Raw genomic sequence first — 285,549 nt, 5'->3', positions numbered from 1 at the left:
CTTAAAATATATCCAGTGGCTAAAGAGACCATGCTGCCTTATTTATCATCATGCTAGTACACATACTGCAATGATAATTTTCTTTCTTCTGATCCGTTTAGTGATCACAGGCAAAAAAATGTGAGGTAATTGGATTTTATACATTCTCATCCAAAGGACTTGGAACATGATTATGTACTTTGATTGACATATTCCTAGCGGTGAATTATTACATTATAGACATGTCTTCAACTCTTACATACACTCAGTCAGATAACTCGTGTCTAGAACTCGGCTGCATAATTTTAGTCCTTACTGGGGGATTGTGCAATCTGGACTAAAGTCTAGCTACAGCTGGAAAGAATTTGAGGGCTTCTATATAGTAGCTTAAGCGCAGTGCAGGAAATAAGCTGTTATCTACTGAAAGGCTCTAAATTATTGTAGCTATATTGGAGCTAATTTAATAAAGAGGTATTGCTTCATTTAAAACCACCCACACAGGTCCTTACGGTGCTGTCAGATCTCTTTTCATGGTCCTGCAGCTTCACAGGAGCAGACTGCGATTCTGCCCTGCTCAAAAGCCAGCTCAGCAGATCAGCTGTGTTTGTTGGAATTTGGGTGGCTGAGTTTATTCTAAAACTAAGCAAAATTAAAAAGCCCAGAAACTGTTTCACTCTGGCAGAATTAGGGAGCAGAACTTCTATTATAAGTTAATGCTAATTTATGTCAGAAGAGCTCACATCAACATCTGTCTAAACACAGGCACTGGAGAGTTCTCTGGCCATGGGGTAATTTGACGTTTGCCAGCTAGCTCAGAAACTCAAATATAAAATATATGGTGCAGGAGCTTTTAGCTGTAGCCATTCGCTGACCTGTGCCTTGGCATGGGGCAGCAGCTGGGGAGACTGAGCGAATTTGGGTGTGATTGGCCACGAGGAGGGAGCTCGGAGCTTGGCACCTAACGTGCTCCCTTGCAGTGCTGGGAAAACGCAGGGCTCAGAAATGTCCCAGTCCCGGCTGGCGTGGGCATGACACTGGTAGTGCGGCACCATCTGAGCAGGTTTCATAGCTCTGAGTGCACAACTGTCCCTTACAAAACCCTGGTAAGGGCTGAGCTTTCAGCAAATCATAAGTATCATTCAGAAAAATTATACCCCCCGTGAGGGTGATGACCACTGTCGTTTCAGCTAAGAAAATGACTAGGGAGCTTGTTTTGACAGCAAATTGTGGCAACGCAAAAAAGAAAATGTGCTTATGTCAGGCCTTAGGAACTGGGCAGTGAATTGGCTGAAGGGTAGTTACATATTTCAGAAGTCTGTCTGTTCAAACTGCTTCCCATGCATGTAATTTATATATAAAAGACAATATTATTGTCTTCAAAGTGCAGAAAAGTCCACTGAAATTTCTGAGAGATGCTATTTTTAAAATGGGATAGGCGTAAACCTGCAAACTATTGAGCACTAAACCTTCTTCTAAAAATGGCCCTTAACTCCAAAAATAAAACACGGCAGAATACATAGCCTCTAGTTTGATGGTGGGATAAGGAATGGCAAAGTCTCAGCAGTGCTGGCCTATACACATCCCTTCATCCGTGAAACCTTTTATAACAAAATACAGAAATGAAAGACACTGACCTAGCAGAAACAGGGGCAGTGAATCTTTTAACAGCTGTCACCAAGGGAGAAACCACAGCATATTAACCTTATAAAAGAGAGCCTCCCGCGCTGTTCAAGCAAGGTCTCTAATGCAGCTTTTGACCAAGCCCGTTTCGTAACAAATGGGATCACTGCGCGCAGCCGGCTAACGCTGGAGAGGAAAGCGAGACCCAGCCCGCGGGTGGCCCTGCCAGCGCAGCCTTGAACAACGCTGCTAAGGAGGGCAGAGCAGGGAGACATCAGGTGGCGGCGCTGGCCATGGACATAAGTAAGGATATATAGCTATGGATGTATAAATAGAGATATATGGATATATAAGCAAAAGGTGTCACTAACAGCGTGAGACTCCCTGCCACCTTTCCTGGGAGATGTTTTAAAGGGAAAGAATACAACCTAGAAACAGTATTATCAGAAACTTTTATTTGTTGAGTTTTGTAGCTTTACACAAATACTGAACCAAAGAAGAAATCATTTCACATTTTTAATCTGCAGGCAAAATACAGAAACACAGAAAAGATTAGTCTGTATTAACAGCCATATAAGGAATCAATAGATCTGCTTTGGAAGGAAGTTTATGCATTTGGGAGTTTTTGTAAAAATTAATAAATTAGTTCTTTTAAAATTACATTTTATTCTATGTGCACAGATGTGTATTTTCTGTTGGTTCTCATTTTTATGTTTAGTACAAATGTTTGGTATAGGCTAGTTTGTATATTAAAACAGGTAAGAATCAGACAATAGTTCTGAAGTAAAAGCCATATCAAATGTCTTTTGAAGTCAAATAGAATCTTTCTGTTACCTTCAAGAAAAGCAAGGTCATTTTCAAACTACAAAAGTCCTATAGGTCTATGGTGGGAGAGCAATTTTAATTCCTAAGGTTTGTTTTCAATAAGCTGTTGTAAAATCCTGTGTTAGCAGTTAGACATCTATAGTAATCCATAGGTATAGTAGCAGATAGATAGAGATCCACAGTTAATAATTTGTAAGCAAACAACCAAACAAAAATACTTCGTCTACCCAAACTGAAAAAAATCCAAATATGTCAACTAAATGAAACATACTAAGAACAGGACAAAACTTTAAAGTATCCCTTCTACACACTTTATATGCCACTCTAATTGGTCATTGTTTTTCTCTCTCCTTCATTATATGGATGTAGTTCAGAACCCCTCGGGTGTACTGTCAGCCAAACTGAGATACTCAGCTTCAGAAGGAAATGCTGCTATTCCTGCTGCGCTGCCTGTGCCTGCAGGCTGGAGCACTGCATGTGCTGGCATTTTGTGCCCTCCAGCGGTGCCTGCGATACCGAGAGGAGGGAGCCCCTCGGTGCTGCGGGCACAGGGGCAGGAGCTGCCACAGCTGCACATCTGCATGGTGTCAGACTGAGTAGCAACATCCACTTTTCTTACTTCTGTAACAGTGCTCTCGGTCTGCGACCAAACATCACACCTTGTACTGTGAGTGACCTGCTCTCTTTTCAGGGCTTGGTGTAAGGAGCTGCTCTCAGGTGGAGCAGTGTGGTCTTTATTTTCCTCCTCTGTGGCTGGTGAAATAGAGTCTCTCTGTTGAAGATGGTTGGATTCTTCCATAGTCAAACTCCTGCTGGGATGGAGAGGCACCGTTCCAGTCTGAGAGGCCTTGGGGGGCGCTGTGCTTGCTGAGTCTGAAGTTAGATTGGCATCGTCTATCTGGAAGGACTGTTCATTGAGATATTCCTTCTTGTTAGCTGTGTCTCCCTCTTCATGCTGTTTGAACAGAATTGTGTTAATGCAACTGTTAAAATAATTCAGTAACTAAGTACTAGAAGTTTATTTCATTAACCAAAAGGCCAGGACTGTCCTGGGGTTTTTTGCATTCTTTCCCTAGGGATGTGCTCCTGGCTTTGTTGGAGAGAAAGTGGGTAAGGTGGACCTTTGTTCTTACCCATATTTTGTATTCTTAAGTTGTGGCATTTATGTGCTCAAGAATAGCTAAAAATACGCAGTGTGTCAGATTCTTGTCCCTTACAGGCATGTAATGCAAGGCAGCTATACATCACGGAAGAGAGCAGAAGCTTGCTTAGCATCTTCTGACACGCATGTTTTTGTAATTCCACAAGGTCTGCTATTATCAAGACACCAGACCACACATCTGTTAAACTACAGTTAGTTACATTTAATTGTTTCTTGTTTTCCTCACACATTACATCATTGCCTTGTACAAAACAAAGCTATAAATAAGATTCCAACTTCATCCACCCTTAGATGCACTCAGGCATACAGATGTCATTCAGACGAACCCTTGCAAGCCCATAACGAACTCACCATGTCAGGACTAGAGCTTAAACAGCTGTCTGTCTGCCTAGGAGAGTAACTGGGAGACTGGCTGCCCAGTGATGACTCCATGTCTGAAAAAAGAGCTCACACTGAAAGAAAAGTTATTCACCAAAAACCCCTCAAACATAACAGCTTTCTCAAACACAGCATGCAGGATTAAACACTGTGACCACTTCTGAAGTAGTTTTAAGGCAGTGTTTAGAGAATGAAGTGCTGGTGATGCTGTTCTAGGTCCTGGCAATAGCCAATTCTCCTCCTTTCAGAACCTCCCATCTTAGCAGAATGCATGATGTGGGCATCTCAAGGCTTCAGCTAGGCCTGTAATCAGGAGCCTGCACTGGCAGCAGAGCCACACTACCCACGGGGAGGGGAAGGCTCTGTAGAGCTGGGGCAGTGAGACAACGCAGCAAACTCCCTGCACACGCTGGCCAACGTACAAGTTATGAGAACTGTGGCCGTGTTTTTTTCTTGGGGACCTCCTGGGAATCTTCTGCTCTGAAATGCAGCCAGCGCAGCTGACCCCTACAGCTACTGAGGGAGCAAAGAGGATGTGGGATCTCTCTGCTGACTCTCCTCACTTCACGCACATGTGGGACTGCCACATGCAGTCTGGTGGAAGAGAATACAGACTAGTAAAGACTAGACCAATAAAATGATATCTGTCAAATATCTAATGAAGAATTAATACAAAAACAATGCCCAAGATATTTTCCAACCAACGGAGGTCTGCAGGAATAGAAAGAAAGAAAATGACTGGCATTTACCTGGCACTATTACCATACACCAGCGTTTGTAAACTTGAGTTACGGTGATTAGATTAACACTTTTGACCTCTCTAGTGGATTTTTTTAGCAGTTACCCCTACTTTCAGAGCTGGCTTTTAGTTCAGGGGATAGCCTTGGGGGAAATGAGACAATGACAAATATGTGGATAATACTCACCAGAGAGAAGCTAACCTGAATTTATGTTTTCAAAGAAAAGCAAATACAGATAGTTCTTAGCTATCCAGTAATGCTAGTCTTCCTTATACAGTGCTGCATGAATCAAAAATACAAGCACTCATCAAATGTAACATCCTAAAAAGATGAGAACACTTCTCCCTGGCTTTAAAAGTAACTGTTCCAGTTTTATATGTGGAGAAAAAAATCTGATTTTTGACTTAATAATGTATAAATGGTACTAACCCTTCTCCAGCTCATGAAGGTTTGGACTCACTCCAAACTTACACTCTTTCTCTTGTGCTGTTGCGAGCTTTAAAGAATAAGTAAAAATGTTAATAGTGAAGGTTCAGCTGGATCAGCAGCTCAGATTAAGTGAAGAACATTCTGTTTCTCTGTTACATAAAGGAAGTCACTGCACTGTACAGCAAAACCTGTGAGCAATACTGTATGTTTACCTGGGTCACTTCTACTGGCAAACTAGCTAAGGAAGTATTTATATACATACAGGTGTAAAGCTCCTTTATAATACTGAAGAAACCTGTAAACAGTGTCTGGACACTGCCTGCTTAGACCACAGTGCAAAATCTGACCTTAAGGGTAAAGGGTAACCTATATAACCTATTTTAGGCATCAACTTAGGTGTGAATCCAAGCATGTAAATAAAGGACCTGTAAGCGCTATTTGAACTACTTAACTAGAAGCTGTTCTTGCTGGACTGCCTGTATAAACAACGAAGGAAGAGAAGGTTCCCCAGAAGTTAATTCAGAGAAGCTAAATTTGGTTTGTAACTGGTGTGAATATCCCTCCTCCACCCCAAATAAATGGTGCAAACACTTTGGTAGTAGGTAACACAAAAAATATGTCTCTTTAAAACATTACCTCTTCAAATTCCAAGAGCTGGTCCTGTCTCCAAGCTGATTCTTTCACATATAAGTTGTCACTAAGGGATGCAAACATACAGTTCTTTGGTAAATGATTTCTGCTATACTTTTATTTGCTTTCTGAATTAAATTCATTACTGCTGCTGATCTTGCAACACATTTTCAGTACTGTATTAAATCATACAGTATTGTTATTTGTAAGCTTAATTTTCATCTTCTGTAATTACAAAATGCTTTCCACTGTTGAGATCATCAGACTTATTTCTGAATCCTGTGATATAATACCATGAATCTGTTTTTTTACAAACTTCACTACTTCTACAAGTTTCTGCTCACTGTAGGAATGTAAAATGTAATGTGAGATGATTGAAAATAGTGCCACTTTGTAAAATGGAAAGAGTTATGGATCAGTGACTTTAACAAAACTGTCTTGATATAAAATGTGGGGCACTCGCATATACTGACTTTAGCCCAGGGAAGGCAGCTTCTCTAGACTTCCTCTACAGTCAGTGGAAGGGGACAGGCTCTTTTAGAGGGCAAATCAGAGCAACAGCTTAACTTCAGGGTCTCAAAATTGTCCCATGAAGGAGTCTTTCTCTTTACTGATCATAGAGAGATGGACAATGGTACACAGGACTTACATGCGCATAAGTTTATTCATATTATTCACTGTTATTTGCACTGGGTAGTAGTATTTAGAATTTTGCCTTCATGTTCTCTTGGCCAGGATTTCTCCCATTCAGCAAAGTCTCTGCAGTTATCGCTAGTTAATAGATCGACAGTTTTTATGACACTCACCTCTTTTTTCTCGAGTGGTTCTGCACATTTTCCTTTAAGTTAATCTGCTGATCATGGTGATAAGTAAATGCCTCTAAAACCAAAAAGTAAATCTTGATTTTAAAATGCAATAGCTTTTAAAAATAAATATTTCTATCATCTTTTTATTAATTGAACCTCACATTAAATTACTGCAGTCCCAGGATTCATGACACTTTTTAGGTCACGGTAGACATATCTCTGGTTACAAAAATCATCAGTCTTTAAAAGGAGGAGACGACACAGAATTTATGTCCTTAAACTACTGTCACTCACCATTTTCTTCAAGTTTTTCAAGTTTTTCTTTGTTTTCAGAGGGTACAAAGCAGTATTCTTTCTTATGATTGTCCTGCAGGAAGCTTTTATGAGGTTCTCTGTTTTCCTTGTAGCTTGTACTCGAGGCATTGTTACTTTTCAATAAAACTTGTTCTGGAGCTGTGAAAATGCCTTTCAGGTGTCTGTCTACAGAATGCCTTTGTGCACTAACTGCAGGATGAACCTTTCTCATATCATAAGTAAAACTTCCGTTGGTCATTTGATTTCTGTCATCAAGATCAATGAAAAAATTGGCAGTACTGCTTTGGTTAACAAAAAGATTAAAGTGCTTTTTGGAGAGACTATTATCGACTGGTTGGCTCTCATCTTCAAACACTGCCAGAAAGGAACAATCCCGTTCATCTTTGATATGTATCAGTTCTGCAGTTTCTTTCACAACACCAAAAAATGGCTCATTTATTCTTTCACTACTTTCTGGCTCTTTACTGGTCATTGTCACTGGATTTTTGCTGGCAGAATTCATATAGTCTGGCCTTTATGGGGGAGAAAAGAAAAAGCAAAACAGCTTGCTCAGTACATAAATAAGGAAAATACTAACTGCTAACACAACAGATGATCAATTTGATGTTAAAAATATCAAAGACTTCCCTTTTACTACATGTCACGCTTGCTTCTGTCCCAAATGTATGTTATTTCAGCTGAAAAACTTTCCTGTATTTTATTTCCATTTTATAGTAAGGTTGCTTTAAAAAGGGGTTTGTTTTATAATATCTCTGAAATACCAAGGCATGGAGCACTTCCTCCTGAGTAAGGAACTGTGATTTTTAAAATCAGCCACAGTATGTCACTGCTGCTCCACTCAGCTGACCAAAGAAGTCCACTTTGAAAAAATAAAAATAAAAGAGCAAGACAGCTTCTTCTGTTTATAACAAGTTAGTCTACAGTTCAGTCCTGTATTGAAAGTCCATAGTAAGATCCATACACTGTTTAATTTGTGTTCTCTTCAGTGAAGTGTCTTCCATTTGTATCTGAGGTCAGTAATTTTAATTTGGCATAGAATTTTTCTATTTTACAATGAGGGGACCAGTCACACATTTTGTTTTGCCCATACTTTCCTCCCCCATTTATGGTAGGAGTGGTTTTGGAGATGCCATCATTAAGTTAGCATTATTAAAATTATCTTCCTTTCACTTACTTGGATCTTAATGTAACTTTTCACTCCTTCTTTTTAAGCTTCATCGGCAGACTGACATTTCAGAAAATCTGAGCAAAAGGTCTCAGAGGTTTCTGAGACAGAGAACTGGCAGAGATGGTCATTCAAAGCATTCCTTTTCTTTAAAAAATTTTGAGCAATAAGCAATGGACTTTGAAACTTGAAATGTAGTATGGAAAACCTCTTACTAGAGGAAAGTTCTGTAATGTTTTGATCAGCAAATACTTAAAGACAGATAAAGAGCCTAGAGAACTTAAAGAGAAAGTAGTGTCCTCTACTTACAGAAAACCCCATAAAACAGTTTTGGAAGACTAAACATGCTAGAGCTCATTTTTGGAGAAACTTGGACAAGTTGTCTAAGTTAGGAAGGTAAAAACATTTTGTGAAGCAATTCAGAGGCTCTTTCTTCAGTCCAGCTGAACATTTTGCAATGCTAAGTAAAAAAGAATAGTAAATGAGGAAATAGCTTAAGCACTATCCAGAGTGAAAAGTATCTGCTATTTTTTAAATGACATCTAAAATTTGGGGTTAATACTTAATAAACTTGAGGGGCCACAGCTCTCAGATATATATTCATTCATTACAAAATCATCAGTATGTTACAATTACATTATGTTATTATATAAATATATACTTTACTTTTCACATACAGTGAAAGAAACTCCCTTCCCAGGAGAGCTGACAGCTATTGAGGTAAAAGAATTTGTGGGGATAATGGATGAAAACAAAACAAGAAAGATCCACAGAAATGGATCTGAAGGACAGTTGAAAAGGAGAAGAGCTGTTGTTAGCACGCCATGAATGGGCAGAGGACATAAGGGAGCTGCAATGAGCAGAAGAGTGCTCATGGAGAAATGAAAAGGGAGTGGTAGGTGAGACAAGAGTATGTAGGGCTTTGATGTAAAGAAATCCATCATGAATTCATCCAGATATACAGCAAGGTGAATGTTACCATTATTTTAGGTTTTTGCAGGAGAACACTAGGAGAAGCTGGGAGAAGACAGAAAGAGAAATTTAAGGTGGCTGAGGTGGGAAGCTGATGTGTCCATTCAGTTATCATGTGGTCAGTGCAACATGAGCTAATCAGTCTCTTGATTTCCCAGGCAAACAGGCTGCAAGTATTTCAGAAACAGCAAAATAATACATGATCTTTGTATGGTTCTATCCAGCCAGAGCTAGAAACTGATATGAACTTTCAACCAGAAAGCAGGTGTAGGGAATAAAAAGAGTGAAGGAAAATTAGCTCTGTAGGATTCCAAGGTCCAAGACAAGAATCCCTGGGAAAAAAATGAAATTAAGTGTTCACTATAAATGTGTTTGGCTCTAAATACCCTGTTGATTAAAAAGATTTTTAATCAGCACATATAAAAGGAAAACAATTCTAAATTTTCTGTTTCTTTTAAAAATAAAAGCATATGTTCTCATAAAAGTGTTATTGAACCAAATTTTAAAAAAGCCATAGTAGAACCATTTATATACAAGAAGAAAAGTAAATACTTTGTTCCTGGAACCCCAGATGTAAACAATGTAGGTGGAAAAATTGCTCAGTAGCTGCAGCATCAAGGCCATCAGAAAAGCACTTGCAACAGTGAGCAGAACTAATGAGAGCAGGGGCAGCTACCTTCCCCTTGGCCTCTCAGTAAATCAAGCTTTTCTCTGTGAGTGAATTCAGTAACACCATCTTGCTCATGACACTGCAAAAAATAGATCTTGGTTCCAAGTGCCTATCTAAAAATCCCATTTTGCTACCTTTCATCAAATTTTAATAGTTTGATATGTTCAGTCCTTCCATTTAGTCTCCATTTCCATTTGAAAAGCACCCAACAACAGTGAAAAAATCAAGTAACAATAAGTTTCAGGTGATCTTAGTATATTTCTTATTTAAATGGGACTGTTTTTTCTCTCTCTAATGTAAAATCACTGGTTACCTATTCAATGGCTTAAGCAGTTCCTGAAGCACTGTATCAGCCTTCCTGAAAATACACTGGCTTGGGGTTTTTGAAATCCAGGGGTCTTGATCAGAAGTATTTCCTGCCTGAGAAAATAGTACAAGCTGTCAAACTGTGCATGTATGCAGTGCTTAGTGTTTTAACCATTAAAATACTGTTTGCAAACAAGATAGTTTTTTAACATTTTTACTTGTTCTTTACAGTAAAGGCTAAAACCTGCCTATAGCTCAGCCGAGCTCAGTGCAGCTCATACTTTTCCATGCTAGCATATCACTGTCAGTATGCAAAACGCCTATTTAGCATCACATGCTTCTGTAATAACAATTAACTTGATAAACTTGCTGAAGTTGCACTAAAGATCATAGAATAATTTTGTGTGCAAGGGAAGTCTCTAGTACAACCTCCTACTCAAAGCAGAGCTAGCTGCCAAGTTACACCAGGTTGCTCAGGGCTTTGCCCAGCTGAGTTTGAAGATTTCCAAAGATCGAGATTCCACAGTCTCTTTGGATGACCTCTCCTGGTGCTTAACCACTTTTGTGACAATATTTTTTTTTCTATACAAATAGAATTGCTGTTGTTGAAACTTTTGACTTTTACCTCTGGCCCCTTCAGTTTGCACCTCTGGGAAAAGTCTGGCTTTGTCCTGTCTACAACCCTGTTTAGGTTGTGGAAGGCAGCAGTTAGTCCCCCCGCCCTTAGCCTGCTCTTTCCCAGGCTTTGCAAACTCTCCTCCCTCAGCCTCTCCATGTTCATCATGTGCTCCAGTCTCCCAGCAATTTTTGGGGCCCTCCCCTGGTCTTGCTCCAGTTTGTTGATATCTCTTTTGTACTTGGGGTCCCAAAACTGGACACGGTATTTCAGATGTGGTCTCAAACATGCTGATCAGAGGGGAGCAATCACTTGTCTTTGAGGGTTGGGTATACTCTTTCTAATGCAGCCCAGCATGCAGTTGGCCTTCATTGCTACAAGAGCACTCTGCTGACTCATGTACCACTTGTTGTGCACCAGCACCCCCAGGTCCTTTCCTGCAAAGCTGCTGCCTGCTCAGTCAGTCCCCCACTGCACTGATATGTGAAGTTATTTTGACCCACATGCTGGACTTAGCATGTCTCTGTTTATGAGGTTACTGTTGGCCTTCAGCTTGTCGAGGTCCCTGTGAGTGGCAGCCCTGCTCTCCACTGTAATGATTACTCTGCCAATTTTGTGTCATGCATGAACCTGCTAAGGTGCCGAGGGTGCATTCAGTCCCACTATCTGTCCATTGACACAGATGTATTGGCCTCGGCATTAATCCCCGAGGAATGCCGTTACTGACCACGCACTAGTTAGACTTCAAACCATTGACCATTGCTCTGAGCATGGTGGTACGGCCAGTTTTTCAGCTACCCTATTGTCCACCAATCTAGTTCATATCTTCTCACTTTGACTACTACAATCCCATGGAAAACCTTGTCAAAAGTCTTCCTAAAGTCAAGGTAAATAATAAACACTACTTTCCCTTATCCATAGTCATTTTATTGCAAAAGGCAATCATCTGATTGGTCAGGCATGATATGGCCTTCCATGCTGGCTGTTTCCAATCACCTTCTTGTCCTTCATGTGACTGGAAATAGCCTCCAGGAGGTTTGGTTCCAAAATCTCCTCAGGGGCTAAGCTAGGCTGACCAGATTATAGTTCCCTAGATCATGCTTGTCTTTTTTGCAGCTGGGCATAACATTTGCATTTTTCTTGTCATCAGGAAGCTCTCTTCATCCCCACAGCCTTTCAAAGACGATAGACATCTGCCTTGTAGTGACATCAGCCAACTCCCTCAGCATGCACAGATGCACCTTGTCCAGTCCCGTAGACTTGTGTATGGCTGGTTTACTAAGGCTTCTGTAACTTGATCCTTCACTACTGTGTCATACCTCTCTCCCCCAAACTCTCTACTGGGCTCAAAGACATGCCAGAGAGCTGAACTTGCCAGAAAAGCCTGAAGCAAAGAAGGCCTTGACTACCTCAGATTTTTCTGTGTCCATTGTCGCTAGGTCACCCACCTGATTTGGCAGTGGGCTAGGATTTTCCCTGGTCTTCCTTTTGCTGATGACATGCTATGGAAGTCCTTCTTGCTGCTCTTCCCACCCCTTGCCAGTTCCAGCTCTGGCCATGCTAATGCCACCCCTGCAAGCCCTGGTGCTGCTTCTCTGTTCCTGCTGGGTTGCCCATCCCTGCTTCCACACTTCCTTTTTTTTGAGCATTTGAGCTCAGTGAGGAGTTCCCCATGCAGCCAGGCTGGCCTCCTGTGCCTGCTCATTATCTTGCACGTTGAGGTGGATTGTTCTTGTGTTCTGAAAAGGTTGTCCTTGAAGAACAACCATCTTTCTTGGGCTCCTTTGTCCTTCAGGTCAGCTTCCTGTGTGTTCCTGCCTACAAGTTCCCTGAACATGCCAACATCTGCTCTCCTAAAGCTCTGAAGTACTCCTTCCTCACTTCCCTCAAGGTCTTAAAATGTCACTGGTGATACACATAGATTTTTTTTTTATTATTCCCATGCACATAATATATTTTCCAAAAGAAGTCTATCAGGAGAATCCCTTTATATTTGCTATATTTTTTCTAATGCTGATTCTTTTAAAAGAATCCTGAAATTAACAAAAATTAAAAAAAAAGAAAAATATGCCTTAGAACAAATAACTTTCATTAATTTCTTAAATTAGACACTGCATGATTGCAAATTAGGTCACAGTGACCATCTGGAATCATATAACACCCAACTAATTGTATATGCAAGAAAGCTATATTTAGAACTGCAATATATATCAGCTTTCTTTACCTGAATTTACAAGCCAGAAACAGGAGAAAGCCAGCAATATGCGACTAACCCTCTTTCTGCAAATATCAACAACATTGAGAGCCTGTGAACAAAGGCTCAAGGTAAGCCTATTTCATACCACTAAGATGAGAAATATCTGTATACGCTGAATGTTCATTGCCACCAGCCTACAAGAGATGTTGACCATTTATAATTATCTTCACTATTACATTAATTCTACAGCCCAAATAAATAAAAGTTATTTTAAACTCATTCTGCTAAAATGAAAAATATTTATCAAACCTGTTTTTCCTGCTTCTCTTCATAGGTCTGTTCCCAAGGTTTCCACATTAAGTTTGTGTTGAAATTTTCTTTTGAAGATTGTGTACAGTTAGAAGACCAAAAAACTGAAGAGGACAATGGACAGGCACTAAAGGCTGTTGCAGTATCATCTTCATGTTCCATACTAGAGTCAGCATAAGTTAATTCTGTAACTTGTGATAACTAGATAAAATACAGCAAAGGGATATTTCATTTATCTAAAACTATTCTGATGCAAGTAAAAACTTCAAAGTAATCAGACCTTTCTATATCTTTTACATCTCTTTGCACATATACCAGATGCAAGAGAAAATTTTCACATATTCTGATATGATTTTTTTCACCAAAATTGTGTGGTAGTAATGGCCCATTTCATATAATCCAGCAAATCCAGTCAAAGGAGCACAAGCTACAATTGCAGTGCCTTGTACATAAATTGCACAAAATCTTTGTACCACAAAACTACAAGTTTCCAGAAAGCTGAAGATTTTGAATTTTCTAGTCACATCTTTCTGCTTAATAAAGTAGATAGATATAATTATTTGAAGTTGATGCACTTCACCCCATGAAACTTTTAAAAATAGTTCTTTGGAATATACTGGCCTTAGACTTTATCTTTTGATGAACATGTTAAAATAGCTTTCTGTGCGTGCACCACAGTGTCATTTAAATCTGTTCATGCAAGTAGATGTTGGAGACAAACTTAGCTGTCATTTTGATCCAGTACTTTTGTTGTGCTACATCTGAAAAATTGCCTCTATACCTTCAACCAAAGGGGGAAAAGAGTTAATAAAGGAAAACCAACTGAATATAATATCCAAAAAAATAGTGGCAGCTCATGGTGATCTTGGCTAAAATATATGAGACAGCCAAACTTCTCAGTACAAATTTTTCCTCACTGAAACAAAAGGATCTTCTAATACTAGAAACATCTGTCTTTCTTACGCTAGCAAAACATAGTTTGACCGCATGATTGGGTCAGGAACATACAGAACAATGCTGATTTAATTTCTTTTGCAAGCATCATCTCCTGAGGGTCCTCTCTGATACACGTAGCAGAAGCAATAGAGCTATAAGCAAGTCTGATTAGTCTAAACTGAATGCTTTTCTAACAGATTTACTAATTGGGGTATTTTTTTAATACAGTAGTGGAATGAGTCATAAAGAAAGCCTAAACTCCACCGACAGAATGCTTTTCACTGTAACCTCAATTTGTGTATGAACTTCCCAATGGTATCTGTTAAGACTTTTACATATTAAGTCCCTCTCAGAGACGCATTTTCTCTCTGTGCTGCTCACATTTCATCAAACTGTTATGCATATTGTTTTCAATTTGCCTACTGTTGGCTTCAGTCTCTTTCCCGTAATCTCTGTCCACTGTGACCAGCTAAGAGCCCAGATACTCTTAAGTATTTTGGAAAAAGCCTAAAACAAGGCAAGCCTTTCAAGAAATAGGTAAGAAATAACAGTAACAAGTGCAAAACATGACTGGCAAATAACATCTGAATATAGCCTTAAACAGGAAACCTTCACATGTTTTGATACACATGAGATTTAACCATTCTTTGAAAAATCACTTAAAAATACAGGCATTGCTGTATATTTTTAGCTTGAAATTGGTGAGAACAATAAACTTACATTATGCTCATATTTTACTTTCTCTGAAAGATGCTGCCTTCTGCTGTCCAATACTTGTTTTTGTAACCTTGGAAAATGAATTAAAAAAATCTATGAAATTTCAGATATAAGATTTATAAAATTAAAAAAAAATCTAAGTAGAGTATTAATTTCAAAATAGTTTACCAATATTTTTTCAAAATTTTTTTTAAAAAAAGGCCTTGTTCTTAAGAGGTTCTGAGCAGCCAGCCTGTGAATCAGTCACTTAAGGGTATCTAAATTTGGGTGGGAAAACACTGAAAGTGGAAAATGCTGTTTGAATAGCCTGCTCTGTGAGAGTAAGTTAGCGTATGCAGTATCTGACGTGACTAAAGAAATACAATTTTTTAGCGTTACACATAATTTTATTTTAAAATGTTTTTGTTTACTCTCTTATAGTAAGAGTATCACTGGAATATCAGGAATGGTTGTGAAAGTTCTTTATCTTAGAATAGTATATTTATGTTTATTTACTACCCAAAATATATGTTTCTCAGTCCTTTCAAGGCAAGATACACATGAGCACAGGCAAAAAACAGAGTTTGAATACTCGCTTCATCCAGTTTGCTCCCCAAGGCAGATAATCAACGTTGGATCAGCCTTTCTCTCCGTACTCCTGTGCTACAGCGTTGGTCTAGACCCCTTTTCCCACTTATTCAGTTCCCTCCAGAGTTAATAACCACAGATGAATTAAGTCCTTATTAGTTTTATTTGCCGCAGTACTTCAGTAGTACCTCATTTTAACTTTTTAGAAATCAGATGAAAGAATATCATGAAACCTACTTTTCAGAACTTTATTATATTTATATATGTACATACTGCCTGTTTTATACAAGTACCTTTTCTGGATGTCATCTAAGTTTGATGTATATTGAGTACGTGGAGGAGACATGGGAAGTTCTATTTTGTGTCTTCTAACAGGTATCTTTATGCCTCCAGTCATGTCAATGTGGACTGGTTTCCTCACGCTCTCTGTAATGAAAGCGTTTGGAATGTCAGCATTGGGTTTGGAGAATGTTTTGAGCTTCCTGAACTTTCATAAGAATGCAAAAGCCATTGTTTTAGGTTTCATAATCCATTTAAAGCCATATTTTTTGCTTTCTTTGCTACTAGCAACATAAGAGTCCCACTGTAAGTGGCATTATAGGATAAAATCATTTACTGTCAACTACAGTGTATAGACAAGGCTCTGTCACCCTGCTCATTCACCTTCTATTCTTTCTGAGCATAAGACAGCAAGTTTGCCACAGTCTGTCTTATGAATATGTCACAAAGGATAAGAGTCAGGACTCAGGCTGCCCAGAGGTTCTTTTACAGCATAATTAAGGATTTTAAGAAAGATATTCTGGGTATGAGAACTGATAGACCACTCCAAATGCCAAAAAAGATATGAGACAAGAAGCAGAATGGAACATTTAAAGGTAAAGGGAAAAAGATACGGATACAGGGTAAAATAAATGAATGAAATGAGGAATGTGCATAAGTGTGCAAGGCTTTAAAGGCAAAGCAGGCAGTAGTCAATGTTATTTGGTTCTTCTTATGTTTTGAATGTTTTTGCAGTCATTATTTTCACTTTTACTTACTATTTTTAAATAAAAGTAAATAAGATTATTTGAGCAATAATTTATAATGCAATAGAAGAGTACAAAGAACTGAAATAATATCAGTAATTGTTAAGAATAACTGATTCTGTTAATTGTGAAGTCAGACTATTTGTACATTAAACTCACCAGCATTGTCCTTTTTGGTTGATATCTGGTTAACAATATATAAATCGAGGAGATCTAAACTGACTGCTGAACTTTTAGGAGATGGTGATACTCCCAGAAGCTTCATCTTTGATTTAAGTTTCTTCTTTTCAAAGAATTCCTATCATTTTCAAAAGAAAGAGTAAGCTTTCTGATAAAAGCCGCATAGCCTTTGAGCAGATACTTTTAAAATGAACATGTAAGAATTAGCAAACAATTCCTAATAATGAAAGCACATAATTAAATCTCTCCAAATTCACACATCCTACTATTATTCTATTTTGATTACTTTGAAAAAGACAGCACAGATATTATTTGTTCATCTTTGAAATAAATCACTGTTCTCTTGATGCCAAAAATTTAGTCTGTAAACTCTCATGCCTCAACCTTTGCATAAGTTGATTAAAAATGTTTCTTTAAAATAAAAGACATGCCAAAATCCTTCAAGGAAAAAGTCTTTAAAAATTTAAACTTGAGCTTTTGAGGCAGCTTATAAGCTAGTAAGCAAATCAGCAAGATTACATACACATGGCCATCTATAATGAAACAAAGAGTTTATTGTTCTCCAAACTTGTCTTCTTTGGTGGAGAAAATAGAGTCTTGTGACAAAAAAAAAAGTAAAGAAGAAAAATCTCTATTACTGGGACTTTGGAAAGGCCTTATGTTGCAAGGAACAAAAACAAATATGACAGACACTTCGAATATATCAGGCAAATAATTCTGTATAACCCTAAAATATCACTAGTAGCCATGCAGGGAGCAAAATTTTCATTTTGCAAGAAGCTATCAGATGAACAAATCAAAACAATGCGACTTCTTCATTTTAACCACAAGAGGAGATGGAAAACTAAAGGCTATGCCAATACAAAAAAAAAAAAAAACCAACCCCCCCCAAAAAAACCCCAAGCTTTCTCTGAAATTTAATTCCTCTCATGACAAGGGATTAATCTTGCGGCTTATGTATAGCTGATATACCCAACATGTTTTTTGGTAACTATTTTCCAGTATAAACTGTCAGATCACAATCTTTAGCACTCTAGGACATTAGTATGTGAGGAAAATACATATTCTTAGTTAAGAAGAATATCTGCAGTAAGTTAATTTCAGCCTGTGTACAAAGTAACACTTCAAATTCCATATTGCTTTGGAGCCCACACCCTCTAAAAGGTATCTGTGTTCTTTCAGTGTCCCAGATACTTTCTTCTCATCACCTCCAGATTACTAAACACAATGCTGTCTTTGATCCCTTCCTGTTTTCTCTCCTCCACTGAAACGAATTACATAGTTGTAATATAAACAATGTGGGTTACGCCAATGAATCTCTGAGAAAACAGGTATTTTGATAACTCACGTGCCCCCAAGGGACTGGGAAACTGATGGGGACCACAAACTGCTGGTTGCTCCCTTGTTCTCTTAGGTAAATAACTTTCATTTCAGAGATTGGTTTCATGCTGTCAGCTTGTTTTTCCTTCTGTATATGCTGGTACATCTACCCTGGGCACTGGGTGGTAGCAGCCTTAATGGCTACACTTACATTGCCTTATTTTTTCCCAGCTGCCAAGGACTTCTCTTACTAGTTATATCTTCTCTTATTGATTTCTCTCCTATTTGAAATGTCTTCTGCTATGCCAGGGATAAATTTGATTCTATTAGTTCACTTTCAGATTCAGTTAATACAAATAAGTTGGTCTACTTGTTTGAATGCCAAAATTAAGTACTCAGGTGAACCTAACATTCCTTTATGTAGCCCCAGAAAAAGAGCTGTATATATGTATTATGCTGGCTGACCATATGTTTGTCACTGTGAGGCTTCGAGCTATCCCTTGTGTATCAGCACATATTGGCAAAATATAGTAACAAAAAATAATTCAGTAAAACTTAAATTGCCCACATTCATACATTCATTCATGTCCTCTCCTACTCCCTCCTCTTCTTGCTGGAATTCCATGTGGTAAACCTAGAAAAAGACTTCTGTCCTAAAAGTTACATGCAGGCAGGCAAACACATTACAAGCCTTATGCTACAGTTTTTGAACCTCACACCAACTGCTTTGAAAGATTTTCCATAGTAAATCAACTAAAGCATTTATGTAACAATTTAATATCCTTGATGGCTAGACCTTTTTACCTTTTGCTTTCGTCTTTCCTGCCTCAGTATAATTCTGCTCCTGAAAGATGCAAACAATTATTGTTTTAATTTTAAAAGCATAATCTTGGGCCATGGCCTGAATTTCTTACCATCGCTATTGAGCTTTGGACCTGAGTTGTTAGGTATCATGATGTTACAATGAATCAAGCCTTCAGGTAGATAAGTCAACATAAATCTGTTGAAGTCACTTCAATTGATCCTGGTTTACTCAGCTGAGGATATGACCACATTCTGTCTCAGAGCTACCACATATATTGTACATTTAGAAGGAAAAACTTTTAGGCAATTAACCTGCTATGCAACAAATTATCAATTCTTAAATTCTTAAAACTGTATAAGAAATACTCATCAATATACTTATTTCTGCTAATTTCTTTGTCATGCTGTAACATAATTACAAAAACATATTAGCAGAGAAAACAAAGGAATACAGCACAACTTCCTACCTTTGAAGTCCTTAAAGAACATTGTGAACATTTTGTAAACAAACTGTAAGAAAAATAGATTGTTTACTTGTAGTAAAATACTGCAAGTTTTATCAAGCTGTTGTTTGTGCTATATAGAGACAGTTACAGCTTAACCTATGAATCTCCCTTGTTAAACATACTTTTAAAATAGTTACCTACAGGACACAGAGCACAAAACATCCATTTCTGATGGGGAAAACTGATTCTTGGACTAGAAGTCTGTATCACTGCTGTGAACAGGGTGAACGTGACTGTGATCTTTAGAGGGCTGGGATCAGGAAATGTTTTTTGAGAGTTAAAAATATGGAATAACCCCTTGGAATTACAATTTTTAATTTTTATAGTGTGTCTAGAACACACTTTCTGAACTTGTGTACATAAAATTTACACTTGAAACAGGTAGAAGCCCCAGTAATGGATACTTTTTCTGACACCTAAAATGCAAATCCCAGGTTTACCAGAGGAATCCTCACAGATGATTAGCAGCGGTAGAAAGCAGCATGATGATTTAAGCTATCATCTGCTGAGTGCAATACTAGTACTTTACTAGTGCAATATACAGTGCTTTTTCTGACAGACAGGATAATAAGATGAACAGACATTTAGGACAAAGTTTGTTTCAAACTGAAGCTCTTGCTTCCCCCTGCCTCACGTGGACAGCTGTCAGAAACCTCCTTTTTCTAGAAGGACTTCCAGATGTGTATGGGGTTATTTTAGTTTGATTCTGTGTACAGTTAGGATGATTATAAAACTGTGTTTGGCAAAGCTACTTTCAAATGCCTGACAAAATCCTGGGGGGTTTTAAATTTCTAATAGATAGGCAGATGGTACAGCCCTAAAGAAAAGCAGCTGAACATTATGCTTTTTATTTTAATGTTACCAGTCTATTGGAGATTATTTTACTATTTCAGCAAACCTCAATAACTATACATCTTATTTCCCTCAAACAGTAATCACAGTCATGTGAATGTCTTCATTATTCAAAGAGGACTGGTGGATGGATGTTTCTGTAGCTAATATATCAGATAACGGGATTATGTGGGTATTGTTTTCATTGCTGCCGCTGTACTCATCACTGCCTTTGGGGAAAACAAACGTCCACCATTTCTTATAGTATCTTATCTGCAAATGGGGGAGTACAGTACTATACTTCTTTCTCCCACTTCCTTTAAAGTGTTGTGTCTGTTAAGACTGTAAGCTCTCAGACAGGGATTGTTTTCTACTGGCTTTTTGCAGAGTCAAGCGTCTGAGGATTAACAGCCTCTAGATGCTGCTATAATACTAATAATTAATAAATAAAATAGTAATTTCAAATCATGCTGCTGAATGGCTACATCTTCCTACTTATTAGGCTGATTTATATTAACTTATGGAAAATATGCCAAGGATCTGGAAATAAATGTTGATAAACAAAATATTTTTAATGAATAAGATTAATTCCTGATGGGATGATAATAATAAGCAGTTTCTCAATTATATAAATAATTCAGTTGTGTCTTTTCACAGTCTGTTCCCTAAGGAGATCTTTTTAAGGTGAGGAAGAAAGTTACACTGGGTGTCTTCACTAATTAACTGAAATGGCTCTGTGTTTGGAGCTAACAAAGAAGGGGAATCAAGGGGGATAGCAAAAAGAAATCAGCATGTTGCACCAAGATAATAAACAGCTTGTAACAGCATGTATCTTTCAACTGTTTTTCCGTGGTTTGTGTAATCTGATGTGTTAAACAACTGGGCTTTTAATTTTATTTAACATGTATCATTTGGAAATTTACCTCTAATTAATCTTACAGTTGTTAAATCTTAGTTATTTTATATGTCAAGGTCCATTGCCTAGGGAAAGAGTTTGAGCACTTTTAATTCCTCACTAGCAGATATCCATGATTAATTTCAGTTTTGGTAAAACTGCATAAATAACAGCATTCATATCCCACCCTGTTTGGTGTGGCTGGGTGCCTGCGTCCCCTCAGACAGCCCTGCCGGCCTGCGAGGAGACACCGGGGCTGTCACGCACACTGTGGTCCTGCCGGGCCCACAAGGGAACACTGGGGTTGTCACGCACACCGTGGTCCTGCCTGGCCTGTGAGGGGACACCAGGGCTGTCACGCACACCATGGTCCTGCCTGGCCCACGAGGGGACACCAGGGCTGTCACGCACACCGTGGCCTGCTCTGCGAGGGGACACTGGGGCTGTCACATGCACCGCGGCCCTGCCCGGCCCACGAGGGGACACCAGGGCTGTCACGCGCACCACGGCCCTGCCGGGCCCACGAGGGGACACTGGGGTTGTCACGCACACCGTGGTCCTGCCTGGCCTGTGAGGGGACACCAGGGCTGTCACGCACACCGTGGTCCTGCCCGGCCCACGAGGGGACACCAGGGCTGTCACGCGCACCGTGGCCTGCTCTGCGAGGGGACACTGGGGCTGTCATGCACACCGTGGTCCTGCCCGGCCTGTGAGGGGACACTGGGGCTGTCACGTGCACCACGGCCCTGCCTGGTCCACGAGGGGACACCAGGGCTGTCACGCGCACCGTGGCCTGCTCTGTGAGGGGACACTGGGGCTGTCACGCACACCGTGGTCCTGCCCGGCCTGCGAGGGGACACCGGGGCTGTCACGTGCACCACAGCCCTGCCCGGCCCACGAGGGGACACCGGGGCTGTCATGCAGAGCTTCAGCGCTCAGTCTGGCGCCATTTCCAGCAGCCCCCCAAGAGCCTCACTCACCGGCTGCCCCCGACCCAGTTCATGTCCACCGTGGTGGCGCGAGGGAGGGCAGCCCTGTGCGGTGCTGGGCTGGAACAGGGCAGCGATGGCCCTGGGGGCAGCGTGCAGCCCCCCAGGTGCGCAGCCCCCTAGGTGCGCGGCCCCCCAGGTGCGCAGCCCCCCAGGTGCGCAGCCCCCCCGAGGCGTGCAGCCCCCGCAGGGCCCTGCTGCCGGCTCCTTCTCCAGGGAGCGCGAGGCAGCTGCTCCCCTCTCCTGGGCTGCCCAGCACCGGCGTGGGGGGCAGAGGGTGGCATGGGACAGGCAGCATGGGGAGGCAGCGAAAGATGCAGAGGAGGAAGGGGTGCTCGGGGTGCCGCCGTCCTTCCTCTACCGCTGCCGTTTCCCTCCTGGCTCCCACCAGAAACCAGTGCCATTTGCTTCTCTGTGAAGCAACTAAAGTGAAGCAAATACGGAACAAAGAGACTTCCTCAGTGTGTCAGGAACTGAAGTATTGATAGGAAGAAAAAAAATTTGAAGATCTGAAAATTTGAAGATTTCCCTTTCTGTAACTTTTTTAATAGCCATTCTGCAACATTATTGCATCCAGAAGGGCTGAGTTCCTTGCTTTCCCTAAGCAGGAGAGTCTCTCCCAAGGGTGAAATGACACTGCTTGCGTAAAATACTGTATTTACTGGAGTGAGTGAGAGAGAAAGAGAGAGAGGATGAATTTTCAAATCATTTCTTAGAACTAATTGCAAATGGTTCTCATGTTTCTTAATGAAACCTTCCACTGTAACATTACTTCCCAGCAAGTGTCCTAGTCTGCTGATGATTATAACAAAGGAAGGGATTGCTAAGCAGATGAATGTGTAATAAAAAAGAAACCCTGGGGATTCTCACAGTTGGGCTTAAAACTTTTACAGCGTTACAGATTTTTTTTGTGATAATTTAACACATTTTTAACTTTGATATTTGACCAAAATGTTTGATTTTCATATCTAGCATTAGGTAACTAAATCCATCTATAGATACCTATATAAAAGATGCAGAGTACCTGCAACAGTTTTGAATGTTATATCCAGGGATGTTGTTTCTGGTACTTCTAAATGTCAGTCCACACTTATTTATGTGCCTAAATATTGAACTAATTATCTAGTGCTAGGAACCCATGACTGAAAAAAAATTGGTTGGTTCCAAGTGAAAGCTTTTGTTTGGCAACCCCAGTGCTTAAACTTCTTTGTTTACAGAATCGCATAGTGTTCTCCCAGTCACTGCTTCTCTGCTCGCCCCCCCTCCTTGAGAGCTTTCCACAGCTTATGGGGAAACAAAGAAACACTGCTCTTGTGCTTTCAGTTGGTGTTTTAGCCCTAAAAGATTTCTTCTTAAAAGATTGCTGTGATATTGCAAAGGCCCGATAGTATCTGAAGAGGTTTAAAACAGAAGACAAAATCTTGTTTTAAAACAAAGTTATCCTTTTAAAAAGCAGTCCCTCTTGAAAGACAGATCTCTTTTTCAATTCATTTGATTAAAAGCCCTTCCCCCCATTCACCTTTAAAAGGCAGATGGCCTTTTTTTAAATTTACTCTAAGGGCATTACAGAATCACATAATAGGCTGGAGCTGGCAGGGACCTCTGGAGATCATCGCGTCCAACCCCCCTGCTCAAGCAGGGTCAGCTAGAGTAGGCTGCACTGTGTGAAGTGAAGAAATGTTTTCTTATGCTCAGATGGAATTTCCTATGTTTCAGTTTGTGCCCATTGCCTCTCATTCTGTTTCTGGGCACAACTGAGAAAAGTTTGGCTCCATATTCTTTACACCCTCCTGTCAGGTATTTATACACATTGATAAGAGTCACCTGAGCCTTCTCTTCTCCAGGCTAAACAATCCCAGCTCTCTCAGCCTCTCCTTGTGTGACAGATGCTGCCAGGTTGGTTAAACCTGATTTCCGCTTTGTAAATCCAAGCTGACTTCTCCTGATCACCTTTCTGTCCCTCATAGGTCTGGAAATAATATCCAGGATTAGTTACTTTCCCAGGGATCAAGGTGAGGCTGACTGGCCTACAGTTTCGCAGTTCCTCCTTTCCCTTCTTAAAGACGGGGTGACATTTGCTGTTGTCCAGTCCTCAGGAACCTCTCCTGATTGCCATGATCATAGAGAGTGGCCTTGCAATGACATCAGCCAGTTCCCTCAACACTCATGGGTGCATCCTGTCAGGACTCATGGACTTATATATCTCCAGTTTGTTTAAGCATTTTCCACAACCCAAACCTGCTCCACCAAGAGCAAGTCTTCCTTTTTCCAGACTTCCCCTCCGGTCTCAGGAGCCTGGGATTCCTGGAGGCCTGATTTTTGCCCTGCTCCCTCCTTGCAGGATCCTGAACTCCACTATCTCGTGGTGGCTGCAGCCAAGGCTGTCCCCAGCTTTCACAACTCTGGCCAGTTCTTCCTTGTTTGCAAGTATGAGGTCCAGCAGAGCACCTCTCCTCCTCAGCTTCTTGATCGCCTCTGTGAGGAAGTTGTCATCAATGCACTCCAGAAACCTCCTGGATTGCATGTTCCCTGTTGTGTTGTCCCTCCAGCAGAGATCTCAGGGTGGTTAAAGTCCCCCATGAGGACCAGGGCCTGAGAACATGAAGCTTCTTCCAATTGTCTGAAGAAGACCTTGTCAACTTCTTCCTGATCAGGTGTTCTATAGCAGACACCCACTGCAATGTCACCCATGCTGGTCTTCCTGCTAAACCTGACCCATAAGCTCTCAGCTGGCCCCTCACCTGTCCCCAGGCAGAGCTCCCTGCATTCCTGCTGCTCTCTCATATAAAGGGCAACTCCCCCTCCTCATCCTCCTGGCCTGCCCTTCCTAAAAAGCCTGCATCCATCCATTGCAGAATTCCAGTTATGTGATCTGTCTCACCATGCTTCCATGATCCCAATGAGATCATAGCCCTGTAACTGCACACAAACTTCTAATTCCTCCTGTTTGCTTCCCATGCTGCTGCATGCATTACTGTTCACGCACCACTACAGAGAGGCACCCCAGCATGTTGTCTTCCTAGAAAGGACATAAGTGATTTCCCCATAATATGGTGCTGTAGGCGCTTCCTTATTTACATGTATATGCTTGGGGCGATTTCACTTCAGCCCTGGTTTGTTGATTAAGACGTCCCTTCTGTTTGCATCACCCCAGACCCTTTGGTTGCCAACCCCATCCACCAGTTCTTTACTTGTTCTTGGTAATTTTCTCCATCCCCCATCATTCCTAGTTTAAAGCCCTTCTTACCAGGTTGGCCAGCTTGTTGGCAAAGATACTTTTGCTCCATTTTGTCAGGTGGATCCCATTTCTACCAAGCAGCTGTCAGTCCTTGAAGAGGGTCCCATGGTTGCAGAAAATGAAACACTGTTGTTGAAACCAGCTGTGCAATGAATTGTTGACCCACAGGATCTGTTCCATCCTCCTCAGGCCCTTCCCCTTTATTTGCAGGGTTGAGGAGAATGCCACTTGGGCCCCCATGCCCCTGACCATTACCCCCAGCACCATGTAGTCACACTTGATACTTTCCAGCTCTTCCTTGCCAGTATTATTGCTGCCTGCATGGAAGAGCAGCAGGGGTAGTACTCTGAGGGCTGGAAAAGCCTTGGCAGCCTCTCTACAACACCCTGAATGCGAGCCCCCAGCAAGTAGCAAACCTCCCTAGATGACAGGTTAGGTCAGCAGATGGGGGCCTCCGCCCCTTGCAGCAGGGAGTCTCCCACTACTAACGCTCACTGCTCTTCTAGGTGCTCCTGTGTGTCTGAGGCTCAGCTGGCACAGATGTTCCATTTGAGAGTGTTCCCAGCTTCTTGTCAGCTACATGGGGAGTGAACCTATTCCAAAGCTGCAGGTCTTCAGATGGAGCAGGAGCCCTCCTCCTGGTGCCAGATGTCACCGGCTTCCAGTCTTTGCCATCATAGGAGTTTCTACTTCCCAATAGGCCCTGACTCTGCCTGCCCCCCTGCTACAGTTGGATCAGGCTCCTGAAGCTGCAGAGACTCAGAGAAGATCTGGTCGATCTCTTTCTCATCCTCTGTGATGCTGTGCAGTCTGCTGACCTCCTCCCGCAGCTCCTTGACTTGGTGGCAGAGGTTCTCAACCTTTTTACCAGAGGTAAAAAGACCATCAGCCCCATCCTCAGCAAGAGGCCCCAGGCACTCCCTACAGCCCAAGACTTGCAGAGCTGTGTCCTCCTTCTGAAGCTCCATCTGGTCCATGTCCTGTGGTGTGTCACCACCATAGCTGAGGATGTGTATGCTGCTCTGAGCAGTGTTGCTAGGCCCTTGTTTGCAGGTCTTTCCTAGTTTAAAGAATTCCAGAAATTGCAGAAAGCCCAAGGATTTATATATTTTAACACAGAACACTAAACTGCCAAACATCTAAAGAAAAACCAGACAGTGGGCTTCTTTGTGTTCATGTATGAGGTCTCCTCTTCCTCCCCAAGAGAAAATGCAACCCTTGGCTTGATACTGAACAAGGTACAAGATCTGGTCACAGTGAAATCCTAACTTTATAATAGTAACTTTCCTACAGGAGCAACAAAGACCAAAGAATCCATTATAGTTGTGCTAAACTCCAGTAAGGGAACAATGTAAAGCTTGTTCAAGACAAATTTAGGAGAGGCAGATAAAAGAATTACATCCATACAGGTGGCCAGGAGACTGCTGAAGACTTGAATCAAAGAACCAGTCTGAACCATAGCAAAGAGCTATATTGCATTCAAAAGAAGATAACAGAATGGAATATAAACTTTGATAGATTAAATATAAAAAACTTTGATGGATTAAACAGAAGAATGTAGACGGGCCATAAAGAATTTGAGAAATAACTAGACAAAGAAACCAAACTACTAATTCGTTCTTCTTACACATTGACCACGAGCAAAAACTTGCTGTAAAGTCCAAAGGGCCAATTGATGACCAGGTTATAAAAAGAGTGCTCAGAGGAGACATGGATGTTACATAAAAGCTTAATTAGTTTTTTTTCATCAGTATTCACTGATGAAGAAAGTGGGGAGATTTTTCTGCTGGAATCCTTTCTGGGGAATTCAGCAGAGGATCTGTCCAAAGTGGAAATAACAACAGAAGAGATCATGGTACAAAATGAGCTTATCAGGACAGAATGAACACTAACAAGCACCAAGACTCAACAGTATTCACTGAAGAGTTCTGAATTGCAGCAGTGTGTAACAGGACACTTAAAACTTCCTTAGTACTAGAAACTAGAGGGTACCAAATGTGACACAATTAAAAAAGAAAAAAAAAAAGATTCTGGGCAGATCTAGAAAGCTTACTTCTGTATCAGAAAAAATAATAGAAACTGTAATACAGGCCAGCATGTGAAGAGCCTGCCTGACTTCTGCAAAGGGAAGTGCTGCCTCATTGGGCTTTTGGAATTCTTTGAAAGTGTCCAAAAAGAGTGTAGAAAAGAGCAATTGCTGTAGTCAGGGTGGGTTTAATAAAGGCTGTTGACAAAGCCTCTCATTGAAGGTGTCTGTGGGAGCCAGGGTCAAAACAAACAAAAGGAAGTGGTTCTTCATGTAGGGGATAGTAGATCTGAGGAATTCCTTGCCAAAAGATATTATATGCATAAGAGTTTACATGAGTTCAAGAGAGACCAGACAAGCATTTGGAAAAGAGACCTGTTGTGGAATATCTCATGGAAAAAAATCAAGGTCACAGGAAATTCTTACAGCTGAAAATGACCAGAGGTTGGGAGAGTACGAGGTTGGGGGCTGAGGGGATAGTACCATTTGTAATCACAGTTCTCACTCTTCCGTGGGCATCTGCCTAGAGCTGTTGTTAGAGACAGAATACTGTGCTGGGTGGAGCATTAATCTGAACCAGTTTGGTCATTCTTACTATTTATAAGTCTCTTGGGTAAAATTTAATGAATAGATTGCTGTAGAGGATCTTTTCTGTTGTTATACCAGTGGTGTCCCCCTCAAACAAATTCTTGATGCATGACAAAAGGATGCCAGGAGATCTAGTTTTGGGGTGTATGAGTGGGATAGATTCTTTTTGTGGACTTATTCTTGCCTGCACCTTTGCACAGGGGAACACTGGCTCTGCTGTAGGCAGTGTCAACATCATGATTGCTAATTGATACAAGTTACATGATTTTGCCATTTATATCTGTACTACTACATTTGGCACAGAGCATATTTAACTGTTTACAATACACTTGAGTAAAGGGTTAATTTAGAAATCTTAGCATTTTTTCAGCTGATCTGAGAATAGAAGCCTCACATTTTCAATGATTTAAAGCAAAAAATGAAAAAAAAACAAATATGAGACATCTGTAGGCATAAAATAGATACATATGCTTCCCATAATTCTGTTTTTCTGGAATTGTCCTCAGCTGATTTATCTGTATGCAGTAAGAAATAAATTTGATGATAGAAATATCTTTAAAAAATCCAGATAGGAAAGTTAATGTCTAAGCAGTGAAAGTGCAATTCATTATCTGAGATCATTAGTCAGCACTTCACTGTGATTGGGGCAGCTGACAGTGACCTTCTCTATCCTTGGCCTTTTCCCTCTCCATCTCTATCTGTAAAGGGAAAACAGCTTGTTTACACTTCTTTCTAGAGCTGTATTCTGTTTAAAATCAGGTAGTTCTTGTCTCTCTGAACTGTTTGTGATCAGTAGGCTATCGATTGTACTGTCAGCAAAATTACCTGAATCCCTTACGGAGAGATTCTCAAAATCTGCAAGTCGTGCAGGATTTAAATTTACAACAGCGAGGGGGTATGCCCCTGAAGACAGATCAAGGGAAAGGTGGCTACAGGTGCAATAATGCCTCCATTCACACCACATCCTGTAGTGCCTACGCTCTGGAGGCAGATGACACAGCAGCACCTTCATGTTTCCCCTTTCCTCTCCTCCCTCTTGCTGTCGTAACACATCTGTCTCTAGTTTGGGTACATACTGCCTTATTAGGACCAAAACAACTGGAACCAACTCAGTAGGATCAGGTCAGTTCGCAGTAATGTACTTAACATGTAGTAATACTCCTTGAACAAGCTTCCACATGTGTCACATTAAATTTGAAAACTTTTGCCTGTCTCAGATCTCTATATCCTGAACATATTACAGTGTCTGAATATTCTGCTGAGGTATATGATTACAGCCAATAGCTTTTCTAATACAGTATAGTAAGCAGTCATTTTCTGCCGCTACAAATTTTAAAACAAATATCAGATATCACCCTTTTCTGATGAAAAGATTTAATTTGTGATTGGTTTGCCTTGATGTTGCAAACTAATTCTGCGAGCTTATTTCCCTACTTATGTAAGTGATAACATTAAAGTCAATAGAAACTTTGGAAGTACTTCAGGAGTAAAGTATTTACCCAAGTAAGGGCTTGTATGATCATCATCTGTTGAATTTGGCTCAAATCAAGGCCTACTATTCCCACACTAGTGTGTAAACATACAGCTCAAAATTAAAGGAAAAAATCCAGAAATTCTCAGCACACCATATAACAGTGCACTATATGGTGTATTTTAGAAACCATTTGCAGTTCTATATTAGTACAAAATTGAAAACAATGGGCATTGTGTAGATTCATATTTTAGATATTTCACATATACTTTATCCATTTGTTAATGGCTATGTAGTTTATTCATGAACCATGTGTATTTAAATGCTAAATACCCCAAATAGTGATAATACAAAATGTGTAGTTTATGTCTGTTTTGAATGTACGTTTATTTTTAATTCCATATCTCTTTATGGCACAGCAAATAACACCAGATTGCAAGGACATTCCAGTTTGCTGCAAAGACTCGCGTTGCAGCCATCAGACCCTGTGGCAAGAGCATATAAAATATGTGGTAAGTGGCCTTTCGCTTCAAAGTGTGCAAATTTTAATTTTTCAAAATTTAAATAAAAAGGTACTAAAAAATTTGATCATGTAGTAAGGCTGACTGATATTTGCTAATATATCCTCCATGTTCCAATTCCAATATTTCTGTAGCAGTCACAAAATTGTGCAGAGTGAAGCCTCATTGGTGGGAGCCAATGGGCATAAAATAGAGAGAAGAGGAATCAATGTTGCAATAATTACATTCCAGTTCCTATATGTTCAGATATTCATGGAGCTTAGTCAGCCTGATATTCATTGTTTCCATTTATGCTACAGAGAAAGTGGCTGTATCCAAGCACAAGTAATTTTTATATAGTGATTCTATCACTTCAGTCATCACAGAAGGTCTGTCTGGATAATGAAGGAAATGAATTTATTTTTGTAGTTGAGAGCAAAACTATGGTATGCTTGAATATTGGCCCAAAATAGTGAAAAAATACCACAGAAAATTAAATCATTATAAAAATAGGGTAAGCTCTTCTTACTCTTCCTCCTCAGTTATTGATTCCTACATTCAGAAAGTACAAACAAATTATTTTACTGTGTTTGAAACTAACTGTACCATTAAAAGCAACCATTTGGCATTAAAAAATAAAATACCTGGTTCTCCTCAAGAGAAGAGGAAAATAAAATATCAAACTCCCCTTATTACCACAGATTCAGTTACTCCAACTTATTTGATTGCACTGATCAGTTTTTAAATAAATTAGTAGAAATTGTGGAGAAAACACAGCCCTGAACACTGTACCAAAATTACTGCAACATTGGTAGTTATTTTTTCAGTAATATTAAGCAATTTTATTATGACTAGATGTACTAAAACTGCTGGCCTTCACCCCTAAAGAAATTCTACCAACTAAGGCCATGTTCCACAAAAAGAATAGTTTGTATATAGATTACAGAGTAGGACTGTGGCAAAGCAAAAATCACAAGGCAGCAAGAGCAGAAGGAAGAGTGCAAGTAAAACAGCAGTTTTGGCTTTTCTCTGGGTTTTCAAAGGAAGAAAATACATTGCTTTTACTGATTGAAATACTGTCAGAAGATTTCTGTGCAGTCAGAAGATTTCTGTTTTACTTCAATGTTCCCACAGATCTGCCTGTGCTGTGTATGTCTGTACTTACAGTCATATTACCAAGTCACCAAAAGCTTCAGCCCTCCAGGATCTTGCAAAGTCAAAGGTCAGCAGATATGCAGAACTGAAAGAGATCAGTAAACTTTCCCCTTGGTAAGGAAATGCTAGAGTAATGGAATATTACAAATAACTGTGGTTTGGCAAAACAGCTCTAAGAGAATGCTATGACATATACAAAACCAGAGCAAATGTGAAATCTCTAACTGGAAATCATGATTAAAAAATAACAAACCCTACACAAGGCAATTTCTTAGCCAGTGTATTGCTGTGCCCTGAAAAATCTTTTAATTTTACTGACAAATTAATTGCTTGTGAAACCAGGCCTATTTAGTAACTCAAAGTTAGCCATACTGCTCTGTTTCAGATTTTAACATTTTCCAAGTTTTATTTTATCTGAGTTGTGCAGTAAAAAAAAAAAAAAGCTTTCTGAATGTCATCATTGCACCGTGTCCAAGGGGGGCTGATTTGTAACAGAATGTGACTTAATTTTCCCCTGCATACGCTGAGCCGCAGTGAGGTAAGTGGCCTCACTTTGCATTTCTTGGGAAGGCTGCGAGTGCCTACTGACACATTTTCCAAATCTGCTTTTACTCCCACATTCTCACCACTGCATGCAAGAAAAAAATGAATGCATTATCATATACCAGCAGATGTGGCACATTATTAGTTTATTTTTAAAGTGTGAAAAAAGTTTTTTTTATATATTCCGATCTTCTCTGGGGAACTGTAAATACTATACTCTTACCAAACCGGTGACTTTGAAATAAAGAAGCAGGAACAGGGGGAAACGGAAGACAACCATGACTCAGTGCAATTCCTCCGTGTGAATTTAGTTACATCTTTGCTGTGAACTGCCGTCCCGCTGCCCTGGGAATTTGCCGAATAACGCAGCACCAGCACGGCGCTTGCCTCCCCTTTGACGAGAGGCCGGGAAATCAAAGTATTATTTTTCACAACATGTCCCCCCCGTCCCGTCCCCCCCCCTCCGGGCCGCTCCGGCCTGCGCAAGCCGCCGCCGCGGGTCCGTGGTGCCGCGGCGGCTCCGGGGCGCCGCGGCGGGGGGGCCCCGCCCGGGCAGGCCGCGCCACCGCCCGCCCCCCGGGCGCCGCCGGCGGGGCCGCGGCGGGGGCGGCGCCTGCTCCGGGGCAGGCGGAAGGGAGAGGCGGCGGGGCCTGCGGCGCTGCGGGGCCCAGCTCCGGCACAGCCGCCGCGCTACGGGCGCCCAGCGGCGGGGAGCCGCTCGCCCGGGGCCAGCGCCCCGGGGGCCGCCGCGCGGGGGCCGGTGGCAGTGGCGGTGCGGGGCCGCCCCGCTGCGCGCAGCCAATGGTGGGCGGCGGGGCGGGCCGCGCGGCGCCGGGCCGCGTTGTGCAACGCGCCGCGCTGTGAAGGAAGCGGCCGCCGCGCGGGGCCGCGCTCACTCGCAGCTGCCCCAGCGCGGCGGGCGGCGGGGAGCCGGCGCCCCGGCAGCCCCATGAGGACCTGGCGGCGCCGCCTGCCCTGCCGGGCCTGAGCCGGCGGCGGCGGCGGCGGCGCGGGGCCGCCCAGGATGACCCACATGCTGCGCGCAGCGGCCGGGCGAGCGCGATGGAGCCGGGCGAGCGCCGCGCGGAGGGCCGCGTGCCTGGCGGCCGCGGCGTACGCGCTCAAAGCCCTCTACCCCGTCCTCCGCCAGCGCGTGAGGCGGGCGGGCGGCGCGCAGGGCGCGGAGGGCTGCGCGGCCGCGGGGGGCCGCGGCAGGGCCTCGCCCGCGCTCAACGCGGAGTTCTTCAAGCAGCTGCTGGCGCTGCGCAAGCTCTTCTTCCCGAAGCTGGCGAGCGCCGAGCTGGGCTGGCTCTGCCTCCACTCCGTCGCCCTCATCTCCAGGACCTTCCTCTCCATCTACGTGGCTGCGCTCGATGGGAAGATTGTGAAGACCATCGTGGAGAAGAAGCCCAGGAGCTTTGTCCTCCAGTTAACCAGGTGGCTCATGATTGCGATCCCGGCCACTTTCGTCAACAGCGCCATACGGTACCTGGAGGGCAAGCTGGCCCTCGCCTTCCGCACGCGCCTGGTGGATCACGCCTATGAGACCTATTTTGCCAACCAGACCTACTACAGGGTGATCAACATGGACGGGCGGCTGGCCAACCCCGACCAGTCCCTCACTGAGGACATCATGATGTTCTCGCAGTCCGTGGCGCATCTCTACTCCAACCTCACCAAGCCCATCCTGGACGTTGTGCTCACCTCCTACACCCTCATCCGCACGGCGCGGTCCCGGGGCGCCAGCCCCATCGGGCCCACTGTCCTGGCCGGCCTCGTCGTCTACGCCACGGCCCGCGTGCTCAAAGCCTGCTCGCCCAAGTTTGGCAAGCTGGTGGCCGAGGAGGCGCACAAGAAGGGCTACCTGCGCTTCATGCACTCGCGGATCATTGCCAATGTGGAAGAGATTGCCTTCTACCGTGGGCACAAGGTAAGAGGAGTGAGGTCCCAGGGCGCTCGGGGCCACGCCGGAAGTGACCCCGCTTCCCCCACCGGCCTTCCAGAGCCCTCTGAGTCCCTCTGACATTTAAACCTGTTTACAGCTGGCACTTCCCCTTTCCTAGGAAAATGCAGCCTCACAGGCGGTGTCTGGGGGAGCAGAGCATAGTTCCCTTCTGCTGACAGCGTTCCTGTTTTGCAGCTGTATCCTATGTTTGCTAGAAAGCTAATCTTCCTTATTGTTTTTCCCCACCCAGTGCATTCCGCTTAACTTTCCAGGCTTTTATTTTCGTCCTTGTTTAGTAGCTGCCAGATTCAATGCTGCAGAAATCCTTCTTCTCTAAGGAAAAAGAAAAAAAATCTAAGAGCACCAGAAAGTCTAGGGGAAAACTTTGTGATAGCACAGAGAGCACTACAGCCTTTGACACTGTTTTGCATAGCTAAGCAAAGATGTAGTCAGAGTCTTAAAATAGCCTAAGTACAGTACTTCGGTAGCCACAGTTACGTAAACTGACAGACTGTTTTAAAGCCGCCTTACTATGGAACGCATCATGCTAAAACGTTTTTCAGGTGTGGTTTTGAAAAAATTATTTCACATGAGGTGAAAATGAAAATCGGAGAGCAGCCTGAAATATTACTAACACTTTCATTCCAAACAGCAATTATATAGTGTAAATGGCTTGATTTGGTAGAAGCAACGGTTCCCAGAGCTGTGTTAAGTGCAGCTGAATTAAACAGTTTCTTCTATTCCCCTGTACATTGGCTTGAACTGAATACATTATGTCCTACCGACTTGCAACTATCTTCGACTTGTTAAACCTCTTGGGATAATTCTCTCTTCCTCTAGACAGCTTCCAAAAACAAGCAGTGTTGCATTTCAGGGATCAGCTCTGCAAGTTTAAGTCGGTGGAGATAATTGGTCCCCAAATGCTGTCCAATTTGAGGAGTTTCAGTTGCTGTGAAATTCTACAGCTGCATCTTTGTTAAGAGGTTATAGAATCAATCTTACTTTGATTGTTAGGGTCAGCTCTGGTGACTGCCTTGTATGTTGTTCTTGCGTGTATTAGAGGTCTTAAAAAATTGAAAACCTGCCAATGTGCTCTTAAGGGACAATGATGTAGATAAGAACCAGGTCCACTGACTTCCATAAAGCTGTGCAGTGTCGCTGTGAGAATGCAGCGCTGTGAAAACAGGTACCACACAGCAGGTGTGATTCGGAAGTCGCAGCTCTGGATACCTGATTGTTTCATGCATGTACATGAATATATCCTGTATGACCACGTGCACCTCTGTTGCATTGTGTAAATGTTTTATTTTTTAACTATAGGTAGAAATGAAACAGCTACAAAAAAGCTACAAGGCTTTGGCAGACCAGATGAATCTCATTTTGTCCAAACGTTTATGGTACATCATGATAGAGCAGTTCCTGATGAAATATGTCTGGAGTTGCTGTGGTTTGATTATGGTTGCTGTGCCCATCATCACTGCAACGGGATTTGCAGATGGCGGTAATACCATTTTTATTAATTTCCAAATGCTTTTTTAAAATTGGGTCCTCAAAAGACTAGACTTCACTTGAATGCCTTTCACATTTCTTTATTTTTCACAGACTTTATTACCATATCTTTGTGGAGCACGTCATGTCTTTACCTTTCAAACATAACTAGTCAGCTGAGGAAAGAGCAAAAACTACAATTTTGAACACAAACCTGATAAACGTCATGAATTCGGCACTCCAAGGATACCTGTCTCACATGAGATTATAGTGATAGTTGCAGTCCTTATTCAATAGCTGTTGTTGGAATGACATAATGATTCTTGCAGCTTCTTCTGCTATTTTACTAAATGATATGTATTGCTGACTTTCCTGGAGTGCTCATCTCATTCCATAAATAGTAGTGTAATTATAGTTAATTACTCTGTTATGTGTCAACCTGTTGGAAATGAGCCTTTTCACCTGACTCACTGGGAGAAGGACAGGTGAAGTTCACATTCAGATAGCATCGTTTTTAACATCCTGTCACAGCTTTGCAGGAAGTGAAATGAGACGCAAGTAGTATTGCTATTGCAGATGTTATAAACAAAAAAAGACCACAGAAAGAAAGGTAATTAAGGAGGGGTAATGAAAGACAGGTCAGCAAATTTGCCTCAGCAGGATTCCTTATGCATGATTAGAACCATAGACTATATTACAAATGCAACAGGATTCCTTAAGCATGGATCCTACGCTGTAAGCAGAAAGATCAGTTCTAAGTTTGGGACATTGAACCGAGAATGAGTGGATTGTTTTCAGCACAGGAGTTGGTAATCATGTTCCAAATCAGGGCTGTCCAAGTGGACAAGCTTGATTCAACCTACAGGATGACTTCAGCCAGCCCCCAACATTATTTAGCTTGCTTCCAGTTTTGCCTGCACATGGCTGGGTGTTCAGCTCTCTGAACTAGTGCCCATTGCATGGCTCGGGGGGGGGCACTGTAACAGGATCCTGGTTGGCATCCTGTTAACAGCTTCAAAAATATCAGACAGACCTGTTCTGAATAGAAGAGTTCGTACAAAGCCATTTCACCTCACGCAACTGGTGAAGGTTATCAGCCCACCAGAAAAGTGATTAACCAGTTAAGGTTTTCTAAGGTGGAAATGAGTACAGTCAAGAAAAAGAGTATTTAACTACACATTGTAAATGTCTCCCTGCCCTTGCAGCATGAATAAAAAAATTAAAAAGAATGTCCTTTGCAGGGATCAAGCCACAGTGAAAGTATATGGAACAAATGAGCGATAATTCACTTGTATTCATGCTAAACCAAGTAACATTGTGATACCCAGGCATAGTGTTTTGATAAATACTTTTCAAATGTTTGAGAAAAGACACAATGATAGCTCAAGTTGTAAAGCTGAGGATTATTTGCCACCCACAATGTAAGTGTTAAGGCATGGAGCTTCTTACAGACCCCTGAGACATGTCATAATGGTGGATTACAAACATGTTATTAATGGTGACAAATCAGCACTGTCAAGACCCCTAGAAATACAACAGGTATTCTAAGAATCAAGCAGACTTGAACTTGCCACTGATTTAGCTGGCAAAGCAGCGCTGTACGTCTCAGCAGGTCAGATGCAGTTTATTTCCAATCTGAAGAACAGAAACTGGATTTGTTACTTTAGGGTAAATCATCAGAATCAAAAAAATGCATAAAAGTGGTATCATGACCAGGCCTGAGACCTCAGGTGTAAAGCAATATATTTTGTACACTTCTTCAGATAAAAACAGCTTTGTTTAAAAAAAACAAAACAAAACACCTGCAATAAAAAAAGAATTATTGGAGGTAATGCTTCTATAATGCAGACATTTCTGACTCAAATTTGCTAGTTCTGTTATATATTTCAGGGAAGAAATTATTTGGCAAAGCCAGGATTCCTGTTTGAAGGCATTTCTCAATTTTGTTATAATAAAACATTAGTGTTGCAAATGTCTTGTCTCTGATGGGTTTCTAGAAAGTAACTATGTTTGGAAACAAGACTTTAATTTCTCTAGAGACAATGGACGTGTATCTTTGTTCCTAATACAAGGATGATTATCAATTACTTATATGAAAATGAAAAGAGAAATATTAGGTACTGTATGAAATAGGGACAGTCTGTCTGCCCTGTTACAGTACACCACTTCAAACACAGCAGGCAAACCGTATGAAAAATGTTTGAGACAAAAGGCTCATGAAAAGTAATTTTGGTGAATTAGGCAGATAATGTAAGAAAATTGTTTTGAAATGATGAAACGCTCATAAATTCCATGTAATATTAATTTTCAAGTACCCCTAAAAGTATGCTTAAAGGGACCAATGCAGTGGTTTGCAGAGATATCCAAACTCTTGCTAAATGAGCTAGCCTGGGTGCTGGAAGCAGCGCTAGGTAAATTCATCCAGGAGGAATACTACATTCATGTAGTTAAACTGTGGCCAGTTCCTGAATGATCTAGTTTTGGTAGTTTTACATAGCACTGCCTGGGCTGTAATCCCAACAAGATAAAATAATAAATAAAATTCGGTTCTCTGAGAAGTGTCAAAAACAAATTTCTGTTTAGTTTGCACTAATGAATTAACTGAATTCCCTTTATCACCTGAGTTTACTCTTCTTGGTGTGGAAATGGAAATGACTTTCTAAATAAGTGAGGACTACATAAGCAAGGATTTTGTAATCTCTCCCGTCTTTGCAAGAGGTTTCCTGTCTTTTTTAAAAAGTGTATGCCTCTCAGTGTGTTCCAGGTGGCTAGATTGCAGTCCATGAGTTGACAGTGTACTGATGCTGTATAATTTAATCTAGAAAATGTGAATGTTTCCCAACTAATTAAAAAAAGCTGTAAAAGACATCTGAGGCCAGAAAGATGTAGATATCTATATCTATATATATGGTGCAGATGAGCAAATTTACCATATATGAGGAGTTTACAAAGTCCCCCCCCCCCCCCCCAAAAAAAAAAATCCATAGTGTATTTCAGTGATTTAGATGTTATTATGTAAGGACACCTTTTTGAAGATGTGAATGAAAACAAAATATTAGTTAGATTTAAATATCTTAAAAAGAAAATAAAGACAGAAAGATAAATCTGGCTTTGGTACTGCATGTAGATTTCTGGACACCGCAGAATCTGATCATGTCATGGAGGTGAGACAGCTACTTACCAGTACAAAAATAGTTTGCATTGCCTAACTTAGCCCATAAAATTACAGTCACATTACACCTGCAGGTAATTCCTCACAGATTTTCTTGACCATAACCACTGTGCAAACATCACAGAAAATATTATTAACATTTGGTAATACAGGAGTTGCCGCACTGGATCCACCTATTAGTCCCCCTAGTCTGATACCTAGCAGCAGCCAAACTTAAAAAACAAAACAAAAAAAACCCCAGAGACCCACTCTGTGGCATACTAAAGTAAAATATATATATAAAATTATGTGAGGCAGAAAGCTCCTCAGACCTTTCCTTCTAAATCTTACATGTTGAAACTTCTTTAAGTGTGGTTTACCACACACTGTTGTCTTAGTTTGTGTAGGTGCAAATGTTAACAGTAAAACAATATATGGTCTTAAAATATTCAGCCACTTTTTTAATCTTGATTCCTTGAAAAAGCAAGCTTTGCAATTTGCAAATTTTGCAGCAAGCTGCATAAAAGTTTCTGTAGGTCAGGTGGTAGCAAGATATATGTAGATATGTTAAATATAAGTGTATTTATTCTCACATATTTTCTACAATTTATGCTGCTGTTTTCTCTTTGCCAGTTGCTACTGATATATTCTTATGATACAGCTCTTTCTTTTGGAGCAAGGGTTTTCTTGCTGACAGGATTCAGTGTCATAAACAAAGGATTTTGACTTCGTTCTTGGGTCAGATCAACAGGCAAACCTGTGAGAAAGAAGGATCCTATTTAAAAACACAACTATGATACTGAAAGAACATACTGCTTTCTTAAAAAAATATTATCATGTTGGCAGATTTGTATCAATATGAATATTTCCTTTCATATGAAATGAGTAATAATGTAAGGCTAAAATTAATTAATAACAAATCTAGTAAAAATGCTATTAAAATCTTTTTCAGATCATTGCTTAGGTTTCACTTTGCAATGGTAAAATTTAGGTTGAAATAATAGTATATTAGAAGAAAATTATCTAGGTAGACAAACAGTAGAAAAGAACAGGATGTTTTGCTTAACAAAATTAATTCCATATACTCCCACTTGGTCTTTGTTACCAAAGTACATATGCTAATTGCATTCACAAATTCTTTTTGGAAGGTTGTCTTCACAGAGCTAAACTTTTCTTAATTTAAAACCTCTTCTATAATGGCTCTCATTTTAACCATGATTTAATTTGTAGAGAGAATTTTCAGAAGAATATTTTAACAAAAAACTTTTTTTACTTTTAGAGTTAGAAGATGGCCAGAAACAGGCAATGGTTAGTGAACGAACAGAAGCTTTTACTACATCACGAAACCTGCTGATTTCTGGAGCAGATGCTATTGAAAGAATTATGTCGTCGTACAAAGAGGTATTGTACACTAGTCATACATGAAACAGAAGAGGGAGAAATAAAAGCAAAATGGAATTAACATTAAATGTTAAAAAAAAAAAGCCTTTTTTTTTAAGTCAAATTCTATTGCGCTTAAATCCATGGAGATCTTTGAGTTGATAGTCTTGTCTTTAGAGTTAAGTCCACAAAGAGTCTGAAGTGCACAACTGCCAGTATGGTCCAACATATAGGTGTCATCTTAATATCTGTGTTCAAGTGCCACCAGAGAGCACTAGAAATTCCTGGAATGTGAGTGCTAAAAGTTCAAATTCCTCCTCTGTGTGGAGCAAGGACCTCAGTTCATGTTGACTTGAATTCTTATTTTCTGGCCATCTAAACTGTGCAGTTTATTCTCAGTACCTTCTGATCCTGTTAAATTGTAAGTAATTTTGCAAAGTAGAAAACTTTAACAGGAAAAATGCATTTTAGAACACCAGATGGCCTAGAGATACAGGATGTTCATCTGGAAGGTTGGAGATGTTGTTTCAGGTTGTTACCTGAGTTCAGGTAAAGTTGGGCTTTTAGCCATGGTCTCTCCTGGGTATTTGCTATTTGGCAAAAGCAAAATGAGACAGCACCATTAGTCTCTGTTATTCTCCTCAACATTTCCTGCCTAATGTGGTTCTGCATTTGTTTGATTGAATTTTGCTAATTCCTTTCGCAGTGCAGCGTGAGGAGGGCCTAGGCAGCTAATCGAAGACTGTGGAATCCATTACTTGGAATCCGGCCGTACTAGCTACAGCTTTTTAAATTGGAGGAGGAGAGGTAGTTCAGAGCCTTCAAATATATACTCTGACAAAGCCAGAATCTGTATTTTCTCCACAAGGAATACTTCTAATGGACAGTGATTTTGACCTGTGCTACTTCAGCTATTTTGCTGCTTGGCCTCTGCTCTAAAGAGACTGCCAGATAACCAACAGTACACTGTTGTTACTTCTGTTTTATTTAAAATATTTAAGTCATTTATATAATGTACGTGGAGACTTACAAACATGGCAGTTTTATTGTTTGGAAGCAAAAACATCCAATCAGTAGTAGCAACAAATGAACAACCTCATCTGATTTATGACATGGTGAGATTTTAATCCAGACAGCATGAGATCAAAGACCAGTTCTTTGAATTTCCATCTTAATTTTACATTTATACTTCTGTTGAAGAAATACAGAGATGCTTTAACCAGATGTTCATTCCCATTTCATGATTCAGATTCCAAAGAATGGCAGTATGCCTCAGTCCACTTCAAGTGGTAGTTAAGTACCAGTTCTTAGCCATTTGATCAGTCAAACCAGCCCCGCTCTGGTAAATGTAACTCATCTTGCAGATGAGGTGGGCCCAGCTTTTATTTGCAGGTCAACAGTTTAAATGCTAGTATTTAATGTTCTGACAAAATGGATTTGTAGGGTTGTGGTCTGGAAATTTGCTCCAGTTATCTTTCATATGGGGTGCAGTTGGTACAGGTTCACCTCCCACAGATGCCCCTGCTGGCACTGTATGGAGTGCTGAGTCCCGGCACAAGCTCCTGCTGAGTTTGCTAGAAAAACTCCAGTGTGGAGCATGATGTTACAGCTCCTATATGCTATCTACTGACTCAAATGCTGTTAACCTGATACTTTTCACAGATGTTAATGCAATTACTGATAAAGCAAGACAATGTATGCCTTACAGAATTGAAACATTTGTTGATTACACTTTTTTAAACTGAGTTCTCCTAGGCATTGTGTGCTTGCAAACCTCCAGTGGAGTGATGGCCCCATGACTGTGACCAATACTTCCTACTTAATCTTCCACAAATAATGAAATTTGCATAGAATTGTACCTCTTTATGTGGGAGTTATGTATGCCCATAACAGATGAACTGTATCATGGGGTGTACTCTATTTACAGCAAGCTAATTATTTTATAATCCTGCGCTCATTTTCTTGCTCTTCTTGTCTTGCTCTCTGCATTTAGTATAAAAATTCGTCTTTTCAGAACCATCTGATAATATGTTTATAATAAGATGCCCAGGTTTAATTCCTTGCTGCCAGCAGATGGAGGCAGTTCTTTGAGAGCTTTTGTTGATGTCACTGCCTATGAATAGGAACTTATCAGGTCCCAGAGGTCTGGATTTCTGTGTTCACCAGGTGGCAACTGTTATAAAAGGCTGAGAAAAGGCGAAAGCCTTTTAAGAGACCTCAGCAGCTTAAAAATTCCCAGTTCTCATCTGAGGTCTCAGATTTAGCTCCAGTAATCTGGCATGCGGTTGACTGCCAATTAATTTCTGTACCATATTCTAGGTTAGGATATGCCCTCATGCTACCTGTTCTACACATAAAAAGCACACCTTTCCCATAGAATGTTTAGGCAGTACAGGGAAGTGAAAATAAATAATTATGGGCAACAGTTTTTATCTCTTCTATTGACCTTTATTTTGCTGGAGAACACAGAGATTTTGTTTTTCTCTTGTATGATAGGCTCTCTATTTTGGAATATTCTGATAGCCGTTCTCTGCAGGTTGAAGATTCAACAGCTCCATGGAAATCAGCAGTCCCTGCAACCTCCTTATTTACTAGAGCTACAGTAATTTACTTTGTCTGAAATCTGTGCCTCTCAAACTGTTTCCATCTGCTGATTAGTAGGAAATAATAGGGGATGGCAGAGAATCTCAAAGAATGAAAGATGCATCCTTGATTCTTCCAGAATAACATTTGAGAAGGATTGACTCAAAATAGCTGGGAATGTTTTTCATGTATTTTTGGCCAAGTATTTCATTTACAGATTTATAAAGTTTGACTGAAATGGGGCATTTGTTATTTCTCAGGTTACTGAGCTAGCAGGCTACACAGCCCGTGTCTACAACATGTTTTCAGTCTTTGATGAAGTAAAAAGAGGCATTTACAAAAGAGCTGCTGTTATTCAAGAGTCCAAAAGCAACAGCAAGAATGAAGATAAAGCAGAATTACACATTGATGGGCCCTTAGAAATCAAGGGTAATTATTTCACATTTTTATATATTTCTCTGTGTGGGGGCCTCGCTGGTGCAGTGGGACAGTGAACAAAGCTTTTGTTTCTACAACACATCCAGCCTCTTGCTTTTGATTTCCCGGAGACCATGTTGCCTCCCATTTTATATTCCTCACATGCTATTTTGTAACTACGGGCTTTTGCCATGCACTTCTAATATATTTTTACGGTTGCTCAAATGTTTTTTGTGAAAACTTTCAATGTAAAAGGCATTTCAATTATGCTATTATTGTTGGTAGTGTTGTTATTGTTGTTATTATTATGGGGCAGTGCCTGCCTTCTCCTGAGGCTTTAAATTTTTTTCAGAAAACTGAGATGTTAACATTTTCATCTGGAAATACACTATTTTATTTGGGATAGGAGGAAAAGAGAGCAAGGGAGCTGTTTGGTAATTTTTGACAAGAGTAATAATTTGTTTTCAGCTGTTAAAAATCAGCCTGTGCTCTTTTTTTCATCATTTAGTGGAAATTTTCAAGTGAAAATGTGCTGACAACCCTACCCATCTCCCCATCTTCCAGATGATCTGATCTGTGACTGTACCAACTGTGGGGTGGTTGGTTTCCTCCATCCTTCTCATCCTTTCAGGGGCTATCCATCAGTACACTGCTTATTCCTCCCTTCCCTATCCTGTATCTTCCTGGTGCCGGTATCTTTCTGTCTCCACCCTCCCCATAGCATATTCTGTGCCCATCTATTTCTTATTGTGCTCCCTTATGTACAATCTCTCTCTGCCTCTTGCATCCATCTTCTCTCTGAGCTACTTCATACAGCATTTGCAATGGGCTTTTCACAGTTTTCCCAATAGATTCTTCTACTTCCTCCCTCGCCTTTGTTGTTGAAAAGCCTCATTCCCTCCCTCTGGCCTCTGAAAACTTAAATCTAGTTAGAGATGAAGACCCCAAAGTGCTCTTTGTGAAATAATTTCTTTCGACAAATTTCAACAGTGTTGCCCTTCAGCACAGATTTCTCAAACTCTCTGACAAGCTTCTGCAAAACAAACAGCTGGGTGCAGTGTAGTGGCTGGCTGTGGAAGCAGCTGATTTCTTGATCTTGTAGATCTTGGTAATGTTTGACCACCATTAAAATAAATGATACTTTGTAAGCGTTACATTTTGTGATGTCCCAGAAAAAAAAGATTCTGTAGTTCATAGAACAATAAAATAATGCTGGGGCCTTTTGTGTATAACTATGTATTTTAAAAACAAGTATAGTTTAAAAACAAATACAGATATAAAAGAATGTTGTTTGTGTTCCCTTTTGGTCTAGTGTACTAATACCCTGCTCTTTTTTTCTCTCTATCCTTTTCCTAAGATTTGATTCCACTACAGTTGCAAACTTCATCCAACCTAAATTCCTCCTAAGTCGCTGTGACTAGCGTTTCTTGCTGACTGGTTATGGGCTTTCAGAGGCATCTAGCCAATAGGAAACAGTATGTACAAGGATTTAAGGAGAATTTAGGCCAGATGAATCTAGGCCACAGGCTCCATGCTTTTTATGACGAGTTCCATTATAATACTGTTTTTCCTCCTTTCTTTCACTCTTGATACTTCAGAAATCCTTTCAGAGTGGATTTACATGTGAATGAAAGTACAGATGCTCACATGCATGTACGGATCTCTATTGTTAAAAAAGAAAAATCTTAGTATTGGTCTTCCCAAAAGGGCGCAGCGAACAGAGGCAGCAGTTTGCGCAGCAGTGGCTGGGCTCTGACTAGAACTTGAGGATCTTGTTGGAAGTTGTGGGCTTTCTGAGGACCCCTGAGGACCTAGAAGGTGATCGCTGTGAACAGGAAAGGGGAAGCTAGGCAAGGACAACTGCAGGAGGCCTTGACTTCTCCTGGGAAAAGCTCCTGGGAAAAGCTCTAGCTAGGAGTGGCTGCTGCTAACGAGCTCTCTGGGTTGCCCCTGGCCAGAGGGGGTTGGGGCCTTTGATCCCAGTGGCCCTTGATTGGGCGGTCAAGCACCCTGTGAGTCAGTGCTAGGGAGAGGCCTATATAAGAGCCAGGCCTAGAGCGCAGCTCCCAGAGTGCAGCTAACAGAGGCAGTGAACAGACGCAGCAGTTTGTGCAGAAGGGCGCGCGAAGGGACCTTCGTTTCTGTTCCCTGTGGTGTAGGTTTCCTCAAGTATGGTTGTGACACGCCGCAGAGCGCGTTCCCCAGCGGCTGTTGGAGTTGCTGTGTCAGAGGCTTGGACCCAGACCGACCCTCTGACAGCAGATGCGGCTCTACAGGTCTCAGGCTGCAGGGAGCGCTTGGGGCCTCTCTGGGAGGCCTGGGCTGGCAGCCAGCTCTCCTGCAGGAGGTGTGCTGCTGTTGACGAGCTGTGTCGCCAGGTAAGGGAGTTACGGGAGGAGGTCAGTAGGCTGCGCAGCATACGAGAAGATGAGCAAGAGATAGACGGGGTATTCTCGGAGACTGTGCAGCTCCAGGAGTCCCAACCCCCCGCAGCAGTGGAGTTGCCAGAGGGCTCTGTGCCGTGTGAAACGGTACATCATAACACCGTAGAAGAAGGCTGGAAACTGGTCACTGCTCGTGGGAGGAGAAAGGCTCCTACTCCTCCTGAAGACCTGAAGCTGAAGAACAGGTTTAGTGCCCTCCAGGATGAGGAGGAGATGGGCATGGCTGCCAGGGAAGTACCTGGGACAACAGACCCTGTGCCCTGCCGGAACACCCGGAAAAAGCGGCGGGTGATTGTTGTGGGGAACTCCCTGCTACAGGGGACAGAGGCATCTATCTGCCGACCTGACCTCTTGTCTAGAGAGGTTTGTGGCCTGCCGGGGGCTCGTGTGAGAGATGTCATGCAAAGACTGCCAAGACTTGTCCACGCTTCGGACTATTACCCACTGCTGCTCTTTCATGTGGGCGCCAATGACACCAAGGGCAAACTGGAGACCATCAAGCAGGACTTCAGAGCTCTGGGGATGGTGGTCAAGGGTCTGGAAGCCCAGGTCATCTTCTCCTCAATCCTGCCAGTGAGGGGGATGGATGAGAGGAGGAGGAGACGGACTTTCCAGGTTAACGACTGGCTGCGCCGCTGGTGTTGGCAACAGGGTTTTGGTTTCTACGACCATGGGACCCTGTTTGAAGATCGACAACTGCTGGGGAGAGATGGGATCCACCTCACGAGGCAGGGCACGCGGGTCTTTGCCAACAGGTTGGCCAACCTGGTAAGGAGGGCTTTAAACTAGGTAAGATGGGGGAAGGGGAGAGTTATAGTGACAGGGTAGTTGGCAAAAGACTGCTCAAGTCAGGATGCCTCCAGCAGGTGAATGCAGCCAGGGAAGTGCGCATGGGATGTGGCTATGGAGGACCCTCTTTTACCCCTCCTGGGAAACCTGCATGCTCGATCACCTCCCTGAAATGCCTGTACACCAATGCACGCAGCTTGGGGAACAAACAGGAAGAACTAGAGATCTGTGTGCAGTCGCAGGGCCATGATCTCATTGCCATTACAGAGACATGGTGGGATAGCTCGCATGACTGGAGTGCCGTCATGGATGGCTACGTGCTTTTTAGGAAAGACAGGCCAGGAAAGCGAGGTGGTGGAGTTGCTCTTTATGTGAGAGAGCAACTGGAATGTATTGAGCTGTGCCTAGGGGTGGATGAAGAACGAGTCGAGAGCTTATGGGTAAGGATCAAAGGGCAGGCTAACAGAGGTGACACTGTTGTGGGTGTTTACTACAGGCCACCTGATCAGGATGAGGAAGTCGATGAGGCCTTCTACAGACAGCTGGAAGTAGCCTCACGATCCCAGGCCCTGGTTCTCATGGGGGACTTCAACCACCCTGATATCTGCTGGAAAGACAACACAGCTAGGCACAAACAGTCCTGGAGGTTCCTGCAGAGCATTGGTGACAACTTCTTGACACAGGTGGTGGAGGAGCCAACAAGGAGAGGTGTGCTGCTGGACCTTGTACTAACAAAGAAGGACTGGTGGAAGATGTGAAGGTTGGGGGCTGCCTTGGCTGCAGTGACCATGAGATGGTGGAGTTCAGGATCCTGCAAGGAGGCAGCAGGGCACCAAGTAGGATCGCAACCCTGGACTTCAGGAGAGCAAACTTTGGCCTCTTCAGGGACCTCCTTGGAGGAATCCCATGGGTGAGGGCCCTAGAAGGAAGGAGTGTTCAAGAGAGCTGGTTAATATTCAAACATCGCTTCCTCCAGGCTCAAGAGCAGTGCATCCCTATGAGTAGGAAGTCAAGCAAAGGAGGCAGGAGACCTGCATGGATGAGCAAGGAGCTCCTGGCAAAACTCAAGTAGAAGAAAGAAGTATACAGAAAGTGGAAAGGGGGACAGGCCACTTGGGAGGAATATAGGAATGTTGTCAGAGTATGCAGGGATGCAACGAGGAAGGCTAAGGCCCGTTTGGAATTAAATCTGGCAAGGCATGTCAAGGACAGCAAGAAGGGCTTCTTCAAATACATCAGCAGCAAGGGGAAGACTAGGGAAAATGTGGGCCCACTGCAGAATGGGGTGGGTGCCCTGGTGACGAAGGATGCAGAGAAGGCAGAGTTACTGAATGCCGCCTTTGCTTCAGTCTTTACTGCTCAGGCCAGCCCTCAGGAACCCCAGATCCTGGAGGCAAGAGAGAAAGTCTGGAGAGAGGAAGACTTTCCCTTGGTGGAGGAGGAGTGGATTAGAGATCATTTAAGCAAACTTGACACCCACAAATCCATGGGCCCTGATGGGATGCACCCATGAGTGCTGAGGGAGCTGGCGGACATTATTGCTAAGCCACTCTCCATCATCTTTGAAAGGTCATGGAGGACAGGAGAGGTGCCCGAGGACTGGAAGAAAGCCAATGTCACCCCAGTCTTCAAAAAGGGCAAGAAGGAGGACCCAGGGAACTACAGGCCAGTCAGCCTCACCTGCATCCCTGGAAAGGTGATGGAGCAGCTCATCCTGGAAGCCATCTCCACGCATGTGGAGGAAAAGAAGGTGATCAGGAGTAGTCAGCATGGCTTCACCAAGGGGAAATCATGCCTAACCAATCTGATAGCCTTCTCTGATGGAATGACTGGCTGGGTAGATGAGGGGAGAGCAGTGGATGTTGTCTACCTAGACTTCAGCAAGGCTTTTGACGCTGTCTCCCATAGCATCCTCATAGACAAGCTCAGGAAGTGTGGGTTAGATGAGTGGACAGTGAGGTGGATTGAGAACTGTCTGAATGGCAGAGCTCAGAGAGTTGTGATCAGTGGCACAGAGTCTAGTTGGAGGCCTGTAGCTAGCGGTGTCCCCCAGGGGTCAGTACTGGGTCCAGTCTTGTTCAACTTCTTCATCAATGACCTGGATGAAGGCACAGAGTGCACCCTCAGCAAGTTTGCTGATGATACAAAACTGGGAGGAGTGGCTGATCCACCAGAGGGCTGTGCTGCCATTCAGAGAGACCTGGACAGGCTGGAGAGGTGGGCAGAGAGGAACCTCATGAAGTTCAACAAAGGCAAGTGCAGGGTCCTGCACCTGGGGAGGAATAACCCCATGCACCAGTACAGGTTGGGGGTTGACCTGCTGGAAAGCAGCTCTGCTGAGAAGGACCTGGGAGTGCTGGTGGACACCAAGTTAAGCATGAGGCAGCAATGTGCCCTTGTGGCCAAGAAGGCCAATGGTATCCTGGGCTGCATCAGGAAGAGTGTTGCCAGCAGGTCGAGGGAGGTGATTCTCCCCCTCTACTCAGCCCTGGTGAGGCCACATCTGGAGTACTGCATCCAGTGCTGGGCTCCCCAGTACAAGAGGGATGTGGCACTACTGGAGCAAGTCCAGCGAAGGGCTACAAAGATGGTTAGGGGACTGGAGCATCTCTCTTATGAGGAAAGGCTGAGAGAGCTGGGCCTGTTTAGCCTGGAGAAGAGAAGGCTGAGAGGGGATCTTATCAACGTGTACAAGTATCTGAAGGGAGGGTGTCAAGAGGATGGGACCAGACTCTGCTCAGTGGTGCCGAGCGACAGGACGCGAGGCAATGGGCACAAACTGAAACACAGACAGTTCCGTCTGAACATGAGGAAAAACTTCTTCACTGTGAGGGTGACAGAGCACTGGAACAGGTTGCCCAGAGAGGTTGTGGAGTCTCCTTCTCTGGAGATATTCAAAACGCGCCTGGATGCAATCCTGTGCAACGTGCTCTAGGTGACCCTGCTTGAGCAGGGGGGTTGGACTAGATGATCTCCAGAGGTCCCTTCCAACCTCAGCGATTCTGTGATTCTGTGATTCTGTGAAAGGGTTTATTTTACCACATAGTACTTATTTCCTTTTAAACCATCCAATATAAATTTATGTCGCTAAGGAAATCTGTGTTGCACCCTGCATTTACTGTTGTCAGTAAGTATATTGAGAAAACATGAAAAGTATCACAACTTTTTAAACAGATAATGATACTGCAATATGTATTTTGAGTATCTAATAATTCAGAATTTTTAAGTTGAAATATAACTTTATACATCTTGCAGAAATACTGTCCAACTGTGTTTCTGATTACATATAAAAATGCTTTAAAAGCATGCTAAGTTTGCAATCAAGCACTCCAAAGTTAGGAAATGAGAGTTAGGTTTACTTAATGCTTACATATTTTACTACTTTTTGATCATAGATTTATTTTAGCTAGAACTTTCTCCGCTGCATCTAAGTGCTTCAAAAACATGAATGAATCTACTTGAGATAGTGAAGGATAATTTTCTGTGGAAGAGGAATGGAGACTCGTCAGATGAAGGCCAAATCCGTCACAAGTTTTCACTCTTTTGGAGTGACCAGCTTGACCCTTTTGTGCAAAACTGCCTTGGCCAAATCTGTTTGAATTTTCATAAAGCTGTTGAAGACACATCCCTGATAATAGGTAGATCTGCTAGTCACATATCAAGTCCTTGTGTAGCAGTGTGAAGGCAGTAGAGCTTGTTAGTGTTATGAGAAAGCTGCATTAAAAAATTTTAAATAGCAGAACAGTTTATTTTTCCATAATGTCATGTTGGACATCTCAGGACTGTTTTAAATAAACCTTTTTTAGGGGAAATAGAAAAGACAACTTGGGCTGATACATGGCACAGAACTCTTTGCCCAGATTGTTATAGCTTTGGCAAAGTTGGAAGCAGTTGAACAAAGAGCCTCTGAGTGGAAAATGTAGGATTTCAGCCTTAACTGAAGGAAATGCTCTCAGATCCCCTTGTAACAAATACACCCTTTTTTAGTTCTATTTTTCTTTTTTTCTGGATAGTTAAAGTTTTAAAATATGCAGCCTTCTGTTACAAAGAGAAGTATCTCTTCTTTACATCTTGCCTGTAAAGACTATTTCTTATATTTGTCTGGGAACCCAGCTGACTGGGTTCTGTTAGACAAGTCTGTTAACATGCAACTGAGAAGTTGAAATTGGTTTCATTTTTTCATTATTCCCAGAAGAATTTATTTACTAGGTCTCGTGAATTTGTTGCAGAGTATCCAAATGTTTGATCAGTGTGTTTGTATATTTAAGCTTGCACAAAATCCAAATAATAAGTATAGATATTAGAGTGAAACATGTATGTGTTTTCACAAATACTTACAAGAGATCTCTACGATTTCTGTGGCTTCAGAAAGAAATGAAAGTAAGCTATTGAACATTTCCTTCTTTGCTCTCGTTGCTGGAGGAACCTGAACTGGGCTTACAGGGTCAGAGTTAGTAGTAAAAGGAGCTTTCATTTTCTAATGAAATCTTCAAGAGAAGGGAATTCGTCTGCCTGTGTCTAAGGCTGTCCTTGAACATTTTTGCTGATGGCTATTGACCACGTATTTAAAGCAAAATACAGTGAATAGATGTAGGATGTGAATAAACGTGTTTGTAGTGCTTTATTTATGATGTATTATATGGTGCGTTATATTTATGGTGATAAACAGTTTCTTTCTGACTAGGTAAGATCTGTCATCTGGATTTTCCACTAGGGGTACCTGGAGCACATGAAAGAGTTGCTCAAAACTCACAAATTTATACTTCTCAGCTGGGCACAGAGACTATCAGATATGATTGCTTAGTGGAAAGTTTCACTAACTTTAAATGTTTTCCTTTTATTTCTAGGAAGAGTTATTGATGTTGATCATGGAATTGTATGTGAAAATGTTCCTATTATTACTCCGAATGGCGATGTGGTGGTTTCCAGACTGAACTTCAAAGTAAGATGATATGCAAGAATCTTCTGATTGTTGCCATCACATTAACATAAACAGGACAGAATTCATGTACCTTATGTTAAGTACTTGGAGGAGCATATCGATAAAAGGGGAAGTCCAGAAAGGTAGGCATAGTAGCTCAATAGAGGCAGATATGTGTAGTTTATCCTGCTCAGAGAAAGAGAAGAGAGGGTTTCTGGTGCTGTTGCCAGATGAAGAACCACACCTGCGATTTTCAAAGGTGTATATGGGAGTCTGCATCTATCTGTTTTAATTTCAGTGGAACTGGGATGCTTTATTCCCATAGGCTCCTTTAAAAATCTGAGTTCACAGCAGTAGTGAAAAAATTGAGTCTGTAGTTTTACTCAATCACCACAAACAGCAGTAGTAACTAATAGTTAACAGCATAGTTGACAAGCCCAACTGTGGAGTCTTTACTCGGTGAAAGCTTGGACTGTTTTTAAAAAGCTCTTACAAATACCACTTGTTACCTGCTTGCAATTTTAATGAATGACCTTTACTGAATTACTCCCATATATGTCCTGATCTTGTGTTCTGCTGCAGATGTTATTTCTAGAAATAGATGAAATTATCAGAACACTAACATGAATAATTACAGCAGGTCCTTTAATTTAGCTAAAACAGACTGTTCCTCATATCACCTCTATGTGTGCATAAGAATTAGCAACCAGAAGGACAGGGTCTTAGCTATGACAACACTTGCTATGGCTTCAGTGTAGGAATGCCAATTTGTAAAATTACAGCTTTACAGTCAAGCAGACAATGTGATTGTAATATTGTGATTATGAATAAATATACACTCTTATATATACACAGATTAATATTCAAATGAATAAAAGCATCATCACACCCAAATTAACACTGCTAATTAAACAGGAAGAGACACTGTGAAGTAAGTTTTTTAGACCATTTGGTCTTGCTTACATAACTTATATTAATGTTACTGATGGCTCTTGCACTGCTCTGTACACTGTTCCCCCCTTTGGGCATGAACCACATTAGAACATTTGATACTGACTATGGTGTATTGATATTATGATATAATCGGTGTAGTTTATAGGTATATTCAAACATTATAAAAATTAATAACTGATTGACCTTAACATATTATGATGCCCTCATATTGAAACTAGTGCAAGCAAGACTCTGAAGGAAATACCTGTTAATGCATTAAAAGGATTTTTGGAAAGCACTGAAATTATTTTAGATTGTGACATGTGATCTATGGATGTATTCAGTCTCTCTGAAAGTAGGGCTCAATGTTTTTGCAACATGTTAGAAATAAACTAAGCTCAGGTTTTAATTTCAAGGCACAAAGCACCTAAATAGTTTAAAAAAAAAAAAAAAAGTTTCCAGTCTAATGATTTGTGAAAATAATATGATGTCACTCTGGAAATAGTGAATATAATTTTTTGTGGTTCAATTATTTTCATCATTTCAGCCCACATATCTGAAACCACTGTTTCTGGAACAGCTGCTTAAAAGATGTGCAAGTTATTAATGGAGTGGGTTGATAATTTGATGTAAGTTCTTGCATAACTCACTTTAGGGATCTTAGACTGCCTTGTGTCATGTATACTGCATAGTAACATCTTTCATTCTATTGTTTTCATTATTATTGTAGGTCCAGGAGGGGATGCATCTTTTAATCACTGGGCCCAATGGCTGTGGAAAGAGTTCTCTTTTCAGAATTTTAAGTGGTCTGTGGCCTGTATATGAAGGAGTTCTCTACAAACCCCCTCCACAGCACATGTTTTATATACCGCAAAGGTATGTGTTTGCTGGAGTTGAAAATTTGTTGCTGGTAACATGAATTTTGTCCCTGCTTCTCTTGTTTTCAATATCAATTTTCAAAATCAATAATATCTAGAGCCAATTTAGAAGGTGGTAAGTGCCACCTCTTGTGTGGACATTGCTTAAAAAAAAAAAAAAGCTTCCTTCTGGTGGTGATGCAAATCTTCAGTCACTGAAAAAGGGGAGCTCACATACCGCTGTGAGCCTACACTCTGCTGAGTGCTGGGTGATTGTGATCATGGGGACAGATGAGAAGCTGGAACAGATTTGAAAGAGACCTAATAGATCTTAATTCTGATTTCACTTTAAAGCTAAAGATCAAGACAAGTGAGAATGTTTTGGTTCCCAAATTGTGAATTGTTCAAAATAGTTTTTAAAACGTCAGCTTTTACAGTACAAAATCTGAGTCCAATCCATTACTAACTGTAAATTGCCCTTTTTTATAATATGCTCATTTCACTAAGGAAAACATTGCGTTTTAATGCTTCCTTTGTATTCTGACTTGCTGTTGGACCTCAAAACATGATTTAATGCAGTTGATTTTAGAATATCTCCTCAGAGACATCTAACAACGTTCTTTTGCAAAAGCAAAATCAAACACTGAGAATCTTTTATTACTTTCTGTAGTTCATTTCTTCCCATGGGCAAAAGGAATATTTGTGGTACAGTTTGTAGTCTTGCTTAAAAAATATGAGCTATAAAGCTGAATGGAAAATATTAACTGATAAATAGATTATTCTTGCTGCAGATGAAGGTAGCATAGAAAATTTATATATAATTTTTTCAGATTTTTGTATAATTTACTGCTAGCCAATCTCATAAAAGCTCCACATGGAGGAAATTTTGAAATTGGAATATATCAGTTAGAATGTGCTAGACTTTCCTGGAACATGTTGCATTATTTGAATGCTACTGCCTAGAAAAGAAATTTGAACTGTGAGTTAGACAACAGAAGTAAATTACATGTATATATTTACCTACACACAGTCTTCCTAACAGAAGAACAAGATGGTCATTGGCTCTGAAAGAGAATTAAAACTGACGGAATGGTACTTTCTGCTGATGCACAGTTTATCTTGGGGCTAATTGCTTCAAGTGATCTTTGAGGTCTAATGATAATGAGGTTAGTGAGGTGCAGCTTACTTGGTATATAATTCAGGGTATAATTTGTGTGTTGAACTGGTGAGGATAAACTCTCCTTATGGGCAGTTTACAGTAGAATTGTTCATTTTGGGATCATTTTAGAGTTTCTTATATCTTCTCTATAGCATGTAGAAACAGAGTACTGAACTACATGGCTCACTGCTTTGGAAAAGAATGCTTAATTTTACTCAGTGTGAGATTTTAAGAAGTTAATTCAAGAATCGGTGGTTTTATTACTAATAGCTAAGGATGATCATCCTCCAATGTGAGGGAACAGGAGAGAACTGCCAAGACCCAAACAAGTTTCAGTAAGAAAATAAATAATTTTGTTAAACAACAGCAACATCCATAACTCTGACCATATTACCTGTTTCGTAACAGGGACTCTTCCTGTCCAGCCATCTTCCTTACCTTGAGCAGACTAGGAACAATACAGAAAACCGCATTAGGATATATTTTAGGTATGGGAAGAAAAGATATGAAGAAAAGCAGCCTCTGCTGTTTTTCTCTGCACCTGAACCTAATTTAATTCTCCAGTAAAACTTAAAACTTAAATTTCCCTGTGCTAGAAGAAGCTAAAGAATGAGACAAGATAGCCCTTTGGGAGGAATCATTTCTTTCTAAAAAGTCTTTTCTAGTCTATTTTAACTTTTTGCTCTCCATACCACCAAGATTTTGTCTCTCCTGTCTGAAACAGTAAACAGGTGTCCCAGTTGCAGGTGTGGTTTTGTGATGTGCATGGAAGTTCACCAGGAAGTAAATGGAGATCATCAGTGCATTTCATCTAGGTCATCAAATAGATTGTATCAGTGTTCAGCTACCACTTGCATAGCTTGGTTGTGAAACGGACACATGGAGGTGAAAGGTGAAATATGTATGTGAGTTTTCTTCTTCAGTACCCTTATTTTATGGCTTTGCTTTTAACACCTCTTGCTGATTTCAAAGCAACAAATTTCTTTGCCAGTGTCTTCATGAAATACAGACACTTATGAGCACTTTTGCAAGAACAGACTATTCTGGACATATAAGAGGTTGTTATGTGTTTTGCAGTTGAATTCCTAGCTTTTCTCCCCTGTTTGTACCTGCATAAAAGTCTTCAATTCATCAAACTATGCACTTCATATAAAATGGTTATTTTTCACATCGATTTTCCTATCCACAAATCTCAAATACTGTATCTTTGCAGCACCTGTATGAGATCATGGAAAGAGCTATTGTCCTAATTTTATTCCTGGCTCATCAGTGCAAACAGAAGTTAAATCCCATGTATTCTGAAGTCTCTGTTAAAGTTGAGTGATCAGTTTGAGATACACAGGGCTTTTGTTTTTGAGAATATTTAACGTTTTCATGGAACATTTTATGTTCAGACCTGGTCAACTCCAGCCATATTTGTGAATGCTCTGGAAGCATTTCAGGAAGTCTGCTCCTGTCTGTGTCATGTTTCACACACAAAAAAAGATTATGGCCAGTGATCAGTTGTGAACATTTTGGTTTAAGTGACTAAATCAGTTTCTACTCTGTAGTTAAATCAAAGGTAAAGACTAGGTGACAAGGGCAGTGTGCACTGATGTGACTTTTATGTGGCAAGAGCCTGGACACCAGACCTGAGTAGCTCTAGGGTTTCACTGCTTCAGGAAGTTGGAGCAAAGTGCTTTATTTAGTGTTTCTCAAAATAGTATTTCAGAATACTCATTGGGCAGGACATTCCTAAAATCAGTTTTATTCTCAGGCAGAACAAAAGCATTTCTGAAATTTTTTGTTGCAGAAAACCTTGAGTTTTAGCCTCTTTTGTCCTCCATACAATCACAACTCCTTCTCAGACCAATGTCTAAGACTGACTTGCCTACAACCCTTCTCATTTATGTCCCCTTTAATCTGTGCAAATAAACTGACTTACCTTCTATTCAGGCAGATTTGCCAAGGTGCTAGCTGAGGGGATTGAATCACATCTGCAAGATTTTGGTTTTCATAAAAAAGGTTCTTTTTTAGCTGTTTCCCCTAACTCTGCAATGCTGGGGCAGTTCACTGCAGCATGCCTCTTGTCTTCTTTGGTACATTTCAAAACTTTCAGTAAGAAACTGAGATTCAGCCGGCATCTTCAGAGTCCTCTGCGACTGAAGCAGTGTAGAGATGGGCCCAGATCAGGCAGCGGACCCTGAAGGTGTCACTCATATGTGGTACATCTGGGATAGCATCGCCTGGGAGAAAGGGTGCAGCTTGGAAGTCAAGCTGCTGCCATGTTGTCCCAGGGGTCAGAGCACATGTGAGTCACGTTGCTGTGGCGTGGCTCTGTGCCTCTGCACGAACTCTGTGTCCCTAGACGATTTTGTCAGCAGTACAAAGGCATTCTCTTCTCAGGCAGCAGAGCAGTGTCCGGGCAAAGGAGGCAACAGTGAGGGATAGGAGGGCTCTGCTGACAAGAGTGCTATGCCTTTTTTTATTGTGGCTGAAAATTTTGAAGTCTACTTTTGAGAAAAGTTTGGCTGTCCAAGAATCTGTTCTGTAAGCTCAGAAGTGTGGCCTGTCAAGCTTGTGAGTGTCTTGTATTAGAAAAAGGGACTGTGAGACTTAATCTTGTAGGGATTTGTGGGTGAATATAACTGCAGCAAAGGGGTTGGTATAGGACAGCAATCAGATTTGTTTGTTAGGATCTCTTTGAGGAGTCTGAGTTGCTTTTTTGCCCTATGTACTTGCTGTCTGAAGATTCTGGTCTGTAAAGTGTCCAAGTGAAGAAGGGCAGGGTCTGCTCCAGCCCTGCTTCCAGACATGGAGTTTGGTGAGACATGGGAATCATGACCCTAGATTGTGGTCAAGGTCAGTGAGAAGGAAGAAGTAGCATCCTTCAAAGGGATGTAGAGGTCCATGAAACAGCTTCTGGAGGCCCCTGCACAGAGCAGAGACATTAAGCTTGAAAGACATTCAGTTTTAACCTCAAGTTTATGTATTTCTGGGACCATATTTGCAAGAGATCTGCTGGATTTTTAGGGCTCTTGGGTGAATTGCTTATGTGGTCCTGGCATTTTTTGCTGCCTTTATTCTGCTTCTAAGTGCTTTAATAGCTCATTTATTTACAGCCTAAATCAATTGAATATTCATTTGGGGTTTTTTTGTCTCCCTCTTCCTGACTATAAAGTTCATTCAGAATTTCTGTAGTAGTTTGTAAATTGTTCTGAAGTACTGAAATGAAAGCAAACTGCTGCTTGTGTTGGAAGATCCCCCTGGAGTAACCATTTTGCTTATTAATCTGTTACAAATTGCTTCTTGGTTAGGATTACCTTCTGTTTTTTTATTTAGAAATAATTCTAAAACTGCAGACTGCAAAAAGATAATTCCCTGCCTACCTTTCGCCATGTATATATTTCAGCATAACTTTAGGGCAAATTTAGGCACCAAACTGAGAAGATTTAGAGGGGTCTGTAAGTCCCCAGACTGGTAGGACAGTATCACGTGGATTCCGCCTAGGTCACTGTCTCATATCGTGGGGGAAGTGACAACTGCGGCAGAGCAGAGGGCTCTCAGATTGGTGAACGTCTCTCAGGGCGGTGAATTAGGATCACCACATTGTGTTTAAGCTTATTCATTATGTTTCTGTTCTAAGGACACAAGGGGACAGCTCTCAATAGGTGGACAGTTACCCCAAGTCTGGTAAGGGCTTACTCCTGCATGCCTAGCGCTGAATGTAATTCAGTGTCAGTCCTCTTTGCCTAGGGCCATGTGTAAGAACCTCGTCTGCACCTGGTCAGTGGTGATCACAGCGGTTACTAAATAACAAAAAACTCATACTTACTTGTAATTAGCCCTGCTTAGCAGTATGTAGTCTTTAAAACAGGACCTTAAGAATCCCTATCTTTTTGTCTTTTTAGATTGCTTAGCATCGTTATACTGCTTTTATAGTTTTTTACCTCTCTGAAGTAATTGTGAGATTTCCATCTCCCCTATATATAGGGCCAAGCCCTGCAGAATTTATCCTTAGTCAGTCTAAACTCTGATGGATGCAGATGGGACAAACTGCCCTTCATGGGAACAGAGAGAGAAGCCCAAGGATTCCCATGATTTCTGTGAGTGTGGCTCTGCCGCTATCCCTGAGTGGCCTGTAAAGAGGAGGGTGGGCAGAAGGGAGGAAGGCTTTCTGGCTTCTCTCTAAGCAGCTTGGCATCATATTGGTCCTAATGGCAGCTTCTTTTCAAGGATGGATCAGTGCTAGGGACTAGTTGCATGAGAATGATTTGTCACAGTTTAACAAGTTGCCACTATTGGAGCCTCAGTAATTTGCAGAGTGCATGTTCTTTTTCCTTCTTCTTCCCTTCCTTTGCAAAGTAGAATGTATTTGTGTTAACCACCTCTACATTCCTCTTTTAATTTACCAGTCAGGAGGGTTGCATGAATGAAAAGATGAAAAGATGTGTGTGCTGTAGGAGATAAGGAATCATGATTCAAGTCAAAATTCAGAAGCATTGTTTTAAATAATAAAAACATTAACAAAAATTACATAGTGGGTAGTGTGAGTACCAATGCTAGATATACATGCAAGATGAACACAAGATGTATTCTTAGTAGCACTTAAAGAATTAAAGGAACAGTCAGTCCTTTCATAGTGTATCAGCAGTGTGTCTGAAGGTGGCCTGATTTCTCCAGACTGTGCCCTGTCCCTACTCTCTTTTGTCTTTAAACATGGGAGGTCGCTCTGTCTCCATGGAGTTAGTGAGCTCTAGCATACAATTCCTCCTGACATTTACTGTCATTCTTTTTTGCTCTCCAAACTAAAAGCCTCAGCCTTTTCAGCTGTAAGGAAACAGAGGCTCACGTTGGCTTTCATTTACTTAGTTCTCCCTTGTTTGATATAGATGCCAGCAGAAGCTCACACCGACATACTTGCAGGTTACCTTGACGACAGTACAGGAATATTCTTTAATGCCTCTGCTCCGTAAAGCATCAGTTCAGTGTATTCACCATCAGGTTATTGATATAAATTATTCATCATATTCTGCTCTCTATGTCTTACTTGCATTGAGGAATGTTTCGTGCAGTCCCTGTTAGTTATGTAAACTTCTGTCATGACTCTCCTGTCATCCTAGCGGAACACATCTCTAAAACATCCATCAGCAATTCCTCTCTTTTTTGAGGATTGAATCACAGGCTACATAGGAGCACAGAGTAGTTCTTAACTAACTGTAGGTCTTTTTCTTGTCAGTTGTTAATGGCTTTTCTCTCCAGCTTTTTTCTGAATGTAAATTGGGCATCTTTGCAAGAGTGATGTGTTTCTTTGGTAGTTTGCATAGTTTCTCTTTAAACTACATGGTGTTCAGGTAAAAGACCCACTTTCTTAGCAGTCACTATGGCAGTCCAATTCTTTATTCTCTCTGTCTTGCTGTTGCTCATTCAAGTAGCGTTCTAACATTTCTTTCTTTCATTGTCAGGCTTGTCAGACACTAAAATGGAGGTAACCAGAGATGCACTGGTGTCAAATATTGTCTGTTCTTCATCATTTAAGATTTAGATGACTGTGTCTTACTGTTGTCTTATTAATGCTAGGAGAGCCTGAAACAAAAGTTTAAATGTTTCTCTGGCCCTCTTAAGCTCTATGTTTTTGCATACATCTGTTCTATTTCTGATGTTTTATCTTGGGTTTTTTTGCAGTCTTTTCCTGTCTGGTCTTTTTCCTTCTGCATTCTAAAAATATCCTTGGCTACTAAACAAAATTGCACCAGCTACTTAGATGTATTTTCTCTCCTCAGCACTACTGAGTAATCCAAATGTCTGATGTGATTTGCTGCAAGTAGTCCAAGCATATTCATCATGCTAAGCGAGCGTGTGCTTAGTGAGGCGAGGAATATTTCAGTTCCAAGTCATATAAGTAATAAAGTAATAAAATAAGTGATATTTATTATCTTATTATTATAAGCACATAAAGCCTGAAGATTATAGTGTGATTCCAAATTATCTTAAGCATGGAGGTAGTTAGCAAGGCTGCTATAATTATAAGCTGGTTGTTTTCCAGACAATTCTTGGTTACCTAAACAATTTCATCTTGTAAAATGGCTGTGTTCACTTTCAGATACCCTGTGTTATTTATATGAAAGTATGTGCATATATGGTATGTGTATATAGTTCTTCTGTATTAGACTTTCTCATTAGTGTGTGGTCTGTTGACCACAGAAGTAAAGTAGCCCAAGTGAAGTGCTGTGCTAATATGCCTTTGCGACTTCTGTTGCCTCAGCTCACTTAGAGCTGAGATACCTCTATGCTGTGTTTAAAAGTACACATCATGATTTTTCTTGTCAGCTCATAGTGCTGTGTCTTTGGCTGTGATCTTTTTAGTGGGGGTCAGTGTGGGTAAAACTGTAGTCTGACTGCACATGCCAACACCACACTTGCAATGTTTGTTGCCCATCAGCATTTTGCTGATAGTACACATAGTGTATTTTGCTGATAGTGGGATTGACTTGTTCCTTTAGTACTTCACCATTAGTTCAAGTGATGCCTTACAGGTATCTACTCATTTGCACATTGTGTCTATCTGTGATACTGTCATCAAGTTCATGGCACTCCTTTTATATATATTTATTTTCAAAGTTCACCATTTATCTGACAGATGAACAAAAGGCCTGCGGTAGATAGCCTTAACATGAAATCTAACAACGTACTTAGTCACAAATATTCACATACTCACACTATTTTGAGATGGCTTTGCTGTAAGGAATTGGCTGCTACTTTGTTTTTTGTTTTTTTTTCTTCTTGTTTAATATGAATGAAATGAAGTCAGGTTAACTGGGTTTTCTGCTGTTTATTAAAAAAGGTGGCACTGCATCTGTGAGGACTGTTAAGCTATCCCCTCAGCCAGGGCATAGCCTTTCTCATTTCATTTTACAGGACTCATGTAGAAATGCTTGCATTTCTCCATGCCAATTAAAGGGAGTTCCATCTTATTTTACCTAGAGCAGACAAGTTCTTGTCTTGCTGCCATAGAGGTTAGCTGGGGCTTTGCCTGCCAGGATCACTGGGAGACCTCCCTGCTTCCACTGAAGACTCGCTCACAGCCATAAAGTTTGCATGATTTTAATTTGTTGTATGTGGTGACTGAACACAGGATTGTCAGTAATGACAGTACCGCTTTGGAGTACATTGTGAATGAGGTTCACCCAGGCTAATAGCCAGAGGTGGAAAATGGCTTTATGGATTAACTGTTACTCCCTCTCAAGCCATCCAAGGTGCCTTCCTTACTGCCCAGACAGAGTCTGCTAATTAAAGCACAGCTTGCAAGTCTTTCCTGTTATCTAGGCAGAGAGTTGCAGAAGTCCCAGACTGGAGGCCTTAGTCAGCATGCTGCATAGGGGTTTAGATTTAAAATGTATTTGTCTTAAAGGTTGCAGCTAAACTGATGTTTGTAGAAGACTTCAGCATGCTCTGGGGTTTTGGTCCCTCAGTCCATTCAGACAGAGAGCCTGACTGGAGAAAGCTGTGGCTCTGGGAGGTCCAAGAAAACTAGAATGTAGTTGAGGAATTGAGAGGTGTTGATACATGCTCAACTTTGATCTCCGTATGGAGACAGAAGACAGCCAGTGTGAATGTCTGAACTTGGGAACTTGAGGACACTCTCAGGTCTATCTCTCAGTCAGGGCTTAGTCTCTATTTTCTCGCTAATTGGAAATTTTGAATTTGGAAAAAAAAAAAAAAAAAAGGAGCTCAAGCAGATGAGGAAAAGTATGTTGTTATTTTGTGTTTTATTTGAGGCTCATGCAAGCAATGGATTTAGTAGCATAGATGGTAGCTATGCTGAATGTGTTCTGTTCAGTCCTCACCTGGATTGTCCCTGCTTCAGATCCTTAAAAGCTATCATGAGCTGAAACAGCTTACCAGGTTGCACCATATGATGAGAACAAATGTTCTGAAGGACGCCAGCTGGGATAACTATACTTTAGATTGTATCTGCCAAGAAGACAGAGGCTTGGGAATTGGTTACTGGACTTGCTATTTTATTTTGCAAGTATCAGTGATGCTTGCAGCTGGGGCTTTTATTTACTGAGCCATCAGAATTCTGATTCAGCTCTTTCTTGGGTCAGTACTAAATAATGATGTTACTCTTGGCTGGTGTATCATACCAGTCTTAGTGGACAGTTGTCTGTGTCACAAAGCCAGCACCATACTTGGTACAAATGAAGAACCTTTGTTGACAAATTTGAATCAGCAGGGAAGTCCAGGCTTGATTTGGTACAGAGATATAATTATCATCTCATATCTATTGGTGGATCTCTCCAGCTGAAGCAGGTTCTATTATTACTGCCTTTTGTATAGACAAATGGAGAGACTTCTTTCTCCAGACTCATGGAGATATCTCATTAAAAACACAATATGATCGCTTAACTCTGAGTGCAAGCTAACTTCCTTTTATTTGTGATTCATAAAAGAACTTGAATCTCAACATTTACATGATTAAGATCTGTGCAGTAACTCATGATATCCTTACCAAGTGACAGATAGGCAGAGGTGTAACGTAAAGTACTGTCAGCGACTCAAAGGTGAAATCCATTCTTGTAATCAAGGTAGCATCCCTCCTATTTTGAGTCTTGCTTCAGTAGTAAGGAGCACATAAATCTGTTTTTGGCCCCTACACAAGGTTAGTGTCACTAATATGCATAGCTTCCAATTAACGTTCTTTTGAAATATTTTCCTTGGTGTTACAGAGAAGCTAAATTCGTGTCTGCCCTGAAGCCCAGTCACGGGAATATTTCCACCAGGATCTCTGGCAATCAGCTGCTCTGTGTTTCATGATGTATGTTGGACACTGTGTTCTTGCTAGCACATGAGCTTGCAATGCTTCTGCCCTCCAGCTGCTTCTTTTGATAGGATTTTGCATATCAAAAGTCCACGTTCAGCACCAATAGTTACACCTTACTACCTTACCAGCCATCCATGTAGAGGCCAGACATTCTATGGAACTTCATTTAAAAGCTGGGAAAACTTTACATAGATCTAGAAAAGAAATAGGAAAAACATTTTAAAGTACATTGTCAGGTTAAGCTTGACAAACATTTTATAAATTCATATGAAGAAAGTAAATAGATTGCAAGAACAGAGTGCCTGGCTAATATTTATGGGATCTGTCTGGCAAAGCAAGTGAGAATGTATTTAAACTGTGCTAGGTTCATTTTGCTGAGACAAAGACCTCACTTGCCTTTAAAATTTAGTAATGATAGCAGTGCCAAGGGGCAAAAATTAATCTACAGCTTAACTAAGCTCACTTTGTGACTTGTCTGTGGTAGGGACAAACTTGCATGTCAGGAAATAACCTGGTTCTTGCATTTACATGGCCTGCACAGAAGTGTCATTACTGTGCCCAGCTTGGGGTGTTACCTCCAGCTTAACTCTGGACATTGCAACTGTTCAACAAAAGATCTTTGACAGAAGAACAAAATAGAAAATGCTTTAGTCATATCAAATTATGAGAAGCGACTTGACAATATAACACCGGGAAACACTGAGAAACATAAACTACACAACCTGCCTGATATAAAAAGCTTGATATGAAAAGACTGAAGGGGTGTTGGCAGTTGGAGGTGGGAGACAGCTGAAAGCTCTAACAACTTTACCATCTTCCCTGTGAAGAAGGCATTTCCCCCTCCTCCTTATTACTGTTTGCAATCAGAAGCTCTCATTACAGTGTCCTGTGCTTTTAAATACCCACATAGTAGACATGGCCAAGACCTCCCTCTTGAGCAGAAGGCGGTACTGCTCCCTGTGCACTGTAGACCCTGCCTTTTGCCTACCCCTGTGTCCTGGGCTTCAGAACTGGGTCCCAGTTCCAAGGTTAACTGAAACGTCAACTCTCTCCCAGCCTCTCTGTGGACTGCTCACTCGGACACCTTTCTAAGGGTCTGGTCCCATGACTGTCTGCCTGCAGGCTGAGGATTTCACCTCCAGTTCATTGTGGTTTCCAAAGTAGGTGCAAGTTTAATTCAGCACAGGTGATTCTGTTCTGCTTTTTCTTGGGGACAGTGCAGTAGTAGTCACTTGTAACTACCTGTTTTCCACAGAGAAGAATATTAGTTATTTTTGTATAAAAATCTTCAACTCTCACAATAAATAATCAACTCATACACCAAAGGTAGGATTTGTCTACATTAATTTAGGCAGCTAAAGGTTAGACATCTTTATGTGAGTTTTATAATCAGGGAACCAGCTACCTCCAGAGGGCGAGTTGCTGTTGCAATGCATTGGTGCAAGTTTTTGTTATTGATCCCAGTAAGAAAGGCAGTCAGACTCTGTAAGGCATTGATTGCAAAACCTTTTATTGGAGATAACATGAGAAGGTAAAAGGAGATAGCACAGATAATCTTATGTCCCTTCAGATCCTGGGAACCCTGAGTGACGCAGCATCGGATGGACCTCTAGTCATGGCATGTTGTGCTGTGCAGATCCTATCCATGCTGAGGTTCGTCATTATGGTCTTCAGAGCTGTTACAGGGTTTTCTTAGAAGAAGATAAAATTTCTACTGTCAAGCAAAAGGATGTTTGCATGAGATCATGCTGCTTCACTTTAAGATAAAGACAAGGACACACAGATGGTGTAGTTGCCAGTGCCAAGTGGGAGTTCCCTATGGGCTCTGCCTTACATTTAGCGGGCTGAGTTTATCCTGTGGCTGAGTGATATATACAGCACAATATAGCACAGTACAGCACACTACTCAGACCAACTGTTATGTGGATCAGTAACTCCTCGATAGTCTTCCAGTTCAGACGACTACAACTGTGTCCTAGGACAAACATTTAAGACACAGGAGACCTTCTGGAGGTGACAGTTGACTGGAAGACTCTGTTGACTACAAAGAGAGCCTAGGATAACTCGGACTTGGATGAATAACTTTTAGGCAAGATGAATCTCCTCAGATAATGCCGAGTACTCCCCAGAGGACTGGATTATCCATTCTTTGTTCTAGAGTTGTTATGTCGTGGTCCTATGGGACCGTGACGTCTTTCCCTGTGGCAGATGGGTTTCTTTCTTCAGTTCTTCGTTTGTGCACTAGCCTAGCTTAGATGGGAACGTGTCTTTCCCAAGAGGGAAGGCTTCTCTAGATGTGTTTATCTGTCTAGAGATTTGCATTAATTACACCCCACTAATTTTTGTTTCTAATAGAGATTACTGCAGCTCCCATGTGGCCAGTTCAGGTACAGATAACGTTTACAAAATGGCTGTAATGACTTTTGAATGTCCCTGTACCCACAGTACATGGCACATCTCAGTGTTCTGTGCTGGTCTGTCCTGTGCAACACAAAGTAATTCGCAGAGGATTAGAGATTGAAATCAGTGTAGTGTGTGATTTCCCACTTGCTGGCAGGGTATCTTACTGAAGATACGCTATTGCTCTAGTATTACTTGCATATCAGTATTCCATAGTATGTAAAAACCGATGCCATGGACAGTAAGCCTTCTGGAAACCCAGAGTAAAAGCGGCCTCTGCTCCAGAGGCCTCACTGTCTACACTGCCCACTCTCTGTGTGGTAAGGTATCACTTCTGACCTGCAAAACCATGAATAATCTGGGATCTTTCTAAAAGAGGGAAGCTGCCTTGCTCAGTGTGTTACAGTGTTGTGATAAAAATCAGAAATACCTCTTAGGCAGGGGTTTGCCTGGTGTGGATTGGCAGGCAAGAATTTATCCAGAACAGCTCTTTTTAAATTTATTGATCTTCATAATCATCTACCCAGATGGTCTGTCTATCATCAGGACTGCCAAAGGTATGAAAAGACTAGGCCTAGGCCTGCAAAAACTGGATACTTAAGAAAAAGTGAATATTTTTCCTTCATTTATCTGATTGGCTGCTTTGATCGGTTGCAGAAGTTATAATTATTTAAGATTGCATTAGCTTCTTGTATTTCGTGGAAATTGTTTGGGTTTTGTTTTCAATTATACACGTGTTCTTTGTGTTGTCTCTGTACCTACCACAAGATACAAATAGACTGAACAGAAAGATAATTTTTTGAATTGTTTGCCTTAACTTTTATGCTATCTGACCAGTTCTAGGTATATTGTAAGTGATCTTGGTAATGGTGAATAAGTAAATCATGAGATGAGATGATACCTGAGCATGAATAGCACTTTTAATCAAAGCCTTCTTTTACCTTTCTGGTTATTATTTCCTCTTGGAGAGATGTGCATAGCCTCTGCGGAGAAAGCCACAGTGTGATTAGTGTGATTTTTTTTTTTTTTTCCAGCCTTTGATGTCAGATTCTAATTATATGCTTGAGAATTAAGTCTTATACTGTACACTTAATTTCCTGTAAACTATGTTAATGGCTATAAGCTGATGACATTACACTCTGGTAACTGATCTATCTGAAATATTTAGAGGATGTTCATGGCTAGTTCTGTATGAGTTGAGAGGAAAGTTCAGTGTAGGGCATTTTAAGCAGAGATCAATTATTTATGTCTCTAGAAGGGTTCCTGAAACTTGAGCTGACCCTAAAATTCCTTGAACTAGATACAGCACAATAAACTGAGGCTGTTGCTTGTTGAATATTTGCTAAATATTATTTATTCTCTTTATTTTGATTCTTTAGTGATACCACATTATTCTGTGTGAGAGAAAATAGTGGGGATGCAGCACAACTGTGCAAGAACCTAATTCACGTTCATTCAATGTGTTTTACCTTCTCAGAGTTGTGGTGGTGGTGCTGTCATTACTTTTTTGTTGTATATTTCATTAGTGTCGTCAAAGAATTATTAGGAACCTATATCACTTTACTTAATGGAGGTTGACATTTCTTGATCACCACTGATCAGGCTTTGCCTCCTTGAAACCCTTGGAGTTTTTACTTTTGACTTAAATCAAGAGCATGGCAAGAGTCAGAGTTCTGCTGAGGTGGTTCCAGCTTAGGTGTTACAGCACCTAAAAACTAGGATCTCGGCACCAGCAAGGTGACTGGAAGATCTGAAGATAAGTAGGCAGATTCCCTAGATAGTCAGGGAGAGATTTAGGGCTTCTGGAAAATTATTCAAAAAACTTATGTGGTAGATACAGGGTGCCACCTAGAGTTAGCCCATAGGAAAATCTAAATACAAATGTATGTTTGAACTCTTGCCTCTTCCTGAAGTTTAGGTGCCAAACTGAGTGCTAAATTTTAAACGCCTTTATCTATAACAAGCCCTCTCCTGAGAACAGGCACCTAAATAAGATTGAACCACCTTTTAATATTCTTTAAAATGCTACTGAATGAATAGGATACTTAATGCATTTTATACTGAAGAGCATTTGATTGAAAAAAAACCCACATAAATAATGTATGGAGCAAAGATTGGTACTAATGTCTCCCTCCTTCCAGTTGAGAACTCTAACCAATATAGCATATAATCAGGTTCTTTTCAATAATTCTTTCTTGGGACACATGATTCCTGCCTTTTAGCTTCAGTGGGAAGATTAGAAGGTGCCCTCCCTTTGACTCCTCTTTAGCCTGGACACTAGCCTAGCAAAATAGGAATCTGACTCCCTGCAAGCTGAGAAGAAAATTTAGCCTCAACCCAATTCTTGGAAGAGGTTTGCTAACCATTAGTTTGTCATACACACACTCATCTTGCATCTCTGATAGCTGCTGTGTTTTGTACTGGACTTAAAACTGTTGCTTTTGTTGTCTGTGCTGTACTGGCTCTTTTGGGGAATTCGGCGGTGTTTGAGCACATCTGTAGACATGAGCCCTTAGCTTCCTGAACTGGAGATTCTCCAGTGCAGGCACAGGCTCCTTGGGAGCTTTCTGGTTGCCTAGGAAGATGCCTCCAGGGCCAGAGCTTGGGCTCCAGTATCATCTTCTTGAAAAGAGAAATCTGTTCCTAAATGTGAAATAGATTTTATTTTAGATGTCAAAGCAAGCACTCTGGATTGCACTCTGAAGCTGTCCCAAACTCCTTTGAAAATCCAACCTGTAATTCCTCTGTAATGGAGAATCCAGGTATAGTCTTTCCCTTTCTCTCTCCTACTTGGGTGTATTAAAGAGGCATCTTGTCAGTCAGAGACAGAAATTTAAAAGATGGGTCAATCAAGAGTGTATTACAGTTGTATCACTCATCATTTTCTAGAAGGTAGACCTTTTCCCACATAACTTAGCATATCTGTCAGAATAGCCATGCAATGATAACTGAAAATACACTTGGGCAGCAAATGGCAAGTCAGGTCGCCTGGAGATGGGTTAAAGAATCACAAGTCACATAGTTTTTAGACTTCACCTTCCATGGAGGAAACATTAGTCACAGCCTGTGCCAAGGAAGGTGAAGTGATTTCCAGATTGTACCAGGAAGCAGTTCCCTGGGCTCTTGCATTGGACTAATCTCCCTTACCTTCTGATGCCAGCCACTTAATTAGGATATACTTTTGGTCCCTTATTTATTCCAGAATGCTTATAATTAGGACTTTGACTGATTCGGTTTACTTTATAGACTCTCAAAGTCCATATTAATTAGTTGCTATAATTTTCTAAAGTGATACTATGGATGACATGAACAGGTCATCTGTTCTGTCAGCACAACTCATTTTGCATAGAAGATCAAAACACCTTTGAATACATTCAGGAAGTACTTGTAAATGCTTCATGTAGATATGGCTTGTTCTGATTTTGGAATAAAAATTTCTTGGCACCTAAGCAAAGTGTCTTCCTTAACTTGCTACCCAAAAGAGTGAAGCCCTGTGTTCTTCAGGACATCAGTGAATTAATAAATGATAGCAATGCCTGGTTACATTGTGCAGTGGTACTCTTATAATCCCCTTAAACTGGCATTATACCTCCCTTTTTAAGCTCATCAGCACCTGTGTAGTCCTCTGTTTGGAAAGACGACTGACTGGTATGTACTCAAATCTGTTTCATAGTATCCCTCTCCCTCCAAAGCTAACAGCAATAAAGAAACCATACCATATTGTTGCTGCAACACTTGTCCTTCCTCCGCGTATGATTTCTCAAATATTTTGCCAACACTGTGCACAATGTCATGTGTCAATAGGGCACTGGGGAATTGTCCACACCGCAGGCCTTAGATTGCAGCATATGTTGGTATCATCTTTCTTTAAAGCCTGCACTGCAAGGGGGAAGTCCGAAGCTTTAGGGATGCCTGGCTTGTCACCAGCAAAATGAAAAGTTACAACTCTGCAAAGTGAAACACGAAGTGCACAAAACAGAAATTGTTGATGAAGTAAAACCCTCAAACTGACTGAAAAAAAGATCAGTTTGTGAGAACTGAAAACCTCTCTTCCAACTAGATGCCCTGAAATTCCAGAAAATCAGGCAAGAATCAGTAAATTCTTTGCTTTGTGGAGGGTTTGATACCAAAGCTGTAAAAAAGAATTATTGAAGAAGATGTTACATCCTCTCTCTCAAAACCAGTGTAGGAATCTTGGATCAGAGAAGAGAGAAAGAAATAAAACAATTGCAGAGCTATTACTGTCAAACCGTGACCCCCTCCACTGCAGAGAAGTTACTTTCAAAGCTTGTAAGAATGCTTTCTTTGAGACTTGAACCCAGATACTCTGTCTGAAAGGAAAATCTCCATGAGAAATCAATTATGACCAGTTACACTGGGAGTATTACTTTAGGATAGAAGGATTGTTTTTGTTATTTTAACTGTTAAAAATTTAATGAAAGCAATATTTTAGAAGGGAACTTATCAGCAAAGACAAAAATTCACTGTTGCTGTATTCAGTCACCCATACTTCTTACTACTTAACGTCTAGCTGTCAAACTGAGGTTACTTCTAACCTCACTTACAATAACATCTGACACTTTGCAGGTTTTAGTGTGTTTGTCCTTGTGGCAGCCATGATAGGTAAGGAGGTTATTGTCTTCAAGTTATGGATGGGGAAATCTGACTTAGTATGAGATTGATATCCTTTGACTATAGCACTTCAGAAGTTAGATAACTAAGTTAGCTGTCTGGGCTCTGTCCACTGCTGAAGGAGGAACACACCTCCAGGAGGCAATCTATCCCTAGCCTAAAATAGTTAGGATAAATCAACCGCAGAGGTGCCTCGCTTGGTTGTCACGAGTTAGAGCCCTGGACTAGACACCTAATGCCAAGCAAGGTGAAGCGTGCCCTGAGGGACACAAGTGGCTCCCTGTAAGGATGGTGGAAGTAGAGCCTGATCGCCCAGCTCCCAGGCCAGTCCCCAAACCACTAGCCATTCTTCCTCTCTCTTGGTCAGTCAGTAATTGATGGGTTTTGCTATTTCACTGCAAGCTGGGCTTTTCTTTCATTCTTACAAGCTAGTTGGGGAGAGGCATGCTGAGCAGTACTGGTGTGTTTACATGGGAGGCCACAAGGAAAATCCAGTTGTACCAGGAAGTGGTGCTGGTGACTCAATAAACAGCATGGGAACAAATGTCCTAGTGTGGTGCTTTGAGCATTTCCTTCCTGGTTGTGCTGTAGGTTAAATCTGAGGCCCTGAGTGCTGCTGGTCATTACAGGATCATACTTCACAAGAGTAAGGTATTACGCCCCAGACAAATTATATGCTAGGTAACTCTGTCCTCCTTGCTCCTACCTGCAGCTTCTAAATTACACAGTTTTGTGCATGTGCTGATCTAAACTGTGCTGGGCCTAGGTGGGGTTGCTGTCTTCTGTCCCAGAGATGGCAGCAGTCTGGAGTGAGTGAAATGCTTTCTACATATGCAATAAGTAAAGCCCTTTGGGATTTTGGATGGAAAGTACTATGAAAATGTGACGTATTACTTGGGGAGATTACATTATGTTTAGAGTTAAGGTTTTGTAATATTATAATTAATGTAAATGCTTCACTGCACTTTACCTTAGTGTTCATACTGCATCCTGTAGCAGCACTCTGCCCACAGTAAGCAAAGAGCAGCACAATACCCTTAGAGAGAGCGAAGAGGAGCAGCAGTGTTTATATCTGACTTGTGGTTCCAGTTTTGCTCCATCTGGATCTCTGCCCTCAGCAGGGAAATGACCAGATGACTGTGAGCAATTCAGATCCCTGCCTTTCCCACCCTCACCCAGCTGGTGATGAAAATTCAGCATTGTTGTCTGCAGCATTAAAAAAAATGCAGCTGATAACTGCTTGAATGTGACTTTCACCACATGTTACAGCTTTAGTTCCATAATTGTAAAACTTCTGCATCATGAATTCCTTCAAATAATTTTGCGGTGCAATCTAGGGACTCTCAAAATAATGGTGGGAGGATCAGCCCCATCTGCAGACACTTTAAAGGGAAGGGAAGAAATCCACTAAGGTGGTTGTACATCTCTGAGGGAAAGCCTAAAATGCATGGCTAAGACCTGCCTATCTCGCAGATCCAGAGCTCTTCAGGGAAGAAAACTGTCCCCCCATCAGCGTGCTGTGAAGTTGTTAGGAGCAGTTCTTGGTGGCAAGAGCGAGCAAGCCTGAGAGACTCCTTACTGCAGGCCCAATCTCAAATGCTCCTTTATGTCATCATCCCCTGGCACCACAGCTTTAATAGGACCAGTAATGTTTTGGCAGATGAACCCAGAGGCAGTTAGTGTAACTCTTGGCACAAAAAGTAGGACAGGATCTTGGGCCTGACTGTTCTGCTCAGACCTCCCCATCTCACCTCAAAATCCTGAGATCACTACCGGGGTCTACCAGCTTCCCAGAGAGCTAACAGCAGGGTCTGTGTGACAGGATGAATATCATTCATTCACAAGAACTGCTTAGAACAAGAAAAGGAAAAGAGATGGCCAAATAGATGTCTCTCTTCAAACTTTGTCTACTCCGGTTTACCATTGTACAAGCTAGTACATATTTGTAAGTGGAGCTCAGGCAAATTTCCAGGACTGTGGACATATGTGCCCCTTATTTCAGACTAATGCAGATGACTGAAAAGCTCATGGCAGAGTGGTCCTTCTCCTATCCACTGAAGTGTTGGACCTTGAGTCTCAGCCAGCAACTTTTTGGTGTTCTCGTGGCTGATAGAAGATGCAAAGGCACTCTTTTCCTGTGCTACCCATTCTTGCTGCCAGGAGAATATGGATGAGCAATTGACTAACAGTCCTTGGCCAGGACACTCCATCAGAGTGTGTCGATCAAGGTGCTCCAGGATGCATTAAACAGAATTCCCTGAGTTTGCCTAGGGAACATAGATTTGGACTTAAGGCATCTCAACAACTTCAGTAGAATCAGCTCCAGAACTTCTGAGTGAGTCCTTACTAATTAAGTCTAGTCCTCTCACTGTGCCAGCCTGGTCGATAAAGTCACTGACGGTGTTTGTGACTGGATGGGGCAGGTTAGAGTAGGAATTAGCAACATGGGACCTTTATGTATAGAGCTAAGCAACAGGCAAGCAGATGCTGGCTTTGGAGCACTTGTAGTAGAGAGGGCTGCTCTCCCATTTATGGTTGACATATGTATATGACTCTTTCTAAGTACTGATGAGAACTCACAGTATCAGAGGTCCAGCATGTGCTTCAATGGCCTATGAATGAGGTTCATTGAGTAGTGGCATGCATGAGCAGGAGGCAGCTAATGTTATCTTAGATTGCCTTTGCTATCCTAGCCTGAATGGCCTGCTATCACTTACACAGCTGTAAAGCAGTTTTTTAGATGACTTTGTTTAGAGACTGGGAGAATTCATAGGACCTGGGCTGTGCCGGAGGCTTGGCACAGCTCATGGTGTTGGATAGGCTGGAGTCTGTAGCCATCCCAGGGCTGTGGCCATGACTGAGGGCTCTGGCTGCAAGGTGGAGACAGCTTATTTTAGTAAGGCAAATGAGATTGATTACCTGGACTGGGATCGTGTGGCAGTTCAGAAGCTGCTACATATACAGCTCAGCCTTCTCTTTAGCAAAGAGAGGCTGATGCTGGGAGGAATAAGCTGATCAGCTTCTCTAATGTATGTCTTTTCATGAATCAGAAATATTAGACTGGCTTCTAAACCCAGCTGAGTTATGCCTGGGCCCACTTCTGCAGTGCAGCATGGGAGACTTCCTAGTGCTTCAAATGCAATTCTGCTTGAATTGGGTGTCTCCTACTGCACCATGGAGGTCTCTCCCAGTTTTAGCTGCTAAGTTTTTGTTACAGTTTGTATCTGACGTGTGGTTGTTTAATTCAAATTTTAAATCTCAAAACATGCAGAATCTTGAATACAGTGCAGTGTTCCCCATTCAGAGTAAAAGGATTCAGAATGGGCTAGGAGGTGGATGTTTATCGTGCCTGAACTGTCAGTTTATTTTCATGCTAATACTACCCATGTTGCTATGCTATAATCAGCTTTTATGTAAACAATACATTGTCCCTTGGGCAAGTTTAGAAAAACATTCACCCACAATGTACTCACAGATAAATCCAGTTTTAGCAACATAGTGCTCAAAGCTTTATACTCTGCTCATAGAATATCAGCAAGTGCTCACTGGGAGCCAGCACTGGATTACGGGTTTCTCCTTGCTGTTTTGCAGGCCCTACATGTCCATTGGAACGCTACGTGATCAAGTCATCTATCCAGACTCAGTGGATGACATGCATGAGAAAGGATACCAAGACCAGGATCTGGAGTGTATCCTGCATACAGTTCATCTGTACCACATAGTTCAAAGAGAAGGAGGTAAACTGCATATTTTTGTAAAAAGCTTTATCAAATCTAATGCTCAGGTATATGTGTCAGTGTGCCTTACCTCTGGTTAAACTTATTAAACTGGCAAAATTGGATCCAGACATTCTGTGGTCGTGGAAGCTATGTGACCACATAGTTGGTGCTTCATAACGTGCCACCCAACTGCTGATGAAGGGAGAAGAGCTAAAGTGCTCCTCTTCTCCCCAGTAAATCCATGCCCAGCTGAACATCCTTCTTCGTTTATACTGTCCAGCTTTTTCAGTGTCCAGGTGTTGTCTCTTGCTTTGTACTTAGCTAGCTTGACAGACCCTGTCTTTTTGATTTGTGTTCACAAACAGCAGTACAAAGGGGTCTTGCTCCAAAAGTAGGGTTTTTTGGGGCTTCATTGATAAAAAAGAATTGTAATTGCATGGTATTGTGAGATCCCTGGCCTTCCTTCTTTTTCTTAGAAAATGAAAGGAGAGTCAGGTCTGTTTTCACCTCCCTGGTCTGTGTGATCAATAGGATGTGTGCCCTAGGAAGAAGTGTCCATTACCATATCACCAGGGTGAACAAGTTAAAAATAACAAAATGACGGTACCAGTAAAGTATTGCTAGCCACCACTTGCTGTATAAGTTGCCATGGTGTTCTCAGCATTGCTCGTCCTAAGAATAGGGGGCAGTGTAAATACACTGATACAGTAAAGGTCAAGATACTAAAGGCTTCTCTTGTATCTAAGGAGCTGGAGAATTTTGTGGGTTTTTTTTTTTCCAATAGCAATATTGGGAAAATACTAGTGAAATAGAGCAATATATAGATTATATAGCAAGAAACATCGATACTTTTCATCCTTTTGTTCCTACCAGCTACTAATCTATAGTTTGAATTTCTTCCCATCAGTTTCCATTTATAATGGATGTATGACAAAGTTACTAACATTTAGAGAGATGAAAGAGGTTATCTAAGCCTCTCAAGGGAGGTAAATTCAGGGGGGCTGGATGTATGCTGCCTGTCTCTGCCTGTGCTCCTTTTTGGGAGGGTACTTTAGGTGCATTGCCTTATAATGCATGTAGTTCTCTTGAAGTCTCACAGGATCATTCTCACAATAGAGTAGTGCGTCAGACATTGGGAATCCCAAGGCAACTTCTAAATTCCAGTTGCTGCATGGAAGAGTGTTTCTCTCTTCTGTCTGTGTATTTTATTTTTCAAATGTGTATGGATGCTCAGCTGGTGACTTTTCTGTGCATTTTAGAGTGGGGAGCAGTAATCATTTACAGCAGCAATTGTATACCTACAGATAGCTCACCACCTCACAGCTCTGTAGATAGACAGAGATTAACCTTTTCATAGGTTAATGATACCTCTTTAAGAATGTAATAATGACTGATGACCCTCAAGGTGCGATAGAAAATAAAAGTCTGTCATCATCCTGTTCAGAGTTATTATTCACATCTGATATTATGACACAAGGATTGAAAAACCTGGGCAGAGAGCTAAACTCAGTGAGTGGAATGATTGCAGAGAAGGCCCGTATTCACTACGCTGATGCTGTAACTATTACTGTTAGTATGCCTGACTAGTTACTTCTCTAAGTGAAGTTAAGTGCACAGATTGCAAAAGGACAGGCAGATGTGTTGGAATGGGGAACTGGAAAATGAGAAGCTCTTATGCTTTAAGTGGCAAGAAGCCACTGTGCAGTGTGTATTTGTAGCCTGTCGGTACTTGTAAACACACTGAACAGCACGTGACCCTCAACCACCAAAATCATGTCCCCCGTAGTCTCTGAATGCACATCGTTACAGGTTACTACCCTGTAGTTGGAGCATGTAACTGAGGATAGGGCAGTTACAGTGCCCCTCCTACAAGGTGCTGTTGCCTAGCGTTAGTGCTGTTTTGTTAAATAGAAAAAATAGATTTGAATCAGAGACTTGCTCTACTTTCTGTGCCAAGGGACACTTAGTCCTCTTTTACTGCTGACCCCATTCTTGTTCTTCTGCGTATCTGACTGCGTGTGAGACTTAGGACACAGTCTTTAAAAAGGGTAGATGGCACTGTTAATGCTCATTGGCACTGTGTCGTGAAGAACTGTGGAGCCCCCATTACAATAGGGTGCACTGTGCAAAAATCTGCACAAATGAATGGTAAGAAAAGTGTCTTACAGACTTTGCAATCTAAAATGACAAAAGTGGGCAAAGCTGTGAAGCAGGGAGACAGATTACTACATACCAGGAAGTTTTTAGGGCCATAATAAACTTGCTTGTTCCCTTTTCTTCTTGGGCTTTTGGAGGAGACAAGTGCCAGGGTAGGAGCAGAGATGAATTCCATGTCAAATGATTTGATGTTGCATAGATTTCATATATTTGCATATTCTTTTGAGCTCTCCCAGTCTGGGACAAAGACTCAAATTCTGTTTTTCAAACGAGAAACTTCTTGAAAATTGACAATTGAAATTTTCATGTATACATAGCTGTAACGTTTCATTTTCATGCCAATATTTTTAAACTGAAACTGATTTATATTAAAAATGGAACTTTTTTGTTTGCAAATTAATGAAAAATCCTAGCTTGCAGAACAAGTGATTTTTTTTGCAAACTGCTTTGATTTTCCAAAAGAAAAAGTTTTGCTGAAAAATTTTCATCGAGTTTCTATGTATATGCAATATACACTTTTGAAAATAGACTGCATCCGAAAGAAACCGTCAGCAAAATCATTTTTAGTGTTTCAGAATCTTGGGGATATGTGGGATAGATCCATGCTATTTCAAACTTTTTACATGAACTGTTTTAAGAATGGAGCTAGCTATCTGTAAATTGTGTATGTATCTAAATCAAACATCATTCTTCATTAATTTTTCCCTACTGTAGATCCCCTTCTCCTTTGTATCCTTACCTCTATTTTCTCCCCTTTCACCCATCCCCTGTGGTACTATGCCTCTACCAGACATGTTCCTTAGGGCATGACCCAGTTGTCTTTTAATTGACCACCAATGTCGTGCATGTATAATCAGGTACTTCACAGCTCTGTGTTTTGCTCCCTGTGGGCAGTTACATGAAAGCCAGATTGAGCCAAAAGTAAGCAAGCCTGACTCTGAATTTATTTGTGCTGGAGTAACTCCATTGTCTTTAGCTGAATTATTTCCAAATTGCGTCAATACAAGGGTCACCAGAATCCAGGTAGCCAAAAAGAGCCAGACACTGTTCTTTTTGCTGCCAAAGGCAGAACTCCCTCTAGTTTTTGCAGCGATAAGGTTTGACCCAGTTAGAATAAACAGAAGAGTTACAAGAATAAGTAGCCCAATTTGGTGTTTAGTTTCCGTGTTACCTTTATGAAACTTTTTCAGTCAATGGCAACAGAATACAGAAAAAAGCCCCAAACAGCAACAGTTCCCACCACCACTACCACCGTTCCTGATGTTCCTAAGCGCAAGCCCTGGCATAAGCAGGTGCAATTCCTATTGCCAGTAGCATCCCTTTCTGCTAGGGGCAGAATTTCCTGCCCGTAGAATCCCACATCAATGTTTTCCTTACCTGCTGAGGATGAAAGAAATGCCATTTTTTGCTGACCTTTGCTTTCCAGCCAGTTTGCACTACTTAACTTCATCCTTATTTACAATACTGCAAACTTGGCCTAAGCTGAACAGAGAGACACTGACAATTTAAGTTTCTCTCTCTGGTGTATTTTTATTGGTGCAATGAGTCATTGTGGAGATACTTTTATGTATGGTATTAATATTGCTTAGTAACATTATCAATAAGGTCCCCAGTCAACTCCTGCAAGTTTGCTAGCTATGCTGAAACAATAATTTCATATAAAATGAAGGTAACGAGGTCATATTCAGTATATCCAGACATCTTGAGTAATAGTATGCAGATGTACAGTAAATATGCATAAAGTGGTTCCTTTTTTTTTGGCCTGCTTTAAAAATCTGTATATATTATCAAGTGTCAATAGTGTTGCAGCCTTAGGCCTGCCACATAGCCTGTCACACAAGAAAAGCCATACATACGTGTAGCAGCACGCTGAATGCATGACCGGGCCTGTCAGTTTAGGGCTCATGGCATTACTGAACAAGTTCGACTTGTTTAGGGTTTCTCAGCACCCCAGATTGTAATTATTCCTCATTATTTTGCACAGTTGTCATATCTTTGGGTCTTGTCCAGGGAAACCTAATACAGGCCATGCATAAACACACAGCCAAGCATAGCTCTCTGAGAATTTTTCATCTGATCGTTTTGGCCTGGTTTTGTTCCTGTTAATGGCACCGGCAGTAACTCTGGAATGCCCTGCCAGCTTTTCCAGGGGTGTCTCTGAAGGAGACACCCATCTGCGCAGTGTCATGCTGAGCTGGGGCTCAGGCAGCTGATCATCTCCTTGTGCTCCTTCCTCGGCTGAGTATTCACCTCGCATATTCATCCTGTGCTGCACCAGGGCTCTCTTCCATTTTGACAACTGCCTGGGGACATAGGCTGTGCAAGAGTCCTCCATGTGCAAAAGAGCTCATCAGGGATGGACTCTCTGGCTGTAGTTTCCAGCTGTGACCTTTCTCATGAAACAATAATCCTTCAGTTCATGGCCTGATGAGGTACACTGGAAAAGAAGGAACATGATAGATCTGGAAAGGCACTTTTAAACTCACGTCTTTATGGCAGCTGAGTGCTGTGTCTTGCATGTAGGTGCAAGGATGCACAAAGATGCAGAACGTACAGTACTGTAGACCCCCTGTGTAACCTCTTTTGTGGTCAGATTTAGCTTGCTTTTTCCTTCAGAAAACTGAGGAAGAGAGATAATAAAGAAAAAAGCATGCAAGAAAAATGAATTGCTGCTATCACGAGGCTATCAGTAGATTCTACTGATAGCTATATGTGTTTATACCACTGTTACTCTCACCCAGAACACTACAAGTGCTGTTTGTCCTACTGGTTGCAAAAGGTATGTCTGTGACATCCAGTGCTCCATCCTCTCATGTGCAATCAAAGGCTGGGTGTAACGAGAACCTAGGCAAGAAATTGAGACTCTGAAAGTCAGGATTATGGCTGTACCTACTGAGAGATGTGTGCTGCACTCATGGATGAGCCATTTCATTTCTTCTTTTGTAAAATGGATTTAGCTATGGGTGACATAAATCACTGACTTGGTTGATCTTTGCAGAACATTAAGGTCCCTTACTGAACCGCTCCATGTCAGCAGAAAGAAAAGAGGAAGATACGTGTGCCATTGTTAGTGCATAGCAGGAAGCTAGTTTATTGCGAGTTGCATTGCCTAAGTGTTCAGAGGATATTGTTCAGACACTAGAAAATCATTTAAAAACAGCCTTATTTTAAAAAAATCATTTAAAAAGGAATAATATTAAAACAGATCCTTCCTTATCTGTTGTTTAAGGCATTCCAGGTGACAAATGGGAAGGCTGAGGGAGCTAGGCAGGAAGAGGCAAGATGCACTGCTAATATTAAGCTTAGAATATGAGTTGAGTGACCATAGAAATGGACATTGTACCCTGATAAACTGCGGCTAAATCTTTCATCTTCAGAGGAAATAATAAGATGATTTTGTTGAGAATATTTTGCTTCCCCATTTTCCAGCCCTTTCATGATCTGCATTCCTTTTTTGTGTTTTACTAAATCTTCAAAACCTAGCTGACCTGGAAGAGGCTGTGTGTGAAGGCAGGCGCTGCTTCCGCAGGCACGTGTGCACACATGCACCCACTGCTCACTCAGATCCGACTCCCATCACAACGCAGCCCTGGAGCCGCCCTCTGTTCTCAGCTTACCTGTTACAGAAAGTGAACAGTAGCCTAAACAGCTTCTTGAGTGAAGCTGTTTCCATGGCTTTCATGAAGGACCTCTCCTTTCACTTGGCCGTAGCGTGGTTTGCCCTAAAGGAGCGCTCCCAGGGTTTTAGGTCCTTTCTTGGGCGCTGAAGGTGTCGGTGCAACAGCACTCCAGCTCTGTGTGCGGTCCCAGTGCTCGGGACTGATTGCATTAAACAGCCTCTGCTCTGTCCGCATGGTGATCCAGGTTACCTTTCCGCAACCTTAATCTTTGCTAGGAAGTCAGCAGATAGCAAGCACTGTATATGCCCCTGTGGGGTGCCTGCTAGGCTCCTTAAACAAGAATGGAAGGAAACTGTAAGGAAAAATGATAGGATCAGTAATGGTGATGTATTTCTGGTGTGTGCATGCCTGTTAAAAATAAAAAATATAGAAATATAAAAATTCCATTATGGTACATCATATTTTACAACTTTGCAGAGAGAAAACTCTTGGAGTTCGGTTTCTAGCATTATCAATTCCTGTTTTCAATCACACGACCTGCTACTAGATGATTCACTGAGGTTTTGTCTCGAATTAGGGAGGCTCAGCCCTGCTGACCCTGGCGTAGTACCAAGCCCTGGCAGCGCGCCCCAGCAGCCTCCTGCACCCTCACAAACCCAGCCCCCTGCCTGCACTTTTCTCGCCTCTCCTCTGGGGTTAGAAATGACACTGTTCATGATCTTGTTTACTGTCTTTTCTGGCAAAAGTTTATTTTTGATTGGGCAGTGGCAGAAAAGGGGTTCGTTCATGTTGTTGATTTTTTAGTTGCAGTGCTTCTTGGCCGATTTGGAAGTATGTTCTCTTCCTCGCTCAGCCCTTGTCCAGCTGTCTGTCCGTCTCCCATGAGCAGAGGATTTACTGAGAGAGACGTCCTGCAGGATTTTCTCTGGATCCACACTCCCCCTTTTCAAAACTCACCTTTGCTTGTTATTTTGCTGTTCTATCCATCTGCATTGCTTAATTGAAAACTTGTTTTTTAATAGGGTAATTGGTATTTGAGGTTAGGTTTTCATTACCGTGAATAAATCACGCCATAACGCTCACAGAAACACAGTTCCACCATAAGATCACAGATAAGATGCATCACAGGCCTGTCGCATGCTTCTCAAAGTGATGATTCAGTTACAGGCCATGCAGAATACTAAATAAGGATACCCAGTTTTGTATCAGTTGTGGGTCATTTCTAAATACAAGATAGCCAGAAGTCTGTATGCAAAACCTTCCTGTTTGTATGCACTGTTTTTTTCTGTGAGCTGCATGTTTGTGTATCACAGAATGTATCCATAACTGCAGATGCGTTTGTGTGTCTGTTCCTGTTGAGCTTGCCAAAAGCTACAGTAGCAAGTGGAGTCAGACACTAAACATTGTAATCTCACACTGTTATTTATGTTTTTTACACTTAATTTCTTTTTAGGTGCTGTTTTTGTTTTTAAATTTCCATTCACCTTTCAAGAAGGAATAGCAAATTGTTCTATAAAACAAATGGCAGAAATAATGATTAGTTATACGCAGGTAAAAGATGTTTTTTTCAAAGAAATGATAAGCAGTTTTTTTGGACAATACCTCCATGACTGAGGAAGCTAAATTCCACTTTCAAAATCAACATGATATTTGGGATGTTTTTACTCTTGAGTGACAGTGGAAAGGTACTGAGGTATTTCTGGAGATGTAATCCAGAACCCTGAACCACCTCTTCTGCAACAGAAATGCTCTTTATGATTTTGGCTGGGGATTGCAGAGGTGCTGCAAGTGAACATGTATTCTCTTCATAAACTCACATTGTCCTGATGCATTTTGTTTGTATTTTTTATCAGGCTGGGATGCCATCATGGACTGGAAAGATGTCTTATCAGGAGGAGAAAAACAAAGGATGGGCATGGCTCGGATGTTTTACCATAAGTAAGCATTTTTCTTTGTTTGTTAAGCAGTATCTGAAAGGAAGAATTATGGCCGTTTGCTGTAATAGTTTGAGCAGCAGTAGACTTTAATCTCCATGCCATACTGCTAGACCATTGCATAGGAACACCAGCCTTACAGTTTATTCCTATAAGCTCTGCTTTTTTGTTTGGGCAATGCTTCTTATGCTTTGCTTTCGGCAACATTTTCCAGATGTTCCTTTCTTTAGCATCTCAGGCACAAAGATCTTCTCTGGGTCTGTAGAGGTATTGCAGAAATCTGGTGCACTGTTGTTGAAGTTATGGGAGTTTGAAAGCCAAGCTCCAAACCTTTTCAATTTTGGAGACTGTAAACACTGCAGAGGCAGCGCAGTCTGTCCATAGCAGTGGGGAGAAACTTTCTGAATTGCTGTAGTAACTGCATGACTTGTTGACAGGACAGAATAATAATAAGACAAACTAGGACCTAGAAGTTTGATGGCTATGCACTCAGACAGACCAGGAAATAAGACCCATTTTTCTTGGAAGCGTGAATAAGGCCTGGGCACTTTGTGTTGTTGCTAGCCAGCTTCCAGGCTTTCTGTCTTGGGAAAACAGTGCTCTCCTCTGATCAAATCCTTTCTGTTGTTCTCTCAATTAAACATCATACATGGGAATACTGTCCAAAACATAACAGAGTAATGTACTTTATCTGCTTTTGAAAGGCCGAAATATGCATTGCTGGATGAATGCACGAGTGCTGTAAGCATTGATGTTGAAGGAAAGATATTCCAAGCTGCAAAAGCTGCTGGGATATCCCTGCTTTCTATAACACACAGACCTTCTCTTTGGTAAGTACACTCAGGAGTTTGTAATGGTCCTTGCTTTTAGCTTTCTGTCTGATGGTAGACTGGCTTTTAGACAGTGGTCTGTGTACTAGGGCAGTTGTTTAATCAATACCTACTGTACTATCTAAGATAACTTGACTACAATAATAGAGATGTAAATGCATTTAACATTGATTTTTTTCATTTTTGGGCATGTATTTATTCTTCCGTCTTTTTTTTTTATAATGTATTTCAGTTATTAACTATTAATAGCAACATACTGATAGCTAAGAAGCAATTAATTAGTCTACCATATCACAGCTACAACAGATATCACCAGATTATTCGGCAACATGACAAGAAACATGAGCTATGTCTTGGGAAGTTTGCCTGTGTTTGGGATTAGATGAGCAATGCGGCAACTGGATAACCTACTCCTTGTTCTTTCATAGGAATTAATACATCCTTTGTTTTAACCTCAGGTGTGTTCTGTATCTGCAGTGTTTGTGGGCTTTCAAAATGTGGTTGTCTATTAAAAAGTAACTACTAGACTTCTGATAAAGATCATTCAAGTGAGGTAGTACTGAGCATGGAAGAGTCCATCAATGGAAAATAAATATATTTGCTGAGTACATAAAACAATCACATACTTCTAAAGGGCAAAAGTAGATCAAAAAAGTGTAAACTGGCATTAGCAGTATTTGGACTATGAAGTCCTGATCTCTACTCTCTGAAGTTCTGAAGTCCTTGATCTCTACTCTCAGATTGTTTGCTTTTCTAAGCTGATGACAAAAAATTCAGTACTAATTTGTTACTCCAAAAAGGAAATGTCCATCTCCATCTGCTGCTCTTAAAAAGAATGGCTTCCCCAGCATTTCTCCTTACTCTGTGTAGATGGTGACAGTGAAAAAGTCTTTCATTGGATCAGGACCTCATTTTGAAGAAAAAATGGAAATTCTGATAGAAAAAAATTGTCACATAGACATTATTTTAAAAATAGTTTAGTTTACACTTAAAAAGAAAAGTGTTATCTAAATTTTAAAAGAGTTGGGATTATTTTGAAACCACTGCTCAAGAAAACAGATATTTGAGAGCATCCCAGCTACAAATAGTGATGATGCAGAGGGAAGTTCTGGAAGAGAGCTTGTGGGGAAGATCTTCTGAGTTTACTTTCCTGCTGAGATTACTTGTTTTCTAGTACTAACGCTGTTCAGGATTTTTGGGATTGTCCTTGTAACTGCAATTATCAAAATTATTTGAAAAATTAGAAATTTGTGGGATCAGGAACTGATAAAAACAGGTGGATAGATGGGAGGTGATCGCCTTCTAGGAAAGTAAAAAAGTGTTCAGTGTTCAGAAATAAGTATCAAATGCCTTTAATTCAGGTATGCTTCCATAGGCACTGCACTGCATAGACAGAAACAGGGGTCACATGCTGTGCTCTCAAGACAACACCAGGAAATGTGTGCTCTTTTATTCAAAATATTGGCTGCTTTCCTAGACCGCAGCAATCAGCCATCTCAATCAGCTATCTTAGCATCCTGATTTTTTGATTTTTGTGGTGGAAAAATAGAGGAATCAGTTAAACATTGAGTGTCACAGAGAATAGCATACAAGAAGTGGTGAATGTAAGCCTGCAGTTAAATATCATTTGCATCTCATGTCATAAACTATGGAAGTTTAATAAACTGTCACATTGGTGACAATCCTTGGTGGGATTTATAATCACTGTTTTATGATGCATCTCATCTTCAATAATTTATAGTGATAAATTGCATGGTTGTAACAGCAGCTCTGAGAGAACTCTCTGCTCTCCCTCTTGCACCGCCTGATAAATTTTTTGCCAGGTCTTGACAAACTCCACCTGTACACCTTTGAATATTTTTGGTGCACACACCCTGATACTTACTGAAAGATCTGTGACTCCTACTCAAACTTTTTTATTTTGGCCCCTTGCAAATCACACAGTGTTTTAGGACTGGAGGTTTCTTTTAGTTGAACTGATAAAATGCAGGGAAACAGAGGTGTAGTTCAAACAAATTAGAGTTTCATCAGTAGCATCAGGTGCATGTGCCTGCCTAAACATCTTTTCTGCTAGGGCGTATAGCATCTCTTAGAATGTGAGATAAATGCGATTAAGTGGGCCACACGTTCCCTTTCATTCTTGGGAAGGGAAGGGACCATTTGGATGTGCAGCAGATTGAAATCAAGAGGAGGGTGGGTCAGGCATTGCGTGATACATATCTGTATTGTCACTTTGTACCTGCAACCAGGGGGAAAACGAGTGGGTAGGTGTCACCCCTTCTTCCCTCGGGGCAGTGGGGGCTGTGGCTCCCTCAACTTCTTCTGTTAGTGTGACAGGCAGAGATGCTCGGGGAGGTCGGAGTGGGGACTGGCATTCCCAAAGGTGAGGGGAGCCTCTCCTGCTGCTCTTCTGAGGGCTCCTGGAGAAAGAAGAGTCTGGCCGAGTTGTGGTAGAGGCAACTGCAGTGGCAGCCCACATTTCTAAGAGGCAGCTGGAAAGAGAGGCAGCAGGCCATGAGGATCCCCTTCACGGCAGTGCGGGCTGCTTGAGGTGACACCTGCCTTAGCTCAGGAGCCCAACCAACACTCATACCTTGTTGCTGGCTTCTCATTGCAAAATTTCACTAGAGGCGATGGCAATGGGAAGTGCCAGTGACAGGCTTTGAAATACCCAAATCCCCTGCAAAAGAATGCTGTGCATTTCTGAGTCACTGAAAAGCTTTTAAAAGTCTTACGCAATGATCCAAAACTGGGCAACACTCAACTTCCTGAGAGACAGCACTCAAAATAGATATCTTGCTCAAAAGCTGTCCCAAGGAACCTAGCACACAGCCAAATTTCTGCGCGAAAATGGACCATCTGCTCCCTAAGCCATTACTAATGTTTTAATTTCTAATGCAGGAAGTACCACACTCACTTGCTGCAGTTTGATGGACAAGGAGGCTGGCGTTTTGAACAGTTGGACACTGCTATCCGTTTATCACTGAGTGAAGAAAAACAGAGACTAGAATCTCAGCTTGCAGGAATTCCTAAAATGCAGCAGAGACTGAATGAACTGTGCAAAATCTTGGGAGAAGACTCGGTGCTTAAAACAATGGACAAAGAGGAATAAATAATTTATGTTTTATGTTTTTAAAAGTATTTTTTTAGTTAAAAGCATTACAAATTCAGACATTATCCTTTGCATGTATTGTAATAGAGGCTTAGAGCATAGAGAAGCACAGCCAGCAAAAAATAATGCTCTGAATGCTATGTAAGACTTTAGCATTTTAGTATTAAGGAAGAAAGTGTTTTGAACTGTGAAAAGAAAATAAGCAAGTGCACAGAATATAAGATTAGTCATTGCAGCTTATATTAATTCCTAGTGAAAGCCCAATTCACTGCAAAAAACTACCAGCACAGTTAGATTTTCTAGGTGAATATTTGCTTGAGACTTGGCCTGCAGAATGTGCTCTTGTACCAGGTCACTGTGTGCGTATGATATGCCTGCTACGCAGAGCAAACCTGGCATGAAACTCAGGCATGGAGCACGGCAGAGGCAGCATCTGGGTGAGTATGCAGATGCATGCAAATATCTCATTTGGGTATAAGAAACATTCTTTCAGCCCATGTAAAATAAAACTCTAGTTCTACTACTGAATCATGTGCACAACTTTAGCTGCATTTCCATAGGAAATAACACAGTAGGCTGACCAGAAGATAACTGTCAGAGCAACCAACTGCGCTCACAGCCAAGGAGGGGATAGAACAAAATACGTAATATACATCTGCTGTACTTTATGCCGTTATGCATAGCTTCAAAGGCTCTTTGCCCTTCATGATACATCAGTTGCTTTGGAGGATTATTTATGTCCCCTATTTACTAACATCTGATGGATGGATGGAGCACTGGGCCTGGCATCAGGAGACTTAGCTTTTACTTGACTAAGTCATTCACTTGTTCTGTGGACCTGATCCTGCCAGAATCCATCTCTGACCCAGTTCCTCCATCTGTAAAATCGCAGTATGGACACTTGTTTGTTCCATAAAATGCTTTGTGATGAAGAGGGCTGTAAGAGAGAAGAATGTTGGTTTCTAACAATACACTCAATTCTCAGGCATGGCTGTCCTGCCAGTTAAAATGCTCAGCACTTATAAGGGTCTGTGAAACTGAGAGCATTTTGTAACCACTAATTAATGCCTGCCATGTCTTGTTAGAATGGGTGGACACTGCCCTCCCCATGTGCAAATGAGAAAACGCACTGATTAATGGCTTTGCTTTCAGATGTGCTCACTGATTGTGCCATCTGCTTTTCAGTTCAGTAGGAACCTTGTCCCCAGTCAATCACAAGGTGCTTTAAACTGAAAACTCCTAAGACGGTGCTGGCCTGAGTGCCTCGCTGGAGGCCAAACCCAGTGAGTCAGAAACAGACACTGAAATAGATTTAAGAGCTCCCAACTTGCTGTCTCTGACTGCAAGTGCACTGTCTTTCTAGATGAAATACCACAGCCCATTACTTTCTTTGGCAGCAGCATAAGCTGGGATGGGAGACTGCATTTGAGAGATGCAGCTAACTTCTCCTCCTCCATTGCTAAAAGCCATTCAGAAACAGGCAGTTTAGGAATGAAGATCAGGAGGGCAAAGCCTTAGCAAGTGTTTAATCTGCTGTGGATAAATGAAGGAAGAGATGTAGCAATCTTGAAGTTTGTTCATTCTTTTTTTCCTAGAAGTGTGACTCCTTAGAGGATTTCTGTCTGGTGATTGCTGCTTAGTCTGAGCAGGGGCAAAGCATAAGTGAACTGTCAAGGGAGGAGAAATATGTTCGGCTCTTTGCTGAGCTGGATGCAGATGCTGCAGGCAGCATTTCATATGAGAGCAGGATTCATGTTCTTCTCAGAGTAGAGTGCTCAACATCAGCACTAGAGAAAAGACTTCGAAATGGCACCTCATCATCTTGGCACAGGTGATGTCTTTGTCACTGTCCTTGCTTGACTTCTGCCATGAGGAGGCCAGCCATGACACTGGGAATGCTTGAGCACTCTCAAGTTATGCAAACTCTTCCCTCTTTCTGATAGTTTCACCCACTTTTCCAGTACTGGTTTGGACAATGCAGCCTGTCTTATCTGAACATGTAGTTATTGGCATCTTAGCAATTCGTAGTCCTTCCTGTCCCTTGTCACCACTTTGCTCAGTGAAAAAGCCTTTTTGGTGGAAAGAGAGTGATTTGCCAAGAATTTCAGTGGAAGAGTGTGGTAAGTGGGGTAACCTGATCTGCAGAATCCCAGTATGGTGCCCTAACCACAAGGGCATCTCCCTCTCATGGTGTGCTAGACTTGCTACTTTTACATATTCCCCTAGGGAACTTGCGGCAGAACTTGGAATAAGTGTGGTCCCTGCCCTGCTCCTCCAGAGTCTGTGGCTTGAATGTAACCCTGTACTTGTCCTGGTGATAAGAGTTTGTTCCTCTCATTAGTTTTCTCTGCGGAGCCCCCCGGGACATTTCACTGACACAGAATGGAAAGCTCCTGGGAACCTTTGAAAGGGATGAGAAATTAAGGTTCAACATAATAAGATGTTGTGATGTAAAGCACAGACTGGAGGTCCCTGATGTGGTGGATGGCATGTGCATGCATTTTAATTTGCAAGTGCCTCTGCTTGTCTCTCTCCCTGAAGGCTAGCTTTCCTCCTTCTCATCTTCAAAGAAAAATTCATAACTGCTAAGAAAAAAAAGATGTCAGCCAAGAATCTGTTCGCAGTGAACATAAATGAGATGACTGATGTTTTTAAAGGCTTGTGCATTTCTGAGTTATGTTTCTCTAATATGGTGATGAAGCAGGCATGCATCATATGCCTGCGTGACAGGGTAATATAGGAAGGACCAGCCCCTTCTCCCAGCTGCAGTGTATTGTTCTCCTAGCACAAAGCAGTCGCAAAAACACCTTTCCACACGACTCTCCCAAGACAGGAGCTCAGGTGGAAGAAGGGGCCTTATTGCTCCCCGCCTCCCTGTTAAGCACTTTCCCATGTGGCTGGGAGCTAAACCAAGGTTGTCCAGACCCTGGATGAGGAGGACACTGAAGAGTGTCGAGCAATTGGCCCAATTTCACGTAGCTCCAAGTATGGGGCCTGCACATTCCTAGACTCCCACCGAAATGCTCTGCAATGACACTTGACTTGTTGGGAGCTGCTGCTGGCAGACACAGCACCTGAAATCTGCTGTGCCACCTCGCAGAGATCGAAGCTGCCACCCCTTATGGCATAACATCTTCTGAGGAAACTGTGTTTAGAAGAGGAAGGTTTGTTTGTTGTTTTTTTTAAATGAAGTTCTGCATAAAACATATAAAAGATAGATACATTACTGATGAAATCTTGATGAAAATGGAAATCACACTGGAATCAACATAATAGTATTTTACTTGAAGTTTGATATAGATTTCGTGGATCCAGCAATACAACAGACTTACCCCTTCCCATTCAGTAGTACACCATGAAATATCCCTGCATCTCACTCTGTTATTTGCGTTCTGGTAGATGTGAAAAGAATGCGAGAGCACTGACAGGAGAAGAAACTCTTCTCTAAATGGGATCTGAGTTATACTGAGCCAGTTTTACAAGGATTTTCTGTACCAGTGACTCATTCTTTTGAAAATTAGTTTTGTGGCCTGAAGAGATGCTGCCCTGGAGATTTTTTTCACAAACTTTATGAGTTGCTCCCAGTGCTAATTGAGGAAGAAGTCTCCAGTTCTGTTTTTTGAGTTTTACCTCTGCGTAGCAGAGGGCAGGAGCCAGCTCCCTTTGTGCTGCTTGAGCCAGTGCCAGGAAAGCAAGAGCAGAGGTGCACGCTCCCCAGGGAAAGCCTGGGGCTCCCCCACACTGGAGCAAAGGCACAGGGAGCCACTCGCTGCTGCCAGCGAGGGGCAGAGTGGGGCTGATGCCTTGGTGGAACCCTTTTTCATGGAGCAAAGGGAGTCACCCATCAGTGTTCATTGCCCTTCTCAGGAGCTGGGACTGCCCAAGAGATTGGGGAGGGACTCTTCAGCCTTCCTTCTGCCTCTCACATCTGTCTGGAGCTAGCCAGATCCAGCTCTTTGTGTCAAGGCATTTATGCATTCAGAGCCAGATATTGCAAGGTGCTCAGTTATCTGGCCTCCTGCAAACGCCTCTCACCCCCCAGAGCTTGAGGTAGGCTGGACTTGCCTGCATCTACATCCTAGAGGAGTAAAGATGCTGAGCAAAATTCATATCGGTTTCAGGCATGGGTTTTAGAATAACTTGCAAAAGAAGTATGAAAGGTCCACATCAGTTCAATCAGTTAATGCTGGGATTATTTTTTGCAAGAATGTTCAGAATGTGAGAAAACATTTTTTGCTCATTGGATTTCAGTAATTTTAACCTAGAATGAGGGTTTTTTTTTTCACTTAGTTTTGGGAGCAGACTAATTCCTGTTTCAGAATTGGCACCCTTGCTTCTGCAGGAGAAGAAAACCCTGACCATCTTTTGAAGGAGTTTTTTGAAACCAGTGGGGATTTGTATTTGAGTGAGGAATGAAGGACTGGGTATTTAATGGGATATTTATGGGAAATTTGCAATAAATATTATTTCTGAAAGCAATCGAACACATCTACTGTCCCCTGCCTATATCTGAATGATCATAATGCATGTCAAAGTCAAGTTTATGAGCCTTTGACCAGGGATTTCAACCATATATAAAATGAAATCACCCTACTTAGCTGTTTATAAAGCTTAGGAGAACCAAACTGCTAATCGAATGTGTCTTTGTTTTGGTTATGTTTGATATTAATGCCTTTTAAGAGCAGACAATTTATACAGCAATAAATTATGCTTTACAGTTGTAATTTATTCCAACCTCAAATAAAATATGTTGCATTTACTTTGAGTTTAGTGTTCCTTATGAATCATTTGCAAAGCAGTCAAAAGCTGTGGGAGAGTTTTGCCTGTGCTGTGCTCAGTGAGCCCCTTCCCATACCTCATTTCTGTGACAGGGTTGGAAAGTCAGAGGTGACTGTCAAGTGTTCACATGTCATGACAGGCGTTTTGTTCCTAGGTCAGGCTGACGTTGAAGGCTGCTGTGAGGTTTCTCATGTCTTGTGCCCATCCCTTTAGCGTGGCCCTGATGCACGACAAGAATCTGTGACAAGATGGGCCACCACTTGCTGGGAAGTTTTGCGGAGAGGCTGGGCACTGAGCAATGTGCCAGAGGCTGTTGTCAGCAGCACGTTGTCAGCTGGCCTCAGCAGCACCACTCCCAAAGGATGTTACTATGATGATCTTCATGAGATAATGTTTACACATATAGCATCAGTGTCACAAATCTTATAAGCAAGTGCCCAGGCTGGGCTGCAATAGCAGACAAGATTTTTCTTCAGAGGTTAAGATCCAAAAATAGTGTCCTTAACCCTGCGGACAGCGAGGAGTGTGAGGCCCCTATGGACACCAGCTGAGCTCCTTGGCACCTGGAGTTGGCTTGGATCTAGCTGAGTCCCAGGCGAGTGCCAGGGGACAGTGGGGGTCCCAGGTGGCGGTACAGGATTTGGCTTATACACAGCGGAGGAGCCCATGGCAATGGTGGGCCCTGAGAGCCAGATCCTCAGGGGTGACCGAAGGCCTGTCCCTGTGCCTTGCTCCCAAGTGTTGCACCCTCTCAGAGGGACGGCACTGGCAGGCAGAAAGGTCCAGCCCACCAGCTGCGAGGAAGGTGTTTTGTGTCATGGGACCATGCTGGGCTCATGTGTCAGACAAGGAGGAGACAGGCTATGTAACTGGGGGAGCTGGGCTGTGAGGTGGTGCATGAGTTTCATTTTTTTGTAAGACTTGCCTTGATTTCTGGTCTTTGGAGAACACTCCCGCTTTCTGACCAGACCACCCTAGAACTGTTGCCATGGGTTGCTGTAGCCTACTGGAGCCCTGGGCCCAAGGGTTAAATATTCCCAGAAAAGATGGGGCAGTAAGGTGGAGCTTGCACAGGCTCACATCAGGAGCAAAATAGATGCGGGAAATATTCTGAGCAGAGATGTTCCAAGGCTTCCTGCAGCTGAATTCTTCTGGTAAGTGAGGAATATCTGGAAGAACACCTTACGCTTTCTCTCTATGGCCGTATTTCTGATCATGGCTCATTCTGCGCCACCTGATTTGTATTTTTTAAATTAGTGTCTTTAACCTCATGTAAATGAGACCATCTGCAACAGGGTAACATTGAAGTGTAAGGAATACTGCACCCTGCATCAGTTTGATGAGCTGCACAATCTGTTTTTAGTAGGTAATTAAAAAAAAAAGCCAGAGAGGGAGAGAGACTGAGACTGTGGCTGACTTAGGGCTGAAGAACCAGCTGGGCACTGGGGCTGAGTAAGGAGCCAGGTTGGGTTGAGGGTCTGGGAAAAACCATCCCAAGAGAGCCCATGGGAAGAGCCAGTTCTTGGCAAAATCCCCTGGAATTTGCCAGCTAAAGGGAAATCCACTGGTCCAGACTGAAGTTCACGGGGAACAGACAGTGTTTCGACACCTGTGAACAGGATCGAAAACCTAAAATCATCAAGAGAGAAGAAAGTCAAAACAAAAGCTGGCACAGACAAGGATGGGGAGGAAGCACCACTAGCTCAGAGGGTTCCTCCCCAAGAGCAATGACGGTGTCATAGCATGGCACGAATTGTGAGTCCCAAAGCCAACAGGCTGCTACTACATTAAGTTTAGTATTTGTGCATGTGTCAGTGAAATCGTCACTGAAAGAAGAGTCATAAGGAAGAGGGCGATGGGGAGAAACTCTACTGGTTTTTTTCCACTAGTTAGTCATACATTGATTGTGTGGACTGGACTTTTTAACACTGAAATGAAAAACCTCATTAAAAAAAATTACAAAGCATTTTTAACATCTTTTAGAAGTTTACTCCTCTTACATGACAGATCATTTGCAAACTAAAACTGTTTCATAACTGCCGTTTGGGTTTTTTTTCCCCTTTATTCCTGCTGTTTTTCCAGGGGACAAAGGAAATAAGGTAACCTATCTTGGCCATAAATTATTTATGCAATAGCATATTAGCTTTTTTTCTGTTAGCATCATCAAACATATAGTGGTAAGTCAGTCATGACACAGCATTTGTGGAATAATGTGAGAATCAAGAGAAACAAGAACATTCATTTATTGATCAATTTTACCATGAAAATTGTCATAAAAGTTGTTCAGATTGAAAATGTCTTTGAATGGAGTTTTATATTTGTTGTCTTTTAGATTCACATTTCAAACACATCAGATTCATAAAGATTTGGGTTCTTTAGGAAACAGAAATTCTTTTTCCCATACATGGTAAGCAAGATATTGAAGCAAACCCAGCCTATTTAATATAGAAAACAATTAAACAACTTGCACTCAATAATTCCCTGATATCCTTGATCTCTTTATTGCAGTTAAATGTTTTTTCCTCAATTATAGCCACGCTGTGCTATAAATACATTAAGTTTGTTAGAGGCGTCTCTATGAGTTGGTGGTTCCCGTGCCAATGTTTTCAGAGATCTTTATCTTTATGACGACGGTCCCATGAAGTCTTTCTTCCCTTCACACCCTTCTGGCCGACTTTCCATCCTCACCGGTGTGGGTGCAGCGCTGAGCCCATCTGGAGGCATCCCAGTTCTGGCGCCCTCCCCACAGGGAAATGTATAGCACAGACATGGTCAGGGCCAGGGAAGACCCCCAAGAAACTCATGTCAGGACCTTGCACATGCTTCCCAGCAAGACCGATCACATCCCCAAAGAGATGTACCCTGGGGACTTTTGCCTTTGGTGGCAAGTGCTGTAAGAAAGATAGAGGCTGATGGATGTCGAATGCATCTGCTTTTTATTAGAAATAGTCAGCAAACATCATTAGGAATGGTCTTAGGAAATAAAGTCTGCACAACTCAAACAGGCAGTAGCTAACAAGGTACTAATGTGCAACAGCTTGTAGAGATAAAGTTGGGCTTTGGTAGCTGTATGCTCAAAATAAGAGGACATTCTTGCACTGAGCAAATATTTCCCCATAGCAGTTTATGCTGGCAGTGCTAGGGTGGAATAAAAGTTGTACAACTCATACTTGTGAAAAACTAATTCCAAGAACTTTCCATAATCCTCTTTTAATCATACCAGGTGTTATCAAAAGCATGCAATTACTTTTCATAATTTTTTTGGAGAATTTATAGATAACCCAAAAATATATTCGCTTCTTAAATAATTACATGCTTGGTTTGAGCGGTGCTGTTCAGCCAAAGATCCCTTATATCCAATGTGAAATGGTAGCCATAGAATCAAATTATGAAAATCCCCATTTCTTTGCTAGTGCAAAATGAACATACAAGGAGGTGCTGTTAAAGTCTCTTGCTAGCCTATTTTTATACTGTAATCACCTTATGGAGAATTCAACCCCCAACTAATTGCTAATCTTCACTTATGTATGTGCCATATAGCTCCTTGCTGAGCATCAGAGAATAGGGACTCTCTGTTTATTAGACTCCTATTTGCATTATTATGGTTGAAAAAAAGGAGTGATTAATGCATTTCATGCAAAGATGAAAGCTGAGGCAAGGTATGCCTTCCTGGGAGAATTACTGCATTTCCTTTGTAAAGACTTACTTCCAGGGACTTCTGAAGAGAGGCTAAATTCCTCTTTCAAGTCATTGGCTAAAAGCCACTTCTGCCTAAGAGAGGTTTTAATTAACAACCGTGAAAAAAACACAGTGGCAAAGTCAGTTTTAAAGGTATTCAGAATTGTCTGTTTCTTAAAAATGAGCCTGCTAGATGTTCCCTTAAATCAATCAGATCACGCATTGTAAATCTCTGGTCACTTGCTTGTCATGCTAAGACGGTGGGACTGCTCTCAGAGGATGGAGGTGTTGTGGCGCAGGCTCTGTGCAGGACAGCAGGGCAAGAATATGCTCCTCCACCCTGCTTCTGCTCCATCAGAGGTTATGCTGTCTGCATGGGCTCAAGCCTTTCAGAAACCTTTCTCCTCTATCCAATGATTATTTCATGAAAAAAAATTTTCACGCTCTCTTGGCTTTAACTCTTATTCTGCCAGGCAAAGTTTCTAGTCAAGGCTGGAGCTCCCCAGTTTGCTCTAAAGGCAAACAGAATCAGATGGGCCAAAGCATGTTCATACCCAGGAGATAGTTCAGAGGTGTATCATCAAATACTTGTTTAATCTTCCATGAGATATAAGGTCATGTTCAAAGCATTCTGTTATGTTAAAGCCATGCTTAAAGACATGTGTTTACTGTGCTAATTCAGAGCCATATGCTGCTGCAAAACACATAAATGAGATTCAGAAGTTGAAAGTTGCAGCTGGACAAATTCAACCTAGAACGAAGTCAAGATGGCCTTTGTTTCTGGTGTATGCTGGGGTGCTCCAGCAGAAAGCAGCTGTCTGACAAGGACGTTGTTAGATGACAGCTATGGCTGGTGTTATGCAGAGTGTTAAAACAGCCCTTCCTGGCCTACAAGGAATTATGAAAACTGGAACAGTGTTGCTGAAGTCAGTAGGGCTGCAGTGACCCATGCTTTTATGGACAATTCAGCCAAAGTACAGAACTGTATTTGTGAGTTTGGGAGGAAAGGACGGAAGAATTGGAGCTGTGAAGGACAAGTCTCTCCAGTTCCTTTTCTGACACAGTACATTTCCCGGTACACAGACATTTTGGCCTTGTATTACCCATCAGTCCCAAACAACTTTTCAGAATAGCAAATAAGATCCTGAAATATTGCATTTCCACAGGCCCACTTGGCACACACAGACTTGCAGATTTCTGATTAGATGAGAGTGCTCTTGCAGGTGGGCAAGCACAGACAGACCCATGTTGCCCTGGCCAGGCTATGAGCTGGCTGGACACACCAATGCTCTGTTCTGCACTGCATTACACAGTGTGGTCCCAAACACGATGCCGTGCTGTGCTAAGTGTAGCCCTCTCCTGCTGCCAATCAGAGCCAGCTCATGCCACACCTGCCTGGAGCATGGGCAGAAGACCTCTGCTCTATTTGCAGCCACCTGCCCAAACATGCCTTCAACTGGCCATAACTGGGATTTCTGCTCTAATCCCATTTGACTCTCTTGATCTTTTCAAGGTTTTTGGGGATTTCTTGTTGTGGGTGGAGGCAGAAAAGGCATGGCTGCACATTTGCTTAAAGAATGAGGTGTAGGTGAGCAGAAACAATTTGCTCTGCTGCATTTAAAGACAATTCCTCGTGCACAAGGTGCTTGGGTGGGGGGAAGAGCACGGCTCTGCCACAGGTCCACATAGACCTTATGGGCTTCAACTTCCACCACAAGTGCACTTCACCAGCATGCAAGAATACTTAAGAGAGGGAAGAGCTCTTCATTACCTACTTCACTTACCTCATTCAGTTGCTCCTGCAGGTGTGATATGGCTGAGCACCAGGTTCAAGCAGAAAAAGTTCTGCTAAAACTCCAGTCCTTCAGGCTTCTGTCAGGAAAGAGAGTTGACACTTATTTGAACACCGTAATAGAAAACCATAGAGTAGTGGAGCCAGAGTTATTTCTAGTGAAATGCTGGCAGTGTCAGGCAAACTAAACCAAACAAATGCTTGGTCCATGATGCTTGTAGTCATCATGCCTCTCTACCGCTTCTTAAAAGGTTTCCTTAATGCCGCTGATTAGAGTACTAGAGAGGAACTGGCAAGAACCTACGTTACTGCTGAGTTTGCAGACTCATGTCAGAGCAGCATTGCAAAGGCTGGCTCCCCAGTCAAAGTCTGCAGCCCGTATCCACAGGATAGAGAGAGTAGTTTTATTGGCAGCAATCTCCTGTGCAGATTATTCAGAGTGAGCATGTTCTGATGATGACATAGGTGATTCCTTTTGCTTTTAGTGGACTAAGAAATTGTCATTACCTTTAGGCACAATACATAAAATAGCAACACCATTCATGACCCTTAACCTTATGATGGCACTCAGGGCTTGTTTTGTATGAATATAATTTTAAGGTGCTCAGCAGCTCCTGGGAGTGACTGCATATGCAATACACCATGGAATATATAATTGCTGAGAGCTGAAGTAAAAATTATTCCCAGACCCTAAATTCTTTCTCAAATTCTTTTTCTCACTGTTCGCATGCTGCATTACTTAATTGGAGCAGATCTGCGTCCTGATCAGCACTGTTATGGGCAGGGCTCTGTAACCAAGGCATTTCCCAAGAGTTTCATGGCTATCTGCCAGGCTGACGTTTTCCAGCTGCCCCGCTTGTGAAGCCTTCAGTGAAGATGATGTAAGCTTCACAGGTGTAGATGAAAGCTGAATTGAATTTGGCCTTTAGTTATTCCTTGTTCTGTAGGACTGACATGACTGATAAGCTGAGGGGGGAAAAATATTGAAAAAAATGAAACACACCTAAGTTTCCTTCTAGTCAATTCCAGCATTCAAGCTGATGCTGTCTGCCTTTACATAAAACAGCTGTAGTAGGCTGGGAAGCTCTCTCATGTTGCCTCAGGCATAGCTTTGATCAAACAACCTCAGCTTGCCTCTCACAAAGCTTTCTTCATGAACGTGATATAGGATCCTGCTGAAGATAATGAATCATGATGTATTTAAAAGAAATTAAAGGATTCACGTCAAGCTCTGTCTCTAATCCAGCACAGCACCTTTCTTCATCCCTCCCGTGTGTAGTGCAGCAGGACAGCAATGATCCTGGACGTTCACTCGTGTACTGAGCACTTGCAAATATAGGGCACCCTGCAATCCCAGAGGCGGGATCAATATTTCAGGGTGCATTGCTCCCTCTAGCCTGCAAGTGTAATTGAAGGGGTAGGAGAACTAAAACTAATTTTTAAACAACCTGACCTGGAGGGCAAAAATCATCTTAATTAAATCTCATTCACTCTTCCTCTAATCCGGCAGGCAGCTGGTGATTCCCTTCTGCACTTTGAAGAGGTTAGCCCAGCAAGACTTCCAGAGAAAACAAATCTGAGACTGTCAGAGCTCACTTTCAGACAGGGATCACTGACACTGCCTGTCTGTGCACAGGCTGGAGAATTCGGAGACCATAGTCAGAATGAGAGAGAAAAGGCTCCTGATGCTCACAGCCCTGTCCTTCCATGGGGATACAAAGGGGTCAGACATTCTCAAATCTCAGCTTTTTTCCCCTTGTGAATAGCAATTTTTGCTTCTTTCTATTCACTGAGTTTGAGCACCCTTGTTTGCACCCAGGTTGGCTTTCTCAAGAGGAGGTACTGAGGAAGGCGCTGGGGGCAGCAAGGGTGACACCATGCTGGCAGGAGGTAGCTGATGCAGGTCCTGGGCCCCATGTCAAGGAAGTGGCTGTGGCATGGTGCAGTCCCCTGCCCCTCGTCTGCATCAGCACTTTGCATTTAGCTCTGCCTATGGTTTGTCTTTTCAGGCTTTAGCCTCTGGCCATGCAGCTAGAAATAGTTCTTTTGTTTTTGTTTTGTTTTAAGATGTGGTCTTCTCCTTATTACTTACTCCCACAGACCTGGAATTCCAGGGAAAAAATCCAACTGTTACGAGATTTGTGATAAAAAAGGTGCAAATTGGAATTGTCAAAAAAACAGCTCAGCCCCCCACCTCTTTCAGCTTCAGCATTTGCTCTGTATCAAAAACACAGCTGCCAGCCTGGCACCCCCCACTGACCCCAGCTCCTGACACCAGCAAAGGAGTCAGGGAGAGCTGCCGGCAGCAGCAGCAGCAGCAGCAGCAGCAGCAGCAGCAGCAGCAGCAGCAGCGTGTCTTCCTTGCTGGGATGCTGGACAAGGAAGCCCCTCTATGAAACCTGCCTCTCTTCTAAAGCCCCCCAGCATGGTGGAAACTGGTAAGAAAGGAAGACTACATTAGTGCCTATCATCTCACATTTGTGAGGTGAGGCTAAAGGAGTGGATGCTCAAAAGGGCAGCTGCACAGCAGAGGAGAGAAAAGAGAAGAGAAGCGGCAGAGGAAAGGGAGAGTGCTGGGGCCAGAAGCAGGGAGTGCTTCCCCTCTGGGGCAGCCGCTGGTTTCATTTGAAGACCCGCAGCAGTGAGCCTTTGAAGTTTGTGTCAAGCCGAGTACATCAGAGCTCTGGGGATGTTCACATTACAGAGATGCCTGGCAATATTTCCAGGGATTGTGCAAGGGCTGCCATGAAGTCAACCAGGAATGAGATTAAGGAACCGCTCCCTAGCTAGAGCAGAAAGGTGAGAGCCAGGATCTCCCCCTGCTAGCCAGCTGCAAGTAAGGGTAGAACAGCTGGAAAACACTTCTCCAGCCACAGGGAGACCTCGTGCCTGTCAGGCAAGGAGCATGTCCACAGCCAGGGCAGTAGCTGCCTAGCTATAGCAAATTGCCGGCACAGAGCTACTGCCAGAACGTGGTTGAGCTCAACCCCTGGACCATGAGGTATCAGGCAGCATTGTATGGTCCAAAAAACAGTGTCAGTGCTGCTTTTTTAACCTATTTGTAGTACATCTTTAAATTACTGGTCCTTATGGGACATCGAATGCCTCCAGGAACGCCTGGCTACATCCAGCCATTGCTGCGGGAATGCCATACAAGCCTGCTATGGTTTTCCTGCCTGGGTATCAGCACTTCCAGCACCCTCACATCTTGCTAGAAGACACGTGTCCCAGGCTGCCCACCTGGGTCCTGTCCTAAGAGTGATGAGTGCATGTGGCGCAGGGATGGACCGCAGCAGCCACCCAGTGCTGGGTGCAGGGTGCACTGCCACAAGCAGCCAGCTCCTGGCACGGCCCTGGGACAGACACAGTCCCCAGGGCAGGGGAACAGCCAAGGCAACAGCCATGCAGGCTGACACACAAAGTGGTACACCCAGGCGCTGATGCAAAATCACTCTTTATTTCCGCCGTAATACAGATTTCTGAGAGCTCTAGCTATGTCTCATGTGGACACAGCATCATTTAACATTGCTAACACAGAGTTACACCCATGTCAATCTTTGGGTATGTCCCTGGTGAGTATTAAATGTGGATGCCAAGCGTGACATCAAGCCAATGTTCCTAAATTGCCGATTGCTGAAACCTGGGAAATATTAGGGTAAAATAACGCCTGTGCCTTTTTTGCACAGTCTTCCCTATGCATCCGATAGACACAGGACGCTGAAGTGGATGAATGAAAACTTGGTACGACTGTTAAGGCATGTCTAACAGGCTGCGTATATAAACCTTGGAAATGTGTTCTTTCGGAGGTGCGCTGTCACACACACCACAGCCATCTGGACATACGAGTTGGGGAATGTGACAAAATGTTTTCCTGAATGTTCTTACTGAGAGATATTTCATTTCTATTTCCTTGGTGATTCAAAACCTGTTTCTTCCTGCTTCAAAACTAGGTGTTATTAGCTGGGGACTACTTACATAATCTGTTTCTAATGATAAAATTCAAACATTTCTGACATCTACATGAATCAGAACGTAGCAAGATTTCATGCTCATTAACACCACACCTCAAAAAGCCTTGCTTATGGAAAAATTATATTTTTATAAAACAACAGATGTTAGATTCTTTTAGTCTTTGTAGTCCTGATTTCTGAGCCTTCAGGTTATGGCTAATCTAGATTTTCCCATTTTTCTTTGTGGCTATGAGTGCCGGATGCTTTCTTTTAAAATAGTCCTTGAAGGATTTTACTCTCACCTAATTATCTGTGTTCAGGAGCTGGCACTTTATGGAAGACACCAAATCTTTTGAAATTCTTGATAAAATTACAAGAATTGTCAACACTGATGTTTTATGAAATAAGAAAAGATTTTTATTCTATTTTTCTCCCTGTCATCTATCAAAAAATGATAAACTTTTTTTTCTTTTATGTGTACATCTTTGGGCTGAACTAAGCCTGGAAAATTTCAGTCCTCCAGAAAAGATTTCACAAGAGGTTATGAGTAACTGAAAAAAGGGTTGTAACACAGTACATAAATTAGTATTTACTACCTGAAAATCAGTTTATAAAATGTGTTGGGTAAAAGAAGATAGTTTGGTAGTGGTTGATGGTGTTTACACAGGTTAAAGTTCAGATTCATTTGCAAGAAGATTATCCACAGGTTAGAAGAAATACTGCTGCGCTGAGTCTGATCAGCATCTGAGTGGTTTAGCTTGATTCTGGAAGACAGTTCAGAAGCTGCATGAACAGATGTCCATAGTGGACAATTATATAAAAATTTGCCCACAGGGGAAGTTTCCTGTAACCCCAGTTATTCATTTTGTGGCTTGGACTTTGCTATGTGAAGGGTTTATTTATCATTGTTAATTATTACTTTGCATTGCAAAGTACAGGCCACTAGTACTGCTGCGTTGCTTATACAACCAAGAAAGACTACCTTTCATGGTGATGCAGAAAGATCTCATTCTTTTCTGAATATTACTGGGGATTTTGTCCTGAGTGATATCTTGTGGCAAGGAGTTTCACAGGTCAGTGAGACACTGCATAAAAAAGAAAATAAAACTATTTCCTGTCTCCAGGCCTCCGTTGACATCATAGATTTCAGCTTGAACAACAAGAAAAGTGAGGTAGGACTTTGTCCTTCAGCTCATCAAGCAGTAAAATGTGATCACGGTTTTACCAGATAAAATGGTTAATTCAGAGTACAACACTAACTTATGATCTTGAATGTGCAACCCCAACTCCAGTAGTAAAAAATACTGGAGCTGAAATCAGTCCAGAAATACTCTGCTCCCATCTGCCACCTGAGCTAACTACTGCATGAGATCTGCTTTGATTTCCTGTACTTTGCTTTGTCAACAAAGAACACAAATAGTAAGTGTGCAGGTTTTCAAACAAATTTCTAAATCCCTGTTGTATCATCCTAACTGGGAAATTAGACTGAGCAGGTCTATGCAGAAATAATAAACAGGAAGACTAAGTATCAGCATATCTTCCATCTATTTTAGTCCTATGCCTATTATAGTAACCAGTTACCTCTTACTTGGCTTGAGCAACAGCACTGATTTCTGATCAGGTGGGCTCAGTGGCTGCCTCCCGGTATGCTCTGTTACGGAGCACTTCAGTCAGCCTTTGGCCCTTGCTTTCGTATTTGACAGCATCATCATTTTAAAATTACCTTTTATGTTGAAGCCTTTAGGATACCTTAAGGAAGTCTTCCAGGGAATGAAAGGTATGATATGCTTCTATAACTGAATAATCTAAGGGCTAAAAGGAAATATAGTGATGGCTCAAAATCTGCAAAATGAGTATTTTTCCCTGTCCAAACATGAAAAGGAAGTTTTTTAGACATCTGCTGAAAATGAATGACAGTGAGTATCTGTATCTGCATGAATATTGTTATAATGTATGAGCTTCAATAACATATTTCTATGTTTGCTACTTAGAGGGACTATGGTTAGTTAATAAAGAACTAACAGAGTGAACTACCGATACTGTAAGAGATACAATACATCATTTTATAAAGTTTAAAAAGAAGACCGTTTTCTGCCCGGGTCTCTCAGAGTGTGCTGGGAAGCCGTGCCTGGGAAACAGCGCTGCTCGGGCCATTGCTCAAGCCAATGAGAACCAGCTTGTCCAAGGTGTGGCACAAACACACCCTGTTCTGCCATGTAATTCGTGGTAATTACATGCTAGCTGAAAACCCAGAACAAAACCAAAACTAGAAACAGATAGTCACTCTGGGAAAAAAAGACCTTGCTCTGTAACAGTTTTTAAATAGACGCTGTTTGTTTGCTTCTGCAAAAGCTGTAGTTAAAGCACAGCTGGACTCTTGTTCCTCCTCTGTAACTAGCTTCACCCCCACAAACCTTCCCGCGAGTGGGCAAGGTGTCAGGGTGTGGGAAAGCAAGAGGTCTCCCGGGGAAAACTAACCTCCCAAACCCACAGTAATACGGGGGTGTTTTGGGGGAGGCGGGGGTGCCACCCCAGACCCTGGCGCTGCCTGTGCTCCTACACGTGGAGCAGGCAGAGGAGGCCTGTGCTGCCGCCTGGCTGGGCTGGGCTCGATCTCTCCTTGCTGCACATGAGCCCAGAGCGCGGCAGGCGGTCAGGCTGCTGAGGGACCTGTCACTGTCCGTTTTGGAGGGTATGGCCGGTGACATTTTAAACTAAAAGCCACGGTGTGGGACTGAGGAGGGCAGCACAGCAGCCTGCGGTTCCAGCAGGGAGGTTACCCGTTTCTGGGTGCCACGTACTTATGGCTACACACCCTCCTCCCTACGTGAGGCCATAAACCTGACCTCCATGCAGCTTTCGGAGTCTTTTATTGCCCCCAGGGCTGGTTTAATCATTGGAGAGTATAAATTTGCTTTAAGTCTCCAGTTTTGGATTTATTTCTTAGCAGATTGGTTAATCCCTAAAAGTAAACAGCACAGACTTCTAAGTAACTCTCCCAGAGTTAGAAGTACACAGACTACTTTAGTGTAGCTGCAACACAGTATTTTTAACAATTAGTCCTTGCTAATTGCTTAATTACACTGTCACTAGTGCAGCTATGAATAGATGTCAAATCCTGTTGCTCAGTGCAGTGACAGAATTAAACCCACGTGCAGTGAGATAGCACTCCCTACCAACACTCCCAACTTCCCCGCAGCTGCTACTACAGAAAAGATGCAAAATCAAATCCCTTTATCAGCCTTTTCCAAAATATTTTATACCATGACATCATTTTGAGATCAGACCCTTTAGAGAGCCCCAATGACACCCGCTGGTGAGCCACAGCAATCAGTGTAGCCGCAGCCATGGATGTCAGCGTTTCTTGGACACACCAGGGCAGGTACATATATTTAGCAATTCCTCAGCCCAGTTTGGGATGTTCAGCTCTGCACAGCTCCTTGATTACTGCAGTGCGAGCCATCAGGAGCCCCCTTGCATATCTTGTGCATGAGCCTGTGGGGGGAACAGTGCGACTTGGGAATATGATATAGCATACCAGGCTAGTAGTTCCCATTAACCAGAAACTGATGTGCATGGTTACAGGCACCAGTCCTATGTATGCACGCTCAGAAGAACATATATCCATGACCAGTCATGCATTTTCTCCAGTGCCATGTGGGTCTTGATGCAACAAGTTAATCCTTCATGTGGTATTTGCACACATATTTTCCAGAGAGTTGGAGTAGAGATCCTCAGGCCTCGCATTTCGCTTACTGAGGTCCATAGGTGGTGTGGACAGGACTTGGGTCCCAAGACCCAGAGAGCAGACAGCAGCTTTCCTCCTCCACCCCGAAGCAGCTGAGGCCTGCCCAGGAGGATGGGGAACCAGCCTGCTTGAGGATGTCCTGAGTCAGGGCTTTTTTTGGCAACCCCCATGCTGGTGTCCCATGAAGCCCTGACAGGAGCTGGGCATGGCCGTCCTGTTTCTCCGGCGGAGGTGAGCACCAGCACTCCCTGGAGCACATCCTTCACAGCTACACAGGTAACACCCTGCACCCCTGCAGCTGTGGAGGGAGTTGGAGCCCCACAGTGACGTGGCCATTGAAACATCAGTGCGTGGTGAACGAGTCCAAACCACACGTCACACACAGGCACCATGGTCATGTTATAAATACCCACACTTTGTACCTCCCTTATTCAATGGCCTGTGTGTACATTCAGATACACATATGCACACAGGCAAATTTTGCTGTTTTTTTTTTTTTTTTTTGGTAAAGGGCATAAATATGCAAGAATAAATTAACTTAAAAAAAGTAAAACCATTTCCAAGAAAAAAACATCTGAAATAAGTCACCTGATGTTTTAGAAAGGAAAATACTGTTCCAAGTAAGAAAAGATAGTAAAAGTGGTGTTTGCATGTGGCAATAGTTGCAACAGTGAAGCAACAGGTACATTATGGCAGAAAGAGCTGCAGGTAATCCAGAACATTTTTTTCAGCTGAAGAATATGTTTTGTGAAGACTGTCTGATAGGGTAAAAATGTAGAAGGCATATAAATCATAGAAATAAAAAGCTCTATGACTAAACTTTGTTTTGCAAATCAGAGGATGTGGAAGGGCTTTTCATAGCTGAGTTTCATCATCTCGCAGTTAAAATGAACAGCACAATGCTGAATAATTTCAAAAGGAGCAGAAATAATTCCATTATTAGAAAAATTTAGTCTAGCCATTGTAGCATTGTGCCATTGAAGATCACTTAGGAAACTCACAATTTTAAATGGAGCAAGACATTTAAATGACATTTTACTACAGACTTCTTCATGTAAATTAACCCACAAAGCCAATGCTGCATGTATCTTCAAGTCTGGAGTTATTTAAATAATAAATAAAGATAGCTGGTACAGAATCATTCTAAGTTGATCTACCTGTTTCTTCCCTTCTTTTGAAATTGTAATTACATTGGGATGGAAAACTTGAAGCTGTGAGACAGGATGGAAGGTTTTCAAGATCAAAAATATAAACACAAACATTATGTGGATTCATAATCAGAAGAACAAAACAAAGTCAACAATAGTGGATTTTAACCATAAATGGTGAACAAATAATTAAGGTTAGGTATCATCTATCTGCCATAATGTTGAGGGCAACTCTCATGACTTTCTTTGAAGACCTCCCTTCTGGAGATTTTAATTTGAAAACAAATAACAAAAACCCCAAACAAATGAGTTTAAAGCTCTCAAACTTGTAATGAAAAGCTAGAAAATTTGATGTGAGTGTAGAATCAGAAGCTAAAGGAAAAGAATTCCATTTGTTTTTAAAGTGCAAGAATTTGAAGTTGGTCTTCTAGTTTCTTAAGCCTGCCCTGTAAGTGTTGATTAAGTTCTTTCACTCCAGTGAAAGCAGTGAGGTTTATCTGTGAAGCACGTAACTACACTGGGTGAGTACAGGTAGTAGAATCTGGCATGAATGAATCAGACAAATAACCATAATTATGTTAATTAGGTGCCTAAGGCATTACCTTATTTAGTATGCGCAAAACTCTGAGAGATGTGAGCTCTTGATGAATGAGCTGCTCTTATCGGGAGTGGGGATGCTCATTGCTGCTAAGGACTGATTCCTCTGTGACCTGATAAACTGTGGGAAAAACAGTAAAACGAAGACACGCAGTAGATGCAGCATAGGGAGATTTTTCTGGATCAACAAATAGCATTTAGCACTAGGTGGTGCTCTTTTCTCTGTTAAATTACTATTCAGTGGTTATGAAAGGAATGGGGCTTTTTTATAACATTTTGCCCCATTTGTTACATTAGGACTTTACTCAAAGGACAGAAATCTCATAAGCAAAAATGTAAAGCAAAAGAGAATGCTCTCCTGTTTTGATTAGTCATCATCTGTAAATCCAGAGATGAATATCAGGTCACGTTGTCCATTCCTGTGTTAGTGCTCCCTGACATTGCTGCTGGTACTTTTTTTCCAGTGCTATTTGCAGTGTCCCAGTGGGGGAATCCTACAGAGGAATTTATTACTTCCTTGGAGAGATTTTTTTCATATCCGTACAGAGGTCACTGTCAAGAAATTTATTCCTCAGATCCTATATGTCCCCTTTACTTCTGAGCTCTTCTTAACCATAGTCTACATTCCACCCTAATTCATGTTTTGTTCACTCCCTCCAAATATTTCTGTTCTATATTTATGTGCTCTGTGGCTGCTGTTTAGACAGGTATATGTATATATATAAAAGGAGTTATTTTAAGTCTTTTCCCTGTGTCAGCTGATCAGTCATTACAGTTCTTCCTCATTCCTGTTGTTTTTCTATAAACAGACCCAAATTTGTCAATGTACTTCATCCTTTTATTAGCAGTCTCACAAGAATCTTTGCTGAGAACTATATTCTTCACAAATAGCCAGAGAAAGGGATGAAAACTGGAATAATTAGGAAAAGAACTAGAAGGATCTCCGAATATGGAGTGACTTAGTAATAACAAGTGACAAATGAAATTCAGAGTGCAAAGACAGAGGGAAAAATGATCTTTCATTTTGAAAAAAATCAAAATGGAAGGTCTAAACTACTTATTAACATACAGGAAAAAGATGCTGGAGCCTGGATACTGCATGTCAGCTCAGTGGCTGTCGAGCAGACAAACAGAATCTTGGGACTTATTAGCAAAAGCACTGAGAAAAACAGAGAACCTCATTGTGCTATGGCAAAAATGTGCAGTGCAGCCGAATCTTGAGTGTAGCTTCCAGTTTGGTCACCTGACCTCAGGAAGGATGTAGAAATGTCCACAGAAGGGCAATAGGAATGCTCAGAGACTGCCTGAGGAGAAAATAAATGGAGTTAGACCCTCCAGCTTGAAAAAGAGATGACTGGAAAGTCAAGGCTGGTTTGTTGTCCACTCTTTCTTTCAATCTGTTGCCCACTCTTTCTTTTTCCCTGAAATTAAGGAATATCTGTTCTTGTGCATTTCTGGAGAGTGAGCTCTTTTGGGCTATTCTAAACAACTATTAAACTTGTAATGTATTAACAGAATTTTCAGTGTTTCTCCATCCTGTTGTTTTCAATCATTCGTCTGAGCCTAAATGAGTGATTTGTTAAGGCCAGTTCCTTTTTGTTCTTTACAACCCCCTTCCAAGTCCATCAGATGGGTTCTCTTCCCCCTTTGGTGAGAAAGCACCGTTCAGGACTTAACCAGCTAGGACACAAGAAATGCTCTGCTGGGGTGGACCGATAGCCAGGGATATCGTTTCTGTCCAACACCTGTGATGGCACCAGGGTAGCTGCACAGATGCTGGCCTCTTCCCTGACCAAGCTGCAAGTTTTGAAGACACCAGTGGTCCCTGCCAGGTCCCCCAGCCTCCCAGAACAGAGTCGCTCTAGGCAGAGCAGGCAGCTCCAGGCAGCAAAGCCCAAGGACCAGGAGATGCTATTTAGGGCGAGCACATGATCCTGGCCTCTTCCTCTGGTCCAGTTCCCTAAGACGCGCAGTCCCTGGAACTGCCTCTTCCTTTTACTATCTGTTAATAGACACATTGTTTACAAATCATCCTAATCCCTTTTTATGCCTGCTAATAGTCTGCTCCCCCAGCCTCCTGTGGCAATGAATTCCAGAAGTTCATTACCCGCTGTGTAAAGAAGTACTCCTTCATTGCAGTAGCAAATTGTATTCTTCACTCCCCAGTCCATGAATGCAAATTGAAATGCGATTCAGTCTGTCGCTGTTCTAAGTATTAGCCTTTGTCCCAAGTGTTCCCAAACGATACACATCAAGGAGCAGTGTGAAAACAGCTTCGTACAAATATTAAGGAAAACACCACTCAGCTTGTTGCGTTTTTTCCAGGGGAAGGTGAGGAACGGTTGTTTGGTTGGTGGCTACTACCCAGGTAAGTGAATGCCTCTTGTCTGCTGGCATGTAGCCCAGCTCAGGCCGGGGAGCACTTGGTACCGCTTTCTCGTGGGAAGGGGAAGCGAGGCTTGCAGCGCGCCTTTGGGGCACATGTGCCGCCTGCTGCAGAGCTGACAGCAGCTGCTCTGGCTGCTGCTGCCATGGTACAACACAGCTCCTTTTTTATGGCAGTGGTCCTAGTGCAAACCTTGTTTGGGAACTGCTGCTTCTCCCATCTCCTGGCTCATTACATCACTGTATACAACTACTCTTTTGATTTCATGAGTCTGTGTGACAGTGCCAAGCCAGACTGTGTATATAGAGAGAGTAAGACAGCTCGTGCCATGCTTCATCTACAGCTGTCATCCCTCAATTTACAAATTCCACGATGCTATCAAAATAAAGACTCAGTTTTGTCTTGCAAGACCTATTCTTTACCTGCCCAACCCTCTTCTATGCAGGTGACGTTCCACGCACTCCCTCTTCCCCAACCTCCCGTGCTGCCTATGGCTTGTGGTCCCAGTATTGTTTGGGTAATTAGTCATTTTTTTCACCCACCCTCCATCCTTATTTTTTGGTTATTACTATTTATTGTTTTTACTGTGGTAATGCCTAAGGACTACAATTAGGAAACAGTAGGAAATAAGACGTCATTGTAAAAATCTACACAGCAAGCCCTAACCCAAAGGACTCAGAATCTGGGGCTTAAACAGACTGTGGCTAGTGACTATTTAGGCAAATGGGAGGAGGCCTGGGAGAAGAACACAGTAGGGCAAGTTATTTACACAGAGCAATCATAAAACTGCTCACTGACTAACCACCACCAGTAGTCTTTGGCAGGTTCTGCAGGAAAAGGGAAATTTTCCTGGCCTCATTGGACTAATTTCAACTGAGTATTTTACCACAGATGCAGAATTTAAATTTGATTTGTCTGGAGTGTGCTAGGGTTTTGACATTTGCTTTTTATGTATGTGAACTAATTTTTCTTGTCTTATCCAGGGGAGGTTGGCAAGGCTGCCTAGAAGAGGCTTCCTTGCCACCGTTAACGCTGTGCTCACTGCGTGCATATGGGACTCGTCTTTCAATACTTTCCACTTTCAATGCCTGGCACACTCAGTGCAGTCTGAACCAAAAATCGAAAGTCTGGTGGTGATGGGGGCTGGGGGAGAATGAAGGACAGAGGAAGGATGAGGATGTTTCTACTATAGGGAGGGTATTATGAAAAATCCATCATGTTGGGTAACTGTATCCTTAAGGCAAAATTTGTATTGTGCAACTGTGATACATTCAAGTCTGAACAGCTGGTTCTTGTGAGAGACAGAAGAAATGAGTTTCCCGTGCAGCTTTTGTATTAATAATTCATCTCATTAAGGTGTGGTCTAATGGCCTTAGCACAGGCCCAGGAGTCAGCCCTAATCACTATTCTCACACCAGCTTCTTCTATGGCTGTCTGCAACTCTCATTTCCTCCTTGCCTCCATTTCCCCATACGAGAAAGGGAAGAGGTACACTTGTGTTGGTTCAGATCTGTAAAGCGTTTGGCCTAGTACTCTGTTCCTCTGGACATTTTTTAGTCTTTTACAATAGCATTCAGGGAACATAAAATTCAGGCATCCTGGACTAGCTGCATTTTGTGTTTATTTCAAGGCATTAGTGAATCAGGCCCAGGATGCACAATATACTTTCTAAGTTTAATTGAATTGTAAGGGCCTGAAGAGCACTAGAGTCCCTTGCAAAAAGCTGAAGGACCTCACCACATCTCAGGAGATATTTAATAACCCAGAGCCACAGTGAGGCCTTATCCTGCTAAGACTTAAGTAATTTCTTCTTCTTTGTATGGTGCTAGATTCGAATGGTGCTGTTATAAAAAATTAAACTAAATGACATTATTGTAAAGGCCACTCTCTGATCTATTTTTCTCATCTCTATTATTTATATTCATTCCCTAATACCTATAGGGACTTCCAATTGCCAGGTTGAATTTGCAAGATTTTACTGTATAGCAGCTGTATTCCACTTTCTGTTAACTTAAAACACAGTGACATAAAACCAATGTTCATCCTCAGTGTAAATCCATTCATTTCAGTCAGTGTGTCTGTTATGATCCTGTAGGGATCTTAAAGGTCTGTAGAGACCTTTTTAGGCCTGTTGTCTCTATTATGTTTTGTTCTGGTCTAGCAGTGTTGGTTTGGTAGTGATACAATGTACCTGTGTACTGTATAGGATATAATGTAATATGTAGATTTATATTAAAAAAATCTTAGTGTAGTACTACAGTTGTACTAGTACAAACTACAGCAATACTTACGCCCAGAAGGAAGAGAAAAATAAGTTTATCAGTATAAGCATATTTTTGTCATATAAGACATACACCCTGAGTTGCAAGGAGAAGCAGAAAACTGTACTGCTTTGTTAACTGTAATATAGTTAATGCAGTACAGTTTTTGTGTGTAAAAGACATAAGGACATATGGAAATTCTTCTTCATCAAGTGCAATGAGGTGGTTCCCAACTCTATTTCCCTATAGGTTCGCTTAATAACATATTATGTTCCCTTAATAAGATATGTTCCCTTAATAACATATTTCTTTCATTATATTTTCTCCTTTACAATTCATTCATTTTCTGCAAGATGGGAAAGAGAGAAAAGACCCATCTCCTTTCCCCTAACTTTGGAGGTTTCTTGTTACTGCTTTTCTTCCTGTGCTGGCCAGTTCCAGAAACAACCCCGCAGAAGCTCCACGTGGTTTTGTCTCCAGAGATCCCTCCTCTTCTCCCCCCTGTCCTTTCTGGTTTCTTTACCATCTTCTCTCCACAATCATTTGCACCAAACTATCCTTTTCCCTTTCCTGTATCTGCTTTTTATCTGACTATCTAGAGTTCATTTTGTGCTCCTTTCTTCCTTCTCAATTTCAAAGATGCCCACCCCCCACCCCATCATGAATCAAGCAACCATTTCCTTCAGCAGCCTTTCTTTTTTCTTTTCTTCTTTTTTCCTTTCCTTTCCTTTCCTTTCCTTTCCTTTCCTTTCCTTTCCTTTCCTTTCCTTTCCTTTCCTTTCCTTTCCTTTCAACTGTTGAAACCAAGGGCCTCCCTGTCACACTTTTTTATCTGTCAGTTTAGAGTGGCTGAATACTTTTCTTTCCTCATTATTGTCACACAGTCAAAGGCCTTGATGAGTGGTAGGAAAATGGAAAGCATTTGAAATGTCTTTTATAAACCTGACTGCTTTGAAAAACCTGTAGTTTGAAACAGAAGCTGGCCAGGGAGAGAAAAAACTACTTCTAGAAAGTCCTTAAATATCAAGAGGTAACAGTTTCTAGAAATTTAGTGACCAATGAAGTTCTTTCAGAAGTTGATTATGGAAAAGCCTAGGGTTCACGTAAGCCTGAGGCATCATGTGGATAATATAAACAGAAATTTGACTTTGCCAGGTAGAAACCTGGATGCGTTGTATACATTAATGTTGAAGACTTCAGTGTTTTTTGAATAAAATTGAGTGATTATTGCATGAAGAGTGACTATTGCTGACTTAATTTCTATCAGCAACAGCTGATTTCAACCCAGTTTCATGGCAGTCCAATTAGTCTTTCTGTAGCAGAAGATAATGGAGTACAAATAATTATTGGGTCAGACAGTTGTATAGAATTATGACAGACCAGGCAAAGGAACAAGCTATCGAGAAAGTCTGTGATCAGTTACATGAGTAAAAATCTCCCCTCAAGATTTGCCATACTGCCTATCATATAAATGACTGTGAAAAATTTTGTTCATTAGACTGTATATATTATGTCATATTTGCATATACATTTAGGCTTCATAGTGTGTCATTCCAAATACTGAATAAACTGTGGTTAAAAAACATTTATTTATTATACACATTCAAGAAAACAATAGTCACTAATGAGATGATATCCTAGTTGTTTATTTCATGCATGTGAATTTATCAAACAAGCATGAACTATGCAGATGATTAGATTTAACAAACTTTCAGGACAAGGCATTAATATGGTTCTTCAACAACTCCTGAATATTTCATGTTCCCTAGCCTAATCTGAAAGGTATACCTGGCTTCCATAATGGTGGATCTACGGTTTAACCGAAGAGAGTACACTAATTTAGCTTGAAGTTTTCTACTAGCCATCATACGGTTGCACTAGTTAATAGAGATTAACCAGAAATCAGTGGTTTCATACATTAGTGCCAGTCTCAGCAAAATATCACCTCCAGTACTCAGCAAAAAAAGCACTATAGATCATAAATGTATAATGAATGACAAATCTCATCTTATATAAGATTTTGTATAGTGAACTCTTAAAAAGATCAGCATCAAAATATTATGAGATAGATCCTCAGTTGTTACAAATTGTCTCTAAGTCAATGTTTTCTGTCACAGTTCTATTATTTCCATGGATAGAATCTCTTCTCAGAACAAAACAATATTTCCAGTAGGTTAAAGAAATAGGCAGACCCCCTAGCAAGAAGGTAACTGACCAGTTGAACCTTTGATTTAACTAATTGGCTTATTTAGCATTGGTAAATTATCACAGTTAAAACATCTGAAGAGAAGGTTAAACTATTTCAAGTGGTCTTGCACTACGTAATTAGATCAGTTCAAAACGAGCTAGTACAATATACACAAGGCCTGGACAACTTGTTGACAAACAACACCCAGCTCAAAACTTGGGGCTGTGATTCCTAAGTGGGGCCCATGTTGGATCAGGGTGACTGATGCCACCCCACAGCCTAATGAGCTGCTCATGAAACTCAGGAGCAGTGCAATGGTTTTAGGCACTGTGGCTCTGAACAGTTGGAGAACTCCATGAACTCCATCTGTGCAGGGTTTGTGTTTGTCAGTCATAGCCCTCATCCTGCCAAATGCACATCTCTGGGTGTTTGGTCACGCCAGCAGATGAAGCTGCAGGCACTGAGTCACACAGCAGGAGACAGTGGAGGCGAAAGTGTAAAGGCTGCGCCAGCGACTGCTGCCAGGGAGCGATGCTCCTAGCAGTCCTCCCTGCATGCTGAGCGGGGATGCGCTATGTGAATGTCCTTGCTGCTCTGAGGGTGCAGTTTGCTTCCTCCCTGGGAACCTCTGCAGCGGATCGAGGGGGACCAGATACGCCTGGTGCCGGTGGTGTCGGAGCTGCAGGAGACAGGGGTGCCCTAACTGCAGGCATGCCCACGAAGAAGCATGAGGAGAGGAGGCCTTCCAGAAAACCTCATTCATTGGTTGCGAGATCTGGCAAATCTTCAAGTGTTGCAAGATAGCTATATAGCTATATTAAAGATAAGCAAGACTGTTGGCAAAATGATTATTTACTTACTTAGACAATAAAAGAAAGGGAGTGATTGTGCCCTTATTTATTCAAGTTAATCCTGCAATGAGATGAATAGAATGCTGGAGAGCAGAGGTCAACTACATTATAATAAATGAGAAGCAGGAGAATCGGTTTGTTTTCTGGGGCAGCCAAGTCAACAATGTAGCAGAAAGATTGCTTACACTGACTGCTTTGAAAAATCTGTAGGGAAAGCCAAAATAAAGCATTTTTTTTATTAAAAAGATTGCATGTTTTCTGGAAATAGGGAATATGGTGAAAAATCTGTCATTAAGGAAATGGGACCCACATTTTTTTCCTGCTTTACATATGAAAGGTCACAAAACAGGCAATCTGTATGAAAAATGACAAGAAGCTAAATATAACTTTCTAAATCAATTTCAGAGGAGTAACAGTAGATCTGACACTGGACTAAACTATTTCAGATGGAAAACATGCATGTACTACTGTAGGACTGAAACAGCGATAAATTAGAAAAAAATAGTTTTAGTATAATACTGAAAGTTATGACTTCCTGTTTAATCCCAATGTGGATAACAAACTTTGTCACAAAGGCCTCAATCCTGTAAAAACCTACCTATCTGTATATGTAACTTTAGGCATGGGAGAACTTCTGCCAGATTTTTTGGTTTGCTAAGTTCATTTTCAATGTGGAAGAGAAAGGACTGGATGTCATCAAGCTGAGGCACATGCCTAGGAGGCATAGGAGGGTTAGAAAAAGAAATAGCCCTGGCAAAAATCTAGTCCTGGGCCTGAGCAGCCAGGTCTGAGAAAGTCGCAAATGGCTCCTGCAGCTTTTACTTTCTGCCGGGTTTTAGCACAGCTCACACTGTGGAGAGCTGCAGACACGGACCTGCCAGGCTTACATGCAGGTACAGGGTTATGTTGATAAGCTTTGCTGTCCGAGGGCCTTCCCAGTGAAAGGTGCTGCGTGAGACGAGTGCAGGCCAGCACTGCCGAGGTACAGCGTTGGCCTGAGCCTGTTTGTTGCATTTGCATTCTAGCTGTGTCAGCCAGAAGGCAACTACTGAATACTTTTGGATAAGAAAGTTTCCAATTTACTTAAGCTGCCCTTCTATTAGAGCAAAAACACAGTGACCTTTGTCTTTCCTGTGTTTGCTGCAGAAGCTTTATTCTTAGCTTGATTTGTAAATCTGATATAAATAAATTATGGTAACCTGATTATGTAACAGGATGCCACTCAGCATGGATGGGCTGCAAGTGTTTTTAAATAGCTCAGTATAGTACATACAGGTAGATGTACAATGCATTTATGAGTGTTTAGCCCACAGTAGTTTGAAATGCCCTAAACTATGAGCTTTCTATCACTTTTGTTTGGAAGCCATTTCACATGAATGCTAATGCAATTTACTTTCAGGAGCTTTTTCTTTAGTTTTTATCTTGCCCATTCTTTAAAATATTGTGAAAAAAGAGAAGCAAAGCATCTTGCCTTTGACACAAAATAGAAGATACAGTTTCTGGCTGAAAGCCAAGGAAACTTAGGCTGATTCTGCTTGTGCCAGATTCCTTGTGCGACTTCAGACTGATATTTGTGTGTCTATTTTTCTGTCTTTCAATTAAAAAGTGTCTCGGGATACCTCAGCTATATGGCACACAGCTTAAATCAGCCACATTTTCAAATGCTATGGGAGCTTTGTATAGTGGTGTTACATAATTCAGAAGACAGAAGACTATAATTTTGTACATCAACCTTCAGGCAGGCCATCTTCCAGAACTAATACAATTTCTAAATGAAGAGAGGAAAATAGAAAAGGGTGAGAAAATAACTATGAGAAACATGCAGTGGAGGCAATAATACAGTGGATTTTTTCCTGAGGAGAAGGGACTTGCCGTTTGGAAGAGCCAGGGATATGGCTGGAGGCCCCAGCCTGCAGTCACACCTCACCTGCCCATCTCCAACAGAGAGGCTGGGGCCTGGGTGTGAACAGCTTTTGCTATCAGAAGCAAAATAACTTGAACTGCAAGGTTTTTAGCATATCATTACAAATTCAAAAACAGGCCTATTCCAATGGAAAATCTTGCTTAAGAATGTGAATAGTTTTGGGCAAAATAACCAGGCTTGTTTCCTGGCAGGGATAATTTTTGCATCAAAAATTAATGTCATCCGCCCACTCAGTTTCCAACTAAAAATCAGGTGTTTCATTAGGGAAGTGAGAACAGCGATGTCTGGCTGGAGCAGCTAGGGCAAACAAACCTGCCGAATAAAGCCAGAATGGGAGAGGTGCATGCTCCCGCAGCCAGGAGGGCCGTGCTGCTGGTGCAGGGCAGCCAGGGAAGAGGAGGGAGCAGGGCAGCGGCTCCTGCCCAGGAGAGGGAATCAGGTGGAGGAGCAAAGCCCAGCCCCAGAGCACCCCTGCCCCAGCAGGGGTTGAGCTCAGCATTCCCAGGACAGGGGCCCTGAAGAGATGTGTGCAGAGTCCTGTGTGTGTGCGGGTGTGCGTGAGTGTGCACAGTTGTGTGTGGGTGTGTGCATACGTGTGTGGAAGGGCTGTGCGAGCCTGTAGCCCTGTGCACGTGTGAAGGGCTCCGAGCTGTGTGCGGAGCTGCATGTGCAGAGCACAGTGTACCTGGGTGTAAGAGGGATGTGTGTGTGTGGGTGGGATAAGCTGTGTGTGCGAAGTGCTGTGTACATTTCAGAGGCACGAGTGTATTTGTGTGAGGGTACATGAGGGGGAAGGGCTGTGTGTGCAGAGCACACACTGTGTGTTGTGCATTACAGCCATGGACGCATGAGTAACGCGCTGTGAATGGAGCCATGTGTGCTTGTAGCTGCCAGGGTGCGCGGAACGCTGCGTGGCTGTGTAAGGGGTGTGTGGAGAGGTGTGCAGAAATGCATGTGTGAGGGGGGAGAGCTGTGTGTGGAGAGGTGTGCTTGTAACTGCTGTGTGTGTGGGGAGGTGTGTGCAGAAATGTGTGTGTGAGGGGGGAGGGCTGTGCGTGTAACTGCCGTGTGTGTGGAGAGGTGTGTGCAGAAATGCGTGTGTGAGGGGGGAGAGCTGTGTGTGGAGAGGTGTGTGTGTAACGGCCGTGTGTGTGGGGAGGTGTGTGCAGAAATGTGTGTGTGGGGGGAGAGCTTGTGTGGAGAGGTGTGCGTGTAACTGCCGTGTGTGTGGGGAGGTGTGTGCAGAAATGTGTGTGTGGGGGGGAGAGCTGTGTGTGGAGAGGTGTGCGTGTAACTGCCGTGTGTGTGGGGAGGTGTGTGCAGAAATGCATGTGAGGGGGGAGAGCTTGTGTGGAGAGGTGTGCGTGTAACTGCCGTGTGTGTGGAGAGGTGTGTGCAGAAATGTGTGTGTGGGGGGGAGAGCTGTGTGTGGAGAGGTGTGCGTGTAACTGCCGTGTGTGTGGGGAGGTGTGTGCAGAAATGCGTGTGAGGGGGGAGAGCTTGTGTGGAGAGGTGTGTGTGTAACGGCCGTGTGTGTGGGGAGGTGTGTGCAGAAATGTGTGTGTGAGGGGGGAGAGCTGTGTGTGGAGAGGTGTTTGTGTAACTGCCGTGTGTGTGGAGAGGTGTGTGCAGAAATGCGTGTGTGAGGGGGGAGGGCTGTGTGTGGAGAGGTGTTTGTGTAACTGCCGTGTGTGTGGAGAGGTGTGTGCAGAAATGCGTGTGTGAGGGGGGAGGGCTGTGTGTGGAGAGGTGTGCGTGTAACTGCCGTGTGTGTGGAGAGGTGTGTGCAGAAATGTGTGTGTGAGGGGGGAGGGCTGTGCATGTAACTGCCGTGTGTGTGGAGAGGTGTGTGCAGAAATGCGTGTGTGAGGGGGGAGAGCTGTGTGTGGAGAGGTGTACGTGTAACTGCCGTGTGTGTGGAGAGGTGTGTGCAGAAATGTGTGTGTGAGGGGGGAGGGCTGTGCATGTAACTGCCGTGTGTGTGGAGAGGTGTGTGCAGAAATGCGTGTGTGAGGGGGGAGGGCTGTGTGTGGAGAGGTGTTTGTGTAACTGCCGTGTGTGTGGAGAGGTGTGTGCAGAAATGCGTGTGTGAGGGGGGAGGGCTGTGTGTGGAGAGGTGTGCGTGTAACTGCCGTGTGTGTGGAGAGGTGTGTGCAGAAATGCGTGTGTGAGGGGGGAGAGCTGTGTGTGGAGAGGTGTACGTGTAACTGCCGTGTGTGTGGAGAGGTGTGTGCAGAAATGTGTGTGTGAGGGGGGAGGGCTGTGCATGTAACTGCCGTGTGTGTGGAGAGGTGTGTGCAGAAATGCATGTGTGAGGGGGGAGAGCTGTGTGTGGAGAGGTGTGCGTGTAACTGCCGTGTGTGTGGTGTGTGCAGAAACGCGTGTGTGAGGGGGGAGAGCTGTGTGTGGAGAGGTGTGTAAATGCTGTGTGTGTGTGTAAGAGGAATTTTTTTTGTGGAAGAGCTGTGTGTGGAGAGGTGTGTAAGTGCTGTGTGTGTAGCAGGTGTGTGTGTGAACGGGGTGTGTGTGTTTGTGGAAGAGCTGTGAAAGGAGTGTAAGGGCCGTATGTGTGGACAGGTGTGTGTGTAAGAGAGGTGTGTGTGTGTAAGAACTGTGTGTGGAGAAGTGTGTAAATGCAATGTGTGTATTTGTGGAGAGGTGTGTGTGTGTAAGAGGTGTGCGTGGTGAGGATCTGTGTGTATGTGTGGGCAAGTGTGCGTGTGTGGTGTGCGTGTGTAAGAGAGGTGTGTGGGGGGGCTGAGTTGTGCATGGAGAGGCGCGGCACAGGTATCAGGGGACACAGGTGTGTACGTGTGTGTGTGTGTGTGTGTGTATGTGTGTGTGCAGTGCGCCTGGAGGAGCCACCTGTAGAGCACTGTGCGTCGTGTGGGAAGAGCCGTGTGCGCCCACGTGGAGCTGTGGGTGCGCGGAGGCGGGAAGAGGGGTAGGGGTGTGCGTGTGCGTGTGTGTGCGGGGGGGGGGGGGCCGCCCCCGCCGCGCCCGGTGCCGGCGTCCGCGGGCAGCGCGGTGCCCCGACGCCGGCCGCGGCCGCCCGGGGCGGGGCGGGGCCTGCTGACGCATTGCGGCTGAGCGGCCTGCGGCGGCGAAGGGGCCGGGCGCCCGGGCTCGTTCCTGCGCCAGCCGGCGGGGCAGCGCGTCGGGCCGCCTGACTGACAGCCCTCCCCGCCCAGGGACTGGAAGGGCCGGAGCGGCGCGGGGGGAGGAGGGGGAGGAGGAGCGGCGCGGACCGCCCCGCGCTGCCGCTGCTCCTACCTATTCATTCAGGCACCTAAAATGGCTGGAGAGAGGCGGCGGAGGGCCCGGGGGGGGAGGTGAGCCAGGCGCCGCGGCCGCTGCTCCCACCTCCTCCTCCTCCTGCCCGGCGGCGCCCCGCTCCCCCGGCACCATGTCGGCCGGCCAGGACGAGAGCTCGGTGCGGGTGGCCGTCAGGTAAGCGGCCGCGCGGGGCCGGCGAGGCAGGTGGCCGGGCAGTGGGAGGGCTCGGGCTCGGGCGCCGGCGCCGCGGGGCGGCAGGTGCCCGCGGCCGGCGGCGGCCTCCCCTGCCGCCAGGTGTCGGCGCCGCATGGCTGCGCGGGCCGCGGCGGCGGCTGTGCCCCGCTCGGCTCGGCACGGCACGGCCCGGCCAGGCGGGGCGGGGGCCGCGGGGAGGGGGAAGCGCCCCTGCGGCCGCGCCGACCGTCGCGGCGCGGGTCCCTGCCGCGGCCCGCGGAAAACGCTGCTGCTCCCGCTCGCCGCGCCCGCCCGTGGCTGCGGGCGGCAGGCAGCCGCGTCCCGGGGCGCGTAACGCGCTAGGCGAGGATGAGAGGGGCGAGTGGAGGCGGCGTCGCCCCACCGCGCTGAAAACAGCGAAGTCCGTATTTACAGCAGAACAGCGTGTCACCTGCGGTCGTGCTGGTAGATTCCTGACGATTCTCTTCTCTCTTGGAACAGCTGGAAATAGCAGAAGAAGGAAAACCACGTTTTGAGATCTTTCTCGCTGATCTAGTCGTTTGTCTCTAATTTTCAGCAATAACAGTAAAAAAAACAAAAAAAAAAAACAAAAAAACCCCCCAACTAATTGTAGCCCGATGCTGCAAATGCTTACTCATGGAAGTAGACCCTGGTAATAAAACAGTCCCTTGACTCTAGCGATGCTGTTTGCATTACTAAGCGAGAGTGGATCCTAGCAGTGTAATATTTCTAGAATGATAAAGGCTTTTCTTCCACGGAGGTTGTACCTGACATTACATACCGTGATGGACTTAACTGAGATGGCTCACAATAAATAAGAATAAATATATTTAGAAGTTATAATGGGAGCGGAGCCTAAATCATTTTAAAACATCAGCTAGTTCAAATTACTCTTTTATCAGAGAGCAAAATCTGTTGTTTTATCAGTGAATTTGGCTCTTCTTGAGTTTCTATATGAAGATAGTATTTTATTGTTTGAAGCACTTCCAGATTAGCCCACGGATGCCTTAATTTTCAAGATGACTTTATGTAGTTCAGCCGTGAAGGGAAATTTATATGTTTTGTCAATATTTGGGTTTTGACTGTGATACTGAATGATGAGGTTTTTTTTTTCTTTGAAGAGTCTTTACATTATGTGCTGATGCACTTGTAGTATCATGCCACTAGAAACAAGACTTTAGGGCAAGTTCTGTTTCTATCACTGGGTCCTTGGAACCACTACATATGTCTCATATTCATTAGATAATTCAAGTGTTATACAGGAAGACTAAGAAGGTGGATTTTTTTTTTTCTCTGAAGGCTGTAGGAATAAGCAATGTTATTGAATGCTGTTTTTGGTGTGTGTGTGGGGGGGAACAGTTCAAAAACATTTTTATTAAACAGAGAAACACTGCCCCTGCATTATCATGGGGGTGTATGCTGCTTACCACTTGCAGTAGCATTTTCTATGGAGAGAGATGCTTTTGTGAGTGTTGTCATCTGTTGAAGCATTTTGCAAATGAAGTACAGGGAGGTATTATTCCATAGGGTAATTAGGCTGTATTTTCAAAAAGGAAAATATGAGATAGGTGTGATCCTAAAAATAGGGTGTGTTACAGGTTAACTGACTGCTCTGTCATTTAAAGAAAGCCAAAAAAAATAGTGATGTAGAAATACATTTGCAAATACATAGGTTTGTTGTAACTTGGAATTGAACAAAACTTAGTGATGCAAATAGGTTTATAGTTGCAGATGTGTGATAAATAGTTTAGAAAGAATACATGGCAAATAACCTTGTAAAAGTGAATTAAAATCAGCTGGCTAAATGAAAATGGTTCATTGTAGCTCTTGGGAAAAAAATTGCAAATGTTACAAGATGTATTTTTGTAAAATCATCATCTGACATCTTAAACCCCCTCTGTCTGAGTGCAGTTCAATGGTAATGAAGGATTACATCTTTCCTCCTGTCTGCTTTCTTCCTTTTGGAAGATTAACTATTCATGTACAAGATTTCTCTCTCTATACTTAGAAACCATGAATAAGAACATGCACAATTATTTTTCCCCATGCCAGTGTCTATCTGTAGACTTCATGTTTTCTGTTATTTCTGGTTGTATATTTTACGCAGTTAAAATTTGACTGATCCTGCAACTCACTATTTATCAGTGCACTGCTGTACAGTGTATTAGGAAAACTACTGCGTTCTGTTTTCTTGTTGTTTTTGGTTTTTAAGTTTTTTGTGAATCTGAGCTTAGTTCAGTGAAGATGTCCACTCTTGTGATGAATTAGGGTCTTTGTTTTTACATGTATGTTTCTTGAACAGAGGTTGCTGTACAGCAGGACTAGTTTGTGGTTTGTAACTCATGTGGAGGTAACTGAAGTGAGGTATTTCAAATGGATATTTCATTGAATTTACTGCAAACTGAATTTGCTTAAACTTTAAACACAGGTTATAGAATAGACATCACTGAAACTGTTTAGCAAATTGTTTTTCCAGAACATGGTTATCTCACTTAATTGTGTACAACACAATTGAAAACTATTTCATTCTTTCCAATTAGCTCTACCTCTAAGCTGTCATCTTGCATGCTAATTGTTCCCCATTTTCTTCAATGTAGTAATGGGTTTCTGAATGATGAGCTAAATACTTCAGCTTAGCGAATCATGAAAGCTGAAAATAGTTTGGCAGATAATCCAGTAACTCATGTTAAACTGCCCAATTAAGAAAAAAACCTCTTTTCCTATTGTCAATCTCCACTGAAAGATTTGTGGACTTACAATTTTGATGACTATGTGCAACTTTCAAAAAGAGCTTTGCTCTTTGCATTCCTCTGTGTGACTGTGTATAGTGTTTTTCAGATGAAATCAGAAAACCCCGTGATAGTTATCTAATCAGATGACTGTTTTTTAAATGTAAAAGCTACCCTCTTTGTAGATCTGAAATTGTCATCTTGCTTTTGTAAATGTCTTCTCAGCCTGTGAAAGTTTCGTAGCCTCCTCAGCAAAAGTTAATAGTATAAATATCATAGGCAGCTGTTACTGCAACCAAGTCCACAAAGGGATGTAGGGTATAGCTCCTAAATTTTATGTCTTGCCACTTTAGTGGTGTCCACAACCTGAATATAGCATTGAGGCTTCCTGCATGTTGGGTAGATGAAGTTCTCACTTAAGATTGGGATCTTTGATACCAGCAATATGTGCTAATATTTTATTTTAGAGTCATTGTATGAGCTATCCAGGGATTGGAATTTGTGTCATGTCAGTGCCCTAAATCAGTCGCACTTATTTTCACCAAGCAGATGTTAGCTGTTTCATACATATGGAGATAGCGTCAACAGGAGGTGAGAATTAGTGCCTGTCCTCCCTCCAGATGGATTGCAACTGTGGGATTTGGGCATCTTAGAGGTGCTGATCTAAGCAGACAAGAGGGGTTGGACTTAGGTCCTCTGTGTTTTGGACACATGCTTAACAAGGGAGCTCTTGGAGAGTAATAATGTTTAGATAGAGCTCATCTGGAAGGCTTCCTTGGAGGACATCTGTTTGATGAAGCATGGGAAGATGTCTGTTATGTGGATCTTCTTATGGAGAAGACATTTTGCATTTTGACAATTGCAGAACATTGAAGTAAACGTCTGTCGTCTCATCCTCCAGAGGAAGAGGAGGCCTTGATTCACTCTGAGTCAGTGGAAGCCACAGGCACAGAAATGATAAGCTTCAATGCTAATTTGTAATGCTTCTTTCTAAGGTGCTATATGAAAACAAGAAGTAATGAAGAAAAGAATTATATGAAAAGATGAAAGCTGTGGAATCTGAACAATAATCAAAAAGTAAGGTGGTCACTGAGACCTTGTTGGATGACACAGATAGGACATTAAATGACAGTTGGTGAAGTTAAAGAAAAGCAATAGAGCTTTGGAATTGGACAAGTTGTCATTGTGAAAGATGAAGCCCATCTGAGAGTGCTTGTGTTAATGGGCAGAAGGCAAAGAACCACAAGAAAGAGAAGATAGGGAACAGTATATTTATCAGATATATTTAAGTGAGTAGAAAAGAGCTGTAAAAATTTCCTTTTTTTCTGCTTCGGCATCCTCAGCCTGGTTATGTATGTGTGCCTTCTTCCCTACTCTGACAAGAGTATGTGATTACTTCTACTTCAGCTGGTGTGACTGGCATCTGTTCCCTGTGTTTCATCTCTCAGGCAAAGAGTGAGTATTGCTACCTTCTTCCTCATGTGGAGAAAACCTGTGGGATCCAGCCACCCAGCTCTTCCCTGAATCATTTCAAAAGTGTCCTCCTTACTGTTTCCTCAGGGGATGCCTGCAATACGTTGTAACACTTCTTCATAAAGGTGAAATCTTGATGCTTGCCAAGTATGGAACTTATATTCAGAATGCAATAGACCTTTTGAGGAAACTTTTTTAGTAACAGTGGAAGTAATAAGTGTAGCTGATGAATTAAAAATAGTCCTCTTCCCTTTCTGATATTCCAAAAGGGAAATAAACTACTCTAAAAATATATATATTGATTTCTAAGTCAACTGGGGAACAGAGATTTGTGCAGCTAAGCCAACTGTTTGTTGCATGAAATCAGAGTATACCATTAACTTCTGATAAGTGAAATAGGATGTGTTTATCGCCTGTAACATTAGCCATCCCATGGCATAAATTGGTTATGGGAACACAGTATTTGTTGCTTTCATGCCCCCAGTTCTCAAACTGCATTACAAGTTGGCCCTCTTTTGCATTTTTTTCTCCATTGCTAATTTCTGTGTGTTTTTTTTTTTTTTCCCATGCAAATCTGCAGTTTGTCACTGTTATGACTCCCTCTATCTTCTGCATGCCTCTCTTCTGCAGTTTTTTTTCTAATACCTTTTATACTGGAGTTCTCTTCCCCAGTGCTGGATTGAACTACTGTTAAATACATGAGGAAAGAAGCAGCTGATTGGAAGCAACCTGTATTTGTGACAGGTGTATTTTGAAGCGCTCTGCTGCTGAAATTGATTTTCTTTCTTAGCTTGCTATTCTGCAAACACTTATGCTTGTGGTTAAGCCTTCTACCATGAATAGATCCTCAAATGTTGGATGAACAGCCATGCGTTCTGTGATTTGCATTCTAAGCTCTGGAGGGCAGGGGGACCATTTCTGGCTTCCCATACAGTGCTAAGTGTTCTCATGCTATATAAATCATTCCCTAAGTAGACAAGCAACAGCAATAGATTACAGTACTGTCTTTTGGCTCCTAAAAATGAACTTCTTGTTTTTGTCTATTTTTTTTGGTTTTGTTTTTAGGCAATAGTAGTTATTATCCCATTATCATAATCATGTGAAGCTATGGCAGTTTTCTGGGGAAAAGGTCTCAAAAAATAACTGTATTAATGAAGTTCAGCTGTCTAACAATATGTGAGCACACCCCACCAAAGAAAATTCATTCAACAATATTAAATGCTAATTTTTTGGTCATGTTAAGTATGAGGAGATGCTGCTTTTCGAGAGCGAGTCCGTTAATGGAAAGCTACGAAAGAAGTTTAGTTTTTAGAAAGCTCATGTTGCATGTCTTCTGTTAGTTTTCATGTTTGTCTTTGCTCCATAACTTAAACAAATACTCCCTCCTCCTTCACTGAAACTTTACTCCACCTCATCCATATGTTTTGCTTTGTGTTTTAGCTGAAAAAATACACACCACCATCTGCTGCTGAATTAATTCAGGTTTCATCACATCTGACTCGATCATCCGTAACTGATATTGCTTGGGGCAGGCTGAAATCTGTGGTCTTGCTTTCTAGGAAAGAAACTTCCTTTTTCATCACTCCTGTGGTGTAAACACATTCTTTGATGGAGAGAAAAGAATGTGTAGTTGGACTTCACTCCTGATGACGTTTTCCTTGCCCAGAGATAAATACCTCTTGAATTGAGGGAGGAGGGGACAGGAAAAAGAATCAATGAGAGACAAGCTGACAAGCAAGTTTAACGGTATTGGTCTGTTCGTGCTTGTGGATGAATTGTATTTTTTTTAACTTGGCATTTTCCAAAGTTAGTAGACGATCTAGGGATTTAGTTCACTCTGAAAATCCATGGAGTTAGGCATCAATTTGCATTTAATGGTGTTCTCTTTGCTACTTCTGTGCTGTGGAGAGTTAGGGCTTATATTGTTTGTCCCAGAGATTCCTTTATTACTGAATTTGAGACTTCAAATATTCAGTTTTTCTGTGTGAATTTTATAAATTCTTCTAGAATAGTTGAATGGCCCTTGTGCTTGGGAGCAAGGGAGCCTTGCTCCCTCCCCCTGCTTTCCCTTTATTTGCTCTTAAATGTTTTATAGATAGCCCTTGCTGCCCAGTCTGAGATGGCTGTTGGAATTCAGCCATCATGTTCAGCATCATTCAGCTTTCATGCCTGATTGCCACTGGGAAATAAAGCCTCTATAGGTGCTTCTCTCTCTTTCTCTCTCTCTCTCTCTCTCTCTTTTTTTCTCTCTTTTTCTCTCTTTCTCTCTCTTACTCAGCTAAAGGAAAGGATTCAGTAACTTTCCATATCTGGGGCTGCTGGAGCAGAGAACTTTTTTGTTATAGTAATATAGTACCTGTGTAAAATACTTGCAAGAAGTTAAAAATATTTGAACTGAAAAACAAAAAGTTTTGTTAAAAAGACAAACAAGACCTGAACAAGTCCAGCAACAGTAACTACACGGTAACTCCATGAGTTGTGCCTCTTTCTGTGTCCTCTTTCCACTTGCCTTTAACATTGTTTGAATCTTTGCTGATTTCTTTCCTGTCCTTCATTCTTTTTTTTTTTTTTTGGTAGTTCCCTAGGTTTCTTTTTTCCAGTTTTCTCTAGTGAAACTTTGCTGAAATAAGTGTCTGCTCCAGTGTGACTAAAGGCAGAAATGAAGCCTTACTTTTGAAACATGTTCTCTTGTTGGATGCATTTACCATAGCAACAAGATGCAAATGGAGGACAGTGAAAGGGTTTTAAGGTCAGCTCCAGAATGACTTTGATGTGCAGAGAAGGTCTGTTCAAGTTATATTTTAAAATGTGAGGCACGTGCATTGCCTTGAAAATCTGTAGAAGGACATGCATCTGATACTTTCCTTCTTGGAAGTTGCTCATGTTGGTCCTGAAAACAGTAACCTCTCTAAACTACCAAAAATGCATCAATGTGTGATGAAAACAGTTATTTGTAAAGGCCACAAAATAAAAATTTTTCCGTATGCTGTTCTGAAGTGCTTGCTTACGCAGTGTAGTTGGAGTTGGTGATGGCAATTTAGAGTGCTCATTTGGGATAGTCAGCGTGGATGTGAACGCTCCCGTTAGCCATATTTATTCTCTGAGCGCAGGCCTTATTCTCCACCCAGCATTAACAGCAACATGGTTTTAATGTGATTTGACATGAAATATCAATAATACTGGAAGTGGAGCAGTGACACTGCTGATTCAGAGACAACCAATATAAAAAATATATACAGTATAAAATACTTCCTGGATAGTTTCTGTATGGAAAAAAGGAGGGGGGGGGTCACATTTGGTCCTTAGTTATTTTTGTTACTATTCTCAACACTGTTAAAAGTCCTTCACTGCCGGAATAATTCTCCCCCCCCTCCTTTTTTTTTTTTAATCAACGGACATATGCTGGTCTTGCTGTCTCGGACAATGCTCCTTTTAAGGATTTTTAGATCCTTAAGTCTACCTAACAAAACTGAATGACTTGGGTCCCTTGGGTCTGCTGATTGTGGAACTGCAACAAAGAAAGCTGAGAGCACCAAAACCTTGGTAAAAGGTTATGATGATATGTTATTCACAGTAAATTATATGCACCCAACTTGAGTGCATTTCCATGTTAATATTAAAGGAATTGTTATCTAGATAATTTTTGATGTCTCACTGATGGTTCTTGCATTTGTGTTATTACAGAAACTATGCATCGTTCAGTTGTTTTTTTAACCAGTTAACAAATACCTAACTCTTTGCAAGAAACTTTAGATTTTGTATAGTTTTGCCATACTTTCTTGTTCTTAAATATTTCAAGAATTCTACAGAAAGTTTGTTGAAATGCTTTCTTTTGTATACTATAGTTCTGAAGGATATTTATTTTCCCCTTCACTTATGTTCAACATAATTGATCCTCTAAAAATATCAATAAAACACTTAAAGCATTGTGACAAACCTGACTCCAAACGTGGGTAATACTTAAATAACTATAGCATACTGTAGCATGATGACTTAGCTACCACAGCTGAACACATGGAAGGAGATAGCTAACAGGTCTGAAGAGAAAATATCTCTCTTTCATAAGATGTCTCAGTTTGACACTTTTGTTTTTTTGTGTGTTTTTGTTTGATAATGGAACAGTTTGATCAAACAGGCTTCCCTTTGCCTAATCTAAACTGGGGTTTTGAACAAAGGTATTCCGCATCTTGGGTCAGGCCCCCAGCCGTTTGGCTATTGTCTTTTTTGGGCATTTTTAAACTGCTTTCACTGACTCTTCCCCCCCCCCCCCCTTCTCTTCTAACCATGATAGTTGTCTTTTGCTTGACACTGCTAAAATCCCAAAGTTAAGGGGATACCTTAAGCTGAAAAGCTGTATAGCTACATAGCATTAACATATGTCAAGAGATTATACTGAAGTATATAACTTGTTAATGATGTTGATAAAGGGTTTCGTAAGTTATCAGTAATAATTTAAAAATATGTAAGAAAGAGTATCATCTGTAACTATCTTACAAATAATGAAATTCATAGTCTTGCATAATTCTAGTGTCACTAGCAAACCTGATAAGAAACTTCCCATGTACAGTACAACTCTTGGTATTGTGCAGGACATAGGAACCCAATTAAGCTCCTTTCTTTGAAGCATTTGGCATCATATTGCCTGATAGTCTGCATCTTCTTGAAGTAAAGTGATAGGAAAGTAGAAACTGACTTAAGATGTCTATATAGTTTATTTAAAATGAAGCGGTTCCCTATCTATTTAACTTTGTTTTTCAAAGCTGGCAATTCACAGCATTTGTGTTGTTGGACCCTTCCATTGAGCATGAAGGACTGACTTGGAGATGCGTCCTTTTGTGTCACTGAGTAGCTCATGATTCCAAGATTTTTGAGTTTCCTAAGCTCTGATTTAGGAGTATTGATTAAATATATTTGCCAAGTGTAGCAGTAACTTTGTCTCAGTTTGTGTTTGAGTCTGTCCTCCAGAGGACAGAATATCTATGTTGCTGTCTCTCCACTTTTATGAGAATGAGAGGGATGTGAAGGTAGGTAGTGGGTCTCTTCTGTCCTTTGTATATTCTTTTCCAAGCTTCCCTCCCCATGCTCCACTGACATGTATTGTCGTCTCAGAATTGTGTTATACACTCCCCTAGGCAAAGATGTAGCTTCAAAGTACAGTAAACACTTATGGTGTGGCATAATACACAATGCAACATCATGAGAAAATCAACTGCTATTAAAACACCTGAGTTAGTCATTACATTCTGTGAAAATGTGAGCCCTGTGGTGTTAGAATTAAAAATTTTGTATTTCTAAAGTACATATATTGTTTTGCTTCTTTTTTCCCCCCGATTTGGTTCTGTGTGAACAGAAGAGTTGTGTCTGTACCAGTCACTCTGATCCATAGCAAACAGCTGACTAATCCTTTTTTACCTGCTGAGCAAACCAAACATTGCTTTGGTTTTCACTGTACAGAAGTTACCCAGGTAAGGAGTATTTCACTTCTTGCACTCAGTTCTATTTCTTTTGAAGTTTAGTCTTTACTTTTAAGTATATGAGAAATCCTTATTTTTAGACTCTGGTCCTGTAATGTGATGCCTCTGGGTTTTTGGAGAAGTCTTACCTGTATACATTGCTTCAGACTAGGGATTTTGATACCACCTAAACATCTTACATATTTTCTTTTTCCAGTCAGTTAGAATTATTGTGATAGTGAATAATTACTACATTTTAGAAAGCTTGATTTGTTTTATAAGCAAATTGTTTGAAACCTTTTAAAGACCAGAAAATATTTTCATGTAGGGTTACGGGGAGTAAATATCCAAATATGTATTTTTTTTTTTTAGGCAGGAGGAAAAAGAGGAGGAGTCTACTTCTAATAGAATTTGAAAAAGTAATGGATCAGAGAGAAGGCCACCTGTTTAATCTATATCACTTAGAGTGCAGCTTACATTTCTGTCTCATCTAATCAGTCAGCTCATCACTCAAGAACAATAGAATTGCCATTTTGATCTTCATTAGCAGAACTTGAGTTCAGCAAAAGTAGATTGGTGTTCAGTGAGCTCTAAAAATTAGGTCTGAGATAGGACTGGATAGGTCTGAACTAGTATTGACAGGTAAACTGTTTGACATTCAATTATGCTGGTTTTTTTTTTAAGAAGCTTCAGGCTGATTCCCCCCCCCCCCCCAAGTGACCTACACTGGCTGGTCATCAAAGTGTAGCAGTAGATATATTTCATCATTGTCAGCAAAGCTGTCGGGGAACAGATGGGCTTTTCATTGTCCTTTAAATGTCAACAAGTAAAACCTTGGTAGGCTCAAAAGAGGAAGAAATCTACAGATGACAGCTTTGGGTGAAAGTGCTAGTGCTTTGTTCTGTGCCTTCAGCCCTCAAAAGGGCCAATGCATCTGTTGATTTTTAACTCTTGTGACTGCTGAATGATGAGGGAACTTTTATAAAGTGGTGTTTCCTATATTTTGGATGGTAGTTGAATGAAGGAAGAAAAAAAAAAAGGGGCCAATGTGCTTGCAGATACAAAGTAGAAGGGAAATTCTTCTTCGTCTTCATGGTGAACTCAACAAAAAGTAATAAGCTTAAATTACAATAACGAAAATATTAGGAAGGAAACATTTTCTATTTTAAGGATGGATGTCCTGGAACAGTTTGCTTGTAGAAATGTAGAATTCCTCATATGGGAGACTTCTAAAAAAGGTTTAAACTGGTGTCTGCTAGGAGTGTTTTGGGCATAGTTGATTTTACCTTGATGCAGAAAGCTAGAGTGGGTGAATGAATTCTGACCTTTCTGTGTTCTTTCCGTCTCAATTGTCTATAATTCTGTGAAGCTGCATGTCCAGTGCCCAAATCTGTATTCAGCATGATCAAATGATCCAGTCCGGAGGTCAGAATATGCTTATGGAGGTGTGACAACATCCACATGAATAATAAAGCCGTACAGGTTTGGAAGGTTAAACTTAGACTAATTCCAGTTAGAAGGGACCTCAGGAGGTCATCTGATCCAGCCTCCTGTTCAAGGCAAGGTCAAAACTAAATTCAGAGTAGGTTGCTCAGGGCTCTATCCAGTTGGGCCTTGAAGACCTCCAAGGATGGAAATTCCACAGCCTCTCTGGGCAACCAATGCTTGGCTGTCCTTATGGTGAAAACTTTGTCCTTATGCCAAGTTGGAAAGTCCCTTACTTTAGTTTGACCGCTGTCCCCCATCTTCACCTCAGTAAGGAGCTTGGCTCTGTCATCTTGGTAATCTTCTTTTAGATATCGGAAGTGGTCAGATAAGGCCTAAAGGTCATCAAAATAACAGAATTCTCTAGAGCTGTCTCCATAGCCTGTTGGAAAAGATGAGATGTTGGGGAGAGCTGCAAGAAAAGGCTCAGCAGCTGTTTCTCCAGAGGAAATTTGCATATGATGGACAGAACAGGTTTTTGGGGAACCCTGCGGTTATGCGGATTTTCTTGTTAATCTGCAACTTGTACAGTGATGCTGGTGATACCACTACTGTTACGAGACAATGTATTGTAAGCATATCCTGCAAGAAGTATTGGAAGTTCTTGTTTTGGTTTGCATTTATTTTTTATTTTAAGTCTGCTCCATCCTCCCCCACCCCCACCTGATTTAGAGAATATTTCATGGTAGCTGTAACGTTGCTGTGAAGGCACTTGTAATGTTGTTCAGAGGGATAACAACCCTCTTTCTTCTCTCTGCAGGAATTCTGGCAGTCACCTTTTGCCTGCATTTCTTCTGCCACGATTTAAGCTCATTTATTCTTTTGGCTGAGCTGACTAATGAGGGTAATTAATCCTCAGCCCTATTTAATGTTGCTTTTTAGATACTCCTGCTCTCCTTAGCCCTCTCATAGTCAGAATTATCGTGTCTTCCCCCCCCCCCCCGCCCTTGTGACGGTTCCTGTGTTTCATTCTTCCAGCTCTTCTGCTTTGTTCAAACAATATCTTCTGTAAGTCAGAAGGAAATGCGTACAAGAATCATTGGTTTATCACATGCTTCATGTGATAATCTTGTGAATACAACCCAAAGCATCACTTAGTTATCTTGGAATGCTTTCTCATGACTCTTAGGCAATTAATTATATGCACGATCATGCACGATCAACTGTAATTTGTGTACTGTCAGCTTTTGTCTTGTTACAGCTATGAAAAACATTTAAAATTTTCAGATGTCTGTTTTTTTTGTTTGTTTTTTCTCCTCATTTATTTCTCTGAGTTTGTATGCTCATATGATCTGTGTGGAGCCCTGGGCAAAGCTAACATTGTTTGGTTTGTGTTGTTGGATGCCTGCCTGATATCTGTTTAAGAGTTATCTGGTTGAAGCTCAATTCATTTAAAATAGAGGAATATACTAGTAGACTGAGGAAAGTGCTTAAAAGTTGTTGATATCTGCATCTCTTTTTGAGGGTATCTGCTTTCCATTTCTCAGGTTGCAACAAGGAAACGTTAGTGACTCCCCAATTTTATCAGATATTTCAAGGAAATTTGACTAACTGTTGTCTAGCTGGAAGACTGACTGCGCTTTTTAATATGTATTCTGTTTTTCATGTGTGCATTTTTTTCTCTTAAGATTAGACTTCTGTGGGCAAGACTATAGGCCTAACCAAGGAATATCCGGTGAGGCAGAACATACTTGTAACGTACCACTTGACGTTGTTTAGCGAAAACTGCTCTTCTGTTTTGTTGCCTCCTCAGTATAAAGAAGAAGGTGGAAGGTTGTTCTAGCATAGCAATATGTGTGAGAGGTCTCTGCTTTGCTCAGAAATTACATAAATTGGCACTGTGTTACTTTTCCATTCCGCTAATAAACTGCGGGATCCTGGCTCTTAGCCAGCTTTCTGTTTGCAATATGTAACTGCTATAATTTGAATATAGTGTATTAATTAAAGATATTAATGATATATGATTACTTTGAGATAGTAAATGTATTTCAAGCTTTAAATTTGTAAACTTGTTTTTGCTTTCAAGTCACTCATGCTATTTTCTTTAGGGCGTAGGATTTTTGGTTTGGTTCTTCATTTATATTGTCAGTTAATACTGTGCTAGCCACTTTGTTGTCTCGTGTTTCAGCAAGATCTGCTTCTACCTTCTGAATGCTTTTGAATGCCACCCACAGAGCTGTTCTGAAGTATTTGACAATCATCTTAAGCCATGATTTCAAGGTTACATTATAACCCAGGGTTTCAGGTATTAATATATTCAACACATTGTAAGGCGTTTTCCTTCTAAGTCAATTTACTGTTAACACAATGTATGAATTAGAGGTTTATTTTCTGTATCTGTTTGTCCTGTGAGGCTGAAAGCTCCCTCTCTGGAGATGTTAAAAATAGATGAGGAGATACAGAAATAAAAACTAGTAGGATAAATCATACATTGACAAAAACGTGAGTACATTAATGTATGAGCACTAGTGTTGGTTGATGGAAAGTGATACTGGATGAATAACTTATAATGTACCTCTGTGTGAAAAACCTGAAAGAAAGCTTTTGAATTTTGAGTGGGGGATGCTGTATACCAGTGTCCCCAGTTCTGCGTGCCAATGTTAGCAAATGCCCAGTTAGGGGACACTGGCCATCTCTCTTTCAAGTTGGAAATACATAAACAATTTGAAAAAAGAATAATAATAAGAAAAATAACCTGAATAAAGAATGAACAAGGGCTTTGGTTCATGAACCCAGTCAAAGCTTTGTTTCTTTCTTTGTAATCCACAAAACTGGGTATCTATAGTTATATGTCATTGCATACTGGATTTCTTCAGTATGTCCGTGACTGCTGCAAATATCACAGGAGAGCTCCAGATTGCACAGTGACCCCTCTTTTACTGATAGAGATTTTACTGCTGGACAATATTGCTAGAGATACTGAAGCTAGCAGTCTCCACTGGGCCAGCAAGTTCTCGGTGGAATGTCCCTGCTGTGCAGTTTTCCAGCTGCTGAGCCTCTGTGCTGCTGCTTTTTTGCCTTCTTGCAAGGCCCCTCTGCCAGCGGGGCTGCTAGAGGCTGAAAGCCACCAACCAAAGCACAGTGCTTTGCAATGGCTGCCGGGATAAGCTGGCCTGAAGTCTTGTTTTCACTACAGAGTAACTGGTTGTGGTGCCTGCAGTGCTGATGGGTAATATGGAAAAGACAAGAGAGAATGTGTATGTTTTTTGATCTGTTCTGACACATTGTGTAACATAAGTCACTGGATTTGATTGAGAATCCAATGATGTGTTTAGTTAAAAACATGAATGCATGTGAAGTGCAAGCAATCCTGACCTCAAAGTGCTCTCCTTTCATTAGTTCCAGAAGAATCCCACTCCCTGTTCTACATTTATGTCTTGCTTATAATTTTAAATTTGTCTTACTCCCACTCTTCAGCCATTGGTTTTTATTTCAGTGGTCTAGAAATGGTTAACTCTGGTAAGTATAATTGGGAAATATGCTATTTGTACTTTTCCTTTGGGCCTTTCTAATTATTCATGTGATGAGGTTTGCATAAGAGCCGCATTGCAGATGCTCTCGATTTGATGATCAGGCTTTGTATTTCCATGTAAACAAAAAGTTGAGTGATAAGGCATGGGCAAGCAAAATCTATGGGTGAAACAAACTTTTCTGGGAGAATCTTAAGGTGGTATCATGTGTTTGCCTATCATGTTCAAAATAATAATAACCTGACAGTATATTTTTATATATTTTTATATATTTTTATTTTATATATTCATAAATATAAAAGAGTATTTAAAAATGAAAGAGCTTTAATATTGTTGTTTCTTGCTTTAGCATTTCTTTCAGGTTCAGCAGTGAAATTGATTAAATTCTACACTGAAATTTTTGTATAACTTAAATTTTGCACAAATTTTCAGTTTTTTTCTCTAAATATCTGTTATTATATGTTGAAATAAATGGACAGCTTCCTACCCGCCACCAAAAAACCCCCCCAGAACCCCTTTTCTCTTAGTGCTAAAAGAAATTATTTTAAGTGGAAACAAAACTGGTCAAACCACTAGGCCTTTGTTATTGCCCTGTGATATTTTGATTTTTGAGGTTTACTGTGCAAACAGTGGTAGTATAGGGTTGAAGCTGAGTGCAACCATTGAGTTGAAATCATGTTTTTGTGTATCGCTGTGGGAGGCAGTTGTCTATGACTCGTAGCAATATATAACCCTATAATAGGATATTATGCCATTACTCTATTATCTTGTGTGCACCCATATACATTTTTCCTCTTTTCACCAAAGTTTCTGGTCGTCTTTGATATTGATCCTTGAAAGCCTTGTATGACAGTGCCCACCCATGCAGTGTCAGTAGTCCCATTTAAGCCGATGGAACTCTTATCTTGCCTCATGTTCAGTGCTCAGAGGATTGTGATACTTGGTCGTAAGTTTGGGGGCAGGGTCCACAGCCATCTCGGTTGCTTTTACTGTGGTCCTAATGTGCTGCAATGTAAACAGTAAGTGAAAGCTTAAACCTTTTAGACAATGTGAAAGAGTTTTTATATTAAGAAAGTCTTAAGGATGTCTGTGCTACCTCCAGTGCATGAAGCGACTGTGAACTGTATTACTCAGACAAACCACAAATGATTTGCATTGATGGTTTGTCAGAGCAGCTGGGAAATGTACGATTTAGAATTATTATGTGCCAAGAAGAGCTGATTTAATTCAGTCAAGACAAAGAAATGGGTTTTGACCCTGAAGAAGCTTGTCTGGACAGACTTTTCTTTTTGTCCCCAAGGAGCTGCAGTCAAGCATTCAGCAGATATCAGTGGTCCCGGGATCAGGTGTTGCTGCTTTGTGTGAGCTGGAGCTGAGAGAGACTGGCAGAGCAGTGGCTGGGCTAGCAGCTGTGCACATAAGAGGAGGATTGTTCCAGAAATGTATGCAGAGCTTCCTGGGCAAGTAGTGTAAAACTGGGAGAACTGCTTTTTAACTCAATGAGTTATATGTTCTTGCATGATTTTTTTTTTTTTTTTTTTTTAAAGCAGCCATAGTTTTGGAGTTCTGGTTGGATTTGTGCTCTAAGCTGGAAACCTGAAGCTTAATGAAAAATTCAACCTATAGCTAGACCATGAAGGAGAAAAGGACTTACCTTCTCTGTTATGCCAGCGTGGATAGCAGTTTTAAAAATAGATACAAGTAGCAAGGAAGTAGCTAGTTCTTGGATTTTATTCACAACTTGCATTGCATGAGTTAATTCTGTAGCTGAGTTTGTGAGCTTGTCAGCTTACATTGTGGTGCATTCACCAGGGTGCATTTATTTCATGGACGTGCTCTGTCCTGGAGCTAAAACTTTGCTGAAATGGTATTACCAGTAGTATTTTTATTAGTGGTCATTTCAAACTGTGGACTTGCTAACGCAGTGAGGTCTGTATTGTAGCAGCAAGTAAAACATGACAGTAACTGAATTCCCACAGCGAGTTTCCCACTGGACTTGTTCAGCTCAACCAGCTGCCAGTATTGGAAGCCCAACTGTTAGAAAATCAAGCAACCTTTTCTATTTACACATTATTAATAGCCAGGAATATGAAACTGGCCCATTTCTTCCTGAAGAGGTAGAAGAGCATGTGCTTTCACTTACTGTTATGTTAAAACTTCCCATGCTAACTCAGGTGATATGTTGGCTACTATTGAGAAGTTATTTGGATAGTCTTAACGCTTTATGGAGAACTGGTGGATGTAATACTGAAGCATCACTTTTTTAACTTTAGAGATGTGATAAGTGTCAGTTAATCAGTATTGGTGTAACTGTTTTGTTCAGTTTAAGTCATTTCTTTAATACACTTTTCCAGCTTTAGATAGAGCAGAGCAGGATGTTCTCCTCCTCTACTGACAGTGGGGAATCTTAATAACCTAGGCAATAGGGAAGCAGCCATAATGACTCCAACTTTTTCTCCAATGTGGAAATTTTAGCCCAAACCAACCAAATAAAAAGTTGAAACACTCCATTAAAATTGGAGTGCTTATACATATATTTAACCAGATATGAAAAATTAAAAATGTTTAAAAAGCTTCTACCTTACCAGCAGGGAAGTCATTTTGCATGCAGTCTCCACACTTAGATAGCTCTTAATTTTAATCAAATTCCCAATTTTCCTGTCAGTGCTGGTTTCTTTCTTCAGTATCTGAGAGTGTGCTGTAGGTGCTTGTGTCTGTGAGAACTGAAGGTGGATAAATGAAGAGAACTGGACTTGTCTACCGGTTACTACCCTCAATTTACATAGCTCCGCATATGTATGGTCTTGTAAGTCCCTCAGCTTGGATAAGAGACTGAGAAGGTGCAATAGTGGCAGCTCAGCCCTTGGTGCAGATACTGCTGCAGCTGAGAGGGCTCTGCTCTGCACGCTAGCCTTGGGGCATGAGCTGGTGTGTGGAAACCGGCTTTCATGTGAAGTTCCAGATTCCAATGGATTTATTTTTGTTTTTTTCCACAGAAGTTGTTGAGCAAGACCCTGACAGTCTTTATAGCAGTGCCAACTGGAAGCTTGTTTCACTGTTCATCCGTGACCAGTCACTTTCCTTCCACTTCTCTTGTTACTTAAGCCTCAATTATTTCAGGTTTCCACTAATATCTCCATATAAATGCTAAATATTCTCTCACTGACACTTCTACTTCTCCCCTTCGTATCTCCCCCTCCCCCCTCTTCCCCCTAAAATCAGTCCTCAGTTAATAGCACAGAAGATTATGATCTGTTTATAGTCCCAAGTTTTTCACCTGCTTGAAATTTTGTGGGAAGTGTTGTTAGAATCAATACCAAAGCAGAGACTGGCAAATATCTCCACTTTTGGGGGGGGATGGGAGAATAGAGAAGGGGGAAAAAAAAAAGTTTGGGAACTGTCAACTTTCATTTGCCTGAAATGCTTGCTTGCAACAAAAGAGCATCTAGCACCATACTGAGCAATGGATCCAGTGCCTGACCTGTGTGGGTGCTCCCTACTGGATTTCCAATGTCACTTCCTGAAGCACCTTGTCCTTTAATTAACTTTCTAGAGGTCGTCTTTAAAAGAAGCCATCATCTGAAGTCAAGCAAGAGCAGCAAGTTGGTGATGTCTTCTCAGTGCAGCTGAAGGCTGGATAGTGTCACTGGGCAGAAACAGATGGATGCAAGAGTTCACCTTAATTTCTGATGCTGTGGCCATTAATCTGGATGTTTTTGCAGTGTATAGGATGAATAGTTTTAAAATAAATGGCACTAAATAAAGTGAGTGGGTTGTCTTCCCTTACTGCACAGTTGGGATTTACCAGCTCAGAGCTTTCAGTCGCTGCTTGAACAGTCTACCTTCTGTTTGGAAACAGAGCAACCTCTGTTCATTAGAAACAGTCAACAATAAATACGAAGAAATTTTCTGCAGTTTGCTTTGGAACTTAGTGGACCGGGTGTTATGGATACAACACATTTTTTTGCCACTCCTTATAAAAACTAAAAAATTGTACAGTGTTTTTTTTTTGTTCCAAGAATGTTACACTGTAAATTAACAGAGTGAAGGCGCTATTCAGAGCAGACTATTAAAACTGTTTTTAGCTGTCTTGTCCCATTGTGAAGTATCTGGTTGTTATTTTAGGAAGGTTAGCTAAGCAGTTATTTAAGTAATAATCAATGGCAATTTGTAATTTTCCGGTAACTGGCCTGACCCTCCTTTTCTTTTATAGTATTATTTAATTATAATTGCTGGGGAAGTTGCTTGTAGCTTTAGCTATAGCTTTATATTTTTCTTATAGCTTTAGCTATGAGAAGTATGTTGGTAGCTTTGTGTTTATTTTGGGTTAAGTGAAGTTGGAGTGTAATTATTGGACCTGTGGCTCTAAGTTTAAAGCAACCAACTGCTCTGGATTTAAGCGTATAACTGGGAAGATGGCTTCTCCATATGGAGGTGAAAGAAATGAAAACAATTTCCGGGCATGGTCATGGCATGAACATGTGATCTGTGGCTATAGCTTTAAGGGCTGAGAGAGAGGGAGAAGGAGTGTGTGTGTGTGTGTGTGTGTGTGTGTGTGTGTGTGTGTGTGTGAAAAGGAAAGGAAGAGAGGGGAAACTGGGTAAAAGAGACAATAATTATGAATTATCTTTTTGCTGTAACAGGAAAGGTCCCAAACCATTTTGACTTTCTTTATTACTAAAGAGAATACATGGTTTCTTAAAAGTTAAGGTATTCTGAAGAAAAATAGGACTTTAAAAATAGATATACATTAAATGGTTAGAGGAAGAAATTAGATGAACCCTAGTAGTGACATGACTGACAGTTGTTTGGTCATCTGGATAATCTTGCATTACATTGGGTTGTTTTATCATCTTTTGTATTCAAAATTTTATTTTCATATAGTGAATAAACATTGCTTTGTTTGCTTCTTATTACTGAAGACACGTGTGGCACTCATTCTTCATTCTTGATTTCCTTAAAGGTGTTGATAATTTGGAATGTGAGGCAGTTCCTGAATGTGTGTACTCATTTTTAAAGTATTCAATTTAATTTCATTAAAATTTTTTTATAAGTTATTCCTTTGAATTGAGAGGTAAAAGTGCTTTTTTTTTTTTTTTTTTTTTTTTTTGCGGGGGTGTGCAGAAATAGTGTCATTCCCCTGGAAATAGGAGCCTCCAACATCTGAACCAGCAAGCCACTGTCAATTCTTAATGTTTCTTGTCAGTAGAAACTGTATCTTTAATCAAAAATACTGTGAGGAAATTATTAGTTCATTCATCAGTGTAGTGTGATGCTGTGGACATCACCTTGGAAACCAGCTGTCTTGCGAGATTTTTTTAATAAAGTCTGACTCTGGTAATCATAAAGTACACTAATAACCGCTGTATGAAGAGTTGGCACCATCCATATTTGTGTTGCGAGTGGTGTACTTCTTACTGGCTGTGTGTGCTTGGATGCGTTGGGTGGACTGGGCCCTGGCTTGCAAGAAGTACCTGAACTGTGCCCAAGTATTTGAACTTTGAAGGTGGCCGGGGTTAGGCTCCTAGGTGCTCTGGCTGTTCATTTTTATTCTGTCTGCTGAGATTTGTTTACATAACAGCCTAGGGTTTTACTCTAACAGTAACTGAACTCGTAACAAACAAACTCAGAGGTAAATTGACCTTTCCCCCCTTCCACCTAAATTAATGTTATACAAGAGCTTGGTAAAGCAGCGACTACTTTTTTTTTTTTTTGGTTGGATAGCCTGTCTTTAGCGGATTACCTTTGATCCTACTGTTTTACCTCAGCTGAATTTTTACTCTCCAAAATTACTGGAAATAAAGTGTCTAAAATATTGGCAGTGTTTTTTATTATGACTCATTACTAGGCTAGGTGCTTGGCCCTTTAGTCTTCAAGTAGCTTTCCTTAAACTACCTTTTGATTAAGTTTTTTTTTTTCCCCATCTTAAATTACATATAATGACCTTTGTTTAACAGATTTAATCTCTGTTAATTGTTCAGTCATCTAAAGAAAGATGCTACAGAAAGTATATTCCTTTTCCTGATACTGCTCTAATTACATAATACCAGGTTCTGGTAAGCTTTAAGAGCAGGGTGACTCAACCACTCCTTACAACTACATACTCTGAGGCAGGAATGATGAGGGCTGCTTACTCTTATGTATTGAAGCTAAATTTTGGGGGAAGAAAATAGCTTGTAAAAGGGAGGCCAGGGAGATTTGCTCTTTCACTTGCATATATAATTGCTTTCTTTAAGAATGCCAGTGCATAGCCAGATACATTTGAGTGCATAAGCGACCTCTTTGTATCCATGAGTGCAGTAGTTGTAACCATTGGTCTGGGGACATAACAAAAGACCCTTCTTTTTTCTTTCCTTTTGAATGAGGCTTTTTTTTTTTTTTAGCAGTGTGACCTTCACATGCAACTGCTGTAAACTTTTCATAATCATTGCTAGTCTCCAATATTGTCAGAGCTAATGATTGCTGTGAAACCTTGCCAATGAAATGAGGATGGGTATTTCATACTTTGTGTGATCTTAGTCATAAAAGCTAAAAACATATTTTTAAATAGAAAACTACACAAGAACTATACAACTATACAAGAAGCAGCAAGTCTTGTCATGGGTGAGATACACATTTAATGTGCGGTTTAAGGCAGTCCTTCTGTCCTCGATTTGCTTTTTGGATAATGGACTTGGTACACAAATGCATCTGGAACACAGCCATCAAATTCCAAACTTCTAGCTGGTTGAACCCTCTGGGAAACTATAATTTTAGTGACATGGAGCAGCCTTCGAAACCCAGAGCCGCAGATGGCTCAGCTTTCCTTGTGGTAAACTTTCGGGTTATATGTTTCACTTGTTCCCCCACTTCCTATGTTGGTGCTGAAATGTTTCTTTGATGTCTGAAAAGCCTCTTGGAGATGTTAGGATTCCAAGAGCACCTGAGGAAGGGACATGCCCTTCATGACTGAACCAGGTATTTGGGATGCCTCTGCTGTTTCACCAGCCATAGGGTGATGTCTGGAAGAGTAGTGTAAGCAGACCTTATTGCCAAGGACCTGTCAAGCTGAAAGAGTATATAGGGTTTTTGAAAAGCTAGAAGCTACCTCTCAAAATAAAGACTAAAATGAGCTGGCACATTCTGGAGTTTTTGTACTCTGTTTTTAAAAGTAACAAAGGCTCCCGATGATTGTATTTTCAGGGTTACACCTGTGGAGTTGCCTGTAAGTGACCTGAATATTTTGGGGTATGTCTGCACATTCAGTACAACACGGTGTCCGAACCTTGAGCTAATATGATGAAGCTATTACAGCTCAGTTCTGTGCTCCTGCTCCACTGTGCTGTAACAGCAAGATGCTAACTCATCCTTCCCCTGATGAGGAGGGACAGCCTCTCCCGGCTAAATTAGCTATGTGAGCATCCGGTGTCTGTAGTCTTCTCAGTGGGAAATAGGAATAGGTTCAAGTGATGATTGCTAGGTGCAGGTGTGCCTGTATTCCTGACAGTTATGAAACCAAATTTGAACTTTAGTTTTAGGAAGGTGTAACTTTTTTTCATTTCTTAGTAATAACCATGAATATTGCAGGTCTTAGTTCATAAATGAAACTTTGCTGCATTTGCGTAGATCTCATTTTCTCTAAGATGCTGTTGTTTCTGTTTTAGCTTTCTGAGAGCAGTGAGACAGATGTAAGTGTTCAGCAAAAAACAAGCCTAGGCAAGCAGCCTAGCAGAACAATTAAAAAAAAAAAATCAATTTGCCTTAGCAATGTCATTTCCATTATCAGTTTGATTCTAGTCAAGTTGTACTTGGATTTGGTGATGTGCCCCTTCTGTTCTTGGCAGGCGTGTAGAAGCTTATAGATATGCTGCTTTTCCATAGCTGCTGACCTTGTCTTGAACTAGAAATAAAGAACTAAGGCCTGTACAAATCCTTCAACACTGCCACTATGGCCCTGAAAAGTCAAATTGTTTTGGAAGCTGTGGATTTCTTAACCTGCTATAGTGTAAATTAATCTAGGAGAAATCGCAGAAGAAGGTTTGGATGAATGAATGCTTTCATGTTACAAAGAAAGATATTGAAGGTCTAATAGATATACTGGAGGGTCTCTTATCCCTCCTGTAGGAGCTAGGGATATGAAGGGGAGAGAAAGGAGTGAGAGGAAGTCTACTTGAGAGCAGACTTTGGTCTTTCCCCTTCCCTCTATATGTTGTGTGGTTGTTTTTTTTTGTTTGTTTGTTTGTTTTTTTTTTTGGCAAAAGCACATGACTGTGCCTGTCAGTGTGAGGATATGCCATCTGTGTTGCACAGTCTGCTAGACTTACAGAATTGCACAAGAATTGATTTGGAGTCATCCTGCTGAACTGCTCTCTGGCTAGCAATAGCAACTGCCCAGAGATGCAGCTATCCATAAAATGGTTCAGAAACCAAGCAAAAGCAGCAGCCTGCAAAACTGCCTCAGCCTGCTGCTGCAAATGTAATTCCTAGCATGAACAGTTAATGGGTAGGTAAGCTGGTCAGATGAAAGCTGCTGAAAAGGGTAATTGTTTTATGAAATCAAATCTGTGGGTTTTTTTTGTTTTTTAGAGTAGCCGAGGAGGTAGAGAGTGAAGACGGACAAATTTAGTTACATCAATGATGTATTTCTTCTACTAAATTTAATTCCAGTCTTCCATTTGCTGCCTCCTCATTATTTGCAAATTGGAAGTGACAGTCTGCAGCACTCAAACAAAAAATTCTCCCTTCATATTTTTGAAAAAACCCTTTTTCTTTTTTTACTTGCAATAGAACAAGTTAACTTTAAAATGTAATATTCAATATGTGAGAGTCCATTTAGTAATTTAGTGGCTGACTTTGGTGAACATTTTAAGCTAATGGCTTAAACGCTCATGTTTAATGGCTAAACATGGGCTGAAGGGATTACTGATACCTTTTTATCAGTACCTTAATAAGCAAGATCTGTACCAAATAAATTCTACCTTAACCTCTTCCAGAGTCCCCTCCAAGTGATTACATCCAAGAGTTATTCAGGAAATTTTTAAGCTCTGTTACTGCCGACCTTGGGTCTCAATACCTGCCTGACATGCCTGATAGTTTTCTGGTGCCTAAAGGCAGGCATCGGTGCACGTGCAAAACATCTGCCTCGCTGGTGCTTGCATGGCAAGATAGTGTAAGTGTAGACCGCGTAGCGCCTGGCCTCCGCCTCATCTTTGTGTGCTCTGAGCACACATAACACACACTGGCAGCACGGAGCTCGTTGTAGGCCCTAGCAGCCATGGCAACTTCAGAGAGAAACACTGATGGGAGCAGTGCCCAAACCTTATGTAAGAGCGATTGAGTTACAGTGGCGTAGCAAGCTAATGCTTGTTACCCAGGCTGGGTAGCTGTGTGTGCACGTGCTTGTTGCAGCTGCGGGGTGACACAGGTTCACAGCGGTTCAGGCGAACCTCTTTCCTTGCGGTGCACGAGGTGGGGAGAGGGGGCACAACAAGGTGGTCAGCTGCCATAGCTTTGCTGATGAGCAGTGTCTCCTTAAATCACTATAGCATGCATATGTGTACTTGTGCAAGCATGTCACTTAAAAAAAAAAAAAACTTTTATATTCATATGTATAATACAAATGACTGGTACCATTAATATTCTGTCATTAACTAATACCTTTGAATACTAATGATTAAGGCTTCCAGAAATAGACTTAATCATTCTGCAGAAATGGCAGTGTTGCAAAGGCACCCTGAATTTATCTTATATTTTGTTTGCCTTTGTTTGTAAGGCTGCCTTTTCTTCCACTGTTCATTCAATAGTTATAGCACTTTATGAAGGTTTGTTTTTCTGCTGTCTCAGGCACCTGAAACATGATTTCATCCTGAAGGACACTGAGGGCTACTGACTGTGCAGTGTGTTTATTGCTTGCTTGGAGAGAACTGCCTAGCTGGCACTTGAAATAAAAAATAAAAGCATAAGTCAAATGGCCTGGACTTCACCTGTAGTTTCCCTTAATAACATAGGGGGTGGTTTTGATGCTAAAATTACGGGAAGGTTATCACTTAGTGCAATGTTATTTGTAGGCCCTATATTTGAATTTGATTTGTAGTTTGTGTTATTCTGAAGTGGAGTAAAAAAAATTTCATCAGTTGTGTTATTACTGTGAAAGGAGTTGGGTTGGAGGGTGAGGTATTGGTTTGTGATACTTTCACACTTTTTGTTTTGAAAAGTTAGGGGTATGTGTGTGTGTTTTTTGGAGGAAAAAAAGAACAGGGCAAAAGTGTAATAAAGCAGCCCTCAGACTTTTGATGTTTGTTTCATTGGCTGCCAAAAAAACCTCTTTGGAAATGCTAAGAAGTACATTACAGAGCTATGTGTGTACTAAAGGTTGCTGAATAATAACTTTCCAAATAAAAGAATTTTTAAAAGGAATAATTATTTAACACCACAGGTTGTGTTTGCACAGGAAATAGAGGTGTAGCAGCTAGTGTGCTACAAAGTGCTGGCAACCAGAACAGAAACTCATAATGTGAGGCCTGTGCTTGCTGCCGTGAACTGGAACGTGGCTTCCTGCATCCTAACGGCTCTGTTAGCTAGAGGTAGACCTGGCATTTATTGTATGCCATGTTTTTTCCATATCTTTAAACCTTGTTAAGAGTTAAAGAATTAATATACTGATCAGCTAATTCAGATTAACGTGTTCAAATACTATAGTTGTGATCTCACTGGGAAATACTGAAAAAGCAGCAAGCAAGCTTCATATCTGTGCCTGTAAGAATACTGAAAAATTTATGCAAGCAGAAATATTAAGTGTCCTTGAGATGAAATCTGTTCGGCTCCCGCCCCGGCGCTTGTTGTGAAGGAAGGTGTTTAATGAGAGTGATTTGACAAGTATAAACGTAGTGGAATAGAAAGGAAAGGGAATTGCGTGGCCAAATGAATGGCAGAAAGCTGCTTTTTTTTTCTGGTCTGAGGGAGGATTTTTTTGTTTGTTTCCCAGTTAATATTGCCTGCTGCACTTCATTAACTGTTTTATTAGGTGCTCTTGGATTTAATATTTCATATACTCACAAGTGAAATTTTTATTTGTGCTAAATTTAATAGGCTTAATTTAATAAGAGATGAGTATTGGAGACTCTTGGGTTTATAGGTTAGTTTATCTCCTACTCGGTACTACCTCTGGCTTCAGTGATGGTTGAATCTAGGCTTTCCTGAGCAAGATGAAAGCAATCCTTCCCCCGCAACAGAGTTTAATGAAAATGAACTTTACATGGGAAATCATTGTCATCTTTTCTTCTTTCCCAACATTCAACTTTTAGCTAGTTGTTGCTGTCTGAAAGATTAATCTGTGACTTTTTCTATAAAAAAACCCCCAATAATTCAGTGCTTTGCCATTTATAGGTCACTCTTAAAAGTTCCTGTTAGCTTACTGCTGTTCTGTAGAGCTGCTGAGAAAGTATAAGGTAACTGTTGTGATAATTGCCCTTTGTTACAGTAGAGTAATATTTGTAATATTTCACATGGAGCTGCAAACTAAAAAATACACTGAGCTCAGTTTGTTCAGTATATGTGAAACAGGAAATTAAGGAATGGCTTCATCACAGTTTGTTAGCTGCGGGGAGATTCTTGGGGGAGAAATTAGATAATGAGGAGTTCTTTGACTGATCAGGCAGAGGTGTAAAACTGATCAGTGGCTGAAAGGATTATTTTGTTTGTTTTAATCATTGGGACAGTTTTCCATCCCTGGAAATAAACTAAGATAGGATGCTTTTCAAAAAGATATGATATTATTATCTAGTTCAAACAAGAATTAATTCTGGGAAGTCTGATGTCTTGCATAACACAGGCTATCAACCAGACGATTGCTTTAGTCCCTAAACTGTATAATCAGGGAATCTTTTCCAGCTGACATTGTTTTTTAGCAGAGTCATAATGCACCTATTCTACTGAGAGAGATTAATTCTAGTACAGTACAGTGCATTACTATGCCACCATGCTATTTTAGCCATCCCCAATTAGACAGCTTGTCCCAATGTGCTGAGCCAGAGTAGATTTATGGGATTAAGTTTCATGTGTGTGGCCTGCAGGCTCTGCAAAGTACGCTTAACATAAACAGCAGTTGGGTGTGTTCATGTTTTCTAGAGGAGGAGAGAGAAGGATGCAGGGCAAAATGTCCTTTGGGAAGCTGCCACTTCTACAGAGATGTGATTGGAAATAGGTGGAAGAAACCTGACTGTGTACAATTAAGAGTAGCCTGAAAAACAAGTGAGATAGGGCCATGTAGAAGATGAAATGGGTGAAGTCATACTGGTCCTGGAGAAAAACCACTGTGGCAGGCTGCCAGACTAGGAAATAGCAAGGAGAGATGACTAAAAGGAGCTTTTTCACATTTTAAAGCATGGGTGCTGCCTGTAATAGTAACAGAAGTGACTACATAAGTGTTGAGAGTGGAAAAGGTTTGGCTGTAAGCAGAAGGAAAAATCACCTCCCTATTTGATGTGTGTGTGTTGGGGGGGGAGAGGAAATCTTTACTACAGGCAGTGCTAGAGAAGAAGCTGGCTTACAGGAAGACTAAGACTTGCTGGACTGTGCATTCAGTATGAATAGTTAGACTTCTTGAGTCGTGATTTTCATGCAATCCCTTTGTAGTGTTCAGAAGTGGTTGAAGGGAAGGCATTCATTGCTTGCTTATCAAGCTCGTTGAGTTAGCGTGCTGCAAAACATACCTACAGAACTGTACAGATCTCAGAGCACAAAGTACCCCTTGAACAGATTACATTTATGACAAATCTTTTGTGCTGTAGTTCAAGACCTTGTTGTCTGAGCTCTTGGCTAGGCAAGAAGTTACATTATGTTGCTAAAAGAGGTTGAGGTGATGAAGATCTTTAGTCTGTACATCCTTTTTGGGAAAGAGATGTCTCTCAAACCTGACGGAGCTGTGATCTCTGTCTGAGTACTATCTTCCTGCTCTGTGGCAGAATGGGACATTCGTTAAGAGCCATTATGAAGTGAGAGGGGAAGCTACTTCAGGGAGTAGCTTTCTTGATGAGGTCTGGTTTTGTTTAGGGTGGTTTTGGTGTTGCATGCATTCTGATGTAACTTCTTTCTCTTTTAGCACTTCCTTCAGTTTTAGTGGCAAGTCAGGGAAAAAGGATACTGTCATCACTACTGTGTCTCTAGATACTGTGTTATAACCCAGTGGAAGTGCTTGATCCAGTGAGAAGCTGCTAGTTCTGGCACAGATTTCCTTCAGCTCATCTGGTCTCCAGAACAGCATCTTACTGAGGCGTGGTTATAGGCACATACGGAGCACTTGCATCTTACTGTTACGTTGGGTTTTATGACAGCAGAGTGCTTGTATGTATTGTTCAGTTGCAGACCAGGGAGCTCGCTATGAGAATCCTCATGGGAGGTCTACAAGTTGATGTCAAAACTGCTTGCTTGACAGTCCTGTAACTCCCCAAATTTATCACGTAAATTGTTGATATTTTAGGCATACTGTTCCTCTTTGTGGTCATTCTGAGTCTTTACTTAGTATTGGAGAAGGGAGAGAAGTATTTGGCATCTGTCGTAATTGCATTAATTCCTCAGTGTCGAAAGCTAGTTTTGGACCTCTTTTTACCAGACAGAATGAAAAATATGTGAACAAAACTCTTCATATTTTTGTTTAGTTGCCAGTCTTCATTCTACAGGTCAGTAGTAAAAGCCTTTTGGAACTGAGGGGGAAACTGGTCTTTTGGGATACATAAAAGGCTACTTCATTTCAGAAGTGTGGTTTCCTTCTTGATTTTTAGAAAAGGTCTTGGCAGTCTTTGCTCTACTAGAAGATAAATGTGAGAAGTACCTGTGGAACTTGAGAAGCCCTCAAAATTCATACTTGGAAGAACAATTGGTTGCTTTTGTGCTATCTACACTGGAAGAGTACTTTGTCTTAAAAAGAAACTTGCCCTCTGACTGACTTCAAGGCATTAAAATATAAGACACTAAAATAAATGGAATAGTTTTTAAAGAACCTGCCTCGTTGTCATTTTCTAACTTTGAAGTGTTGGAGGTGACATGCTATGTTTTATTAACTCAGTTTTCCAGTTGTGCAGAGTGCTTTTAGGGAAGGCATATGATGAATTTCTCTTTGAAGGCCATCTCCATCTACCTAGAAATAAAAGCTGCTTTATTACAAAATGTTCATTAATTTAGAACAAAGCAACTTTACTACATGTTCATATACATATTCTTCAAGTTTTGGGATTAGTGGAAACAACTGCCAGTGGACTAAGTTGTTTGATAGTGAAGGAGCTTTAACTCCTGAATTGTTTAGCATTCTCATTTCTTTTAAAGAAAAAGCTTATGTTAATGATTATGCATGATGGAGAAGGTCTGTGACCTGTATTAAAAACTGCATGTCCTTAAATGCAAATACTCTTTATAGAATATTTATCTCTTTCTGACTGAGAAACTGCCTTTTACGCATCCTATAATTGGTCCTTTAATGATATTTTCAAAGGATTGCTTAATTTCCACTGTGTACTAGAGGGTGTGCTAGGAGGGAGGCACCTACTGATATTTATGAACTTTCTGTAAAGGAATTAATGTGTAGGAAACCTTATAAATAAATTATGGCTATTCTTTAAAGTGACAAATGCTGGGATATAATGAAACCTTTTGAATACAAATTTTGAAAAGCACTCGATAGCGATGCACATACTGTGATGAAAAATTTTATCTGCAATAAAAAGATGATGCGTCATGCTCAGTATCATTCGTCCAAGATATTTCTTAATTGAATTAAAGTATCTGTGTGATGATATAATTTGAATTTGTCTGCCACAGCCTGTTCATCATTCAGAGTTGCTAGAGATGGCCATCTACATTAGCAAGTGTTTTGGCACACTAACAGTAGATCAGCAGGTAGCTTTGGGCCCTTATGTTTCCCCATTAGATTTTTGGAACAAGTTTCATGTCTGCCTGGCATGGAGTGTTTTGGCTTAGTTTCCTCTGGAAGGGATATAATTTTTGCACACTGAAACTGGTCTATAATCCAGACCAAGATGTGATAGGTAAGCAGAGCTGTCGGGGCAATTTGCTCCAAAATGGCACAGCTAGTCCAAGCCAAAACACTAATGTAGACTCAGCCTTTAAAGCACAGAATATGAAATGAATGTATGCCTTTAAAGTATACCCTATATATATATATATGTGTATATCTATATATCTATATATCTCTCTCTCTCTCTCTTCAACTCGGACCTTGCATAACTGAAAGTAACAACACTGAGGTAAATAGAGGTACTCAAAGTTTGATTTAAATGGAGAATCTATATATAGTTTTCCATCATTTTGTTTGTGTGTAGCTGAACCACTGTTTCGTTGCCCTTTTATGTAACCTTCTTTGTTGTCTGCTGTTCTTAAGCTATATGTGTTTTAACTTTGCTTTTGCTTTGAGAACTTGGAAGTGCTTTATGTATCTTAAAAAAAAAAAAAAAAAAAAAGCAATTCACTAAATAAATTATTAGTTAATTACAGGTGGAATAATGTTATGTTGGCCAGAGTTTTTCTTCCTGTAGTTAACCATTAAAAAAAATTGAGTTACAGGCTTCCACAATCTTCTTTAGTTACAGAGCTAGGTATATGAATTCAATTTTGACGATACCATAAGAGTATTAAGAATACAGAGGTATTGATAAAATTATAAAATACAAGAAGATTAGGATGGCTGTGTTTATCTATAAACTAGCTTGTCAGAAACTGAACTGAAACAAAAATTGAAGTTTGTTTCAATGGGGAATTACTGAGGAACTGAGACATTCTTACTTCTAGAACTTGTTAAAAATTGTTCTTTTTTTTCCTATGAAGATCTGTTACTTCATTAAAATGAAACATTTAATTGAGGTGTTCTTGCTGCGGCAAAATTCCTTTTAGTTCAATAGAAAGGAAGAAACCTGGGCCCTCCCCTTGCTATGACAGCAAGGAGCTTTTGTTTAAGATGCTGCATAGGCTTTGGGAGTCCCTGCTCCCAAATTACTACTTGAATTTTGAACTACTCTGAATTTTTTTATATTCATTGCTATAACAAATCCCTTTTTACAGTGAAAGCAGCAAGTAGTCTGATAAAACTAGAAAGTTTGATTTAAAGCCTGAAACAGATCATGCAAGTTACTCTTCAGTAGTGCATCTTATACATACAGAAACATTCAGACTTCTAGGCAAGTCATCAGCTTGATGTTGGCAGGTGAACCTTCAAGGAAGATAACATTATTTGTATGAAGGTTTGTATGAGTGGAGCTCTGATACAGTCAGTAGTTTGGGTTGGACAGCTGGAAGTTTCCTGGCTTGATGAAAAATTATAATTTTTTTCAGTAAGGAATTCTTTTCAGATTTTTTTATTTGCGTTATTTGTATGCTCCTCTTCTAATGATGAGAATTTTAATTTTCTTTTTGTTTTTTCTTAAATAGAATTAGACCACAGCTAGCCAAAGAGAAGATTGAAGGATGCCATATTTGTACATCTGTCACACCTGGTGAACCTCAAGTGTTCCTGGGAAAAGATAAGGCCTTCACTTTCGACTATGTGTTTAACATTGACTCGCAGCAAGAAGAAATCTATATACAGTGTATAGAAAAACTGATTGAAGGTTGTTTTGAAGGATATAATGCCACTGTCTTTGCTTATGGCCAAGTAAGCTTTACAATTTCATTTGAAGTATTTATTCTGGAGTAAGCTTAAACAGTTTTTGTAACTGATCTTTCTCTTTTAATTTTCAGAATTCATTAACCTGTTTTTTTGTGTCTTGGTTTTGTTTTAAAGAAGACATTCTCTAGAAGACCGTTTATGAGTTTGTACGGATTCTGTCTGTGCAGAATGGCAATTGAAATTCGGCAGAAGTGTATATGTAGTACATTTGAATTGATAGTAATGTTGACAAGAGCATGAGTCCGTATAATTCCTGAATTCATCCCTAAAGCAGCAATACAAATTAGTGATTTATTCATTTGATTTATAGTGGTATGTTGTACTAAGATGCTGTCCGAGCAGTTTTCCATCCCTTTGTGCTTTTTGGATGCTTGGAGGAAAAGGAGCTTTTTAATAGACCCTGAAAAAGCTTGGGCCTGATCATTTGTGGGCAAAACGTGGTGGGTGGGTGGGTTCCAAAGTCAGGGAACTCCTTATAGAGAACAGATGCCCTCTCAGTAATTTTTATTCTTCAAAACTGAAATGTCATTGAACATGGTATAGGGAACTTAAATGCATTATTGTCTTCTGAATTTTCCCTTAGGAATTGATTGCATAAAAATTGGTCTTGGTAAGATGCTGAATCTGACCATGTTAAATGACTGATCTCAAGTTAGCTAGGTGAAGTCTAGTCCTAGTGAAACAAAGCAGTTTGCAGATCTAGTTCAGTTGATTATAATCAACTATGTGATGCTATTCTTGTCTTAGACTTGACCCACTAATTAAATGAAAACTCAACACTACGCTGTCTTTTGTAGGACTTTGCTTTTAATTAAGGAATTTTGCTAGTGAAGGTGCAGCTTGCTTGTATTCCTAGGTGCTGTCTATAAAATGAAAACAATGGTAATTTTCTACCCGAGATATTCAGACACCATAATTAAGAGAGTCATTTGATCTACTTCAATGAAGAATTGCAAATGATGATATTACATCTGAAATATATGCTTTAATTAATCTCAGTTGAAAACATTAACTATTCTTTTGACCTCGGAGATGGTAACTCAAGCCTGATGTAAGCAGCTTAGAGGAAGCTTGTAGGGGAAAGGTTGTGAAAGATTGAACGGGACTTTGCCTGTGTTGTGTCTGATCTGTGGATAAACAGTAGAATTTGTCCAGCTTCTACTGTTTATCCATTTTTTCAAAATGACCTGTTCTCCTTGTGCATATTAATATTGTAAAAATAAGAAGTGTGACTTAGTTTGTCTAGCACTGGTGTTCACAAACTGCAATTCTTTGTGATGATTTGGCACCATTAATTAATGAGTACTAGTGACTACTATTTCAATTCAGACAGGTGCTGGGAAAACGTACACCATGGGAACTGGATTTGATGTCAACATAACAGAAGAGGAACAAGGCATTATATCGCGTGCTGTTAAGCATCTTTTTAGATGTATTGAAGAAAAAAAACAAGCTGCTATTAAACAAGGACTTCCACCTCCAGATTTTAAAGTGAATGCACAGTTCTTAGAGGTAAGGATACTACGTATTTGTGCATATATGTGTTTGTGTGTATAACTATTCATATATTTTTGGAAAGCTAATGAAACAATTTTGCTGGTTACTACTTTTGCACTGTTTCTTCTCCCACAAGATGTTTTAATTAATTTTCACGATTTTAAAAGGAAACTATGGGGTTTTCTTTGGCTCTTTAACTTATAAAAAGAGCCCTTTTATCTTATTCCAGTAACTTTAGAAGTTTCCTTTGCAGGGTTATTCTGAAGTGTAGAAACAATTGTAATAAGCATCACTTACCCTTTTCTATACTACACGTTTGTTCACAGGGCCTGTTGCTGCTGCTGCTTTGTATTTCTTTCTAAAACTTTAAAGCAAGTAACTTATAAAAATCAGTTGTGTTTTATGCCTTTGAACAGTGAGCCATGCTTTGCCTGCTTTTATAATTTGGCCATAGATTTCTTTAGCTTTCAAAATCTGTTTAGTAGACTTGTTAGCTTTCTTTCATAAAACAATAAACCTAGCATAAAAATAGTGTGGTTTTCTTTTGTTTGTGTGGGTGTTGTTGTTTTTTTTTTTTTTTTTTTGGATTCTCAGTGGTTTAGGATTGGGTTTCTGTGTCACTGTTACCTCTTTCAGTGGGCCCAGAGCATAGATCTAGGTTTCTGCTGTGGAAAAACTGTTGCCTCTGTGTGTTCTTGTAAACACAGTAAGAGAAGCCGTAATATTTGTGGTCTTTCCAGTTTGAAACACCTTCTGGTTTAAGTCTTGCAGCTTTTATGCTGTGTCTCCTGTCAATGTAACTGTGTGTTTTAAACTGATTTGGTTTGGGCTTAACATATTTATATTCACTACCAAGCTGCAAAATCTAATACTTAAACCGCACTGGGAAGGAGAATATTTTAAGGAGAATCTGTTGTAAATGCATATTGCTTAATTCAGTGTTTTGCAACTTTACTTTGTCTTTTGGAAAAAAAGTTCTTACATTACCCAAGAGAAAAGCTGTTGGTTTTATTACTGCTGAGGCAAACTAGGTGCACTAGTCATATGTTCCTATAATTCTTTTAAAGATTAACAAACTGGCATTATTTTTCACTAGTATACACTTGTCACCGTTTAACTTTATGCAGAGATTCTAGAAGCTCTGGCTAATGTTTGTCTGGAGAGACTATACGCTTGTGAATGGTAATGGGAGGGCTCTACCCTTCTCTTCTCCCTCCACTGGAACAGCAGGGAGCTCCAGGTTTTTTCTACTTAGGCAGCTGCAACATGAGTAATAACCATACCACTTGGACAATTTCTGAATTTCAGGTTTTTGTGACAAAACATTACAAATGTTGCTGTGACTGTGAGAGTCCCAAAATACAGACCAATAGCCGAGTGTTACAGTGATAATTGTATGATGGGCTGTTGCACCTAAATTGCAACATAATTCAGATGAATTGTACTTACTAAAAACTTTGTTGTGCTTTAGAGTAAGGTTAAATAAAGTGTGATGGCTTCTCACTTAAAAAAAAAGAAAAAAGTAACTTTTTTTAGTTTTCTGTTGCACTGAAGCTAAGCTGGAGGTTCTCAGAAAAAGCTTTTTCTGATTAGTTAAGTATTTTTTTTTTACTATTCTTGTATCAGAAAGGACGTGAAAGCCTTTTTCTTCGCAAACATTCTATTTACCATTAGGGCTAGGTTGCATAAGGAATTGAGTCCCCTGAACAAGATGAAGCCAAACTCTATTTTAGAATAACTTTGAAGTCTGACAGCTGGATAATTTCAAAAATTATTAAGAACAGTGACTGCCATTTGCTAGTTACTTGCTTTCCTTTTATCCCTGGAAGTCTCTCTTACCTCCTTGCTTTCCTGCTCTACTTTTGGAAAAGATAGGCATATGCAGTCCCATGCAGTTATTGGTGCATTATCAGGGTCCTCTCTTTAATTTGTGGCATCTGAATACTTAAACTTAGCAAGTAAAATATTAATAAGGTAACTCCTACTTTAAATATTTATGCATAGTAGTTAAGTACAGTTCCTTTTCAATATGAAAAGAATTAAAAGCATCACACTCGCAAATGCCCAGCCTTTTCTATTCATGGATGGATTTTCACTCCTGAGAGGAGAAAGTCTCTTGTTTTCAGTTGTAATGAAGTATATTGGATTTATACCAATCTTTTACATTGGTTCTTTGGTCTTTACCTAAGGACTTTGATTGGTGATTTAATCGCTCTGGGCTAAACCCTGCTGGTGTGAATTGGTATAACTGAATGAAGACACTGGGAGCTGTTCCGGTGTGTATCTTTAGAGACCTGAGCCTTGTGATTCTGAGTGAGAGGCTGCTTTTCCTCTGTTTGAATCTCTCGTTTGCCATGGTGTCTTCAATCGGATCTAAACACATTTCCTGAAACCCACAGCATGCTCTTGGTCGGAAAATTATAATCCAGCTCCTCCAGCACTGATAACTTCGTAGTTCTTTCTGATGTTTTTGCTGGTTCTAATATCATTACTTTACCTTGTTTGGATGCCCTGTAAGTCTGAGCTGCTGGGGTACTTAATGATACTGAGTTGAAAAACCATTAACTGTATACGTACTTCTTCAGGAGACCCTGTGAAATATCCAGTAAATATTAGGCAGCCTGAAACATGTAGTAAATTGTTGTTGTTGCTCATATGAAATTTGCGCTTGTAAGTTATAGCTAAATTTGGGGGTTGAAAGTGTAGGAACTGTAGGAAAGAAGAGTACAGAAAGCCCTGTTCTAGAAACCATGCCATAGTATTTTTTTGACATACTGACTTGTAATAAGCAGCTTGCACAAAAAGTATTATACATTAAATTCCTCCCAGGGAAGGAACAGATTATTTAAAAGAAAGAGGTAGAATTATTAAGGAAAAAGGGAGAAAATGAGAAAAGCTATGATGGTAAGAAGCAAGCGGAGTGAGTTTGAAGTGTTTGGGGAGGGGTGCAGCCAGCTGTGCTGCAGAACAAAAGAAAAGGCCAAGGCTGAACCTGAAGACAGCAGCTTAACAGCAGTAGTGCCGAGAGGAGCCTGCCACAGAAAAAACTTCTGCCGTTGTTCTGCTGGTACTGACTGGATCCCCTTGCCTTGTCCCGACAAGAGTTTTCTCCTGGATCTAACTATGCGGAGCAAGTTGCTTTTTTAGGTGGTATAACAGTAAGGTGTGCAGATTGAATTAATTTGCAACTGTTTAGTATCCATCCTATTGTCCTTTTAAGGTTGTATTTTCACAGCATCCCTTACTGAGAGCCTTGGCTTGTGGTAAATTTTTAAAATGTTCTGTACATGCCAGGCATAGATTTATTAGTCTTTAGAGGAATTGTTCCTAAAGTAATTTCTTTTTGCCTTTTTTTCTCCTTAGCTTTACAATGAAGAAATTCTTGATCTGTTTGATACCACACGTGATATTGATGCAAAGAATAAAAAATCAAATATCAAAATACATGAAGATTCAACTGGAGGAATTTATACAGTGGGTGTTACAACCCGAACTGTGAATGGAGAATCAGAGGTGATCATAAAAAAAAAAAAAAAAAAAAATTATAACATAATGAGTGCCATTTAAAAAAATATGTTGTTTGTATGTTTTGATAAAAGTCAGTAAAACTTTCATATTTTTCTCATTCTTGTTTGCTTAGGAGACAGGGGTGATTTTAAGTTTTCAAACCTTAACTCCAGAGAAAAATTCAGCAGACAAAGGAGAAGCAAATATCCATAGTTTTTATTCTGTTTAACATAAGCAGTTTAGAAGTTATTCTTTTTGCTGCATCAGAACTTTCTGCATCACATGAAATTTGTGTAAACTGTAGCTGAATTTTTTTTTTTAATTCTTGTAGAGTTAAATCTCTTCTTTGAGATTAAGTGCATTCCATTTAATACTAGAAGCAGCCTTATGCTAACAGTGTGGTTCCACTGGGAGTCAAAATTTTGGCATATATGTAAAGCTACCCTCCCAAATCTCACATTTTGTTTTTACTATGGCAGAAGAGGTTTTAAAGATGACTGATGTGAGGTAAACTGCTGTTCGTAAGTGTTAGTGCATTGCAAATTGGAATACAAATGTCAGTGATTGTACTGCAGTACACTTTTGCCACAGGTGAATGAAAGAAAGTTTGATGTTACTACCAGGGAACAGTAGAAAGAGGGATACAAAGAATAAAGATTTAAATGATTTCTTTGAAGAGCCACAAAAAACTTGGCTTATTTATGAATCCTTGTGCTTTTCATGTACAGAAACTGGAACAATAGCAAAGAAAAACCGGCTTATTTGTATCCAAAACAACCAAATAAGTTATTGGAACACTTATTACATTCAATGTCTTTTGTTTATTTAAATGGCAAACGAAATGTACTTCTCTTCTTTCTAGATGATGCAATGCTTGAAGCTGGGAGCTTTATCTCGAACCACTGCCAGTACTCAGATGAATGTTCAGAGCTCACGGTCACATGCTATCTTTACCATACACTTATGTCAAACCAGAGTTTGCCCTGCGTTTAACACTGTATGTATCTTGGCTGTTATTAAACATCACTTTAGTATCCATTTTTCAAAATGTGAATATTGTTTTTTCAGCCACTGCTATTTGAATTGCATTTAGTAAAGATGCTACAGTAGTCATCATGCTCAATGAATTTTCTAAGCATTATAATAATTTGATTTAATCTGTGCATATGTAACCAACTTCTAGCCAGAGGCAACAGTGAAATCCAGCCTTCTTACATGAATCTGCCCATTTTCTTCAGTATCTTATTGCATCATGCACAAGAAAGTTAAAATATAATTTGTCTTTAATTGGGAAAGCATTTTTAAGTATGTTAGTAGTTAGTGGGCTTAAACTTGCAGTCAGCTAACTGGAAGTGCTGAATATTCCTGATAATGTATTGATATTCAACAAGGAGGAAGTAGAAAGTTGAGAAAGCATAGGATTCTGAAGCTTAGTGCATTTATTTAAAAAAAAAAAAGTATATATATAGATAGATACATACTTGGAGTTCACATATGTTGTAACTCTATGCACTTAAGCAGGAATTTATACTCTGAACATACACAGAGTTATCTTGAAGATCATTTTCACATGAATTTTCAGTTATTAATTTATGTTGGTGTATCTTTTACAGAGGAGTTCTGAATAAATTCATGCTTGTAGAAGCTATGAATACCTTCACGGGGTTTTAATTTAGTGTTCTAAAGTTATCATTTTTAAAGACTTACTTCAGTGAACTTTGAAGTACTTGAGTACCTTACATGCAGATTCTTTGTTCCACATGCTTAAAGATCTGTATTGGATTTTTTTTCTTTTTTAACACTACAAATAATCATTTGCAGGCAGAATGAGGGTCCATCCCTGGTGCTGTGTGGTATGTTGATATGCTTTATACATCTGTTAGAAAGCAAGACAAAGTGTGTTTTTTATTTGAGAACTGTTGAGCAGACAACATAGGCAGCTGACCTGTTGTCTTGGTCGGGAGGGATTGACGTGATGCTCAGTTTGGAAAAGGCCCCTCGGCTACTGCTTGGTGACCCTGTCCGCGTGGAAGTCTTGTTGAAGGCTGGCGGTGTAACTCCCTTGGTGGCTAGCTCCGTCCTGTGGCTCATGCTGGTGGTCAGCTCAGCCACCTGCTGGCCACTGGTGCACCCCCGGCTCTGGTTCAGCTCTGTGCTCAGCAAACAAGCGTTGGATGACTCCTACCTGCCAATGCCTGGTTTTTAACAGGGGGTTGTGTTAGAAGGAGGAATGGCTGGCCACTTTCTGCCTGGTGTCAAACTGTGTTTTGTTTCTCCATTTTTGGGGAATATGAGCAAGATAATCAGATTATCTGGAATATAACACTGCTGTATGCTGAATCTCAGCTGTTAAGATGGCAGTCTCTTCTGTCTCTGCAGTGTTTACAGAGTGGAGGCTACACCTGACTTGTGCCTCTGAAGACTCCTGGAATAAAAATTAATCCTAATCTTGAAATGGTGGCCAGGGGAGATGCAGCTCAAGTTTGTCGTTGCTGCCTTCTGTAGACAACAGTTTCAGGAGACCTTTGTTCCTAGGGCAACTCAGTTTCTCCTCGGGTGACGGCTGCTGTGTGGCTGTCTGCCTGTCTCCTCGCTGTAAGCAGGAGGAGCTCGGCAGTGCGTGGGCAGGCAGCTGGGACTGCGGCGCGTGGAAGAGCTTCTCCTCTCGCTGTGTTCATGCTGTCAGCACTTCTCAGAAGTTTCTGGACGTCTATGTGTTTTACTAAATTAGCCAGAATGAAAGGATGTGTTCATCAATGACTGAGGGCAGGGAAGGAGGGAGTGTGATCCAGTAGCAGCGTAACTGTCAGATTATCAGCAAGTGACAGGCCAGCTGTCGTAAAAATGGCGGGAATTCATACTCCCTTCTGAAGCAACTACAAAAGGAAATCACTTAAAGTGCTTAACTACTGTGAGAATGGCTGGATCCGTAACCACACACATTGCTCCTTGCAATCGCAAAGGGAGCTGCTAGCTAATTGATCAAGGGCATATAAAGATCATTGCCATGGAATACCTGAGGGTTTTTTCTTTCCTTTTTTTAAGGAAAAACACATGCTGATTGTGAGATTGTGATAGAAATTTTGAATAAAGCTTGTAGAATGGGTTGTGTGAATAAAATTATAAGTCCAGTGTTCACTGGATATGTGCATATTATGTGCTGTCATGGAAGACAGGGAGAAATTGCCCTGTGTTGAGTTGAGCGGGAAGGCCAAGAAGCAAGTACTTTAAAGATGTTTCTCTTCTCATTCAGTGGTGCTTTCATGACAACAGATCTAACGACATTTGAGTAAAATAAAGCTACATGATATGTGGTACAGCTACACTAATAGACAGAAAGTTTGGAATTATCTGATGAAAGAAGCTATTTTTAGTGCTGTGCTTTGGGATGTGAAATGGAAAGCGGCTGACTAGCTGCTACCCACCCGCCCGTGGGGCACTGAGCTCCTTGGCAGGCTTTCTGCACTGACCGAGGCACCAAAGCCAGTAACTGCAACTTACTTGAAAAGAACGGGACCTCTTCCTTCTCCCTTGTTCCTTCCCCTGTCCTTATTTCCTGGCCAAGTCAGAAGTGCTGGCAGAACACTTGGTTGCTGAGAAGACTTTTTAATAAAATAAAAAATTTTAAAAAGCAGACTCACGGAACAGGGAAAACTATGATGGGGATTAGAGACCTGCCAAACTACTAAGATTTTATGGACTAAGTGGTTTTGGTAGATCTTTTGGGTAATATCTCTCCCCCCCCATCTTTTTTTTTTTTTTTTTTGAAGACTTTGTCCTCTGACAATTGATTTAAGACTTATTTCAGGAGAGATACAAATATTATTGTCCTCCTTAATGACCTCTTTTTTATTTCTTAATATATGTATTCTTTCCCCTATCAAGAAATGTTGTACCCCATACTTAGAAGTAATTGGTATCCATATAGAGCTGGGTCTTCAAGCATAATATTTATGACTAAAATGGAGATAGCTTTTAGGAAATTCTGTTATTAAAGAAAACTAGTAAATAAGGGAGGAGACGGACATGAAGAATAGGTATTGTAAAATAACCGTGGATTGAACTTTGCAGTGAACTATGTTAATGTAAAAGATCTTGCTGATATTTATGGATTCTTTCTTTATTTCAGGATAATGCCACAGATAACAGGATAATATCTGAATCCTCTCAGATGAATGAGTTTGAAACTCTTACTGCCAAGTTCCATTTTGTTGATCTAGCAGGATCTGAAAGGTTAAAGCGAACAGGAGCTACAGGAGAAAGGGCAAAGGAAGGCATTTCCATCAACTGTGGCTTAGTAAGATTAAATAACTTGTTTCCGTATGCTGTTGGTACCATCTTCTCTTCCTTTTTGGATCACTTTTTTTAGTAATCCCTGAAGTAGAAATACATCCATGTGCAGGACAAGGACTACGGCATGAGCCATAAGAATATATATTGATTCTTACCAGATTCTGGTTTACTAACATTTTCTGGGTTACACTAGATTCCAGCTGGTAACTCATAACTGTTGTAAAATATAGTTAGTTACTTTAACTTTTAAAAGATATCATAGAATTCCTTTCATCTCTTGTTGTATGAAAAACCCAAACAATTAGAGAAAACTACAAGCAGTTTACAAGGGGTACAGGCACATAAAACATGAACAACAAACAAGCTGAACTGATCAAGGAATAGTGCTTCTCTGTTATAATTACTAAACATAATGTAAAACAACCCTAGGCAAAACATTTGTAAGTGGAAAGATAATTTTAAAGTTGATAACATCAATTTATATTTTTGACTAGGTGCATTGTGCTCTTTATGCAGTTTTTTAAATTGAACTATTAAATGTTTAATTATAACTACACTGAAAAATCAAGTTGGTGATTATCAGTCAAGATTATGTGGTTTTGGCCCTTTGTTTTGAACTGCTTGGCTCTGTGGAGGCTCTGTGCAATTCTCTATTAAAGACTCAGTAACACAAGTTCATTTTACATGTGAAAACATGTCTTTAAATAGCCTTCCCCCCCCAGTTTCTAGTACCAGAGAGGTATTCTGCATCTGGAATGTTGTTCCAGTTCTCTTCCTGTCACAACACAGGCTATATTCTATAGCCAATGGAAGAGAACTTGCTTCAATTTCATCACTGATATAAGCCAAAGCTAATAGAAGTTTGGGTTTTTAAATGAAGTAAATGTGTCTTTAAAAAAAGTGATGTGAAATGCACAGAGGTGAAAATCAGTGTGAAAAAAGTAGTATGTTATATGATAACAAAACTTTCATTTACAATGAGTTCAAACCCTCTTAACTTTGGAAAACATAGATTGGAAGAGATTTAAGCACTTTAAAGCATTTAGGGAATGTAGTGTATACACAGTTCTACAACTGCTGGATGCAGTAAGACCATTTTCGAGACTATATTAAGAATTGGCTGTATAGTGTGCCATCTAGAGGAATATTCTTCAGTTTGGCATATGAGTTGGTTATTGAAGCACGTGAAGTTGCACATTTAAAAATTTTACAAAAGCCAAATATTAGGCTGTTTAAAAACATTAATTAGACTCAATTTAACAACAGAATAAGGTTGTCCTGAACTACATAATTTCAAGCCTTAGGTTTTTTTCAGACATATCTTATTTCATATCTGTAGAGGTAGTAAATTCTGTTTTTTTTGTATTAGCACCACATATATTATTCTAACTCTTAAGCAAATTTGATAAAATTAATTAAAAAAAACCTATAGGTACTGTAAGAAATAAATGCGAGCTTTAATCATCATCAAAAGTAAATACTGCGACTGACGTGTTGGATCAGTAAGCAGTGTACATAAATTGTGTTAATCTCTTTATTCTTGAAGATACCAGATTGTAAGAATCATTTGATTCATGTTGATAGTATGGAAATGTGAAAATTTAGATTTTTTAAAATTATGTTAGCTTTTATGGGCATATTCATTTTTTCTGCTTATAGCTGATTTTAAAATAAAACTACTTAACTGATTCTAACTTGTGTGTTATGTGATTTGGTATTTTATAGCTGGCACTTGGCAATGTAATAAGTGCACTGGGAGACAAAAGTAAGAAGGCAACTCATGTACCATACAGAGATTCAAAACTTACAAGGCTACTTCAAGACTCTCTTGGGGGAAACAGGTATGAAAACTGGAACATTTTACACATGTCATTGTGAATGAGTGTGGATGAATATGTGATCTTGACGAAGTAGGATAAAGCTTAAACAATGGTAAAAATAGTCACCCTGTTCTTTGTTGGGGGCAGGTTCCAAAAATAAATTTGTGTCTTGAGAGAAAATTCTGGTAATGCAGGAAAGAGGTTTTTTTCATTGTCCTTTTCAGTGCTATTGTAGGTTTACTAGACCTGAGGCTTCCAGTTATTTAGGAATTACCATTTCCAGTTAAAGGGCAAGTCCTTTCCATTAAGACACCTTTAGATTATAGGTAGTTTAAATGTTATATAACTTTATTGTGTCATAGCCTTATTAATTAGAGCATAGTTTAAAGCCATAATGACTTTTTGCTTCAAGCAGAGATTTTTTTGTTCCCTTTTTTTAAATGGAGCTTATCTTAATAATTAAGCAATGGTTAGCATTTGATGTATTACAGTATGGTAATGTGGAGGAGGTGTCTGTCTGTCTTTGTACAGTTATAAAATACTGTAAAATGTCATGCAAAAATCCTGGAAGTATTTTATTGTAAACCTCCCTTGAGAATTTCATCTGACTAATGCCATTATAACTTCTTTTATTTTGTGTTTTTGTGTTAAGATATGTTCCCTTCTTGAGTTTTTTGTAACCAATTTCCCTTCGTTCCCCCTCTGCATGCATTTTCCCTCCCTCTGAGTTAGTGTTGCAAACTGTTAGCTGCATGGGGCAAGCCTGTGCATTTGCTTATAGCTAGATGATATGGCAAAAATATCTCTTTTATTATTAGTATTTTTTACTGCTGTCAGTCATCATCACTGAAAAGATTTTATGCCTGAACTTCTAAATACAAGTGGGTCCTGTAACTGCCTGACAGTGGGGATTTGTTTGCCCTGTCCTCCCTGTTACTGCATGCACTCACTTATTTCTCCAGCCAGGCCTTTACTGTCATTCAAATTAGTTACTGTGGAGATGACTGTGATGCAAATGAAGGGTTAAGACTTGGGGAGTAATGATACTGTGCACGTATTTTTTTAAATAAGTGCATTTCATCTTTTAAAGTAATCATAGATGTTTATCTGATTAAACTGCTCCCTGTAAGAGCCAGAGGAGGACCTAAAGTGAGCAGGTGTTTCTACACAGGCATTCATAATAATTTAGATGTCAGGCTTACCTCACAGGAAAGCTGTACTGTTGACTAATGCCTCTCCTTGGGCTTTTGGTAGTGTGCATCAGGGTATATTGCCATCTGTTAGCTTGGGTGCACAAACCAGATTTGCAGATTAGACTGGCTTGCTGAGACCACTCTCTCCCTGGGCACTGGCTTGCCTTCGCAGTCTGCTCAGATCAACATGCGTAGGAGTCTTGTGTGAACGTCAGATTTTCCGTGCGTGAAATACCCCTTTTCATTGAACAAGCAGGCTTATCACATGTGCTAACCATCTCTTTTTTTTAAACATTGTGTATCTTAGGATATATTATGTGTATGTCCATTTATCTGATGCTGAATTAGACCCTCATAAAAAGAACCTTACTGTATCACCAGAATTGTCTGTATGAAACTGCTCTGTACATACATTGTGCAGAGACATAAAACAGAGGCTTCAACTCTGGAAGCTTTGTCTAAGCAAACCTGTAGCATGAACATGTAGAAATGCAAAAGGGAGCTGAGCATGTTTTAGCAAGATAGTACTTTTATTTAATCTGAGAAAACTGACTGCTGTCTTTAGGAGGGCAGGAAGTATTCTGAGCATTTCACAAAATGCAGAAGTGGAAGAGAATTCTTAAATAATTGCTTTGTTCTGCAGATACATAACTTCAGTAATATCTTGCAGCATTGCAATCTGAGAAAATCAAAGAGCCAGATAAAGCAAGTGGAATAAGGGCTAGAATTTTCAAAAGAATTTAAGGGAGGAAGACATCCAATAATATGAAAAAATCAACAGAAATCAAGACCGTAACTATTCTAAGCTCTCGCTGATATTAGCTAGTTATGAATAGAATTGTCAACTAAATTTTATATAAAATACACTGGCTAATGCACATTTTTCAAACTAGTTGTAAAATTACACTTCTACTGAAATACTATTTTAATTTGACTCTGAAATTTTTTCCTGTCATATAGTTCAGCTGCTCCCCCTCCTGTCCTTCAGGAAGAAATCACATAATGCAGTGTACACTGTGCAGATTGCAAATGCTATTCCAGAGCATTTACAAGGAGATAGAATTAAGATATATTATTTTTGTCTGTTTCTGACTGATGTTAAATTTGCATGTGTGTGTGGAAAATCCAAGCTATTTTTATGTATAGAATATAAATCTTAAGGCAAGTGAAATGAGCAGTTTGCTGTTAAGAAAGGGGTATACATTGTAACACAATTTAAATAATTTCTTACCCATGCTTTAGCTACCAAAAAGTATGGGAAGGCTAAATTTTAATAAATATGCATTTTTTTCTCTGGGAAATCAGATTAATAGATTTCTGTTAGCCTGTTCCTTAGCCTTCCAAATGCTACCCTAGATATTACAGTCCATGTTATCCTTTCTCTTTGCAAATACTTAAAAGGACTTACTGGTAGTGATAGCAGTCAGCATGGATTCACCAAGGGGAAATCATGCTTAACAAACCACCTTCTACGATGGGATGACTAACTGGGTAGATGAGGGTAGAGCAGTGGATGTTGTCTACCTTGACTTCAGCAAGGCTTTTGACACTGTCTCCCATATCATCCTCATAGACAAGCTAAGGAAATGCGGGATAGATGAGCAGACAGTGAAGTGGATTGAAAACTGGCTGAATGGCAGAGCTCAGAGGGTTGTGATCAGGGGTACAAAGTCTAGCTGGAGGCCTGTAGCTAGTGGTGTCCCCCAGGGGTCAGTCCTGGGTCCAGTCTTGTTCAACTTCTTCATCAATGACCTACATGAAGGGACAGGGTGCACCCTCAGCAAGTTTGCTGGTGATACCAAACTGGGAGGAGTGGCTGATCCACCAGAGGGCTGTGCTGCCATTCAGAGAGACCTGGACAGGCTGGAGAGGTGGGTAGAGAGGAACCTCATGAAGTTCAACAAAGGCAAGTGCAGGGTCCTGCACCTGGGGAGGAATAACCCCATGCACCAGTACAGGTTGGGGGCTGACCTGCTGGAAAGCAGCTCTGCAGAGAAGGACTGGGAGTGCTGGTGGACACCAAGTTGACCATGAGCCAGCAGTGTGCCCTTGTGGCCAAGAAGGCCAATGGTATCCTGGGGTGCATTAGGAAGAGCATTGCCAGCAGGTCGAGGGAGGTGATCCTCCCCCTCTACTCAGCCCTGGTGAGGCCACATGTGGAGTACTGCATCCAGTTCTGGGCTCCCCAGTACAAGAGAGACATGCAGCTACTGGAGTGAGTCCAGCAGAGGGCTACTAAGATGATTAAAGGACTGAAACATCTCTCCTATGAAGAAGGGCTGAGAGAGCTGGGACTCTTTAGCCTGGAGAAGAGAAAGGTGAGGGGGGATCTTATCAACGCATATAAGTATCTGAAGGGAGGGTGTCAAGAGGATGGGACCAGGCTCTGCTCAGTGGTGCCCAGCAATGGGAGGAGAGGCAATGGGCACAAACTGAAACACAAGAAGGTCCGTCCGAACCTGAGGAAAAGCTTCTTTACTGTGAGGGTGACTGGGCCCTGGCACAGGTTGCCCAGAGAGGTTGTGGAGTCTCCTTCCTTGGAGATATTCAAAAGCTGCCTGGGCAGTCCTGAGCAACCTGCTCTAGGTGACCCTGCTTGAGCAGGGAGATTGAACTAGATGATCTCCAGAGGTCCCTTCCAACCTCACCCATTCTGTGATTCTGTGATTCATGTTAGCTTGTAGTGAATCCAGAGCTGTCAATGGTGAAAGCATTGTATACTATTCTCACCATAATCCTGATCTAGACATAATGCTGTAACAGTTCTGAAGCAGCATATAAAAATATTAGTGTTTTTTGAAGGCATATTCATGTAAAAATATGGAATGCTGATTTTTTTTGGAAGGATTTTATAGCATATCGTAGGAAAAATAAAAATTTTAATAACTTCCTTAGATTTGGAGGGTTTTTTGAGTTTAAACAAATGGTAAAAGAAGGGAGTAGACTTGACAGCATCCAAAAAATAATCCACTATAAAATTCTCATTGGAAAGCGGAATTCAGGTTATTCAGTGTTCAAGACAGCTAACAGAATCAGTAGTCTGAATGTAAAGCACAAGTAGTTCTGATGCTGGAATTTAAAATTTATTCTTAATTTGGCATATTCTTGTCTTTAGAACTGAACTCCAGCAGCTTGGCAAATTGACACAAAGGTACACAGGAGGGCTAAGGAAGAACTGCTGAATTCTAGCCCTATACACTGAGTTGTTCTTATATCCTCAGGCTAGTTACTCTTTCCAGTTTCCCAATGTGTACAGTGAAGATAACTGTCGGCCTCACAGAGGGTTGCAGTAATTAGTTTGTGTAAGTCTGAAATTACAAAAGATGAGGATCAGGATTCAGTCTGCCTAATACAGCTATTGCTCCATTGCCCTGGAGACAGTGTGGTCCTCCAGGTGCAGCCATCTGGGGTTGCACAGACAGCAAAGAGAATCAGATGCCTCTAAAACCTGACAGGGAGTGGGGGAGGATCCACTTCCTCAAATGTGGGTATTTCCCTCTGTTGAGAATTTAGGGCATGTAAGCACCTTCAGCGTGTGATCCATAGCTAGAACAAGGGCTCCGATTGCAGCCCCTTGGGGCTGTTCTCTCTGCTGTTCCAGGGAGCTCAGAGAGAACCTCAGTTCAGCCTCCTCCCAGTTGAGTGTTTAAGACACTGGGTTGGAATGAAGGTTTTTTTCTGCTCAGCCCTTCATTTGGAACAGGGAGTATGCTCTCACCCTGCATATCCCATGATGGGGTGGCTGGAGGGTGTGACAAGAACATGGAGGATGTTGTGCATGCATCTCAGGCCTAGAGCTCCGGTCCTGCTGCTTTTTGTGGAAGTGGTGCTTTTTTAAGCAGTGGTGCTTAAAAAACAAACAAACAAAAAACCTCACCATGAAATAAATGCAGTTATGGACAGATGTACTAAGGAGATACATACTAGCTTTGGGGCTTTTGTTAGAGAACTGGAGATAATTCAGAGCTGAAGAATTCAGGCAATTCAGATCTCAGTAGAACCCTAGGTAGATCATAGGTACCTTAGGCATTTCTGAGCACACATGGGCATCTAAAGATAAGCATTCAGGCAACTTTCAGAATAAGGCACCTCATGAATTAATGAGAATAGGCAGTCCTTGAAAACTGGATGATCCAAATCACTATTTGGGACTTTAGGGTTGTTTTAAGTGCTTAAATCCCAGTTTAGGTATGATCAAGCAAAGTAAATTCACCTTGAAAAGCTTTTCTAGGAGAACCAGTTAATTGTTTTTATAATTTTACATATTTTTACACAGTTAATGATCTGGCATCTCCTGTGTTATACTAGGATGATACAAGACATAACAGAGCTGGAACTTTGTGGTTGACACTCTTTGCTAGTGAGTTGGAGCATGAAAATTCTCACAAATGTTTTGAAGTCACTACTCCTGTTTCACCTTCTACCTGAAGGTCTGTTAGTCTGTCTCTCCTTTTTTTGTTCTTGATTTGCAGTCAAACCCTCATGATAGCATGTGTGAGCCCTTCGGATCGAGACTTCATGGAAACCTTGAACACATTAAAGTATGCTAATCGGGCACGAAACATCAAAAACAAGGTGATGGTTAATCAGGACAGGGCTAGTCAACAAATAAATGCTTTGCGCAGTGAGATTACACGGCTGCAGATGGAACTCATGGAATACAAAACAGTAAGTGTATCTTTCTAGTATTTTTTCTGCTGTAAAGTGATTGTAGTTTTATAGCTTGTTTTTCTTTTGAGTACTTCTGCTTCTTGTACTAAAAAAAAAAGAATAATAACCTTAACTTATACAACACTTCTAATTCCGGTCGTTATCAGATGTTTTTAAAAGTCTTAGATTATATTTTTGGGGTTGCATCAATGAATGCCGTTGACATCAACATATGCTGTATTGCTATTTGCTTTTTGAAAGGCAAAGATTCACCTTGTCATGCTCAGCAATGGGAAGCAGTCACTTCTAAAATGAAAATCCCCACAGTTAGGTTGTCACATATGTGGATATAAGAACAATTGTTGTATATTACTTTTAAATCTTACCAGAGAGGTAAAACAATTTGTGTTTTAAAAATTCATCTTAATTTATACAAGCTAAATACTCCTACTACACTCTGCCCGTTTCTTCCTGGAATTTTAATTGAAAAACAGATGTTTTTAGTGATAAGTGTGCTTACCAAACAGTGTCGTCTTTCTTTGTTATGCTTGAAAGAGTGTCCTGATTTATTTAAGAATTGTCTTCTCATTTCTTAACCTCTTCAAGAACATCTATTTCGGGCTAAGATGGAATTATGCAGGACCCATCTTATGCTAAGATGCTAGCCAGACACTAATATTTTGAAAACTTTCCATACTGTAGTAAACTTTTGGAAAGACCAATATCTTTATCGGAAAGACCGATTTTTTTGGAATGTTAAGAACTCTGTGGATTGCCTTTGCTAAGTTAAAAAGTTGTCCTATGTAGGTTAGACTTTATGAATAACAAAGTATATTTATTTTCTTAAGGGTAAAAGGATTATAGATGAAGAAGGTGTTGAAAGCATCAATGACATGTTTCATGAAAATGCTATGCTGCAAACAGAAAACAACAACCTGCGGGTGAGAATTAAAGCAATGCAAGAGACTGTTGATGCGCTGAGAGCCAGAATAACGCAACTTATGAGCGATCAGGCCAACCAGGTGCTGCTAGCCAGAGCAGGTATATTGTGTGCATGTGTCCTCTGTGGCTGAACTGCCTAATATGTTTATGAACATAAATTGTTTATGTGTTCTTGCTTCATGGGTCCCTTGGAACAAAGTGATGCCTTTGAAAAAGGTAATGTAGGACCTGCTTTGGGCAGGGAAAAGGCCCCCATCAACACTTTCCTCTGTATTTCTGGAAACTTCCACTAAGAGAAATCATTTGGGACCCTGATTTGGCCATTCATTGAGGACTGTGAGCAACATGAAACGTGAAATAATCTTTTTGGATAGGAATTGTGTGCTTAGTTATACATAGACTTAACTATTTTGCTTTGGTTCAGGACCCATTCACCTCATAAAGCAATCAACTGGTTGAAATGCCATGAATGCATTGGGTTTTTTGTTTGTCCTGACTGTTTGTCAGGTTCCTCTGATTTATGGCACATACATTATTAAAAGGTGCTAATGTGGAAAACAAATGAAATAGAAAAAGTTATTTTTTAATAATACTGATCACAGAACACAAAAAGAAGAAAAATGAAGAAATTGATATTTCAGACTTTCTGCAAGTGAAACTTGCATGCTAAATTTTCCTCTCTACACTGAGCTAATCAGAGCAGGGGTGCAGGAAAGGAATCCAAACCAAAATTCTCTTACCCAGCAAGTGGATTGATAAAAAAGCTCAGTATAGACGAAGCTCCTGTTTTTACAATTCTGCTAATAAAACTTGTTTTTCAGTGAACCAAAAACCTGTCCAACTTAGGAGGAAATATTTCCCAAATCAGATAAGATCTAAATGGGTAGCCCAGATTGCCATTTCTCTTTGCTGGTACCCTGTGCCCAGTAGCTGTAAGCTGTAATCAAATATTTACACTGTTATCATCATCCTCTCTCTCTCTCTCTCTTGCCCTCCCTTTCCCTCTCTCTCCCTCTCCCCCTCTCTCTCTCCTTCAAAGGAGAAGGAAATGAAGAAATTAGCAACATGATTCATAATTATATCAAGGAAATTGAAGATCTCAGGTATTTGCATAATATATATTTGAATTATTTTTATTAAAAACAAACACTAGTAGTTTTAGCAAATTTAATACTTCTCTAGTTGGCTGATCATTTTGTTACTCTGTGGGCATTAGTTCAGGACAGTGGTCCTTCAGTTTCTAAGACCCTGTAGTGCTGCTCATGGCCGTAGAAAATTAAAATATTAAAGGTGAAGCTGACAATAGAACACGAAAATAGATTATTGCCTAAATAATGGTGATAACTTGGTGTTGTAGCTCAAGGGGCAGCAAAGTTTGGAACCATTATCTTATGATAACTTCATAACCTGGTATAAATGATAGTTTTAAGAAACTGCTTGTTGCAAATTTAGTTTAAAAAAAAAAAAAGTTGTACATCTGCTGTCCTTTTAAATTAAAAAAGAAAACAAATATTTTAGATAGTTTTCTTTCTATATTTCTTGGAGCTCTATCATGCAGAAGAGTTAATTGTCATATTCCTACTTAGTGTTAGTATTATATAATACTGTAGCCTTTGCAAAATGTATGTACATATCTGTATATGCTGTATGTATTTGTGTGTATATTTATGTGTATAAAATGTATATATACATATGTACACTCTAAATAATATAGAATGTATACACACACGCACACACATGCATATACCCTAAACCATACATACATACATATATATGCTATGTCTATAATATACATAGACATTGTATAAAATGGTCTGATCAGGGAATTTCATGGACTTGTATTTCTTCAGACTTCAGTATTTTCTGATGGCTTGCAGTTTGTTTTTAAACTGATAATCATTGCAGATAGAGATACTAAGCAGGTATACTAGTCGTATGTTAACAATATTTATAACTCGTGGTCTATTAAACCCTTTTTCTTTTTTTTTTTTTTTTAGAGCAAAATTATTAGAAAGTGAAGCAGTCAACGAAAATCTTCGACGCAACTTGTCAAGAGTTTCAACAAGATCCACATACTTTGGTGGACCATCAGCATTTTCTACTTCTATGCTTTCTTCGGAGAAAGAGACGATGGAAATTCTAGACATAGCCAAGAAAGACCTAGAAAAATTGAAAAAAAAAGAAAGGAAAAAGAAAAAGAGGTGGTGTATGAAATCTTCTCTTTTATAATGCTATTTATTTATATTTTATTAGTTAAAAGGTACATTACCTAGCTGCTGAGACTTTAAAATTCATTTGTTGTTGCTGTGGGTTTGAATCCTAAATGACTGTTCCCACAAATCCTTTTATGCATTGAAACTGTAGGTGATTTTCTGTTGTATCTTCTCATCCAACAAATTATGCAGTATTTGTAGAATGAATGTCTCTGATGTAATGAATTTTTATATGTTTTATAATTTTGCACAACTGTAAAAGCACAGATAGTTTCCATAATTATTTTTTTTAATGCATCTGAAATTCAATAGGCGTTTTCCAAAAGAAAAAAAATTAAAAGCATATTTTAGCTACTGTGTGTTGAAACTGAACGAAACAGCTTTCTGGAAAAAAAGATATTCTGAATAGCTGGGAGTTCTTTGGTAGCTCTTGGAATGGCTTCTTTTGTTTTCTCTCTCTTCTGCTTTTATGAATGTTTTTAATTTGATGTTTCCTACTTCACTGCAAAACCATGCTTTGCTATTTTTTGCTGTCCAGTTCCTCATCTACTAAAATGCTCATAGACATTGATATAAATGCCTGTTCAGACAGCAGTTAATACAGCAAGGATCTGTTCATTTACTCTAAAACTTTGAATTTCCCTCGAGATCTTTTCTTTTGCCTTGAAATTCTCCATCCTTCTAATCTATTACTTTTTCTACTAGTGGCCCTTCAGACTTCTACAAGTTAACGGTAAAACTAAAACAGTACAAGCCTGAAATAGTTAACTTAGAAGGAAGCTTTGGGGTAGTGAGATCTGCAAATTTGGGTCCTATATCCATAAATTCATTCACCACAGGAATGTTTGACACTTGTAGAAAACACTTTAACTAGATTCTTTCTTTGCATCTCATTTTTCAGTAAACTTTTGTGCTTTTATGGGGATTTAGATAGTTTTTTTGTTTGTTTGTTTTGTCTCACTTTTGTAGGTACTAGAGGGGAGAAAGTATTAAGTGAAATCAGCAGAATGCTCTGGCCTCTGTTCAGCCAAACATTTCAGTATGTACTACAACTGAATGTATGAGTAGAGAGACTTCCTTCCATGTGGTTCAACACACATTTTAAAGTTAAGCATGCATTGAAATGTGTTGTTAGATTGGAGCCTGAGTATCTAGTACTAGACAGGGTGGTGTCCAGAAAACTAACAAAGATTACTAGATATAGCCATTAATATCCATTATTGCAGGAGATATTACTTGAAGAAACTGTTTGGAAGTTTTACCCCACATACATATTAAGTAAAAAGTGTGGGTGTCCTTTTTCTGAAAGAGACAACTGTAGCCAGTCACACCAGCTTACACCAGGACAATAAACTTGTGAGTTTGGTAGCCCAGTGGTCTGATCCAGTAGTAGGGACTACTTATCATAAACTGTATTTGGGATCAGTTATATATCCTAGAAGTTAGAGAATCATAGAATAATTTCAGTTGGAAAGGACCTCTTGATGGTCTAACCTCCATTTTTAAGCCAGTCTGGTGTTCTGTAGAATGGGATCATGGTCTTTAGAGTGCTGATAAAGCTCAAATGGCCCATCTACAACCTGCTTGGTAATAAATATTTATAAATTTCTGAGATGCACATATTAGGGGAAAATTCCTTGGAAATGAAGAAATGTTAGAATTTGAGGGATTATACATATGGCCTGTTGTACTTGTTAACTGTAGAATGCTTCTATCCAATTAATGAAATGCAAATCCTGTGCTCAGGAAATACCATTCTAAATTTTTCTTCTATTGCAATTTTAGAATTTGGCAATGGGTATGTATTGCAAATGGACAAATTACCCTGCAGTTTGGTAGGGATTTTTTGCTCTACTTCTGTCTTCTACAGGCGTTTAGCTGCTTTTCTGTACTAGCGCTTCCTTTTTAGAGTAGTCATTCTTTTAAAGTCAGCTGACTAGCATTCTCCTGTTAAAATTGGATTGGGAAGCCTAGTTAATAGTTCTGCCCCATCTACTACCTTTCTTCATCTGTTTGCTTCCTGGTTATGGGTCAGTAAGATTAAAGGTGCATGATGTTTAAATATGTGTAATTTATCTAAATTGTTGTGAGGTAGCCTGAACAGCTAAGTGCTGGTTTTTGAATGTGCAGCAGGCATGTACTGCGTTATATCTGTAGCCTTCAATAAGCATCTGTCATACTGTCTATCAGAAGCTGTTTGCACAGCAGTAATGTTTTGGTTACTGAAATACTGACATGCTTGATTGGAGTGTTACACAGACACTGTGACCTACACACAAGAAGCCCTGGAGCAAATCATCCATGCCGCTTTCAATCATTAATCAGACTTACATATCTTGTAACCTTTTTTGACTGCTGTCTTTTGACATCCCTAACCTTTAATAAACTAAATTAGTGATATAATTACATGGGGTTCAGCATGTTAGCTCCTAAATGATACTGAAATAAGAAGGCAGGCAGTGGGAAGTAGAAAGGCAGAAAAAGCTCTAACTCAGAACTTAACTCATATTAGGAACATGAGGTAATAGTTCTTGAAATGGAAGTAATTTCTACGTTCAAGTCATGCAGACATTTCTTTATTGCTACACCCCCCTTTGTTAAAGAATAAAAATGGCAAGTAAAAGTACTAACATTTTGTCCATTTCATTGCTTCTGATGTCTATTTTTTGTTAATTTTTTAAAATAACAAGCAATCATTGGCATATACTTATTGAATCCCAGACAAATAAACTGCAACTTTCTGCTTTTTATTAAAAAAAAATCATAGTTAGCAGTTTTTTACATGGATTATATTCAGAATATATGATTTAGAATATTATTACAAAAAAAATCTCACTACTATTTTCTATTACAATTTACTGTCAGCATATATAAAACTAATGCATTGTTTTTTGTGTCCTGATATGTTCCTGAGGATATATAGCCTCATCATAAGGTTCGAAGATAGAACTTTTTGAAGTTTTCAATATTTTATGTCCTGCCGATCTTAAGTATTTAGCTTTTTAAGTGGCAAAAGAAAAGAATGTTTTTAGAACTCAGAGTTTTTGAAGCCCCATTAGAAATAATTCTCAAAATGAAATATATTTTCTATATCTAAAACTTCTTCATTAGTTTAACCTGAATTTATAGTAGTTGACAGTGACAGATTAGTTAACCTACAAATGCTTCTTCTTTGTTTTCTATTTGCTTTCCAACTGTGCAAAATGTATTACCTTTTTACAACTTATTGTCTCTTGATGATATCTTTTAAAATTCCATTTTAAACTCCCCAAGCTCATATATCATTTTTTTTACCTTCTTATCACTTTTGCTTTTCACTGTCTGGTTTGTCCTTCATTGGCTTGGCCTTCCAATACTGTACCTCGTGCTTTTGAAGGCTACAGAAACTTGAGGAAAGCAGTCAAGAAGAAAGAAGGTTGGAATATTTCCCAGGTTTTTAATTAACTGTCATTTCAATAATCGGTTATTGTACATGAAAAGAGGTTGGGTAGATTCATGAGTACTTTAGGAGCAGTTCATTTAGCTATCAAAACTCTGTTCTCTATTTTGCGTTTCAACAAATGTTTTAACAGGAAGAAGTCTCCCTCGTAGAACGGAGGTTAGCTTTGGGATTGTGCAGTGTTAGGCAAGCGGTTGTGGGGTGGTGGCACCTGTGGGAATCACTACAGAATTAAGCACATTTCTTTCTTGCACAGCCTGCATGGAATGAAAGGCAGGAGGAAGGTGTAGAAGCTCGTATGATATGAAATGTATTGCAGGCAATATACTACAGTAGTAGTATATCACTTTGGTGTATTTGGCATTTAGGACCTAGATGGTCTTGAACCTTCCTGCTTCAATTAAGTTTGCTCAGAGCTCCTTTGATCTCTTGCAAGCACACAACTGAAGCCTTGACCACTCTTTCAGTTCATTTTCAGCCAAGGTAGTAGATAAATTAGTTAGTCACAAAGGGCGGTGAAGTTGAAGGCTCTAAAAGGAGAAGGATCACCTTTATGAACATTAAATACTGTTCTTAAAAATTAAAGGAGCTTTTATTTTTCAACTGTCTACTTTGATCTAAAAAAATCTGCATTCATGCAGAATGATGATTAGTAGCATGCATGTTAAGAAGAGGGACTATAGGAAATAAAATATTAAAAACTGTTAAAATACTATGTATAATTTTTACCTGAATAAGAATTTTAAAATTCTATCCTATAAAGTAAATATTTTGTAAAGAAGTATTAGGATTGATTTTTAGGATTAAAGTTGCAACTATTGCATTTCTTTATACAGCATGCTGCAAATGCAGGCAAACAGTACAGTTGTCTGTACTGTTCTCTGCTGTTCTCTGCCACAACTGTTGGCTCTCCCTCCTCCTGTCTTCTCCCCTTCATTAGGCAGAAGACAAGTTCTCTGTAGTGATGAGCTCTGGACTGTGTATGGGCAGAAGGGTCACTGAGGATTTGTCCCAATCTGCATCCAGATTGCAGCTCAGATCTGCTAACACATAGGCTTATTAGCGAACATAAAACAAAATATGTTGTGGACTGGGTGAGATGAGAACCTCTGGAAATGAGATTGCGTGGTTCTGTGTTCCTCGTTTGACATTTATTTCCTGTATAAATTTGGTCAAGCCTTTTGCTTCCAGCCTTGCGGGCTGCTGTGTGGATTATTTTGTCATGGAGGAGGATGTGGGTTTCTGGGGCATCACTTACCTGCCGGAGCAGTGACTGCACAGACTTGCCAAACTTTTAGGTGGCTGAAGTTGTGTGAGATGGATTCCACGTTATGTGATCCTAATCACATTTTCATAATTATTACCCCCAGGGTGTCTAACTCTGTTCTATCACAATTTCCTATCTATCTGGGATGGTTTGGGTTTTGCATGTGCAGTGCTAGAGAGACGGACATTTGATCCCTGATAATTTGCAGGGTACCATCAGTTTTTGGATTTTAACATTTGCATGTGGCATCTCAGCTGTGTACTTAAAGAATCCTCCTAATAGCTAATTCACCAATCCTTTAAAAAAAACTGTTGTAATTTTCATAAGCCATCATTACAGCTCAGGTTGTCAAGAAAGGAGAGAATATAAAAGTACTTGACATTTAAATCAGTTTTAAATCCCAGAAGCATGGAAATGTACTAAAATGTAATCTTAATCTTTGGGAAAAGTTTATTTTTGAGACAGACAGTCTTATTACAAAAATTCAGTATTTCTTGATTCTTTTTGTTAGTGTATCAATGCTTATTTGAGCATTCCCTTGATGTCCAGGTAGATAACTGATCCAAAGAGCAGTTATAATGTGATAAATTAGGATATTGTTTCTTAAGGTTTATGTCTAATTTTTCAGATGATCATAAGCATGGTAGACTCTGTTATAGCTTGAGAGTGCAATAATATCAGTTGATGTGTATGTTATACTTGCACACAATGTTCTTGCTTTGTCTGGGTGCACTACAACTTCCATGCAAAATGGGTACTGCTGTAGTAGATAAAGATTTGTATTTTGGTTGTCCCAACTTTGCAATACAGTGTGAAACAATGTGACAATTGTTAACACTATTGTGCAAGCTAAGATTATGTAAGAGTAATTGAGCATTATTTTGTTATCTGGAGGAGTCTGGAAGTTGTGTTTTACCCATGCCCAAGCTCTGTACCTTTGGCTGATGGCACTTTGGTTTTCATCTTTAGTTGGAATTTTGAGTTATTGTTTTGGGGGATGGGAAGTGTTCACAGTTTCTGAATTTGAGTTTGTGAATATTTCTTTTCTATGCCTCTTCTGTTAGTGTTAAAGAGGAGAACACAGATAACGAGCAGGAGAAGAAAGATGAAAAAGGCACTTCAGAGAGAGAGAATAATGAATTGGAAGCAGTAAGTATTTAAAAGCTATTGTTTTGGTTTATTTGTCCTTTGATGTCTGTTCAAAGATTTTCAAGGAAACTGGGAATGGATCAGATGAATGCTGCTGCTTCCCAGTGATAATAACAAGTGAATGGGGGATGGAAAAGTGTCGATATTTTTAATGCCTCTACACTGCATACATTTTATAGGAAGAAATTCAGGAAGTAAGTGATCATGAAGATGAAGAAGAGGAAGAAGATGAGGACGAAGATGACATGGAAGTTGTTGAAAGCTCAGATGAATCGGATTCTGACTCTGATGAAAAAGGTGATGTCAGTGCAAAATTTTGTAGAAGTTTTGGTGCATGTACTGTTTGTTATTTCTTTTCTTTTGTTAGGCAAGACAGCATCTTGGCAACCCACTGGCCATAATGCTCTGTGGATTGTATGTCCTGTGAGTTCTTTGTTGGTTATGGCCCTAAAGTATTTAATGTGTGTCTGATCAAGTGTTCATACTGCCACTTAATATGGAACAGAAGGATACTTGATAACACACTTCTTAGTTAGAATATCCAAAGTATGAAGTTTAAGTACAGGGTTATTTTTACGTCTCAAGACTATAACCAGAGTTTTAGCTTCCATTTGGGTGATTTAGAAATGGGTAGAATTTAATTTTGGGAGGCTGGAACTCCATGGGCCTTCCTCATTTTGCAGAGATTGTGGCTTTTTATGTAGAAGCATCAACAGTGGGCATACACGTGGCATGCAAATCAGGACTGGTACAGAGTCAGAGACAGCACCACCAGCAACTCAGCTAATGCAAGTTGGGCCAAATGAGCAAAGCGTGTGGATTCTTCCTTGTTTGTGAGTCAGAAGAACAATTAGCAGGGGTTGCAGAACCTGAAAAAAAGTCCCCGACTGACATCTTCATTCTGGAGCACATAATCATAAAGCAAGACAAGGACCCATTTGACCAAAGAAATTAATTTGAGCTATTATAAACCTATCAAATTGATTAGTCCTTTTTCATTACCTTTTCCTCCTATTTTTTTCTTTCTTTTCATCATTCCACTTCCCTGAATGAGCCAGCTCCTCTCTCCTCAGGAATTTGGCTGTATTTTTCTAAGAGCTAAAGAAAGGAGAGCCTCCCCTTGGAGGCTGCCAACAGTCAAACTTTCCTTTTATAACCTGCTGGGTTTATGAATGAAAGTTATTCTCCAGCTCTGAGGTGACTGAAGCTTGACAGCCAATGTAACTTTCTTGTGGGAAAGGACAGATTGTTGGTGTTGAGATTATAATTATAACATATAGGCAACTACGATCCAATGAGAGAGAGACCTGTCTCTCCTTTCCTAGTTCTAGGATGGAGAGTGTTTATGGGGGAGACTTTTTTCCTGAACTGCAGATAATGGTTTAGTTCGCTGCCTTCTGTTGTGTGTAGAACTCTTCTGTGTACAGTTACATATTAGGAAATAACCCTAATATTGCAGCGGGTATTGATGTGACATTTATGTGGTCCTCACTGTTATCTTCATTTTTAATTCCCTAAATCTCTTTATTTTAGAAAATTATCAAGCTGACTTGGCTAATATCACCTGTGAAATTGCCATTAAGCAAAAACTGATAGATGAGCTAGAGAACAGCCAGCGAAGACTGCAAACCCTGAAAAAACAGTATGAAGAGAAACTAATGATGCTACAACACAAGATTCGAGACACTCAACTTGAAAGAGATCAGGTTCTTCAAAACTTGGGTAAGAAGTACAATTTTATTTAAATCTAAATATTGTGTAAGATCTTCAAGTTGAATTGTCTGCTACTTCCCTTGTTTCCTTTTGCAAGTGTGGTAAGAAATTTCAGAAAACAGAAACAGGTTTGTACCCATAATGCCAATGAATCTCACTTTGCTCATCTTAGTTTCTACCAGAATTAAGAAAAAGAATTTTTAAAAGGTGGGTCCTGGCAGGCATTTGATCTGGTTTAATGAGCATTTCTAGTTTTCTAGGAGCTCTGATTTTCTTTTTACTTAATCCGTGAACTTTTCCTCTCTACCCTCTCTCCTTTCTTTTGGCTTGTATAAAATATGAACGAGGGTCAAAGTTGCCTTTCGCAGATGATTTATTGTCCAAACTTTTTTGAATATGTATTGGTGTTAAGAAGAAAGAATGGTGAACTTGATACCTGCAATTGTAATGAATTCAGCAAAGCTGAAGGGAATTCATGGTCTGCTGCAGTCAGAAAAGCGAACTGCATGCCAAGAATTATTAGGAAAGGAATGTGTAGAAAAACATCATTATGATGCTGTGTAAAATCTGTAGCTTACTCACACCTTGAACAGTGTGTGCACTTCTCCCCTCCCTTACTGCCCCTACCAAGCTCAAGAGAGAGAGAATAGAACTGAAAAACATTTATAGCAGGGCAACTCCCCCCTCCCCCATCAAAAGTCTGGAATGGCTTTTCTGAATGAAAACTAAGTTAGGCCTTCTCAGTGTGGAAGAGAATTGACTGAGGGAAGTGTACATGATAGAGATCTGTACGTGGCATGGAGATGCTAGTAGCGCTTGAGTGCTTCCTGTTTCTTTTGGTGCGATGTGCAGGGGCATTGAATGAATCTAGCAGGTTGTAGGCTCAGATCAAGCAGAGATGTTGCTAAGGTTTGAAGCTTTTTGCTGTAGGAATTCATGCATGTTAGGAATTAACAAGGTTTAAGGAGAGGTTGGTTTAAGGAGATAAAAAAAATTAGCTCTGGCTCTGGAAGTTCTGAGCCCCAAATGTTTGAGGGTACCTCCTATTTTCTCCAGACACTTGGAAGTTTTCATATGTCTGTAGTTGCATAAAACAGAGACCTAGAAGAGGAGTAGATAAAAGTGAGGCTACCTTGCTGAGGTACATGTGGGATGTCTGCTGCACACGGTGCCTCTGCCTCTGTGGGACCATGAACCTGATATGGGAGTGTACTGGGGGAAGTGTTTTTTGGTGTTTTATATACTTATATAAAATGTGTAGGTATGACATATATATGTTTTTGCTGTTCCCTTACTCTTCCTTACACCTTCGCTGTTGATCAGTGCCAATTAGAAACAGGATACTAGGCTTGATGGCTCTTTGGACCCAGTTTGGCTGTTCTGATAATCTTGTGTACATAATGTGTGAACAGCTATGCGTGTATCTGTGTCTTCAGGTACTCAGATATTTGTTATCCAGTGCAAAGAAATCAGAAGGAAAGTGTTAATACTTGATCTCTTTATCCAAGAAGGCATACAAGATGGAGATTTTGAAACAGTGCAGGAGACAGGAACTAGGCTAGATGCAAATGAAATCTTTCGAACATATTGTAGATAATACTAAAAGCAGAGGAAGGAGTCATTAGCTGTGGCTGACAAAGTGAAAATGTCCTAATCAAAAGCACATAAGAATTCCATTTTATTCTTCAGGTTCTGTGGAGACCTATTCAGAAGAAAAGGCAAAAAAAATCAAGTCAGAGTATGAAAAGAAACTCCAAGCCATGAATAAAGAACTGCAGAGACTTCAAACAGCTCAAAAGGAACATGCACGTTTGCTTAAAAATCAGTCTCAGTATGAAAAGCAACTGAAAAAACTGCAGCAGGAGGTGACAGAGATGAAGAAAACCAAGGTATATTTCAGTATATTGAAGTGTTGTGTAATGAGTATTTTTTCACTGGAAAATGCGTTGAGATCACCTGTGTATTTATCCACCAGACAACCAGGTCCTTGCTGTCAGCTGTTCAGAAGACTGAAAACAGAATAGACATGAAGACTAAACTACTCTTTTATGTGTGTGTGGGGGTCCTTTTAGCTTTAATGAACAGAAATTACTGTATCAAATGTGGCGAAGCTTGCACTGCTTATTATGTGTTACTCATCACTGAGTGAAGAAGACAAATTGGATTGAGGGCGTAAATTGCTAAAAGCAGGTAGAATACTAGAAGATGGCAGTTTGAAGAAAAATTTCCATATGAATGGGGGAGGGAATAACACTTGAATGTAAACAACTTTTCTAAATACATTTGTGATGACTTTTTTACAGGTTCGCTTGATGAAACAAATGAAAGAAGAGCAGGAAAAAGCTAGAATGACTGAATCTAGAAGAAACAGAGAGATTGCACAGCTTAAAAAGGAACAGCGCAAGCGAGAGGTGATTTAACAGATAAAGAACTCATTTGGAGTACGCATTTATCATTATGATGTGCACCCATATGCAGGCGTATGACCTGCATATATGCAGGCAGACATTACATAAATATTTTCATCAGTCAAAATACACCTAATTTGTTTTGACTTCTGTCATAACTCAGTTCTTAGTTTCAGGTGATAAATGCAATGGAAAATAGAAGGCTTATTAACTGTGAATATCAACATTATTTTATTTGTGGATCTTGGCAAAACTGTTGCTACTATCTTACCACACACAAGTGTTCTTTTTGATAGAGAATTACTATGTTGAAACATTTTGTCATAGAAAGAGCACGAAAACTTTGTGACTGGACCACTTCATTTCACAATAGTTTTGCAAACTTGTGTTAGAATGTAATGGTTTTGTTTTTTATACAATAGATTACTTCTGGCAAATGATAGTGATAATATCATGTGCTGTTTGTATTTTTTCACAGCATCAGCTCAAGCTTCTGGAAGCCCAGAAAAGAAATCAAGAAGTTATCCTACGTCGCAAAACAGAAGAGGTATTGTGGTAAAACATTAATGTATATTTGAAAACAGAATGATATTGTGATTTCAGGGAGAGGTAGTTGTGTTTTTGCATTCTGTTGTTCCAGGTTACAGCCCTTCGTCGGCAAGTAAGGCCTCTGTCTGACAGAGTGGCAGGGAAAGTGAGTCGAAAACTGAGTCTGCCTGACCATCCTATTCAAGAACCAAGTTCTAGTTCATCTGTTGAGTATGATGGTTCGAGAACAGCAGCACAGCAGAAGATGAGAATTCCTGTTGCAAGAGTTCAAGCATTATCTGTAACTGCAACAAATGGAACAGGGTAAGTATTAAAACTGTTTAGGTCTTTCTAAAAAAACCCCTGAAAATTGCATAGACTTTATAGCATATAATCTTGTGATGGTACATATTGTAATAGCTGATATTTTTCAAACTGCTGTCAAGTAATGCTCATAAAATGGGCAATATTGGAAATGCAGTTTGAGTTTTATGAATTTAAGACAGTGTGGAACAATGTGAAATGTCATTAAAAGACAAGTCTCATTAAGAAACCCCAGAATTTCAAAATGCAGTTCACCTGTTTTTAAAGAAATGTTCTTGTTGGTCTGATGTCCACAGTGTTCTTAAGCATGAAAAAAATTGTTGGAAAAAACATACTGGATTTATTGATGACCTTCCACTGTGGTTTGAAGCAGATTTCTTTGCTTAATAGAGAATGATTCTTAGGTGTCTTCTGATCTCTGTAGTGCCTCATATAAGATGCCACAGTTTTTGCTAACTGTTTTTCAAATGCAAAATATTACAGAGTGCAGTGGAGTTCAGGGTTGAGTGCAGACAGGTGTTTGGTGCAATGACAAACTGCAAGAAATTCTTAAGTTGTCTGTAAAAAAAAGTATTCTGGCCTGATCATTTCCATATTCAAATTTGTGTTTCACTACTTGCTTTCACTCAGCTGTATGTTTCTCTTGAATTTATCACAGAAAGAAATATCAGCGGAAAGCAGTGACAAGCAGAGTTTACTCCTCAAAGGCAGCCAGGATGAAGTGGCAGTTACTTGAACGAAGAGTGACTGACATCGTTATGCAGCGGATGACCATTTCCAATATGGAAGCAGATATGAACAGGTTACTTACGGTAGGTGATGTGCTGTTCACTCTTGGGTATATGGTCATGTTAAATAAAGAGAGAGCGGTACATTTACATTTGCTGTAAATGAATTGCTCTGAAGTTGGTATAAGCAAAGTGACTTGCACCCTATTGCAGTCAATGAAGAAGCTCTTAGCTCCAGTGAGCTTTTGGACCATGGGATTACTATGCATAGTAATAAATAAAAACACATTAATGGGATGATGTACAGATATGTTCATATATTCACCTAACTTATTTCTTGCTGCAAAAATCCTGATATAAATGATAGCAAGAAAAAGAAAACAAAATGAACAAAAAGGCACTTAAATATCTTAAGTGTTTACTCATTGCTTTTTATGTAATATTATGTCTTTGGGGAGAACAGCAACGTGAAGAACTTACAAAAAGAAGAGAAAAGCTTTCAAAGAAAAGGGAGAAGCTCATCAAGGAAGGGTATGGCAGTGAAGCAGATAGAAATGTCCAAAACATAAATGAAGAGATGGAATCACTAACTGCGAATATAGACTACATTAATGACAGCATTTCTGACTGCCAAGCAAACATTATGCAAATGGAAGAAGCAAAGGTAGGTCAAATATTATTGCAACTAATGGTAAAATGAAGAGAAGGAGGAAAAAAACCAAAGCAACTGTGCTAGTGTTGAGAATGGTTTCATTTAGAAATGAATTTTGTTTTGGTTGTATAACTGCTGAACTAGGAGGTAAAAATTGGTGAAAAGTTAAGTGAAATCTGAAATGAGCATCTTTTTTAACTGAATTTTCAGAGTTTCAGATCTGAGTATTGTTTAATGCAAGTTGATATTGCAATACATTTAAATGTCAAAGCTGATATTTTCTATTCTACTGGCATTAAATTAATATGATGTTTGGGACTGAAGGTTACCAACTGGTACCAACTCTTCCTGCAGCTGTTGATATGCTTCTACTCCCTTATATTGTTTTTGCATACTTTAAATATATTTAAGGCTTTTTATATGTGAACATTATGTACATTCTTTTATTGTATCTGCCCTCTTACGTTTGGTTATATATTCTGTTATGAAACAATGACTTTCTATTGCTAAGGGAGACTTTTCAAGCAAAGCTGCTGCTTGTTTGGGACTGACTTTTCAAGTAGTGATTTAATAAATGAGGTGAAGGTATGGTAACTATCTGTTATGACTGATGTAGAAATTTGAATGTTATCAAAAGCAGTGAAACCCAGATGTGAAAACTCTTATAATGTATATCATAGCATACATGATCTAGCGTGAAGAATCCACCAGATACAATCTCCTAGATCCCTGTTTGGACTTCATGCTGCCATGCACTGTAATACTTACTAGTACTTTTATAAAGCAGAGATTGAGTTCTCCCCCTCCCACCTTAGGCTAGTTTGTGCATTAATGCATGTTACATCACCAGCAGCTTTACCGCTCTACTAGTATCAGGGTACCCTGAATTTTAGACAGCATAGTGCAGTGTTACAGGGCTTTACAGTATCATTAAAAGAGTAGTGAACACAAAAGACTTAATTATTCCAAAGGGTGCTAGAGTGATATATACTGACTGGTGAGAATAACTGGAACAAAATGGTATTTATTTTGGAGAGGAAAAGACTAGGGGGAAAGTCTTCAAACACATGGGAGCTGCAGAGACTAAAGGAATACACTCTTTTCTGCTTCCGCTGTGAGTACCAATGAGGTTAGTTTATAGAAGGAAAGATCTGGGTTAGAGATTAACAAGAGCTTTTGGTACCAAAGAAACAGAAGCATTGAAGAGCCTGGGAAGGCTGCAGACTCTGCATCATGGAATGTTTGCGGAACAGATTGGAAAAGCATCTGACAGGCATGGTTTGGAGATGCCCAGGGATGAATTACGTGATGTTGCAACATCCTCACTGTTTCTATTTTTTACGATTAATGTAGTGATAAAAAAAGATGCATTTTTTTCACCATCTGACTGTTTTTATTGTTGCATGTGTAGGAAGAAGGAGAGACCTTGGATGTAACAGCAGTGATCAATGCTTGCACTTTGACAGAAGCTCGATATTTGCTTGATCACTTCCTCACAATGGGTATCAATAAGGTAATGGAGGAAGTGAAATATTTGTGTGCCAAGACTATGCCGTTTATCAGGAGCAGGGCTGTGCTGATTTACAGGCTGGCTAATGTGAATTTTAACCTGTGGAAAGTAAGCTGGACAAAGCAAAGCTGGCCAGCACTGTTGAGTTGTCCTGGTTCTCAGTGTGAAGGCATCTGAGAGCTGTTATCACCTTCAGTGTGTTGCTTTCATCCCCCAGAAGACCCCACTTCTCTCAGCCAGAAGTTAGTGCTGTTATAAGAATAACATGAGGTAATTAGTAATCACACAGCTAATGTCTTCTCATGTTTTTCATTACTGTCTTTAAAACCAAAAGAAAGTAGGCTTCTAATGGAGCCTTCCAAAGTAGGCTCAGGATGTTTGTAGGATACTGATTCAGCCACTTTCTTAAAAATATGAGCTGTTTCTTTTTGTTTGTTTCAAAGTGGGATAATTTGCTGATCCATGGCACGCTTCAGTAAGACTTCTGCTTTTCAGTAGAGCAAGATGGGATTTTTCTTAACACTCTGGGAAATAATATTTTCAAAACGAGTATTTGGTGGTTTGTAATCATGTGCACACATGTATCACATGCTTTTGTTCCAGCTTTTCTTTGTTTGGAGGAATGCTTCCATGTTCAGTGTCACTGAGTTGAGTGAAAGATTTCCAGGCTACTGAAATGGACTTTGGCTCAGTCCCATGGAGCAAGTCTCTCCTCTTGTTTTGTGTGCTTGATCCATCGCTATGCAGGCTAAGGCACTCTAAAAAGAAGTTTTTTTAAAAAAATCTATATTCCAATAATCCTATTGGCATCTGCAAACTTCAGTCTATTGATTTTTTTTTTTTTTCAAGCCCTTGGATGGGTTGATTGGATGCCAGCTTCCTTACAGCAGAGTTAGTATATGAGAGAAGCGTCTCTGACTTATTCTACCTTTTAACAGCTTTTCTTATAATGATAAAAAAGCATTATGTGAAGATTTCTCCTCTTTCTGATAGGTAATTAACATACAGAAAAACTGAAATTGTCTCTTCTTGCAAAGTTGGTCATGCCTGCTTTCTGTTTTACTGTTTTTTTCCACAAGCAAAATGTATCTATTGCTGTGTTCTTTACCCAAAATCTGAAATGTAAGTCTGTAGTTACACGCTTACTTTTCAAGTGCTAGTACTCAAAGCCGTTCCTTATCCTCCAAGACTCACAGAAGATGCCTTGTACCTTCACCTTTCCCCTGTTTCTTCTATATGGAGGGCCTCCTCTATAAATTTTCTAGACTATACTTTCTCCAGCTAAAAGAAGTCTCACTAATCCGTGAGTCTAGGGAAGTTTCCTTAGAATGGATTGTTTCTTAAGGTAGCCTTTGAGAACTTTCAGCAAAAGCTCAATGTTCACTGAGTGGTTCTGTAGGAAAAGTTACTCTTCTGGGTTTTCTTTTTTTTTTCTTTTTTTTGTTTATTCCAGATAGGTAATAGATAGAAAAGGGTACTGATTTGTGAAAAATTAAGGTGTTGATTTTCAGGTACTTGCTGGTCTTGAATATATGCAAAAAGTCTACGAATTGTGCTTGGGACTCATGTCTGAGTTATCATGGATGCATGCTGACTGGATGCACACTGGATGCATGTTTGCAAGTAGAGACTGAGGAATGTAAGTTAAATGAGCACTAAATGAGTCACTCAAAAAAAATATTTGACATTAGGACATGAAAGGAAAGTTATGGTGTATATGTTCTTGTTTGTGTTCTTAGTTTTTAAAAAGTTTTGGCAATTCTCATTTTGTAACTAATTAAAAGGTTGTGTTAAAGTGTTTGTCATCTTTTTCTTTATTTGTTTTCTCTCTCCTAGGGTCTCCAAGCAGCCCAGAAAGAAGCTCAGATTAAAGTTCTTGAAGGACGTCTTAAGCAGACAGAAATTACTAGCGCTACTCAAAACCAACTGCTGTTTCATATGCTAAAAGAAAAAGCGGAGTTAAATCCTGAGCTTGATGCTTTGCTGGGTCATGCTTTGCAAGGTAATTTTGGAATCTTATATTTTGAGTAGTTATCTGCATGCCATGTTTGCCTTTCACGCATGTTGTACTGGGCATTCTAGGCTGTTCTTTTCTGAATAGATGCTGTATTGTAACATCTTATATTTGAACTCTATTTCACAATCGATGTGCATGCGTATCATTTTTAAGTATATCTGCTCAGCAGTGGAATGTGGGAAATAATGAATCTTTTCATTATTGAGAATTTAAATTCAAATATTGTGCTTGTTTTTTTTTAATAAAAGACTATGCACTTACAATTTGATACAATTTTCACTTCTGACTATAAAATTCTACATGTTTAACCCTATTCAATCATAATACATTAGTGATTTTGAAAGTGGTATTGTATGTCTGTTACGGCATCTATTCTATTTCCTCATGAGATGATATTAAGAAAAATATAGGATACATTTGGGTACTTTTGTTTTATTTCTTTTTATAAATGGATATGTTTTGATTGGAGTGTTGCTTTTGTTTCCTTGTTGCTGTTGTTTACACAGACCTAGATAGCATACCACTGGGTAAGTATGTTTAGCTTTCTGTGTACGATACAGCTGCATGAGTTACTAATTCATGTTCACTAACTGGTGCATCTTAGAATTTGTGAGCGTGTGAAGTTTGCATGTGTTATTCTGTAAATGTACTCATTATCACAGGCTTACAAAGCATTGCGTCCTTTCTGATACCACCTGTAGCCCTCATGATAGTTAGATTTAACAGTTAAGAAGTGCACACAGTAAGTAGAGCTGTAGATCAAATTTCTGAATTATTGTTTGTGAACCTATAATATGTTCAGACTACATAAGGTTATTTCATGATATATTACTGCTGTAGTTGTGGAAAATTGAAATCATCTTTTTTGTTTGACAAAAAGTAATTCTTAACATGCATCTTATTTTTAACCTTTTACAGATAGCTTATTTTGTAATGTAATTGTTTTACAGAACGCTGATTCTATCTCATTTTTTCAATTGGGTTCAATTACTGGCTTCACTAATTTTGAGGAGATGGGATCTATAACTGTTACTGCTTTTAAATGACTCTCAAATAAATGACACAACTTTCCTTCTCTCCTTTTCTCCCGAACACAAAACTGGCTCTTTGAAGCTTAACAGAAATATTCCTGATGTCAACAAAAACTCCTTTTGTATAGTCTTGTGATACTTCTAATCCCATTAAGCTGTCCTGTGCTAGTTTGCATAGACATCTGAAACATTCCAAAAGTACAAGACTTTGCCTTAAAGCAGACAGATGATCATGTGGTATAAGTTCGTGTGAACTGTTACAGCTTTACTGGCATCCTGACAGGTGACAGCAGCTGGAGATCTGCCTCAGAGCATGTTGTTTCATATGGCTAGTATTTATTCAGGAATATCAGCTGTTATTAGTATCATAGTTTATATAAAATATAAACATAGAATATAAAATAGAATAGAGTCTTTATGTTCTTTTAAGCCCCTATCTGAGTGAGAGCAACACTTCTCTGGGAAGTTAGCATTGCATTTTCTTTAGCTGTGGACAGGCTTTACTTATTAACAGCATCTGGAACAGTGAAAAGACACTTGTTAAACGCATTGAAATAATAGCTCTATCATGAAAATTTTGTTTGAGTATATCTCATTAAAGAAGCTTTTTAACACTTTGCAGGCATGAACTGAGGCTTTAAAAACTCCTAAGCCACTCAGGACTATGTTAACACTTTATAGGAAGGAAACTTCACTGTGGGTGTATCTAAACCGAATGTGCTGTACTAACCTCAGTCCACACTGAAATCCAAACTGTTGATAGTCTGTGTTTTGTAGATCACTAGTGGCTAAACCTTCTGAGCTGCAGGGAATTCAGGAACTGTTCAAGTGAGGCTTCCAGGCTGGGAAGTGCCAGACGATCCTCAGGGAACTCTGTTGGTGCAGAAGCTCCCTGCTAACCTGACACTGTTCCCAGGGGTGGAAGTGGGTGGCAGGAGCTGCTGAGACCGATTTCACCAGGCTGCCTGAGACCTCAGCAGCAATACCCAGTCAGCCCCATCCCAAGCAGAATAGTTGCACCTCCAGGGTGCTTTTCATTAGCTGCTTGGGAACTGCTCCCTTGATTCTTCCTTTCAGCTCTGAAATCTGTAAGTTCTTAACCATTTGAACATATTTGATTTGAAGAAGTTTGGGCATTTGCTATGCAGTTGTGTATCTGTGGTAAGGTGCAGACCTATCAGAAGGTCTCAGTTTGCAGCAAAGTACATCACAGGCTTAGGTTTTCACCCACAGAATGGGCTTCAAATGCACACCTACCTTGTGTGTGGATAAACCAGTTGCTGTCTGCTGTCCCATCTGCTCTTGTGAAGAGGGAACATGACCATGAAGCTGGATCCTGAAGTGTTACTGGAGTGACTCCTTTCCAAAGCATTATGGGAACTGCTTTTCTTTCCCATTCGTGACATCTGGACATTCACAGATGTGACTCACAGTCATGTATGGGCAGAGCTTGAGAGAGCAAGTTGAATATTGTTTCCTGGGATGAAATGTGTTGTTCTGTGCATTGTGGTTGTGTTGTTCACACCAGTTGCCCCTGCATTCTGCTTATTTTCATTCTCAAAGCTCTCTGCTGTTCTTTGGTCATCTCTGCTACTCCTCATGAGCAGTACTGCCTTCACTAACCTTTCATCTCCTCTCACTTAGGACTTCACGCAGATATTGCTCTTCTGCCTCTTTTCATTTCTTCTTGTTGGTTTGTGTGCTGATTTCTACTTGGGGGCTTCCCACAGTCTTCCTGTGCTGATTGCAGAAAAACCCAAGAAGAATACTAATACAACGCATCAGCTCCCATGAGTGTGAACCCACAGTGCACAAATGAAATCTTGTCTTTTGTGGTTGTCCCACACCACCTACTTTCTGATGTTACCTGTAAAAGTGGATTGCAAGTCCTTTGTGACAAGGACATGAAGTAGCATCACCCTCATATGAATCATATATTAAAAAGAAATGCACATTTTACTGATGGTGCTCTGGTGTCTTGCTAGAGGGAAAAGTATTGTAGATCCCCTTTTCTGCAGAAGACAGAGTAATAACATATATGTAAAAGGTTTAATGTAGGCTCAGATCCAGAAAGAGACAAAAGAAGAAACTTGGGGATACTATTACTTTACACTGATTTCTTTGTAATACTGTTATATTTTTTGATAAATAAAATTACATTGTTAAACTAATACAGCAGTTGAATACCTCTGAAGTGCATTGTTGGTGTTAGATTGATGTATACTTTGGACTTTCCAGGCAGCATTTTAAGATGTAGCATGCACAAGAAGGCAGCATTTTGTTTTATATTTTCTTCATACCCTCTCAGAATTCAATTGGAGACTGTTTCTTTCCTCCCTGTCTCCAAAGCATGAACTTAAGATTTAAAATGTGTACACGGACAAACTATTTTAATAGGGGGTACCAAATATGTTGATTATGTGCCTTACATATGGTATCTCCCTTCTGTCAGAAATTAAATAAATACATTTAAAGTATCTCTAATAGTAAAAAAGAGATGTAGTGGAACTTCATTAGGATGTTATTTAATCCTTAAAATTACATAAATATGTTCAAAATAAGGGACTTTGCTTGCAGTAGTGTATTACCGATATTCTTAAATTACATTTAGAATGTGTTATTAGAATAAAATGCAAATAAGGGGATCAGTTTTCTCCTACAATTTCACAAAACGCAGGGGCTCAGTTGTTCTTTTTTATTTCTGGCTCATAGGTACATAATTCTATAATACAAGCTTTGTATTTAAAACTGTTTACAGTTTGGAACTGATTGTACATATGCCCTGTACTGGTTGATTTAACTTAATGTTTTGCCCCATTTGCATGCAGACATGTTAATCTGATGTTTGATAGTGTTAGTGTGTGACATGCATGCTGGTTTTCTCATTTGTGAACAGGTGTGTGTACCCATTTTCTTTCAGAGGCATTTCTACTTAACAGCTTCTTTCTTTTTATGATTAACCTCAATACAATTAATCTTTTTTAGGAAGCTGTTCTGTAGTATTAAATGGTGTTATCATCCTGTTCTGAAACCTAAGTGCTTATAGGCTGATCAAGCGCTTGCTTCCCCTCAGCCCAAATGATGCCATTCTATATAAGCTGAAGCTGAGCCTAAGCTCACTAGCTGGTTAAGAAAGGATTTTATTTTCTTTATACATATACATACACACACATATATATGTGTGTGTGTGTGTATATATATATATCTGCTCTGATTCTATCCTAGAGCAGTATGATTACAAAAAAAAAGGGGGAAGAGACATTCTTACTGTCCATTGATTTTTTCATCCTCTATGTCTTGCAGTTAACATTTCCTTTGCTTTATCTTTTGTCTTTATTCCAGATTTCCTTCTAGAATTTATTTCTGCTTGTCTGTCATCCCTGCTGCTGTGCTACAGTAGAGAACCACATATGGCACTATGTGCTTAGGTGTATCATTTCTTTAGGCTGTATGAAAAATCTTAGATTAGATACCAGGAAAATTCAGTGGGAACTGGCCAGCAAACAGTCAAGCTATTTTGAAAATTCCTATCTTTTGTAGGCAGTTTATCTGCATTTCTTTTCTTGAGGGGAAAAATTGTCAGCCATTTTCTGAGCTGTCTTGTATAGCACTTACAGGCTGCAAATCTTGTTGTGTAGATGAACTGACTAACATTATTCTTTTGGAAATTTTCTAGAAAATTTGGAAGATAGTACTGATGAGGATGCCCCACTGCATAGTCCTGGGGCAGAAGGAAGGTGAGCAATTTTTGTTAACTAGGTAACTGGATCTGGTTCTAGAAAAATAACTGCTATTTGCTTTTTTTTGAAACTCATTGTGTATCCATTAGAAAATACCTCTGAAGTGGTTTTGTTCCGTTTCATCCACCAATTCAGCAGAAAAAAAGCATCAAATAAAAATATACATTCTGCAAAAATATGGACTGTTTCCTTTCTCACCGTGCTGCAATTTTTCTTACAGTTCATTGTCTTCAGATCTCATGAAGCTTTGTGGTGAAGTCAAGCCCAAAAGCAAGGTAGGCTGTACAATAATAATTATAATTAACACTTTAATGGCACCTTTGGGGGACACTCTTGCATTCCTGTTGAGACATTAATGAATGAAGACATGCAAAAGGAGAATTGAAGGGGAATTGTTTATATGATTCATATATAATATGCTTTCACGTGCTACTCCTCTCTTAAGAAGCAATGATATGCTTTTCAATATTTTGTGGTTGAATTTTTACAGTTTTAGGAAGAGATACTTTCTTCAGTTATTAGCATTCCAAACCTGAGTAGATCTACAGTTTAATATTAATTAGGTTGCAGTTTAATATTGATACCATTGGGAACTGGGAACATGCTTATCGCATGCGATTTGCTTCTGTGATTGTTGAATTGTAAAGGAAGTTTATAAAGTAAATAGATATTTGACCTTCAGGATCTTAATTACAGTTGGCAATGGAGGAATATACCTAAGCTGGCTGTCACATTTCTGATAGCATTCATAAGTTTGCAGCTCTTTGGGCAGGCAGACCGAATAAGTTTGGTCTGAAAATGTTGGCATAAAATAAAGCATGTGACCATCATTTTTGTAAAGGCTCTGCTCAGACTGGATGTGTGTCTCCCCCCACCCCTGCCATGGCCTTTCTTTCCCTGAGGAATAGATCTTAATTCCACAGCAGCAGCCAGACACCTAACATGTATGGTCAGTGGTTTAAGAATGACTGTGTTGCACAAAGCTCAGCTCCTTTATGAAGTTTTCTGTTGTCTTCAAATGCTTGAAAAGCCTAGTGAATTTTTAGTCATGGCTTAAACTACTTCTGGAGTGACGTAAACTAAGTTAGAAGCAGACATTTTTATATCAGAATAAGCATCAGTATCAATGTGAGAAGTTATGCCAATATAATTGTAGCTATTTAAATTCACACTTTGCTTTATTCCTCTGCATAATAACATTTAATTTAGATAAACCTTAAGAGGGTAATATTGTACTTTTGTAATATTGACGGGCATTCGGAGTTGGTTTCCGAGGATATCCTTTTAAACAGTTGCCAAATCAATGTTTCATGCTGTTGAATTTGACTTGCATTCTCTGTTGTTACCAAAAAGTACAGGCAAGCTCCACAATTGAGTTTCCAAAGGTAGTTGCCTGATGAATTGAGTGGGATGCTAATTACCGGTTAACGGTAAGCTTAAATGTAGCACTCCAATACATACCATGAAATGTTTAAATCACAACTTGGCTTCTATTTGTTTCCAGGCCCGCCGGAGAACCACTACTCAGATGGAACTACTGTATGCAGACAGCAGTGATTTAGGCTCTGATATTAGTGCTACAGACTCTACTTTGCCTGGCCCTCTTACGACTGTTGCAGAAACCCAAGAAAGTGGGGTGACTGCTGACACAAGTGATACTTCTGCTAGGGACAGAGAGTTTATTCCCCCACCATCTGGCTTACCTTCTAAGATAGGCAGCATGTAAGTTTGGCCACGCTGTACTAATTATCTTTTGCTTTTTAAAAATGCATGTTGCCAATTTCTTATAACCTGTTATTTTAACTTTACATGGGATGTTGATGTACTTGAAGCTTATTAAATAATACTGACAAAGCCCTTTCTTCTGTTCTACCATCACGACTCTAGAAAGTATAAATACACTGTTGTAAATAACATGATTTTTTATCGAATAAGCTGCTGTTAAGTTGTTTTGTCTTTGTGAAATTAGTGTAGTCTTGTTTCTAAATAGCAGGGAAAAAAATCATCTTTTACCTTGGATATTTTGCTTAATAATGATATGGGAAATGCAGATTCTAGGGAGGTAGTGAGAATCTGCTTAGAACAGCAGAGAGATAAAGAAAAGAAAAACATTATATAGTGCAGTAATAGTACCTGTATATGGTCCTAAAAATTGGGTAAAATCTTTCTGTGAAACATTTTGTGTGGACTATGTTTAAAATGGAGAGTTCTGTACAATAACCAAGCATGCAAGTATAAAGTTAAAACAAAAATGTGGGATACTATGAATCCTCAAAATTCCTTTCTACTTGCAAGCTACACTTATCTGAAGAACAGTTTTACTAGTTGAAAATATTACTGCATACCCAATAAAATTAGGAATTTTATTTTTTCCTTTGGGTCCAGCAAGTATCTCTCTCAGGCTCTTGCTCTTGTATGCTTTTTTTCACTTGCTCTTGCTTTCCCTTTTATATCTACCAATATCACTGTTGTTTTCAGCCATTCACTGCTAGGAACCTTTCATTGACTTGTTAGGTAGTAGTGCTTATATTGCACAAACTCATGCGTGAACTGAATGAATTGACATATTCAGTGGTATGGGAAAACTGTGTCCCATAGCTATCTCCATGTTAAAGATGCGGGAATTAGGCATTTTTCACTATCCATCTGTCCTATTTGCATAAAATTTTTACGGCAGCCTCCATCTAATGTACACTTGCAATTTGTATTACTTGTACCACATTTTTCTAGCATGTGCTTGAGGTGGCAAACATGAACAGTGAAACACTGCTGACAGCATTTATTAACCCATGCTTCAGTGCATTTTACAAGTAGAATCTGCTTGGAAAAAGGTGCTCTTGGGCTGAGGATAGGTGGAGAAACCTACCTGTTTCAGCAGTTAGTGTGAGATCACTAGAGACTTTTGAAGCTTCAAGATTTAAAAGCATCAAGTGTTATGACCTGGCCATCCAACACTCAGGTAATACCTTGCTCCCTCTTCTAGGGTGTATCCATTTGTGAAAGTGAACTAGCAATGAGACTAAACAGGATTTTATAAAACTGTACTCTGGAAGCATTATACAGTTGTGCACTGTCAGTAAATCAATTCACTCAGCGGTAGGCCTCACATATTTTAGTATGTTATTGATCGTGCTTTGGCAGATAAGTGATTAAAAATTGCCACAGTCAGTCTCCAGTGACTCCCTCACCGTAGTTTATAATGCTTTTTCACAACTAGAACACAGTATACTTTCTACAGTATTACTAGTTTTGCTAGTCACTGGTCATTGTTGAGGAAAGGTCATCTTTGTGATCCACCTGAACTTCCTATCTGAGCCTGTAGTGCTGTCATATCTGTTACAATAAAATGCATTCTGGAGCAGAATGTGATCCTATGTGCAATAAATGCTATCTCCCTTTTGCCACTCCTTAAGTGGAATTTAGGGATGTAGTAACAGTCATTCAAAAAGTGCGTGCTCTCAAGCCACCAGAAATTTGATTTCATGCTTACGCTTTGGAGTGTAGCTCCCCATTCAAAGTTAGGGGTCTGCATATGTACCAACTGCTCCACTCTGGGATTCTAGCTGTTTTCTCAGGTCTGTGATGATTCAGAGAGTCATCTTAATGCCCACAGGCAGTGGTCAGTCCAGCAGTCACTTCCGATGGAATTCTATTTATGAAGATGGCTAGTGCTGTTCTAGATACTTTGATATACCCACCTTGTCTCTTCAGAAGAGGGTGGATCTCCTCTAGGTGTTGTTATATTTGCCACCTCCATTCAGATGTCTCTGATATCCTGGGACATCTAAAAGAGCACTGGAAACCTGTGATAAGGTGCGTCTTGCTCCCGAAAGTCACTGATACGATGCATCTGTTTTACATCTATGCTTAGGAAGTTCATTACAGCAAAACTCCTGCATTTTTAGGAGAATACCCTCATTTCCAGGCCTTCAAAAAAAATTCACTTTACACTTGAAGATGTGTTACTGCGGAACCAGAAATGGAAGACTTAAGGGGTTGGTGGAGAGTAAGCAAGAGGGAGCTGGCTCCATGTTGTGTGTGCAGGACATTGGTGTGAGGCAGAGGAGCTTGGGTTGCAGTTCCCAGTGTGTTTCGTTTAATCTAGTAGCTATGCAGTAGACATGTAGGCAGCCATGGCAGTGGAGACTAGAACCCAGGATTCCGTCATCTAGCTGAAAGACGTAGTTACCAGGCGGAGCATAGGAGTTGCCTTATGACCCCAGGACTTTTACTTTCTTAAATACATTTTGGCCCAGCATATACAGAGAGAGGGTGTGTATCCTGTTTCCCCTCTTCTTCTTCCTCCACTTCCTAATTTTGAATTTGATGTTGAAACTAATGAACATGTTAGTGAAAAGTTTAATTCATAGGTAAGAGTCGTTACGATTTTTCTGCTCTTTGCATTTGTAAGTGGTCTGTTGTAGATGAGAGAAAGTTGTGGAATCTGAAATTAAGGTCTCAATCAGAAATTCCTTCTTTTTTGTAGTCTCAGTTTGAGATACCTTCTCCAACTACTAAAGTTCTTCTGGTTAACCTCTTTTGTTATTGAATCAGTAGATCTTCTATACATTTTCAATATCTGGCTCTTGATATGTTGATGAACTGTGAAAGGTAATAAATTTGGTGTACTTTATGTGACTATTAAAACATGAGAACAAATTTAGAATAGACTCAGTAGATTCAAGAGAGGCAATAATAATAGATTAAGCACACTCAAGTTTGAAGTCTTTTGAGTGGGAGAATGATAGCTAATGTAAGAAAGCAACTTTATAAAGGGCTGTAAAGTAAGATAATGATGCTTCTTGCTTTAGTTCTAGACAGTCATCTCTGTCAGAGAAGAAGATACCTGAACCTTCACCTTTAGTGAAGAGAAAAGCCTATGAGAAAACAATGGAAAAGACAAAGGCAAAAGAACAAAAACTGTAAGATTCTTTTAAATTTACTTTCTCTGAAATAATTTAAACCTTGGGAATATCTTCTTGAAAAATAAATCCATATTTTCTATTTCTTTAATTCTAGGACAGTTTTTACTGGTGGCAATGAAATTATTATCCATTGTTCAACTTATATGTGGGTGTGGTTTTTTTGCTCTTCTTTTTTTTTGGCCAAAGTATTTTTCTGTACACAAGTAACTCAGTGTTGGAACACTGAGAAAATGTGCTTTGGAGCATTTGCAAATGACTTTTTTTTTTTCCCTGAAGAAATACATCAGTTTCTCTAAGAAACTGCAGTTTTTAAGAATTTCTTCACTTTACGTATGTTTTTTATGCCTAGAGCTTTCACTGTTAACAAGGAGACTTTGAATGTTGTGCCACCTTGCAATCTGCAGCAGTTTGTAGTCATAGGGTTATTACCTTCTCTGGGAAACATCTGTAGCCAGCATTATAATTTTATTTATTGGCTTAAGAGGATCTAACATTTGAGGCATGTTTCATTTAACATCTCTAACCATTCATAACCTGTTAAAGAAGATGTTCTTTTTTTCTTGTAGCTCAGATTCTGGAGCCCCAGAGGCTAGTCTGTCACCTCCTACTTCCCCACCAAGCCGACCCTGTAATGAAATGAATGTTTTTAGTCGTCTTACTGTTTCTCAGGGAAACACATCAGTTCAGCAGGATAAGTAAGTCACAGAGGGAAGCCTCAGCCCCCAACCAGGGAACTGCAAAGTGCACTCAAGTTATCAGTGTAGTATGTTAGATATTTTGCTCTTCTTCTGCAAGACAGGAGGAGACACTTCTGCGTTTTCATGTATTTTTCAAAGAGAATATTTAAAACTCATGGAACTGTTTTAAAAATTCTAGACAAGCAATTTCCTGCTGAACCTTGTTTCCTGTTTTCTAGGCTATGTCTGGTACTTGTAGTTTTAAACCCTTCAACTGTGACAGAAAAGAATTGTAGAATTCTTAGATGTATGTGTATTTGTGTGTGTGTTTACTCTTAAAAGTAGGATTTAGCTAACAATTTAGGAGATTGTGCTTTTGACAGTTATTCAGCAATTCCAGCGTGGCTCAGAGTGCTCTCATGAAAGCACCCCGGAGGATGACATGTTGAAATGGCTAGAATGCAGCCGTTCAGAGATTATCCAGTTTATTGAATAGACTGACATAGGGAGGTGATGTGCAGGAGCAGTGGATATTGACACCTTATTTAAAAGAGGGAGAGCTCAGTTTCCTGGCACATTAGACATCTGCTTCTGTAGGAGTCTTAGTCCAAATTGCAATGGCCTTGAGGTGAAGAGCATCTTTACTGCTGAGTTTCAGTCCTGATAGCAGCACTGTGCAGAGCTTACGAACTCCAGCTTGGAATCAACCTTTGGTTCTGCCTGTAGCACAACGAAAAATTGCTCTTGTCTGTTTCTGCTATTATTTCTGTATAACTTTGTTTTTCAGTGGTCTTCAGTCACCACATACTGAGCAGTAGCTTGCAAGGCTTCTGGTAGTTTAACTGTGCAACTCCCTTATCTCAACTGCATAACCTCTATCTTACTGCTAACTCAATACAGTTTGTCTGAAGCTTCTTACATGCTTTGAGTTTTAATAAACTTAACCCTTTTCATTTTTTCCTGACTAACTTTGAAATTAAATTGAAACTACTGAATCTGTTTGATTTGAGTTAAAGATGAAGCATATTTTAAGGCATATTACAAATGTTCATGTTTTTTGAGGGGATTTTTATTGTTGATTTTGTTGGTTTCTTTTTTAAACTTTTCTGAAAAAGTAAGGTGAAGGATTTTGAACTTGTGATCATTTGCAACTTGCTGTTTCTATTGCAGTGAGCTATTAATAATTTTAATATTTATATTTTTAAGATTAACATCTTAAATGTGTTTCTTCTACACTTAACAAGCACTTTGTTCAGAATTTTTTTTTGTTTCGATATTTTAAATAAGCATTAAGTTGTGAAGGTTGAATCATCCATCTTCTCTTTTTACTTTGTTGCCTTTTCTTCTACGAGAAAATATTGGGGAAATAAGAAATGGCTTAGTCAGTGTTACTCAGCTTCTTGCTCTGAGGCACTTTGTACCAGTGTCTGAGAATTCTACCTGAGTTTTCCCCAGTATTATCACAGATTTAAGGTATAAGCTGAGCAATGCTGTGCACTGTATGTGGATTTGCATTGCATTTCTGAATTGGCCATGCTGTTGTTTGTTCTTCTCGTATGGAGGCTTTACTCTGCTGCTGATACCTATATTCTTTCTCCTCACAATCCCACCACTGTTGACTGTAGGTCTGATGAAAGTGATTCCTCTCTCTCGGAGGTACACAGGTACTCTCTCTTTCTCTTTTCTGTTTTCCTGGCATCATTCAGTGAAGTTATTCCAGCTCTTAGGAAGTTTCATTTTGCTGCATGAATTTTCCTGATACTTGTGTGCTGCATCTCTTTTGCTTTTGCCAGAAGTTTAAATACTGGAAATTTTGGTCAAGCATGTCTCCCACCCCCACACCCCCTCCTTTTTTAGGGTGTTTCTTGTTGTTGAGCATGTCAGATTTTTTTCTTTGTAAATGAAATAGGGTATAAACCTTTTTTAGAAACATTCTTTTTGTCTTTTCTCTTTTCTTTCAAAAAGAGCAGCAAACATTTTCTTAGGTTTTATATGCTTCTCTTTTCCTCCTTCCCCCTCTTGTTCAGTTGTATGCTCTGGTGGCTAAAAATTACATTCCTATGTAAGTAAAAATCAATAGTTTCTGCAGTGTCTTACCAGCAGTGCATGTAGTGGCTGAAGAGACCTAAGAACATCCCTACTCCTGTTCCAAAGGGAAACAGCTGTGGCTTAGGATAGTGACACTCTGCGAAAAACTAGAGCATGCCTAGAGAAGGGCAGCCAAAGGGCTAATAATAATGTGACGGTGGCTTTGCCTAGTCCTTGCAGCACTCCTGGAACTTTGTGTCTGTAGATTTCAGAGCGCTGCACAAAGGCAGACAAAGAGCTCTTGTCCGTGTATTATTATGTGACTTGTGAAGGGAATGAGCGGGTGCAAAGAGCAGTAGGAAGTAACTCTCAGTCTAGAGGCAGCATACATGCAGAATACTGCAGAGAAGAAACGTTTGCTTTGTGTAGTGTTAGAAAACAAAAGCATAGAGACATAAAATAATAAAAAAAAACAATATACAAAGGGAATCGTCTGCCCCTGTATTTTTGAAAATGTTGTTAAAAAGTGCAGATCGGAAGGTGAATACCTTTTCCAAGATGGGGAAGTTAAAGTCAAATGATTTCAGGCAATATTTATATTAGTGACATCTATCAAAGAATTGGAGTAATGAATTATATGAATGTGAAGGTGCCCTGAGCAGTGAAAATATATAGGATAACCATTTCTAAGACTGTACCAGATAAGCTAATTGCCATGAAGTTAGCTAGTATTATCAGTAAAGACTTTTTTCCCTCCTGCAACAAGCTTCTGCTTGATTGGGAATGTTATAGAATTTTTGTGTTTCCCTAAAGCATCTGGGACTGGTAGCTTTTTGTGAGATGGGGCTATGACTCAGTTCCTATTTCTCATGTTTACGCATGTAATCCCCCAAAAAGCATGGCAGTGAGTCTTAACTGTAAGCTAGTCAGGTCACAGCACTGCATTGCATGTGTAGGCACTACCTTGAAGCTTTTCTGCACTTCACAGAAATCAGTGCGGTCCACATGTGCATGCAGTTGTATGTATCGGATTTTAAACTGCTAATAATTATTATTTGGTAATGAACTGCTTGGTTTTTCAGGCTGGGTTACAGTCCTCTGGCACCACCACGGGGCTAGGTGCAAATCTAGATTCGTTTGGAGTAGCTGTACTCCAACTGTGCTCCCTCTTACCCGTTCAAGTAGAAGTTTGGCATTGCAGCACAGGGTGCGGTTGGAAGCTTCCTTGGGGACGCAAGTTAGCAGCAGTTCTCCAAGCTTACCCACAGAAAGTGGTTGATGTGAAACGGCTGCTGAGTTTGGATTTGGCAGTACACTCTACACTCCATTTTGCAGACATGTTACTTGGCACCAGAATGTCCTTGTGCAGCTTGCAGTATTTTGGTTAGTCCTATGAATCCAGGAGCTGTAACTGGTTCTTTAGGCATTATACAGACTCTCCCATTTACCGAACGCTCAGCATCTTGTCTTGTTTTTTGTTTTGTGTGTTATTTCCTTTAACTGATAGCCCACAACTGACACTTGGTAAAGCTAAATATTAAAAAAACATTCAGAGTTTATGAAAGGTATTCAGCTGTTCTATCCCCACATGTAAGTGAATGAGATGAATATTTCTCTACATTAAAGTAAATTAATTTGATCTGTGACTCATATATGCCCAACTCACATTCTCTTTTTTCTTAGGGGGATAATTAACCCTTTCCCTGCTTCAAAATATGTCCGATCTTCCCCACTTCAGTGTATGTATACAGCTGAAGGACACACCAAGGCTGTGCTTTGTGTTGATGCAACTGATGATCTTCTGTTCACTGGATCTAAAGGTTGGGCAAGCTTCCTGCATCTACTGCCTACAGAGGCTGCTTTGACAACTTGGGATATTGTGAAATTCCCATTACTGTAAACACAGTGTAATATTGTGAAGATCTGTTTTGCAACATAAGCTGAAGAACGATTTACTGTAATTAGCTGCAGATTTTTAATACCAATGTCTAGTTTATTTATACTAGAAAAAGTAAATCTCAGAACAGCCTTAACATTTGTTGAGTGATATGATAGAACCAGTTGCATGGTAACATGCGTGCACATGATGCACAATGTAATAGCCTCAGGGTAGAGATACCACCAGGTAGGTGTGGAAATTAGCAGATCTTCTCTGGCTGTGCTAGCTAGAGTTTGAATAGATTCTTTCTGATACAGTTGATTCTTCGAGCAGAGCTATGACCATTTGCTGCTTCCCATAGGCGTGTTGTTGCCTGTCTCTTGTGGGCTATAAGAGTTGTGGGAGGGGCTTGACTTAGGATTTACTAAATTCACTACTAGCTTGTATAATCCATCAGTATTTCAAGCTGGTAGAAATAGTAATTAGAAAGAAAACTTTTTCTCCTATATTTGGTGACTCTGTATTTTAATCACTAAATCTAACTAGAAAAGAACATAGCTGGACCTCAGTGGTTATTTTTCATAAACATACTTTTTTTTTGGTATATCACTCAAAGTTATTTTTGCTTGTTCTTGCTTCTCTCTTGATATATTCATATAAGTCATTTAGGTTAAAGGACTCTATATTCTTAGCCATGCAGCCAAAAATGTGGAAGCCATTTTTTTTCCCAAGTAGAATCTGGATGATAATCAGTGTGATTCTCCTTGAAATATCAAAGCTTGGGCGAACAAGTGTGGTAGCTGGGGAGAAGTTATCACCTACTGGCAGGGAGACTCTTCTTTTCACTAATTCACACAATGAATAAATTCTGAAATTTCAGTGCTTTCTTATTTACCCCTGTAATTAATGTAGATATAACACCATCAGATGTAGGCCTTCCACTGATGATATTCTGGCGCGGTTTCTTTGGCTACCCTACTACCTGGCTATTACCAATACCAAGAGATACTCTTGCAGTGAATTGGCAAACTTTTGGTCTTACAAGTTTTAAGCCAACATTTTAGCATTTGAGCAAGTGTATTGGTACAGTACTCTGCTGCTGGTTGCACCTGTTGTCTTAGTGATGTCAGGTCATTTTATATTGCAAACACAAAAATGCACAAAGGGCTTATTTTTAGCATCTGTAAGTGCTAGTCTGTTGATTTGTATTGCGATTTCAAACTTAGTGACTATGTGAAAAAAGGCTTTTAAAATGTTTTTATTTTACATCTAGACTTACATTCAAAAAAATTTTTTTAACATAGAGATGCTTGCAGATGTTATAAATATTTTCTTTTCTTGTCGTATGCTAGCTTCCCACACTTTTGGAAGCATTTTTTTAGGAAATCTATGTATTCTTGGAGGGGAAAACTTCATAAAGTTATACAACAGTGTATACAGCTATTTAATTAAATAAAGCTAAATCTTTTGGAAATTGTTGCTGAAGCATGTAGCATTAGCAGTGTGTGCCAATTCAGGAATGCTAATAAGCTCTCAGATGCACTGCAGATATTGGGCTTTGATCTTGACAGTTGGGATTTTTAAAGTAGCTGATGAATTCTTGATTTACTTGCATTCCTCATGCTAGTGTAACTATTGCCTACATATGAAATTTTCTCTTCATCCTCCCACTATTTATTTGCAATATATGGAGTGATACTGACAGGGTGCAACAAGGAGAGTTTCTTGTGTGGATTCTGTTAGAACTTGGTTCTTGGTCGCCAAAGATTACAGTATTTAAATTTCATTGCTACAGAACAAAAACTGTGACTAAGTGGCTTATGCTGGGATTTTTAGAGGCTCCTGAAGCACTGAATAGTTTGGATCACTTCTCTCCATTGTATTTTTATTGTGGTAGTCTGTCCTCTGTCATGCTGAGGCTCACAGCCCCTCCTGAACTATGATCTTGATGAGGAATTCTTGAATAAGAAATTGAATTCTCACCTTGATCTGTCATCATCTAAACTTGACAGCCTCCAAGGAGTACTTATCTTTCCTTGAAGAGGGGGTTTTATCCTTGTAAAATGCCATGAGAGCTAATGTGCAGATCATGAACATGACATTTAATGACTAGCCCTGCTTAGTTTTGATGACAGTAGATGATGCCATTTTTGTGCAGTGCCTACCAAAATGGAGGGATATATATAAATGAAAATAAATGTACCTATTTTTTATTGTTATTGAACTTTGGAAATGCATGAGTTTTCTGTTTTCATTTTTTTCCCATTTTTCATTTTTCTTCTCTTTATTTAGATCGTACTTGTAAAGTCTGGAATCTGGTAACTGGACAAGAGATTATGTCTCTGGGGGGTCATCCCAATAACGTTGTTTCTATAAAATATTGCAACTACACTAGCCTGGTTTTCACAGTCTCAACTTCCTATATCAAGGTGTGGGACATCAGAGATTCTGCCAAGTGTATTCGGACACTGACGTAAGTATGTTAAACCTTAAATGAGAGGAGCTCAAATGAGTCTTAATTTTAGATAAAATTTTATTAGATCTAATAAAATAGTGTGAAGATCCTGATGTAATTGGTGTACAAACACAGAAGGAATGGCCTTGTCTGAACTTTTGTAACCTGTTTTTTATGGACTGTTTCCTATTCAAATACTTACCTGACCTATCCCTGGTTAGTTTGGGATCTAACAGCGTTGTAGCACAGTGTAATTCAAGTACACCGTGTGTTGGGGCAGGAGGCTTTCTTCACATGTTCTGGCTCAGGCAATGTGGGGCATTGGTAATGTATGGATACATGAAACAATTTGCATCCATGTATGTAGTGTTTTGTCAGGCATTCATTATTCAAAATTGGCTTAAAGCCTTTCTGCTCAGGTAAGTAGGCTTATTTGTAAACTGTATGTATAATAGAGAGGACATAACTCCTTCCCTTTCCCCTCCACTTTTTTATTTAGGTCTTCGGGACAAGCGATGCCTGGTGATGTGTGTTCAGGAAGTACTAACAGGACAGTCACTATCCCGGCTGGAGAGAACCAGATCAATCAGATTGCACTAAATCCAACCGGAACTTTCATCTATGCGGCTGCTGGAAACTCAGTGAGGATGTGGGACCTGAAGAGGTATTGGACAGTGGCAGAAATGAACGTTCTTTGTGTCATATGCACGTGTAGCCATCTAAAGTCACCAAAATGTTTCATGTTCATGGTAATATCTGTATCCTGAGCAAAATATAGTCTTGGAATATGGACCAAGGGATCAATTATTCCATTCTATGGTTGTTACGGAGATAATGGGAACATTCTTGGCTTCCTCATGTGTTAGGGTTATAGTGAAGCTTTAAGTAAGAATGACTGGAGAAACACAAGGTTTTGTGTTTAAGGTAGGTGCTGAAGAATAGGCTAACAGATGCAATGAATCCTGACTAGTAATCATTGATGAGATGATGAGAGCTGATTCATTTAATGTAAAGTAATATGTGGCTGTGATAATTAGCTAGATAGCAGTTTTCCAAACCAGAACCCACACTCAAAGAATGTGTTCAGAATGCGGAGGATACTTTGAGGGGCTCTGATTGCATTTATAGTTTTAAATTATATTATATAAGAAAAATTCTGATTTTACATAAACAGAAGCTTTTATTTACATTTAACATTGATTTAACATTTACACACAGATGTGAGAAATAGCGTACGTAAATCAGAGGAGGAACAGTGAAGACATAGGGAAAAAAGGTCCATTTTGACAGAAACTTCAATAGACTGTATTGATTTCATAGAAAGATAATAACAAATCCTTAGTCATTCATTCTTTTATTCTTGAAGATTTCAGTCTACGGGAAAACTAACTGGTCATCTGGGCCCTGTTATGTGCCTTACTGTGGACCGAATTTCCAATGGGCAAGACCTTATTGTCACTGGCTCAAAGGATCATTATATAAAGGTAAACTATTAGTATTTGCCTATTTTTTTTACTTTTCACATCAGCACTGGATGCAGGCTTCAGGAGGACTCTCATGCCTCCATATCACAAATGTGATAGCCAAGGTGGAAGTTCTTACATCAGTGAAAGACTATGAATAGTATTTAGTCTTATTATTACATTTATCACTTTAATAGTATTTTCATCTTTCAATGGGACAGTCTAGAAAACATTGTGGATCAGATTGTCTTTGCTTAAACTCTTTCTTAATCCCCGTTAAGGTGAACCTCAGGTATATGAGGCCTTGGAGAAGGATTCATAACAACTACTTTTCAGAAACTTTCAGGAGCAAAATGTTGCTTAAGAACTGTCAGACCCAGGTATGAGCAAAGTTACTTAAGGCAGTCAGTGCCCACATTTTGAAGTGCAAGCCTAATTGCTTCAGCAGAGACACTGTATGTGCTCCCCAGTGTAAGGAGCTAGACCCCAGGCTCTTGTCTAAGCCTTGCCCTAATTCTGAGGTGGGAAGGGAGAGAAAGGCCTGTACATCTCAGCCATCTTATTGGGAGTGAGTGGGTCTCTTCACAGCATGCTGCCCTTCCCTGCCACAGAAAACTTGTATTGTCTACTGAGCTAGGAATACTGATCACCTCTAACTGAAGTGTTAAATTTGTCTTGTATGTCGTTGGGCTTTTTTATGGAACTGATGCATGTTAATTGAATGCTGTAATCTTTTAAATACCTTTAACTCAGTTAAGGTATTCTTTTACATTGCCAAACTGTCCCTGTCTTACTGCCAAGCTTATTCATTGTAAAAGGTCAGTAAAGAGCAAATAATAAGGGATGAAGTCTGACATTTCCTTGTGAAAGAGAGGTAGTGGTTAAAAAAAGTTTTGGCTCATCTGTTCCTCTTCAGTTTAGTCTGAGTGAATTCTGGCTTGCTGCACTGCAAAATGAGAGAGTGGCTTACACTGCTGCTCTAGGGACAAATAGCTGATGGCTAGCTGTGCCCTAAACTGTTAAAATGGCCTTATTTAAGACATCATTCTTGGAGCACAAGCAAGGAGAGAGGTGTCTGGCTCAAGGAAAGCATCAGCATGTAATGGTATGTAAGCCTTGCAAAATATGTGTCCAAAAAATATATTAATGCCTCTTTCTGCAGCTTTGTGATTCTCCCAGCGTGAACCATGTTCCCCATACTCATTCTTGAGCTTTGCTTCTGTAGCCCACCACATATAGATAGGCTCTTCCTTGTAAAGAGGGAGTGGATTTCATAACTTCATGATTTTCATAATCACTTCTTCACAGTGTGCAGTCTTCTCAGAATTAAAGGAAGCATTCCTACGTTGGGCAAGAGGTAGAAGAGATGAAAGAGGTGGTTCTGTTAAATAATTTATGTCTAATATATGTCATAATACAGTGGACCTTTTCTGTAATAAGACTTCAGAGATCTTTCCAAGTTTCTCCCCTTAAATTGTTCACTGCATGTCTTCAAGATGGTTAGATGGCAGATAATTTAGTTTAATATATTTCAATATTTATTTATTTATTTATTTATTTTAGATGTTTGATGTAACTGAAGGGGCTCTTGGAAGTGTAAGTCCTACACACAATTTTGAACCTCCTCATTATGATGGCATTGAAGCACTTGCTATTATGGGAGACAACCTTTTCAGTGGATCCAGAGACAATGGAATTAAGAAATGGGATTTGGCTCAAAAAGACCTTCTTCAGGTAGTGTAAAATCATGAGGCTAATGTGACGGCCATGCTTTAGAAACTGTTTTTAGGCTGTGTAAAACTTTAGGCTCAGATAATGACTATTCACTTATATGCTGATGCTTTTAATACAAAATAAATATAAATATAATATATATTATATTATATTTATAAATAAGTGGTTATTGCTCTGTTTTAGCTCTGAGTATGTAGGTTTCATTGTTTTGCTTCAGAATGAAGGCAGCACTTCCCTCTTCTGTGATTAGAACCATTGGTCATCATTCTTGCCATTGAGAAGGTGGTAAATTTTGGACTGCACTGACAAATAATGGTTTAGCTCAGGCTACGCAATATTTTCTTGTGAAGAAGAGTTTGCAAACCTCCCTGCCCCCAGTCTTTTTCTAAAAAGTTTCCATCTTAGATCTCATTCATCTTGTTATATAATGTATACATTATGTAGTGTATATAATACATATAGAAATGCTATCTGTAGACATACTTAGCTGTTAAAGGACATTTGCTGTAACTACATGAATTTGCTATACTTTTTTAAGCAGAAAGGAGCTCAAATCCAGGAAAACTTTGAAGTTCATTGGTAATTTACGTTTGACATAGAAAATTTAGGCTTAGGCTGCTCGCCATAAGCCTATCTGTTTTTTTAGATCTTATGAGAGATTGCTAAGATAGAGATGCAATTATTAAATTTGGGACTGTGTGAAATGGAAGGCAGAAAAACAAATGACAGAAGATGCTGCTGTTTTCACAAAGATTTAGACACTAATAATTTAATAATTTGGGGGGGGAAGGAGGAGAATAGCTTGTATGGGCAATTAATGTGCAGAGTGCTATCAAGGAAACAAATAGACTATAGAAGTTTCAGGACATGAGACAATAATGGACTGATCACCTTAAGAAGAAACTTTCTGTGTGGACAAGCTTATTAATCCATAAATATACAACTTTATGGACCTTCTTTCAAAACTGTCCAATTCGTTGTCCATTCCTGTTTAGAGCATTATTAAGGCTTCACAGTTAAAATAAGGATTCAAAAATTCACCTTCTTACAGAAAATGTCCACTTGGCCAAGTTGGGACATCTACCCTCATATCTCACTGCTTAGAGAAATGTACTAAGCTGCTTGTTAGCAACAGCAGCAGGAAGACTGCAAAAATAGGGAAGATGTTTTATGCTCAGAATGACTTTGAAGTAGTAAGGAGAGTCTTCACTTTTGCATTTTAGACTCATTAAATATTATGCAATGTGCATTTTTGTTACTGCAATTACTTTAACATTGGAAAGAATACATACTGGGGGGTTGGTGGGTAAAAATAGTATATAGCAGAGGACTAGTTGTATTTTTGGACTTATTTTCCTTTCAGTATGTGCATTTCATTATTTCTGTGCTTCACATCCATATTTTTATGTTTTAAAAGAAGTGGAACTTTATGAAAATGCCTCATGCTTCCTTCTCTCTTCAGGTGTTTTTTATAAAATGTTGTGTGTTGTGCAAGGAGGTCATACAAAAGCATTGGGTAAAACAATATAAATGATTTAATTTTTGTAAAGGAATGAAGAAAACTGCTGTTCTTTTTGGTAGTCATAGGGTAATTTAGGTTGAAAGGAATGGGTGGAGGTCACAGTCAAACCTGTTGCTCCAAACAAGGCCAACTTTGAGGTTAGGTCAGGTTGCTCAAGGCCTTGCTCAGCTGAGTTTTAAAATCTCCAAGGACACAGTTTGCACAGCTGCTCTGGGTGACCCATTGCGCTGCTTAACCACTCTTCTTTGTTTGTTTGTTTGTTTGTTTTTTCCCTCTCTAGTGTCCAGTCAGAATTTTCCTGGTTGCAACCTGTGCCTCTTGTCCTTTTGCTGAGTACCCTTGAAAAGTGTTTGACTGTGTCCTCACTATAATTCCTCTTTTAGGTAGTGAAAGACAGCAATTAGATTTCTTTTTAGCCTTTTCTTTTCCAGGCTATAGAACCTGAGTTTCCTTTACCTCTCCTTGTTCATCACGTTCTCCAAGCCCCAAACTATTTTACTGGCGATGACTGGACTTACTCCAGTTTATCAATATCCCTCATGTACTGGGAAGCTCCAGACTGGACCCAGTATTCCAGAGGCCCACATATGCTGAGTAGTGGGGAATAATCACTCCCTTTACCTGCTGACTGCAGTCTTGCTTAAGGTCCAAGTACATGAAAAAAATAGTACTATACCTTTTATAGAGAATTCTTTTGTAAAAATAGAAAATAAATAGGAAAGGACATTGACCTTTGAGATAATTGAAGTATGAGATGATGGGGCATCCTCAGAGAAGGGAACAAAACAAATAGCAGGATCACAAGCCTGGACTTCAGGAGAATAGACTTTGGCCTGTTCAGGGACCTACTTGGAAGAATCTCATGGGATATTGCCCTGGAGGGAAGAGGAGTCCAAGAGAGCTGGTTGATTTTCAAGGATTACCTCCTCTGAGCTCAAGAATGATCTATCCCAATGTGCAGGAAGCCAAAGAAAGATGGCAGGAGGCCTGCATGGATGAACAAGAAGCTCCTGACTAAACTCAAACATAAAAAGGAACCATACAGGAGGTGGAAGCAGGGACATGTGAGCCAGGAGGAATATAGAGACACTGTCTGAGCATGCTGGGATGGGGTTAGGAAAGCCAAAGCTGACCTGGAGTTGAATCTGGTGAGGGATGTGAAGGGCAACAAGAAAGGTATGCAGATGTATCAGCAGCAAGAAGACAACTAGGGAAAGTGTGAGCCCACTGCTGAACAGGGCACGAGATCTGTGACAAAGGAAATGGAAAAGAGTGCACCTCAACAAGTTCGCAGATGATAACAAGAGGGCAAGGAGTGGCTGGCAGACCATTGTGGTTGTGCTGCCATTCAGAGGGACCTCCACAGGTTGGAGAAATGGTCAGAGAGGAACCTCATGAAGTTCAAAAGAAGGGAAGTGCAAAGTCCTGCACCTGGGGAGGAGTAACCCCCATGCAGGCTGAGGGAAGTCCAGCTGGAGAGCAGTTCTGCAGTAAAGGTCCTGGGGGCCATAGTCAACCATGAGCCATCAACATGCCTGTGAGATGAAGGCGGCCAACAGCCTCCTGGGCTGCATTAGGCAAAGCATTGCCAGGAGTTCAAGGGAGGCGGTCCTTCTCCTCAACTCAGCCCTGGTGAGGCCACATCTGGAGTGTTGTGTCCAGTGCTGGTTTCCTCAGTACAGAAAAAGTCATGGACATACTGCAGCAAGTCCAATGAAGGGCCACAAAGATGATTAAGGGCTTGGAGCATCTGTCCCATGAGGAGAGGCTAAGAGAGCTGGGATTGTTTAGCCTGGAGAAGAGGAGGCTTGGGGGATCTTATCTGTGTGTATACATATCTGATGGGAAAGTGTAAAGAAGACAGCAAGAATCTTCTCAGTGGTGTCCAGTGACAGGACAAGAGGCAATGGGCACAAACTGAAATACAGGAACTTCCATTTAAACATAAGAAAAACCTTTTTTTATTGTGAAGGCCATCAAACCCTGGAACAGGTTGCCCAGAGAGGTTGTGGAGTCTCCACCCTTGGAGATATTCAAAACCTGACTGGACCCAGCCCTGAGCAACCTGCTCTAGCTGACCCTGCTTTGATCAGGAAGGTTGGACTAGAGATCTCCAGAGGTCCCTGCCAAGCTCAGCTATTCAGTGATTTTGTAAACATTTCATCTAGAAATTGGTTATTTTTCAGTAAGTACAGGTATAATTTTGACTTGATTGCATATATGGTAATGTGTAAGAGTATGAATACTGTAGACTTCATCACTGTTCTGGGCATTCCTTGGCATGAGTCTCTTAGATGAGGAAAAAACCCTGAAATAGAGCTGAAGCTGATTTAAAGTAGAAATCTGAATGTTTCAGAGATCCTTGTTTGGCATATATATGTTTACAAGGCTTGTCCTCTATAATTTGTGAAAATCATGCAAGAAACATGTTTATTTAAATATATTGAGAGATCTTCTTCTTCACATGGTGCTATACATCCCAGCCACAAAACACTTCTGATTTATAATTAAGAAAAAATCCTACCATTTTATGAGGTCCTGCAAGACAAGACCACCAGTGTTGTAATAGCAGTGTATAGGACAGATACAACTCCAAGATAGTCCTGGAAAGCTGATTGTGTTCCATAATTTGAGAAAGGCAGCAAAACAGAATGGTTCCTACCAAACTGAGCTGGAGCCAGTCTTGGTCCACTTAAAGACAGCTAACTCAGGCCATTATTTCTCTGGTGTTGATATCAAATGGATGTTGTTCTCAGCCTGTCTGTGCAGCGTTTTGCTTTCTGAATTAGCAGTAAAATGATAGTGTCCTTCCTCAATAAAGAATTAATATATTTTTCAGTGCTACTTTACAGAATCAATTTATAATGTGTAATGGGAAAAGAAAAAAGAATGAAGGCAGGTATAGAAATGTAGTTTCTGTTTCTCTGGGTATTTTTGAACAGTGTTTTGGGTTATTCTCTCATATTTGTTTTAAAACTGTTTTACTGGCAGACTGGAAAAATATAGAGACAATATGTTCAAATGCAGCATTCTTCTAAGTCCAACAATTTCTGTTTCTTATCATGACAGTTGTGCATACTGGATTTTATTCTTGTTCTGCAGTATTATTTAGTGAAGAAACAAAGTCCAGTTGACTTAGAGTATAGAAGTTGCCTCATGGATGGGAACTGGGCTTAGAACTCAGGATTTCTTGATTTCTATTTCTGCGCTTGTTCCTCTAGAATTTGTTGTGGCCTTGTGAGATGTGCATACCTTCTCTTTTTCAGCAAGTTCCTAATGCTCACAAAGACTGGGTGTGTGCTCTTGGCCTGGTACCTGGCGCCCCGGTTCTCCTCAGCGGCTGTAGGGGAGGCATGCTGAGGCTCTGGAACGTGGAAACCTTTGCACCAACTGGGGAGATGAAGGGACATGACAGTCCTATCAACGCAATCTGCACCAACTCCAGCCACATATTCACGGCAGCAGAGTGAGTTTCCTTCTCCATGAATCTTTCTTTTCTGTAACTCTCACTAAAGGTCTGCCCATACAAATTCATTTAGGAGATCTTCAGTTGTATGACTTCACAGCAAACATGGGCAGACCTGGTCCATGTCCCTAAATGCTTATAATCTTCAGGATGGCAGGGAGAATTTTATCTGCTTGTCTCTACCTTTGGGCTATTTATTGCTAGAGAAGTACTGACTCCTGATCTGTAGGAATTTTTCTAAAAACCTTTTTTCTTTTTTATATGCTGGCTTATAGCAAAAGCTTTGCAAACCCTCATACTGTCTTTTTAATACTTTGATTTGAATATTTATATTTGATTCCTCAGTAAAAGTTGACACATTTAGTACCTGAAACCAGGATGCTAGACCAAGAAAAATACCGAATTCTGGAGAAAGTGCAGGAGACCACAGCAAAGCCCACTTAGTAGTGTAGTCTGGGCACATGAACTGTGAAAGCTGTTATGTTCTGGTGCTAATTACTGAAGCTTTCTAAATTAAAGCAAGTCTTTCTGAATTGAAGCAGGACTACTTCACACTTGGGAGTTGCCAGATTTCCACATTTAGTGGCCAATATTTATATTTAAGCATTCACAGATATAGGTAGAGCTGTTAAAGCTTATGTTCCCAGGTTTGTCTGAAGTTATTAATAAGTTTAGACCATACATAAACCTGAAATTTATTCTTTGTTACTACCAAAATAAAATCCCAGGAGCATTAAGACAACTGTTTCAACAGGAGCTAGGCCAGACATCAACAGAAACTCATTTTTCTTCTTGATTATGGGAAACAATTCTGCAATTCACAGTTTAAGAATAAATAAATCCTTTTGGAACATAAAACATTGTGGTCAAGTTCTTCAGAACGTAGGGTATTCCTGATGATGTGAAGGCTCAAGTCAGAAAACCTCTGTGATCTGACAAAGTTTATCCTGACCGCTGTCTCCTGGCTTTTTTGAGGGGGTTATAAGGAATAGATGAATAGGTATTTGAGAGTCTTCTCAATAATAAACAGCTAGTCATGTGATTGAATATTTACAAGAAATTCATAATTTCTGCTTCTCTTTCACAGGATAAATTGCTATTTAATGAGACAAATTCCTTATTTTATTTTCCTTTTTAATTATGATATTAGATTTATGTAATGCATATTCCATGTGATACTTTGCTTACATGTACTTCAAAATGATTGCAAATATTGATTGTTGCCAAAGTACAGAAATAGAACTTACTCTCTTCTGGGCAACTGAATGCCAGGGTATGGTATAAGACTTCCTGCATCTGGCTAAATTTTTAGGTCTCCTTTGTGCTCTGTGCTTTTTACCTTGGTTTATTACAGACTGACTCCTGTCATACAAACTGAGCACATTTCAGGTCATGTTTGATTTAACCTATTGTAATTTTTCACACTTTTTTTTTCTAACGGCAGGAAGTAGCCTTGTCCTTTGAGTCTGTCTTTTTATAATAGTGTAGTACACTGTCTGTTTGCCTGTAGTCTGCTGAGTTACAAATAGGTGCATGTAGAAGCTCTTCTCTGATGTCAGTCTATTTTTATTTTAGTCTGTTTTTATTAACTGTACTTTAAAAAAAACAAATTAATAACAGAGTAGGATGTTTTCTTCTTTAGACATATAACTTTTATACTTGCCTAAGTGATTCAAGGTGAACTGTGAAGGCCAGTGCTGTGATAAAGTTAGAGAACATTGACACATCTTAGATTTTAAAGTCTCCTGGAGGTGGAAAGGTGGAATAAGCCTTGCACAGCCATTTTGCAAATCTTATTTCTTTAACAATGCCTTTACGATAAGACGCCTGAACTTTTAAAAAAGCTTTTTTTCTCCCACATCTGCCCCCACCTCACTCCATTCCCGAATTACTAAATTCTAATACTGTTTTTCTTGTTTTGTTTTGTTTTTCAGTGACCGGACTGTGAGGATCTGGAAAGCTCGAAATGTAATAGATGGGCAGATCTCAGATACTGGAGATGCAAGTGAAGATCTTGCCAGTAACTGAAATGATGGGCAGAAGTGAAAATATTGATGAAATTGCAGTGCACTCTATGCAGTTTGCCGCATGCTTATTAGGCAAACACTGATGACTGGAATGAACTGAGAAATAAGAGTAAACTCTTCTACTAGAACTGCTGTCCTTAAAACATGTACTGTATTTGAGAAAAAATAATGTCCTGGTAACATGCTTGTGTCTCAATGATCATATATATGTCTATATATAATGGCTGAATTTGTGTGCATATGTAACACTTGCAGTTTAACTGGAAATCGGTCTTCTCTAATGACTGTCTCAAAATTATATCCTGGAATGTATTAAAGAAGTGCTCTGCTGTATTTCACTCACAAGTATGATCAGCTGTTTTGCATTTTAGGGTAACATGGGAGTAATGATGTCCCATTAATAAGCCTTTGATGAAGACAGACTGTTTCAAGCTTCTAAAAGGTCACTTACAGAGTTGTTAGGAAAGTGGAGTGAATAAAAGATGAGAGGAAGGCTGTTAGTGACAGATCATTCTGATATGACTGTATCCTGCTAACAGTGAACGCCACATATGATTTGTGTTAATGTTAGCATATAATCCTTGTTGACCAAAGTTGTGCAGCTATGTATGCTCTGTGCTCAGGACTAGAACTAAAATGCTTATAAATTGGTATGTTTTATTAGTGTTTTGCCTATATTCTGTAATGACTAGGTATTCTTAATGTCATAGCAGAAATATATCTTCATCTATTTTTCTTATGGATTTGTTTCTATCATCTCACATTTTCTTTTTTTTTTTTAAGCAAAATGTCTTTCCTTTTTTATCTAATTTTATATGCTGCTAAATGTATTTTAAATACACTGTTTTGCAAACCTTGGCAGTTACTATGAGAACTGAACCATGTGTATGGGAAAAAGTGATGTAAATAGATGGTTGTACAAAGAGAATATCTTATCTTGTGCCTGTATGAATTTTAAAATTCTTAGAGTGTGGATATTGAGGGAGGATGTATAATTTATCCAGCTGCTCTGAGTATTAATTTGTAAATTCTGCAGATTTTAAAATTTTATGTAGATTCAGAAACTGTGTTTGGATGTTGAGATTTTTTTGCAGAAAATGTCAGTCTGTAAATTATAGCTTATGTAGGTGACACTTAAATAAAGATGTGAATGTGAACCATTTCTCTTTGCCTTTTTCATCATACTTCCTGTAAAGAAACCACTTTACTTGCAAAGGCCTCAAATATAAAATACATGATTTTCCATAATGCAGTGGAATGGCTTGCTGAGTAAAATAGCCCCGAGGTTGTTCTGGTATCCCACTTCAGTGTTCTAGCTAGCTATTATTTGTGTTTCGTAGTATTTAGTATGAGGGAATCCTACTAGGATTCCTAAGTACAGTACTGACTTAAAATGAAGCAGTTGGTCCATGTTCTCAAGAGATCACATTTCTCACCTTATTACATACAGTCTGTCAAGCAAACAAAAGCTCTAATGCCTCTTGTTCATCTTAGAGAATTATTTCCTTCTCAACCCAGCTTGAAAGGAGATGAAAATGCATACTGCTTGTCATGTGAGGTTACCGATTTAGTCCAACTTTTGGCAAAAATGAGTAATGATACATATTTCTAAGGAATAACATAGAGGTTGGGAGTTAAACACTAATTTCTATTACTGCTGTTTATCTGTCATGCCTTTTGACTACTCGAAGGGTACACACCCAAAAGATTTGGGACCACATCACAATTTTGAGCAGAACTACCAGTGACGAAGTTTATGAGTGAGGTTCGTGTGGGAGGCGTTGCGGGTCCGGTGGCGGGTGCCCTGTTCTGCCCGGTCCAGTGGCTGAAGGCTGCTCACTGCAGAGGTACACAAACAGTGCTAACTGCTTGGTGACCTGTGCTTTTGGAGCTTGAACAACCACAGTTGTAATCTGGGAAGCCTAGGTGGTGTGTTAGTGTGCGTTGTGCACATGTAAGGCTCGTGTGACTATTGTGTTTCTCACCTGCAGAACACAAGCCCTTACAAACCCAGGAAGCCACCACTTGCTGCCAGGCTGCTGCTCTTTTAATGGGCCAGATGGTGAAGGGCTGGTGTGAAAACAGTCTGAATTGCAGGTGCTTCCCTCTGGTAATGCTTAAAAGCATGCAGACCTTTCATTTTAAAAATATATTTCATGCTAGACACCAATATAACTGTTAGATAATGTCTGTATAAAAAGATCTTCCTCCGGAAAGACATTCCATCTAAATCGAATCTTATCATAGAACGCACAAATTTACTCTGATAGTTCTTGTCATTAAATAATTGGAAGAAAAATGTCATTTTGTAAAGGTCACAATATCAGTTTCGCATTTTATTGAAGAGTCTTCCACTGACTGTTTTTCTCCAAACTTTTGATTCGTAATATAATATTACACATGTGACAAAAGATAATATCAAATCAGGAAAAGGTAAACACTGGTAAAAACTCTTTGATTCTCTTAAGGTGCTTGTTTAAAAAATGAAGGGGGTCTTTGAAAGTTTAATTTTATAGAGACTGGGAAAAGTCTTGGGAAATAGATTTTCTCAAAGTTGGCGTTCAGAAGTTTAGCAAAGTTTATGGAACATTAGTAACTAGGTCGTGTCTTATCTGCTTAGATACATTCTTATATGCAGGCAAGGTCATGTGTTATAATTAATCTCATAAAAGGTATGAATGTTGAGATAAAAAAGTTTGCAATGTCTCATGTTAGTCACCTGAACGAGTGCTTATCGTGCCTCTGCTTTGTATAAAAGACAGCATGTGGTGTGCAGAAGTTAGCAGTTGACCATGGGGAGAGTCAAGAGTCTCTGTTTCTTGGCTGTTGTGCTAGCAGGTAAGTGCACAGTATTTCTACTTTGGCGTAGGCTTCAAAGACAGGATATAAACTTTATAACAACAGTAGAAGTGCTTAGGGAGGAGATCTGCCACATTGTACATGGAAAAGGAGAAAAAGGGAATAGCTTTAAATCCGTAGGAGGTGACAGGTGGCTCTATGGAAAGACAGCAGGGCTAGCTTGTTTGGAAGTATATCCCAATATTTAGCTCTTGAGCACCAGAATAGACACGCTGAAGTCAATGGCACTATTCAGCTGCTGAAAGTGCTTTGATAGTTTATTTACTGTGATTTTTACCTACTTCTACCAGGGGTTAATTCAGTCTGGAATGTAATGAAGGGAGAATGTGGCTAGACAAAGCAAGGGGGAATCTCCACAGCAACTATATCTTTGAAATGTGTAGATTAACCCAAAATGTGAAGACTAATACTATTTAACTGGAAGGAGTACGGTAATACTTTAATTCCTTGCTTATGGCTTATTGCAGCATTTTCTAATCCAATTTCACAAAATTATGGTGAGGGACCTTAAAAACCAGTAGGGACATTTTTTCACATGAACCTTTCAAACTACCTCTCTTTAGCTTCTGTTCCCATGGAAATTATCATGAAAAGGCAGTGAGTAGCCACAGCTATTGCTAAATTCAGATGCTCATTTGCATTTTCTATGTATGTTTACAAAGAAATGGGCCATAAGTGCAGTGAAAATGATTTAGAGGCCTTAAAATAAAGTAAATTTTTAATAAGTAGGGAAGGAAAAAGGGGTTTAGCATCTTTCCACTTACTACTATCCCATTTGTACCATAATAGAAGTAAACCTAGAAACAAAGGGTGAATGAGAATACAGCCTTGTTCAGCTGCTAGTACCTGCAAGTGCTGGTTTTCAAAATCTGCTGGAAAACTTATGTTTCACACTGATGAAAAAGATTGAATTAAAAAATTTTCTTGACACCTGCAGAGGCAGAAATTTTTCCACTTAACCAGATTTTTTTTATTATGCAAATAAGTTGATAAAAGTCTCCTGTGAACTTACGCTATGTAAAATGGCACCTTGCTTCTAATGTGCTCTGGTATATTCAGTCATATTGTCTGATTTCAGCAATGGAAACAAACCTACACTGCGTTTTACTCCCAGTAGAAGGACCAATTAATTAAAATGAAATGTGAAGGATTTACTCTATTTGGTGTTCATCCACCAAGCCGTTAGCTAGTGTGTGCAAGGCGCAGCAGGGCAAAGCTGTTGAAGACAGAGGCGCTACGCACTTGACTGTGGCGGTGGTGTTTGGTATAGGATTTTTTAGTCTCTGCAGTTGCACAGGCTTAAGGACCTCAGAACCCGGAAGCTGAAGGAAGCCTTTGAAATCCTTTCATCTCTCCCTCAGTAACCGGGAATCCTCGGTGCACAGTGGTACGAGGGCATGGCGGCTATTTCCACGGGACTTGCAATCTGTGTTTCTCTCCCACGCCTTTGTCAGGGATGGGGTATAAAGTCTGTGCAGTTCCATCCCAAAGTCTTAAGTGTTTAATTAGGCCGTGGATGAATCCTTCCTGATTTCTGCTCCACAAAGTAGTCATTTAGGGATCCCCATGGGATGGCTGCATTCCTTTGCACACCTTTTATGTTTGGATGAAAAAGGGGATCAGAATTCAGGGCCTTCCTACGTGACCAGACACAGAGGGAACGAAGGCTGGGCGGAAAGCGGCCAGACTGCTAGGGACGGCTCCCCCACCCCGAAAAGCAAAAGTGGAAGCCAGCAGGTCTCTGCCAGCTAGGGCAGCTGGTGAAGGTTGACAGGGTTTAACTGCTTAATTCCTACCTCTAGAAGGTTTCACAAGGGCCGGGTGCAAATGACGAGTTAGTTTTACTGCCAATCCCAGGACCATTGGCAATACCAGACATGAGCCTTTCCCCCCCAGGTGCTCCAGCGCTGGTTCACTGCACCAGCGGGAATGTCCAGGGTTGAAGACTGATTTACATTTTTCTAAAAATATAAAGGTAGACAGTATTAAGCTCTCACTTCTCTCCATTCCCATCCTTTATTTGGAAATAAATGCTGGCCTAATGGAAAGATGTAATTTTCTAGTGAATCTGCAATTTTATTCTATAATTTTTTCATTATATAGATTATTGCTTGTGCACCTTTACGTGTAAACTTACTTGTATGGAGAAATGCAGACTGCATGAGCAGTCATGTTTTAAGTTTTCAGATGCACAATAGTCCACACAAAAATTTTTAAAGCAGAGGTATTAGTCATTTTATAGAAAAGAGTAATTATTTTTCAAGTAGTTTTAATCCCTGAATACTGTCATAATGACTAAAATGACATAAGTTAACTTCAAAATAAGTATGCTGTCTGCAGTACGCCTGCTCTCTTTTCAGAATATTTGATAACACAGTGTTTTGTTATTACAGCAGGGAGCTAGTGGTACAGTCCCCCTGATTTCAGTAGACTCATTCCTCAAAGCGGAATTGCAGGGCTAGACCAGCAGCTAGAAAAAGGAAAAGATTTAGCACCTCACGTAAGAGGTTTTTGTCAGGATGACTCTGAGAACGACTAATTTGTGCTTTTCTTTTACTATCAGTATTTTCTTTTTAATCACAACCCTAGCTATACTAATACTAACAAACTAATAACAAGTGTATGTTCTATATAATATATAAATGAAGCAATAATACAAACATATGTAATCGGTATTTTATATTTGTATGTATATGTAAAATATATATATTGTACATGTGCATGCTGATTTCACATATTTATGTGTGTACATATACATGTATATATAATCTCTGTGTCTATAACATGAGACAGAATAGCATACCAAAAATGTAATATTTTAATATCTATAATACTTTTAGTCCTTACTGAAGTACACCTCCTGTTCAACTAGACTGAAGAGCTGTTGTCATACCTCAGTAGCAGTTTCATTATTTCATTACTTAACTTTCCGTGAGTATTTCAAGTTAGCCATGCTTCAGCTGAATACCAGAAGCTCTGGCACAGAACTGTGCAGACCTCTCAGTGTGTTGGTGTGCAGAAGAAACTAGTTACTCTTGTTGCAGTCATGAGTAGGTAAGATGCTATGAGGTCATCTCAGACAAAAGAATCACGTATTTCAGCTCCAAAATGGGAAAACCCCAAAAGAATAACCAAAGAAGTCTGCATTGCTTTTTACTCACCTCATACAAGTTTGCACTGTACTTTGACTGTTTTTTTTTTTCCTGGTTCAGTCCTAGGACAGAGCTTTTGCTCCGATGAAGACCCACAATGTTCCCGGGATGTTCCAGTTAAGAGCCGCATCGACTGCCACCCACAGCCCGGGGCTTCCCAGGAGAAATGCGAAGCAAGGGGCTGCATTTGGTGTTCCACCAACATGCCAAATGCCCCCTGGTGCTTCTTCCCAGAAGACAGTCCCTACGGCTATTCTCTAAATGGGAATGCAGAAAAGACAGCTAAAGGCTGGAGGTAAACTTGCCACGCGTGCTGTAACTCTGTAATCTTTAATTGCGTGGTGGCAGGGACGGGGCACCGCAGGGTCCCTTAGCTTGGGTCGGTGCCAACCTGGGTTCCCGTTCTTGGCCTAACAGTAGTTTGTTGGAGACTCTCCACACATTATTTCACCATCCTGTGCCCAGCTTGTGAAGGTGAGGATAAAGAGTGTGTTTCACCAGTCTCTCCTTAGGACAGTTAGTGACTACATTTGAGCTAGTCACACCACGTTAACAGTGAAGCAAACAGGCGCTTGTACAAGGTGATTCATCTCATCCTAAGAGCTGTGTCTTCAATAGGCTTGGAGACTTCTACCTTGGAAGTACCTATTTTATCCCTTAACTATAAGGAGAGCCTAAGCTGACTCTCTTAGATTCAGACATCTAATTTTTGGATTTAAACCAGGACAAAATAAATGCTACAACATACTACTCTCTACTTTGTTGAGTGCTCTGATCTCTATTGGTGAAGAATCAATAGACAAAAGATAGTGAAAACCATTAATAATTTGGCTGGAATACCCAAAGCACCACATGTTTGGGGTTTGATTTGAGGATGAATGTATGGTTGTACAAGTATTACTCCTCCTGCACTCCCTGGCTGTGATGTACAGGCCTTCTCACCAAATCACTGAATAGCTGAGGTTGGAAAGGACCTTTGGAGATTGTCTAGTCCAAACCTCTGCTCAAGCAGGGTCACCTAGAGCAGGTTGCCCAGGACCATGTCCAGACATATTTTGAATATCTCCAAGGATGGAGACTCCAAAATCCGTCTGGACAACCTGTAAAAAATAAACAAACACACACATCTATAAAAGAACTTCTGTAGAAACTTTTGCTAAAAAGACCAGTCTGGTGCAATCGCAGCAAGTCGAACTGAGACTGACTTTAGCAAAAGAAAGATTATGTTCAGAGATTACTTCTCTTGACAAATTAATGATTTTTTAAAGAATTGACGCAGAATAATAGAGTTTTTGCCCTGCTTCCCCCCCCCCCCCATTTTACAGTGTTTATATGTTGGGAGCTGTGGTGGTTGGCATTAAAAGGTGTTTCTGTCACAGGTTAACGCTGAACAAACTCCAGGCATTGTCGCTGTTTGGAAATGACATTTCTCCTGTTGTCATAGATGTGGAGTTCCAGACAAGAGACAGACTCAGGTTTAAAGTGAGTAGCTGGGGGAAAAAAAAAAAAAAAGGAAGTCATTTAAACTAAATACCATAAGCTAACAAAATAACCAACTCATCTGGATCCCTCCTTGCTTTGGTTTAGATTTATGATCCTAACCGCCAGCGATTTGAAGTTCCACTCAAGGTTGAATCCCCTTCTGTTGCTGCTGACGACACCAGCTATGACATTGAGGTTGCCGATGATACCTCTCACTTCAGAATCAAGAGGAAAAGCACTGGCACAGTACTGTGAGTACAAAATTTATTAACCTTTTTTTGCAGAAAGTAAGAATGAAGAGAGAAGCACTATTTCTCATACGCTCTTGCTTGGGTCTGTGGAACACGGGAGAAAAAGAACATTTTTTCTCTCAACCATAAATTGGATGTGTCATATATACAGATTTATGCCTTATCCCTAGAAAACACTCTTTGTTAATATAAATATATGCCTACGTAATGGGTGAATACATATATGCATGCAGGAAAGATTGTTCAATAAGATAAATAACTTTTGAGGGTACAGTTTCTAAGAGCACAACTTGAGGCGTTAGTAGACTGAACTTGCAGAAAGCACTGAACTGCAATTTTCTGAAATTTGTAATGTTTTAGTATGTCAGAAATTGATCACCAAATCTCTTGTCACTCTCCCAAATGTTGGTCTAGGAAACTAAAGCTTACATCCACAAAGGTCTTAGTCGTCTAGCTTCCACAGGTTTCAATGGGGTGAAGACAGTGAATGGCATTTTGGGGTCTAATTTGTCACACTGCAAAAGTACTAGTTGTTTTATCAACTTGTACTGTATTTTTAAGGTCAGTGAAAGCCCCCCACAGCAGCAAATGTCAGCAGGTTTTACAATTTCTTATTTTCTTGCCTCCAGCCAACACATCTCTTCTCTGTAACTCTATTGAGCAAAAGATTTGTTTGGAAAGAGTAACTCTATCCGTCCTAATCAAGGTGTGTTCTTGTCATTTTCATTTGGTGATGCTCCGGATCAGCGTTAGTAGCAGCCTACAACTGGCTGCAGAGATAAATTAGGGTGTTGTAGACCGCTCTGCATTATCGCATCCCTCAAGCAGGTGAAGGAGATGGATAGAACATATAAATACGGGTACAGCCGCAGCAGGACCTTGGGAGAGAAAACCAAATAAGTATACCGCTGCTCAGGGGAGTCTATGGTTGTGTCTGTATCAGCATTTTAATTCGTATCAGCAGCCCATTTCAGATCTCCTGATTATACCCAGTCGTTGTGCTTTGGCTCACATTGCAGTGGTCTGGAGGAACATGACTTGGACTCCTTCCCCACGAAACAGAGCTGGCAGGGGTGCTCCAGGAGCCCACACAGTGTCCTCTGTCTGCGGACGGGCTCCTCCCGAAATGGGTGTAGTGTGGGTGCTGGGCCCCTGGCACCACCTCTTCCATCCTTGCCCTGCACTGCTAAGGCAGCCGTAGCCTCTGCAAAGCACATGCCCAGGTTATTGGGGTATTTTTATGCATTAGAAAACGTAACCCTAAATCAAAAAGTGAAAAAGCAGGTGAGATTTTTTTTCCCCAAAAGCTCTTTGTTATACAGACTCAAAATATAAATGTTATCTTTGCAAGAAATGTAAAGATGGCATAACATGAGTGATTCATGTAAGAGAATACGGCCTCTAAAGTGGTCTGAGTCTGCAGATGGAACCACCACACTGGGTTCTTAATTAGCTGTCCATTCTTTTAAATTACAATCTTGCAGCATCTCTTTTTATAGATGTCACGGCCAATTCTGTAAAGTTTTCTTTTTACAGGCCCTTGTAAATGAATGTATTATGCATTACTCAGATAACAAAAATAGTTTAATTCCTCTTTAGACTTAACAGCTTTGTGGAAACAGTGGACTTAAGTTAAAGGCCCAATTTTTTTCTTCTTTGTAATAAGAGATTTTTGTAAGGGCTCATTAATTGGAGCTGTGATGGAGAAGGTGAATGCACAATGGAAAATAACTACCAGGTAGCTCATAGCACGTTCCCTTTCACTGCTCCTCACCTTTACCCAAAGCCCAAGAGTTTGGTCTCGGTTATTCAAGGTGTCCTCTAATTTGGGGTGTCCCAGCTAATGGGAGGGGCCCAGCATGAAGCAAACAGGGTTTGATTTGCTGAGTTGCCAAAAGCTCAACACTGGTGAGAGTCAGAGGAGGGCGAGCCAGTCCCTGTTGCGGGATTTCCAGGAGAGCGCATTTACCCACCCGCCCGCCCTGGGGCCGAGCAGGTCTCATCCTCTCCGCCCGTCTCTGCAGCAGGGCACTTGCAGGTCGCTTTCCAAAACTTTGTGCTCGGTGGCAGTGTTGGCTTTGGGAGAGGAGAGTGCTGCAAGGAAAGGAAGGTAGAGGGCAGTCTTGGTTAATATCAGTCGCCCAGATTTCAGCAGCAATGCACTGCTATTAAACATCGCCACTGAAAAAGTGAGCATTGTGTCAAGACAGTTAATGGAGTTCTTTTGAAATCCAATCATCTTTAAAAAAAGGAAATTACAGGTGAATATTACACCCAGTTTATGAGTTTTTATCCTGCAAACATTGGCAGTGCTGCTGCTAAAAGATTCTCATCAGCAGAGAGACATGGGATTTTGCATATAGAAAGGAGAATTATATGTTCCTGGGAAATTTTGTTTCATGTCAAATGGCACAGCTGGTACTTATAGATTGAAGGATCACATCCCAGCAGGGAGGAATTCCTCTCACAACCGAATCACATTTGGAGTGAAATTCCCTGTGAGAGGAGCAAAAATGCTCCTTTCATTCGTTTGTTCGTCCAGCCCATCAGAGTAATTGAATGTGGATGCTCAGAAGTATCTGCATATCCTAATTTATAGGGATTTGCAACTTCCCTAGTAATCATAAGAATTGTGCATATGGAAAACTTCTTTAAAAGTAGGAAAGTAGGTTATACTTTCTGACATGAAAGCCATGGGCGGTGGCATTTGCTTGACTAGAGAGGACGAAGCTAAAGTAAATGGTGTTTCAGAAGTATTCCCAGCAATGATTGCACCAGTTGGCTAGATCCAGGGGAGTACTGGTGACGTGTGTGACATTAAGCAGACTTTTGCACTGTTTAAACCTGCCCAGAAGCAGGTTCAGCCACACATGAGGTCTGCATCCAAGCATAGGCTCGCTGGATGCCACAAGCCAGCAACAGAAACCTCTGTGGATCCGCTGGGAATTTTGTCCCTGGTGTAGACAAGACAGGAGTATGCAAACTGTTTAAAGCCTACCAGCAGGGCAGTCAGGTCAGCATGTCTTCCCCCTTTTGCCACTGTGCTGCAGCAGCAGCAACCACTGTGGCCCAGCCCAGCCATGGGCCAAGATTTGCCTAGGAAAACCCCAGCCAACAGCGGGTGCAGGGGCAGCTGCACCAGCGCTAGGGGGATGTGACCGAGGACAAAGCAGTCGTCCTGCACTGCCTCTGAGGCTGATGCTAGCGGTTGTTTCAGAGATGTCTCTGAACGTGGTGCTTTTCCAGCCTTGCTCTGTGGTTGTCTCCCCTCCCTGGAAGCCTGAGCTGATCCCCACCACCCAGGGGTGGTGGGGATGAATGAAGATACCTCCCTACCAGCCGAGGCTGACATGCATGATGTTGTGTTTCTGTGCGAGTGACACTGCTTTCCTGAGCATCATCCCGAGCAGCACAGCTGGGAGCTCACCCCTTCCCAGCACCCTTCCCAAGTGAGTGAGGTGTAACATCTCAAAGGCTGCACACAACATTTATATCCCGATTGGCCTGGCCATTTCCTGTTAGGCATGTAGGAAGCACCCTCTTTCATTCGGTTTTCTAGGGAGGTAAGGAAAGAGTCTGTGGTATTCCCCTTTTCTTTCCCCTCCATGAGGTGTCGTGAATCAGTATGAGGAGAACGAAGGGCACCCAGGGAAGACTCTGTATTGATGGATGTCTTCATCTTTGCCCTTTGCCTTCTCCCAGATAGACTCAGCAGCAAAGGCACTAAACCCCTCGTTTCTCCTCTGAACCCCTCCTGAGCTGGGAATTGCTCCTCCAGGGACCCCAGCACATCTGGGGCCAAGCACTGAGTTGCACAGTCTGCTGCCTCCACGCTCAATGTGACATGTCAGAGGAGGTTGCAAGGGAAGTGTCCCTGAGAAACAGTCAAGCATTTAACAGCCGTAGGGATTTCTCTCGCCTATTTTAAGATGCATACGGCTGTGGCCTGCTATCTCAGTGAGCAGCTGAGTCAATCATTCAATCATTAATCTTCATATGCACACAAATATTGATCAAAAATAGTTGATGTGGACAAATGAAGGCTATCTGGCCGTTGCTGCAATTGCACTCCCCATGTTTGAATGGATAATAAATAGTGTCTATACAAAAACAGATCCCTACTCACTGCTGGACCTTTTTGGCATCTCTGAGGAAGGCTCTCCCATTGTAAAGCAATCCCAAACGCTCAGAAATCTGTTTTCCATGACGCACTTTATCTCTCACCAGCAGCTTCGCAGTGTTGGATGACCCACTAAAAAAAAACCAAACTAAAATTCCTCATAATCCCCAGAGTGTTGTCTCTCCTTGCTGGGGTACTGTGATACGACTGATACAATCCGCATGGGGAACAGTCCATTTTAAGCAGAAACATATGATTTTGGGTAGTTCACTGCAATAGTTGCTTTGAACATCCACATTTTTATTTCTCATTCATCCTTTCCATAGTGCAGCCTCTATCCTAGGTTTAATAAATGTGTTTGTGCTTTAAACTTTTTAGAAATGAGATAACAGAACATATGAAGATCACAGCAAGATCATGTTCCATCCATTTGATATAAAAATCCATCCCAGCTCTGCCACTTGTGTACACAAAGCCTCCTTGTGAGGAATGATTTAATACCACATCACTGAAAATATTGCAGGGGAGGGGAAGTGGAAATCTAGAGACTGCAGATACTCCTGAATGTGATTTATAGGCATTTCTCCCACTCGTTGCACGCAAGGAGCCTTTGTGATAGCAGGACTACCTAAGTATTGGCTTGAGGAAGGCAGGATAAATTCAGAGCTATGTGTAATCACAATAACCAGGGAGAGGAATGAATTATGTAAGGGAAGAGCCATTAACAGCTGATTGCAAACCTCATGTGGAGTCAGGATCAAGAATAAAAAGCAAAGTCCCACTACATTTTCAGCTTGCTCCAAGGTAATCAGGCAACAGCTACTGCTTTGCCTGCATGGGGTCAAGATTAGATGGGGTCATGCAGGGAAATGATCCAGGCACCACTGGGTGCCCTGAGACCTTGGAAATGCCGGTGGGCGGCTCTTGGCCTGCCTCCACGTCTCCTGCCCCGTAATGCATCTTAGCTTTCTTCCACACTCTCCCTCTTACCTCACTTGTTCTCATCCACCGCTTTCATTTTTCTTCCCCATCTGATCTTGCTTGCTCCTGCCCATTTTCCTTCCCCTTTTCTGCATTCCTGTTATCTCATCTGTGGCCCAGGCAAGTCCTCCCCTTTGCAGGGAGTAGGTCGGATTAGAGGTAGGGGAAGGCAGAACTCTGTAAAAATGCCTGGTGTTTTTCATTTTGCCTGAGACATAACCAAAATCTGCAGCTGATTTAAGGCTCCAGGTCTTTGATCTGAACCATGAGAAACAGGGACTGGGCCACGGCCTTACACCCTGCAGGTAAAATTCCTGAACTACAGGCTGTTTGGGGTAGTTGAGGCTGCAGGGAACCTTTCCCCATTCCTACAATTCCACAGAAATACCTGTTTTGACAAACTGGCATGATCTGTGGCAAAATGTTTTGTCAAGAAATTTGCAGTCAGCTTTAGTTTAATAAATCATTGCCCACACTACCCTAGCTGATCTTGCAGCTCTTCTGGGGAAGCGGCCTGCCACTGGCCGGGACTCTGTACTAATCAAAACAGGATAGAAAGTTGGGCTGCAATAAGACAGGTGAGGGCACAAAACTGAGCAGGCTGAAATGCCTCTGCATCATTTAGTGACATGGTCTCTGGCTGAATATTATACTATTTTCCTTTCTGCTCCTACCACTAACAACGGCAAACACTCGGAGAAGTAGTATAAAGTATGTGTATGAAGGCTTAAAGAAAGTATAGACTTCTTCAAGAACAGAGAGTAAAAGGCCTGGAACTGTTTGCTTTAAAGCAGAGATAAATAACACAGACATACTAATTCTGCAGTGTGTAATGACTCTGTGGGACTCATGGCCCCAGGGCAGTACTGACACGGGAAGTTCAGCAGGATACACATTCATGCATAATAAAAGATAATCTGTACAAAAAATAATAATTATTTTTGTCTCCATGTCTCACAACATAAACTAATTCTCTGAAAACAGCCAGAAACTTCCTCCATAAGCAGGTTATTGAAAAACTGTCTCCAAGTAACATCTTATGCCACCCTCTACAATATCTGGCATGGGCCATTGCTGGAGACAGGCTACAGAAGGATGGACTATTGATTTGATTTTCCTCTTTAATATCCGTTCTCCAAGTGACTTTTACTTCATGATAGCATATGAATAATGGAAGGCAGAACATTTTTCCCAAGCCAAATAAATGCTCCATTCTCTCTGTTTAAAGTTTGGAATACCTTGCTTGCTCTTGCAGTTGGGAAGACATGTAACAAACAACAAAAATCTAATCAAGATCTTCCCTAATTTCCAGAAAGGCCTCTGCAGAGTTCAGCTGCCTTTTTTATTGATTGTGGTAGTAAGCACAGACACCACTTACCATGAAGACGTTTTTACATAGGCAAGGCTATTAGAATGATTTATAATGCCATTGTCTTAAACTGCAATTTTGCTGAAAGCAACAGGAGCAAACTGTGTGCAGCATGGGTAGCTTGAGTTTGCTTCTAGTTTGTAAGAGACATTATTTTGGTCTTCTAATCATTAAGATTTATGTTACATAGGCAAGAAGTATTTCAGGTCTATTCCTTATCCAAGTGTTTTTCAGAACAAAAATGAAGCATTATATATCTAGCAGTTTATAGGAGGTGCCCTGACACCATGATGATGAATGCAGTAGAAGTAAAGCAGAAATATGTCAATAGCTGTAAATATTTCCTACAAATAATTTTTTACAATGTCATGTTTGTGGAAAATCTTTTGGAGGGTGCTAATTCTCTTCTCCTACTTGTTAGATCACCTTAAGAATAAGATAAATATATAAAAAATTCTTCTTGGCACACCTTTTGCAGGCCAGTGGTGCCTGCAGTTGCTCCAAGGATTGTAGCTAATAAGGTATGCAGCGGCTGTGAGAGAATGAAAACATTTTTCAGAAATCTGAGCGCTATGGAAAATCACAGAGACCTGGGCTCCTAAGGCTGATAATCCCCCCAAACTCAAGTAGGGTGAGTTAGAGGTCCACGTATATTTGAGGATCTTCTAAAAATAGGACACATACTCCTCAGTCAGAAAGGTGCTTTACTGCTTTATATGCAGCCTGCACATGCAGAGCTAGCCCGTGCTCTCTGGGAACGAATGCAATCAGGCAGAGCTCTGCTGGGAGGCTTAGACCTGCTTTTCTGACATACGCGTGAGGTTTCCACCTGCATTTGCACACCGAAGTGAAGAGGGCAGAGATCACATACAGCGTGCGCCCCTCCGCAGGGCTGTGGCTTCCAAAGGAGCTGGAGACCAAGTAAAGCCAACATTAGAGGGAACGTTTTCTCAGTGCGAGCAAGCAAGAGAGACATGCTCATATCTTAAAGTAATGAGCTCATTTCTCTTGGGTTCATTACAAAAAATAAAAGTGGCTCAACCTAAAATGATTTTGAATGTCTAAATAATGCATTATGCATGTCCTAAAATGATGTATTGTATACTCGTCCCAAGTCTCCTAATTCTGGAGGTTTTGTGAGCCCTCTTAGCGTGTGCCAACAGCTGTTCACTCACGGCAGGCAAGAGTTAGTGCTCTGCACCGTCGTACAAGCAGCAGAGTTACTGGTCTCCAATAAACTTAAACAGAGCGAAGTTCTTCAACCAGGTAAACTATCACGTTCGGTTTGTCTTACAAAGGATAGGTGATTGCACTTCTGCAAACTGTTTTATACTGCCTTTTACTCATCCTTCTCCAGCACCATGAAAATGTTAGTCATAAATTGCTCCTTCAACATGAACTAGATATTTTATCTATCTGCTTACCCATCTTCTTTAAAAACTACTTCACCGGTTCACTGTACTTACATTGGGTCCCGGTGGCCTGAGGGATGCTTGCTGGATGTTGAATTGTTCTCAGTTCATGTACTGGCCAGAAATGTCAGTTTTTATGCAGTCCTTTTCACTCCTGAGTCATTCTTTTTTCCTGATGAGAGGTTAAAAATAGAGAGGTTTACTCTTAGGTATAATGTGCAGTGTTTGGAAGAAAGCACTATATTTTATCAATCAATCAGACTTACAGGACAAGCAGCAGTTGAATATTAGCAGTCAATAGCCCAGATAGGAATATCAGGAGTAGAGTTTATTTTTCTATAGGCAGGGATATAGCTACCACAGAGGCATTAAAGGGTTAGTATTTTCAAAAATGACTAGAGTGCAACTATTCTGGTGCAAAACAAAGCGTTCTGTTATTCACAGACTTTTCCACGTGTAACTTCTGGTAGGGGCTTAATTTTTAACAGTGGACAACCTCTCAGATGTATTCCACATTTTTACATTCCTTCTATTGTCATCACGACACTGTTATGATTTGTAAGACTCTTGGAGGAGAGTCATGCAAAAGCCTGTGCATAGAGTATCATTTTATGTTGCCTCCTGTTTTGTTACTTCTATCAGCTTTGAACCAGCAGGAGGGGAGGTGGGAGAAATAAAACCTTTTTTTTACTGTCTCCAAGTGTTTGAGGAATGACATTTGTTTTTCATTTAAATGATTGCTCTTCCCCAGCATAACCCAAACAAATATTGTGATGTTCTGAAGTAACATAATAGCTTACCACAATGCAGCCACTTGCGAGAGGAGGCAAATGGAAAGGTGTTAGGGGAAAACTTGCCTATGCTTTCTTTCAGAGGGATAAAATGGTGGCTACAAAAAAAAAAAAGTGTCATTGCCTGCTTTGTGATAGTTTTATGTTGTAGCTAACACTGTATTTAGCATGTGGCCATTCCAACCACCAGGAAGACCCTAATGATGGAAAGTGGTGGCTTTGCAGCACGGTGAGGAGCGCTGTGCTGTTGGGAACGGCAGCCCTGGGCACCGTTTTGGTGACCCGATGCAGAAGTTCAGTGCGTGACAGTGATACGGGGGAATGCCGGAGGTATAAAACAGTATTTCTGTACTGTTTAAAGACCTGGAGGGGCAGAGGCTGTGTTACCGGGGTTGCAGTTTTTGCCACCCTGGGTAGGGAGTGGACTGGCCAAATAGCAGGAGCACTTGTAATACCATGGTAACACTAATTGCTCTCACGATGGGAAATGTCAGTGCTGAAATGCGGGTACCAGGACGTATACAGCCTCATGTCCTCTGGGCAGGCATCATGGAGAGTGCTCAATGAGTTAGGACAGCTATTTAAGCTCTTCCCAAAGCATTTCCCCTCCGGCATCCTTTGCTTTTTACATTACCCTGTGGTCTGCTCAGAGCAGTGACCGTGCCTCACTCGGCACAGAGCCAGGCTGTGTGACAGTGCTCCTTGTGCCGGGAATATAGCCCGAGAGCACGTCTGTCCCCCTCCTTAGCAGCAGCAGCCTCACACAGAAAGGCCTCTGCTTGCCAAGGGCTGGATCTGGATCTCAGGGATATGCTGTGCACATTAACCTTCCTGTAAGAAAATAACCTTACCCAGTACCGTGTGTAGGTGGAGGAGATGATGGAAGGGAAGGAAAGTCACTGCTGGCAAACAACCGATTCAACAGTTAAATGCAAATTCTTATTTTCCCTGCTTGTGAAAAAGGCCAAATAATAGACTTTTTCAAAATGCATAGACCCTTTACGTGTGCTTGGCTCCCGTACTTGTCCAGGATACTTTAGGGATGGATTGTGCCTGAATTTTGTATAGGGAGGCACAGGGTGCCTTGGACTCACCTCTGGATGTCCTTCTGAGCTTCCCCTCGGGGGAGAGCAGAGCATGTGGGCAGCTTCAGCTCCGTACAGGACCGGTGGTGTCCTTCCAGTCCACCGCCACTCCTAGTAGCGAGGACTCGTCCCTGGCAGGAGGGTGCGCAGCTTGTTCGACGGCACTGGTGGGAACCAGAGCTCCCGAGGAGCGCTCCCCCTTGCAGGTGTAGTGCTGCTCCACCACTGATACAGCCCAGCTTCCACTTCTCTGATTTACTGGTCAATTTGATCAACCATTTAATTTTGTCAAAATCATTGACAAAACACCATTAAAAGGAGAGTTAAGCCTCTTCCACGCTCTATGGCTTTGGCTCATTTATTTTAATTAGCTGTAACAAATTCATGGTTAAACAAGGCTCGAGAGGGTGCTATATAAATGCGGTACTCATGGCATACGTAGTGCCATTAACGAAACGCTTCTCCACAGCTTGACTATGTTCTTCCCCATCTAGCTTGCAGCTCATTATAGCACTAGAGAGAGGAAACAGGATGTAACACCTAATTAAAATGTGAGCCTGTGTCCACAGATGATTCAATAGAAATAAAGGCATTCAGCTGGCAAGAGAAGCAAGAGAGAATCACAATAAAAACATCTCATTCAAGCAGAATCTGGAGGAAGATGTCACTCTGCTGTGCTAAGCGCCTGCATAAAGTCAGGTGTAACAAGAGTATTTGGGTCCTGATCCAGCAAAGCGTTAAATGTAAAAACTGATAACAACTAAGTGTCTGTTGTTCTCATTAAGCATTCTGAATCCCACTGCGTAATAACAATCTTCAGCCTGCCCCGTTGGTTGTCATAGAAATAGCACAAGCGACCACTTATTTTGGTAATAGGATTATAGATAGTGTCTTCTCTTATTTTAGTTGTTCTTTTTAAAAATATACTGATGCATTTGATTGTGTAAGTAGATGAGATGTCTGCTGCCATTGCAAGATGAATTTAATGAGCGTTAGGTTAAGTACCTTAGATGCATGCACAGAATTCCTCTTCATATTGCATGTTTTTATGTTGTTGCCATCCCATATACCAGAAAAAGTCTAAATATACAGATATGAGCTTAAAACGATGAATACTAAACATAAACAAAATAATCATCTCTCTCTCTCTATTTGTCACAGGTGGGATGCATCCCTGTCTGATCTGATTTTTTCCAACCAGTATCTACAGATTACAACTACAGTGCCATCCACCTCAGTGTATGGGTTTGGTGAACATGAGCACCTGTCCTTCAAACACAGCATGAACTTCGCTACCTATGGCATGTTTAGCAGGGATCAGTCACCAACGGTAACTGAGTTAATGCCACATTTTGTCTTAAACTTATATCATAAAAAGGAAGTGGCAAACTACAGCTTTGCCAAGGGAACATCTCTCTCTATATGATAATACTGCTGATGTGATTGACAGCAAAGACTGAAAAATGTGCTGTGTCACGTTTTGTAGGTGTCATATGTTTTAATTAAATGGCAAAATCGTGAGTCATTCTGAGGTGACTTTGAAACTTTTCATCAGAAACCTTCTTATAATGCAGTTAGTTGTCAGCAAAAAAATACTGTGTGCGTCAAGATTCGGGTTCAGAAAAGCACTTAATTCCATGCTCAGGTCAATCTCTGTTCATCCAAACAAGCTGGACTTCAACAGGACTCGTTCTTGGATTAAATATTTGACTAAAGTGGAGTCAGTTTGATGATTCTATTTTAACTAGCAAAGCATTTCTTACCCATGTAACTTTGGGTGGTTTGGCAGAATATGGAAGGTTTAAATAAGAGACACCAGTAAGAAGCACTGTGATGAGGCAGAAAAAAATAATTCTTTTGTTCTATCAATTTAACTTCACACTGGTTTAGGTGAAAAAAAACCCCCAGCCTTTCAAAACAAGTCTATTTAACTATAAATGAATTTATTTCCTTGTATTTGCATGTGTACCCAGCTGACAAAAACTGTGAGAAATGGCAAAACATAACCATACCTAATGTATTGTTTATGTTTCAGCCATTTGCCAATCTTTATGGAGTTCACCCTTTCTATATGTGCGTAGAGACTGACTCCAATGCCCATGGCGTTCTCCTTCTGAATTCCAATGCACAAGGTAAGAAGATATGTGGGTTCCCTATATGGACTACATACATATACAAAGATGCTAAATCAGTAAATATAAATAACTATTTTACCAATTGCTTTTTCAATGTGGTACAAATATGACTGACTGTTGCATAACTGAGTTTCCAGGAATTGCTATAAAGTTTTCAAAGAGATCTCATTAGAGTGACTGTTAAACAAGGTAAGGTACTTTCAATGAAAATATATTATTAATTTTTTGAAAATAGATGCACATACCAGGGAGAGGAGAAGATGGAAGAAATTTCCTCTGGGATCAGCATAACTGAAACAAATCAATTTAGGTTAATCCTATATTCTGTCTGTGGAGAATAGTTTTGCACGTTGCCATGGTCACCTTACCGTATTAAGCTAGTGGTGTAATTTGAGAAAAGGGGAATCTTCACTCAGTCTACAAAATCAGTTTCCCCTGGCAGGCAATGACTTCCCATAAGAAGATTAAAATAGCATAGAGGAACCCTAAGCACAAGGTTGTGGTTCCTTTTTATTTAAATGAAAGTGAGACAAATGAATCTTTGCAATATGCTCTATGTGCGATTCTGTGGATTTATTCCTGCACAGTGCAAATCTGAAAGCACAGGTTACAAAAACACTGGGCAACTGCTAGCCTACTTGCAGACCCTGTTTGTCCTCCTGACCATGCCCAGGAGGAGCCAGGCGCTGCCTTGCAGGAGCACCCCTTCCGTTGACTGAGCTGCTGCGTGGTGAAGAGCCCAAGCTGCACAGGCCTGGCACAGAGATAATGTGTACTGAGAACCTCGTTTTCCCTTTCAGATGTTTCTCTGAGTCCAAATCCATCGTTAACTTTCCGCACTATTGGAGGCGTCCTTGACTTCTATGTGTTCCTTGGACCAACTCCTGAAAACGTAATTCAGCAATACACTGAGGTTAGTGGAGAAGTGCATATAGCATACGGAGTAGTACCTTGTAACGAACTCCCATTAGGATCTGGTAATGTTATCTGGTAGTTCAACCAAAGCTTTGTCCTGCTGCGTTTACACAAAGCTGTAGCTTACATGGTAAGGCAGGTGGGGACAAACAGTGGAAAAATCCTGTGCATACATTAGCAGTAAGAGGAAGACTAAGGAAAGCATAGACCATTACTTAAGGGGAAAAAAGAAAAGAACAAAGGACATAAAAAGGCTGAAATGCCTTTTTTTTCTGAAGTCCTCTCCCAAATGTTCAATGCTGTCCAGATACTTAAATCATTTTAACAAGGGGATAGCAAAACCACTATTGTGAAGAGAATGGTGGCTACTTGGTCTTTGTACCTACTGGAATAGAGCACTGGGTTAGTACGAAGAAGATTAAAATTCAGTGCTAGGAAAATCCTTTCTTACTGTAGGAGGAATTAAGCACGGGAACAGACTATTCCAGGAGGCTGTGGAACGTCCACTGTCAGAAATTTTCCGGAACAAGTTAGACAGATGTCTGCCAGGAATAATCTGCATTTACCTACAAACCAGTGGTTGATCTAGTGGACATTCTGAGATGCTTTCCAACCCTTCCTTTCATTGGCATAATCATATTGTTATACACAGCCACTCTGTAATTCGAACTGAGCAGTATTTTGTAAAAAAAAAAAAAGGGGGGGGGATCTAGAAATGTTAGTAGGCAAAAGACTACTAGGAATAGATCAAAAAACATATCAAGAGCCATAGACAAGAAAACTTCCTGTCGGTGTCTGGCCTGCACTGTGCATTACCACAGCAGGGGTACCTTTTCTCTTTCAACTCCTCTGGGATTTTTCCATAAGGGAAGTATCTTTATCTGTATACTTGGATTCTTATTACAGGGCCCATTATCACAGCATATGAGCACCATCTACAACACAAAAATCAAAAATCTCATATGGTTGGTACTATAATTTTCTTTCTGCTTTCTTCAGGACTGCTGGGGTCTGGTTAAATTTTAGTTACGTGTTTCTTTCCCTTTCCCCTGCTGTCCCTTGTGCTAAGAGTATTTTTCTTTCACAGAACAATAACACTAACATTTCCCAAATCACAAGTGCTGTTGCAGTAGTTTATCCTCATTACAGTTAGTGCTTTGAGTGCAGACCCTTTTGTGCCACCTGTGAGTTCCCCGGTTCGTGGGAAGGCTGCGGTTTCTCCAGGAGCACACTATGCATTTGGCTGAGGGAGCCAGACCGTGTTTCTGACACTTCTCCCCTTTTTGTCTCCTTGATTTGCGTGAGTCAGAGAGTTTGCGAGTGCAGGAAACAATGAGGAAGAGATTAGTCTGCTCTGTTAACATGATTAAAGGAGCTATTTTTTCCTTTAATAATCTAAATGGGCAGTAGATTTTGGCTTAATTTGCATATATAAAAAGAGGCCTCATGGTTGTCTTCAGCTGATCCAGACTTCTCCAGTTCAGGTAGTTTGGGGCTAGCAGGGCCTTCTTGTTGAGAGTGAAGAGGAGAAACCTGACTTTGGTGGGGAGACAGCCAGGTGCAGGGCTTGCCCTGTTTCCTCAGGACTTCCTGAGAAAGCAAGGTTGTTTCTTGGCATCATGAAAGGTGCTTGAAGGACTGGAATGAAGGGGAACACTGAGGATTATTTTAAATGTGTGAGTACCACTGTATCTCACAAGAGACAATAATCTTCTGCAACACAGGTTTCCAACACCCCTTTTGGCAGCTCCCTTTTGTGCTCCATGGTGCTGTATCTGGCTAGTGGCCCGGGTCTCATTCTCTTTCTTTTTGTTTCTTTCTACCCTATTTCTCTTTTTTTTCCTCTGTTGTTCTCCCCCATTCTCAGAGCTGTCTGCCCATGCCCAAACAGTAGGGCCCTGCGCACCCACACGGCACAGGGAGCTGAAAAGAAAAGCGCTGGGTGCAGAAAGAGGCTCTCTGTGAACAAGAAAAGTCCCTTTAGCATCAGCTATTTTGCACTTTGTACCAGGAACAGGTATAACCCCATAAAGACTGTCTGGTCCTGCTGTTTCCCTCTGCAGTCTACTTCCCCTGCAAAGTGTAGCGCCCAGGTATGACCTCAGCACCCGTCGCAGGTTTTCGGGGGAGCAGCAAGTTAGGGCAGGCACGGCCCAGCTCCAGAAACCTGAAGCAGGTGATCGGGTGCTCTGGTGCCTCTGAAATATTTTCAAATTCTTTAATGCGAAGGCATGAAAATTTGCTGGAAGTCCCCTTTTCTGCCTTTTATAAATCCATGTTTATGCTATAGGCAGCCCATGCAAAAATTTATGCATATATATGTATTTATATAGGTAAAGAGAGAGGCGAACAGGAGGTGTCCCATGCAGAGCAGAAGTACAGATCAGTTTTCTGTGGGTTTGTCTTGTAATGACTTGTGTCCCCTCCCATACTGCTGCCTCCGTCCTGCGCCTGCTGCGCTTGCTGGACCCGCGGCTGACACGGTGTAGCAGAGCTAAGGATGCGCTGTTTGGCCAGTGGCATGCTGTTTCTCCCAGTGGATGAGGTGAGGGGTAGTAGGGTAGTTTGGATCTCTCTTCTCTGCTCTGCCACTGATTTTCACAAAACTTGTGGGCGCTTCATGTGTCTGAGGTCTTGGATGAAAAGGGCCAAAGGTTTAAAATGTGTTTGGAGGGGCTGATATAGCAAGAGATGCACTGGACATAGCGTCACTGAAGTGCTAATATTGGTGGCAGAGGCATGGGAGAGGAGAGGATTTTTCCCCAAAGAAGGTGCCGTGCTGCTTGTGGTGGTCCTGTTACTGGGGCTGGCAGCCTGGCGTGCTGTGACCTGCTTCCTGCTGTGATGCCTGGTCTTCCCGTGGCAGCGGTGGCCTCCCAAGTGTAAAATGCTGCGCTCTCAGCACTTTGTACTGTGAAGGCATGCCTGTGAGGAGCGGTGCTGGAGCGGGCCAGATATGCTGCCTACTTGTGGGGACAGCTTGTGCGTCACCCTATTGCTGTTGGGTCTGCTGGGTTCCCTGGTTTTGTTTAAGCCAGTTCTTGCTGCTGTTGAGTGTCTGGGCCTCCAGCCGCAGTCATCAGTGTGCAGGCTCTCCCTTCTTCGTGTTCCTATAAACCTGCCTGTGACCATCTCCTCTGCTGGCACCTCTCTGCAGCTGTCCTGGGTCAGATGCTGCGCTATGTTTAAGAAAGCTCTCCAGCTCACATCCTGACTCCCTTGGCCTTTAAACCCAGTAGGGACATACAGGGCCTCGCAGGCATTGTGTGTGCATGAGACACTTAGTTGACACGTGCGAAGGACCAGGCGTAGGGACCATGAATCACTTTTTTAGTAGCCTCAGCTGCTGCCTCTGAGGAGGCCTGATGAAACCTGGGATGGAAGGAAACCCATCTCAGCATGCCAGATGAGGCTGGCTACATCACTTCTGCATCTGCGCACCTTGTCTAGTTGGCCATCCTTTCTCCTAGCCATCGAGGCAGCACAGCCCAGAGCCGGCGCTGCCAGGGCCACTCGGCAGCGGAGTGCGTGCGCATGCTGGGAGCGCTGGGAGCGAGCTGCCATGCTGCTCCTGATGAATCACACCGGCAGCGGGAAGGCAGACGGGCGGCAGCCCTGGCTCTGCCTGCACTCAGGGTCCACCCTCCCGGCTGTGCCCATCCGTGCTGCAGCTCCCCAAGGCAGGGGGGAGATGAGAGGACTAGGGAGCAGGGAAGTCCCCTGCATGGCTCAGTGGCACGCAGTTGGCACAGCAGCCGTTTGCCATCTCATGACAGCTCTTGGCTAAACACCAAAGCAAGTCAACCTTCCAGCTGTTCTTGGCTGCAGATGCAGCCCGGAGGTGCAAGGGCAGCCTGGCATATGCTCAGGCATCTGCGAATGGTTTATCTGCGTGTAGCGTCTGAGTGCTGGTGTTTAAGGCAGCTCTCCAGCCTTTTCTAAAGCACTTAAGTTGTGAGAGCAGGAATGTATTAAAGGGATGCAGTGATTGGAAAGTGATAGTTTTACAGTCTTCACTACATGACTGTAAGTGTGTTTTGACACTGCGGATGAAGAAAACAAATGAGGCAGAGCACAGATGGGAATATTTGGGAACTTTACCTCTGCTGGACTTTCAAGATGTTGCATGAACTTCAAAGGCTTCAAGCCTTTATTTGCAGTGGAATTGCCTGCTGATTTTGGAGCAGTCAGCCTGTTTTTTACTAATGAAAACCCATGTAATTGCATTTGAGAGCATAGATGCGAAAAAAAAACGTATTTACTAGTGTCTCACTGAGCATAACAACTTGCTTTCCAATTGCCCAGTGTTTTCCCAGGAACGCAGGGTACAGATCTGAATAGCTTGTTTGGGAATGTGCAAGCAATTCTTTTTCAGCGAGGAATAAGAATTGCTTGGAAAAAAAAAAAAGGCAGGTAAAATGTTCTTCCTGGTCATCAAATGCCAGAAAATGTATTAATGGGGCCCCTGCACAGAAAACTGTTATCTCAGACCGAGTGCTGGCTATAAAGAAAACAGCGGCAAGCTGTGTGGAGCAAAGCTGAGAAGGGGGATGTCATTGCACCATTCCTGTGTGCAAACCCTGAGGAGCTGGAGCAGCCTGTATTAGGCTCTGCTCGGTTTCGCTTTTCCAAGCAGAGGTTAGGGTGGCATCTCCCAGAGAGGAGGAGGGAGGCTGCTGAGCCCCCGCTGCCTTGCCCAGCGGAGGGTTTCCCACTTGCCCCGAGTGGGAACGACTGCTCCATTGCTTGGAGGTCCCCAGCTCCTGGCCCTTCTGCACGCCAATCCTACCTGTCCATCAGCCACGTCGGGCCCTGGCACCACAGACCAACCTGTGAACTGGTTTTCGAACTCACAGTTTGGCAACCAAACAAAAAAATTAATAAAATAGAGGAAAACAGCACCTCTCTACAATTCAGCCCTCGCTGTGATCTCTGTGATGAAAGTGCCCATTTCAGGGGAGTTTCTGCAGCAGTGCAATGGAGATTAGAGTCATCCCTGTTTCTTTTCAAAGTCTTTTTCTGGTGTTTGAAGGCAGCATTTCTGTGGCTTAGCAGGTGGCCAGCGGCTGAAAATAAAACGAGCGCGTTCTCGCTCCCAGCTGATGAGTGCTGGCAGCTCACTTTCCACCCCTGCCTCCCCGGGAACGGAGGCTGGTGTGCAGAAAACAGCGTAAAGGAGAGCCGGTGGGTGTCTCCTAACTAGATGTGTCGCATGCCAGGACAAAAAAAATCCGCCCTGCTCTGTATTCTCTGAGTTCGCATTTGGCTCTCTAGGGAAACTTAAAGACCTCACAGTAGCAATTTCACAGTGAAATAATAACTTCTGCGGTAAACATCCTGAAATTCCCAGATCGCAAATGTTACAATTACCGTATTATTAGTCTCTAGGGTAATGATTTGGCTTTTATGCACAAGATACGTGGGAAGGTGGTGGAGGCAGAAAAGACTCTCTTTTTCGGTTGTATTTTCTGTCGTGCCATGAGGACTCTCTTGTGCCTCACTACAGCTTGGCCTGGCCTCCAGGGGCAGTGGAGCCACTGCGAGGTCCTGGGGGCACCTGCTAGGCCAAAATGCCACATGGCAGCTGAAAAAAGTGCTTTTTCATACACCAGCCTACCGGTCAGGGTTCCGGGAGTGGTGACCCAGCGTGTTGGACATGGGGCAACAGGAAGGAGGAATCTCCCTCCTGTTTCTTCTGCTCCCTCCCGGTTATTGAGCCCTGCTGAGAAGAGCACTGCGAATTGAAAGATGGTCCTCTCGCAGCTATATTTACACTTGATAATAATCGCACTTTTCTCCTACTACAGAAGAGGTCCAGTGTGTGGTTCACAGAACAGTTATATAACACAAATCTGTCTTTCTCTCTCTCTTTTTTTTTTCTTAAGACAAACACCTCAGTTTGCAAGAGGATGAGAAAAACCAGTCATAGGCAAAGGAGCTCAACTGTTGAGCTGAGCCCAGCTGAGACTCCACAACCAGACCCAGTATTCAGATTATCATTGCCAAATCCACTGCTGGCAATTCAGGACAGAATAATAGTCATAGCAATATAATATGAGCTCTATAATGAGGCTCTCAGGAAAGTTATAGTTTAACAAATGAAGCAAATATCAAAATTTATCAGCTGTTGGGTAGAGTGAAGTGCATGAATCTGTTATTTTATTGCAAATTATCTGATAACAAACTTTAATAGAGCGTATGGTGTGTCTCCTACTTCTGTTTTGAGAGCAAATTGCTGGTTTACTTCTTCCTTATAGAACCATAGGATAATTCTGATTAGAAGTGGCCTCAGGGGGTCCAACCTCCTATTTGAAACCTGCAAGTACCTATAATTTATCTCAGATGCTTCAGTGATAGTCTCAGAGTTGAATTCATGGGTCCCCCAAGAAAGACTAAGCAGCTGATGTTTGTTCAGCAAAGAACAAGATTTGAAGACGTTGCCATTGAAATTCCTCAAAAATTTTCATCTCTTAGGGTTGCAAGCATCTTCTTAATGGTTCAGCAGTTGTAGGGCCTTTCTTCTTGCTCTCCTAGAACATAGTTCAGCTTCACTGCATATACTTTGAATTCAGGTTATCCCCTGCCTGACTAGGCTCACACAGTTTGATAATACGTTGATGACTTACCTATCTCAGCCAACAAGGACATCTGTGATGAGATGGATACAGGTATCTGGGCCATAGGAGCACCTGTGTAGTATAGCTATTGTGTGACTATCCAAACGCACTACTTTTATCTAAATCCAGAGCATTAACCCATGTGGGTTTTTATAGTACCCTTCTACACCTCTTCCTAAAAAAAAGAAGTTTAGGCAAATATCAAGTAACAAGAATCATTTTATGTGGCTAGTTAGAGTTTAAGAATTGCAGAGTGATCTTCTGTGGTGAGCCCATGCAACTGCGTTGCTGGAGCAGTGTGGTGGGAGGGCCGTGAGGGAGAGGAGCCAGAGGAAGGGCTCAGAAAGGCACAACAACCTCTTCCTTCGCAGAGACTTATGCCTAGGGCCTCACATGGAAGAGAGCCACTGCGGTGACATTTATGAGATTTCGGACTTCCACAGGAAGGAGAATATTTTAGGTGCACAGGAGAGAGGCTAGCTGGGCAGCCCGGGGAGCAGATGTGGACACAGCTCATCCCCCTTGGCCCTGAGCTGCCCGGCTGTGAACTGGCTTTGCATGTCAATGACTTGGGCTTGGTACCATGCTGATGGTGGCTGAATGGCCAGAGCCAACTGTGTCTACCTGGCACAGAGCACAGGCAGAGGCAGCTCCTGCCTGCCTGTAAAAGACCACATAGACATCCCAGGGCATCTCCACAAACCTGTAGGCAAGCTGGTGCTGAGGCAGAAAGCAGGCATGGGCTTTGTGCCACCCCTTATTCACACCTCTTCCTGCCAAAGGCAGATTTTTTGGAGGTTTCTGCTCCTTTGTAAGCACGGAAAAGACCGTCTCCCTCTGTGGCCCCTATATTATGCAGGATGTAACTGTTCAGCTTTCTCTGTCATATTAACTTCTTCAGTCATAGTACTAACAGAATGGGATCCTGGTTTACTATTTAGCATTTATAACTTAGTTGATATCCTTGCATTGAGATGCTAGTAATATTAATGTTATTTGCCCAGTAACCCAATACAGAGGAAGAGAACACAGATCACCTGTTTCCTGGGCGCAGATTTTAGCTGTTGGACATACATGTTTTCATTAATTCTCTTTGTTTTTACTGCAAACACATCTAGGATACTTCCTAGATACATCTGTTCTCAGGTGCTTCTGAAAGAAGTGAGAAAACTACATAATGCCAGGTTGTGTAAAAATGGAAAAAGTAACAGTGAATCTATTAAACAACACTAAAAGTTATTTAAGAACCAAGTGCAGGAGGAATTGTGGTACAGAAAATAGGATCTGTTTTTTTCTACTTCTGCACCACTGTATCCTTCCATTTTTTCTCAGTTTAGTTACCCTATATGTTTGCTGCTTCTACATTTCTGATGTTTTCCTCCCTCACTTCTTTGCCATACCTCATTTACCTTTTCTGATTCTGTGGCAGTCAATTTTGTCAAGCAGCCTTTCTCTGTGTACAACATTTTAAAATCATTTGTATGCAGAATGCAATCTATATGAATTAACTGGATCCTAAATATGTATCAAATCTAACATGAGCTTCAGGTTTGCAAAATTACATCTCTGCCTCTGCTAATCCATCTGCAAGTAGGTACCATATGTCAGTTACTTTATCAGGAAGCTTCAGGGGGATCCATTAGAGAGAGTCCACAGCATAATTAGAAAAAAGAACACTTGTTTTCCCAGCTGCCCTGTTTTCATCCTTCCTCTTCAAATGTTCTGTTGATTTCAATTAAGCTCACCATAGATGCGCCAGCTTGGTGAACCTGGGGAACTGATTGCTTTAAAAGTTAATATCTTGTTTGCAAGGTAGATTTTCTTAAATTCGTTCAGCTCCAATACAAAATTCCTCAAGCAGTGCTGACACAATATATTGCCTTGCTGGAGGGCAACGTTGTGGTGTGCAGGCGAAAGAGAACAGGTATGTAACAGAGCAGCTGAACCTCAGCAAGCCACAATGGCAGGGAAAGACCGTACTGTTCAGGAAGGACTTTGGCCGATGTACCAGCGACTGCAGCTTCACATCCAAACCCATCAGTGTTCAACTGGGCAGTCAACAGAGTGAGGGGCAGCAGTAGCCCCCCTCCATCTCTTGAACCATCTTGCCTTCTCAATATGCCAGTTCTGGGCTCGCCGGCCCTGTGCTCGGAGACATGCCAATACAGCCCTGAGTCGAGGTGCCGTCAGCACTGCATGACCTGGGGTGTCCCCAAGCCCCGGAGCAATGCTGCCTAGCAGTGCCAGCTGCGGTCCCAGTGACAGCAGAGCTACATTTGCATCTAACTCTGCCCAGGCTGATCAGCCTTGCATCTCACGACTGGGATGGCATTGGGGTTTTCCATTTCTGCAGCTCGTTTGGTTGCAGGCAGCTTCCTGCATCTCGCAGCGACACTGAACTCTGAGCCACACAGATGTCCTGCCAGGGCACCAGGCTCTGCATTAAGCAGCAGGATTAATATTTATCAGCTGTTTCCCTCCTCTTCCTCTTATGCAAGGGGAAAAGTCTGTACACAAAACGTTTTATTTCATTAGGGAGTTCTTTTGTTTTTCTCTGTTTTTTTAACCTTTTTTGTATAGGTCATTCTCTGTTTACGGTAGAGAAAGCAAGGGCAAAATATGTATCTGTTTTTGGTGCACAAAGTGGTGGGGTTCATGGAGTTCATCTCAGAGACTCGGCCTGGCTTTCACAAGTTCTGCTGCTTCCTCCGACTAATTTATTCTTAGTTTGGAGAGTACTGTTGTGATGATGATAGAGAAGCAGATCTCTTGCCTTGAGGCTTGCCGTGCTCTGCCAGACACCTCACTTCCAGGACATAAGGAATCTTGAAGATGAGGCTTGAGCTATTGCTTCTGATTCAGTGCTCCCCAGGACACCCCAGTGGAGCCCCAAGGACAGTTTGGTAGAGCAGACAACTCTGCACAAGGTGGACTTTCCAAAGCATTTCAGACTTCTGTATACTTATATAACCACAGTCCAGTCAAGAAAGCAAGGCCAGGCCCTCTCAGCTGGGCTGTGAACGACTCCTGCAGTCAGGTGGAGAGCAGAGGGCAGATCCTTCTCTCTGAGGACCCACAGCCCATGAGGAACCTGCAAGTACCTCCAAACTATGGAGATGAGACTGCACCATGGTGGCAAAGACTTTCCTTTGCTTGCCAGCCTCCTCTCCGTGTTGCTCAGGGCCACCTTCAGCCAGGTTGCTTCCTGGTATGATGGGTGTAGCTGTGCACCATGAAGGCTAAACACTGCTGTGCCAGGAACACGCTGCTGATAGCTGTGTTTGCTTCTCCTGAAGGGTTTAGCCTGTGGCTGCATGCAGGTGTTGGAAAGAGGTGCAGAGAGTTAAATCCTTCCGGAAAGGGATGGTTTGTGGGGAAGCCCCATTGCTCATCTGGAGCATCCCTCCCAGAATGGCTCAAACCATTAACTTCATGAGTTGCTCTGGTCTCCTCCTGTTTTTTCTTCGGTGAGATAGCAGCATCCCAAAAAGTGAAAGCACACTGTGTATCCAAATTTGTAAACCTTAGTGCTTAAAGTGCCTGTCTGGCCACAAGTCATTCTTGATTACAAGCAAGTTATCTTGTGTTGTTCCTCCAGTGAGCTTAGGTGTATTAAAAGAACTGCTGTTTCTCTGCACTTTTCTCACACATCCATTTTCCCGCCCAATGTAGCCTGCACATGTAGCTCCCCACCAGCTCTAGCATGACATCCTGTAGAACAACTTCAAGTTCAGCATTGCTCTCCTGGGTCTGACTCTTATTGGAGAAAATCTCATAGGAAGAGGCATCTTTATGCATTGCAATGTCTAGATAGCTTAGCAATGCAACTGATATGGAGTGTCAGGAGTGCCTCCTTTTATTTAATTAAAGTAGATGGGTTTTAGCTGGCATTATTCAAGCTCTGTTCTTTTTCACTCCTCAGCATAATTACCTAACTATGGAGATCCACAAGGAAATAAGGGAGGAATGGTTACTTAGCCCAAGGGAACCAATAGCTGTGACTGATTAATAGTCATGGGTGCTTACTAGCTATTTGATTTTCATGTATTGCCTGCAAGGATATTAGAAATGAGCTGTGATAAAAATATTGAACAAAGGTTAATTTCATGGGATCTAACACTTTAAAAATGCATTTAAAAAAGGATTTCAGGATATGTCCCACAGAAAACACCAGCGTGTACTAATGATGCAGCCCCAGATTTCAGCTTATTTCTAGAATCATCATGGTTGCTCTATGCTTGTCACAGGTTGCCGGAGCAGTCGTCTGTACCGCTGATCTAGGTTCCTCAAGCAATTTACAGCTGCATTATATGGAACCACTGGAAATCAAATATTTATAAAATCCTATTTCACTCATTGCCTTGTGTTTGAGCAGAGAATTCTGAGGGCCCAAACAGTAACTCTGACCTTGAAGAGATTTGTTAATGTCTGGCAATACAATGTTGTGGGCCAGCAATAGGAACAGTCAGTCATAAGTAATTGAATTTCATCAGGAAGGGGTGTAAATATGATTAAAATTTCAGAGAGCTCAAATAAACAGCAGCCTTTTGATGGAATAGTTCAGCTGGATGTGGCAAGAAGAAGTACTAAAGCTGATGTTGCTACATGGTATCAAAGATATGCCTTTGATTAACTAGAAGGTTTGTGGATTTGACACTGATCAGGTAGTGCAAGGCTCCACACTGGATTTCAGCTGGTGCATATCATGTAAGTCAAGGCACCTGAGTGCTGTGCTGCTGTGGGAATGCTGTTTCTGGTACCTGAGCAAGACCCTCATTCAAAGTTAGCCAGGGTTTTTTTACACCATGTTGTCCACTGGTGTATTCTTACAATTCACGGTCCATAAGGTGGAATCAGAGGCCCTCTACAGGGCTCGGGTCTTTCAGGCTAAGCTTTGCTCAAACATGTGAGCAGAGACAACTTCTGTCTTGGAGAGTGCCCTGCCCCATTTTAAAAGGAAGTATAATTTACAGGGAGCCTTCCTAAGAAAGCAAAGGATGGAGGTAACAAAAATGTGAAGTTGACCCAATTTTGACTTTTCTGCTCAATAATTCCCAAGGTTTTAAGTTTGTCTTTGAAAAAAAGTTTGTCTTTAAAGAGAATCTTGCTTCTTGGGGCACAGAGGAGTGGGTAGTTTCTGGAGTCTTCCCCAAACCAAATAGCTCTGTGCCTTGGTGGAGCAGATACATGCACCTCACCCCCATATTTCTAGATAGAACATCTACATAGAAAAGAGATTTTACATAAAACAAGTGTTTTCTTAAAGCATGTGTTCACTATGGTGAATAAAAGTGCACAAAGTAGTATGCTAAGTAGGTCGCTTTCCACTTCAGCAATGACAGACTGAGGGAACTTTCTGAGTGTGTGTTGTACCCATGCTCTGATCTTCATGGCTTAAGTGAGCAGGAAGCCTCTTCTGGAGTTTTAGAATAATTTCTCTCTCCAAAATCTTCAGCTCACCCTTGGAATAACTTTATTCCTCCTCCCTGCTGTAGGCTATTGGACGCCCACACATGCCTGCCTACTGGTCTCTGGGGTTCCAGCTCTCGCGATGGGGTTATGGAAGCATTGATGTTTTAAAGAAAACGGTTGATCGCATGCACTACTATGATATCCCCTATGTAAGTATGAATTTTTCAATGTATATGCTAATTTTAAAATCCAAAGTGAGTGAAATAGAATCATAATAGAGGAAAAATGATTATCCCATGAAGAGAATTGTAGAATAAAAGGATATTCATAATCTTATGTAATGGTTTTGCATATAATATCTTTATAAGGCTTAAAAGAATGTTTAAAGTGGGCTTTAGACATGAGGTTTAAGTGTTGCTCTTGGTTCCACAGCAGGCAATTCTGATATGGATTTACTGTTGGGCTGTGATGAACAATGGGTTGATATATGGTAGTATGAGATGCTGACACTTTATACATGAATTATGGCACTTCTGATGCGTATCAATGCCAAACAGTTGCTATACCAGGACTTCTACATTTCCATTTTGTTCATTGCTACCATGTAAGTTTGTAGGAACTGAATTTGGCCTTACAATTGTTTACCATTACTGTAGTCATTTTTTTAGGTCTCATTTCATAGATTAGTTACCTTTTATAAACATAAATACATGGGGTCTGATTCTCTGTATAAAATACTTAAATGTTTACTTTAAAAATGTTTAGGATGTCCAGCATTCTGATATTGATTACATGGAACGTCGTCTGGACTTTACCTATGATAAAGTAAATTATGCCGGTCTGCCAGAGTACATGCAACAGCTGAAGAAAGAAGGAATGCACTATGTCTTGATTCTGGTAAAATAACAGTGTTGCTAATTATTTCTCCATTCATAGGAACTGTTTACATCATAGTGTTCATAGCAGTATCTAGGTGCTAAAACATGCATGCTATTGTAATGGATTTTCCAGTTTTGTCATTTGTCTAGAAGATGAAAAACAACATCTCACAAGCTTCTCATTTAAATGTATTGCATTTATCAGTTGCTTGTGCACCAGTACCCCCTCTATACCATAACATTAATTTTCTTTTACTTTTTTTCACTCAGTTCAGTAAAAACTATGAAAAATTTTGCCTCTGTTCCAAGCTGAGTTGAGATAGAATTGCTTTAATGCAGTTCTTCTTATGAAAATAAACAAATGAGTTTAATATGCACACAGAAATAGCTGAACAGTGAAAAAAATTACTCTTAATCACTCTGGAGAGCTAGTAACTGTAATTCATTTTGCCTTATACTTACTTTTCATCTATATTACTGTAAAATAAATTTGCATGAAAATTTATGAAAAATGTATGTTGAACCTGTAACCAAAATTGATCTCTGACCAAATCAATTAATTTTGGCAGAAGTGAAAATAGGAGCTTTCCTTCTTCCCTTGCCAATTTTTCCAACAAAGATTACTGTTTCTCTCCCAGCAAGTCCCCATACATATCCTTGCACTGAAATTAGTTTTTGTCACAGTAACTACAGTGAATGTAATTGTTGGCAAGGAAATTAGAAGCCAGTAAATTAAATAAAAGTCCTTGATAGATGCATAAGAAATTGCTCTATGCAGCTCAACAGCAGCACAGTACTAGAAGGACGGTGCTCCTCTGCTAAAACTGTGGCAATAGCATGACCTTCCATTTCTTAGGTGGGAACATTCAAAAATACTGAGACCTGGAACAATGTACACAGATGTGAAATGTTGCTACAGAGAAGAGAGGCATAATTTGTTCTCCATAACCACTAGGGACAGGATAAGAAGTAAAGTGCTTTAAATTGCAGCAAAAAAGATTCAAGGTAGACATTAGGATAAAGCTGTCTCTCTGCAAAGGTAGCGAAGCATGGAGCAGACTGCCTGGGGAGGCTGGGGATCTCTATTTGAGAGGGTTTTGCAAGCAGGTCAGACACATGCATCATGGACCATTCAGGCTGAGCTGACCTGCCAGGGGAAGGAGGAGGAGATGACCTCTTGCAGTCCCTTTCAGGCCTTTTTACTATAATTCCAGTCTTCTATTTTCCAGCCTGAATGGTCAGCTTACACCTTTTATTTGGGTGCTACTATTCTCATTTAACTGAAATTGCCAATCTCTCGCCCTGCTATTTTCTTTCTTGATATTTGAATAAACATATTCTCACTCAGCCTTTATTTTGCTAAGCTAAACAAACTGAAGTATTTTATTCTCTTTTTATCAGATAAGATCTTCAGTTCTCATTGTATTGAGAACTGTTCCCCACATGTGCCCTAATTTGAATTCATTTGTCTGTATATAGATAACTTGATTTCACAGCACTCTAGACAATGTCACCCCAGTGTTTTGGAGAATGGCAGTAATATTTTCTTCATTCTACTAAAAATGTCCTGTATGACAAAACCCTGGGTCACATTTACCTGCATGATATTGGTGGCTCACACTCATAATGTGATCAATTAATCCAGCTAAGCTGAGAACTGGGTAGGCCCCTAAAGTTTAGGCCCTAAGCAATTCAGTCCTTTTAAAATAAGGGCTGTGTTCCTCATCTTGTCAGTGGGAGTGTCTTTGAAGGCTTGTAGAAAGAGAGACTGAATAGCATAGTCCTAAATTGTGGGACGGTTCCACTTTCACTTGTGGCATTGTATCAAATGTTTACTGAAGTCAAGATAACCGATAGCTGTGGCAGATCCTTATCTAAAAATCACATGATCAGGTCAAATAGATAGAATTAGAATTGCTTCCCTGTCCTTATTTTTCCCTCTAAAATTTGTTGCAAAGTTTTGCCTATTACTAAGGTTGGATTAGTCAAGACTGTGGATACCCATATCAGTATTTTCTCTTTTTTAAATATTGCCATTAGGTTTGCTTTTCCTCAGTTATGTAGGACTGCTGTTTTTTTTTCTTTTTTGTAGTTTAATTAAAAATACCTGCTCTGTATTTATTAATAGCCTAGTCTTCACCTTGTTGCACTATAACTGCATTCTCTGCTAGGAATTTCAAATGAAACCACATAGCTCAAGAAATCAATTACATATCACTAAAGGAAATAGCAGCCTGTATAGTGAACAGTGTTTGCCAGCAATTCGTCCCGTAAGGTACGTTCCTGTGAAAGACCCACTGCTGTTGCAGCTGCAAATCATGAATAGTTCCAGGGTGAGCAGTGGAAACAGCTTCCACCAGTGGAGCTCCAAGGCATGATGTTTGAGCAGTGACAGATTACTAGGTCATGCTGATGGAGAGCAACTTCAAAACAAAAAATAGTCCAATACTATGACTATACATCATTGTAAACAGCTAACCAAGCTATAGATGACCACATGCACAGTCAGGACTGAGTGTTTATTCCAAGTATTATGCAGTTTGGGCTCCCTGTATACTGAATACCTCTCAAAAATGATCTAATCTGTTGGAGAGCTGTAATGTTAAAAATCACCTGCATACTTATTCCTTAAAAAAAGGTTTGAAAGTCATGAATATAAGAACAAAATACTGTGAGTTCACTGTAACTCTTCCTGTGTACATGCTTGTTGATCAGTAAATACATGATAGTCACCTCTTTTCCATCACAGTTTGGGTACTGCCAATTGTTTTGCAATTGCTGCCAGGTAAGAAGTTACATGCAAGCAGTGAAGCAGGTGAAGTATGTTAACTTCTTACCTTTTGTAAGACATTCATAAGTTAGACCCTGGAAGAAAGGCAGCAGTCCTTTTGGAGACAGCATCGCTAACTCAGGACATTTGAGTTTTTATCCTTCGCAATATCGTGTGCTGTCAGGGCCAAGACTCTGAGACACATATTTGCAATGTTTTTCTTCTTTCTAACCAACGTCATGGGTAATTAGTTTCTAACAACAGCAACAAAAAATCTGTGTTCCTAAGCTAAGAGGAGAGACCATGACATAATCCCTCTCCAAGTCTCAATTTTCTTAGCGAAAAGGTGGGACAAGAGAACAGTGAAATACTATTGCATGAGCTCATTTGAGATGTATTGTGAGTTTAACTCCAACAACATTTTTAAAGCACTCTCAGATGGAGCATGCTATAGCAGTGCAAAGAACTGCTGCTATATAAATCTGAATCCAATAGTTAGGCAAATACAAGGAATATAACAATTAATAATTCTTAATTCATGTAAGCTGATAGGAACCTCTTCTTTCCCCCTTCTACTAACCTGTAACTAAGGACCACGTTCAGCTCTAGCCCTTTTGATAAGTTTGTAAAACAGAACAAAAGCTCATCCAGTTTGTCCTTTGTTTTTGACAAGCAAATGGGAAGGATAGGCAGTGAAGTTTTCCATCTTTGCTTTATGGCAGTTACTGATATTTCTGTCAGATTTTGATTGTTAGCATTCTTTAATTATGCAAATTATTCCCATAAATTGAGTCAGGAGCTGGAACAGTAGGAAGAGTTTCATTCCGAAGTGAGAGCAAAGTCATGCTAACTGCAAGGCAAGCATAATCCAGTTTGATACCAAAAGAACAATTTTCCCTTTAGATTCTTTTTGGGTAATGATAATAATGAATGCACTCCCCAAGTGCCTCCCTCATGATGATTTCAGGAAATGTGCTCTGATTTCAGTCACTTGGCATCATGTAAATCCTCTTGTAAGCAGATTCGACGAAGATGGATTCAGTCCTCTGTGTGATGTGCCGCAGCATCGCAGACCACTATGGTCACAAGTAAAATGCAGATCCTACGAACCAGCAGTATTGACACTAGCAGATGGTGATCTGCCCCAAGCTGGGATCCTGCCCTCGGCTGTGGCACCACTGCTAGGGCTGCTGGTGCCCCACCATCAAGGGCAAGTCTAGTCCCTGCATCTGCATCAGATGCAGAGACACCTCTGTGCCTACAGCCCTATTGCCACAGTTCCCAAATGTTGTCCCTCAGCACTCCTCTTCCCTTATCTCTTTCAGAGACCACCTCCATTTAAGGGAAATTTCATCTGATGATATCAGCACTCAATCATCATCATTGTGCTAAATAGTGTTCAGGCTTCAGCTGTGACTTACTCTGAGTCAGAACAAACATATTGTTTAGAAACAAAGAAAGAAGTTCTAAAACTAACAATGAGTACAATGTAAAATGATAAACATTACTGAAAAGGAGCTTTAATGAAAGACCTTGTATACCTTCCATTAAATCACAGTAGAAATAGAAACAGCTAGGAATGAAATGAGTGACAAATTACTTAAAAAAAACTCAGTAGCAACATGCTCATGATTCAAAATAATGCTTGATAACTTTAACATTTTGCAGTCCAGCTCTGTGAGTTGTAGAAGTTAAAACTTCCAGAGATGGATCTTTATGAATGTGCATCAAAAACTGTGTTTGGGACCATAGGTGGAAGTGGGCTGATTTGGAGATGAACTGGGTGCCCCCACTTTCAGGGCAGTCAGCTGAAGGTAAGATGCTCAGCATTTCCTCTCCAACAGCTGCTAAAAAGGTGATTGAGGAAAGAGTTAACAGACATGGACTTCTTTCCCCCACAAACAACGTGGGGGATGCAAAACTAGGGCTGGAAGTGTTTTGTTCTCTTTAGAATGATGCTAAACCTGCATAATACGTTAGATTTATGCACCGGAATAACCTTTCAGCTGAAGGAAACCAGAAGTTTAGATTAGGAGTAGCTAATTAAGCTGACTTCTTCCAGCCTTCGTGTCCCTTGAGAACCATCTTTTCCACAATTATAAGATAATTATTGCAGATGGACAGTTTTCTCTTTTTCAGAGTTGAACTATTCAACAAGTTAAACAGGTAATGGACACTTCTACTCCTTAATTACAGAGGTGACGTTGCAGCTACATGGTTATAGTTTAACTGACTTTGCATTTAAGGTAGGGATTTAGCAGGGACTTTTTTTTATGCATGGAGTAATACACTTTCCTTGCCAGAGCTGTAGCTGTCAGATGTTTTCAGAGGGTTTATAAGTAAATCGGGTAATTAATTTAGGTATTAAAATGGGCTTTAAAGCAAGCCCTCAAAAAAAATTTGCCTTTTGGGTCTTTTGTTTTTTGTCCTTAAGAAGTTTAGTAATTAAACTTATATTACCTCTTAATTAAAATTAACTTAAATTATTATACAAGCTATAAGTGAATGAAAGGATTGTTTCAGTGGTATTTTTCTCTCCTATGCTTCATAACTGAAAGTTTTTCCGCCTTAAGCAGAATCCGAGGGAATAACATTTTATAAAAGAAAAGTAAAGAATTCCCTTCATCTAAAATGGCTACAATCTTCCATTGTTCTGAATAACACGAAGCTGCTCCCAATTAGGGACATATTGCAGAGAGCGCTTTTATTCTCAGCTGGATGCTAAGCACAGTTGAATATTATCTCTTCTTTCACTGGCACCTCAACGTATTCCTGTTCGTTGCTTATGGCATAGTGGGCCACCACCTTTCCCGAGAGCCCCATAGGCTCCCTTTGATCGAGCCCATGATCATCCTGGGCGGATGGTGGTTGCAATCCCGGGAAGCTGGAAGGAGCAATGGGAGGTGGTTGCTGTCCATGAACAGTGATGGTGGAGCGTAAATGTGTGGTGCGCACGGGCAAGGGGCGAGGAGAGGGCCGGCTGCGTGTGCAGGGCAGGGCCCAGAGGACAGGGGAGGGCGAGGGACAGGGTGCGGGGAAACAGCGTTGGGGCACAGGGAGCACACCTGAGTTTGGTTACTCTGCACCAGGCAGGTGTAAAACAGCCTTGTTCAATATTGGATATGAAGTGAGGGGGCTAAAAAGATCCCTTTGAGTCGATATGTCCCATCTTCAAGCTCTTTGAGATTTTTTCAGTATCCCAAAATTGAGCTGGTCACACTGAGGAAGTTGAAATGAAGCTTATCTCAAAAGAAATTCAGACCCGGGGAAGTGTGGGAATGCACAGGCCTGAGAAGTCCCTTTGCCAAGTAGTGACTTCAGAAGGGAGGAAAATAAAATCTAGTGCTTCTTTAAAATCAGTTGAATGTAGAAAATCTCATAAAAATAAACATGAGGCTTTTTAATAATTTCACTTAATTTTGCCTTTTCCAAGAAATACTCACAATGTATTTTTAATGACTTTTCCTACATTTTTGTGTACAATCAACTCTCATTAAATTTTAATACCATTTTTTCCAGTACTATTGCAATCTACATTAAGAACATCATCCAAATTGTTCTAGAATACACAAATAGAAAAATAGCTGTTACCCTTGATATTTTGATAATGGAAATGTGATCACTGTTTTCAGGATCCTTTCATAAGTAAGGACGAAGAACCAGGTACTTACAGGCCTTATGATCTCGGAGAAGAAATGGGAGTCTGGGTGAATAATTCTGATGGTGTAACTCCCGCTGTCGGAAAGGTTGGTTTATTAAATTCACTTATGAATTTGGATCAATGTCGTTTCAAAGTGCTGAATACATTGTGTAACAGAAATGAGAAGATAACTGGATGTTTATACTCATGAACTCTAGGCCTGGCCCGATGGACATTCTGTGTTTCCTGACTACACTAACCCCAGGACAGTTGACTGGTGGACCCAGATGTGTCTGGAGTTAAAGGATGTCCTTGACTACGATGGAATCTGGATTGTATGTTTAAGTAAATTTGCCTTCCCCTCTTTTCAAAAAAGAAAATTCAGCTTTTGACATATTTCTAATTCTTTATTAAAGGATATGAATGAACCATCCAATTTTGATAGAGGCCAGTATCCTGGATGTGCTGTTAATGATGTCAATAACCCTCCTTACATTCCTAGTAAGTATAGTTAACTTGAAAATCTTTTTCTTAAAGCTGGATGGGTTATTTCCTATAAAAAAGCTCTCATTTTCCGTCTTTCCTTTCCTAGGTGTTCAGTTACGTATTCATTCAGGGCTTGATTGTCTCAGCTTTGGTGGAGCATCAAGCATAAGAAACTTTCTTCTGTCAGTGAGGCGGCCTTGTAACAGGGTTTGAGAAATGGTCTTCCCTGCCATTCTCTGAGCCACAGGTCTGCACCAGAGTAAAACTGCAGCTGGCAATGGGCTTTGGGACAAGCCATCTCATATGCCCATGGTGTCTGTGAATGTGACATCTCTCCATATTTCTGAAGAAAGGCCAAGACAGCTATACTATAAATCAGATGCAGATTTATGGACTGCCAGTTCCAGGGCTGGGCAGTGTCTGTCTTTTCTCCATCCCATGAAAAGGAAGGTTGCACCTTCCTGATAAAACTCTAATTCTATATCTTTTTAGCCTCCTAAGAAAGTAATTTATATATTAAAAGTAAATTGTAGGCTAAAAACGTGTTTAAAAGGTTTCAAGACTTTAGGAGACTGATTGGGATGGGCAGATGGGAATACCTCTTCCAGTAGCCGAGTTAATGGCATACCTATTCCCTCCCAGGAAGCTCTGAATACTTACAGTTACTGCCAGTGCTCCTGGCAATAAATTCAGCTGACATTTCCCCAGGAAAACCCTGCTGCTCTAGCAAGACTAATATGCAGCAAGAAGTTGATACATAGATGAGTTATTGACAGTGAAGCATTGGAAATGTCCTCTTTTTCCCTTCAGGCTGTTGCACTGTCATGTGAATTCTTCATTTTATTTATCAAATCTTCATTTCTCTTCACTCTGTATAGAAGAGAAACTTAACATGACATGATATTATAAAAGGATTGTAAATTATTGAAACCAGAAACAGTTTTTAATTATGATTTTGGTGTTTGGTCTCTTTGTGAGACAATTGTTGATTGTAACTGCTCTGTACTGGTCCTGTGGGTCTTGATTAAATTGTCATTGACCAAAGTCCAGGCACTGATGAGACATTTCCAGCTTTTCCTTAAGCTGGCCTCCATTTTTGTTAGCATTCAGAGCTGCAAAAACAGCTGTAGCCTTTGGGGACAATGACCAAAGAGATCCCTTCACCCTCTCAAATGAAGGAGTGAGGGCTGGACCCATAAAGAGACTTCAGAGTTGTGAAGCTGAGCACTGTGACACCTAACGCTGAACCACCATTAGAGAAATCGGACTTAGGGACCTAGATATCTGCATGATGTACAAGGACAATGAGGGATGTTGAAGAGCGAGGTGTGTTTTGACTCTAGTTTCTCCCTTTGACTTGCCCCTTCTTTAGAAAAGATGCACCTACTTCTGCTTGTGACCCACAGGGCTGGTCCCCCTTCTGCGGACAGGAGTCTAATGCATTTCTTCCAATGGGTGAGAGATCAGTTTCTATTGTGTGCTCAAGGGCTTTTTATTATATTCCACATGCCCTGGGCTGTCTGAGGCCCCTGGCCAGCACAGGTGTGAGGTAGGAACTAAGCTGTTCTGTCCGACAAGGTGCTGGGAGTTGCCTGGGATCGGCAGGATTTGGGGGAGCTCACTGTTATCAAAGTGCCCGAGTCTGCACAAGTCCCACTTTCAGTGCTTAGGCTTTTTGGCAATGTAGCCTTCAGCCTCCTTACCTAAATCATAACCACAATTACTTGTACCTGTGGTTTGAACTTCTAAAAGCAAATGTCCTTCAAATCAATTTTCTATAAAACAATTTAATGTGCAATTGTGAAATAATCAGTACTGCTGAGGCAGAATAAACAGTATTCAGAATAAGCATGAAAATATGATTCATACTTGGCAGCATTTTCTTTTATATTCCACTTTAATTTTATTGAGCTAATAATTAAGTGTCACTGGGGCATTAAATTTAACTTTCCCCAGAAGCTTAGTGTCTTTCTCAAAGCCATAACCACTGGTATGTCAGTCAAAGTTACTTGGAAATTGCCTATAAATTAAGTTATTTCAGATGCAGATCAGCCACACTGGAGTCTTTGTGTCTAAAGATCCAAACACGAGGATTCCAGCTTTGGTGGCAGACATGCTAATGGGGTTTCGGGTACCGAGAAATACACTTTGTAGTAATGAACTGCAAACAGAGTACAGTGCAATTAGGAATTGAGATTGCTTGCTCACAGAGAAATATTTTCAATAGAGCGTGCACCTAATTAAGCATTCAAAAGAAAAATATTCGAGAGTCTACCTTCTTTCTTTTTTGAGAGGATTTTATAATCTTTTCAACTCCATCTCTAAAAATAAATACATTGTGTAAACTGAACGTCTGACTTGGCCAATTCCTGCTGAATTTCATGTGGCATTTTCATGGAGGTTACATGCAGAGGAAGACAATCACATTTGCTGCACCAAATGGGTTTTGTCAGCATGTCCTTAATGCAGGATCAAAGACAAGACAGCCTCTGTGCAGCCAATTTGTGGCTCTTATTGCTTCCCCTTGGCCCAGCTAAATCCGTGCTGTGCAAGAGGCATCAGGGCTACCCCGACCTTTGCTGAAGGCGAGAGGCTGTCACTGTTCCCACCACCTGTGAAGCGCAGATGGAGAGGTTATTGGCTGACCCATCCACAGGTGAATATACCCATTACATCTGTCCTTGCTCCCTTCCGTGCGGCATATGGAGCTGTAGCAGATGACACGCTATGGACCGCTGCATCCGACACTTTTCCGCCCCCGCACACTGCCGACGCTTGCTGCCCATCACTAGCAATGCTGCTCAGGGCCAAGCCATTAGTCCTGCTGCCGTTTAAGGCTGAGCTGCCTCGGGGAAGAGAGGGCAAGCCGGGAGCTGTGGTATGAATTCTGGTGGGCTAGTGGAGCTCTCCTGAGTCATGCTGCCTAATTACATCTGCAGCTGAGTGATATGCAAACCGAGGGCTCATGACTGTACACAACTATGCAAGTTCCTTGTGCACCTGAATTTCTGCTGTTTTTTTCCCCTTGAAATGACTTAGCTGTTAAGTAAAATTTGTCACTAGGGAAAAGAATATGTAGGAATATTCTTAATTCGATAATTCAGTAGTTTTCTTTCTGGCTATTACTTTTTGACTATAGGATACCTGTACAGATGTTCTGGTTTACTGGACAAAAAACTTGAAATTCTTTAGTATTATTTACTCAGTTCTCTCACCCTCCTGAGGAAATACGTGCCCGTCTGCGAGAGGGCATTCATTGCTACGTATTAGCATCTAATCAGTGTAGATGCTGTGGTTCTTCAGCTTTTCCTCTTTACAAATCCTTTGACATTTTCCCTCCTTGACGAGTAGATAAATGAAGAGATTTGAACTGTGATGTATATAATTTTGCAATGTTACATATCATTCTCAGGCATTTCTGATCGTGCTCTGGCTCAAAAAACCTTGTGTCCTGACTCCAAGACGTACCTGGGAGAACACTACAATACGCACTCTCTCTTTGGCTGGTCACAGACTGCACCAACTTTCCAGTAAGATTTCTAAGTATTTCTAAGCAGATTTCAGGTTATTGAAATACATTTAAAAGCAGCTGACATTATATGGGAAATATACAGATTCTTTCTCAATTTTATGCTAAAATCAAGGTCCACTTGTAGGGCCTAATTCTTCCACTGTGGCTTTTGTAGAACTACAGCAAGGTGTTCAGTGCCTTTAGTTGGGGCTGCTCATGTGCAGCTGTGACACAACCAGGGCTCGCGTGGCGTCACGGGAATTTTTCCATGACTTAGTTACTGTGGTCCAAGGTGAGGAGTCTATATTATTCGCGGTGAAGGATCAGAATGGCACAGCTCCCCCCGGATGCTCTGGAGCTGCCTCAGGTTGCTGGCAGCCAGAGTTTTGCGTTTTGGTCTGGGGCCCTGTTGGTCCAAGAGGGGCTGAGTGCACTTGCTGCCTGCTACTGGAAAACTGTCATTTTGCAGCTGGGAAGCCTGCAAAACTAGCCTGCTCGAACAGGCTCTGTTGCTGTGAAGCTAGAGTGACAGTGAAAAGCTAGCTATTCGATTAAATCAAATGGGTAAATCACACCTTTTCCAGCAGAGACTGAGCTAAACATGGATATGCTTAATAGCTCAATGTAAGCGCCAAAGCAGGGGTTCTTGTGCCAGCTAATTCTAGTATTTAACACTCCTTTTCACTAGCTGCAGTGTGCTAGCATCCAGAGGACATGGCCAAGCATGCCTATTTAAGGTGTTGATACTCTTGCATTTTATATGCCGAGGCGGGGGGAAGGGAAATGTTGGGTACGGACCAGCGGCAGTTTGCCAGCTCTTGTACGTCTGGCTGGAGAGCAGCCTGGCTTTCAAGAGAAGGAGCCGAAAGGTCTCTGACCTGCAAACTCTCTGGCCACCAGCCTGGCTAGGGCCTAAGCCAGGAGCCAAAGGTGCGTTTTCCAACCTCACAGCGCCAGTGTGAAAAACCTCAAGTTCACCTTTTTGCGGGCAAGGTGATGATTCCCCTTGGGGAACGGGACTGGTCCTCAGGCTACCTATTTATGGTTGTCTGGCTCTTTTCAGGTTCTTCAGCCTCCCCCAGGTCAGTGGATCTTTCTTACCCGCTCCTGGGGCAGTGACTTGCAGAGCTGCCCACAAGAGAAACTCATGTTTTGGTCAGCCAGACTGACAGAGTCCTGGAAGGCTGCAGAATGCACCTAAAAGTATAAGCAGAGGCAGGATTTGCAGCAGAGCAGGGAAATTTCTGTGGAGATTTTTTCATACATATTCATTTGGTTTGCTCAAAGACATTTCTTTTCAAGGCTGTTTGTATACCCTTTCTGCATTTGCTCTTCACAAATAATACAGTAAATGAAATTACTGGCAGGAATATTTAGTGAACCAGCATCAATTGCAGGATATTGGCTGAAAACGAATGGCAAGTTCGTAATCGCATAAAAAGCAATTCTAAGAATTATGCTAATGCATCCAGAGAATAGGAAATGTGTCATCTGACCCATGTATGCAGTCAGATGGCAAGGATTTGGATACAGTAAACTACCAACAATCAGCTTGTGCAAAGCTTAAGGCCAAGAACTATTCACATGTAATATTCTGTGAATAATTTCAATCAACAAATAGGTTTGAGAACATTCGGACCTGTTCAGCAATGATGCACAATAGACTAAAATTTATTCAGTAAATTATTTGTTACAAATTGCTTAGGCAGCTCTGGATCATAGTTTTCCAATATTGCCCTCAACAAGCACCTGCATTTGCAAATGGAGCCAAATACTTGTGCTGCCCAGCCAGAGGAGAGGAGTCCCGCAGGACACCGAGGAAAAGGTTCAGAGAACAGAGATTCCTGTCCCTACAGTGCTCCCAAATGCCATTTCTAGAAGGAACAGGGACCCTCGTGCAGTACGGGGCCAGGTGGTGCTCCTACAATACACAACCAAACAGGCCCCTGCGTATTTCGGGAATCAAACCTCTGGCCTATGTGGCCCATAAGCTTAACGTGTATCAGCTCATATGAACACTGGTGGGTTTCTTTGCTTTGGAAACAAGTGTTGAAGTGTTTCAAAGGCTTTGTGCCATTACAGAGCTAACACTAAATATTGATTATTGTGAATATGGATGAATGAGCTCTTGAACACATCTTGTTAAGGGAGAGAGACAGGAGGTGGGTGGTGAAAAATGTGATTAATATTTCAGGCTAGGACTTCCCAGAGAACCTAAGGAGTTTGGTTGCCCAGATCCTACTGAAGCAGAGTTGAATTTGAGTTCCTGATGTTTTCTGATTTGTATTCAACTCCTCACAGGCAAAGTTTCAGTTGAATCTTGTATACTTAAATAGAACACTGTAATATGTAATCTTGTATGGAGATTATCCTATGTTGAGGAACTTTGTAATAGATTTGTCAATAAGACATATTCCGTTTCTTCAATTTACTAGTGGTGTAGCATTATTTTCAAAATGCAAGGAAAAATTCATTACACCACTAAGTCTGTAAAGAAACTTCATATATCAAAAAATGACAGGAAATCAGAAGAAATACTAAAAGGATGGTGTGACATTTTGAATAATTAAATTTTTTGCATTCTGAATTGATTTGAAACCTGTTATTTACTTTTTTAACTTTTAATTCCGGGATATTAAAACTTTATTTGGCAATACATATCTCTAAAGATATCCTGTACTGACAAAAATTATATGTTGTACTTGTTTTTAGGAAACAATAGAACACTAAATTAAACATGCTAATACAGAAAGGAATAAATTAAGTGCAAATTAGTTTTTAGGAAGCCCAAAATACCTGAAACATACTGTTTTCATGGATCAGACAAATTTTAGGTTTTTACTATGGTGAGTAAGACTTTCCATTATTTGCAGTTTTGTTCTATGTTTTCACATGACTCAGGGTGGCTGTGGACCACAACAGTGATTGTTTCAAATATAACATCACCTCAAGTAAAATTGTGTCTGAAGTCTCAGGTTTATGATGTGGCCATTTTTGGTTACTGGTCCTCTCTTTAATGATCTTGTTGCTTTTTTCATTTTTTTTTCCCCCAGTGCTACGCAGAAAGCAACTGGAAAGCGAGCATTTGTCTTAAGTCGGTCTACGTTCGTTGGAAGTGGGAAACATGGGGGTCACTGGCTTGGTGACAACTTTTCACAGTGGAAAGACATGCACCTGTCAATCATTGGAATTCTGGAATTTAACCTCTTTGGGATTCCCTATGTAAGTCTGAAGTCTTTCAGGCAATTGCTGACCAATATACAGTATTGCTTCAAATTAACTCGAATGTTTTCTGAAATATGCTGCTTGAGATGGCCAGCAGTCATGGCCCTCCATAGCATAAGGAGCTGCAGATTAAAAAAAGCTAAATGCCATCAATTGTGACTAGCTAAACAGAAACAAAATAGCAGTGTTAGATTCAAATTAAATAAGTGCTTGCTACCCAAAGCAGATGTCTTTGTAATATATATTTTATCATTGAGATCCCTCTCTATATTTCTAGTTTTGCAATCTGGACTAGAGAAACAGTAAAACTGCTGAAATACAATCAGATCTTTCACAGTGATTCTAATGCTCTAGAAGTCAGTAAAACATCAGTCCCTGCAAAATTCATATCATTATATTATAGAGCATTCTTATAAAGTTGTCAGAAATAAGTATCTCTTTCCTAAAGTGATTTTATTAATAAGACTCTGCAGTTTCTCACATTTGGGTCTTAGTCACAACCACAAACACTTATCCAATGATATTTTTTCTTCAGATTGGTGCTGATATCTGTGGGTTTAACTATAACACTACCTATGAACTCTGCTTGCGCTGGATGCAACTTGGCTCTTTCTATCCATTTTCCAGAAACCACAATGCAGAGAAAAACAGTGTAAGTAAATAAAGTTACACAAAGCTGTAGCCTATGATTACAGAACTGATGATGGTGATTTGTGTTACACTCAGAAATCAGCCTGCCTTTCTCAGGTAAGCTCGAGCGGTGAAAAGGAGTGCTTTATGGGGGGCAGTGGCAGCAGGAATTACATAGTAAGGTGTTTACATAGTAACTTTCACCATCCATAATGTAAAGATTGAATAGAAACTCTGAAAAATATATAGTCTCTAACATCTGAAAACCATGTAGAAATATGTGCTGCGTATTTTGAATGACAGAAAATGGTCTGCCCAGGCTGTTGACAAGAATCATCACATCTTCTTATTCACTTGGTAACTTCAATTTTTGTTTCAGTACTTCTGTAACTTTATTATGTATTTCAAGAAAGGGGAGAGATGGCATTATACGCCATCTTTGCTATTTAAAAGCAGGTTTCAGACAAACATCCCAGTTAGAAACCTGAGACAAACCTGCAAGAATGCCAAGGACAGCTGGCAATAGCACCAGCCTTGTCAGCCAAGGAGAAGTGAAAACTGAAAAAAGGCACTGAACCCAGGAGATGGATCAAAAAAATGCAGTCTGCATTCAAATCCATGCCTTGACTTCAACATACCGTGAAGTCACTTCAAGACTCATCTCAGACAGAAAGAAATGTCCCATTGTTTCTAACAATGAACAGTTTGAAGGTCTTGCAGCCTTCGTGAGAACACTGTGTTTGTCTGCAATCATGCAGAAATGGTTCTGCTGGTTCAATAACTCCCTTTTTTTCTTTTGTAAACTCATCTGTGCAATGCTCAGTTTATTAGCTAACTTTCACTTTTCTTTGAAGTCGGGTTATCAGAGATGTTGCAACATTTACAGTCCCCCAAAAGACCTTTTTCTCTGCATGAAAGTAGGATGCAAATTCAGAAACTGGGCAAATGTATGAATAAGAAGCTATAGCGTTGGCATTAAGAGGGTCAGAATTTACCCCATAGTCTGCAATAATACCTGAGATATGCTGGTATTTTTCTCTTGGAGAAGAAAAGTCTGTGGGGTGTTAGCTGCTGTCATTGATAAATATTTTGTACTTACCTGTGTTCACTAGAATTAGAGATGCCTTATCTATGTAGGTTCACTTGGCCCTTTGGGCATGCAAATAGGACCTGACTGGGTGAGTGGATATTAATCACATATGCACAATTTAATAAGCATAACTAAGCAGGTAAAGAGCAATTGGTCTACTTGAGGGGAGCTACAATTCAGTATTGAGTGAATGACAGAAGTAATAGAAGATACATTTGGGTTATTGAACCACTTAAATCCATTTAAAACATTGTGTTCACTGAAAGAAATGAACAAGGTGTTTTGGGTGACTCCCTTAAGGAGTCTGACCATTTTTTTCTGAATTTAGGCAATATTTGTACAGTGTTAGAATTAAAGTGGTAAAAATGCAGTACGATTTTTGAAATAATACATGGATGCTTCAGAGCTCAAAACCAGCAGGAAAAGTTATCAATGACTGATTCTGATGTAAACGTAATAAGGGGGAAATTTAAACTAAATATTGAGTTTAATTAATATTAAGTTTGATGTTAAAATAAAATCTTAAATATCCACTTTGCCTAATCCACTGGGGATGTTGAATGGTTTAATTAATACTTTTCTTGTCTGAAAAGCACTAGATAATATAAAAAGCTTTGTTACTTCTGTTCCTTTTATGTTTCATTATCCTTGGAATTCCTCATACATTCTTCAACTTTAATGAGAAAACTGAGTATTATGGGAAAATTTTTTGAAGGTAGAAGGGAGCTGTGTGACTTGATAGTTGACTCACAGTCTCGAGTTGGAGAAGCTCGGGCAAGAGGAATTAAAGGACGTGTAGGGCTTTCCAGGGTCAGCCCTGCCCTGGGCTGCCTGCTCCGTGTCGTGTTGTAGGGGAGAACCAAACCTGTCCTAAAAGTAGATCAGAATGACCCAACAAGCAGAGTTAGATTTATTAAATCTAGGGCTGCAGGGCTTTGGTGTCTCCTCGCTGGCGCTTTGTGCTCAGCTATGTCCCAAAGTGCCTGGCTGTGGACGAGAAGTCGAGCTGTGCTTTCTTAATACCGACAAAACATTTTCTGCACAGCTTGCAGTGCCTTGAGTCGCTCCGATGGACTTCAGTGGGGCCATGAATTTACTGTTACTTTTAAAACAGGTTGGTCTTTATGTTCCTGACCAGAATAATTAGGCTTTGCTTTGCGGAACATCAGTCTTCCCTTTTTCCTGTGTTTCCCGTTCTCGGGCCCGGAGGACGGGCATCTCAAAGGCAAAATGATTTCTCGATACGGGGTGTCTGTTCCTGCGTGCAGGTGGGAATCCACAGCTCCCCTCGCGGTAGTGATGTTAAGGGCAGCTGTGGGTGATTAATATGCTCTGCAGCGGGGCCCGGCCTTCGTGAAGCTCAGTGGAATTTTTCAAGTTGAAAAGATCCGTACAAATATTAGTTTGGTGATAGTGGACATGGTTCTTACTAAAACTTTCAGTTTGCAAATTAGTATTTTTTCTTATGTAAACATTCACCTTTGTAGGATTATGTCAGCAAACGTCTTTCCTTAGGTCACACCCAGATTATTTGTTGAATTTGCAGTGCATATTTATAATGCTTGATACCAATTGAAGTTTTCCATGAACAGGAACAAGACCCAGCAGCGTTTGGAGCAGAGTTTGCTAAGATATCTCGAGAAACGCTTCGGATCAGATACTCACTGCTGCCATACTTGTACACCTTATTCTTTGAGTCTCATGTTCATGGAAACACAGTGGCACGATCACTGATGCATGAGTAAGTTATGAGTCTCTTTCTTTCTTGTCATATTTTACTCACAAAAGTATTTCAGACTCTGTGTAAAAACCAGTTATTATTTGATAATAGTGATAGTCATATTATGCATAGCCTATCTTAACATGAACAGTTTTACAATGAGATTTAATCAAATTATTTATATGCAATACCAAATATACTTTCAATATATGCAATGGATTTTCAATAAAATATAGCCTTTATTTGCTTCTTATGAAAAAAGAGCTAAGTAATAAGATTTCTGAAAATTTCTTCTCTTAGGCAAATAGGCAGTCCTTATTTATTTATTTTAAAATTAGGAGTCACATACCTGTATTTTCTGTATTGGAATTAAATCTATGAAATCTGTATTCTGGTCCTGAATACCAAGAAGGCCTCATACAGAGCAGGCTCCATTTTCCAATCATCCACAGCATTTGCATTTTCCAATTTAGCACTTGCATCTGCATGCTATGTATGAAACCTACATCTGTGTCCACAAATTGCATAGAGTAAACAGAGATTGAGATGTTTGAGTGTAGAAGCAGGTGCAAAGACAAAATTAATAAATACAGACTGAAGAAACCCTTGGAAAATATGATCCTCAGATTTCCAGAACAGTTCATTTTCTCTGTTTGGAAGAAGCGTGAATCAAAGTGAGGCTTAGTTTCCCTCTCAGCATCTTTTAAAAAGCGTTTTACCTGCTTTTGATAAAGCTTCTATTTCAGTATGTTTTATGCAAAGACTTGAGCAAAAAGAGTGCAAATAATACATATGAAAGGCTACTGCCCAAAGCTCTGACACAATTTAGTCTCATTGATATGGGCTACGCCCTGGACGTCTGAATGTTTAATGTTCTTTTTCCCTTTTGGATTAAGAACGTTTTGGTTAAAGGGTAAGGCATTTTTTACAAATTAAACTGAGATTAAACTAAAGTGCAGAACATTGTAATATGGAATAGATATGCATGAAATCTATTTTGCCTACTCAATGTAATAGCTAACTGATTAATTTTAAAAGCAGTAACCTTCCCCTTCATATTCAGTTACCTTATTTAACTGTGTAACATTTAGGAGAAGCTTTATAAGTGCTCATTTCTTACAAGGGGTTTTATGCTATTTCAAGTATTTATTTTAGCAGCATTTTTGCTTAATGAGATTTGTGTCAATATCTGAAATGATTGAGTTCATTTTGGCATTAATGTTAGCTAATCTCTGCTAACACAGAATGACTTCAGTGATGTCAAGGCTATGTTTCTCTCTATCCCCAGTTTTTGTAGTCTATTTAGGCACATCTACAGTAGCCAATTTCCTGATCTTCTCCACTTTGCAAAGCTTTGATTTGGATCGTAGAGCAGTCTCAGATGCACCAGCTGAACTTCTGCCAGGGGTAACTCAGGCAGAAGGTGCACTCCAGCCATTAATGGGAGTTTGGCCTGTGGGACTAGATTAGAATTATTAGGAAGTGAAATCTCTAAAATGCATGTAGTGTAGACATCAGGAGATCAGCACCAACTTTTTTATTACCCAGGTGCCATCCTAGTGGGCTACATCACTTGCTGATGTTGCCGTAGCTGGATCCTAAAATTGCTTTAAAATATTTCTTACTGTTATTGCTTAATTCTGGTTACTATTATTACATAATAAACATTTCATACTATTTCTAATTAATAGCTGTTGCCGTAGTGGGTCAGCTCAAGTAAAGAAAGTGACCTACATGCAAGTAGGAATAGAAGTGTGGGTTTGAGAGAAAGAGAGAAATGAAACAGAATTTTGGGGATATGGATGTTGGAATTTTACATCAAGTCTTTCTCTTCCTCATAAGGAATAGAAAGGAGAACTAAAAAATTGCCATAGGTTTTCAGGAAGAGCTGTCACTACTTCACAAACATCACTGTGAAAACATCTCTGTGTGGACAGGGAGTCCCCAAGCAACAGCTATTTCATGTGGTCATTTCAAATTCTTTCATTTCATTTCAAATTCTTTCATTTCATTTCAAGTATTTAGGTGATGGTTTCAAATAACAAACAATAACTGCATCCCAGCAGATTCCTAGATGTGTTTTAGGTGCCTCTTGCTGAGGCATTCACTCAGTGAGACTCTATCCAAAATGCACTTGAGGTGGCAATCCACACTGTACTTCTGGAAAGGAAAGCTCTGGTTATAGCCAAACAGAGCAAAGGTAAGGAAAGAGAGGCCCAGCATCGAAAGCATGTAGATAAAATTAAGCATCTTTTGTAGATCACAGATATGATGAGCTTAAAGGCTTATATCCTCAAAATGGGGAAGTTCATTTGTTTGCTGAATTTGTACTTGTGGCTGCTACAATTACAAGAGAAAACAGTGTTTAATTAGACAGCTAACTGCTTGTTTCCAGGTGCAAATGAGATGCTCAACTTTTCTTTTCTCATCATGTCTTGGTCAGCTTGTTCTCCCAAAATCTCCCACGAACTGGTATATTGTGACAACCTTGTAATTTTATTACAGCTAAATTAAAAATACAGCAAAGTTGTTGAGATAGCAAGAAAAATTAATATATTATATTTCAAAAGCTTTAAGACCAGGTAATTCAGCAAACAAGAAAACCCACTTTAAATATTTGCAAAAGCCTTATGCTGAAATGCAACAATAATGCCCAAAATCATGATGTCCAAAAGAGCTACTGTTCATTTTTGGGAAAAGAAACTCTGAAGAATTACTGTCTTTATCAAGGTTTCTTTGGGGCAGGGCTGGAAGCATGCCTTCAAGAACCTTTTATCCTGAGTTCCATCTATTTCCCTAAACTTGCATTATTTTAGAATTCAGAACACTGAATATGTCTTTTTCGTTTTTAATTGTCATATTTTTGTTTTTGCCTATTTGGGGTAATTTCTGTAAGCTTGGGCTTGCTCAGGCCTGGGTGCAGTGTCTGCGTGGCGCAGAGTGGGACCAGCCAGAGCACTGAGTGAGCCGCAGGGCTGCCGGGGAGGCGCTCTGCTCCAGCCAACATGCAACAGAAGCCTATCTCTAAAGAGGAGCACCTGCAAAGTATAGAGCAGCCTCATTTAAAAAACACACCGAGAATAAATCATTAAACAAATAATTTGCATCTCCTTAGAGAATAATAAGTTAATATGAAACAACCAGTGTGAATTTGTCAAAAACAAATTATGTCAAACTAGCCCAATTTCCTTCTTTGACAAGGGCATGGGGCTATTGAATGGGAAGGGGGGTGGAGGAGCAGGAGGAAAGCAGAGAGGTGTAAGATATCTTAACTTTAGGAGGGCTTGTGAAACTGCCCCACGTGATGCTAATAAGCCAGCTAGGAAATCGTGATCCAGATGAATTTCCTAGGAGCTAGGCTGACAAATGATTGAAAGCCTATTTAAATTCTCAAGGATTTTATGCCAAATGAATGGAAGTTCCTGAGTGGAGGGAGGATCCATCCTTTTTGCCTGGTGCTATTCAATATTTTCATTAAGTGACGCATGATGGAATAGAAAGCACTTCCCAAGCTGGCAGATGACCACAGGCAAAGGGGCTTGTAAGCGCTCTAGAGGACATGATCAGAATCCAAAATGATGTTAATGTGTTGAATAAAATGGACTGAAATCCATATGATGCCATTCAGGAAAGGCAGCTACAAGCACAACACTTAGGAAGATTCCTCTGTGTTTGTCCTGCGAAGGGTTTTGAACGTGAATCTGCAAATGGTGCAGGAAGCTGGAAGCTGAATCCAAGGCTCCCTGGGTTTTACAAGGGAGCATTGCATTACGCTTCTGCAGCCCTGCTCTCCTCCTGCCCCCCTAATCTGGCCCACGCGCCCAATCGCCAGCCCCAAGCCAGACTTTCCTTGCAGGGGCTCTCTGGGGAAAGGGAAGGGTATGGCGTTTAGCCTTTCAAGGTCAAGGTGAGAACAGAAACCTGTTTTTCTGTGCCATGGATGAGGTCTCCAACTGCTGGACAGCAGTAAAATTAGCGGTTGTCCCCACCATTGCTATTTTGCAAAGAAATCAGCTACAGCATTTTGTGAGGGTCCTGGTCAGCTATGGTATGGTAGTTGTCACTGTACTGAATTTCTTAATCTCTATCCAGCTTTCAACATTCCTTCAGCCAGGTGAAATATTTGGCTGTGTTGAAGGATATATTGAAGTAGCAAATTTCTGGTAGCAGTGAGTAATATCAAAATATTCTATAAATTTTATAAAAATATGAATTAATATTGCATTTCTCACTTTCAATGCTAGATTTACCTCTGATCAGAAGACTCATGAAATAGATACAGCCTTCCTTTGGGGGCCTGCTTTTATGATTGCTCCAGTTCTTCAAGAGGCAAGTACTGTAATTAAAAAATGTTATCATACTAAAATAAAAGAAATGAACTGTGCTTAGGGCATTAGATGACATTCAGGGCATGTTTGCTGATATCCACCCATTTCTTCCTGGCACTGTCAAAGCCTGCAGAATACATTTCAAAGAAAGCCTGAGCTGCACTGAAAGTACGGAGCTGCCCAGTGATTGAAGTGGGAGGATGAAAGCGAGGGCATGGCATTTCCTTGCCACTTCAAGTACTCACTGGATGTAAACAGGCTGGATGCTGCTCCTTGCGTGCTCCTATTATTGCTGACAATTCCCTCCAACAACAAACACGGCAATAATTGTTGAGCTAGGAAGAAACACGCAGGTATCAAAAACACCTGGTTCCTACATTACCACTCACCACCAGTAGCGTTTTGGAACTGCAGTGTCTCGAGGGCTATGCCAGGAGTTTCCCAGCATCACATGCAAACTCAGTCGTTAATGAAATGACAATGACTGTGTTAGTTGTTCATCTGACAGATTTTATAAACTAGCATTTTCCTGTGGCTGTTTTGGCCGTTCCCTGTGGTGCTGGGGCAGGGGGACATCTGCTAACCCGGCCCCTGGCATAGGACCCACAGGGGTTTGCTCTTGTTCCTCGACCGGAGCAGGGAGGGTTTCTCTCCTCACCTGCCCTCACTGCTGACAGGCTCCAGTCCCAACGGAGCACCAGAAAGGGTAGCTGAGCAGAACTAAATACCTGCATGTGATGTGTCCTAGTGTTGTTTGCAACCAGCATGCTGCCAGAATATCTGATATATTTTCTAGCCAGTGCTGATGATCAAAGATACAAACAGGTCACTGTTTGACACTTTCTTTTATCCAGCCCTTGTGCCTCTGTGAATTCAGAATGAAATTGTTATTCCTACATATAAAACCATACTGACTCCACCGAGGCACTTCATTCGGCAGTCCTTCATCTTCAGGCTCCCCCAGGTTTTTAAGAGCTGATGACTAGCACGGCCCTGCTAGACTAGCAGGGTCTCAAACCAACAAGGTGATTAAAGATGTGGGAGAAACCTTCCCATGAAGAGAGAGTTGAAAAGCCAGGGGCTGATTCCTGTGAAGAAGCGAATGAAAGGGAACATTATAAGGATATATAGAATGGGAGGTGGTCTGGACTCGGGGTTCCTGGTGGTTTTTGGTGGGGAGACTGTAGCACAGAAGGAAGCAGCACTGGAAGCCACACGTTGGAGGGTCCTGCAGTGGGTGGGAGGTGGCAGCTCAGGCACGTGCCAGCTCACGGGGTTGTTTGGCCATGAGCCCAGCACAAGGCAGAGGTGACGCCTTCCCCTGGCATTGCAATCACCAGCGGCTGTGGCAAACTGCATGCTGCACACCTTCGTCTGGGGTGTACAGGTAGGGATGGCTCTCCCTTTCCTCCTCGAATCCCAGGATGCGAGCGAGGGAGACATCCAGCAGAGTTAAAGTGGAGAACTGTCTTACGTGCTGGCTCATAATCTAGGTAGTTGCTCAGGTAAGACTCATTAAGTCTCAGATGGCGATTGCACACGTCTCTGCAGACCAAGAGTATCCAGAGTTGTCATAATAACACTAAAAAAAAATGCAAAAAGGGGCAGCCTGACTTTGTAGGGTTTTCTTTAAAGCTTTCAGAGTGTTTTACAGATTAAGACAAAATTTAATTGTTAAGCAGCTAGTGAGACTTAGGCAGGGCAAATGTAGGTACTGCAGAACAGTTACAGCTTTCTGGACACATCTAATGCTGCGTACTACGGAAGACAGGACAAGATGGATTTTCAATTTAGCAAATCCTGCATTTCAACTGGAGATTCACATGCATTAATAAATCAGCTATTTCTCAGTCCTTCTACTGGTTAAAATTATTTTTAAAAATCCCTAAAATGTCAAATGGTAACTTTGTCTTAGATACAGTGTATAGCCACTGATCACCAACTGTCAGATTTCTACAAATCCCCAGTCATCAGAAAGATGCATAGATTGAATGTAATTAAGTATTTCATGAACTTCATGTTCAGATATCTTTGTGAAATATGTGGCCTGTTTTGTATATGATGCAGTCTTGAAAGCTCACCTGTATGTATCTTCACAGTAATGTCATGATTTTGGATATTTCTAGGGAAATAACGGACTGGTATACTCAAACATAACATTTTAACCTGTTTGTTATTTACAAATAATCTGCAAGAAACTGCAGTTACTGTGGTCATTTAGATGTTCCTTTAATTGATTTAAAGTCATTCAGGCTTGTCAGAAATGTCTTAACACAGTTTAATATTACAAATGGGAAATCACTTTTTGCTTTAAAGGCCTGTGGGAATCTCTTTCCCTAAAAAAAGCTGTGGTTCTCTGCTGGAGATAGCAAAGTGGGAAAATGCCAGGCTCATCTCTTCTACCTCTACTTTTCAAACCCCATCTGTTCCCTGGGGATAAGCCAAAACTCTGCAAAGGAGCAGACATCTATGCTGGGAATCTAAATTAATCTGTACGTGAGAATAAGCAATTCATTGTGACAAAAAAAAAGGAAATAGAGCAACTCATTGGGACAAAAATGTAAATATATTTTGATTCAAAAATTTCCCAGGGTAATTAATTCGAAGTGCCTTTAGCGTGACTTTTTCCCTGCAACCATATGATAAACTGCATGCTGTAAAACAAAGTATAATAATTGTGCAATTAGCAACACATTATTTGTTTTGAATAACACTTTAAATTGTTGCAAAGAAGGCAAACATCTTTGTATCCTCCCCGCCAGACCTTACTCTCTGCCTGTTTCTGCAACAGGAACTGTGCGAGGGGATCTGAGATGTGGTGTCTCCTGCTGCTGTTTTAGCCCACTCTGTTGTCTGATGTAAAGTCCTGTCTTGCAAGAGGTGCTGTTATCGTCAGCGGGATTGCTCAGATGTTAGAGGAGTGCACCTAAGACAGTTACATTTGCAAGACTCAGAGCTATGTACTAGACTGAAAAAGTCTTCTAACATTGACTCATTTGACTGCATGGAACTGCAGTTAAAAAATAACCCACAAATATAATATGGTCATCTGTTTAGCATTACAGATTAGCCAGCACTAGTCTATTGCCATGATAATAACTCAGCCTTAATATCCAAGATTTGATGTTGTTAGAATATTGAACATACATCTATCCATGCACAAATATAATAAAGCTAATGTAATATCAGAAATGTAAAAAGAAAGCAGACTTTAATCATTTTATAACAATTACAGGGAGCAAGATCTGTGGATGTGTATTTCCCTGAAGCACCATGGTTTGACTACTACACAGTATGTATTATAAAAATTCACAGTTTCTTACATTTTTACATAATATTAAATGTGACAATTCCAACAAAATAACTTTGAGCAGTGTTCAGCATTATTTTCACTTCAGCATCTGTATTTAAGAAATCTAGAGCAAAAAAGTGTACACCAGGCTAGCTGAGAGAGTAAATTACCCAGCTTTCAGTAGCATTTTATTTTCTATTTTTGGCATGTAAACCTCTAAGACAGAGTGTGCTGAATTTTCAGGAGCAGCCTAGTAAATCATGAAATGGACAAGCTTGCTTTCTTTTTTTCACCCTTCTTGCATGCTTAAATTACCATACCGATACACTGCCCTGCACACAAACCAAGACAGAAGCCTGATATGTACTCCTGATCAGGTACTGCAAACAATTTTGTGCATGCGGTTTTGCGTATGCATCGTTTGTGACAGAGCAACTATGGAAGGCAATTTTACAGAGCCGGATGAGACTTCTCCCAAGGAAAGGCTCCAAGAGATGCAGAACAGTCTGCTTTGCGTAAAAAGCCAGCCTCTTCTAGACTCAGGGACTACAAATTCTGACCTTTCAAATGCCGTCCCGAGCACTAGGTTTCTAAGGGTGCTCAGTTTTGACCTGATTATGCTCAGCTGAAATCTGTAGGGTAAAAGCAATGTTGGCTTCAGCAGAAGTAGTTGGGCTGATCCTGAGAGCTTTTGGAAATCTGAATGCAGGAGCATCACGCTGGGGCGGCGCTGGCTGAGGGACGGCAAGGACAGAAATAGTAGCAGCACAAATTCTGCCTCTAAGCTTTCAAGAGTTGCTTGGGCATTTCTCACAGGGAGAATTTCAACAGTTGTCTGGTGTTCTCCGATGGGGGTTCAAGCGACCCTTTCCCTTTCCTCTTTTTGCAAGGCCGTGGTCCTGCAGGTTTCAGCATCTCCTTCCCCTCCCCCTGCTGCGTTTGCCCCTCAGCTGCCCACGCTGCTGGGCCGGGCGTGAACGAGGGCAGCCCCATGTCCCTTTCCGACCTGGCTTTAGTGGAGCCGTGCTAGAGGAAGGTGCAGCAGGGAATGCCATGTCCTGCTTACAGAGCTTGCCCCCAGCGTAAGCAAAGTGCAGCTTCCAGCATTTGGCACATGCTTAGCATATACATGGTGCTTATTTAAAAGCAAGGGCACATATTTACCAAAATTTATGATCACTGTTTACAAAGGGCAAGAACAAAGCCTTTCTGATACCTACAAAGTAGGTAAAGTCTTACTTCCACCTGATTTTGAGGGGTTAAGCCACATACGAATGATGCATAGAATTTATGCCAGTTCTCTACCTAGATAAGATTTTCACTCACTGGATGTGGTAATAAATTTTAAAAGGGGAAGAGCTGTCCTTAAAAGAAAAGAAAATCTACAGTTTTCATTCCCAAATGATTCTGAATCACTCACCTTAAACTGAAATGTGACAGTTTCCATATGCGTTAAAGGGGAAGCAAAAGTTTCTCTTGTTTTTTGCTTAGTGTCTTGATAATTTTTTTTCACAGCATACTGAATAATGATACCATTTTCAAGATGATTTGCTGTCTTTCATTCATGATGGTTCTGTCTTCATGCATATGCATAACTGCAGGGGCTAGATTCTCTTGCATGTTAAAAAAGGAACTGGAATAACACCCCTGAAATCCACTTTTTTGTTTGGATTTTCACTGGTGTAACTGAGATGACCCCTTGGTCTCTTTTTCAGTGATTCATGGTGACAATCTGTAATGCCTGGATTTGCATTTTTTTTAATCTGTATTAATTTTTGTGGTAGGGTAATAAAGTGCCGGCTTCCTGGCTCAAGAACTATGCCACTGTTGATGCCCCATTGAGCAAGATCCCTCTGTTCCTGCGCGGAGGCTACATTCTGCCAAAACAGGCACCAGCCACAACGACAACTAAGAGGTAATTTAATTATCCATGACTGTCACCATACAACAGCGGTGTGGGTCAGACCCATGGGCAGTCAGCCAAAAGGCAATCAAAAGAAAGTGCAAAAGAGAGGCTATCTGCAGCTCACAGCTGCCATCCCAGGAGATAAGCACAATATTTTTATCCCCCTACCTGCGCTGTTGCTTTACGAGAACTCACCCCAGAGATGACCCAAGTCACCATTGCACAGCTGAAACCAGCTCCAGACTCTGTAGCTGTAGACAGAAAAGGCTTATGCACCTATTACTGCCCCACTGACCAGCTGGCAGTCGTGTGCAGTAAACATACACCAGGGGAAAAGGCAAGCCTCTCTTTCCGTTGGATGAATTTATCAAGTGCTGTGGGGACGGTGGAAAAGGTCAAATTCCTCTTGAGGAAAATTATTTCTGCACACAAATGGGTAATATGCTGGCCTCAAGTTTGAAGCATGCTCAGAAGGTAAGGTGAGGAGCAGGGGAGCAAGGGAACAGCACCAGGCAGCAACCAAAGCGAACCACAGCAAAGCAGGCTCAGCAGCCAGCCGTCTCCCAGGCCGCCTGGTAATTCACAGGTAGGGTCTCCAAAGAAGGGGAAACTTGTCCCCACAGACACTTGAGAGAGAGAAATTTTGCACGTAAGTGGACTGAGGCAAGGTAAAGTTTTCCTAATAAACTCAAAAGTGATTTTGGTGAGCATGATTTTCATTCTTCTGTCCTTTTTTGTGACCTTAAGCCTGTTTTGCCAACAGCCGTCTGAACCCGTTTGGGCTCATTATTGCCCTGGATGATCAAGGAGAAGCTTCTGGGTCACTCTTCTGGGATGATGGTGATTCGATTGGTAAGTTTGGTCCCCCCCCTGTAAAGCAGGGTAAGGACAGGAGTCTCCTCAGACCACCCTTGCAGCAGTGTAATGGCATTGGCTCCTGCTAGAATTACCTGGAGAACTGACCTTAAGCTGAGTGTTACACAGATGAGCACAGTGCTCTTGAAGTCACTGTTTCAGTATGAGAAAGGTGCGACATTGGGAACAGCTGGTCAGCCAGAAAGGGAAGTAATTGGTTTTGAATTTCCCTGAGATCATCCTAAGAATAAAGGAACTTATTATATAACCCACAAGTCATGTTAGTTTGATGTTAGCCGCTCGCTACAACTGATGTGAACTGCTGCTGGGTTTCGCTGCCTGTTTTTATATCAATCCACCTTGTTCTGTGTTTTGACAGATTCTATTGAAAAGGAAATCTACTTCTTGGCTAAATATACGTTCAGCAAAGTAAGTAGCAACATACAAGGCACATACATCCAGGTAGCTGTATTTTAGTATAGCTATTGTAAGGTGCTGATGTCTAACTTTTTATCTGAAAAGATTTTTTCTTATAGCACAGCAGTCAGCCTTTAAAACTGGTACGCTACCTAATGTTTTCATCTACAGACAGCTACAAAATAATCAAACTATGATGCTGCATTTTTGTATTTGCTTCATTGGATATCACAGTGATACCTCATTAATGGACCTGGTTTGAAGTGGCTGAAAAATCCACTGCCTGAGTTCTGAGGGGTTTTATTTTCCTGAGTCCCAGCTTCTGGGGATGAGGGACTTCTTTCTTGTCTTCCTCCTGTGAACACTTTTAGCCTGATGAGTGGGAGAGGACTGCATTCCTGTCTTCAGGATATCCCAGCAACTTTCTAACTTTGGTCCCATGAAGCTTGCAGTTAGTAGTCCCGAGAATTACCTACTCTCATTTCTTTAGCTTGCACTGGCTTGCCCTGCAACGCAGAGGTTGCTCCCACGGCTCGTATCCCAGGGAGTGATTCAGCAAGCTGCTGCAGCCGCCTACAGTGCTCGTCAAGTGCCACACGCAGCACAGAAATAAATTAGCCTAGACAGTGCACTAATGCCTTTCACCCAGGGCTCACTTCTGTACAGACATGTCCTGAGAAAGCTGAATACACATAGGCTTCAACTGAGAAAAATACTAAAAAATACATTTAATATAAGCTTACACAGTATATGATATTAAGTTGAGGGAATTAGTGGAAAAATACCTAATCTACTGCAGCAATCTATACAGGTCATATTTCACCTACAATTCCAGTGTCTGGTGGAAAATATTTGGGATATAATACATATAATGTGGCATGGTTTTCATGCTATGTATTCCTAAAAGCCCCAAAGTAGTCTATAGAAAATCTTCTGAATAAAATCATGTTAATCCCTATTGCGATATTGCCCTTAGAATGTATGTGCGCTGGGAGTGACAGCAAGTCATAATAAGCTGATGGGTTGTATTATGTAGTTTTGTATATTGGTGGTATATTTTCCTGGAGGTAATACTGCATGTCTAGACTTTAAATTTCATTTTAATTTTTTTTCTTCTTGATTTACTGAGAAAAAACTTTCTTCCAAAAAAAAAAGATACTTCAGTTGCAAAAAGGAAGAAAAATCACTTCAGCTTTCTGTAGTCTGTGTATAGTAGTATATTGCAGGCAGACTACAGAAAAACAATATCCAGTTTTATATTAAATTCTGATCTGTACAAATTAGATTGCCGATTCACTGGCACTTCTATTTCTCATTGCTCATATTTGATTTCTGCCTAGAAATCCATGACTGAAGTCCTTATCTGCATTTCAATAACCTCTAATGTCATTTTTTTTATTATGTGTTTATAAAGAAAAAAATCTCAAATAACAAACTGTAGAGGTATGAGAAATGTATGAGAGTTTTGTGTATGTTGCACATTTCTATATTCTTAAAAATTAGGGATGAATAATTTAATTGCACCAAATTTTAGGAGAATACACAAGTTTTTGTCCCTAAGAGATTCACTGATAGCTATAAGGTCTGACACCGCAGCATTTACTCAGAACCCAGTATAGAGTTTTGCATGGGTGACAACTACAGGGTTAGACCCTCTCATTTACATTTTAATTTAAAAAACAAGAAGCACTGAGAAGAATTCAAGACTAGTGTAGGCACTTAAGTCTTAGAGAACAATTCAGACTGCCTACTCTCAGGCACTGTCTCACTGCAGTAGGTATTTTTACCTCATTTTGACGCTTTCATTTCAGCACACAAAACTGCTAAGAGATCTAAGCCAGGTACCCATACATTAAGTCTCCCTGGTCTAGAAAAATATGTGAGTCTGATGTAAAAGATCAGCTATACTTCAGGAATGATCAGGGAGACTCCCAACTTCTGCCTCCACCCCCAGCAGCAGCAGCCGAGCTAGATGCGCTCGGACCATGCCTAGTGCATTCCGACTACACTGAAGGAGTGGTGACGGGAAGGCGTGCTTTTTGCCCGAATGGGTTACCAAGTAGCACACTTGCCCAAGGAAATGGGGGCTTCTGAAGCAATATGCTAACCACCAGCTCAACTGAGCGGCCTAAGAGCAAGTCTCTCCTCTTAAAACTGATCCAATTTTCAGAGAAAAAACAATCAAAAAAAGGTTAAGTTCATAGGACCAGAGCAAGAGGCTAAGAAAGAAAACTCATGACTTTGCAGCTCAGAAATGCAGGAGGAAGTCCTGGGGATGCTTGAAGTAAGCAGTCTAAGTACAGTCTTAGTTTACAAATACTGTAATCTAGTTTCTGCTCCCCTTCCTACCATGCACTATTGAAATAACATAAGCTAATTTATGCAAAAGGTTCCTTCGTGGGTTTCTCCTTGGCATATTTTTAAAAAGTTGTGATTGAATAGCAATTCATCATTTTCTGAGCAGTGTAATTCATCTTTCTTTCCTTAATAACTTTGATCACATAACAAATGCAGTGATTCCTCTTCATTGGTTGTAGAGAATTACTGTCTCTGGCGACACAAATGAATTTGTTTAATGACTTTGTGTGTCCCCTTGGTGCATCCCTAAATACATGATATACAGTAAATGAGAGGTGTAACAAAGGCCTGTGAACGTACTGTGTTCCTTCAGGGTCTTTAACACTGAGATATTTATAACAGATTTCTACCAGGAGCTGTGGAGATGCAGTACTTAAAATAGGGGAAATATCTAGCAACTTATGTTTGTGGAAGACATATTAGTGTTTTAAAGCCATTAGTTGCAGATGTTAATTAAATCTGCCTTAGGGTAACTAACTGAATCTCTGTATGTGGATTTTGGCATTGCAGATGCCACTGTACCTTATAAAAGGCTATGAGAAACAAATTTGCATTGATTAGAAGTAGAAAAACATGTCCAAGCAGATTCCAAATAAATATTGTATGTGCTATTGCGTTTCCTACTTTGCTGGATTATAACAATGTACAAAGTCTTTCTTATGTGAAAATTAACGTGTCAGCTATTCTTTTCCCTTTATTTTCTTAGGCTTTAATTAGCAGACATTCTAAATATTGGTTAACAAAAATGAGACCACAACAGTAATAGTATGCAGTAAGCCACCTCCAAAGAGTTACTGTGATCCTAAAATTTTCTTTGTGACTTTTTATCCAGGGACACCTGAAGACAGAAATAGTTAAAAATGGCTACCGAGGGGCTGACTCTCTGAAATACAACACAATTACAATCCTTGGTCTGAGACTGAGACCTCATGCCGTTGCTCTGAACGGAAGGACCGTCCGTGGAGATGCTTTCTCTTATCAGACAAACGGGGTAAGAGCTGCACTGAGGCATTAGGAGAAATCTTAGGGGAGCGAGGATAGTCAATGAGCAGCAATAGCAGTTTCTCATCCACATCCTTTACATTTCCAAGTATAATCAGCATCAATTCTTTGTACAACAGAGTCTGAGTTTTAGGGGAAAATATTGCAACAGCAAGAGCTACAGGATTCGTGTTACAGGAAAGTTTAATCTTTGCAATAACGTATATGCACTCTCTTTCTCTCATTTGGTGTCAGCCACTCATACAAGTTTTTAAACTAAAAAAATAATGAAAAGAAAATATATCTCCACAAACTGTGATAAATATTAGCTGTTTATGGACATTATTATCACTCTGATAAAATGAGAAAACCTGTCAAAGTTATTTAGCAGCTACAGAGAACAATTGATAAGATACTTTGTTACAATTGAATATACTTAGTGTGCAAGAATGGATCCAGGGAAGCTGTTTTTAGTGAGTGCTTCCATATCTTCAGGGGAAAGGAAGATGATTCTTTGCTGTATGCTTGTGTTTCTTAAGGAAACTATTATACCAAAGATACAAGAGTTACAGTTTCAGTGTCTTAAAGTGGGAAGCCATCTGTGCAACCTGAATGTCCCAGAGAAGCAACTAGGGAAGCAAACAAACAGAAGAGAGATTCTCCCTCAGACTGAGAAATGACCATAAAAACTAGGGCTAGTGGGTAGTGTTCAGGTGTGCATGCGGGTGGCCAGCCCTGGCCTGAGGTCAAACCATCGGGATAACAACATGAGAAACAGCAGAACACTGCAGGCAATGGAGGGGAAAAGTGGCCAACCTCAACCCAAGGCTTAATTGTAGAAACAAGAGGAGAAACTACTGGGCATTACAGACAGTGAGAGGGGAGTGCTGGCAATGACCCTAGGCGGAAAGTCCTCAAAAGATAGTGAGAGAGGCTTACCAGGGTTGCTAACGAAGCAAGTTACCAAAATTACCAGTTAAGTGTGCAAACTTCTGGGGAATGGCCTATGGGGAAAAAGTAATTGGAAGCAGGTCGTTCATTTAGGAGAGGGAAAAGGGGAATATGTGGTAAAGGTAGAGGAAACCATGTGTTGGGGGCTCTTGGGGGGTATCTGCCCAGCTGCCTTGCACTTGATCAGCACAGCCTGATGCTGGACACTATGTTCGCTCTGTTCAGACCAAAGTGCATGGCTCCCTCCTCTTGTCCCTTATCTACTACGAGCCACCAAGCTGAAGTGTGTCTTGCACCACCTGTGTGTATGTGGCACTCAAATCTTAGCACTGGTCTACATCTAGTGAACTCCCAATATTAACACTAATAAGAAAAAAGATGCCAATAATTTGTGTTTGAATCAAAGATAGATAGCTGAGGCAACAAGCAATGGACGTCATGTCTTATGCTAGTCTACTTACTTGGCTTAATGATTTAAGTTTATTGGTAAGCAAAGTGCAACCCCATTACCGCATTTGGTTCTAACATGCATTTTATTGAAGAAATCTGTAAAAGAAGCAAATTGCTGAGAATAAATTTCTGCCTTGGAGAATCATAAAAAACTCACTTTCAGAGACGATGTCATAAATAAGTGTAATCAGTATTGCCTCAAGGGAAGAAACTGTTTAACAGCCAAACTGCCTCTAAGCAAGCTGAAAGCAACATAAATATGTGGCAGGGTAAAGAAAACATCCATTGAGATGTGCTTGAAGGCACCAGTTACAGAAATCCAGAGGATGACTGCATACTAACAGAGAATAATATAAAAAGATGATTAAGAAAGAGTAAAAAGCTTGTCACAAAAGCATCATTTCAAATTTGATATAAGAACAAAAGATAATCTCAGGGATTTAAGAACTAATTCAGATAACAGGGAAAAACCACCAAGCTGCTGTAGTAGGAAAGGCCCAAAACCACACAAAAATTACATTATTTAAATCAGACAGTAACCCAAACCAGCTAAATATATTCCTCTCACAATTCTAAGAGATCCAATCAAACCTCTCCCACCATCTCTATGCAGATGTTGTAATGCCATTACCTATAATCCTCTCATGTTACACTCTCCATTAAGAAAATATTAGCAGCTGGGATTTAGATCTTGAAAACTTACAACCCATGTAATTAAGAAAATAACAAAATCTAAAGGGCAGATTTGCCACTTTCTTACAGGCTTAATGAGATTACATATTGTATAATAGTTTAACAAGCAAAAAGACAGTATTGTTTGAAAGGACATAGCAGAAAGTAACTTCTACTACGTAGCCCTTACTTTACAGAAAGCAAATTTTCCTAAAAGCAGTGCTTGGGTGCATAATTGAGCCATAGTTATTTGTATAGAAATAGAAGCAGTTTGCTTCATAATAAGCCCTGCCTTTCTCTCTGATTCATGTAGCGCTACCCTATCCTGACATCTGTGGTATCACAGACTCTTCCTGTTATTAGGCCTGCTTGTCTTTTTTTCCACAGCAATATTGTACCCTAAGAGCTACAGACACTATTGCAACTGCAGGGATGTTGATGGAGCACTTCTGTCGATGAGGCTTGTACTGAAATCAAAATGACCTGGCCATAGAGAGATTCTGCTTTTTCTTCCACATATATCGGCTGCTGGCGAGGGCAGCAAAGTTCCCCATCGGTGCCGGGGAGCAGCAGTGCAGCCTGGAGCAGCCTTCCTGGCTGCCCCGGGGCTTCTCGCCTCCCGCCTGGATGGCACTGCAGCAACGTGCCACCGGTTGGCTCGCCTAGTGCTCAGGGATCTCGTGCAATTGCTTGAGGCAGCATCTGTGAATTTTTATTTTTGTCTGGATCTGGCCCCATGCTTGAGAAAAAGGCGAATCAGATGCACTGGAATCATTCAAGAAGTAGAGTTCCTCCTTGTCAAGCAGCGGTAGAGAGCCACTACTGAGGTTTCTGAGGAAAGAGGAAAATATTGCATGCATTGAAAATGTGATCTAAGCACAGGCTGTTAGAGAGATAGTAACATGAATTTGTGGGAGGGCACAGAAATAGCTAAGAGCTGTGAACTACCATGCATTTTAAGGGACTATTAATTCTGAAACATAAAGATAAAACTGGTGAAGTACTGGAAATGGAAATTATTTAGATAGCATGAAATACATCAGATTTAACACTGAACAGAGATACAGCAGGACAAGTATTGTATATATAATTTCATACTTAATTCATGTTATAAATTAATTTTAAACTGAATTTCTAAAAGGGATGCTGAACTGGATACTGTGGTAGAAATTAGATACATACTGCCATCAAGTCTGTGCCTTGCTTATGGGATGAGATTAAGGGAATTATGAAAGATTAAACTCAACTTTTCCTTTCTGTTGTCAGTTTTGAACTGGTCTTCACTAATTTAAATTAAAATTGTTCATTAATTTTGTATTTTTCTTTTTTTTTCCCCACAGAAACTCACTTTATGGCTTTCTGCAGCACTTACTCAGGAGCTCAACATTGCAATTTACTAGAATGTTTAGAAAACTCTGACATAATTTAGCATCCTTGGCCCTCAGATATTGATCTCACTGATGTAAAAAAGCATCTAGTCATTAAAATGTTGCTTATGTGCCTGATGACTGCTCCTCTTCTATGTTGTATTTGTAATTCACTATTCTTCAAATAAAATTTTCATTAACAGTTAATGTGTATTACCATAAATTACTGTGTGTTCAAAATAGCACAGAAGAAAATGTCCTGAAAGTTAGAGTCTTATCTCTCACTTCAGATGGAGGTAATGTTTGGAACTGTTATACTTTTTAAAATGTAAACAATAATTTGGGTTATCAGGAATTTAATGAATTAACCACTGGATAGGATAGGACCTGTTTGGAGTTCAAAGAACATTGCAGTTTTCACTGGCAGACAGGCAGAAGGCTGTTTACAGATTTTGCTGCATGTAAATAATTATTTTATTATTTTAGAATGGATTTTGAAGATATGGAATCATATTCTGGCCAGCTGACTCCTGTATTTTGCAAAGCTATGCTGGCAAGAAAAAACCCAAAACAAATAGGTGGAAAGCCAGCTTAATCAGCAATTCCCATACCCTTATCCGAGCGAAGGTGGTGAAAGGGGGAGGTGTGTGTTTGTCAAGAATATGCAAGGGAAACATGGCCGGTCAAAGGTAGCAAAGGTATCTAGCTAAGGAGAGCTCGAGCCACTTTGTACTTCAGCTGCTTCTGGTTGCAGAATGATCTCCTGAGACCATGGGGAGCTCCAGCTCATGGCTCATGGCTCTGAGGAGCCACTGACACTTCCATTTATACCAGCCAATAGTCCCAGCTTACAAAATCTGCAACTGACTCGCTTTTGTCTCCTTTTCCATGCTCCTCAACTGTGATAAACACAGCTTGGACACATCTTGGGATCTAGCGATCACAGAATTAGCTGAAAACATGGGAGATCTCTTTTGAGAATCTGCTTCTCTCTCTGGAGACTTTTCCCAGTGTTAGGGTATCTATTACCACAGCAAATGGTTGGTCCCTTCAACGTACGCTGTGACTTCTGAGGGGAGTGATCTGCACTTATGGTAGGGTCAGGAGTATTTCACAGACTCGACTATTCCCACGCAGAAAAGGGAAGGGAGCACAATACTCTTCCCAAAGTTTTCCATCAGCTGATTCTAGCCATAATCCTGAAACAACTGGAAAAGTTATTTTTTCCATGTTACTTCTAGAAAAGTCAATATACTACCGTGGCCACTGGGCACATTTGTAATAGTAAGGTTTGGATTTTCAGCGGTGAAAGGTCTTCATTACAAATGCAGTTCAACGTTTTATTCTGTGATGATTTTAACTCTAACTTAAAGGACTCTTTTTACCTTTGTTGGTGTTTATTCATAAGATGCCTGAGTCACAGCTTGTAATTATAAGAGCTTTAATAGTAAATAGTAAACAGATACTTTGGCAAAGAGCATGGGAAAGGAGTGTGATCCAGTTTAGGCTGCTAGCGCTGACTCTCTTCCCCAGCAGTTAAGTTTGCATCAGGATATTGTAGGTAGTGTTATGTTTCATCTCAGGCTTCTTAAGATGATCATTACTCTTTCTGTCCTATCTCCCACTATAATAAAAACGTAGAAAAAAAATCCTACTCATGGTAAAAAATGATGTCATTTCCTAGCAGAAGATTAATTTCGCTTCCCAAATTGTGCAGTGAACAGGCCTCAGCCACATTCTACTATTGCAAAAATTACCTACCACAGCTTCTCAGCGGGAAACTCTTCAATGTTATATTAACATCACTGATGTAAGTAAGTATAGCATATTTTAACAAGAACACCTGATTTTCACCCTGATCAGTTCTACATCACTCAGTGATGAAGATTTCTTCAAGTCAGGTGTTTTACATGACTGCACTTCTGCTAAATTCCAGGATGCACAATACAGAAATAAATTCCTCTGGTTTATGCCAGCTGCAGGAAGACAAACACGATTCTTTCTAACCTGTAAAAGGTTGCTTTCTCAAAGGGAGCTGCGACTTATGGAGGAACCTAAAGACCTGGGTCTCACCAATGCTTCTGTTTGGCTCAGGTGCAATGACTAGCGTCTACAGCAAGGTCTGCTGTGAAACACAGTTGTTCTGTACCGTGCAGAGAAAACAACTTGCTCATGAATTCTTTTGTGGGAAGAAGCTGGAGGAGGTACTATGAAAAGGCATAGCTGCAGGTGGTGAGGATGGCCTAAGGAAGAGCAGAGATATTACCTGGGACAAGAGGTGGGAGAACGAGAGATCTGGAATATTGGTCAGGGCATGAAATCTGATTTAAGGTGGTGGCAGTGACAACCATCCTCATTGCATATGAGTATAGAACACAGTGAGACTCCTTGATGGAATAAAAGGCTAAAACGCTCAATCCATGAGAAAGGCCCTCTGGGCCTGTGGCCAGGGTAGGCAAAGGTCCCTGTTCAAATGAAGGGGTTGAGCACTGGTTGTGAGAGCTAGATGTACCTGGGAGGGAGAAAAGCAGGGGCACCTCTTTAAGAGCAGACATGAGAGACAGGCAGCCAGGAAGATCAGGACTTGTTGCATAAATCCGAGATGCAGCAGAAGCACCGAGGCTGTGTTGGCATCATGGGCTGTATCCTTCAGCCAAGCGCTCCAAGCAGGGCCAGCCCAGCTGGTGGCCCTGGGGATGACCACAGTGGCCTGCTCGGCCTGCTGGCTTCTGCCAGGTGCCTCTCCTGCTGCTGGGACAACTCTCACGGTGCTTACCCATGTGGGTTGTGGACATACCCAGAGAGAGCATTTGAACGGCCGGGTGATACGGGAAGGATTAGGAAAACTAAAGCAGCCCAGCGTAGGGATCATCTGTGTTGAATGCAACATCTCATGTGTGGGCTTTGTAAAGACCACACTGAAGAAGTACCTGCCTCTGCTCTCGGTTTTCTTCCAAGGAAAAAAAAAAAACCCAAAACATAAAGCCAAGGATATTAGCTCCTAGCAATGGGCAAAGCTCAGAGAGCGCTACTTCTGAGCAATGGGTCCAGATAAAATAGACTTAAAAACAGCCTAGTCAGGTTTTTATTGTTGTTATTTGGTTTGGAAGATTTTTGGGGGGTTTTTTTTGTTGGGGAGGGTTTCTCTCTGATCTGTCTTACAGTGTTGGTATAAGGGAGAGCAGAAGGTGAGAGGAGAATCCATAAGTTTGCTGACAAATGGTAAAAGAGGAGCTCTTTGGTGTGGAAGCTCAAGCAAAGCTGTGGCTGGAGAGCCGGGAGCCATCGCCTCCGTAGAGAGCCTGATTAGTCCTTGGCCAGATAACCATGAGAAGCCAGCAGGTGCTCACTGTTTTTCTGTGAAATCAGTGACCAACCTAGCAATTTCATATATTTCTTAATAAGATAGGAGCAGAAAAATACACTCCTACCAGCATCAATATGCTGTTCAGGCTTGTATTACAACCGGGATTTTATTCCTTTCTTGTTATCTTGCTCCTTGTAGCTTCAGTGAACACAGAAGGAAATCACTAGTCTGTAATACATCCACCCTGGGCTCTAATTTTGTAAATCAGAGTTTATGTCATAAAAGTAAGCAAGACAGGCCATGGTCAGCATTTGTTTTAGGGACATCAAAGAAAAATGAAGTTTGCGTGTGTGCGTATCTAGCTATTTTTCCCCTCTACACATTGAGCTGCAGGTGTAATTTTAGATCTTTTACACTTTTCTAGTAGTTCTGGTTATACTTCCTGTTCTTTCCCATCTAACAATTTCTTTCTTTTTTGTTTTCAGGAAAAGGATAAAGACTTCAACAAAAATACAGAATACGTAGTATACTGATGATGAGCTGGATTTAAAAATCTACAGGAAAATATTCTATTGCCTTGTTCGAGTTACACTAAACATGAACTTTCCCAAATGTTGGAGTAGGTGAGTTCAATTTATTACAGGCATAGGTCTTCAGCAGAGAGTGGATTTCTCAGGCTGGGATTTAAAAGTTTAAGAAACATACATTTTGATATGGCCACATGTAATATTGTAAGTCTTGGAGCAAAGAATGCACAAAAGAATATGTGGGACACTGCTAGAGATTTGGGGTCCTGTTGGATGACCACCTGAATATGAGTTTCCAGTGCAAGGTTTAACCAAAAAGGAGGTAGAGCAGTACTGGATATACAGACACACAGCAGCAGAGATGCTATATTTCTTTCGTTTGTTGGTACCACCTTGCAGGAATACTGTGCTGTTCTGGTGTCAGAAATTCACAAAATCTATTAAAAAAGTAAGTTTGGTACAGAGAAAAGCTGCAAAAGTGTGTGAAGGATGAGAAAACGTGCCTTCCAGTGAGAGTGCCAAGGAGCTCAATCTATCTCTAATGGCCAAAAGAAGGCTAAAAGGCTCATGAGAGTCTCAGAGTAACTATGGGGAGCAGAAATTTGGTGATAGAAGCTCTTTAAATTAGCAAAGGTAAGATTCAATGTCTGTTAATGAAACTAGACAAATTCAAAGGCTGACATTTTAACTATTGGAACAGCTTGTCAAGAGCAGTGATGAATTTTTCTGTAGTAGAAATTTTTAAATGGAAGTGAATGTTTTTCTGAAAGAAATACTCTTGTTCAATAATTCAATTTTTAAGAACTGTATCTTTAGCTTATGTCATAGCAACTGATCACAGCAATCTCCCATGAGTTTGCAATTATGAATAATGAAAAGTGTGTTTTGTAGTTTTTTTTCAAAAAATATTAAGATTTCTGTGACAAGTCATTGCTTTTGGAAGTCTCCACATAGTTACAAAGATCATAAAATGGAGCTGATACAATCAACTTTTTTATAAGTTTTGATATGTAATATATTCTGAATTTTGAACTTACTTTGAAGGTTTTGTTAATTACTTTGTCCTGCCACCAGGTGTAACTGGAGCCTGCTTAAAAGTCAAAGCAATTCAGTGCCAGGCTTATACAGAGATTATTTGCCATTCAGTCTGCTCCTGCGTCTAGAAAAAAAAGTAAATAAATGACCAGGTCTACAAACGAGCATGATGCAGAAATGGTGACTGCCTGGCTGTGCTGAGCAGTGTCCCCCCCCCGCCTTCTCTCTCAGGCCTAACAAATTATGGGGATTAAAACTAGCGCAGAAGCAGAATGCTGCCTCTATAAGTCCTATCAATACTCCCGGGCATTGCCAGGGTGGCAGGTGATGCCCCAGTTGTGTTGCTCCATGACCCTGAGAAACTGTCCTATGAGCATCTCAAAGAAGAAGTGTGATATCAGGGTACTCCAGTGTCCTGTCATGTCTGAGATCGCTCAATAAACAGAGCAGATCCTGTGAACTTTGGGCAGGCACCAGACTTCCGTACAGCAAGGCCAGACGTCCCAAATCCTCCTCTGCCCTGTCCTGGCTGCTGCGCTCGGAGCCTGTGAAGGGAGGAAGGAAAATGCTCTTCCCTGAGAGCGACCAGACAGGGTCGGCTGGAAAAGCTCGGAGAGGGACACAGCTAGCAGTGCCTGGAGCTCTTCTGAGCAGCGCCAGGCCTGAGATAGATGAGGAGGCTTTTCCTAGTGACCCAGACTGGATTGCATAGCCCTTGTAGCAACTAGAGGGTCTCTAAAAATTATTGCAGAGTGGGACTGCAGGGAAGGACTCACTTGGAAATAATGCAAAAATAATGAGAGTTGTAAATGAATCTTCTTCTCTCTTCTTGCCCAGGAGATCTTTGTGGTTGTAACCCGTGTTCAAATATAACAAAGCTTAAGGATTCGCCAAAACCATTTTGGCATGCTGTCTGTAAGGAAAAGGTATGGTAGATCCATTTGAAATCTCTTGCTAGTCCCTCACTTGTGCTCAGAGCAACTCGGTTTCCTACCTGGGAAGTTTCCTGCTCTATCCACTCCTCCTTAGTTCATGCTACTTCACCTGTCCTTCCTGA

General features: G+C 40.8%; 4 protein-coding genes across 6 annotated transcripts; 3 read left to right on the top strand and 1 right to left on the bottom strand.

Moving 5' to 3' along the window:
- Nucleotides 1-2,794: 2,794 nt before the first annotated feature.
- REDIC1 (regulator of DNA class I crossover intermediates 1) lies at nt 2,795-24,413 on the bottom strand. The gene is made up of 9 exons (XM_067299275.1): nt 24,213-24,413; nt 16,524-16,662; nt 15,633-15,765; nt 6,864-7,396; nt 6,570-6,642; nt 5,770-5,830; nt 5,134-5,200; nt 3,938-4,020; nt 2,795-3,379 (listed from the first exon to the last, which is right to left on the bottom strand). The coding sequence occupies exons 1-9, from the start codon at nt 24,411-24,413 to the stop codon at nt 2,795-2,797; spliced, it is 1,875 nt and encodes a 624-aa protein (XP_067155376.1).
- An 8,021-nt stretch (nt 24,414-32,434) lies between these two features.
- Nucleotides 32,435-89,449, top strand: ABCD2 (ATP binding cassette subfamily D member 2). Of its 3 annotated transcripts, XR_010886952.1 has the most exons (11): nt 32,435-33,340; nt 34,676-34,856; nt 39,274-39,395; nt 42,218-42,386; nt 50,455-50,549; nt 52,192-52,337; nt 72,904-73,049; nt 80,662-80,746; nt 81,447-81,572; nt 81,805-82,030; nt 84,474-84,549. XR_010886952.1 is itself a non-coding variant. In XM_013946525.2 (10 exons), the coding sequence occupies exons 1-10, from the start codon at nt 32,435-32,437 to the stop codon at nt 84,682-84,684; spliced, it is 2,187 nt and encodes a 728-aa protein (XP_013801979.2). In that variant the 3' UTR covers nt 84,685-89,449. The 3 variants fall into 3 exon arrangements, 2 of the variants coding, with proteins under 2 accessions (XP_013801979.2, XP_067172178.1); XM_013946525.2 differs by lacking the exon at nt 81,805-82,030 and having other exon boundaries at nt 84,474-89,449; XM_067316077.1 differs by lacking the exons at nt 81,447-81,572; nt 81,805-82,030 and having other exon boundaries at nt 84,474-89,449.
- Nucleotides 89,450-117,173: 27,724 nt separating this feature from the next.
- KIF21A (kinesin family member 21A) lies at nt 117,174-212,672 on the top strand. Its single transcript, XM_067316048.1, has 37 exons — nt 117,174-117,436; nt 148,481-148,703; nt 150,048-150,230; nt 153,579-153,728; nt 154,585-154,719; nt 157,852-158,019; nt 159,741-159,856; nt 165,501-165,696; nt 166,527-166,719; nt 167,660-167,723; nt 168,618-168,821; nt 172,210-172,248; nt 174,604-174,688; nt 174,868-174,985; nt 176,222-176,410; nt 178,091-178,290; nt 178,705-178,812; nt 179,288-179,356; nt 179,450-179,661; nt 180,320-180,473; nt 180,853-181,053; nt 182,453-182,554; nt 184,388-184,553; nt 185,075-185,095; nt 189,276-189,336; nt 189,560-189,614; nt 190,844-191,061; nt 194,151-194,261; nt 194,831-194,959; nt 196,567-196,605; nt 198,653-198,789; nt 201,141-201,321; nt 201,803-201,967; nt 202,670-202,787; nt 204,330-204,500; nt 209,289-209,488; nt 211,423-212,672. Exons 1-37 carry the CDS (start codon nt 117,393-117,395, stop codon nt 211,514-211,516), a joined length of 5,019 nt encoding a protein of 1,672 aa, XP_067172149.1. The 5' UTR covers nt 117,174-117,392; the 3' UTR covers nt 211,517-212,672.
- A 1,635-nt stretch (nt 212,673-214,307) lies between these two features.
- LOC106487728 (sucrase-isomaltase, intestinal-like) lies at nt 214,308-279,791 on the top strand. Its single transcript, XM_013946523.2, has 23 exons — nt 214,308-214,353; nt 217,587-217,821; nt 218,906-219,008; nt 219,114-219,259; nt 230,179-230,347; nt 231,053-231,149; nt 231,953-232,065; nt 244,180-244,305; nt 244,862-244,993; nt 251,377-251,490; nt 251,603-251,719; nt 251,801-251,885; nt 255,283-255,400; nt 258,435-258,603; nt 259,142-259,258; nt 261,919-262,067; nt 266,291-266,375; nt 269,610-269,666; nt 271,451-271,581; nt 272,336-272,424; nt 272,807-272,856; nt 276,035-276,193; nt 279,597-279,791. Exons 1-23 carry the CDS (start codon nt 214,308-214,310, stop codon nt 279,654-279,656), a joined length of 2,667 nt encoding a protein of 888 aa, XP_013801977.1. The 3' UTR covers nt 279,657-279,791.
- Nucleotides 279,792-285,549: the final 5,758 nt, after the last annotated feature.

Source organism: Apteryx mantelli, chromosome 1 (genome assembly GCF_036417845.1).
Source record: "Apteryx mantelli isolate bAptMan1 chromosome 1, bAptMan1.hap1, whole genome shotgun sequence".
In the NCBI taxonomy this organism is placed as follows: domain Eukaryota; kingdom Metazoa; phylum Chordata; class Aves; order Apterygiformes; family Apterygidae; genus Apteryx; species Apteryx mantelli.
This window is presented reverse-complemented; position numbering and strand designations above follow the sequence as displayed.

Bases quoted from the DNA above. Each gene is read 5' to 3' on its own strand.
- REDIC1 (XM_067299275.1), bottom strand. From the start codon at position 24,413: ATGCAATCCAGGAGGTTTCTGGAGTGCATTGATGACAACTTCCTCACA. The intron at 16,663-24,212 runs GCAAAAATCAGG...TGAAAATGATAG, and splicing joins TCCTGCAAGGAGGGAGCAGG to GAATTCTTTGAAAAGAAGAA. The intron at 5,201-5,769 runs GTAATGTTTTAA...TATTCTTTAAAG, and splicing joins AGCTCTTGGAATTTGAAGAG to CTCGCAACAGCACAAGAGAA.
- ABCD2 (XM_013946525.2), top strand. From the start codon at position 32,435: ATGACCCACATGCTGCGCGCAGCGGCCGGGCGAGCGCGATGGAGCCGG. The intron at 42,387-50,454 runs GTAATTATTTCA...TTTTATTTCTAG, and splicing joins TGGGCCCTTAGAAATCAAGG to GAAGAGTTATTGATGTTGAT. The intron at 52,338-72,903 runs GTATGTGTTTGC...GCTGTTTTGCAG, and splicing joins ATGTTTTATATACCGCAAAG to GCCCTACATGTCCATTGGAA.
- KIF21A (XM_067316048.1), top strand. From the start codon at position 117,393: ATGTCGGCCGGCCAGGACGAGAGCTCGGTGCGGGTGGCCGTCAG. The intron at 148,704-150,047 runs GTAAGCTTTACA...ATTTCAATTCAG, and splicing joins CTGTCTTTGCTTATGGCCAA to ACAGGTGCTGGGAAAACGTA. The intron at 179,662-180,319 runs GTAAGTATTAAA...AATTTATCACAG, and splicing joins ACTGCAACAAATGGAACAGG to AAAGAAATATCAGCGGAAAG.
- LOC106487728 (XM_013946523.2), top strand. From the start codon at position 214,308: ATGGGGAGAGTCAAGAGTCTCTGTTTCTTGGCTGTTGTGCTAGCAG. The intron at 244,306-244,861 runs GTAAGTATGAAT...AAAAATGTTTAG, and splicing joins ACTACTATGATATCCCCTAT to GATGTCCAGCATTCTGATAT. The intron at 276,194-279,596 runs GTAAGAGCTGCA...TTTTCCCCACAG, and splicing joins TCTCTTATCAGACAAACGGG to AAACTCACTTTATGGCTTTC.